The sequence below is a fragment of the Lissotriton vulgaris genome, chromosome 7, assembly GCF_964263255.1.
Source record: "Lissotriton vulgaris chromosome 7, aLisVul1.2, whole genome shotgun sequence".
Classification (NCBI taxonomy): domain Eukaryota; kingdom Metazoa; phylum Chordata; class Amphibia; order Caudata; family Salamandridae; genus Lissotriton; species Lissotriton vulgaris.
The window spans coordinates 1,482,669,095-1,482,957,452 of record NC_141695.1 but is presented as its reverse complement, the minus strand read 5'-3'; positions in this window follow the sequence as shown (position 1 = coordinate 1,482,957,452).

Sequence of the window (288,358 nt, the reverse complement as noted above, 5' to 3'; positions counted from 1 at the left end):
AGAAGGGAAGAATATTTGTAAAACATCCTGTGGGAAGAAGAAGAAAAACAGACATCAATCAGACGTGAACTGTGTTACATGCCTGTTACGTTGTGCAGTGTCGTGTCTCTGGTATCTTCATGCGTACTCCCACTCTCATTAGGAAAATATTGTGGTTTTAATGGTGAAATTATCACGATGTGACATGGCCTGTTGTGGGCTAGTTGTCGGGCTGGAACACGCATACTTATCAAAAGTGCGAAAAGGGCCATGATCCTCTAGCCATATATACTTCTGGCTACGGGGCTGCAGGTTACTCTGTTATAACGTGACAGACATTCTGTCAGCCTGACAGTGTCATAGGATAATGCACTTGTAATAAGGCGAGCAGGATATCCAATCATGTTGTGATGGAGAATCAGTACTCCAAACTCTAAACGAGGCCAGTTCCTGATAACCCTTGTTCTGTACCCCTACGTTTTGTGGGACGCGATGCCCCCCTCTGACCTAGCACAGCACGTTTTAGTAGCAAAATCTATTTTGCTGCTGAACTACGGGCTGCATGCATCAAGAAAAAAAAACGGTTGTAAATGTGCATATTGTCAGAATCTGCCCCTTTGCGGCCAGTATTTTTGCATTTGCCAATTGCATTTGCATTTAAGGAATTGCAAACTGCGATGCCTTGAACGCAATGCAAGATGCCATTTAAAATAACTATTTCGCTATTAGGGCCGCTAATTCCTGGAAATACTATACCTGAAGGTAATTAGCAAAAACTTTGAAAAATGCACTAAAGTGCATTTTTCAAAGTTCCAGGTTACACACCCATGCGCAACATGTGTTCACATATTAATTTCAGGGGTGCAACAGGGTGTTATTTTGGCACCCTTGAAATTGCATGCGCAATTTGCGAGTGCCTATTGGGTACTTGCAAATTGTGCATGCAATTTCTATTGATTCCTAATGGCCTCTAGGCCCATAGGAATGACTGGGTACCAATTCCTTAATTGTGAATTGCCATTAAGGAATGTTTAGGAATCACTTTTTTTTTAGGGATTCCTACATGCATAGGCATTTGCGATTCCTTATTAGTGAATCCTTATTTTTCGCTAATAAGAAATTGCAAATTACATTTTTGATGCATGTTCCAGTTCATTATTTGTCAGTGAGTTGTGGTGGCGCTTGCATTTTGGTGGTATACGGGGCCACCGGTGTGACAACAAAACTTGTGGAATAGAGGAAGTAACAGAATATGGCATTTCTGAACATAATGTACCTAAATCAAAATTTGAATTGACCTGTTCTATATGTCTTCTGCAGAGGCTAATATGCCACATATATCTGAATACTACTTTGAGAATTTAACATTTTTCCCATTCTATTATGCGTCATTCATGTCCAACATGTGCTGGTCTCCACTTCCCTCAGGTGATGCAGCTTAATTACCATTTCTATAGCTCTAAGTAGTGCCATGTGGAATGAATCCATTGTAAGCTCTTTTGGCCATTTAATAAAGATTTTAATTAAAGACGCTATTAATGTTTTTCCCAGGGGGGACATTTAGAGCTCAAACGACTGTGTAGTGCCTCTCACTGTAATTCAATCAAGCAATTTTGTGCACACTTTTTTATGTAATTCATTCCTTTTTGTTCACAGTGTTGATAACTTCAATTATTTTCATTTTCTTCCTTTGAATGGTGGCTACGAAAGGCAATTTTGTAGCAAACATGGCACAATGTGAAGGCTTTATTTTCCATCATTCTGGACTTTGAAACGTTATAATTGGCAACTGCTGACTTTTTACTGATTTTTTAAGCGCACAGTAAAATAAACTGCAGCGACTTACCAAAGAGCATCTGTTTTTTGTTTGTTAAATTCGTAATAGTGCTTGTATTTGGGTATTAAAATAATTAAATGGATGTCGAAGTGTGTCTGTCTGACGTATTTAAAACTGAAACCCGTGCAGTTCAGATGCAAAACAACTTTTCAGGAATATTTGCGAGCTAAGGATCACAGGCGATGTTTTCTCGTCAGGCTGTTGGTGCAATTACCACTGTACACAAACATTTATACACAGCATGAAACGTCTTTGATTGCTGGTGCATACCTTGCTCCTCAAGGGTTAGAGTGCACTTTGCCTGAGAAACTCCTTCACGACCTGTTTCGTGGGCCTACGCAATTGGCTCCGCTTCTTAGAGGGCTTAAAAGCCATTCCGATCAGGTTGATTGACAGTCAGTTAGTCAAAATACTTTATTCGGTTCATAACAAAAACCACAAAAGTATACATGTCAGAAAAAGGGGAAAAACATTCATAATACAATATAAGTTAACCATCAGCAACAATACATTAGCCGGGGAAAAAATATATTACAAGAACTTTAAAACAAGAGCAATTCATCTAGATTAAAAAACCAGAAATCATTAATTAACAATTTCCAGGGTATCATCTCAAACTAACTAATTAATTAATTTTTCCCTCAATCTCATGGCTATATTTAAAAAGGTAGCGACACTAAAAATTTCCCACGCATTGGACAACAGTTGGAGATATAAAAGCGCAGGTTTCACTTGTTTAAACCCTTTGTCCTTTAGCAGCGGTACAATAAATTTTTTCTGTATCTCTTTAAAGTACCCACAAAAGAACATAAAGTGGACAGTATCCATTATTGAAAAGCCATCACAAGTACATAGTTTCAAGTCTATATCCTTAGTCCAGCATGGGATCCCAGATATGAGTAGATGAATTTTGTTTAATCTAAACTTTGTTAATAGATATCTATGGTTGGCATTGTTGACAACTTTCAGGTATAATTCTAGGTCATTATCCGATGTTACGACTAACTGGTGGGTTCTCACAGTTGGCTTAGTCAGCTCGGAGCCCTCTCTTTCCATCTCTCTGTGTAGTTTAAAATTAGTCTTGACCCATTTCATATCTGCTTTAACCAGTTTAGATGGCTCCTCGAAAAGTTCTGGGCGTCCCAATGAGACTGCAGTGTTTCTCACATAACTTAACCATAGTATAGAGTCCCAATGTGCTAGTCTAAGGCAATCCATCAGGATCTCGTGGTTTACCTCAACCTCTGGGTTTAACCATACCGTGATCCACTTTAAGATTGGGGCAATAGCAATTCGGTCTTCTAAATAACCCACCCCACATTCTTGGTGAACAATAAAATCTGAAGTTGATTGTGGTACAGAAAGAATAGACTTTAAAAATGTATCCTCTGCCACCTGTAACAGCTTAACATTCTTAAAACCCCATAAATCTGCGCCATACATTGCAATGGAAACACATTTAGCGTCGTAAACTTTTAACACTGCTTCTAGTGGTTTTACCCCCAATTTACGAGAAAAACTCAGGACAGCGGAGATGGATCTTACAAAGGCATTTCTCTTCTTAAACAATTGGGGAAGCCAGGTGGATTTTTCATCAAAGACCACCCCTAGGTATGGAAATTTGGTTACCCTAGATAGCCTATTTCCGTTGCAGTGTAAGGTCATCAACTTCCTATGCCTGCCCTTTGTGCCCACTGCCATGACGTGAGATTTGGTGTAATTAATACCAAGATCCAAAGCAGACATAAACTCGTAAAATGAATTTAAGAGACTTTGTAAGCCCACTGGTGTACGCGATATAAGCGCGGCATCATCCGCATATAACAGAGCGGGTAGCAAAAACTTGCCTGCCTTTGGAATATCTTTACAAGCTGTTCCCAGGACGCTTGCTAACTCATTGATATATAAGGTGAATAATAATGGGGCTAAAATACAACCTTGCCTGACCCCGTTAGATATTCCTATCTTACCCGTCCTGTTCCCCTTCCGATCATATCTCACTGTAGCAGTGAGATCCCGGTGGAGATCCGCAAGAAAGTATACTATATTCTCATCAATGCCCATTTTAAGAAGCAATTCCCATTTTAAGAAGCAGTTGATTGACAGGAGAGTTTACTAGCTACAGTTTAGTAGCATAATCAACAGTGCTTAATTTGAGCCAGTGGTTGCTGTTGTGGTCTACAGGCAGGTGCGCAAGAGAGGAAAAACACACATATCGGAAAGACGGAGGAAGAAAAAGACGACAAAACCATCACAAACAGGAATCAGGGGGCATATTACCAAGGTGAAGTATCGCCGCTTTTTCGGCGAATTATGACGAAAAAGCGGCGATACTTCTAGCGCCCTATTAACAAGGGCATGCTAACGCCTGCCTCAAGCCCACTTTGCATGTCAGCGAGAAACATCGCTAATGATATGCAAAGTGGGTGTTCCCACGTCCAACCACATGTAAAATGTGGTTGGAGGTGGTAACACCCTATTACCAAGACAGGCGTTGGGAGAAGGAGACCTGCGAGAAACTCGCTTAACACAGGTCTCCCAATGCCTACTCTGATCAGGTGTTCGACATTGATAACATGGGGGTGTGGATCATAAAGCTGAATCCACCCCCCCATATAATCAAGGCACACATTAGCTTGTGACAACAACGCTTGTTTTCACGCGCTAATGTTCCCTATCGCCGGATTTAATATCGCCTAAGTGTTGTGCGTTGATAATGACGCGCTAACACAGTGATAAAATGCGGCAATAGGGAAATGTGCGTTTTTGAACGCACATCTTGGTAATATGGCCCCAGGAACCTGCAAATGTGAGGAAAAGGAGCAAGAAGCGTCTGATAAAGGATTAGGGACTACTGGCCTTGCTATTGGGTGCTCCGAGGTTTAAATGCAGAAGCAGCAGGCTTCTGAGCAGAGCTTGGGACCAACCCTCTTTCTTTCACAAATTAGGCGCTGCAGAATCACCAGGACCATTGCAGTCCACCTCCAATATTCCATGGGGCCCTTGCCTAAATCCCGCATACAATGGGGAAAAAGAGGCAGCTGCCTACTAGACACACGTGTACATGTGGAGTGGTGTCAGCGAACTGGTACTGCTAAGCAGCGTTGGCTTTCCAAATTAGGCAGTCGATCCTAAATTTCTTGTAGCATTGCTGCCTGCTAATGTATTTTGTACATGTTACTCTGTCTGAAAATGATGTCAGTTCTTAAATGGGAGTGAGTGAGTGAGACAATTTGAGGGAAGAGCTTAGCCAAGGGTCCTGCTTGTTTTAAAAGTCAAATAACAGACCGAGCCAGCAAAATCGTTGTCATGCTGTGACAATTGAGGCTAGCAGGAGGGGAACAGTCAGAGGGTTAGTGGAGACGGACCCACTGGTTGATATGGGCATACTATGACAGCAGGGCCGGACTGGGAACTAAAAGCAGCCCTGGCAAATTTTGAAAGACCAGCCCCCATTGGACGCGATAGCGAGCCTGACCACTACTACGTGACAAGCAGGTAATGTCCAACAGCAGGGGGCGCAAATAGTCACAGAATCTAGGGCCAGATGTACCACCATTGATGTTTGCGATTCACAAATTGCATTAAATTGCGAGTCGCAATTTGCGAGTTGCAAACATCAGTGTACAACAGTATCTGAGACACTTTTTGCGATTCCCAATGGCGTCACAAATTGCATGCCTCATGCATATTAATGAGGGTGTCGCAATTTGCAATCCCATTGGGAATGGCTGGCACTCCCAGGGATGGTGGCCTGGTGGGGTCAGCAGACCTCCATGTCTGGGACTGCTTTTAAATAAAGCAGTTTTTATTTTTGAAATGCAGCCCATTTTCCTTAAAGGAAAAGAGGATGCATTTAAAAAATAAAAATTTAACTTTTCATTTTCAATTTTTAAGAGCAGGCAGTGGTCCCTGGGACCACTGCCTTCCCTTAAAAATTATTTGTGCATGCTTTCCCAAAGAGGAAGCGGTCCCCTTGGGACCCCTTCCCGTTTGCGAGTGCTCTACCACCCTTCTGAGAAGGGTGGTAAACTGGGAATGTTTTGCAACTGCAATTGCGGTCGCAAAACATTCTTACATAGCTTTTGGAGTCACTATTAGGAAGGGAACGGTCACTATTAGGAAGGGAACGCCCCTTCCTCATAGCGAGTCGGTAAACCCTATTTTGCAAGTCACAAAATAGGGTTGGTACATGGGCCTCACGTTTTTTGTGGTGGCAAAATAACCTAAAACCCCTTTATGACTGCAAAAACTGGTTGCACATCTGTCCCCTCGTCTGTAAAACAAAATGTAAAACAAAACAAAAACAAAAGAAGAAAGGTCAGAATAATAAGAAACAGACCTAAAAGAGACAAAGAGGTAGTTAACCGCATGCGTGCGGGGGTTATTTTTGCGCTACGCAGCTTTTTTGCAAAAGCCACGTTACATGACGAGCTCAGCTCGTCATCAGCACACGACCACCGTGGCTGATGACGAGCTCAGCTCGTCATCAGCATCGAAGGGGTTAAATAAAAACTTTGCGCAAAACTGGAAACAAAATACAGGTGACGCTTTGTAGAAGGCATTTGAAGTTTGTAAACAATACAGATATTTTCTGAATGAGGTCAGGTGGAACAAGAGTAAGCATACGTCCAATAAGTCGTTTAGATTAATTTGTTAAAGAAGAAGCCGGTATTAATGATATTTACATCCGCTTTAGCATTTAATAGATTTTCAATACAAATTGCGCCCCAGCTCCTCGGATAGGGGGTTCAAGTACCAATACATTCTTACCGGAGGAAATGAACAGTAAACAGGCATAAATACCTTTCGGTGCTCATGATTGCCCATTTTTAGCTGCTAGTTGTAAATCAGGTTTTAAAAAGCCAAGAGCATGCAGGGCAAATGCAGCTTGTGTTGTTCCCTCACACCACCGCAATTTTATGTCAGACAGTGGCAGAGGATGTTGGAAGTCACCTGAACTGTACCTCAGAGAAAAGCCTGGTGAACACCGTGTGACACCACTCAAGGTCACCGGAAGGCGCCAAGGACACTTTGCTGGCAGGCTGGTAGGAAAGTGATCTATCACGGAAAGCGCTTCGACGATTGTCAGGAGTAGTAAGCGCTATATAAATGCAATTAGAGTTACAATTTTAATCAGGGTGAATGTGACATATGTGAAGTGGGGGCACTTTGGGAGCTTTGGGGGCTTGCATTCAAGGCATTTGCAATCACGAGAGAAAATATGTTACCATGATCTGAGAAATGCAACATTCAAAACGTCTCTAATACTGAAAGGATCCTTCGCTGGCACTGCAACCAACCTGTGGAGCTCGTTCCTTTCTCGGCTAAGAGCACAGTGTCATGAAAGACTGGCAGAACTGGCAGATGACGGGGAGTGCAATTAAGGCAAACGAAGGGGAGGAGGGTGGGGGGAGTCACCAGTGTCGGGGGACGACAAACCCAGCAGGCTAAATGTTGCAGATTACAATGCAGCAATAGACGTGTAGAAGCAATGTGGCAACCCCATGGGGCCTCCCAGGATTTGTGAGACCACTTACCTTACCAGTCGGCAGAAGGGTGGTCATGCCAGGCACACAAAACCACAAGGCCAATTCCAGCCCTGTCGCGACGCAGTCAGACAGATTAGGCCAGGTCATAGGATCAGGACAACATGCAAATTAAACGACTGAACGGACAATAAGACTCAACTGCGGGCGGCACAAACAGGGGTTATAAATAATTCCATTATGGGGTCAGGGTACCTCTCTTTCTCAGTCACCTCTCTGGCCACTGAGATGCCTGCCTCCTCGACCTTCGCCTCGCTCTCACCCTCAGTCACGCGCACATTTTATTGTGCGGCCGCGAGCCTCCCTGGCCCCAGAAAACAGCAATGCGCATGACATCACCAGGCAGACCCAGGCCTGGGAAGACCCCACCCTAAGGTTAAACCTTAAAACTGCCCGCAGACACGGCGGCGCCACGGGGAGATTTCTGTGTGCTCTCTGCGCGCTGCATGGAGCGGAGGTGCTGGTGAAGGTGGATTTAAAAAATACAATTATAATTACAGTAGCCTCACTAGCCTGCCTGCCTAAATGGAATTGAAATCGGGTCACAAAAGGACAATCATGGACGGTGCGTATGATGCAGCACCAGCATTATGCACACGGTCAGGGTCCAAAACAGCCCCCGGTCACAAAACCGGCCCCCATTCACAAAACCAGTTCCCATTTGAACCAGCCTACCTGGGGATTGCCCGGTGCCCAGAATTGCCAGTCCGGGACTGTATGACAGGCTGGTGGTGCTCCTAACGGGCCCGTAGTGAGCAGCGTCGGATTGGTAAGGCACTCAGGCAATGGCCGAGGGGCTAGTATCCGAGTTCCAGCTTTGGGATGTTTTTTGGGCACCCTGGGGGATGTCTGGATGCTACCAGAGACCAAGTGGCTGCATGAGTGGACTTTCTGGAGGCAGATGGGCGAAGGTGGCACTCACTTTCTCTCGCTGGGCAGGCCCTTTAATGTATGCAGATTGAGCGCGGGCGGGGGACCTGAGCAGACAGGGTCTCACTTGCATTCATGTGTGGCTCAGCAGTGTGAACTAATCCACACATTTTTTCTGGTAGTGATGAACCAGCCACACTATTGATTCTCCCCAGCCCTACCTGCTTTTCATATCAACCTGTCACAATCTCACCCCTCTTTCTTCGCGTCTTTTCTCTTCCGGTTCCTTCTCTCTATTTCTATTTCTAACTTCTCCCTATGCCAAATGCCCTCTCCTTTCTCGCTCACCTGTCCCTCAGGAGGCTGTCACCTTTTATCACTTCTCTGCCCTTCCTCTTTCTAACCATTGTTCCTCTTCTATGTCAATCTCTCATCTGCCATGTTTCTTTCTATCCAATATGTCTTCTCACCCTCTCTAACCACACTGCAGAAGTCATTCACTCACTCACAGCTCTGCTAGTTTTTTGTTCAAGGGTCTTAGAGAGCCTTGAGCCACACCACAGTCAGTCAGCCATCTTGAGCCAGGCTCAAGCCTCATAGGCTCACCCACCTTTTTTTTAGTTCTACACAGAAGGGCTATCGACCTTGGATCTGGGTAACCGTGTTTGAGTATCAGCAATGACGCTGAACATTCTGTGATTCTAGACAAATCACTTAATCTCCCTGGGCCCGATTCACAGAATGAATTTAAGACTAAATCCTAAACTTACTACTATTTGGTATTCACAGAATGCACTTACTACTTTCGGGATTCACAGAATGAATTTACTACTTTCGGTATTCACAGAATAGATTTAAGACTACTAACTTTACGTCCGCACTCGGGCCGGAAATTCCGGCCCGGAGGTGGAGCTTCCGGCTTGGGGGCGGAGCTTGCTGCCCGGAGGCGGGGATTAAGGCCCGGAGGCGGAGTTTGCGGCTTGGAGGCGGAGCTTCCAGGTCAGAGATGGGGATTTAGCTATGGCTGAAATCTCCACCTCTGGGCCGGAAGCTCCGCCTCTGGGCCGCAAGCTCCGCCTCTGACCACAAGCTCCGCCCCCAAGCCGGAAGCTCCGCCTCCGGGCCGGAATTTTAGTTAGTAGTCTTAAATCTATTCTCTGAATACCGAAAGTAGTAAGTTCATTTTGTGAATCCCGAAAGTAGTAAGTTCACTCTGTGAATCCCGAAAGTAGTAAGTGCATTCTGTGAATACCAAATAGTAGTAAGTTTAGAATTTAGTCTTAAGTTTATTCTGTGAATCGGGCCCCCTGTGCCTAACAAAAATTAAAGTGTCCTCAAGTAACGCAGATGGTGCTTATGTAAAGTGCTCTGATACCCGATACCTTCGGGTCAAGTTTGCGTTATATAAAACTCTGTTAAAAATAAAAAAAGTTTCACATAATATATCCGCTATGGGGCCAATTTATGAGGCTGTTTGCGTCGCTCTTGCTCCACACTACATGGTGACTTGCTGCGCTGCACTGTGTGACTTCCCCATAAATATTGAGTTGAGTTCCAATCAAGCACCAGGGAGCTAGCTGCAAGGGGGACACTCGAAGGGGGTCTATCTCTGGAGTCCATGCCTTTCTGATTCTTCTTTCCACTCAGATGCCACATTATGATTCTATCACACTGCCTCTCCCTATTAATTAATAAAAAACGTCACAAAAGACAGTCATAGAAGCTTTTTTTTTTGGGGGGGGGGGTATTTTATACATGTGTGACCTTTGAGAACTATTAACCTTAATGCCATGGCATAAAAAGCAAATTTGCAGCGAGTGAAAGGAAGACTGACGAGACTAATTTTAACAAGGAATATTAGATATAATGTGACAACATACCCAGAGCACAATTTCCCGGAAAGTTGTTTTAAGTTCCCTTTTATGTTCTTTCCAGAACTGCCAAAAGCGTTAGACATTATTATTAATGAATCCTACAGTCTGAAAGGTGCAAATTATTCAACTTCTGTCCCAGACAGTAATCTCCTTATTCTGCGGCGGTGAATGCTGTCATCGGCCTGGGCTCGGAAAGGCTCGTTTTGGAAACGTTGCCATGTAATCTGCATAAAGGATGACCCACTCGAATAGCTGCCATTGGTGCAGGGGGTGCATCGGCACTGGGGGCCGGGGCAGTCAAGGGCCCACTACACCCAATTATTCTAGAGTTGACTACCTTACTCGAGGGATGGGGTGATGCTTTCCTCACTCTCCTTTTTCGTTTTCAATTGATTGTGGATTAGTTAAAATCATCGCATTCACTTAAAAATAAAATAAAACACGTATCTCATATTTCCCATCATAATATAATGGGCAATATATTTCCAGTCCTCAAGCCCTATGTTAATTTATGTTCAACACCAATAAAAAGAAAACATTTCTCGTTCGTCATCTACGACCGTGCCCATTAGCATTAAAATGGACAGTTGTACAAATTGTACATATGTAGGCGTGTATTTCTGATTTAGCAGATTCTACTTCAGATATTGAAGTGTTTATGAATCTAGCTAGTCTGGCCAGCAGTTGGAAATTATTGGCTATTACGCACGTTTGAGCTCGTGTTATTATATTAAGTTTCAAAATCCGGGTCATAAAATACTTTTGCTTTCGCTTAGTCATACAGGACAATAGTAAACGTGGTATTAATGCTGTCTTCGCTCCACACAGTCTGCAGCAGCAGAATTCGAATTTAGTCTGGATCTACCAGAAAAACCTAAAAATGTAAACGAAGTAAGTAAGTCCTGGGTAGATTTTATTTGATTTTTTTGTAATCATTTTTGTTAATTGACACTATAAACAATTCATTCATTCACAACCTAAAAATGGCTATCAGGAGTAAAGATAAATACAATGTCATGTATTTTGTGTGGATTTGCTGTCTCGAAGGTCCAATCAAGTAAGGCAAAATATGTAACATATGTAAGTTGTTCTTTTTTAAGTTTAATAAAGTAGTAAAGATTCTTTTTTAAGGAAATCTACAGCATTGTTATCTTGGACAGAGTCATAAATTGACCCAGAGATCTCTGGTTTATCCAAATGGTGGTGATCCTAGGCCAGTTGATGATTCTATCAAGATTTCTTTAGAGGCAAGAACAAGTGCATTTCTCTGTTCATTGCAGCTTGGCCCAGAGAGCTGGACTTGAGAGTACCTAGTGAAGTTCTGTACAGTCTGCAAAAATATTTAACGATATTAGAAGCCAGTGCATAAGCCATTTCAGTCAAACTCTAGACTCAGCTGGCCACCATATCTGGAATGGGGTAGATTAAAAGTGTATTTGAGGTACTTATGTCAATGTTTTTCCAGCAAGTTACTCAGCCAGTCACCATAACAGAGTGCCCCTTATTGGATTGTAGGCAACAATATTGGTTTTAATACCGCCAAGATTGAATTAGCATATGGCATCTAGAAGTCTGATTACACTTTCCTCAGTGAATATTGAGGATGTCAATGTATTTGTTTTTCTGATGTGTTTTAAAAGCTCCCATCTGTCCCTCTTTCCATATTCCCAAATAGGTATAGGAAGGGACATTATCCATTTTGCACCTTCCATCTTCCAGTTAAATCTAATCTTGGATTGACAGTATACAATTAATTTGCTTTTGTTTGGAGTGATCAGTAAGTCTTTTGATTTTATTATATTCATCCCTTTTCAGTAATCGTTATAGGCTTATCCTTGTGGGCTTATCTTTAATTTAATGATCCGGTATATCTAGCTTTCAATTGAAAATTTCTGGCCTCATGTACTCTAACACGCATATCAGCAATGTACGTAGTGAAGAGAAGTGTAACCAGCTTACATCCTTGCTTTGGTCTGCAATTGGTCCTGATCTGAATAGTCAGATATGGTCCATTACCTACTAAAAATGCAGAGCCAGGTATTTCAATTAAGTCACTGGATCATTTTAAGAGTATGAGATGTCCAAAACACATCATTTTCTCCTAAGATTGGTATGGATAACTTGGTCAAATGGGAAACTGAAATCTAAGAAACAGACATGAAGCCTATTTCCACTATGCCGCTTACTTGATTCCTGAAGTAGGATCTTTGCATACAGTGTTGCTTTGCTGTCATGGGTGATGATCAGCCGATAATTTTGTAAGTTGTGGGTGTTACCTTTCTTTACGATTGGATGCACTATTGAACCGCATCAAGAGTCCAGAATTCTATTTAATTGAAAACCTGCATTGAAAATCTTCACCATTGGTTGGGCCCAAAAGGATATTTCTGTTTAGAAATAATCTATAGGGATACCATTGAGTCCAAGTCCTCCTGAGGGCCGAACTTCCTCTCTCTTAATTAGGTTAGACAGTTTTTTGTGATCTGTGAAGCTAACAAAGGGGTCAATACTGCAATCTATTTTTGAATGTTGTCATCAGTAGACAACAAAAAGGCTTGTGTACACTAAGAATTGGCCTGGCCTGGATTAGTATGATGCTTTGTTATCTAACAGTTTCTTCCACGTTGGTTTTAAGATCCCATATCCTGTAGAATCATGCATTAGCCCATCTCAGTATGCCAGCCTTGTGACAGAAAACAGTTCTCTTGCTTCTCACACCTCCCTTTTGCAATTTTTCTGTAGTTCTTCAACATCATCAAATATTTCAAGAAAGTATTAGAAAAAGTGATGGAGTGAATGCTTAAATTAATCACAGCCACTGAGTATTACTAGGGCCGCATCCCAGTCCATTGTTATTTTGCACACATGCCGCCTCAAGTGGAAAAGATATGTCTTGATGTGGGTCCAATGCACACTGAGTCACTAGAACCGAGCAGTGCCTGGCTGATGAGTTCTATTTAGGGTGAAACCGGTCCTGGGTGTCATGTGTTCTAGTTCAAGGATGATCCGGAACCAAGGTGGCATGGTGTGCAAAATAACAATGGAGTGGGATGCGACCAGAGCCCCGAGTTATCGAATTACAAGTGGTTGAGATTATTCTATCCAATCCTCGTTTGCTTGTGTTCTGGTTCAGGGAGGATCTGGTCTGGTAGTTCAGGCTGGACTGTTCCCATTGCTGCAAGGTCAAGACTGATTTACATATGACTTGATTCAAATTAAATTGGCATGGTGTGCAAAATAACAAGGACTGGTATGTGGCAGCTTAATTCCCAATGGCTGAGATTAATACAAGCATTCCATCAATCACTTTTGTTGTATACTTTAAAATTTCCTGAAGACAGAGCATAGCTCTGTGTTTTTTTTTGCACAGACTTGACATTTGCCCCTTTTACCTCAAAGAGTTTGTGAACCATGGTTTAGGTGCTCCTATGTTACTACATATGGCTCTATGAGCTACTATTGAGTTATTATTTTTCTTTGCATTTTTTTAATTTGGATAGTCAAGTAAAGTTTCTAAGAGTTCTGTTCATAAATTTGACTATCTCTCTGTCTTGAGAATTATAAGGAGAATATTGATTGCTATATGTGATTTTCCATACCTCAGTGCCAGCAAACTTTGCAAAAGTCCACCTCAGCTGCATGTGTGCTGTAATACCATCAAGAGTACCAATGTGTTATAATAGAATAAAAAACGTATTTACACATGAGAAAGTAACAACTTGCAGTCTGGGATTGCCGTACATTAGGTCTAATGAGACAAAATAGTTTATTTGATGGAACAGCTCCATCAATATAAAGGTATAGTCTAAAAGGTTCTTCTTCATATAAATATTATTAGTTTGTAAAGCGTGCGATTACCCACAGAGTGTCATGGCACTCAGCTTCATCCTTTCTTGGAAATAGTAGAATAGCTAGGCAGATACTTTTGGAGACTCTCTTCCATTTATACAGTTGGGAGGATAAGCTACCAATTCCCCAAAAATCTAGGACTATCTTTATCCTGTATTCTCATCACATTTCTTGTAGATGCCAGTGCAAACCATCCACTTGAATAATTACTTAAAAAAAACTTTTCTTACTTGTATCTTGGACGGTTATGCTTCCTGGCTACACCACTGGCATGTAACAGGTTTATGTCCATCATAGACCTTCAGGAAATTAGCTAAGTTTTGCATTTGCTTGCTGTACTGTACCTTCTTCCACAATTCTATCCTAACACACTGTCCTGCGAACTACAGAAATACCATTCACGTTCCTGATAATACAGATTGGCATTTCCAGTCATCAGTGGCGTAGCTTGACTAGTTGCCGACTGTGGCTGTACCTGCACAGGCCTTCCCACGGGTGTATGTATGAGAGGGGAGGTGCTGTCAATACCTGCAGCAGCTGTCCTGCTGCCAAGTGTTAAGCGGGGGGCTGCTGGTGATGCCGCAGGTAACAGCAGGGGGAGGGAGGCCGCTGCCCCAAAATTCATGCCGCCAAAGGCAGAATGCCCCCCCCCCTTGCTACAACACTGCCAGCTATAACCCCTATGGTTTTTCGTCTTCCCTCTCCCTTTGCCCCAAAACCCTAAAATACACAACTAGGCCCTGATGTACAAAGACAGTATTTACAAAAAATGCTTGCGAAATTGCGCACAGACATGTTATGGTAAGTTATGTTACCTCCGTTTATATAGTGTGCTATCACCTGTGATGGCAATGAAGCAGGTGTGTGAGACTAGCTTTAGGAGGGCTTACATAAAAAGGCATGTCTTCAGCTTTTTGTGGAATACAAGAAGGGTGAAGGAGGCTCTAATGTGTTGTGAGAGGTCGTTCCAGCCGTTGGACACAATGTATGAGAATGCACAGCTTTCTGATCTGCTTGCCAATGCGTAGAGTGTGTGCTAATGAGAGTCCAGTAGAACAGAGGTGCCAGAATGGGTGGTGGAATTGTACATGGCTGTTCAAGTAGGCAAGGGCTGTATTGTGAAGTGTTTTTTTACGTGTGGGTGAGGAATCTGAAGTATGCACACCTACATATCCGGAGCCAATGGAGTTCTTCCTAGGTGAGTTGTTATGTGGCCTGATGTGAAAGATTGAGGACTAGTCTGGCTGCTACGTGTTGGGTGGTCTGGAGTCTGTGGGTTGACTAGTATTTCTTTGTTTAGCCTGTTCTCATAATCCAGTCTGCTGAGAATGAGGGCTTTGCTGAAAGTTTTCCTGGTGTTGTTCGGTAGACACTTGAAGATTTTTTTGAGCATATCCAGGGTGTGAAAACAAACACTGCAACAGTGTTTAACTTGAGCAGACATGTCCAGTTTGCTATCTATAATGATTCTGATGTTTCTAGCTTGTGTGCTGGGCAAGGGCACAGGTCTGTGATCAGTCAGCTGCAAGGTGGAGGCCCATAGTGAGGAATCCTTTCTGAAAATGGGCTTGTCCGTGTTCAGCTTGAGGCAGTTGGACTTTATCCAGGTGGCTACTTCAATTATGCATTCTGTAAACGTGTTTCAGGCGCTGGGTGGTTTGTCGGTGAGGGACAATATCAGTTGCATGTTGTCTGCATAGGAGGAGGATGTTGATGTTGTGAGCCTGGATGACATCCACCAGCAGGTTAATGTATATTGTCAAGAGGGTCGAACTGAGTGAGTAGTCCTGTGGGACTCTGCAAATGAAATCCTGCACTTCTGAGGAGTATGGTGGCACGTGGATGGTTTGGGTTCTTCTTGTGAGAAACATACAGATTCACTGGAGGGCGCATGCTTGAATGCCTGTGACATGAACTCGTCTGATCAGAATGGGAAATATAATTTACAACAATGTTTTATCCATGCAGTGCCTTTACCAAGCAACCTTTACAACACAAGTCATTCATGAAAATAGGATGGGAGACAGTACTGAAGGCTACGGAGAGGTCTAGAAGGATGAGGGTGAGGTGCAACACCATTTTGCAAACCAATCTATGTACAAATAGGTCAATTCACAAAATACAGAATCACAGGGCTCAGAGAACAGACCAGAGGACTTAATATTCATGAATCAGGTGAAAGTTTGCATCCCCCTGTTTCTCGAGAGTTGGTAGTGTTCCTGTGGACTACTGCTTACTATACCTGAATCTTTTTCATCATTCACAAGCAGGAATGGGGTCCAAGATGGACCTCTTTCCCTTTGGAAATCAGTTACCATCCTAATTTGGTAGTTGTTAACTGATCAGTGGCTTGCAGTCAGAATTACCGTCTCAAATCATTGCTATAGCAAGACACAAAACGCAATTTGGAAAGGACACCCATAACACGTCTCATCTAAATTTGTAATCCATTTCCAAATCCATTTACCAGTTCAAAAATGCTTTTCCAAATCAGTAAATATGTTTTGTAAATACAAAAATGCTTTTTAAAGGTCGCAAATCCTCAAATCTTCTAAGCCAGACGGCTACTGACTGTTAAAGTGCTTTTCACTTCATGCTCCAGATTCTTTATCTGAAATAGTCCCCCTGTCCTTTTTGTTAGCATTTACCCTTCCTGAAACACTTCAATAGGAGGTAAGGAGCAATAGAAGCTGTTACCCCTAGCCCTGACCTTTCTATCCTGTGTCTCCTGCATCAGGAAGATGGCGTTAGAAATGAACAGGTCTCTAATTATTCCTATAGATTCCTTTTCTGCCCATCTATGACTCCGCAGATCTGAATGGGAACTGTTGAAGAATAATGGGTAGGGCAAAATATCAAACCTTTAAAACAAAATATATATAAAAAGATGACACAAATATATAGAAATTTCATGTTATGCATGCAAATAGCAACAAATCATTATGGTCCACAAAAGTGCATAAGGTCAAAAATAGCGGCGGCACAAATACAGTAATTAATTTGAATTCACAAATCTCTGCTGACGGTAAAAGGGATTGTGTCCAAGTACTTATGGGGTCTAAGACCCATTTTAATCTGTATCATCCTGGATTATTTTGAATAAAGGCTATTTCCAATCCACATGTTTGGAGAAAGGGTGACCCTCAAAGGAAGGCATTAGGAGGATCTTTATCCGATCAAGATCTTCCAATGTAAAGTCTGGCCATCACAATCATAAAGAACACAAGCCCAGTGAACCCCCTAAGGAATACCAAGTGAGAATTCAAGCAAAATAAGAATAGGAGAAGGGGTCATTGTAGTACCAAGACAGCCTAATACCAAAATGGTTAACGTTTGATAAATTTAGCAAAATAATGAATTGTATCTGCTTCTAAACACATACAATGAAAGCATGCAACATTCTCCAGTTATCTCATGCACACTGTCTTTAAGGAAAAATTCATGAAGGATTTTAAATTATTGTAATTTCAATCTGGATATATTAGGGATTTTGTGACTAAAATTAATACTCTTGCAAACTCCCTCAAGCATTACTGGTTCCTATAATATAATTGGTCATCTGTCTGCCAGAAATAGCAGATACCCTAGGTGATCATTAGTCAACATAAGTTCTAGTCATTGTCCCTTCGTGATTAGAGGATTTAAGTAATTAAATAAAAGGAATAGAAGTCAGACTAAAATCATGCAAGGACAGCCATCTCAAATAGGTACTTGTTTGAATATACTGTAAAAACAGTCAATGATATTTGAAATTTCAAGATCATTTTTTCAAATGACTGTAGTTCTACATGCTCGTGCAACTGTGTTACCCTTTGTGGAGTTGAATTAGACTATTGTGAAGCAAATAATCTGTGAGAAAAACCCTTAAAATGGGATTATTTTAGAGGAAAGTATATCTCGTAATAGATGGAACGAAAAAGCTGTGAGCAAGAACCTTCTTAATATGAACATGGGCCGTAAAGAAATGTTATTTAATGTGGCTTAATTCATGTAATTTTGGGAATTTCCCATTACTTTTGTTACATGAAGTTCCTAGAATGATGCCATCCAAACAATCAGGGCGATACCAAAGGGGATCAATCATTATGTCACGTCATGTAATATGGCACCATTTGTTGTCAAAATCTATTTTGAGGGTGCCATTCAGGGTAAAAATGTCCAGCAAATGCATACAAACAACTGAACAAGTTACTGTTGTTCGTGGTGTTTTTTTTTTTTTTTGCACAATTTCTCGGCCGTGAAATGCATTTTTGCCACAATTACTTGAAAAAAAATTGCAAGAATTTCACACGTCTGCTATCATCTTTAATCTTATTTGTTTAAAGTTCTGGAGGGGGTTATAAAATGCGTGCAGGACAAAAGATGCCGGGGGTGAGCAACATCTGCTGCCTATAATATCTATGATTAGGTAAGGCCCAGTCCCTTCTTTCTAATGGCAGCTGCAACAAATCAAAGAAGAAAATGAAACATATAAATAAAACTGGATCACATGGCAAAGATTAAAAAAAACAGTAGCATAAAGATTCCTAGTTCAATATGATCATTTCCTCAACTTGAGCAGAAAGGTAGATCTCCAAATTCATGGCAGAAAGGGCATATCATGCATCTAAACAATGGGTCTATTAAACAAAAATTTTGTTTTCCCTAAATTTAAAAGATAATTGGAAACTTTACTGAAACATATGGCCTCAGCTTCGAAGGGGTGCATGCCCTTTTCTAGATTCAAAGTAAAACAGGATGTATCACCAGCATTGACTGCTATTTTGAGCTCGGTAGTGTTAAGACTCAACAAAGATAAATCTGCAAGCTGTTTCAAATTTTTCAAAAAAGGTTAGAAGTATATGGAAAACGATTGAGGGGATAACAGATCCCTGTCATGTCCCTCTAGTTATCATCAGTTTGTCAAAATAAGGCAAATACAAACAATCTAGACTGAAAGCCCATCCTAAAGAATTTTGCTCAGCTCCAAATACATAGGGCCTATTCCAAAGGATCTGAGAATTGCGAGAGGTATGGCTCGAAGACCATGTCAAACGCAGTTCCATCATCCAATAGGGCCACCCTTGCCTCAGTCCCTAGCCTGGCTGAAACACGAATACAGCAGTTCCAAGATTGGTATGTGTAGTAGTGTTCCTTTCCAGAGTGAAGCTATAATGCATGGGATCAACCCAGCTTGCTCTTATAGGAGCCGTACGATTCCAAGATGTGTTAATATATTTTGTAGAAAAAAATAAGGAGGACCCCACTCTAAATCATAGAGGACGGTGGGGAAAACAATTTTTAGAAAAAACAGACGTCCGAAGTCAGTGGACAGCGAGGATGGTGTCTTATTTTAGTGTTGGACAGATGGGCATCACAATTGTAGACTATAATAATTGTCGATAAGCGAGTGGCGTAAATTCCACGGGAAAGGCAAAGAGTACACGCTTATGTAATTAATTAACCCTATGGGGAAAATTGCGCACTTATAGTTTGTAGAGTAGACACGGGTAAATGACAGATTCTTAAGAAGTTGCTTCAGTTACCTTCAACCAATATTGCAAATCTAATTATAACATTATAACAAGCATGAAAAAAAGTTTTTTGATTAAAAGCATATCACCACATGTGTTTGGTAACAATATATACATTTTATTACACTTTATCCATTTACAAAATACCTTAAGAACCACTTTAAAAACATTTAGCAATAGACATGATCATCACAATATCTTTGGTAAAATATAAATATAAGCACAGAATCAAAAGGTCGACGCGGCGTTTCGGCTTTCTTTAGTACACCTTCATCAGGACTGATTCTAGACAGTTAAAATAATAAAACACAAAGTTACCAAACAGATAAGAGTGGGTGCTACATTATTTATTTGTCTGTTGTTACATTTAATCCTCCCGATTTAAATTACTCTACTACCGTATTGGTCTACACACATTTTTATTTATTACAAAGCACATGTTCTGTCTCTGTTTATTCAGTTCTCATTGCTTATTATTGACAGTTATTATTTGCACATATATACATTCCTCTATTTTGCCTTCCCCTTGGACATGTGTACATTAATCGAGGGATCCCCATACTTCCATCACTAAAAATAGTACCTCAACTCTTATATTGACTGCGTACCTTGTTATTCCAAATGGATTTATTGTCCATGTGGATGAAACTAGTTGGTTCCACGGGGAGTCGTTTTTTAAAAAAATTCGGACCGTTGGTGGATCGCACTTCGCTAGTAGTTATGCGCAAAGTCGCTCTGTCTCTAAATAAAGACCTATAGATGCCAATGATTTATACATATTGATATTCATACTTGAGCTGCATTGAGTGATAGATCTCATTGGTACATACCTAATAATCGAGGGGTAAATTCAATTTCCTCTGATTTGAGATCGTTTTATTTTTGGATATGATAGAGGACTTGATTCCCTCCTTCTGTGCCTGTAGATATAAGAGCACAATGTGCAGGCTTGTTTTTAATTATTCTTACCCTATTTGTGCACTATTGGGTAATTCACTCTGGTAGACAACATACCTTGAATAAGCTACGTTCCTGCCGTATTTAGCTGCCAGGAGGAGCCACCGTTTTGTATATTTGTTTATCCGGCACTGTTCTCCCTATAAAATTAACATTAATGTAGATGGATATAACGCCCGAATTCCTGTTACGCTGTCTTAATTTCATTGAAAAATTTCCCTATAGTTGCACTCACCGTGGGAGCCGGAGTGCTGGTTGCTAAAATCCCAAACCACTTTCAATTAGGTAAGGATGTGTCAAACACACGATCAATGTTTCGGGATTCTCCTCCTCGGGTTGATGATCTCTGTAGGGGTATGGGTGCCATTAGTTATCTCCTAATTTTTAATGCACTTGCCATTAGTTATGTCCGAATCTTTAATACATTTTCTTTTCTTTACATTAGTGTAATATGTGCATATATTTCTTTTTGCACGTAACTCTAGTTTAGGGTCTCCTTCATCTTACGTTATTGGTTAATTACTGTCTGGGGCCAGCAGTGCCTAAGCTATTTGACAAGGCATTGAGTATCTATATTAACTCTGCCATTGCGGGAAGGGCCTCTGCTCTGTCCGTTTTACTCACCAATATTACAGCAATCGGCCTCCCTGCTCCTTCCTTCCTGGCAGCCCGTCCTTGTTTTCACCGCACGGCGTTCTCTGGTAATGTTCGACCCGTGCCGTTTACCAGCCTAAATAGTAGACGCCCGTTGATTGGGCGCCCAATTATCAGAGTTTTTGTTGGTCGCGATGTCTCTATGCTGTAGAGGTCGCTATGGCGACCGCCGCTTTTGAGGGCTCGCTCGGGTTGGCTGAATCTATTATCACAGGCAAAGCCTATTGGTTCAGACCGGTGAGACACGTTGCTATGGCGACGTTCCCACTCGATATCTCTAAGGCTAAATCTATTATCACAGGCAAAGCTTATTGGTTTGGGCGGTGAGACGCGTTGCTATGGCGACGTTCCCACTCGATATCTATATGTAACGGGGCCATACTATATATAATGCCGTCTCATACCCGGGTGCTTTAAAATCGCTATTAGTTTTTATTTTTATGATTAAGATATTGCCTTATTTTCAGAAAACTCGCTTACAACAATCCATGTTATTAGTGCCCGTTCGGCCCGCTATTCTTAATGCCGATTTATTATGGCTTCCTCCATTTGGTTGGGTATTTAGTCACAAACTGAATTTTTGATTTAGGGCTTATGGAAGACTACAGCCTAGCGTCTCGCGCTCTCTTCTACGAGAGTGTTTTGCACGATCGCTTCAAATGTATTATTTTTGTTTTTGTTTGGTTTCTTAGTTCCCTCGACTATTTTTAAACCACGAAAGGGCAGATTTCTGAGTTCTTTGTTTATATCCACTGCTGTTTATGTGAATACACTTCGGTTGCAGTTGCACTAATAGTAATCATATTCTATGTTAAGGTGTACCCTGGTTTTATTGGGGAAACAGTGCTCTTATTTATTTGGGGTCTACTATGTTTATCTGTCTTGCCTCCTATTTGTGATCTCGTCCTTTCACCTATGCATGAATGTTAATGAGATGTGATTGATCATGCTCACCCTTCCTGATCTTAATGTTATGTATATCCTCAGTTCTGAATAATTTTCTCCCAATCTTCTCTGGAGTTCAACCCACACCTTACACTGTTGAAGGAAGACATGTAAAATTGTTCTCTCCTTTTTCTCTTATTATCTAGGTTGCCACCTCTCATCACAGGAAACAGGAGATCAGGAAGGGTGAGCATGATCAATCAGATCTCATAAACATAGTAGACCCCAAATAAATAAGAGCAATGTTTCCCCAATAAAACCAGGGTACACCTTAACATAGAATATGATTACTATTAGTGCAACTGCAACCGAAGTGTATTCACATAAACAGCAGTGGATATAAACAAAGAACTCAGAAATCTGCCCTTTCGTAGTTTAAAAATAGTCAAGGGAACTAAGAAACCAAACAAAAACAAAAATAATACATTTGAAGCGATCGTGCAAAACACCCTCGTAGAAGAGAGCGCGAGACGCTAGGCTGTAGTCTTCCATAAGCCCTAAATCAAAAATTCAGTTTGTGACTAAATACCCAACCAAATGGAGGAAGCCATAATAAATCGGCATTAAGAATAGCGGGCCGAACGGGCACTAATAACATGGATTGTTGTAAGCGAGTTTTCTGAAAATAAGGCAATATCTTAATCATAAAAATAAAAACTAATAGCGATTTTAAAGCACCCGGGTATGAGACGGCATTATATATAGTATGGCCCCGTTACATATAGATATCGAGTGGGAACGTCGCCATAGCAACGCGTCTCACCGCCCAAACCAATAAGCTTTGCCTGTGATAATAGATTTAGCCTTAGAGATATCGAGTGGGAACGTCGCCATAGCAACGCGTCTCACCGGTCTGAACCAATAGGCTTTGCCTGTGATAATAGATTCAGCCAACCCGAGCGAGCCCTCAAAAGCGGCGGTCGCCATAGCGACCTCTACAGCATAGAGACATCGCGACCAACAAAAACTCTGATAATTGGGCGCCCAATCAACGGGCGTCTACTATTTAGGCTGGTAAACGGCACGGGTCGAACATTACCAGAGAACGCCGTGCGGTGAAAACAAGGACGGGCTGCCAGGAAGGAAGGAGCAGGGAGGCCGATTGCTGTAATATTGGTGAGTAAAACGGACAGAGCAGAGGCCCTTCCCGCAATGGCAGAGTTAATATAGATACTCAATGCCTTGTCAAATAGCTTAGGCACTGCTGGCCCCAGACAGTAATTAACCAATAACGTAAGATGAAGGAGACCCTAAACTAGAGTTACGTTCAAAAAGAAATATATGCACATATTACACTAATGTAAAGAAAAGAAAATGTATTAAAGATTCGGACATAACTAATGGCAAGTGCATTAAAAATTAGGAGATAACTAATGGCACCCATACCCCTACAGAGATCATCAACCCGAGGAGGAGAATCCCGAAACATTGATCGTGTGTTTGACACATCCTTACCTAATTGAAAGTGGTTTTGGATTTTAGCAACCAGCACTCCGGCTCCCACGGTGAGTGCAACTATAGGGAAATTTTTCAATGAAATTAAGACAGCGTAACAGGAATTTGGGCGTTATATCCATCTACATTAATGTTAATTTTATAGGGAGAACAGTGCCGAATAAACAAATATACAAAACGGTGGCTCCTCCTGGCAGCTAAATACGGCAGGAACGTAGCTTATTCAAGGTATGTTGTCTACCAGAGTGAATTACCCAATAGTGCACAAATAGGGTAAGAATAAATAAAAACAAGCCTGCACATTGTGCTCTTATATCTACAGGCACAGAAGGAGGGAATCAAGTCCTCTATCATATCCAAAAACAAAACGATCTCAAATCAGAGGAAATTGAATTTACCCCTCGATTATTAGGTATGTACCAATGAGATCTATCACTCAATGCAGCTCAAGTATGAATATCAATATGTATAAATCATTGGCATCTATATGTCTTTATTTAGAGACAGAGCGACTTTGCGCATAACTACTAGCGAAGTGCGATCCACCAACGGTCCGAATTTTTTTAAAAAAAGGACTCCCCGTGGAACCAACTAGTTCCATCCACATGGACAATAAATCCATTTGGAATAACAAGGTACGCAGTCAATATAAGAGTTGAGGTACTATTTTTAGTGATGGAAGTATGGGGATCCCTCGATTAATGTACACATGTCCAAGGGGAAGGCAAAATAGAGGAATGTATATATGTGCAAATAATAACTGTCAATAATAAGCAATGAGAACTGAATAAACAGAGACAGAACATGTGCTTTGTAATAAATAAAAATGTGTGTAGACCAATATGGTAGTAGAGTAATTTAAATCGGGAGGATGAAATGTAACAACAGACAAATGAATAATGTAGCACCCACTCTTATCTGTTTGGTAACTTTGTGTTTTATTATTTTAACTGTCTAGAATCAGTCCTGATGAAGGTGTACTAAAGAAAGCCGAAACGCCGCGTCGACCTTTTGATTCTGTGCTTATATTTATATTTTACAAAAGATATTGTGATGATCATGTCTATTGCTAAATGTTTTTAAAGTGGTTCTTAAGGTATTTTGTAAATGGATAAAGTGTAATAAAATTTATATATTGTTACCAAACACATGTGGTGATATGCTTTTAATCAAAAAACTTTTTTTCATGCTTGTTATAATGTTATAATTGGATTTGCAATATTGGTTGAAGGTAACTGAAGCAACTTCTTAAGTATCTGTCATTTACCCGTGTCTACTCTACAAACTATAAGTGCACAATTTTCCCCATAGGGTTAATTAATTACATAAGCGTGTACTCTTTGCCTTTCCCGTGGAATTTACGCCACTCGCTTATCGACAATTATTATAGTCTACAATTGTGATGCCCATCTGTCCAACACTAAAATAAGACACCATCCTCGCTGTCCACCGACTTCGGACGTCTGTTTTTTCTAAAAATTAATATATTTTGTAACCTCTACGCACTGTAGCCTGGGGTTATACCTCATATGTTTCACACAATATTCATAAGTGGTCACTTTTTGTTCATTTCATTCTATGCATTTATTCTTGTATGATTAAACTCATATTCATCATGTAAATGACATTACATTACTCAAACATTGGATTTACAAAAGATTACAAAGAATTACAACAAATTAACTTCCAAAGAATTCTTCTTTTCCATTTTCCGATGCTCTCAGATGCTCAATGCATTTCAGGTCATGCATGACCCTTCATCAGGAGCTATTGATTTCTACAAAACAATGCAATACATCCATCAGTAGCCTATTCCAGCTGAAGAATACCAAAGCAATTTAACATTGAAACATGAATTTCATAATTATGAACCTTTTAAAGACATGAAACATTAGTCCTGTGATATAACCCATCTGGGTTTGTGAAAGAAACTACCACCACACCCACGTGCTCATAAAAAAAACATACTCTTGCTTACATAGATCTTTGCACAAGAAATCTGATGCCATCTGTAAAGAAAACGAACATATGTAACATGCTCAATTCCAAATTACACCTCTTGAACACCTCAAACGAAAAACAAGTAACATCCTCTTACCAATTCTCCTCTGCTCGCGGGCTTAACTAGTAAATCCTCACTAATGCCGATGCCTCTCAGCGCTCACGGAAGCTTTCTTGGAATCTATCGTAAAGCAATAACTGAAATGAGTACCGACTCAAAATCAACTAATAGTCCTAAAAACGTCACTCGCTTATCAAATTATGTACCTTCAACAATGGAAATCTTCTTTTAGCCGTTCCTCATCACAGTGATCTCGGTGCAACGATCCTTCGATCTACATGCTGAAAGCGTAAACCTCGCGTTTTTAATGTGCCAGCAAAATCGAAAACGGACTAAAACCGACTGCCATCTCTAAGAGGTGGTCGTGAATCTAAATACTACCAATGTTCTAAAAAGGACAAACAAAAACAACAACCCACATAATCCACAAACCCTTAAATTCTGCTTAGTCAGTCACTGTATAATCCTCGAGGTAAAAGCCGCGTTTTTAAACAGCCACGTTTTTGAACAAAACAAAGAATCCCAAAACGGGCGCCATCTTAGAGAGGTACTAAAGATTCAACAGAAGCTCCACTCACTATCTAGGAACATAAACAACTAAGGAAAAAGTGACTAAAATAAACAAAAATATATGTGTTTGCATGGTGAATAAACTCAACATCATAGCATTAATGCATGTCATAACAATGTGGGTTCAACATTACTACATTTCAAGTTTGATTGTGTTTATTCAAATATGATGCATGTGCACATTTCAACAGTAGCACAGGGCTCTAAATTACAAAAAACATGAGTAATCTATGCGTTCATTAAGCCCTTTTGGTTCTTGGGTCCCCAATTTTTTTATCCAAAATGTTTCTCTTTGGAGGATGGATCTAGTGTGATCCATGCCTTCAAAGTATGAAACTTGTTCCAATACTGAAAATTGTAATTGCGTTATGCTGTGTCTTTCCTGTGTCCAATGTGCAGCTAAGCTGCTTTTCATGTTTTTATTCCTGATCAGGCTTTTATGTTCAGAAATTCGAACTTTCAATTTCCTTTCAGTTTTGCCTACGTATAATTTACCGCAGGGACATTTGATGTAATAGATTATATTCGAAGAATTACAGTCTGAGTTGTGGAATAATTTGATTTCTTTCCCAGACAAGGGATGATGCAAACTTTCTCCAGTTATGACATTATTACAATGTACGCAATTTGCGCATTTCCTCATGCCTCTGTATGATATCTGTCCGTTGTGCTTGGGTGAAGCTTTTAGAATCTCTTTTAGATTTTTCGACCGGGTAAATGCAAATAACGGTTTTATATTGAACAATCCTTGAAAGTCTGGTTCATTCTCTAAGAGCACCCAGTGTCGATTGATGATGTTTTTGATCCTCTGTGTGCTTGTGCTGAATTTCAATTCAATTAAATTCAATTCAGAAAATTTATATAGCGCGCTACATACCCAGAGGGTCTCAAGGCGCTTAGGGAGGGGTGGGGAATTATTTGTCGAATATCCAGGTTTTAAGTTGCTTTCTGAATGCTAGGTGATTTTGAGTGAGGCGAAGGTGAATGGGAAGTGAGTTCCAGGTTTTAGCCGCCAGGTAGGAGAAGGATCTTCCTCCCATGGTGGTTTTGTTGATGCGAGGTACAGCAGCCAGGGCTTGGTTGGAGGAGCGTAGCTGGCGGGGGGGGGGGGTGTAGAAGGAAAGTCGTGTGTTGAGGCCTTCGGGTACAAGTTCGTAAAGTGCTTTGTGTGCGTGGGTTAGGAGGCGGAATGTTATCCTCTTATTGACAGGGAGCCAGTGGAGGTTTTTCAGGTGACCAGAAATGTGGTCATTGCGCTGGATGTCTAGTATGAGTCTGGCTGAAGCGTTCTGGATGTGTTGGAGTTTTTCTGAAGTTTTGCGGTGGTACCGGCGTATAGGGTGTTTCCGTAGTCCAGTCGGCTTGTAACCAGTGCGTGGGTGACCGTTTTTCTTATTTCGGTGGGGATCCAGCGAAATGTTTTTTTGAGCATGCGAAGAATGTTAAAGCAAGAAGATGAAACGGCATTGACTTGTCTGGTCATCGAGAGTGAGGAGTCCAGAATGACGCCCAGGTTCCGTGCGTGGTCCGTCGGGATGGGTGCTCTTCCGAGGGACTCTGGCCACCAAGAGTCGTCCCAGGCAGAGAGGGAGGTGTCTAAGATAAGGACTTCTGTTTTGTCGGAATTCAGTTTCAGACGGCTGTGCTTCATCCACTCGGCTACTTCTTTCATTCCTTCATGCAGGTTGGTTTTGGTGGTGTTAGGGTCTTTGGTGAGTGAGAGGATCAGTTGGGTATCATCAGCGTAGGAGATGATGTTGAGGTTGTGTTGGCGTGCGATGGCCGCGAGGGGGCTCATGTATACGTTGAAGAGGGTGGGACTGAGTGAGGATCCTTGTGGCACGCCGCAAATGACTTCAGTGGCCTCTGACTTGAATGGTGGAAGGCGGACTCTCTGGGTTCTTCCGGCAAGGAACGAGGTAATCCATTCCAGTGCTTTTCCTTGGATTCCGATGTTACTGAGGCGTTGTAACAGGGTGCTATGACAGACTGTGTCGAAGGCTGCGGAGAGGTCGAGGAGGATGAGGGCGACTGTGTCTCCATTGTCCAGTAGAGTTCGAATGTCGTCTGTTGCTGCGATGAGTGCGGTCTCAGTGCTGTGTTTGGCTCGGAAGCCGGACTGTGATGAGTCGAGGGATTTGTTGGTTTCGAGGAAGGCGGCGAGCCGGTTGTTGACAGCTTTCTCGATGACTTTGGCCGGGAATGGAAGGAGCGAGATGGGGCGGTGGTTTTTGAGTTCGGTGGGGTCCGCTGTGGGTTTTTTCAGAAGGGCGCTGAGTTCGGCATGTTTCCAGCTTTCCGGGAAGGTGGCGGAGTTGAGGGAGCAGTTGATGACGTCTCGGAGGTGTGGTGCTATGATGGAATCTGCTTTGTTGAAGATGTGGTGAGGGCATGGGTCTGTGGGGGATCCTGAGTGGATGGAGTTCATCAGGCGGATGGTGTCCTCAGTGGAGATTGGGTTCCAGTCATTAAGGATGTTCAAGGGGGGTGAAGGTACGGCGGAAGGTTGGGTGGGTTGGTCTCCGGGTTGGTAGTCGAAGCTGTTGTGGATGTCTGCGATTTTGTCGTGGAAGAATAAAGCTAGGGAGTCGCAAAGGGCTTGAGATGGAGTGATGTCGTTGGAGTTGGCAGTGGGGTTGGTAAACTCTTTGACGATGTTGAATAATTCCTTGCTGTTGTGTGCGTTGTTGTCAAGTCGGTCTTTGAAGGCGGCTTTCTTGGCAGTCCGGATCAGTTGGTGGTGTAAGCGGGTGGCGTTTTTGAAGGCATCCCTGGTGCTGGTGTTTGGGTTTTTTTTCCAGGCCTTCTCAAGGGAGCGACAGAGTTTCTTGGATTTCTTAAGATCATCGTTGAACCAGGGGGCGTTTTTGTTGCCAAGTTTGATTTGACGTTTTTTCAGGGGTGCTAGGATGTCGGCGCTGTTGGTTAGCCATTGAGTGAGGTTAATGGCTGCTTGGTTGGCGTTCGAAGAGTGGGCAGGGGGGTTTTGAAGAAGCGATGAGGAGATCTGGTCGATGGTGATTTTGTTCCAGTTTCTTCGCAGCGTAGGTTGGGGGTGGTTGTGGGTTGTGGTCTTTTTGTAGACAAAGTGAACGCAGCTGTGGTCCGTCCAATGGAGAGCAGTGGTGTGACTGAAGGAGATATGTTTGCTGGAGGTGAAGATGGGGTCGAGTGTGTGCCCTGCAATGTGGGTGGGGGTATTAACAAGTTGTTTGAATCCGAGGTTGGCGAGATTGTCCAGAAGGGTGGTGGTGTTGCAGTCGATGCTCTTTTCCAGGTGAAAATTGAGGTCTCCCAATAGAATGTAATCCACGGAGGGGAGGGCGTGTGGGGTGATAAAGTCAGTGATGTCTTCACAGAATTGTGCACGGGGTCCTGGTGGCCTGTAGAGGAGGGTGCCTCTGAGTGTGGTCTTGGGGTCGGTGTGGATCTGGAAGTGAAGGTGTTCGGCGCTAGCAAGGTTGACGTCAGAGCTGGTTGAGATGCGGACGGAATTCTTGTGGACGATAGCGATGCCTCCTCCTGTTTGCTTGGTGCGGTCTTTTTGGATGATGTTGTAGCCTTCCGGGATGGCGATGGTGATGTCTGGGGCTGAGGAGGCGTTCATCAATGTTTCTGTTAGGAAGGCGATGTCTGGAAAGATGGTGTCTAGTAGATTTCAGAGGTCGATGGCGTGTCTGTGGACCGAGCGGGTGTTGAGCAGGATGCAATTTAGGTGGTTGGTGTCAGATCTCTGCTTGGTGTTCGTGGGTTGGGAGTTGGTTTTGGTGCTGTTAAACTTGCAGGAGTTGCATGTGAAGGGTCCATGGGTGTGTCCAGGTGCGGCTAGGGCGCAGTTGGGGAGTCGGCCGGTGTTAAGGGCTAAGAGGGTGGAGGCAGAGTATGTAATGCGGGTGGGGTGGATGGAACGGGGGCCAGGGGGTCTGGCGCTGGGCGCGGGCTCGGCGCGGACGGGCGTAGACGGGCTTACCTTTGGCGCACCTTCGGCGCAACTGGGGCGTGCCCGCTGCGCGTGAACGCTGCGCGCAAAAGCATCTGTCATAGGTAGGTGGGTAGGGGGGAAGGGCGAGGGAGGAGCAGCTGGGAGGCGGGTGCGTGGTGGAGGGGGCGGGCTCCGGGCACAACAACAACAATCAATAATGGCAGCTGGGGCTGAAACGCCGACCGGGATGGGGAAATGCTTCAATGGAATGAGTTGGTCAGCGAGGCGCCTGGGGAGCGGGGCACACTATGCAAAGGGTCACAGCAGCAGGTATTGAGGAAATAAGGCGATCGGCAATGCGAGCGAGCACAGGCACTTAAGGACGAACAAACAGTGCAGGCAAACAATATAGGCGCTAAGAAGTACACATTAATGCAGGCACGGAAAAGCGCTAACGATACCCAAGGTAGAGTAGGTACAGTGGGCAGAGGCAGTAGTGAGCGACCGCTTCTGACGAAGTCAGGGCGGTCACGGTGCTTCAGAGGGCAGGGGGGAAGCTTAGCCTCTTAGTGGGAGGGAGGAGCAGCTGGGAGGCGGGTGCGTGGTGGAGGGGGCGGGCTCCGGGCACAACAACAACAATCAATAATGGCGGCTGGGGCTGAAACGCCGACCGGGATGGGGAAATGCTTCAATGGAATGAGTTGGTCAGCGAGGCGCCTGGGGAGCGGGGCACACTATGCAAAGGGTCACAGCAGCAGGTATTGAGGAAATAAGGCGATCGGCAATGCGAGCGAGCACAGGCACTTAAGGTCGAACAAACAGTGCAGGCAAACAATATAGGTGCTAAGAAGTACACATTAATGCAGGCACGGAAAAGCGCTAACGATACCCAAGGTAGAGTAGGTACAGTGGGCAGAGGCAGTAGTGAGCGACCGCTTCTGACGAAGTCAGGACGGCACAAGCACATGTCTATCCTTCCCTTTCTTTGGTTTTTGTTTCAATAAATTTTGTCGATCCATGGCTTGGATCCGTATGTTGGCTTGTGCAGTAATCTCTTGAGGATAGCCTCATTCTTGATACTTCCTAGTTTGAATTTTCACTTGTTCTTCAAAGTCATTTGTTTTAGAACAAATCCTTTTAAGTCTCATAAATTGCGAGAAAGGGAGATTCTTCTTCAGACTTGGAGGATGAAAGCTTTGAAATTGTAAAGCATTGTTTACATCAGTATCCTTCCGATATACCGTTGTGACAATGTGTTGCCCGTCTATGTTTATTTGTACATCCAGAAAAGATATTTGAGACTCACTTATGTTGTGAGTAAATTGAATGTTCTCATCATACCCATTAAGTTGCAGCTGTTTCTTCTCGAGATTCTGTCTTGATCCTGTCCATATAATGAAAATGTCATCGATGAATCTACAAAATAGTTTCATCGAGGTATTCCATTCTTGATCATTGAGAATATAATCTGATTCATATTTCGCCATAAAGGTATTGGCGTATGCCGGGGCCCCGGCAAAGCCCATAGATGTACCCTTCTGTTGAAGGAAAAACTGATTGCCCCAAACAAAATAACTATGATAAAGGCAAAAATTTAAAATTTCTAAAATGAATACCTTGTCTGCCTTAATGTCTGGTTGTTGCAGTAATGCCCACTCTACAGCGTCAATGCCTGCTTGATGTGGTATTGATGTGTACAGTGACTTAACGTCTACTGTACACAATAGCATGTTCTCAGTGTACACAATGATTTTATTAAGAAAGTCTGTGGTATCTTTTACATATGAGGACCACCTCTGCACAAATGGTTGCAAAAAAGTGTCGATATATTGGCTAAGAGGTTCAAATATTGTTTCACATTCCGTGACTATTGGCCTCATAGGAGGATTGTGCAAGTCCTTATGTATCTTTGGAAGCATATACAGCTTCGGTTGTCTTGGAAAATCAATGGTGACTGGTGGGTAGAGGTGGTAATGCATTCAGTTTCAGAGGCTTTAGCCAAAATTTCTTGTAATGTCCTTTTCAAATCCATGATCGGATCAGCCTCTAACCGTAGATAGGTGGTTTCATCAAAAATGTGCTCATTGACTTTGTTGGTGTAAAAAGAAGCTTCCATTACAACTATAGCCCCTCCTTTGTCCGCTTTTTGAATCATCAATTGGGGGTCATTTTGAAGAGTTAGAAGTGTCCGTCTATCCTGAAATGACAGATTTTTCTTTGAGGACTTATGTAAATTTATTGTTTGAAGGTCTTGCAGGACCACGTTTTTAAAAGCATCCAACACTTTATGAGAAGTGGGAGCTTGAAATTTAGACTTTGGTTTGAATTCCAAGTATTCAGGTTGTGTTCTCTCTGGTTGTGCTGGCACTACATTGTTGAAAAAATGCTTAAGACGAAGAATACGCATGAACTTATAAAAAGCTACTTCAGTCTCCAAAATATTAGTATCATATGTAGGCACAAAGCTTAATCCCCGATTGAGAATGTCAATTTGATTCTTAGTAAGGTTTTTCTCTGAAATATTCACAACCAAATTTACCTGTTGCTCCTCAATCTTCCCTTTACGGTTGCTTCTCCTTGTTTTTCGGCACTTTTTGTTGTACTGGGTGTTTGGCTGACATCCGTGGCCTGTGGAAAATCCTTGGAGCCTGATGCTCCAAGCATGTAGATCGAAGGATCGTTGCACCGAGATCACTGTGATGAGGAACGGCTAAAAGAAGATTTCCATTGTTGAAGGTACATATTTTGATAAGCGAGTGATGTTTTTAGGACTATTATTTGATTTTGAGTTGGGTACTCATTTCAGTTATTGCTTTACGATAGATTCCAAGAAAGCTTCCGTGAGCACTGAGAGGCATCAGCATTAGTGAGGATTTACTAGTTAAGCCCGCGAGCAGAGGAGAATTGGTAAGAGGATGTTACTTGTTTTTCGTTTGAGGTGTTCAAGAGGTGTAATTTGGAATTGAGCATGTTACATATGTTCGTTTTCTTTACAGATGGCATCAGATTTCTTGTGCAAAGATCTATGTAAGCAAGAGTATGGTTTTTTTATGAGCACGTGGGTGTGGTGGTAATTTCTTTCACAAACCCAGATGGGTTATATCACAGGACTAATGTTTCATGTCTTTAAAAGGTTCATAATTATGAAATTCATGTTTCAATGTTAAATTGCTTTGGTATTCTCCAGCTGGAATAGGCTACTGATGGATGTATTGCATTGTTTTCTAGAAATCAATAGCTCCTGATGAAGGGTCATACATGACCCGAAATGCATTGAGCATCTGAGAGCATCGGAAAATGGAAAAGAAGAATTCTTTGGAAATTAATTTGTTGTAATTCTTTGTAATCTTTTGTAAATCCAATGTTTGAGTAATGTAATGTCATTTACATGATGAATATGAGTTTAATCATACAAGAATAAATGCATAGAATGAAATGAACAAAAAGTGACCACTTATGAATATTGAGTGAAACATATGAGGTATAACCCCAGGCTACAGTGCGTAGAGGTTGGGACTCATGGTCTCAAGTTAGGGAGGTTCAAGAAAGGACACGGGGCAGACAACCGTGTTACCTCTGCAGCACGCCAACAAATTCACTATTGAAAATTGAGAAGAGGTTTAATTTACATTTTTTGGAAAAACACTAAGAGTGTGTGCATCTCCATATATTTCTTCAGTTAATATATTTTGTAGTCACAATTGATTAGAGATATGGAACGATACAAGGCACACAGATTAGGATCATTATCTTTTCTTGGAATAATAGTGATGTATGTCTCATGTCATGAAAGAGGTATCTTGACTTCATTATCAAAAGAATTAAACATAAAGGAACCAGGGAGTGATTGCTAAAATACTTTATAGTATAAAGAACAGAATCAGAACCTGGCTCTTTTCCTAAAGGAAGGAATGAAGTAACTTTTATAATCTCTAATTGGGTGATTGATGATTCCAAAATGGCCTTTTGTTCTGTGACATGACTCCTGAGGGCAGATTTGAATAGGTTGTAATCAACTTAAAGGAGAGTGTAGATTTGTGATTACAAAGATTAGTATTAGAAGAGTAGAAAACCCAGATGATACCCTCTTTCTCCAGAACCATGAATATAAGATTACATGAATATAGTTTATACTGGCATGCTCTTTAACCTGTAGTGACAATATACCACCAGTATTTTTGCTCTTTACTAAATATTTGTGCAGTCGACTGTGAATAGATTTGACAACTTTATTCAATATATATTTTTTCAATCACATTTTCACAATCAATATTTAAAGCAGCAAAGCTTCCCGTAATATAGTAGCCGGAAACTGATTAAGAGTTCCATGCTCAATTTCAAGAAACATCAGTAGATTATGTGGTTGTTCTGTCTTGTGTCTTATGCTTCTATCTTTTAGGAGTGTGATGCTGAGAGTGGCACCACTTAAAACTGTTCTTATGGAATCTCTTTTTTTTTATTTATTTATTGAACAAGACAGTAGGTATATATTGGTACATTTGATTTTTCGACTCTAGATAAAATTTTCATACAGTATACAAGAGACAAACCAAGCATATACATTTTAGATAACAAATAAATTAAGTCAATCTTAAAAATGCTAGTGCAAAATGGAATAAGGAAAACAGTTAATCCAATACGTCAAATTTCCTGTTACATTGTACCCTTCTTTAAAGTACTAAAGCATAATCATACAAAGTTAACCAAAATAAGCTGCTAATTTGTAGCTGCAAAAATACTGTGGCAATATTAAAGTGCTTGTGCAAGAACATGGAGAATTAACAATATACGAGGAGGGCTAAGGAAGAAAAAACATTTGAGTTTCTACTCTAGTTCCTTTAACCCTACTAATTTAAAATACAGAAACATCATATATAATAAAGATATAATTCTAAAGTGACAGTGCTAGAATAAACATCGTTGTTACTGAATGATTCTTCATATACAAGTATATCGAAACCCATCAGATAAAGTAGCAAAGTTATTATTTCAATTATTAAAGTGCAAGTGCAGTACAGTGCAAAATATCCGAATAAAGTGCCGAAAATGCAATAGCAGCTAATGAAAAGACAATGGTACAATATCAATTTCCTTTTATAGATTCCAACCTCTCAAAATATTTCCAATTCCTTTCAAATCTTTTGATCGCACCCACCCTACCTGCATAAGCTCTCTCAAATGAACATGTTCTTTTCATTTTATTGACCCATTTTAATTGACATGGGATTACCTCAGATTTCCAATTTTGTAAAATCATGGACCATGCTACAATAGTAGAAATAAAAATAAATGGAATCTCATAGTATACCAAAAGAGTAGATCCCAGATTCTCCAAATAAAGACAAACAGTATTTTTGTGATGGATATTCTGTAGAGATTGTTACTAAGCAACTATTCCTAGGAGTAGGCATTGTTCATAGATAGTCTAAGTATATATGAAATGCTAAAGGTTTATGTTCTGAAATTATATGTAGGAAATTATGGACAGATATTTATGAAGTAAAAGTTTGGGCAATCTAACTTTCCTCGATTCAAGGATACTATTTATGAAGTGCAGAGTTAATATAAAATGAGTTTTAAAATGACAGCAAAGTCAACTGTCAATGAGCCCCTAAGAACCCATCATATGGCAGGCAGGTACTTGTGATTGCTACATGCATCTTCACAGAGTGTGTTGGAGGAGTCAATATGTGGATCTATTTTTAGGTTGATGTCACCACGCTCTGTGATAGGGCCCTCCTGTGAAGCCAATTTCAGAAATACTGTTTTAGAACATAAGACCATTGTTAGACCTGAGAGTCTTAGAGTGGTATTCCCTCCAACTTTTTGCCTACCTTCCCACTTTTCTGACCTAGTTTTTGTATCCTTTAAAACTCAGTGCACTTTACCACTGCTAACCAGTGCTAAAGTGCTTATGCCCGCTCGCTTAACATGGAAATATTGGTTCATACCCAATTGGCATATTTAGTTTACTACATGTACCTAGGGCAAGCAAATTAAATACTACTAGTGGGCCTGCAGCACTGATTATGCCACCCACTTAAGTAGCCCTATAACCATGGCTCAGGCCTGCCATTGCAGAGCCTGTATGTGCAGCATCACGCTGCCATGTCGACCTAGTAAAGCAACCTTTTGCTGGGGCCCAAGCTTTTCCTTTTTATACATATAGGCCACCCCTAAGGAAGGCCCTGGACAACGCAGAAGGCAGGATGCAGTGTATTTAAGTGGCAGGATATGTACTTTTAAATCTTAAATGTCCTGATAGTGAAAAACTCCCAAAGTCATTTTCCACTACTGCAAGGCCAATCTCTCCCATAGGATAACATAAGGATTACCATATTACATCTTATAAGTGTATTTCACAATCTGGAAGAGATAAACTTATCAAGTTTGGCGCCTCTGGCGTCACAATTTGAAATTACAACTTATAGTGGAGGCAGATTTTAAATGGCAATTCTGAACATGCCACTTTTAGTTGGCATTTTGTACCGCTTTGTTCGCCATAAGTTGGCAGGGTATATTCAGACGTGAGTCCCTTGCTCACTTTGCCACTGGATTCAAGCAAGCCTAGCTGAAGATGGCTGGAATGCCAGAAACCGGTCCTAGGAAGCTTGTTTCCGGTCCAGGCAAGGCATGGCTTGGCAGTTCGGGCTGGACTGTTTCCATGAGGCACATGGTCGGACTGATTTGCATGTGGCCATGTCTGAACTGGGGTGTCAGGGTGGGCTAAAGAACGGTGATGGATTAAACCCAGATCTGTTGACTGGGTGTGAGTGTTTGATTGGTTCAGATGCTCCGTCCATCACCAGCCCCTTTTGTACCGATTTGTTCGCCATAAGTTGGTAGGGTATGCTCAGACGTGAGTCCCTTGCTCACTCAGATGTGACTCCCTTGCTCACTTTGCCACTGGATTCAAGCAAGCCTGACTGAAGACAGCTGGAATGCCAGAAACCGGTCCTAGGAAGCTTGTTTCCGGTCCAGGGAAGGCATGGCTTTGCAGTTCGGGCTGGACTGTTCCCATGAGGTACAGGGTCAGACTGATTTGCATATGGCCATGTCTGAACTGGGGTGGCAGAGTGGGCTAAAGTACGGTGATGGATTAAACCAAGATCTGTTGACTGGGTGTGAGTGTTTGATTGGTTCAGATGCTCCGTCCATCACCACCCCCTTTTGTTCCGCTTTGTTTGCCATAGGTTGGCAGGGTATGCTCAGACGTGAGTCCCTTGCTCACTTTCCCACTGGATTCAAGCAAGCCTGGCTGAAGACGGCTGGAATGCCAGAAACCAGTCCTAGGAAGCATGTTTCCGGTCCAGGGAAGGCATGGCTTGGCAGTTCGGGCTGGACTGTTCCCATGAGGCACAGGGTCAGACTGATTTGCATATGGCCATGTCTGAATTGGGGTGGCAGAGTGGGCTAAAGTACGGTGATGGATTAAACCCAGATCTGTTGACTGGGTGTGAGTGTTTGATTGATTGAGATGCTCCGTCCATCACCACCCCCTTTTGTACCGCTTTGTTTGCCATAAGTTGGCAGGGTATGCTCAGACGTGAGTCCCTTGCTCACTTTGCCACTGAATTCAAGCAAGCCTGGCTGAAGACGGCTGGAATGCCAGAAACCAGTCCTAGGAAGCTTGTTTCCGGTCCAGGGAAGGCATGGCTTGGCTGTTCGGGCTGGACTGTTCCCATGAGGCACAGGGTCAGACTGATTTGCATATGGCCATGTCTGAACAGGGGTGGCAGAGTGGGCTAAACAACGGTGATGGAATAAACCCAGATCTGTTGACTGGGTGTGAGTGTTTGATTGGTTCAGATGTTCCGTCCATCACCACCCCCTTTTGTACCGATTTGTTCGCCATAAGTTGGCAGGGTATGCTCAGACGTGAGTTCCTTGCTCACTTTGCCACTGGATTCAAGCAAGCCTGGCTGAAGACGGCTTGAATGCCAGAAACCGGACCTAGGAAGCTTGTTTCCGGTCCAGGGAAGGCATGGCTTGGCAGTTCGGGCTGGACTGTTCCCATGAGGCACAGGGTCACACTGATTTGCATATGGCCATGTCTGACCTGGGGTGGCAGAGTGGGTTAAAGAGCAGTGATGCATTAAACCCAGATCTGTTGACTGGGTGTGAGTATTTGATTGGTTCAGATGCTCCGTCCATCACCACCCCCTTTTGTACTTCTTTGTTCACCATAAGTTGGCAGGGTATGCTCAGACATGAGTCCCTTGCTCACTTTGCCACTGGATTCAAGCAAGCCTGGCTGAAGACGGCTGGAATGCCAGAAACCCGTCCTAGGAAGCTTGGTTGCGGTCCAGGGAAGGTATGGCTTGACAGTTCGGGCTGGTCTGTTCCCATGAGGCACAGGGTCAGACTGATTTGCATATGGCCATGTCTGAATTGGGGTGGCAGAGCGGGCTAAAGAACGGTGATGGATTAAACCTAGATCTGTTGACTGGGTGTGAGTGTTTGATTGGTTCAGATGCTCCGTCCATCACCACCCCCTTTTTTACCGCTTTGTTCGCCAAAAGTTGGAAGGGTATGCTCAGACGTGAGTCCCTTGTTCACTTTGCCACTGGATTCAAGCAAGCCTGGCTGAAGATGGCTGGAATTCCAGAAACCCGTCCTAGGAAGCTTGGTTGCGGTCCAGGGAAGGTATGGCTTGACAGTTCGGGCTGGTCTGTTCCCATGAGGCACAGGGTCAGACTGATTTGCATATGGCCATGTCTGAATTGGGGTGGCAGAGTGTGCTAAAGAATGGTGATGGATTAAACCCAGATCTGTTGACTGGGTGTGAGTGTTTGATTGGTTCAGATGCTCCGTCCATCACCACCCCCGTTTGTACCGCTTTGTTTGCCATAAGTTTTGCAGGGTATGCTCAGACGTGAGTCCCTTGCTCACTTTGCCACTGGATTCAGGCAAGCCTGGCTGAAGATGGCTGGAATGCCAGAAACAGGTCCTAGGTAGCTTGTTTCCAGTCCAGGAAAGGCATGGCTTGGCAGTTCGGGCTGGTCTGTTCCCATGAGGCACAGGGTCAGACTGATTTGCATATGGCAATGTCTGAACTGGGTTGGCAGAGTGGGTTAAAGAACGGTGATGGATTAAACCCAGATCTGTTGACTGTGTGTGAGTATTTGATTGGTTCAGATGCTCCGTCCATCACCACCCCCTTTTGTACTTCTTTGTTCACCATAAGTTGGCAGGGTATGCTCAGACGTGAGTCCCTTGCTCACTTTGCCACTGGATTCAAGCAAGCCTGGCTGAAGACGGCTGGAATGCCAGAAACCCGTCCTAGGAAGCTTGTTTGCGGTCCAGGGAAGGTATGGCTTGGCAGTTCGGGCCGGTCTGTTCCCATGAGGCACAGGGTCAGACTTATTTGCATATGGCCATGTCTGAATTGGGGTGGCAGAGGGCTAAAGAACGGTGATGGATTAAACCCAGATCTGTTGACTGGGTGTGAGTGTTTGATTGGTTCAGATGTTCGGTCCATCACCACCCCCTTTTGTACCGCTTTGTTTGCCATAAGTTGGCAGGGTATGCTCAGACGTGAGTCCCTTGCTGACTTTGCCACTGGATTCAAGCAAGCCTGGCTGAAGACGGCTGGAATGCCAGAAACCGGTCCTAGCAAGCTTGTTTCTGGTCCAGGGAAGGCATGGCTTGGCAGTTCGGGCTGGCAGTTCACATGAGGCACAGGGTCAGACTGATTTACATATGGCCATGTCTGAACTTTGGTGGCAGAGTGGGCTAAAGAACGGTGATGGATTAAACCCAGATCTGTTGACTGGGTGTGAGTGTTTGATTGGTTCAGATGTTCCGTCCATCACCACCCCCTTTTGTACCGCTTTGTTCGCCATAACTTGGCAGGGTATGCTCAGACGTGAGTCCCTTGCTCACTTTGCCACTGGATTCAAGCAAGCCTGGCTGAAGACTGCTGGAATGATAGAAACCGGTCCTAGGAAGCTTGTTTCCGGTCCAAGGAAGGCATGACTTGGCAGTTCGGGCTGGACTGTTTCTATGAGGCACAGGGTCAGACAGAGTTGCATATAGCCATGTCTGAACTGGGGTGGCAGAGTGGGCTAAAGAACGGTGATGGATTCAACCCAGATCTGTTGAGTGGGTGTGAGTGTTTGATCGGTTCAGATGCTCCATCCATCACCACCCTGTTTTGTACCCCTGTGTGGATAGGACCCAGCGAATCGCCCCTGCTGCATGGATCAGTACTGGAGTATCGCCGCTGCTGCGTGGATTGTACTCAACGCATCCCCTTCGGAACCACCACTGCACAATGCTCTTCCTGGCGGAAGGTCCTTTCATCCATGTTTATGGCAGCCTCAACAATGACCATGAAGCTCCACATCACAGTTTCCCCGCTCAGCAGAGATGACGGATTGGCTCAACTGCATAACGCATCCTCAAGACTGGTCTTCACATCGCAAGCCCTGTCGACAGGATCCTTGACGTCAACGCATCAGGATCTCACAACGCAGCCTTGTTGCATATCAGAATTGTCTCAAAGCCTCCGCTGCTTGATGCATCTTGAACCCGAACCCACACAAAGCTCTGCAACCTCAGATAAAGGTGCTTTTGTTCAACAAGCGTGACTGGGTCCTTGTATATGAGTGATCGAGTGCTTTATAAATATTATATCCATTCATTCTAAGGCCTGTACTCCATTGAGGTCGGGTTTAACTTTTTACTTTGTCCTGGTGCGGTGCGACCAGATATCCTATTGTAGTGCTTAATGCTTCTTAGCACTGTTTGTGCTTAAACATTTTGAAAAAATATTTTAATTTTCAATTTAGCATATTAAACATGTTAGATTACCTCGTCAGCTATTTACATAAAGTGCATATAGAGATCGAGATGCATATCATTAACTAATACATAGACATGATAAATCCTTGAAATATTGCTCATAAGTATTACATTATTGACATATCTTTCATCTAAATGTACCTTATCAAATGTCCTGACCTCTCTCTAAAATTGATTATTTCCATTCTTTCCATATTCTATTCAATCTGATTACAGAGCCCACCCTTCTTGTGTATGTAGTTTCCCCCTTAAAAATTCTATGCATTTTGATTAACCTTTGGGAGATTGTTGGTATTGTTATTTATTTCCAGTTAGTCAGAATTAATCATCTTTCAACCAAAGTGGAAATAAAAATAAATTGATGTTGAGGTAGAGTGAATGCAGTTTGAGCTTCTATGTGGCTTAAAACGGCTGTAGACGCCTCAGGATGAAAATAGATTGTCAGTGTTCTTTCAAATTCTGAAAAGACATTTTTCCAAAAATTCATAACCTGGGTGCATGTAAATACTACATGTAGCCAATCTCTTATTGCCTGTTGACGTCTAAAGCATTAAGGGTCAACTGCTGGATAGATTTTGTGGAGTTTGGCCAGAGTAAAATAAATCATCCTTTTGCTGACTTATTTTATTAAAGCTGACCGAGGGACTATTTTTTATCATGGGGTACCCCAGGCCCGTTCTGCCCACACCTGAAGTAAGAACCCTTACGTAGGCCCTGCCAGCCTAATTTGTAGGCCTTTTGAAAAGTTGACCAAACTTCTGCTCCCATCTTTACTGCGAAGCAGGCTCTGAACTTGTCTGACCAAGAATCTTAGCCAGCCTCTCTCAGCGAGGCCTCCTGCTCCAAACGAAAAGAGCCCCCACCCTATCCGTGTGCATAGTACACCGGCGCAGAGTTCACCGTCTCTCTGTTCTGTCGACATATATCACATCAAATCCTGGGTCTGTACATGAAAATAGAGAAGTTCCCACCGCAGCCAGGTCAAGCTCAGGTGATGAATTACTAGGACATATATCCATATATGTATATATTTTTGCTTGCCCTATGCAATTTACTATGAGCACTTGGCCTGGGAATATGACCATTCACCTAGTCTATGTTCCACATTCAGTAGGATAGACACAACAATGTCTGATAAATGTGCGAACCATGCTATAAGTGACGTAGGTAGAAGTGGCGTGAGATGACGTTACTGTAGGCGCTTCTCATAGCCTTATAGATTATAAAAGGGGAGCCCACACAGTTATCGTCGGACTACCCCACCCGTCTGTTGGTAGATGGCAGGCAGGTGTGGGTGCTCCCCAAGAGCTCTTGTTTTTTGTTTTAAGATACAATTTAACTGGCCAATTTATTTGCTGTATATGCTATGTATGCTATTTTGTCGCCGAATTGGTGTTTTCCTATTGAGAATTTAATGCTTATATTAAACTTACAAGGCTGATTCTTATTAGGTTTAAACAATCAACGTTCCTTCTGCACCCTGCCTCAAATTAAGGTTCCCTTTTGCCCCTAAATCACTCCCTCGATCATTCAGTGAAGATCCCAAGTACCCCTTGCCTCCTAAAAAACGATCCCTCAAACATGTGGTGACCACGACGTGATAAGCAGTACTGGCTTATGACAGGAGACCTCACTGGTCTGGGACCCCAGATGCAGACTACTATCTGTGCCTCTTTTCTGGCTGGACCACAGAGAGCAGCGCTCGGGTAAGTCATTGCTGCCTAATGTGCTGTGTCTCTTGGGAACAGTCTTAGGGGAGCGGCCGGGGGAAATCTGTGTTTGTTGTTTCAGTTTTCCTGTCTAGCTAGTCTCACTTATTAAAACAAACATTTCCGGGCTGGTGAAACTTGTGTGCGAAGTGGAACTCTAAGCCAAAGAGTGACGTTAGGAAGTTGTTTACATTTAGTGTTTATCTTTTTATAAATAGACATACGTTATTACTGTGCCTCTCTTAGAATCAGAGGAAAGACGGCGCCTGGCATTTTTCAGTAGTCATTTTGCTTTGTTGGTTATAAGTGGTTATTGCGCCTCTCTGAACAAGGGAGGACCTCTGTCTGATGTAAGGGTTGACAGAGAAGGGAAGAATGCATCTTTCAGTGTTCAATTGTGGATTTTTTCTGTAAATATAAATAAGGTATACCTGTGTCCTGTTACAAGGCTCGACAGGGAAGAGAGGATTTTTTTCGGTCAAAAGTCCCGAAAAAGAAGTTGGAAATGCGGGCTTACATGGCCAAGAAGTTACGTGTTCACTTGAAGTCACTATTCCCTCTTGTATAAGAAGAGGAGGAATGTTTCCCAGGGATGTTTTAGTAGATATTATATTTTCGCTAGATTAAGCATTGTTTTTTTTAGAGGTTACATTATGGGTTTTTATTATTATATAAATATATTTTGTGCTACTGAGATTGAGTTTACGCCTGTGTAGGAAGGCAAGGATTTTGCATGAGGCAAATATCAGCTATTTGCGGGCTCAGGAGCGGTTCCGAGTCCCTTATATGATGTGTCACTCTACATCTTGTGACTGGCACATGAGGATTTATGAAAACAGTTATCAGACTTCCTTGGCTTTTGCAAGGGACTGTCAGTATACATTTTTATTTCCAAAGACAGTCAACATGAGTATTGTGTGATTATGGTTTGTGAACAAAGGGCTTTCCTATGTGGTTTTCTGTTCTCTTCCTGTGTTAAAATGAAACATAAACACTTTTTTTTTTTTTGGTGTGTTATTTTAAGACATCCTTCTGGGCGCATTTATGCCATTAGAGGAGAATACGCAAATAGTTCTGTGGGTTTATATATATATATATATATATATATATATATATATAGATAGAGGCGTACATAATATGCTTCACATTTTGTATAATTGAACTGCAAATATTTCATGGTCAAATATCTTTTTATTGTGGCCTTTTAGCATGCATTATGGTTGTCTTTTTAAGCATCTGTGCCTGGCGCACCAACCTTTCATGTATTTAGTGAGACCAATAATAACTAGGATTGTGAATAGATAGTATTATATAGTTACTCTTTGCCCCCCCTAGCCCCTGTCTGAACCATGTGGCGCAGCACCTAATTTAATTAGCAAAAGTCCTTTTCAGATAACTGACCACGTAATGCACAACAACATACACCAAATCGTTGAAATAGTTCCTCACATTTATACTGTACTTGGTGACAGGTGGTTGCGTCTGGCGTCTCCTACTTTGTTCCCCAAATATGTGTGTATGGGACTGTGTCTGGCAGCTCACATTTGTTTTGAATTTTGAGTACCTATTTAGTGTAAATTGTATTGTTTGAACGTTTATTTCTGCAAGGAGTGGGAGGCATCTTATTGCATTGAGTTTAACAGTGTATTTTTTCAACTGCGTGCTTCCAAAAGGGGAGCTACTTTCCTTCATTACATTGCATTGTGGTGTCCTATCTCAGGCCTGGCAGTAGCCAACGCTTTTCGACTGCTCTCTCCATATTGTAATGGGTGTCCTCTGTTCTTCTCCTTTTTCAGCTACATGCGGTGTACTTTAATAGACATAATGTCTGTTATCTTCTCTCCATTTGCAATTTGGCGTCTCTTCCTCTCTTCCCTGGCTTAGGGGCCTTTCTCCCTGAAGTGACGCAAATACTGTTCAATAGATGTGCAATAGCATTATGATTCATCGTCAAACATCCTGTGACCTTTTGAGAAACCTTTTGCAGCATGGCTGGCACTTCTATTTTCTTAAAAATATTTCCCAGATGTGACCACAATGCGTCATGTCCTATATGTCAGAGCCACCTGATAGTGTTGTCCTTTTGTGGTCAATGGTTCATCATTAAAAGAGTATAAAGATCTTCTCCTTAGTCCATTCGACGGACAACCCCGCTGCATTGACCCCTTGGGTCGCTGACGCCTGTGTGGTCTCCTTCAGCCCTCTATACAGGCATCTTTGGCTGAAGCTCTACTTTCTTAATGTACTTTGCGATGGCCATTATTGCAATTGAAAAGCAATAATAGTTGTTCTTCCTATCTTAACATGTGCATTCTTAGCATTGCAGTCAAGTGTATGTTGCATTTTGAAAGTATTTCCATTGACTTTGCATGAGTTTGTTCTTCACTCCAGAAATGTGTCTTTAAATGCCAAGACTGTGCTAAAAATCCCAGGCTATATATTGAATTGAAAAAAAGGGTTCTTCTTTCATATAAAATAGAAAGATATTTTTTTTCTATATGGTTAACACGTCTATGTTGTCATAATTTTGCAAAAGCACCCCCTCACATTAAGCTGCCTTGGTGCAGTGCCTCCAGTAAATTCTTGCATGGTTAATGTTCTCATTTAAGGGTTTGCCTTCTGGGTACGTGCCAAGCACACCCACTTTAACTGAGACAGGTTCAATTAGAGACCGCGCAACTGGTGCGCGGTGCATCCAGTGAATACTGTGTCTAGCTTCCAAGTAGCTGCCTTTACGACTCTTACTTACGTCTTTTTGAGCACAGTTTTAAATAGGCTCCCCTATTTTAACTCATTATACCCTGAATAAAGTGGATTCAGTTCCTTGACGTCACACCTCACTCTTCACACCTCACCTTTCTGGCGTGCTTGGACTATTAGTAATGAATTCTCCCACTTGGATATTCAGTCAAGTGGGAGAAAGATGGGGAGGAAGGCTTTAGCATGCATTTCTCGCCACAACACACAGCCACCTTTTTACGTTTTCTGGTTGCTATTACGCCCTAGACTTGGCCCAGTGTCAAATGATAGACTAGACACACAAAAAAAGTGACATAATAAGGTGAGGTCAAGGACTGCTGTCCCTTACCGCCCAGAGCACAATAGTAGAGATGTAACACCAGATAAAATGGAGCTATTCCTTTTGATATTTTAGGATCATAGGCTTAACGTACATACAATTTTCTGTTGCCCACATTGTTGAAAGACTAAAAATGCCATCAGTATAAGTATTATAGTTTCCTGGCAGAGAAGAAAACACTTTCAGTTTCAAATGCATATGAATGTCTCTCTATTTGGATGGCCAATTGTACATTCACGCTGAAGATTACACCAAATACTGCAGTACTGAGCAACTAAATGCAGAATGATTTACTCCTACCTGCATCCAAATTCAGCAGCAGCCAAAGCAGGCACAAGCAGTAGCCCGAATGCTAGGGCAGATCCAAGAAGTTCTGCCACAAAGAGCACACAGTTGGGGTTAGTTAATAGGGAAAATTTTGAAATTGTGTCTTGTGGCCTGCAAAATTAGTGACACTAGACTTAGAGCAACGTATATTAGACAGAGGATTGGAATTAGCAAGTTGAGACTTTTCTGATTTCTTGTGCACGAAAGCGCACACAGGAGGGGAGATAAAACGATGGTGTGGAATGCTGGATGAAATGAGTACCATTGAGTTAGGGGAACAATAAAGATTTGCTATTTTGCGCCACAACACCATTCTGAGCGAACATGCACTTTACAAAAACGCCATATTATTTTAAAATAAGCTATATTTTACGTACAATTAAAGACAACATGTGTCTGATTATTACATGGTGTTGAAGGCTTAATAGTTTTTTCTTGGGCTGCCTTCAGAAGTAGTGTTCCTGGCCGACCACAGATTCGAGGCGTTGAGCCAGACAGGAAAGACACTTTCTGTGGTTGACAGCAAACATGAGATTGAGAAGAAAGAAAATATGTATGTGTAAAAATACATTGGTCTGTGGAAGTGAACAAGAGAAATAAGTTGCCTAAGATCACACAATTTGGTAACGGAGGAAGCTGAGATTAAAAACAGTGTTTCAGGTTTCACGTTGTGCAGTTAGTGAAGGAATATGTATGTGTTTATGTGCAGATGGGTGAGAGGAGGTAAGGAATACGTTTTCATATATGCACAGCTGTGTGCAGCCTTCAAAATATGAGACAACCAGAGGTTCGTAGGAATAGATTACTACAGGTAGCTACCACACCAATATTCCTTCATACACGCCCCAGTGCTAGGAAAATACAAAAGAATAATTAATACATGCTGATATAAAGTAGATTTCAATGTTAAAAGACAGTATGCATGGAGTAAGCAATGCTCAGTATCGCAGTATTGTCAGAATAATTGGTGTGAATTTGAAGAGGCCTTCGAAAAGTAGAGTTGCAGACTTTAGAGGTGGGTACATATATTTTGCAGTTCACCACTACGAGTTTTTATCTCCCTTAAAAGTTTCTATCTTCTGGCAACTATTAGAGTACACTGTTTTGGTTCTTCTTTAGCTTTTATAGTTGATAAATTATTAGAGGTTTTGCAAAATTATTACTGCTATTAGGGTCTTCCCTGCATCTCCAAGAAGTGTATTGGATTTCCTGTCTTCGGGGTGTTTGCATAGATAAGCCCAATGTTATTTTTTTCATCACCTCTTGCCTGGTTAGAATGCCTGGTTAGAAATAAAATACAAATAGGAAAAATGTATCATACCACAGGCTCAGGCCTACTACATTTTCCCACATGTTTGGATGACAGCTAGACAATGTGTCTATTATGATATTAATGTTGTAGGATTAACAGGAGTGTAACCCGTAGACCAGTTCAGGACTGGGTAGGTAAGATGCAAAAAGAACACAGTGTCCTGAAAGGTGGGAGTCGGTAGACAATTATAAATAGCATGCACATAGCATTACTTGAGCAGAAAAGAAGGAGAATACTCGTTTTTTAAGTCAAAGGATAGTTATTCATCTTTATATAGTTACATTAGTTCCAAGGTCGGACGTATACGGTTAAGAACAGCACTGCATAAATTGAATTAGTGACAACCACATGGAACTTGGTGCAAAAAACGTGTACAAAAGTGCAAGTGGTGACGCAAGTGAAAAGTGAACAGCGTTGGTGGCGCACTGTGCATAAGGTGCAAACTATTTACAGTGAGTGGCTTAACGGCGCATGTGACATTGTGATATCACAGCAGGCACGATTAATTTTATTTAATTTAAATGTAGAGCCACAAGGAAGAAGTGCGCCTATTGATCAGGCTGTTAGGTCGACGGCGTTTCGATTCGGGTTAGTTCAGATCATCATCAGGACTGGTTGTCTGGATGAAGGAGTGCTGGGAGGATCCTGGGTGAGTAGAATCCTTATAAGCAACAGTCTTGGGAGATGTCAGGGTGACTTTTGGAGCCCCAGAATGGGTCGTCTGTGGGCTGCATGAAGGAGCTTGCTGGTTGACTCAGTGCTCTCGCGGCTATAGGAATCAGCCGTGCTTCGCATGCGCTGAGTTAATCGACGTCCGCGGCGTTCACGAATCAGAAGGCAATTGTGAACAAAATTCAACTGTCCCTTTTGTGGCATGTAATGCAGCGACACATTATGGCAGCAATCTCTTTGTATAAGAGCTCTGAAATAGCCTCTCTGATTATGCTAGGGCTCCTCCCATAGTAGGCTTTGAATACTAACAATTCCCTTATGTTGCCACGTTTCCGCAGATCTACATACTGGGGCTGAAGGTAATGGAAAGCAACAGTTCTGGCCTACAAAAAAGTGGCTGGAGTAAAAGTGAACTTGCAATTACTCAGATTTTCACTTGAGCAAAACAGCACCTGCACATTTGCTTATGCTTAAATGCAGTTCACAAATATTTTCTAAGAGTACTATTTTTTGGCCTACTTCTGTAAAGTCTTGTGAATTTACAACAGTTTTATATCTGCATTTAATACAAGGACATGGGTGCATTTATTTCATGATTTGGCCCCTAATTAGGTCTGGCATTAACAATGACCTTTTATGTTTAATAAAATGGTGACTCTCTCTCTCCCTCCCTCTCTTGGCTAGCTTCACTGTGAGTGACTTCATTCTGTTCTTTCACAAGGAGCATATCGACACACAGTTGTTTTATCCAGTGCCAGGAACTACTGTACAATGTGTGATTTTTGAGGCCACAACAATTTCTGCATTTGCCTATGTTTGTTATAACGGTGAGGGCCCAGCAGCCCCCACACCAATGACAAAGCCAAAATGCTGACCAGCAATTTCATTGGCTTACCAATGCATGTTCATTTTTATGTTGCAAAGAAATGTTATCTACCTTATTCCAGTAGTTTAGCAAAATGTTTTTGCCTTTATTTTTTGTGAACATTTTATTTTGAAAGCAAAAAAATTATCAGTCTTGCTTTCAAGCTTCTGCAAATATTGGCACCAAATTGAAGAGCATTCTGAGGGCAGTATACATTGCCTCACATTGCTAAAATATTGAAAAAGGGTGTACACATGTTTATACTCTAACAACTGTCAGTAGTGCAGTCTGAGCTTACAACGTTTACTTAGAGCGCTTACCCTAAAAATAAAGCCTTTGTATTAATGAACAATAAATAAAAGTTTGAACAGCATTGACACATGGACACAAATATTACCTTTATTGTAGACAATGCTTTTCCCTGATCCATAATGTGGTACTATAAACTGGCAGCCAAAAGGTTTGTGCTGTAAGGGGTTGGGCCTACTTATCCCAAGGACAAAATACTCATGAAAACTTGTTTCCCTTGACCTCAAACAAAATATGTCCTGGCGTGGGGCTATAGGAATTCCACATACCAGGGCACAGTTTGACAACTATGAGTGTTCTGATTCCTAAGGGTGGTACTGTGACAGAGATTTCCATCTGTGTTTGCTGTTGGATCAAGGTATAGTACAATGTTTTAATTCTTCTTTTGCTTTTGAAGATAATGTATTTCTTTTTAAAGTTTTGTACAGGGATGCCAATATAATTGTTAGGTTCTTTCCTTCATTTGGAGTTCCCTCCTTACCTCAGCTGGTCAACAAATGCAGCGTGCATTAATAGCTCAACTATTGCAAAGCCTGTTGCTACCAAAGTTTCAATTGTAGAATGTGCCGCACACACCTCCTCCAAGGACTATGTATTAATTGGTAAAGAATTTATTGATGCAGATGTACAAAAAAAATAGCATATGATATGTACTATGACACTAAATATATTATTGAAATGGCTGGTTGGGAGAAAAGGAAGAAGGGAGCAGGGGAGGATGAAGGCAAACAGAAGAGGGAATACAGATAGGCCCAAATGGAAAGATATGCTTACCAACGAAAATGCTTGCTCCCATGCTTCGGCTTCCACTGCCCCAGGCCACTTCATTTGCCCACATGAAATGGACATCATCAACCTACCCCCCTACTCAAACTACAAGTACGTGTTGGTTAAACCGTGCTTTTAAGTACCTTTGATTTTGCGTTCTGACAATTGACCAGCGTTTATCTCACATGTGATTGAGGGGTTATACAGGGTCAAGGAGCCACACAGAAACTACATGCGTTCCACGGAAACTACCAAGTGAGAATGGTATCCCATGATCATCCTGATGGGTTGCACGTGCTGCACAGCGGAGAAAGGATGAGTATATAAGCGTAGCCCATTGATACATCAACTAAGGACGTCTGGAATTTCAATGCCCCAACCCCTCAGTCTACAAGTTGTGACAACGAGACATCTTCACCTTTTCATCACTTTGTTTTCTTCATATTGAACGTGCCTAAGTAATAAAAGTGCTTGCTAACCTCTCAAATTACATGAAGACAGGCGTCAACGGTTACTTTTTCTGTTTATAGGTATCATCTCTGAGGCTCTACAATATTACTCAGCAGACTTTTTTTGAGAAGAGTGAAAGTACAGCAGAAGATAGGACATTCTTCCAACTAGTCACACTAGCCACATGTACCATTGATTGGAACATTGCCTCAAGACTTGCTCAAGACTTTCAGAACAATTAGAGAAAATGATCAAGGGTGCTACTAGCAGCTTTGACAACCATTGCTCCCATTGTAATGACTATGCTCCTTATAGTGTATTTTGATCAAAGTGGTATACCTGAGATACTGCTTAAATGAAATAGAGATATTGCACCAAATTGAATCAATAGCCTTTGATAAAGATGGGACAGGGGGATAGTTGACAGGGCAGGATGTTACATTTGCACCAACCGGCCTCCCACACAGAAAGCAGCATGTGTTACAATGTCATACCTGTCTGTCCTAATGTACGATATGCTTTTCAGTCATCACACTAAGTCCGTAGCGGTTGCAACCCCTGAGGAAAGCATAATTTGCAAAGGGAGAGCAAGGATAGAACAGGGTTTGTGCATAACGTAGCACTTATAGAAGTTGTAGAGGTAACAACAATAGGACTACACTAAATGCAGCCTGCTGCCATTACATAATACCTCAAAAACCTGAAAGATATGCTGTAAGGATTTTGTTCAATAAATAAACAAGCGGAAGGAATGACGGAGGGTCTATTTTTTATCATGGGGTACCCCAGGCCCATTCTGCCCACACCTGAAGTATGAGCCCCTACGTAGGCCATGCCAGCCTAATTTGTAGGCCTTTTGTTAAGTTGACCAAACTTCTGCACCCATCTTTACTGAACAGCTGGCTCTGAGCTTGTCTGAGCAAGAATCACAGCCAGTCTCTCTCAGCGAGGCCTCCTTCTAAAAGAGCCCCCACCCTAGCCATGTGCATAGTTCACAGGCGCAGAGTTCACTGTCTCTCTGTTCTTTCGACATATAGCAGATCACATCCTGGGTCTGTAAATGAAAATAGCAAAGTTCCCACTGCAGCCACGTCAAGCTGGGGTGATGAATAACAAGGACATATATCCATATATGTATATATTTCTGCTTGCCCTATGCAAATTTACGATGAGCACTCGGCCTGGGAATATGACCCTTCACCTAGTCTATGTTCCGCATTTAGTAGGATAGACAAGACAATGTCTGATAAATGTGCGAACAATGCTATAAGTGACGTAGGTAAAAGTGGCGTGAGATGACGTTACTGTAGGCGCTTCTCATAGCCTTAGAGAATATAAAAGGGGAGCCCACACAGTTATCGTCGGACTACCCCACCCGTCTGTTGGTAGATGGCAGGCGGGTGTGGGTGCTTCCCAAGAGCTCTTGTTTTTGTTTTAAGATACAATTTAACTGACCAATATATTTGCTGTATTTGCTATGTATGCTATTTTGTCTCCAAATTGGTGTTTTCTTATTTAGAATGTAATGCTTATATTACACTTGCAAGGCTGATTCCTTTTAGGTTCTAACAATGAGCGTTCCCGTGCACCCCACCTCAAATTAAGGTGTCCCTTTTGCCCCTAAATTACTCCCTTGATCATTCGGTGAAGATCCCAAGTACCGCCATGCCCCCTAAAAACGCTCCCTCGAACAAAGCTTTGCCATTGTTGGGAACGAGGGTGACAGCCAATTGACTCAGAGATTCTTTCTAGGTGATTTAGCACCATTCGTTCATTCTGAGAAGACTTGAACAATTTATACCAATTCCCAATTCCTCTAACTCTAAGTATAAAATGAACTTTACCTAAAAGTAAGCCTTTACAGCTGTCTGAATTCATAAACCCTGAACAGAATTTCTTTATCTGAAAATAGCTAAAAAAAGAGACATCTTAATACTGCTATTGTGCTCCCTAATTTCCTGTCAGGTTATCAAACTTATGCTTAAAAAAAAATTCTTGAAGCTTAAGATACTCGAATGTGCCCAAAGTTCACAAGTCCGAATTGATGTGCAAAGTACCAAGGAGAGACATTCAACTAATCTCAGCTGCGGGTGTAACAAAGGGATACCAACTATCTCCCAGACTTTTTGGAACTGAGAAATTATTATCCTGGGAATTTTATACCATGATTTTTTCAGGAACTTGGGAATTTGCAAAAAGGGAGCGAGGGCAATCTCAGTTTCCCCTAGCATTAAAGTGAAAAAAAAATTAGCAGGAGGTATTTCTCCTGAAGTGTTGTAATTTAGCCAATTGATAAGTGTGGCACGGTAATATGATTGCAAATTAGGAAGCGCAAGGCCTCCATCTTTGACATCTATTTGTAATGTTTCTAATTTCAGTCTTGGCTTTTTACCTTGCCATATAAAAAATCTTATTTCAGAATTAATTTGCTCAAAAAAGGACTCAAGAACCTCAACTTCAAATTAGAAAATAAAAATTGAAAAAGGGATAGTATATTCATTTGAATAAGCGCCACTCATCCCATAATTGTTAAGGGAAGGTCCTTCAATTGTACACAGTTTAATAAATGTAGGAATAAAATTAAGCGATAACAATTCTCCCAGATTTGAAGTAACAAATATTCCTAGATACCTTATAGGTTGAGTCATTAAATGTTGTCCTTGCATTGAGAGAGGTAATATAGCCGGGGAGCAGTTAAAAAGCAGGGCCTCTGACTTTTCATGGTTTATTTTATATCCCCCAATCGCTGTAAATTTGCTTATTTTGGTGAGGGTACGCATGATGTTATCTTCCTCGGCAGCTAAGTACAAAGCCATGTCATCAGCAAACAGCTTAAGTTTAGTGGAATCAAGAACCGGGGGTAGGATAGAATATTCCTGCCTTATTGCAAAGGCTAGCGGTTCCAGAAACAAAGAAAAGAGTGTTGGATAAAGGGGACAACTATGACGCGTCAACGACTAATAGACATGTTACTGGCCTAGTTCCCAGTTATAATGATGGATGCCTGAGTATATTTATATATTTCTCACTGCTCGACAGATTTCAGATGAACCGCAAATGTATTCAAAATTGCAAATGATAAATTCCACTGAACTCTGTGGAAGGTTTTCTCCGCATCCAACATTAAAATTCCTGCTTTTGTTTTATTAGTATTAAAATAATCGATTGATTGACATGAGTAGCGAGTATTAGTTGCTAAAAGTCTGCCTGGTACAAACCCATTCTGATCCCTACCTATAAGAGATAAAGTCACCAGAAATAATCGACTAGCAAGGATCTTTGAAAAGATCTTGTTGTCGTTATTAAGTAAAGTTATCGGACAATGAGAACCGATCTCCTCCTCTTTTTTTCCTTTCTTGACAAAGCTGACTACTACATCTTGCGTAAAAGGGACAGGGACCATTTCCCCTATAAGAATTTCATTAAATAATAATCTCAAAAAAGAAACTAAGCTGAGGTAGAATAAGCTTCTAAAACTCTATTGAGATCCCATCCCGCCTACTTGCTTTTGCAGAAGGTGATGACATCACTGAATGATTAATTTCCTCTGCTGTAATATCCGTAAGCAAAAGATCTCTTTGCTCCAGAGATAGTGAAGGACAGTTGATTCCATTAAGCCAGCTAGCTGCTTCCCCTGTTTAGGTATTATGGGGATTGGAGTAAAGCTCCTTATAATAATCAAGAAAAATAGCTGAAGTGTAGATCTCCCAGTAACTGGGTCTTTTATCTTTTTAATAGTACTCTTATTAGCCTTGTGTTTTGCTGACCCAGCAAATTATCTACCTATATGTTTGTTCTCTTCATATCTTGTTTGCAATACAGCATCATGTGCTAAAATCTCTTTAGAGGTACAAAAGTCTTGTAAATTGTATTTTGCTTGATGAAGCTTGATTTTATTTTCCCAAGATGGTACTGCTAAGTATTTATCCATGGTGATCAAAAGTTGTTTTTCGAGCTGAGACCTTCTCCATTCTCTTTTTTCATTTTATAAAATGTGTAAGTTATTACTTCACATCGAAAAAATGCCTTAAGAGCTCCCCATACTGCAAAAACAGGAGCTGTATCCACATTGCGTTTAAAAAAATCCTCTAATGTGACCTGCGAACTTCTTCTCACGGGGAAATGTATCTCTCCAGCAATCAACTAACCTAAAGTCCTTTAATTAATTCCTGGCAGACCCTGAACGATTTAGGTTTTGTCTGCATTTTTTCAGGTTGTGAGGAATCAATAGCTGGATCGATTGACAAATTAAAATCCCCCAATCACCCAAAACCTTGTTTGAGATGTAGCAAAATCATATACGGCCTGGAGCATCTCAGATGAGTCTTCAATAGGCCCATAGAAACTTACAAAATTGAATTATTGATTACAGATCTTCATTTATAACCAAAACACCTAGTGCTATTGTCCCTCTGGACCATTATAATATCACCCTACACCTTTTTACTCACAAGTAAGGCTACTCCCCTAATAGCCGCAGTCGAGGAAGCATAAAATTCAGTTGGACAAAGGCAGGGGTTTCATCCCTTAATGATCCTTCCTTATAATGATTCTCCTGAAGAAAAAATATATCGGCTTGTGAAGACTTAAAACAGGCCAGCATTAAGCGCAGCTTCAGTGTATTATTGAAGCCATTTACATTGCAGGAAGTAAACTTTAGTGATCTAGTTGACATTTGAGTATAAAAATAAAGAGTACGTTATTTCGATCTCTTGCATTACTATCAAAGTTCCACGACATTTTATTTTTTCACCCCCCAGTCCCTGTGAACCAATCCACCTTAACACCCATCTACCCTCCATGAATCCCCCCCCCACTCCCATAAATCCCCTTAATATCGGAGCCTTCCCAGTCAGGGGCTCCCGAAATAATCCCCTTAACCCTGAGTGACCCTACCACCCTCCCTTCTACCCCATGTGATCCCTCCCCCTTCCTAAATTTGGGTGCTGTGACATGGCACATTGCTTGCATTGGTGTAGAGCAGAAAGCAACGTTAATACACTTTATAGTTTATAACAAGCATGGACAAAGACGTTAGTTCTTGCCCATGAATTCTATTTGATTTTGACACTGCTTTTTTCGTCTTGTTGATGGCATTCCTGAATCTATGTATGTCTGTAGAGGCTATTGTGGAAGTATTTTCTTATGCTTTAAGAATAGAGGATATAAATAACAGTTGCAGAGGAGCACAGGTACACCCAGTTAAAATTATACCTATTATCATGGTCTGTTTTAACCACAGTAAGTATTTTAACAGAAAGCTAAATCGAAATTGTGAAAATAGCAACTTTTTAAATATAATATAGTTGTTGAATGCAAAATTACTGAACGGAAACCTCCACAATATTTCAAATAATTTTAAAAGCACAGAACCTGAAGATGCTGCCCAAAAGAATATTTAAATTAACGGCTAAAGATTATATTGCAACTTCAATGCAGTGGCCGCTGGTGGAATTTGAAAATGGTGTGGCGTAAGAGCAATATATGGATTATTGCGCACAGGTGAAGCGAACCGGTCATTTAGGAGACCAGTTCGGAAGTGACAGTGCCTTTGGTTAACTAAGAGACAAGACAGTAGGCATCTGAACCCTGTATGTGGCTGAGAATCTAATAGAGCAACATTATAGACTAGTAGATAATGCACAATATGTTTATGTACAGCTTGCATTCTACATGAAATATTTGAAGTTGCTTTCATGTGTGATATTGTAGAAGATCAGTAAAATTAAGTATTTGCCTAAGATAACACACTTTGGAGTGGGGTAGCCACAATTAATCCAGTTTTTATAGTTTCACTTTGTACGAATCAGCCACTAAATTTATATCTGTTTGCCTCTCATTGTTACCTTCTCCTCTGTACATGATGCTGGTGAACTCTGAAAGTAGAGAGCCAAAAATAACTATACTAGCTGGCTTCCTTTGGTTTCTCCCAGCTAGCTTTTTTCCCCAAAAGATTGATGTGAAAATGTGCTTTTTTCTGCTTTATTCTGTCATAAGAATATGTTTTGCTGTACCTTTAAAACACATTATTTGAGATGTCAAAAGAAAAGCGTTTTTCACTCTCCTCTACCATTAGATCACGTAAGCAATTCAAAAGGCCTGTACATGACTGCAAAGATTCACACTTGCATTGCACTCTGACACAAATGTATTTAAAAACAATGGGGTCTATCAGGATGTCAGGCGGATCGCCACCACCCGCATGGCGATGGCGATCCGCCTGACATTTTCCACCGCCTGCATCCCATTTCCCCCACCATATTACGATGGCGGGGGGGACCCCGGCGAATGGAAAGATGGTCCGCTGGTTTTCCGCCGGTCATACAGGAGACCCGGCGGAAAAGGGGTATAATATGGTAGTGGTGTCTGCAAGACACCGCCATCCATATTATAATGCAGGCTGGTTGTGCCTTTCCATGGCGACGTTACCGCCATGTATAGGCATGCAGTGCCTGAATGTGGGGGCCTGTTGCGGGCTCCCAGGGTGTTGGGGGCCCGTTGCGGGCACCCAGGGTGTTGGGGCATGCACATGGGAGGTACCTATGGTGACCCCCTGCATTTGCATGCACAGAGTACTTCCACAGCATTGTGCAGGGCGGTGCTGTGAGCACCACCCGCCACAATATTGTTGATGGGGTATGCCATCGCCACCGTGGCGGTGGCATCCTAATTGCCGGTGCTGAACCGCCGCACTACTGGCGCCCTCATCCTAATAGACACCAATGTGGCTTTAAATACATGCATGTCAGTGCAATGCAAGCATGCAAGTGTGAATCTTAGCAGTCATGTACAGGCCTTTTGAATTAAGACTGCTAAGATGCATGCTTGCATTGAACTCTGACGCGCACGTATTTAAAGACAATGCGTCTGTGGAGAGTTACTGGATAGAAGAGCAGAAAAGGTCTCCAAGAGAGGTGTAGGAGGCCGGAGGGGGAAATTAGGAGTGATAGCAAACCATAAAAGCAGATGACGTCGGGCAGAGACTCAGGCCTCTAGGGCAGCTTGACAGAGGAGGCAAACAATATTTGTACCCACGCTTTCGGCTAACAGGTGCAATGGCGTTGCTCCGAGATTTGTCTCTCAGCTGCAGCTAGTGAAGGAAAATATGTCACAAAATGTTCGCAGTCCCAGCTTCGATGCAGGTGAGTCAGAAGTTGACGGACGGCCGAGTGAGAAGACAGTGGGTTGCAGGAGCTGAAGGGTGACCAGGCGGCAAAGGGCTTCAGCAACGGTTAAGAATTTGGGCACACATGAAGTAGTTTGCCTCACCACAATCCCGCCTCCTATTCTCATAGGCTAACAGTATCAATGGTCAGCCAGTCAGAAGAGGAGGCAGGATCCTGGAAGGACATTAACTACGTAGCAGATCTGGCCGGGCTAGCTGAATTCTCGACCGAAGCCCTGGAAATACTGCTGCTTTAGGCAGCGCCTGACTGCCCCAACCTGTGCCTCACAAACACACATTGAGCGTGCAGGAGTTGGGTGATACTAATGTCGTCCACCTTACATGCGCAGTGTGTGCTTGTATGTTGCTGGCTGTGGTGCTGTGCTTTTTACAGGTTCGGAACTATGTGTTCCTCAGACCGTCATCCACTCTCCTTCTCCTTCCTCTAAGACTAGCAGGGTTCCTCCCCCAACGCCCTCATACAGGAACCGCCTCTGCTTGAATGCAGCGCCTTGAACCATTCCACGATCATGACCTGGACAAGTAATAACAACTTCCTAAGCATAATTTAATTGGAGAATGCAGATTTAATAAACAAATCTACTGCAGCATTTCAAATGTTTAAAAACTACAAATTCAAAGCATGTTCCTTACATAGGATTCCCCAACCTAGAAAGCAGAAAGAATAGGGAGGAACAGGGCTGCAAGTCAGTTTTCTCGTGTGTGGGAAAAGCGGACGGGGGTGGGGGTAGAGGCATACTGTTGAGAGATAGAGAGAGAGAGAGAGAGAGAGAGAGAGAGAGAGAGAGAGAGAGAGAGAGAGAGAGAGAGAGAGAGAGAACAACAATAACAGCACAGATGTAGGGAAAAAAATCACGAGGGAGACAGCTGAAATTGTATGCACTCTGATGTGCATTCATTAAATACAATAATGAGTGTGAACAGGCTTTAAGCAACTTTGAAAGCCGGTAAGGTAATTAAGCACACTATGTCGAGCCTGCATGGAAGTTAAGCACAGTATGGTTACTTTATGGACAGTGAAGAACACTCAAATGCATATGGGCATTAACTACTGTGTACACAGAAGGTTATGCACATGAAGCACAGCGTACATATTGTACAAGCATTGAGTACAGTATGTATGGTCATAGGCGCATTAAGCACAGAAAACATCCTGGAAGGGAGTTAAGCCTGTGCTGTCCCATGCAATTTAATAGGTTGATTACTCCTTGGCTTGGAGTGCAGGCTTTCTCTTTAATTGCAGAGGTTTTGTGTAGGAAAGTGCCCCTTTTGTATGGTTGCCCCCACTTTTTGCCTGATGTAGATGCTCCTTGACTATGTGTGCCCTGGGTTCGTGCTAACCAGGTGCCCAGGGCCTATGTTCTATTGCTAAAGCTGTACTGTTGTATCCCAAATTGGCACCTCTCCGGCCACTTTTAAGTCCCTTGTAAAATGTACCATAGGCACCAAGGGCACTGTGACCAGGGGATGTCTCTAAGGGCTGTAGCACATATTGTGCCACCCTTAGAGGTCCTGTACCTTAACACACACACACACTGCCATTGCAGGCTGTGTGCTTTGGTGCAGAGAAAAGTGAAAGTGAAGAGTCGACATGGCACACATACCTGTGTACCATGCCTACAACCCACTCTAGCTGGGTGCACTATACTACTGGTGAGGGTACAGTTGCATGAGCGCTGTACCCTTACAGTGTCTAAGTCTATTCTTAGACATTGTGAGTGCAGTAAAGTTGAGTATATGGTCTGATAGTTTGTCATTATGAACTCCACAGCACCATTGTGGCTTTACTGGATTCTGGGAAGCTTGGTATCAAACTTCTCAGCCTATTAAATCCATGATGATGCCACTGTGGGATTTAATGGCAAATGCACTCAGAGGGCATCTTAGAATTGCCCTCAAAAAAAGACCTAACTCTAGTGTCCAGACTGAGTGGCTGCTTGCCAGCTGCCACTCCCAGACATGTTTCTAAACTCCTGTTTCAAGAGCCTCCTGATCTCAGGTTCCTAAAACAAAGCCCATCCTGGGCAGAGGTGCCAAGCCTCCTCTCCCAGGATGAGAAGGGTCCACGGAGGGGAAGCTTCAAATACTTGCCGCCTATGTGAGCTGACCCAGCCATTTTCTGCTCCCAGCAACTGGCCCCTACCGGTTATAACCCCCACTTTGGGAGGGAGAATCGGCGGGAAAACTAGAATGGGAGGAGAGATGTGCCCACCTTTGCCAACCCCACCCCTACAGAGGGGGAGGTGAGGTGAAGCACAACTCTCAGTCTCCCCCATCTTGAAGATAGGAGTACCCAGCCAACCAGAGTGAGGAGTATGCCCCCCTCTCACTGGGGGTGTGCACACCCCAAGGAAGAGACCCATTGGTCCCAACCTGTACCTACCTGAAACACCCCTGAATGTTGTATTTAGGGGTGATCCTTAACCTTGCCTCCTCATACAAGTAAGAAGATGAAGAAGAAGGACAGAAGAGCCGTGCTGAAGGAAGAAGAGGAGGACACCAACTGCCTTGGCCCCCGTCCCACCTGCCTATCCTGGCCTCAACCTGCTCCCGCGGAATCCAGGTGTGTCCTGCAGCCGGCAGCCCCCAGAACCCAGAGGACCTGCCCTGCTTTCCATACAGACTCCCTCTCCAATGAGCACCAGACTTGTTCTAGGACCAGATTCTGGCTCTCGCCAAATCTGCGGGTCTGCACCACTCTGCTTCCGACACCCTCGGCCTGAGTTCCAGTGGCCCAACACCACAAGGAGGTCCCCCCAGCGAACCTGACCTGGGAGCCGGTGATCCCTGACCTACCTCAAGTCTTCGGACAACGCCTGTAGCCTCTATCTGGAGGGTCCACCAGACAGCGAACAGAGCTGGTGAGGAAGCCCGACACCTAAAGACACCTGTGCACCTGACGACCTGGGGCCTTGGGTAGCCCAAACAACAGTGCCCAGGCATCCCAGCTTACCTCTCCAACCAGTGGTTGCCTCCAGAAGGCCTCCTTGCGTGAGCCTGCAGTCTTTGGTTCGACCAGCAAACTCCCATTGGAAACAACAGGGCATCCAACGTCAAACCAGCACCACGCTCCGGGTCATCTCTGTGCCACTGTAGGTGCACCTTGGGTGCTAACCTCGAGACCCTTTTGCCCTGAGCTTAACCCTAGGAGCGTTGCTCATTCAACCTCGTGGCTTGCCCGAGAGCACTCTGAACCTGGCTGCCCTAGTGCTGCTGAGGGTGCTCTTTGAGTGCATCCTTGAACCTGAGGGAATCCTTGTTCTAACCCCAGAAACTCATACCTCAAGACTGATTACTTACCAGCAAGCCAATAACGTCAATTTCCTCAATAGAATTGTATTGACTGTTTTCCTCTGAAAAAGTTGTCTTGAGTTGTGTTTGTATAGAAACCTAAGTAACTGTGTTTTAATGCAAAAGTGTTTTACTTACCTTTGTCTAGGAAATGCCCCACTGTGATATCTAGACATATTACACTGAATAGAAAACGTAATCTAAAAAGTAATCACAAAGTAATCCAAAGTAATCCAAAACTAATTACAACTGTTTTAAACATTGTAGCAACCTGGAACAAAGTCAGTTTCATTCAGATTGCATATCCTTATCAATCTCTCTGTGAAAGTAGAACTTTACTGACCTGCACCAAGTCCTGTTTGATTCTAAAAATAAAATACAAAAAAATAAGTATTTTTATACAAACAATTGGTCTGAGTTCAGTCTTTGATTGTGTACAATAAATGCTTAACACTAAACCCTGAAAAAGCCTTACTGTTTGCACACACTACCACAAATAGAGAGTAAGCTATTATTTACCTTTACCTCTGTAAGCCTTTGGGGATCCAATGGACTCTGTGCACACTATACCTTGCTTTGGTATAGTTTATACAGACAAACAACAAAAGGTACCAGAGGGTCTCAAAACAAGCACCGCCCAGAGGTGTAAGTAAGTTGCCCAATCACCCACAGCTCAGAATTGATTCGGCACAGGAGGCTCTCAAAGGATGAGGAAAATACCCATCAGTCACCATTCGGATCCGCCCTTCATCATTTGGGATTTTATCCGGACCACCCGTCTGAGAAAATCAGTGCCACAATCAAAGGTTGACCCGGTGGTAAGGAGGTCCCTTTGGTGGTGTTTTTGGTTACAGTGGGGTCTACCACTCGATGTTAATGAGTGGGAAAAGACATGGGACTGGGGTGTGCAGTGCAAGAAAAAGTGAGTGAAAAAAGAAAAAACCAAGACAAAAAAGTGTGTTAAAATTGGTTTAGAAAAGCACAGAATGTTATTTATTCTATGTGTGCTTTTAATACCAAGGTTAAAAATATATGTGGCCTTAAGCAGTCTGGTTATGTAGACTGCCTGAGGTAAGGTTGGTCGACATGTTTCAGCAATACATGGACTACTGCGTCCTTGCTTTCATCAGGACCAGGACTATAATGTTAGGGCTACTGCACAACGTGAAAAAATAAATAATAAAGTGAAAAGGTGACAAAAGGAAATATAAGACAAGTGCACACGGTCACCTGAATAGTCCAAATGCCCTTACAGTCTGTGTCGATCACTGTGGAGAGAAAAGGGCTGTGGGTATCAGGTTTAAACTATCAGTATCCTATGGGCTATGAAATAAGTCCATAGACTATGGATCAATATTACAATCACATTCGAGAAGTTGATCTATTCACTCTTATTATTACAGAGTCAATTATTATCCATTTGGAAAGAGACTTCATTAGCCAAATGTCATCCAGTTCTTACCTTGATCTGTAAGGTAGACTAGCCTCACCCCACCTGGCAGCGGCTCAGGGGAAAATGAAGCACCGCTCTAAAAAACATGTGAAACACATGTAAATCACAATGTGCACAACAAAATACAGAACACCCTCTATTGTCAATAACCGGATGTAAACGGGACTTGCATCTATAACTAGTGCTACCGTTCCCTAAGGCGACGGAGAAAGGCCTCCGCCGCGTAGAATGGACCCGTTCGGGAATGGAGCAGCGTAGCGGGAAACCAAGAAGAAAGGAGCTCATCTTACCTGTCGGTCGGTACTCCAAGGCCGGCGTCCTGGCCGACTGGGGAGGTACCGGACGGCAGGCGCGAGGCTGTCTTTAAACGCGCTGCCATTGGTAGTGTGATCACGTGGAGCGCATGAACGCGCGTTGTCATTGGTTCTGTTCGCGTCTGCAATATAACAAGCTCGCCCATTGGCTAACCCGATGAAGACCTCGAGTGTTATTGGTCGGTTATCGGGCTTGTTGTCAGAGAAACCACGTGGGTAGTAAAAAATAAACACAGATACGAGCGCATCAAAAGCGAGGTCAAATGCTAGGGAAATTAAAGGCCAGCGTTCATTACGTTTACCTATTGTAGCCACATGTTAAATATTATGGTGAAAAACACCATATTTGTGTACTAAGCAGACTTCCCCATAAAGGTAAGGGTTCTTGCACAGTGCGCTCATACAATGGTGTAAACAGTGTGGATGGACAGATGTAAACATCTTCATAAAGGTCTGACTATGACTGACCCTGCGTTCATTACGTTTATCTATTATAGCCTTAAGTCGAATGTTATGATGAAAAGCACCATATTTATGTACTGAGTGAGAGTTTTTTGCACAGTGTGTTCATACACTGAAATGGACAGATGTAAACATCTTCATAAAAGTCTGGCTGTAACTAACCATGTCGGGTATTCTATACAAGGCCAATGTGCTTGTACATGAAAATGGACAGGTGTTAGTATCCTCATACCGGTCTTGGCTAACGGGGGCTGGTGATTACAAAACTGAAAAGAACTAAGTTTTGAAGACCTATTGTTTTCAGATAACAGACTACAGTATGGACCATGGGATATCATCATTTAAACCCTCTTTATGTGTCTTAAGTTTTAGTACCCATCGTTGTTCTTTTGTCATTAGGTACTTCGCCACATCTGCTGTATGCGTTGGAATGAATGGTTGTTCTAAGACAGTCCAATGAAATTCAGTGGCCAGATGTTTAGCTTCCAGGAAGTGAGTGGTTAGTTTCGTAGCCTGTCTGGCACAGCGGATGGTACTCTTGTGCTCCAATATCAATTTCCACCGATTTTGTTGTCTGTGCACACACCTGGCAATTGTCAGGTGTGTGCACAGACAACAAAATCGGTGGAAATTGATATTGGCACATCGAGACCATGGAAGCAGACAAAATTTACTAACTGCAACAGTGATCATTTGATCTATCTGATTACCTGCCCTTGTGGTTATAAGTATGTGGGAATGACCACACGGAAGGTCCGAATAAGGATATCGGAGCACAAGAGTACCATCCGCTGTGCCAGACAGGCCACGAAACTAACCACTCACTTCCTGGAAGCTAAACATCTGGCCACTGAATTTCATTGGACTGTCTTAGAACAACCATTCATCCCAACGCATACAGCAGATGTGGCGAAGTACCTAATGACAAAAGAACAACGATGGGTACTAAAACTTAAGACACATAAAGAGGGTTTAAATGATGATATCCCATGGTCCATACTGTAGTCTGTTATCTGAAAACAATAGGTCTTCAAAACTTAGTTCTTTTCAGTTTTGTAATCACCAGCCCCCCGTTAGCCAAGACCGGTATGAGGATACTAACACCTGTCCATTTTCATGTACAAGCACATTGGCCTTGTATAGAATACCCGACATGGTTAGTTACAACCAGACTTTTATGAAGATGTTTACATCTGTCCATTTCAGTGTATGAACACACTGTGCAAAAAACTCTCACTCAGTACATAAATATGGTGCTTTTCATCATAACATTCGACTTAAGGCTATAATAGATAAACGTAATGAACGCAGGGTCAGTCATAGTCAGACCTTTATGAAGATGTTTACATCTGTCCATCCACACTGTTTACACCATTGTATGAGCGCACTGTGCAAGAACCCTTACCTTTATGGGGAAGTCTGCTTAGTACACAAATATGGTGTTTTTCACCATAATATTTAACATGTGGCTACAATAGGTAAACGTAATGAACGCTGGCCTTTAATTTCCCTAGCATTTGACCTCGCTTTTGATGCGCTCGTATCTGTGTTTATTTTTTACTACCCACGTGGTTTCTCTGACAACAAGCCCGATAACCGACCAATAACACTCGAGGTCTTCATCGGGTTAGCCAATGGGCGAGCTTGTTATAGTGCAGACGCGAACAGAACCAATGACAACGCGCGTTCATGCGCTCCACGTGATCACACTACCAATGGCAGCGCGTTTAAAGACAGCCTCGCGCCTGCCGTCCGGTACCTCCCCAGTCGGCCAGGACGCCGGCCTTGGAGTACCGAAGGACAGGTAAGACGAGCTCCTTGCTTCTTGGTTTCCCGCTACGCTGCTCCATTCCCGAACGAGTCCATTCTACGCGGCGGAGGCCTTTCTCCGTCGCCTTAGGGAACTGTAGCACGAGTTATAGATGCAAGTCCCGTTTACATCCGGTTATTGACAATAGAGGGTGTTCTGTATTTTGTTGTGCACATTGTGATTTACATGTGTTTCACATGTTTTTTAGAGCGGTGCTTCATTTTCCCCTGAGCCGCTGCCAGGTGGGGTGAGGCTAGTCTACCTTACAGATCAAGGTAAGAACTGGATGACATTTGGCTAATGAAGTCTCTTTCCAAATGGATAATAATTGACTCTGTAATAATAAGAGTGAATAGATCAACTTCTCGAATGTGATTGTAATATTGATCCATAGACTATGGACTTATTTCACAGCCCATAGGATACTGATAGTTTAAACCTGATACCCACAGCCCTTTTCTCTCCACAGTGATCGACACAGACTGTAAGGGCATTTGGACTATTCAGGTGACCGTGTGCACTTGTCTTATATTTCCTTTCGTCACCTTTTCACTTTATTATTTATTTTTTCACGTTGTGCAGTAGCCCTAACATTTTAGTCCTGGTCCTGATGAAAGCAAGGACGCAGTAGTCCATGTATGGCTGAAACATGTCGACCAACCTTACCTCAGGCAGTCTACATAACCAGACTGCTTAAGGTCACATATATTTTTAACCTTGGTATTAAAAGCACACATAGAATAAATAACATTCTGTGCTTTTCTAAACCAATTTTAACACACTTTTTTGTCTTGGTTTCTTCTTTTTTCACTCACTTTTTCTTGCACTGCACACCCCAGTCCCATGTCTTTTCCCACTCATTAACATCGAGTGGTAGACCACACTGTAACCAAAAACACCACCAAAGGGACCTCCTTACCACCGGGTCAACCTTTGATTGTGGCACTGATTTTCTCAGACGGGTGGTCCGGATAAAATCCCAAATGATGAAGGGCGGATCCGAATGGTGACTGATGGGTATTTTCCTCATCCTTTGAGAGCCTCCTGTGCCGAATCAATTCTGATCTGTGGGTGATTGGGCAACTTACGTACACCTCTGGGCGGTGCTTGTTTTGAGACCCTCTGGTACCTTTTGTTGTTTGTAGGTTCTTTGGGGATTGTATCCAGAGCCAGGTCTATAAATCTCCCGAGGTCCTCCCCCACCGTAGTGTTTTTTATAGTTTATACAGAGCCAGCTTCCTACATTGGTGGATCAGCGGTGGGGTCTACAACTTCATTTTTTAACTGACTTGGTCAACACCTGATCACACGACAGAACTCCTAAATTGCCTTTATAATTTTTCCAAATTTCTAAAAATCTGGATCGTGCCTTGGTTAAGTCCCCTTAGTGTTTTTTAGAAGAAAAAAAAGTTCATCATAGTTAGGTGTAAGAAAATTTAGAAATTGTTCTTAGGTCTCTTATAAAGATCCCAACTATTAGTGAAAAAATGCCACGTGACATGGAGAACATGGTTGAGGAGCTCGACAGCACCCCTTACCTCCATCTAGAGAGGAGAGAGTTAAGTTCTCTATTAATTAATTAATTATGTGCTTATATAGTGCTGGAATCACTCCCGAAGGGGTACCTCCGCGCTTCGACCGCTGCGAAACCCTTCCTGGCTTCCCTGAGAGATGGTCCCTTAATGGGTATCTCCAGGGTGAGACCAGGCATCCCCGGCGGTCTGGTGGGGCCGTTAGTGAAGATGAGGCAAGCTAGTGCCCAGAGTTGCCGAGTGTGATCGCTGATCAGAGTGGGCACCGAGGCGAGAGAATTATCGAGTCCGCTGACCCTGGTCCAGAAACCTGCCGCATCGGGAATCGAACCCTGGTCCCGGGCCGTCCTCTGCTCTCGGGTCTGCCGCCTCTAACCAGTGAGCCACACTACTTCACTTAATTAATTAAGGTCTCTATGCAAACTCAAAAGCATTGTTGTAGGGTGCCATCTCTCCAAGCAAAAGCTCCAGGAGCTCTTGGCAGGGTTTGCTAAGGACCACCCATCTGAACTAGGTGAGGACCTCTCAGATGGGGAAGAAAGTGGAGGGGATGAGGATAACTTCCAACTATCCTAACTTCCTAGGGAGGAGAAGGTCCCTGTGCCCCAGACTCAAAGAATACTACTCACATCACCTAGGTCCCACACAGGTGGGACAGGTACTTCTGAGACCATTGAGGACAGCCTCACTGAAGAGTCCCACCTTTAAGTATGGTTGGCCAAAAGATTAGACCTAGAGACCAGACTCCTGGCTCCGGAAAAATAAAGAGCAAAGATGGGCCTAGCTCCCATCAATGGTGGCAGCAACTTAATAAATAGGGACAACGAGCAATCTTATGATCCCAAAACCCCCAAATGCCTCACGGCCTTTGAGAGGGTGTGTGAAATGAGAAAAGTAAAGATGTCACACTGGGAGGGGCTCTCCTTTGGGAACTGTTCACTGGTAACTGCAGGGACAGATTCCTGACCATTACTGGAGCAGAAGCTGGGTCTTATGACCCAGCGAAGAACACTCTGATTGGGGCTTTGGGCTCACAACTGAGGAATACAGGAATAGATTCAGGGGGGCTCGTAAAATCCAGAGCCAGTCCTGGGTTGACTTCATAGACTACTCAGTTAAGCCACAAGATGGATAGCTAACTGGAAATAATGTGCATGATTTTACTGGACTTTACAATCTTTTTGTGAAGAAATGCATTTAAATTAATTGCATTAATGAAAAGTTGCATCAACATTTGGTAGACCTAGGTCAAAATTCTCCCCAATACCAAAAAAAAAAAAACAATTCTCCTCAAGAATTGGGAAAGAAGGCAGACCACTGGGTCAAGACTAGGGTAACAAAAATAACGACTAGGGCTAACTAAAGAAAGGGGTTACCAAACCTCTCCAGGGGAAAGGGGGTGAGAACCACAAATACAAAAAACAATAGTATTCTAAAGGGCCCCAAAAACCTGTTCACGGGTATGGGTCCCAGAAATCTTCCCAGACCAGTGGTAGGTAAAAAGGGAACAACTTTGATCCCCAAAAGGCCTGGTGTTACAGCTGTAGGAAATTGGGACAACTGACTGGAGATGGTACTTGCTCTAACAAAAAGCTCCCTATTCCTCCTCCAGTTAGTATTGGTGTAGCAAGACTCCAGATGGGATCAACAGTGTGTCCAGAGCAAATTAGGGTTCACAATGAAGCTGTTTTAGCCACAGAAGGGGAAGTTAAATTTGCCATTTTAGCTGTGTGGCTTCCCAACTTGAAAAAATATTTGCAGTATCCCTGGATTAATGGGACTAGGATAGAAGCCCTGAGGGTTACAGGTGTCAGAGTCACATGGTGAGACACACGCTGATTTCCCCAGAGCAATCCCTGCTTGGAAAAACATATCCAGTCACAAATGCTGACAGTGTTACTACAAACCATGCAATGGCTATGGTAACATTAGACTGGGGGGAGGGGGTTACTGGCCTGAAACAGCTAGTGATCTTTCCAAGACTTCCAGCTGCCTGTCTGCTTGGCAACAACCTGGAGACCTCAGCATGGGCTGAGGTAGAAATGAAAGCTCATGGAGTAAAGCTGAACATCCCTGGGATTGTGTGTGTCATGATTACAGCACAAAGCCGAGCACAGAGTAAAAAAGAAGTGTTGAAACCTGGAAGAATGACCCAACCTTCTAAGAGAACCAGCTTCTGGACAGCTAAAGATTCAAGACCCCTCTACTCAGGGAGAGGACTTGTAAGCCCTGGAGGGAACTGAGCCCATTGAACTTGACCATTAACAGGATGAGCTCCTAGGCCCAGGGGGCCCACTAGGGAACAGCTGTGCATTGGACAGCAGTCCTGTCCAACTCTTGAAGGCCTGATGCAGCAAGCTGATGCACAGAAAAGGAAGATGCTAGTGGAACCCACAGAGCCTATTGGTATGAGGGAATCCTGTATACTGAGACCAGAGACCCCACCCCTGGTGCCACTAGGAAAGTGGTAGTACCTCAGATCTACAGAGAGCTCTTACTTACATTGGCCCATGACTTCCCCCTAGCTGGGCATCTTGGCCAGACCAACACTTGTGATCGGCTAGTTATCCATTTCTACTGGCCCCAGATGTCCCAGAATATAAAGGAGTTTGTCAGCTCCTGTGTCACCTGCCACTCCAGTGGCTACACAGGTGGACACCCAAAGGCCCCCTTAATTCCACTACCAGTGGTTGGTGTCACCTTTGAAAGGGTAGGTATGGACATAGTGGGTCCACTTGAACCTCCCACAGCCTCAGGAAATACGTTTATACTGGTGGTTGTGGATCATGTCACCAGGTATCCTCGAGCAATGCCCCTTACAACTACTACAGCTCCTGTAGTTGCTAAGGCCCTCATTGGTATGTTCACTAAGGTAGGGTTTCCTAAGGAGGTGGTGTCAGACAGAGGCTCTAACTTCATGTCTGCATACTTCAAACACATGTGGAATGAGTGTGGAGTGCACTCCACATTTACTACACCCTACCACCCACAAACCAATGGTCTTTTTAAAAGGTTCAGCAGGACATTGAAGGGTATGATCATGGGACTCCCTGAAAAACTCAAATGGAGATTGTATGTCCTCTTTCTATGCTTGCTTTTCACCTACAGAGCATTGCCTCAGAAGGGAGTAGGCTTTTCCCCCTTTGAACTTCTATTTGGCCATCCTATTAGGGGACCACTCTGTCTTGTTAAAGAAGGTGGGAGAAGAGTCTCCAAAAAAAGTAAGATATTGTGGACTATGTACTAGGCCTAAGGTCCAGAATAGCAGAATACATGGGAAAAGCTTCTAAGAATCCTGAGGCCAGCCAGGAACTCCAGAAGCACAAATAAGACAAAAAATCTGCACTGGTAGAATTCCATTCAGGGGAGAAGGTGTGGGTTTTGGAGCCTGTGGCACCAAGGGTCCTCCAGGAAATATGGAGTGGACCTTACCCCATCTTAGAAAAGAAAAGTAAGGTCACCTACTTAGTAGTCCTGGGCACAAGCAGGACACCCAAAAGGGGGATCCAACTGAACCGCCTGAAATGTTTTTCATGACAGGGCTGACATAATCATGCTGATGGTTATTGATGAGGATCAGGAAACATAATCTAAAACACTTATTCTCAAATTAATTATTTTGCCTGCTAAAGGAGAGATATCTTTGGTGGAATAGAAACAGTGTTGTTCTAAAAATAAAATAAGCCTCCATACACAAATCTTTTTTTTTTAAATGTGTACTTCATTTTTCAGGGCATTTACCCTAAAGTTGGTGTTTGGTTTATTGTTTGCCCAATTTGTTCACATTAGGGCACCGGAAGCACCTCTTTGTAACTCTAAATACACTCGTAGCAGAAAACCCAATTTTATTTTCCGAAACGTATGGGACCTCTGTGGTCCTTCCAGTCAAAATGGAGTCTAGATATTGGAGCAGTGTAATTTTTGGCTCCACCCTTTTACTTTTTGACTATGCCATATATACGTACTCATGGTATCATATATATATATATTTGTGTTCCCTAATATCATCAATGTAAAGTGGTGCTCCTAAACAGTTATTGAAGGTGCATTTACTGTATAATCCCGACATTTATATGAGTGTGCATAATTATATTTTCTTACAGTGTCATCAAATTGCAGTTCCCATATATATCTACATGTGTGTGGTTTGAATAATATTGTTAATTCTTGTATAATCAGGTATTCATTCCTCTAGTAATCTGCATTTCCAATTTTACCATACATTTATCTATAACTATGCATTTAAATATGCATTAAAATATTTGCCACTTTAACTTGACCAAAGGCCTTAGCTTTGAATTTTAATGTTTATTCTTCCACGTGAAAATGTGCTCTGGTTGCAATGTTTTTCTCTCCTCTGGAGGTGCATTCATATGATCTCATGTCTCATGGTTAGAGAAAAGCCCATTCTGTATGAGAGATAGTGAGGTTTGGGAGGAGTACCATTGGCAATGACGAAAAGCACTAACGACCAAAGGGAATCCCACTGTCCATGCTATATCTAGAGACTGGAGGAATCCAAGGATGTTCTGATGTGCGGATCAAAGGAAAGGAGTTTCAAGTTGCCAAGTTTTACCATGTGAAGGTGGAGAATAATGAGACAAGTGACATTGGATTCTCGAATGTTCCTCTGTGGGTTTAATTGAAGATCACATTTTAGCTTTCAACTTTGTGTGGTACAGACCTCTTTGCTATATCTCCGTTGTGTGCTATACAATACTTTGACTTGAGAGAACTTCTACAAAAGATCTCTGCAATACTTACACCTACCTACTGTACAGGATCTAATTAGGGCTTTCCTAACCCTACTATGTAGTATAGTCAGATAATTTCAGTTTTACTCATGCCTAGGCGAGAGGAACGAAAATCATATTCTGATCACCAAATCCTTTTCCCCATTTTTTGCTTGGCTATTGCTGAATGTATTGTATGTTTCATGTTATTGAGGCTTAACTTTGCTAGATGATTTGGTTTGCCAGTTTTGATCTTGTATTTTTACGATGTATAAGGTTGCTATATATCAGCCTGGCTCTAAATCTGTAATACATTTATACTTAATCTCATCTACCAATTTAGGTCTTCAATGTGCAACCAAATGGACTGCACAGTAGATTGAATTTACGGGGATGGTGTTAACTCTTCTTTATTCCTCAAGAAAGGTCCATTGCAGAGAAATTAGAGATTTGGCCCAGGGTTCTTATACTCTCAAATGCCCAAGTCAATGTGCTTTTATTGTGAAAGTAGTGACAGAGAACTGGCCCAATTTAGGAAACATTGGTGCTAATTCATGTCCTTGGTGGTAAATTGAGACTCCTTTTACAACTGTATTATGCAAACAGGTTTGTGTATATGGTAATGAGTAGTGCCCGGTTACGTTGTGGTACTTTCTTATTTTGCTTTACATTATGATATTGTGTTCTGCCCTGTAATTGACTTAAAAATATCAACATATGCTAATACGTGTCCAACTAAAAGCAGCACATTTCTTACAAGTTCCAGTGACAAAAAACATTTACAACTATTTTAGGTTGTAAAATACAGCTGGTCCAGCCCAACTTCTTAAGACACCAATCAGACAAAAACTGTTGAAGAGTCAGTCCTCAGTCCATGTAATACAGTCCCTGGAGTGTTTGGTTTGTGGTCCCTTATATAATTTAGTGCAAATTTTCTGTAGATCTGCTGTGTAAAGAGGCAATTTACTAGGCCTGGGCAGTGAACTCTGCTCCGTTCTGAGCGTTTGCAGAGTTTTTCGCACTCGGCACTCCGCGCTCCGCTGAGTTTGCGGAGTTCTGAAAACATCCACTCAGCGTAGCATAACATTTTTTTCCCACTTGCGCTCACCAATAGTAAGTTGGCGAGCAAGGAAAATCCAATGCTTGACTGTTTCCCAGCGAGATTTATTAACGTGGGTGGTCTCGGATGGCTGCTACCGCTCGCGTTGAGAAGCCTTCCATTTGCGTTGAGGAAACTGCTTTTTGAGCAGAACTTCTACTCGAGTAACAAATAGAAGCAGAGCCATCTTGTGCTGCGCGTGATGCCGCTTGCACAGATTTTTTGCTGCATGGGGCAAACACCCGGCGCTAAAAATCAGTGCGACCGGCGCAAGGTAACTCACTCTGCCGCTCGCAGAACTCCGCGTAGCTTCTTAGAGTTTTTTTGTCACTCCGCGAACTTCACTCAGTCCTCAAATTTAAATAGATTATGGTGTGTGAAAATAATGACATTTGTAAGGAGAAGAGTCACGTGATTTATCCACGCTTGGATCCCACTATGCAGTTCTTTTAGTAAGCAATGCTGACCATTCATTAGTGCCATCTTTCCTATAACCTGTGCCTTGTTTCCCATGACCCAAGGGATTCCAGGAAAAAGATAAACAAGACATGTTTTTGGATCCCAGGTCATTGAAGGGAGGCAGGGTGGCTACGGAAAAAACAGAGAAGGAGTACACTTATGGGATCTCTTTACCTATGAAGACTTAAGCGTGTATCTTAAATAGGCAGTGAGATGAGGCAGGAATGGATTTGGCCCCGTATTACCTGGATTACTTTTTATTTGTGGTAGAGGATCATGGGAAAGGCTGGTGCGGGAGAATGTTGTAGACATTTTTGAAGATGGTGGGAGAGCATGGAGTACCAGTAGCCTGTGAGAAGCCAGAAGGACCAGCAAAGGTGTTGATATTCTTAGAAATTGAATACAGTACACATGTAATCCCGATTTTAAGATAAACTGGAACAATTGAGAGAAATCAAATGGGAGAAGAATAGAGTAATAATGTTGAGTTGGGGAAAGTGCAACAGTTGTTGGGTCACCTTGAGGAAATAGAAATTTTCAGGTATCCAGTGTGTCCCCCACTCGCACCCTATCCATGCACCCATGTTCCATGTATGTCATGTAATTCCCTTCCCGTGCCTGCCATGAAGACGCATATGCATTTGCGTCCAACGTTAACATGTCAGTTATTCAGCCCTCCAAGAAAACCACGTTAATTTGGCTTTTAGGCATATGGTGCCAACGTCTTTACATGGTGCACTTTTCAATAACGCGAAGCACACGTTTTACACGTTTTTCTGGCTCAGTCGAGCCAGGCCCTTAATTGAGGCTCCGAGTCTCTTCTGTCCCTGAAAGCTGTAGTTTAGGTATGCATCCCTGACCTCTGTCTTACTTCCTGCCCAGCGAGCGGTGCCCGGCTCGGCCTGGCCTGCCTGCCAAGACAGTATTTTGCCTACAGTTATCTGTTCAGCCTCCTCGAAAACACATTCCAGTCTAGTGAAATAGGTAAACATGTTTCCGGCTGCAGAGCAAAGGGCCTTGCCTTCCTGTCTCCTTGCAAGTGATTTACAGCACCCGTTACCATGGTAGGCCCATGGCCCCCGCACATTGCGCATTGCACCAAGACACGTATGCACCCACTAGCATTCAGTATGAACGGCCTCTGCCCGAGAGACCTTTTACTTCAGATAATACATCCTCCAAACATAAGATACCAGATATGCTATAGGTACAGGTCGTTCTGACATCCCAGACACCAAGACTCTTCTACTAGAACTAAAGTCAAGTCTTCCAGCTCTCCCCAGTTACACGTCTTTACCACGCCATGCCTAGTTGCGCACGCACTCAGGGTAAAGGTTTCTGCTGACCCTGCAGAATCTTTCTATGCATCCACCCACCTATGACACTTCTGTGACGTTTCCAGTACACACCTCCGTGTACGCCCCTGTGCACGCCTGTTTTCACGCCCATGTGTTCTTATCTTTTCTCTTTTCACTTGTTACGCCTACTGTATTCGTTTCAACTGTACAGTTTTACTATATATAATGTGTGATGTTAATAAAATGTTGAATATCCCCTTCCTGAACCTTAGTGGTGATGGAACTCGATGTCCAACGTCTCGAGATGCTTAATTAAAGCCCGTATGACTCAGATACCACGGACTCTGCCTCTCATTTTATCGAGCTATCCTTATTGTCATTCAATGTATAGAAAAATAGTCCAGGTAATTTTATTTACCACATAATCTGGCGCCCGAACAGGTACCACTCCCCTTCATCACGCGCCGGCGATGTAACGCAGGCCCCTGACCCCTTCTACAGCCGTGACAGATTCCTGTGCACACCTGCGGGTTTTCCTGCTATCTCCCTCAGGCCCACGGAGGAGAGGGAGACTGCGGTCCGGCATCCAGACGAGGCGGTGAGGAATGCGGAGAGTCCCGACCAGAGCCCAAGCCGAGAACGCAAAGGTCCGAGGTATCCGGAGGCCCACCTGTTCCGAAGCGCATGCGTAGTATGCGTAGTAGCAGCCAGATGCCGTAGCAGTCCAGTCCAGTCCAGTATCAATTTTCCGAGGCCTTCAGTTCTGCTTCCCGGTGAGTACCGTTGTTGGGAACGCATCTAGACGGGTTCATTAATTTGTGCCCGGTCAAGATGGGTCTGGGTACACAGACCCGGTCCAGACGTGTTCACTTAGGTGGATACGGTTTGACGTGTCTCTTTATGGGACCGGTATGTCTGTACTGTTTTAGCAGTGTATCTAGTGATCCAGTATTCTAGTATTGTTTCTCGAGATTTTCAGAATTGTGTTTTTCTAGGTAGTATCAGTCTGAAATGTTTTAATGTGTTTTATGTCATGGTATGAATGATTGTTTGCTATACATTACTGTGTTTATTGTGTTCAGGCCCAAGTTAGTTCGAATATGCCACTGTTTTCGAAATTACGTCAGATAGGAACTAGGAAAGGGATACTCGAAGAAGCAGTTCCCATCCCGCCTAGGGACACTCCCGGACATTTTATGTACCATAAACATGGCTTAGATGCCATACCGTACTTCGACTTATGGGTTGATTATACAAAGGATCTGGAAGAGAAATATAGATGGCCTGTCTCAGGGACATGGGATGCTGATTGCATCATGAGAGTAGAGGAAGCACTATGGAAAAAGAAAGTCAGACAATCCCAGAAAGATGCCATAGAATTGTGGCGTAAAGAAGCGCATAGAAGAACAGAGAAAGAAATTAGGAAAGCAGAGAAAAGTAGAGAAGAATCAGAAAAAGCCCAAGAAAGAGAACTACTAGAAGAAGGTGAACGAGTCAGAGCAGAACGATTAGACCGACAGAGAAATGCTCTTATTCAAGGCATGTATCCTCTTCTCGCCGAGGGCCTACCCAAGGCGACCCCGGAAGTACCCAGTAATTTACCGCCACCACTGGTTCCAACTAAGCTCCGTCATAAACAGACCGCAGCTGATATTTTCCTTTCATCTTACTTAGATGACACTGTCCCAGATTATACAAACAGAATTCCAAATATTAATCCTCACGTCCCTGTTCAAGACACGATTCCCCCCACCGTTTCTCCTGCCACTGCTCCTGCCACTGGTCCTGGCAATCCTTTTACTCCACCCGCAACCCAGGGCCAACCGACATTACCTACATCCACTCTTCCAGCTACATTACCACCAGTGATAGCACAGCCAGTAATGGTTGACGATCACACTTCAGGGGGGGCAGTAGGAGGTCTCCCTATCACCCCGCCTCAAGTTAAACGAACCACACTCAGAGAAGCAGCATTGCAACGTACAGTGAAGTAGTGTGGCTCACTGGTTAGAGGCGGCAGACCCGAGAGCAGAGGACGGCCCGGGACCAGGGTTCGATTCCCGGCGCGGCAGGTTTCTGGACCAGGGTCAGCGGGCTCGATAATTCTCTCGCCTCGGTGCCCACTCTGATCAGCGATCACACTCGGCAACTCTGGGCATTAGCTTGCCTCATCTTCACTAACGGCCCCACCAGACCGCCGGGGATGCCTGGTCTCACCCTAGAGATACCCATTAAGGGACCATCTCTCAGGGAAGCCAGGAAGGGTTTCGCAGCGGTCGAAGCGCCTTGGGACCCTACGGGTAAGTAGTGCGCTATATAAATGCCTATACATACATTTACACCGAAAGTAACTACATACGCAGCCCTTAAACAGTATCTTACTGATTGGAGATATGATCCAGTACCAGGCGAAGACCAGATGATATTATATTCAATACGTATAAGACGTGTTACGAACTATCTGATTATTCTACCAGAAATGAAGGAACATCTAGACAACATATATCATTTTATTAGAACAGGAGAGAGACCAGAAAGTATTCACGAGGCCATGGCACACAGGAAAGTGGAGATTCAAAATATGATCTTACAGTTTTTGATAAATTGTTTGATAAGGGAACAAGACCAGCCAGGTAAAGATAAAGAAGAGATGAAAATTCTGATAAAATGGAGTGACAACATAGCTGATGGTAAACATAGTAAACAAGGTTGTATAGAATCCATGTACAGAAAGATTCGTAAAGAAATTCTAGACATACACGCAAGAGAAAAAGCGTCAAGAGAAGCCGAGAAAGCGGATGATGACGTCTCAGAAGACGAAGATATAGAAACTGCGAGTGCAGATAGAATAGCGTATGTAGGTAGGGTGAACACTTTTGACAGACCCGTACGCCCAGAATGCAAGAAACGTTTTCTTTCTCCCATACCAGAACAATGTTCTCTTGAACATCTATTCCAAGCCACTGATAAAGTATTGAAACAACGAATAGGTTACAGTGAACTTAGTACCATGCATGAACAAGAACTGGCCCGGTCAGCAGTCCAATGGGCTGGCAATACTAGTGTATATAAAGATGACTCAGTAGCTGTCAGAATCCAGCAAAGTTCAGATAGGCAGGCGCCCGGTCCTTCCCTCAAGGTCAGTGCCTTGCGATCGTTGCCACTCTCCTTATGGAGTTGGAGACAGCGTTTGGCATCGACCTGGTCGACTAGATGCGCTTCCTGGTAGTTCCGTTTTAGAAGATAGGTTAGCGCTCTAGTTTAATTCTAGGTCGGCCATTTCGTGCGCTCGCGTTCTATACGCAGCGCACTTCAACTGAGTAATTCTAGCGTACGGAGGTGTTTTCCCTTTACGCGTTCGCATTTCATAGTTTATTCTCGTTAGCTTTGAGAGGAATTAAGAGTCCTCATTCTTAGTAGTCCCAGTTATTTCCCCGCACTGCAATTTTGGTCCCGCGTCCCTTCCGGTAACTGTGACGCATTCTCCCTGACAGGAGCTTCTGGTGCAGCGCTGAGGAGATTAAGCTGTCAGCCGTTCCAGCGCTCTTCGTGGCCAGGTTTGAACTTGCCGCCCTTCAGTGTAGCGGTAAGAGGAACTTTCTTCGTGATAAAAAGAACTTTCTGAATTGCTGGGATTTAGAGTCAGAGAGTATCCAGGAGTTCCAGAGTATTCCAGAGTCATTGCTATCAGCTGATAATTGTCAGTCAGAGTACATGTGCGAGTTTTGGACAATACTCACGTTTTGCGAGTAATGAACTCAAATTGTCAGAGACAGTATTTCTTCAGCCCAGTTCAAAGGGAGCAACAGCCAGCCACATAGTATACAGGGGTATTATTATATGCATATGATAGATACGTTTGTTTACCAACTCAGTGTCTACATCATCCTGAGTATCTACATGCAAGGAACATCCTGAACTCCTACCAAACCTGACGTTTCTTCGAACACTGCTAAAGATCCTCTGAGAGGGGCAAAGCTTCACACATATTCAGGTACATAACTTCAGAGAGGGGATTCATAGGTAGGAGAGTACTAATATATAGGGAACTGTACTAAGTGTGCTTATTATTCTAGGTATCGCTGGTCAGCCTTGCTGAGTTGTCGAAGACACCTGTGTGACAGTCTCTCTTATATCCACTTCCCCTTTCCCCGTCATTCCTGGTCTTGGAGAGATTCGGGTCCAGGGGTGTGGGGGAGTTGGGAAATCAGCATCTGGGTTTCCATCTTCACGTCATCCACTCCCACGGAATCACTGGAGTTCAGGTACGCTTCTTGACAGATTGAAGTGCCCGTTCTTCCTTCTGTCTGAGTAGGATGGCTGAAGGTTTGGATGTCAAGGCTTTGGCGTCCATTCTGGAGGGGTTGCAGAAACAACTTAGTGAAACTAGGGAGGAGGTTCGTAAGTCCAATCAGGAGGCTAGTTTTTTAAGACAAAGAATAGATGAGCTCTCTGCAAGTCCAAGTCCTAACTTTGGGGGGCTTAAGTCTCCAACATTTGCCCCCTCTTCGTCCTCATCATCTGCCCTGACTACGCAGGTAGTGCATGCTATGTCCCCTACCATTCCTTTGGCCCCACCAGAAAGATTTCAGGGGGATCCACATAAAGCTCAGATCTTTTTGACGCAATGTTCTTTGCATTTTCTTTGCAAGCCGATTTTGTTTAAAGAAGACCAGTCCAACGTGGCGTTCGTGCTGTCTTATCTCAGTGGAGACGCACCTGCTTGGTCCCTGCCTTTGGTATGCTCTAATGATCCAGTCTTGTATAAGTTTGATGATTTTAAAGCCGAATTCCTGCGCATCTTTGACCGTCGTACTGTTTCCCAGACCACAGATAATGAGTTGCTGGACTTAAAGCAAGGAAACAGGGATTTGGTGGCATATCTTGCACAATTTAACAAGTTAATCGTTGAGACCAACTGGCCAGCGGAAAAGAGAGCAGCTATTTTTTATCGTGGACTCAAGGATGAGCTCAAGGATGGTCTAGCTCAAATCCCGAAGAGACCAACCGAAGTAAGTGTCAGCATTGATTGATCTGGTCCTGCAAATTGATCAAAGGCTGTCTGAACGTCGGAGTGAGAGGCGAAGGGACATCAAACCTATTCCGCCTCGATTTGATCGAGTTCGCTCAGATCCCCCAAAGAACAGTGATGGGAATTCCAGTGAGGAACCAATGCAAATAGGAACTGTCAGAGGTCCTCTCTCTCAGGAAGAGAGAGAGAAGAGACGTCAAGGCAAACTTTGTATGTACTGTGGCCAGTCCGGTCATTTTGTTAAGGAATGCCCAAGAAGACCCAAATCCAATCCTTCGGTAAAAGACAGGCTCCACCAGTAGACAGAGTTGCTCTGGTGGAAGCGGCACATGAGTCAACTCCCAAGTCTCAACAGTTGGCAAATACGTTGCAATTGGAGGCTCCGCATTTGATCCTGCCTTGTGTTATCAGATTTGGAGGAAGTCGTGAGGAAACTGTATCAGTAATGTTAGATTCCGGGGCTACTGGAAATTTTTGTGACTTACAGTTTGCCAAGAAGTTGCAGATCAAGTTTGAGAAGAAATTGAAGCCTGAACCAGTGCGTGCAGTAGATGGCACAGAACTATCATCTGGTCCCATTGCCTTTGATACAGAAGTGATAACCGTCGTGGGTCCTGGAGAGCATCGGAGTCATCTGAATTTCAATTTGATTGATGCTCCACAGTTTCAAATGATTTTAGGCTTGCCATGGCTTACGGAACATAACCCTCAGATCGATTGGGCCAAGCGATCTGTGGAGATGAATTCCAAGTTTTGTACTGAACACTGTTTTCATGATCGCTTGGACCATCCTCAACCAACTGTATCTGCAAGTTTAGCTAAGCAAGTGCAAATGATTTGTACAATCGAAGTCCCAGAAATTCCAGAGGAATATTTGGATTTGAAAGAAGTCTTCAATGAAAAGGAAGCTTGTAAATTACCCCCTCATAGAGAATATGATTGCCGGATTGAGCTTGAACCTGGAGCCTCTTTGCCCTGCAGTCGCATTTACGCTCTCTCTGAACCTGAGAACCTACATTTGAAGGAATATATCGAGCAAAATTTGGCTAGAGGCTTCATCCGACCTTCACAGTCCCCGGTGTCTTCCCCTCTCTTCTTTATTCCGAAGAAGGATGGGTCTTTGAGAACTTGTATTGACTACAGGGCCTTAAATCAGGTCACCAAGAAGAACCGCTATCCATTACCCCTCATTTCGGAGCTACTTGATCAAGTCAAGAAGGCTAATATATATACAAAATTGGATTTGAGGGGGGCTTATCATCTGGTGCGGATGGCAGAAGGAGAGGAGTGGAAGACGGCATTCTGAACTCGGCTGGGGCTGTTTGAATATCAAGTAATGCCCTTTGGCCTCTGTAACGCCCCAGCCGCTTTTCAACATTTTGTGAATGATGTACTTCGTGAATGTTTAGATCGTTTTGCAGTAGTTTATATCGACGACATCCTCATCTTTTCAGAGAATCTCGAGGAACATGTTCATCATGTGCGAATCATTTTGGAGCGTTTGCTGAAGTATCAATTGTACGTCAAACTGGAGAAATGTGTCTTTCACACTTCTGAAGTGGAATTCTTGGGGTTTATTCTCTCCCCAAGGGGTGTCTTTATGGATGATACCAAATTACAGGCAATAAAATCTTGGCCAGCTCCTAGATCAGTCAAGGAGATACAAAGTTTTTTGGGATTTGCCAATTTTTATCGGCGGTTCATTCAGAACTTTTCAGAGAAAGTAAGTCCTATCACCCGCCTGTTGAAAAAGAATGAGCGATTCATTTGGAGCAAAGAGTCAGAAGAAGCCTTCCAATTGTTGAAGAATGCGTTTGTTTCAGCACCTGTTTTGCAGCATCCAGACTTAAGTGAACCTTTCTTTGTGGAGGCGGATGCTTCCAATTTGGCTATAGGAGGAATTTTGTCCCAGCGGCAGAAACAAACCGGTCAGTTGCATCCTGTGGCATATCATTCTCGAAAGCTATCCCCTGCAGAAATCAATTACTCAATTGCAGATAAGGAACTTTTGGCAGTAAAGGATGCTTTTAAAGTATGGAGGCATTACCTACTGGGAGCAAGACATGTGATCACAGTGTTCACCGATCATCGCAATTTGCAGTTTCTTAAGTCGGCTGGAACTTTAACTTCACGTCAATTAAGGTGGTCCCTTTTCTTTGCGGATTATGATTTCGTTTTGACATACAAGCCTGGATCCGCCAATGGGAAAGCAGATGCCCTCTCTCGTCTCAGTCTTGGAGATGATTTCGAAAAAGTTGAAGAAAGTTGTATCATTCCGCAGGAGAAGATCGTAGCCACAGTTGTGGAGGATGACTTGGAAAATCGAGTCAGAGAAGTATTTCAAGGAAGTGAATTTTCAAATTGGGAAAAAGAAGGCAAAGATCGCGAAGTCAAGGATGGGAAACCTTACTTTCAAGGGAAGTTGTTTATTCCTAGTGAAGAGTTACAGAACAAGATCCTCCATCAGTTTCATTAACACCCGTTGGCAGGACATAAAGGTGCAGTGAAGACTTTAGAACTGGTGAAGAGGACCTTCTTTTGGCCTGGGATGGAAGCGCAGGTGAGACAGCACGTCGCTACTTGTGAGCAGTGTCTTAAGGGCAAGAGTTCCAGACAGTCCCCGCAGGGTTTGCTTCAGCCGTTGCCAGTCGCCCCATCCCCTTGGCACACTATCCCTATGGATTTTATTGTGGATTTACCCTCGAGTCAGGGATTCTCTGTCATCTGGGTGGTGGTGGATCAGTTCTCTAAGATGAGCCATTTCATTCCTTTGAAAGGGTTGCCCACAGCTCCTCAATTGGCTACCCTTTTCTTCCAACACATAGTCAGATTGCATGGGGTTCCAAAAATCGTAATCTCTGACCGGGGTTCTCAGTTTGTTTCCCGTTTTTGGAGGTCCTTCTTAAAAGGTTTAGGAGTTGATTCCCGTCTGTCGACCAGTTTTCATCCGGAAACGGATGGACAGACGGAAAGAGTAAACCAGGATCTAGAGCAGTATCTCCGCATGTACTTGATGGAACAGGAAGGAGAGTGGCCCTCTCTATTGAGTACTGCGGAGTTTGCCTACAACAACGCAGTTCATTCGGCTACTGGATATTCTCCTTTCTTCCTCAATTCAGGTAGACATCCAAACATGTTAGTGGGTAAATCTGAGGTTGAGGTTCCCGCAGCTGAGGAGGTGATTCAAGATCTACAGAAGGCCTATCAGTCAGCTTCACTTAATCTCTCCAAGGCAAAAGCAGATTACAAGAGGCAGGCTGATAAGAAGCGCAGGGAGGCTCCTACATTTTTGGCAGGGGATTTGGTTTGGGTATCCACCCGCCATATGCGGTTGGTTGGAAATAGAAAATTTCAGCCTAGATTTGTGGGTCCTTATCCAGTGGTGAAGATGGTTAATCCAGTCAGTGTCAGGTTGGCTCTTCCTAAGTCCATGAAGATTCATCCCACCTTTCATGTATATTTAATCAAACGAAGTCCACCAAATCTTAGGAGAGATCTTCCACCAGCCCCAGTACAGGTTCAATCTGCAGAAGAGTTTGAGGTAAAGAGAATCCTGGACTCAAAATGGAGAAAAGGCAGTTTATTCTATCTGGTGGATTGGAAGGGTTTCGGCCCTGAGGACCGGTCGTGGGAGCCAAGTAAAAATGTTCATGCTCCCAGATTGGTTTCGGAGTTTCACAAGACACATCCACAAAGGCCTAGAGAGGGGACTTTGGTGGGGGGTACTGTCAGAATCCAGCAAAGTTCAGATAGGCAGGCGCCCGGTCCTTCCCTCAAGGTCAGTGCCTTGCGATCGTTGCCACTCTCCTTATGGAGTTGGAGACAGCGTTTGGCATCGACCTGGTCGACTAGATGCGCTTCCTGGTAGTTCCGTTTTAGAAGATAGGTTAGCGCTCTAGTTTAATTCTAGGTCGGCCATTTCGTGCGCTCGCGTTCTATACGCAGCGCACTTCAACTGAGTAATTCTAGCGTACGGAGGTGTTTTCCCGTTACACGTTCGCATTTCATAGTTTATTCTCGTTAGCTTTGAGAGGAATTAAGAGTCCTCATTCTTAGTAGTCCTAGTTATTTCTCCGCACAGCAATTTTGGTCCCGCGTCCCTTCCGGTAACTGTGACGCATTCTCCCTGACAGGAGCTTCTGGTGCAGCGCTGAGGAGATTAAGCTGTCAGCCGTTCCAGCGCTCTTCGTGGCCAGGTTTGAACTTGCCGCCCTTCAGTGTAGCAGTAAGAGGAACTTTCTTCGTGATAAAAAGAACTTTCTGAATTGCTGGGATTTAGAGTCTGAGAGTATCCAGGAGTTCCAGAGTATTCCAGAGTCGTTGCTATCAGCTGATAATTGTCAGTCAGAGTACATGTGCGAGTTTTGGACAATACTCACGTTTTGCGAGTAATGAACTCAAATTGTCAGAGACAGTATTTCTTCAGCCCAGTTCAAAGGGAGCAACAGCCAGCCGCATAGTATACAGGGGTATTATTATATGCATATGATAGATACGTTTGTTTACCAACTCAGTGTCTACATCATCCTGAGTATCTACATGCAAGGAACATCCTGAACTCCTACCAAACCTGACATTTCTTCGAACACTGCTAAAGATCCTCTGAGAGGGGCAAAGCTTCACACATATTCAGGTACATAACTTCAGAGAGGGGATTCATAGGTAGGAGAGTACTAATATATAGGGAACTGTACTAAGTGTGCTTATTATTCTAGGTATCGCTGGTCAGCCTTGCTGAGTTGTCGAAGACACCTGTGTGACAGTCTCTCTTATATCCACTTCCCCTTTCCCCGTCATTCCTGGTCTTGGAGAGATTCGGGTCCAGGGGTGTGGGGGAGTTGGGAAATCAGCATCTGGGTTTCCATCTTCACGTCATCCACTCCCACGGAATCACTGGAGTTCAGGTACGCTTCTTGACAGTAGCGCAAACGTTTTTGAATCTCTCCCCAGACGAACAGCAATTAGCTGGTATGTACATGATTCAACATCTCATTACATTGTATGAAAGTCAGCATTCTGATCCAGGTCCCTTATATAATGTATTGGAAGAGTTACTCCTGAAGAGATGGAGAGGCCTAGGTACCGATTTAATTAATGTCATTCTAGAACAACGACACAAGTACAGAACTTTCCTGACTCCACATTTTGTTCCTGTTCCACCCCCAGTAAGGAAGACATTTTACATAGATAGACAGAATCCTTTACGAGAAGTTCATCCCGTCCGGAAAACAGACGGTACACTTGAACGAGTATTTGTTTACACCCCCTTAACGAAAATGGAATTATTGGAAATGAAAAAATTAGTACCGTGCCATGATAAAGATCCAGCAGGGTTCCACCGCGAATTAAAAGACATGCTCCGCATGGGGGAGTATACATATCCCGATATCCTCAAAATGTTAAAAGTTCTGTTACCTGCAGGGATTTATGAAAAGCTTAAAGAAAAAGAATGGGAGGTGGGAGAGAAAAAGATTGATTGGGCAGAATTAGAAAACGAAGAAAATACACGAATCCCTGGTACTGGTCTTGGAGAAAAAGCTAAAGGATTACCAGAATTATTAGTACAGGTCTTGCCAAGGTTATTAACAACGAAAAAGGAAGACTGGGATGCAATCTCAGCCTGCAAACAGAAACAAGATGAAGACACTAGTGATTTTTATTCCAGATTCGAGAAATGCTTCATTATTAATAGCTCTCTATGGCCCACAGCAATTCTAAGATGACTTTCCTTGATGTAGAAATGACATCCTTTGACGGGGAACTCAAATCATCCCTGTATAAAAAAGACACTGATCGAAACACCATTTTGCACCACAAGAGTACGCATCCCCGTAATCTTAAATCCAATCTCCCATACGGGCAACTGTTACGAATCAGGAGAAACTGCTCACACTTGGAGGATTTCTCCTACCATGCTGAGAGGTTCTGCCAAGAAATGGAAGATAGGGGGTACCCTAAAAAGTTACTCAAGCACGCTTGTAAAAGAGCGTGCTACACCCCCCGAGAAACACTTCTCCAAACTCGACCCAAGCCTGCTCTTGACAGATTGGTCTGCGTGTCCACTTTTGGACCAGACACCCAAAAATTGAGAAAAGCCGTTTTGAGTAACTGGCATCTGCTTGCCAATCTTGAATGTCCATTCCCACGGCCCATATTCGCGTACAAAAAAAACCAAAGCATAGGGCAGCAAATCACGAGAGCGGATGTATCGCTACCCAAAAAGAAATGCGACTTATTTACTCAGTGGAATCTTAAACCGATCACAGGCCACCACAAATGTGGTACCTGTGTAGTATGCCCCAACACCATTGAAGGGGACGAGTTCACACACGAGGGGACAAGATGGAACCACAGAGAATTCTCTAACTGTAAAACCAAGAATGTGGTCTATGCAGTCCAATGTCCCTGCGCCAAAATCTATATCGGCAAGACGACACAACAAGTTAATACCCGCATTTGCCAGCACAGATCAAGGTTAAAAAATAAAACTGCAAATGCCCCTATGGTGGATCATTTCCTAAACGAAAAACACGACGTCAATGACTTTAAGTGGACAGTTTTGTACACATTTCGATCTTCCAATCGAAACGTGGATATTGACAGAATGCTCCTCCAGAAAGAAGCATATCTCATCTTAAAATTCAAGAGTGCGCAAAATGGTCTCAACACTTTATCGGAAATCGCAAGAGTCTAGACATTCCAACTTAGTGCTGCGGCAGACCACTCCCACCCGGGCGGCCCTGTTTGTCTCTTTTCCTCCTCTTTTAAATTCCCAAAGCTGTACATGCATTGGTCACCCGCCCACACAAACTTCATTCTTTTAATATGTATCTCACTGTTCAACACACGTGTTGGGCTTGAAACTACAAATCCCATGATGCCCATTCCTTTACCTGTGAGCTACATACAGGTAAACACACCTGGCGCCCATTTTGGAACCAACAGAGATCGCCAGAACGCCAGAAGGCAGAGACTAACAGGACATAGGTAGGCAATGCTCCTCAGTGCTGCTCCTTGATTTATTTATATCACCTTCCAGGGACGCGTTCTTATGTTTTTCCGCCTCCTTTTTACAGCGGACGTCTCTTCTAATTAGAAGCCATGACGGGACTTCCTTGACAATTATTCACGGAGCGCTAAGCCCGGTCATTTGTCAAAAGAAAGGTACGTTTTTCCCCATAAAATCTTAGTGAGAGTTTCCAGACAAATATTTCCTTTAAACCCTGACCTGTGGCCCCCCTTTTTTTCACAGCGCGAACAAGAGCCCCGTGTCCTGCCTTCCCCTTCACTGATTCCTAAACGGTGACATAGCGCCGACAGGCGGAATTTTTACATTCGCCTCGGACGGTATGTCTTTTTGTTCTCATTACACTTCATGAATGTGTTTGGACATTTAACTCATGTCTGACCACATAATGTTCATATTTGTAGGTGACCTTCATCCCATCCCCTGCTTTAGAAGCTTCACGTTGCACACTGAGAAGTAATGTGCATTCCTTCAATTCCTACACTCTGGTAGGTTCTTTGCTGAGCGTCATTTTTAGTGGGAGAAAGAACTCACAGTGTTCTGATTTTTAATTCAATTCCGTTCTTTCCCGACAGACAGAACTTCACTTGTGCCCTGATGAGATTCCAGAAACTTTTCACTGGAATCGAAACGCGTCGGCCAGTTAGAAAGGAGTTGTTTTGAGTCATTTCGAGGCAGTAGTTATTTTGCTACTGCAAAAGTCACAAATTTACTTTGCTTCTTTCCTACTCCCCCTTTTTTCTTTATTACTTTGCTTGTTTCAACTATCATCCACAGTCAAAAATGTTTCACTGTATGTTACACATGCTTATAATGGTTTTGTCTTGTCTCTGAATTATCACTGATTTTTGCTTTCAAATGGTTTTGCCCAATAGAACCAGGATCATATTTTGTTTTTTTGAATGTATTTCATATTCACATTATAAATAATTTTCGTATCTATGTGTCTTTATGTGTGAAAACATGTTTGTTTAAACTTGATTAATTCTTAGATTGGTTCGGTATAAATAAAAATACCTTGTTGATCACGACTATCGGTGTGCTCAACTTTTCCGCAAATGTGGTTTAAAATATAGGTGTGAGAGGCAACTTTTTGGTGTTCAAAATATAATAGGGTCCAGCCTCTTCACCTGTCCATAAGGGCCTGGCTCCTCTCTTTTTTCTCATTATTAATAGCGGCCTGAAAACAAGTAGTGAATCGTACCCACATCTTTTTGTGACCAAATTAGTAGAGAATTCCTTACCTCAAGTTAAAAATAGAGTACTGAAGGTCGAGAGTACATGGCAAGCTAATACCCCTTCCCAGATGTTACAAATGTTACAGTATCACCAGAACCGAATTAGAGAAGAACACGAACATGAACAGAGACGTATTAAAGATACGAAAATGAAAGTACTAGTTGCCCAGTCCGTCCCAGCTGACAGTCAGAAGAGGGGTACGACACAGACTAGTCATACTACAGCTCCTGTTAAAGGGAATTGCAACTATTGTAAGCAGCCAGGTCACTATATAAACGAATGTGCCGTTCTAAAATACAATATTGCTACAGGCAGGACGAAAGAAAGACTGCGTCCACCTAGACAAGAACAAAGTCTGCAAAATATTCCGCAGATACGCGATCTCCTCAGAACACACAACAGACAGTAGCAGTACCCCAACCCATTGCTGCCACGCAACATGTTACACAGCAAATGTACCAGTATGCTCAGTCAGATTATCCCGATTATCAGCAGTACTCATGAAACAGCCTAGGGCTTGCCCCTTATTGAGGTTCCTGTAGATCAAGAGGGTCCCTATGTATATAGTCAGGTATTAGGGAAAGACAGAAAATTTTTGATTGACACAGGGGCGAGCAGAACTACCATCAGTCATGACGAGGTTCCAGGGGCACCCCTCTCAGGCTCACAGAATGTTTCCCTGGGATTTTCAGGAAAGCCTATTGTTAACGAAGTGTCAAAGCCAGTTTCTCTAGAAGTTGGTCCGTTATCCCGTACTACAGACTTGTTACTTACGAAATCATGTCCAGAAAACTTGCTTGGTATTAAAACATTGAAAGCACTAGGTGCAGTGATTTGTTGTTCTCCGGAAGGAGTGAGATTGTTTTTACGTGATTTTAAAGGACATTATGTGTTAAGAGATTTTGATCCACGATTACAGAATGTACCACAGCACTTATGGGCACAAGGTCCAACTGATGTAGGTTGCATGCATATTACACCATATCGTGTTACTCTCAAACAAGGAGTTGTACTACCTCGAATCCGACAATACAAGTTACCGCCTGAGGCTGTAGTAGCCTTACTGAAAATTATCGACAAGCTCATTGCTCAAGGAGTGGTTGTAAAAACTGACTCCAATGTATGTAATTCTCCAATTATCCCGATTCTTAAACGAACTGACCCGAATGCACCTCCAGTCTACAGACTGGTGATCGACCTTCGAGAATTAAACAAATGCATCATACCCCAGTACCCAGTGGTCCCAGACATTTCTTCTCTATTGACTGCCATTGATTCCGAAGCAGCGTTCTTTACTGTAATCGATCTCAAGAACGCCTTCTTTAGTGTGCCCATTCATCCGGAAAGCCAGTATCTCTTCGGATTCTGTTTAAATGGCCGAAGCTTCAAATTTGCACGTGCACCTCAAGGGTTCACAGAAAGTCCTAGTATTTACAGTCAAGCACTGAAACGACAACTAGTCTGTATTCACATGCCAACTGACACTGCCCTGCTCCAGTATGTTGATGATCTACTGATCACAGCACGAACAGAACGTGATTGCGAACGTGCATCACTAACAGTCTTGTATTTTCTGGCCGAAAAGGGGCATAAAGTGTCCCCTTCGAAGCTACAATTCTGTGCCCAGCAAGTGGTTTACTTAGGACACTTGCTGTCCAAGAGGGGTAGACAGTTGACACCAGATCGCATTCAGTTAATTGCACATCTTCCACAGCCCAAGACACAAAAGGAAGTACGGGCCTTCATTGGCCTCACTTCTTACTGCAGACAATGGATTCCTCAGTATGCATATCTAGCCAAGCCACTCATACAGTTGACAACACAGGAGGCAGCGACTTCGACTGTCCTCCCTTGGACTCAGGAACATACACATGCTTTTGATGAACTAAAGAAAGCCCTATGTCAAGCACCTGTTTTAGCGACACCATGCTACAGCAAACCTTTTACACTCTTTGTCACTGAACGCGATGGCACAGCATTATCTGTCCTCACACAAGATCAAGCAGGAAAACACAAGCCTTGTGCTTATTTTTCTAGTACATTGGATCCAGTAGCCCAGGCTCTGCCTGCGTGCCTAAAATCAGTTGCAGCAACAGCTCTAGCTATCAGACAAAGCAATTCCCTAGAATTAGGACATCCTCTGACAGTACAGGTTCCACACTCCGTGGAAGTTCTCCTACACAGGACACAGACTCAACACTTGACCATAGCACGATTGACAGGATATGAACTGACACTGTTTCAGCCACACATAGAGATCAGACGTTGCAACATACTGAACCCCGCTACACTGTTACCCTCAATCACAGCAGATCCCGTACCACATGACTGTGTGGACGTCATTAATACCGTAACAAAGCCAAGACAAGACTTGACCGACATTGCATTGCCTGACCCAGACCTGACACTTTATGTGGATGGTTCATGTATGAGAACAAGTACAGGAGAGTTAGTGGCCGCATATGCAGTGACTACTGACACTGAAGTCATAGAAACACATCGTATTGACACACTGTCTGCTCAAGCAGCAGAGCTCATCGCTCTGACCCAAGCCTGCATACGAGCCAAGAACATGAAAGTAAACATATACACGGATTCACAGTATGCATTCTGAGTCGTTCACGACTTCGGTGTTCTCTGGCAAGAGAGAAGTTTTCTGACCTCCCACGGAGCCAAGATACAACATGGTCCCCTCATTCAAGCTCTGTTAGAAGCAATACATTTGCCTATAGCCATTGCCATCATGAAGTGTAAAGCACATACTAAAGTCACTGACATCATTTCCCAGGGTAACGACCTGGCAGATCTAACAGCTAAGCTTACAGCTCAGACTCATACTGACATACCGACTGACACGACAAAGACTGAAGTAACTCCACTGACACATTGTATGACAGTCAGGGATCCCACACAAGATGTACTCGACATACAGTCACACGCTACTCCAGACAAAATCAAGAAATGGACGGAACAAGGAGGGGTCCAGACAGATCAAGTTATCATTAATACAGCACATAGTCCAGCACACTTAGGAGAAAAAGCCATGTTAGACAGCATCCAGAATATCTGGTTCAACAAGCATTTACGTGCAGCAGCCAAACAGAAAGTACGTACCTGTATGATCTGTTGTCAGTTCAATCCAGGCAAAGGCATTCCCGTGGAACAAGGTGGATTTCATCCTCCTCACCATCCTTTTGAAGTCCTCCAGATTCAGCATGGGCGGAAAATCCGTTTCGCTTGCGGATTCTGCGGATTTTCGGTAAATTCGCAATCCGCGAGATTCGCGAATCTCCCGCAAAATCCGCAAATCCGCGAGCAGCGGATTTTATGGCTTGCTCGCACTGTTCGCGTGAGTTCGCGGCTTCCCAGTACAACTTCGCGCCCCTCGAATAAGCGCAAAATTGCAGAAATACGATCTTAGCAAAACTGAAACTACTTACCAGGTTCAAAAGTTCAGGCTCATCATTAGAAGCCATTTCCTATAGTGCTTCCTGAGGGGCCCCTCCAGAGTTCAGTTGCCAGTTGCAACTATTATGTGACCCTGCTCTGAACCTCAGAATAGTTACACATATGCCACAAAGGTCCTGAATTACAGCTAAGGGAGACAAGCAGGAGCCAGGCTGGAAGTTCAAATCCATTAATCAGCCCCTAATTCATTATTGTCAGTTGGGGCAGGGCAGGTGTTGTAACTAATTTTGCAACAATGAAAGCACTTAGCAAGTGCAAAAGATCACTAATCAGGAAGCACTAAGGAAGCAGGTGCCAGCTAAAAAAATATTCTGTGACACATTAATCAGCCCCAAATTAATTCAGGTCACTTGAGGCAGGGAAGGTGTGCTTGCTTTGCCACAATAATGTACACTGACTGGACAACCAGAGGGTGCTGTGATGAAACAGAGGGTGGCATGGGTGGGCCAGAGGGTGGCATGAGTAGTCAGAGAGTGGCAGTGGTGACAGAGAGTGGCAGTGATGAAGAAGAGTGTCCCAAACAGGCTGGACACGTAGAAACAACAAGTTCGCGAAACTTGCGACCCGACAGGTAAGTTCGCGTTTGCGAAATTGTACAAAACCCTCGCGAACTGGCAGAAACCCGCGCGAACACAAAAAAAAATCCGCAAATTCGCGAGAATTCGCCGATTTTGCGAATTGCGAGTTCGCAAATCCGCAAAATTCGCGAACGCGAGATTCGCAAAATTCGCCCATGCTTACTGCAGATGGATTATATCCAGTTGGACTGATGCCGAGGATTTAAGTATGTCCTCGTAGTTGTATGTGCCCTTTCCAGATGGACAGAAGCTTACCCAGTCCCAGATTATACTGCCGTGACCACTGCCAAACAGTTGGTTCGTGAATTTTTCCCGCGATATGATTTGCCCCGTGTCGTATATTCAGATAATGGACAGCCATTCTCGTCCGAACTCATGAAACAGGTATCACTCCTGTTAGGATACCAGTGGAAATTTCACTGTGTACGACACCCCGAAGCAGCTGGTCTCGTTGAGAGACACAATCAGACTCTGAAAACACAGTTAGCGAAGGTCTGTGCAGAAAAAGGTGTAGATTGGATGGTAGCCCTGCCGGTTGCCCTCTTTTACATGCGTATGGTAGCCCATTCCAGAACCGGACTGTCTCCTTATGAGATCGTTTTCGGTCCCCCCCCCAATATGTGGGGTACGCCTATGCCTCGTAAAATCACCGATGTCGACAGTAATATGCTGACAGATTACCTGGCTTCCTTGATGTCTGCACTACTCTCTTGTCATTCACAGGTCGCGGCTGCCTTCCCGGACAATACCCAGGTGAAACCGCAGGAAATCGTTCCAGGAGACCTGGTATTGGTCCGCAACTTTGACCGCTCAAGCCCTTTGGAGCCCAGGTGGAAGGAACCGAAACTGGTGTTGATGACGACGCGGACCGCTGTGAAGATTGAAGGAAGAAAAGGGTGGCTCCACTCCAGCCACATCAAACGATTTCATGGACTGTGTCCAAAGACTTTTCCCAAGGACTGCCCCGTTTCTGAAACAGACACTAAACTCCCTCTGTTAGAGAAAACTCCGCAACAGGAGTATAAAACAAAGTTGAGGTCTAGTAAGTCAGACAGCGTTTAATTGTTTAAGTCCCCCTCGGGTGAAGCGGTTAGACAGGTTTCTGACATGTATGAGATAGACCCAAATAGTCAGAGAGATAGGCGAATCGAAAAGAGAGATAAATATTGCAAAAACCTGCACAGCAGATGCGTCATTACTTTAATTTTTATGTTTGTTCTTAGTATATCGATTGTATGCATAAGTTTAATGCTACATGTTTTCTTTCCTCCTCCTGGTTCACATGTACATACTTCCTTTTTCAATGACACCGTAGAGCACACTTTCCGTGACCTGCCCCCTCACGAACTCTCCTATCGTCTAGCACTGCGCAACAACACTTTTATCCGTATGTTACACCATTCTCACCAGACCAGCAATGCCACGAATTGCTGGGTATGTGGCCGACTCCCTCCCTATCAGAAATACAAGGGAGCTCTGCCTCTCTTTCCTTACCCGTTTACACATAATGGTTCGTGCGGAGCATGGTTTACTTTAATGTCCTCATTAAACAGTGAGTCTAAAGTTTCCCAAGGCAATTGGATATGGGGAAACTTGAATACAATTATGAATAAAGCATGTTTCCCAGACAAGGAAGGTTTTCCCCAAAGGACATTAACCGATCTAGAAAATGAAGTGTATGGATTAGGAAATTTTACCCTTAACCTCATGATTCTGAACGTTCAGTCCGAGACTAATTCGGACTTGCCATCTATTGCAGTTTTACCAGTGAAAAGTGAATTATGCGTCAGAAAGAATGGTTCAGTACACCTAGGACACAGTGATTGTAATACTGTGGTCGAATTCAGTGATAAAGGAAAGTCTACTTTCAAAGCTTCCCGCCATTCTTATTTTATTTGTGGTCAGACAGCTTATGTACGTCTGCCATTAGATTGGGATGGAACGTGTTACATTGCGTTCCTACTGCCACCTGTTTTCCTAGCCCCATCTGATTATCATTGAAATTCACATCTTGTGCATATAAGACATAGAAGGGAGATCAAGACCCCAATTGTCGATCAGACTGAAACAACGTTGGAGCAATATACAGATTTCAATAAAGGATTCTTTTTCTTCATAGGCCCCATTCAAAATAGTAAATTAATACGTAGGTTAACACGAACTTTGGAAGCAGTAGTGAATGAAACTACTTCTGCTTTGGGTAACCTGACCGAAGAGCAGTCTGCTATGAGACTTGTCGTTCTTCAAAATCGCCTTGCCCTTGACGTCATCCTGGCCGATAGGGGTGGGGCTTGTAGTGTGATCGGATCTAGTTGTTGAATTTTCATTCCTAATAACGCACCGTCAGTGTATAAAGCGATCACAAGGCTTCATGAGATAGCTCACCAGATACATCAGAATCCAGGCACCTGGACTTGGTCCGGTTGGCTCTGGAGTGTGATATCCACCTGGGGATGGAAAGTATTTTGCCTACAGTTATCTGTTCAGCCTCCTTGAAAACACATTCCAGTCTAGTGAAATAGGTAAACATGTTTCCGGCTGCAGAGCAAAGCGCCTTGCCTTCCTGTCTCCTTGCAAGTGATTTACAGCACCCGTTACCATGGTAGGCCCATGGCCCCCGCACATTGCGCATTGCACCAAGACACGTATGCACCCACTAGCATTCAGTATGAACGGCCTCTGCCCGAGAGACCTTTTACTTCAGATAATACATCCTCCAAGCATAAGATACCAGATATGCTATAGGTACAGGTCGTTCTGACATCCCAGACACCAAGACTCTTCTACTAGAACTAAAGTCAAGTCTTCCAGCTCTCCCCAGTTACACGTCTTTACCACGTCATGCCTAGTTGCGCACGCACTCAGGGTAAAGGTTTCTGCTGAGCCTGCAGAATCTTTCTATGCATCCACCCACCTATGACACTTCTGTGACGTTTCCAGTACACACCTCCGTGTACGCCCCTGTGCACGCCTGTTTTCACGCCCATGTGTTCTTATCTTTTCTCTTTTCACTTGTTACGCCTACTGTATTCGTTTCAACTGTACAGTTTTACTATATATAATGTGTGATGTTAATAAAATGTTGAATATCCCCTTCCTGAACCTTAGTGGTGATGGAACTCGATGTCCAGCGTCTCGAGATGCTTAATTAAAGCCCGTATGACTCAGATACCACGGACTCTGCCTCTCATTTTATCGAGCTATCCTTATTGTCATTCAATGTATAGAAAAACTAGTCCAGGTAATTTTATTTACCACAACCTAAACTTTGTGTGTCCAGTAGTGGTATGAAGAAGAGAGTTTTTCAGGAGATTGATGAATGTGACAAAAGGAGTAAAAAACCACAGCATGGCGTGTGGGCAAACATATGAGTCAGGGATGATTTGCAAACCGAGAGACCTTTTGGATGACTTTAACGGAAGGAGCATGCGACGGAAAGATGGGATAAATAGCTGTCAATTTGAAATGAGTTTACACGCTGTAGGAGTTCCAGGTTTTGTATACACGGGAAAGGAGCATGGTGCGCTGAAAGATTGCCAAACAAATAGGTAAAGAAGAGACACAATATTAGGTTCCTCCAAGTCTTTCCAGTGTTGGTGGCAGTGGAACTGCGGGGTGGCAAGGTTAGCACAATGGTGCATGTTCTTAATAAACAGTGAGCAAAAGAAAAATGGCTGAGTGAACTGCGGATTAAATTAGTCTTAAAGTGTCCGACAAGGACCACCGTTTTGAGAGCAATACAAATGCTTTTATTGAGCAACAGTCTGTCTGAGGCACTGTCTTGATCACAGTGGATGATATTCTGTTGACTAGGCCCAGAAGTGGATATCTGGCCCATCGCCATGCTGAAGATCTGTCGCAGCTGATATACAACAGCTCTTCTTGGTGTCATCAATAGTGGGCACTTGCCAAACAATGTGGTGTTAGCTTGTGTCAGGAGAAGTGAAATGCATGAATAGTGGTGCAGAGGGAATTAGGGAAAGGAATGAAGATACAGAAAGATTGTTATTGAGTTTGGTGAACAAAGGATTGGCCCTGTCCAGGATTGCTGGAAACCTGGTGGGAGTGCACTTTATCAGAAAAATGTTTTCAGGATATGGGCCTGAAGAGGGATAGTTCTGCAAGAGAATGTTAGAAGGGTTGGCAAGGTAGAAGGGAAGACAAAAAGATAGGAGAAGGTTTACAACATTAATGCTATTGCACACAACCTGGTGGGGAATCTAGGAGAAGCATGTTATTCAGAATCATAACACTGTTTGTGGTGATGTTTTTCAGGACTTTTATGGTGTCAGAGATGGTAAGAAAGAGAGAATCTGATGATTTATGGTGTTGTGAAGTAGGGATCGATGAAGAATAGATGCTCTTTGGAAAGGAAAGAACAAAACAGACCAAAAAGGCAAGGGTATGGAGCTGTGGCTAAGGAAAAAAGAAGATAGTGTATGTCTATGAGTGATGAAGAGGTTTGTCAGAGACGGAACAAGGCTAGGGGACTGTTTCTTTGTGCATGACAATGGATGAAGAGAAAAGAGTTAGCATATTGTGAACTGGAAGGAAGAGAACTTCAAATACACTGCAATAGATGGAGTGAGGATTGGTCTGAACAGTAAAAAAATATTGCTTGGGAAGATGGAGGTCATCCATGTGGGAGTGCAACAGAGAGAATGAAAGAGCATGATGGCATTACTTACTGTTTTTCAGATGACAGTGCTGTTGAAGATATAGCATTAGAAATGTAAATTTGTGAACATTTAATTGTTCAATGTTCAACATTCCAGCAACATCGTTTTTGGTAGACAGATGGCAATGCTGTGGCAGTTGATGGGAAGTAAGAAAGATTTGGATATGTTAATAACACATCTTGGGGAAAATAATTAAATGTAGACAACCAGCTTGACATTGATAAATGTAATTAAAACAGACCTGATCAAGATTGCTGTCGAATTGCAGAAATTTGGTGGCTAAGACTGATGCCAAAGAGAGTTTGTATAGGGACAAGGAAGACCTCATCAGAGGATGGACCAAGGAAAGAATTTAATACAATAAAACGTGTACTCTTTAGCAGGTTGGGTGTGAGCGTGACAGACTACCCGCTGATAAAATATTGGCTCAACCAAATTGCTTATACAAGATGGGGTATGTTAGAAATGGGATTTCTGGTTGGCTAGGGCATGCGCCTGAGCCAGGCAGAAAGCACCACTCTAGTCAGGGAAAAGGAGTTACACACTGAAGATAAACCCTGCTGACTCCCTTGGTAGCTTGGCACGAGAAGTCAGGCTTATCCCAGAGGCAATGTGTAAAGTGTTTGCGCAACTCACACACACAGTAGCATCACACTAAGTACACCACAAAAGAAACTCCACACAAAGTTATATTTAAAAAAAGCCTTTGTATTATCCAAAACAGATTAGAATCATAATAACACAATGTACACTGTGCCAACTGGAACTAGGCAATATTCACAAGGGATGATATACAGGACCAGGCCAATCGGGCCACCATCATAGCCATCAGAATGCAGGTAGTAAATATAAAACACAACCAGTAACTACTGGTACATTAATGACTTCAGCATCATCACATTAGGCATTAAACACATTAGGTCCAAAACTCATTAGCATAAACACATTATGCAATAGGCATCATCCTAAAACCTCATAGCATGACAGTAGGCATCACAAGCATAGGCACATTATGCAGTAAAACTCTGTGCACCACAGTACACTGACAGGTGCATACTTCACCTTAGAAACTGACCCCAGGTCAACTGGCCTTTCACTTGGGCTCAAAATTCCCTCTGTCCAGAATGTTAGGGCGCTAAGATGCCACTTGCAGCTAAAGCAAAAGTGTGCAATGTGCACGGGAGTGTATCTCACTCCTTTCTCATGTAAACCAAAGTGAATGCCCCACGTTGCAGCTGCCGCTAACTGGTGGTGCAGCTGAGGCCAAATAACCACTGGCACTAACTGTGCCTTCTGGGTCCCCACTGGGACTCTGTAAAACAAATGGCCCCCAACGTTGCAGCTGCCTGCGCTCTCGCGGTGCAGGCGAGAAATGGGAAATGGCACCACTGTGCTTCTTCGATCCTACTACAGAACTCAGGGAGCTAAACAACAAAATTTCCCCCAACAGGGTACATCATTTATTTGGTGGGATAGCGATGTATATATCAGTGTCAATAACGGTGGTGTGAGAGCTTGTTAGAGAGGAAAGGAAGATGAAGGTATAACAGGAGGCATAAATAAAGACCTTGAGCTGGTTGTTTCTCTGTGGAAAAGAACGAAAAGAACAGAAATTGTTTATGGTTTGATGTTGTGTGCAGGGGAAGAAAATCACAAGTACTAATACAAAGAAAGAGAGATAACTAGTCCCGCAGCAGCAGACAGGCTATAAAGGTTAAAACTGGACTATTAAAGAAAGGAGTAAAGGGAATAATTGGAAGAGTGGGTGGTGTGACAGGAGAGAAGATCTCACCAGGCAATAAATTGTCTGGTTAAAATGTTAGAAATTGATGCGACCTTTGGGGTCGGGGTGACCACAGAAGCATCTCTGCCCAAGCAGAAAAAGGAGTCAGAAAAATCAACCTGCCTGCTCACTCAAAAGAAGCAGGGTGAAAGAGAGAGTCGCAAAGTGTGTGACTGAAGGAAGGAGAAACGGCGGACAGGAGAATTTGAGGTGGTATGTTATGTCATGTCATGTTATATTATGTTATGTTATGTAAAAAAGTATTTCTAAAGCGCACATACACCAAACAGTTTCTTGGCGCTAAGTTAAAAAACATGACCTACTGCTCGCTGTTTCAATCATATGCTTGTATGAAAAGCCATGTTTTCAGAAGCTGACTGAATCTGGAATAATATGCAGTTGTTCTGATGTTAAGTGGGAGGGAGTTTCAGAAGTCGGGAGCTAATACAAAAAAACTGGAACCACCAAGTCTCTTCTTCTTAAATAAGGGAGTAGTGGGAAGATTAAGGTGAGTCGGCCTCAAGTTACGAGCGGGTATGCACTTTTGGGTATGGACTGTACAGAGATTTAAAAATGATGCATCCAGTCTTGAAAGCTGTACGCTGTCTTAACAGTAACCAGTGTAGTTTCCTCATCAGGTGGGTGCTGTGGCGCGTCCTAGGTTGTCTGTAGATTTGTCTGACAGCCTGGTTTTGTGACAATTCTAATCTCCCAGTGAAGCTTTCAGGGAGGCGTAGGTAAAGTGTATTTGCATAGTCAATCCACAAGATGCCTAATGTGAAGGCAACCTGGATAAAAGCTTTGGGGGTAAGGACTTCAACATTTTTTCTAATCTTCCAAAGCTGCAGAAAACAAAATGAGACTACTGTCCCTACTTGAGGGTTCATGTACAAGTTTTTATCGACTCTTAACTGAGTTCTTAGGTTGGGGGAGAGGGGTGCCTATTGCTATTGGCCAGAATGTGGAGTTCCACAGGTCATGCATGCCTCCAGTTAAGATGATCTCCATCTTAATGGATTTTAATTTAAGTTGGTTACTATTCATCCAATTATGGATGAATAGCATTGTATTTTGAAAGACCATTTTAAAATCTGGTGAGTTATCGATAGCAAAGGGTAGTTGCATATCATCTGCATGATTGAAAATGTACAAATTAAAAAGATGGGGGACAAAGATGACCCCTGAGGTAGACCACAAGTAAGTTGGACCTTGGGAGAGCCAAAGGGAGATAAGCGGACGAACGGAGAACGGTCCTTTAAAAAAGAAAGAAACTGTTCAAGTGCCGTACCACGTATACCTGCTGCATCGTCACGGTCCACCAAGAGCTCATGATCTACAGTGTTGAATGTCACAGATAGGTCAAGGAGCACCAGCACTTGGGAGGTGCCCTGGTCAGCTTCTTCTCTCATGTCTTCCACAACGGAAAGGGTCACTGCTCCAGTTTAATGAGCTGGCCGAAAACCCACATGATGGGGGTCCAGAAAGTGGGATTCTTCAAGGAAAGAGCATAGACAGTTAGCAACATGTGCTTCCAGAACTTTTGCTAAGTAGGAAAGTAAAGAGATAGGGGGATAGCTCTTCAGAATATATGGATCAGCGCCAGCTTTTTTAAATAGTGGAACCACTATTGATTCCGTAAAAGTACTTGGAACCAGACCTTGGCATAAGGAGTCATTAAGTAGGGATAAGGCAGGGTCGGTGTTGTAAATAATACAACATAAGTCTTTCAAGTAAATTGAAAAGGAGTTTAATTATAAAATAAGATCAAAATGTAATAACCCACAAGAAGGAAAGATCCAGATGCTATGCTGTCGAGTCCGGTGTTCAAAGCATAATGACCTGACTGCAACGCATCTGGAATGGAACATAGACTATGGAATACAGACAACTGAATATACACAACCAATTAAAGATATACAGATACAACATCTCCTTTCCATAACCAAAAACAAAACAAGTAAAATTAATACAAATAATACAAATAATAATCATTAAACTTTGTAGGCATTACAATATTTCTTTTACCATTAATCAAATTAGAATTGCATCTTGGATTAGAAATGATGCCCATAAGACTTTCATCAAACTCATTTGCAGAATTATTTGAAACATCATGTTGATTATGACCATTACTATCAAGCTCCTCATTTTGATTTTGAACACTTTGTTCTGCCACATCATAAAAGTTTGTATGTGGATTTTTGTATGAATTTTCTTCAAAACACAAAAATGATGAACCTTCCAAATTCTTCTCACATATTTTTTTCACAATAATGTCTTTTTGAAATGGTTTAATCTTTATGACAGCGCTCTTGTTCCACCAACCTTTATTTTTAATCATAACAGATGAACTTGTGACTCTTACAATTTGTTGTGAAGAACTAAATTTAGATTCTCCTTTTTTTACTTTCTTTCGTTTTTTAATGATGACCCAATCTCCAGTTGCATACTCTTTCTTTACTAGAATAGGTAATTTTTATCTTAATTTGTATCTTTTTTCAAAATTATTTCTAACACATTCATCAATGGATCTTTCGGATTTATGATCTTCAATTTTTCTTAATGAAACCATACCATTTTCAAACACAGGTTTTACCACATTTTTTGCATCTCTACCTTTCAAAAAGAAAAAAGGTGTAAAACCTGTGATAAAGTGTGGAGTATTTAAATAACTCCAAACTTTCTCCTGAATATGTCTTTTCACATCCAAACCTGAAGATAAAGCTGTTTGTATCCCCTCTTATTGGAATGTATTAGCCCTTTCCACCAATCCATTTGCAGATGGAAAATATAATGGAGTTTTCTCATGCCTAATGTCATACTTCTTTAGAAAATCAACCATTTTTTTTATACAAAATGTGTGCCATTATCCGATACTAATTTTTTGGGAAATCCTTCAACACGAAAAATCTTATCTGAAAAATCAATTACAACATCTGTTGTTGGAAAACTTACAAAATCATACACAATCCACTTTGAATAATAATCTGTTAATACAATTAGATATCTCATATCTCCACTTAAAATATTATACAGCCCTGAAAAATCTATTGCCAATTTTTCCCAAGGCTGATCTTGCAATGTATTTGTTGATGTAGCATTTTTTTATTTTTCCAATGTTTATCTGATAGTAAACATTCTGGACATTTGTTTACAAATTAAATCACATATGAATCCATACTTGGCCACCAGTAATAATGTCTTATTAACTTTTTAGTTCCTGACATACCAGGATGACCTATATGTGCTTTTTTTATTAAACCGTCAATTAGATTCTTTGGCGGCACAAAAAGTCAATTTCTTGTCACAATGTCATGTTCTGAGGACACTTGTTGGAATGGAACCAAGGGGCCTATTATCAACAACTAGCGAAAATTATCGCTAACTAAGCTTAGCGACATTTTTTCTATTGCCGTGCTTCGCCTGATTTTATCACAGAGATAACGTGCTATTAGCAACGTTTATCTCAAAATGCGATAAAATTTCAGACGTTAGCGGCGAAATGCGAGAATATCGTTGAGAATCCAGCAATATTCACGCATTATCGCTAACAGGGACTTAGCCACAATATCCAACTCCCATTGGATATAATGGCTAAGAACTGGTCTGAGCAGGCGTTAGTTTTTGGAAATATTCGCGCTTAGCGCGAATATTTCCATCGCTACGCCTGCCTTGCTAATAGGCGATAGCGACGTTAGCGACTGCTTTCAGACGCTAACTGGTTGGGTACGCCCACTTTGCATGTCATTAGCAAAAAATATCGCTGACATGCAAAGCGGGCCCCAAACCGCTCGCTATCGCCTAAAAGCTGTCGCTAACATCAGCTAGCAACAGCTTGCTAATAGGGCAATATAATTATTGCCGCGTAGATAATCCAATATTGCCAGACTTGGTAATATGCCCCCAAATTCATCTCTAAACTTCTTAATGGTGGCCACCCATTTGTAATACATTTTTTAACTTTGATAAGAACATCATCATTCTTGTAACCATCTATCCAATCATTTTCAGAAAACAACCCCATTGAGTTTTTTGAACCATCTATGGCTGATACAACAACACACTCCTCATCATTAAATTCAGACTTTTCTATTGTGCTGTCAACTGGTAATCTAGATAAGCAATCTGCTCTAAAGTTCGCTTCACCAGTGTTTAACTTCAAAGTTATATTCTTGCAACCTGGAAATGATTCTTACTCGAAGATGCTAAACCACTTTTATTTCCATTCATTAAAAATATTAATGGTTTATGATCTGTCAAAAGATCAAAATGACTGCCCCATAAATAGCTTTTAAACTTCTCTGCAGCCCATGAGCTGGCTAATGCCTCCCTCTCTATGGTACTATAGTTTGATTCAGCCTTTCTTAATGTTCTTGAAATAAATGCAATGGTGTTTTCTTTCCCTTTTAAATTTTGTGTCAAAACACCTCCAAGTCCTACAGAACTTGCATCCACAGTAACTGTGCATTTTACCCCGCAACTATAAGGTTGTAATGCTGGAGCATTTTTAATCATCTCTTTTATATTTTTGAAGGCTTCATCAAGTTCTATTCTCCAACCAAACTTCTCATTCTTCCTAGTCAAACATCTAAGTGGCTCAACAGCACATGCATAACCATGCACAAAACGTGCGTAGTACTCATTGAGTCCTAAAAAAGACCTAAGTGAGTCTTTATCCACAGGTGCAGGTGCATTCATTATCGAATCAATGAGATTTTGTTTTGATTTTATACCTTCTTTTGTAATAGAGTGACCTAAATACTCCAATTTGTTTACTAAAAAATTACACTTATCTTTAGACACTGTCATTCCTCTTTTGTGCACAATACTTAGAACTCTCTCAAGAATTTTATTATGCTCTTCAATTCTTTTTCCAAAGATGAGAATGTCATCTTGGAATGCTTGTACCTCTTTGATGTCTCCAAATAATGAGTCCATTAGCTTCTGAAAAACACTAGCTGCAGAAGCTAATCCAAATGGGAGTCTCATGTATTTGAAGGCACCAAAGGGTGTTATAAACGTAGTGAGTTCTTGAGATTTTTCTGAAAGAACAACCTGATGATAGGCTGATTTTAAGTCTATAAGCGAAAAATGTGTGGATTCCCCAATAGCCATTAACATTTCTTGGATAAGAGGTAATGGGTGGCAATCCACCAAAATGTTCTTGTTTAATGAGCGTAAATCAGCACACATGCGCAATTTTAAAGTTTTTTTTAGCCAAAACCACAGCTGAAACCCACTCAGCATAATCAGTAGGTTTGATGATTCCATCTTTACATAAACTTTCTAAGTGTTCTTTTAATTCCTGCCTAATACTAAGTGGAACATTTCTGACCTTGTGCTTCACAGGTGATGCACCCCCTTTTAGCTTGATCTCATGCACATTGCACAACTCCTTTCACACATCCAATTTTGTCCTCAAAAACATCTTTATACTTATCTAAAATTACATCTAAATCACATGAAATATTTTTATCAATACACAAATCAACTGATGAAATAGGAATATCCCCAAGAATTATTGGAGTATCACTCCCTGGTTTAGCATTATTCCCATTTTTCCTAAGTCACGCCAACCAATTATATCTCTTCCTCTTTTTGACACATAAACTTTTGTTGTTATTGCTCTACCAAAAAGTTCTACCTTTCCATTAAAATATCCTACCATATCAAATTCTTGTCCTCCAAACACCTTAGGATTAACATCTGTAATGAAAAGTTTATTAGGAAAACAATTTTTATAATTTGTAGTGTCATCCAAAATAGTTATTGGCGATCCTGAATCAGCCATTACCTCTAATTTTACATTTTGTATAGTAGCTTCACCTAGAGGTGCCTTGAATGAAATATCAGAATCAAATATATTCACATTAACTACAAGATTATTGAGATAATCTTCTAACACTTCTATTACATTTACACTTGTGTGAGATACATTTCTGTTTTTAAAATTGGTCTTGCATGAACTTTCAAATTGTCCAACTTTTTTACATTTTGTCCATTTTTTCCCATGTGCTGGACAAATTAGATTATTTCCAATATGATTTTTTGGTCCACATCGATAACATATCAAATCTTTTTTAATATTGATATTGCCTCTTCCTTTGCTATTTTCCTGTGCTTTAGATTTGCTTGTGACTGCACAAATTGAATCAGAATTATTTTCAGATCCAGATATTACTTTCGTTGATACCAATTTCTATTCCAATAGCAATGTCAATTACTTCATTCAATGTGGGGTTACTACATACCAAAAGGCGTTCTTGAACTTTTTTCGAGAAACCGTGAAAAACTAACTGATCTCGTAGATATATATCAAGCATTTATCCAAATTCACATTTAGATGCTAAAATGCGTAAATTTGAAACATAGTCTTCAATACTTTCATCTGCTAACTGCTTCCTTTTGTTAAAACTGTGTCTCTCCACCATTATATTGGGCTGTTCATAGAACCTTTTTTACTGCTTCTGTGTAAACATCCCACAGTATAAATTGTCCAGGAGGCGGTTCACTTTCAGGTATATTATCAAAAATTTCCCTGCGTGCATCTCCTAACAATCCGTAAAGTACAGCTTTTTTTCTGTCATTTGAATATTCTTTACCATTTATAGCAATAATATAGCTTTGAAAAGATTTGAACCACTGTTGCCATCTAACAGGTGGTTTTTCTGCATTCTGCAGAAATGGATTAATTTGATAAGGCTGAATCTGGTATGTATGCCATACGTATTGTAAAATTAAAGTTCTCTTAGTATTCACAAAATAAGCTGTTAAATAAATTTCTCTCACCTTTGAGTTCTGAAGTTTAACTAATTCTTCCTTTAATTTCAAAATGTAACTTAAACTTCTTTTAATATATAAATATTCGTCTTTAATTGTTCAAGGCTTTGCTAAATATGACCATTTTTAGTGAAACACGTCTTCTTTTAAGATATCCTTCACGTATCGGTTGAATTGCCAAGCAGTTGCTATGGTAAACAAAATCTAAGATGGCCGCCGCATCAGGTCACGTTGATTGACATAGCGTAATGACGATCATAATCTTCTCGCGTACTGCTTGCTTACACTTCATCTTGGCGTGATGACGATTTCTCACGCGTACACGTTCACTGGTACTGCACTCCTCTCATGCAGCTAACACCGAATCCTCCTGCGCATTCAAATCGCAACACTCATCAACAGTAAAACTTGCGGTCTTCAGAAACCAATGTAAGGTAATCAAATCTTACCCTATATTTCTCGACCGCTGCGTTTTCTTGACCGTTGTGTATTTCCTTTAGTTGCTTCGTTATTTTCGGTTCTTCAATATATATTTAAAATCCTGATCTTAATCCTCGGTGGGTTTCATAAGCAAAAACTCCTTAAAAATCCCAATCCATCGTTGCCATATTAATGTTGTAAATCATACAACATAAGTCTTTCAAGTAAATTTAAAAGGAGTTTAATTATAAAACAAGATCAAAAGGTAATAACCCACAAGAAGTTAAGATCCGGATGCGATGCTGTTGAGTCCTGTGTTCGAAGCATAATGACCCGACTACAACGCATCTGGAATGGAACATAGAATATGGAATATGGACAACTGAATATACACAAGCAATTAAAGATATACAGATACAACAGTCGGGGAACATAGTAAAAACTTCTTTTAACCCTTTCGAAGGAAAATAGTCAGAGGGGGCGCCTGATTTTACTTCAGCAAGTAGGTTCATGAGACATACTTTACTAATAGTGAACAGATCAGATAGTGAATTGGGGTTCCTATCAATGATGAGTGTTTTCCTAGGAGTGGGACTTGAAGGGCAAAGAAGGAAGTGCATGAGAGGAATTTATAAGAAGGGGGAATGTTGCTGGGGTGTGCGGGAATAAAAAAACTACAAGAACAAAAAACTGCTAAAGGTTACACATCATCGATTGAGGTACACAGAAAGAGTGCACTGGTCCCCAGTCAGTGGGCAGGTGATAAAGGTTGAAATAGCACACCTAAAAAAAGTAGTTAAAGGAAGAACAGGAGTGTTTACCGCAAGGGTGACCTCTCCTGCAAACGTTGTTCAGTTAAAATGTTGAAAATAATGTTTAAAGTTGTATCAAAGGAAGAAAGCCCCTCAGTAAAGCAGCCTTTCACGACTAAAGGCTTTTTATTTGGTCATTCTCAGTTGTTTCCTAAATTAAAGAACCGGAAAACATTGAACGGGCACCAGGAGATCTGTTCCTAGAGTTCAGGCCTTTCAGTTGTGCCATTTTTCTCAAATACCAAGCGGATTTCTCATTGCGATTGTGTTAAACTGCGCCCTTTCTGTGAATTATTATGAGACTTCAAATAGCATTTAGTATAGGCTTTTGACAGGCCTTTGCGTCATGTGTGACCTTCGAGAACTATTAGAAATACTACATGGCATACAGTGCAAATATACTATTGTGGAAAGGCATAAGTGGTCTGTTTTAAGAAAAAGAGACATTAGACGTCATCAGAAAAATATGGTAATCATAATTTCCAAGATAGATCTTCAACCTTCTTCCTCTGGTATTGGAAGAAAATATGTTGCATATTTTTATTAACGTGTTCCACAGCCTGCAGAATGCAATTATCTCATCCCCTATGATTAGCCCCTGACATTACCATGGTGAATGTCACTACCTGACGGAGGCTCGGAAAGGTGGAGGGTGGAAAAGGTGAATCATTATCTGCAAAAGTAAAATGTACACCTTGCTTTCAAAACGGAAATGCGCATAATACATCCCAGGGCACACACATACAGGGATTCAAAACTGAGCAACTTTTACCAGTATTTTGTACTTGTATAGAGCAACATTCATCCTAAGGGACATCATGGCGCTAGGATAGGTGAAAACCTGTTTGGAGTGAAATGTAAAATATGAAAAAAAGCGATCAATCTGGAGCCATAATCCATGGATATCACTGCTTGAGTCCCGAGAAAAACCATGTCTTCAGCTTCTTTCTAAAACTCACATGATCCTCATTGAGAAGAAGCTCTTACAGGAGTTTGTTCCATTGGGTAGCTGCCAAATATGAAAAGAAGCGACCCCCCACTATGACTTTTTTTATGTGTAGGGTTTTAGCTAGAGCGTGGTGGCCTGATCTAAGGTCACAAAAGGGGACATAAAATTCCAGTTTATCCTGCAGTATTTTGGGACAAGTTTATACAATGCTCTGTGCTCGTAGCATGGTAGCTTAAACTTGGCTCCTACGCCCACATGCATAAATGCTGCCGTTTGCGAATTCTTAATTGCGAAAATTAAGGAATCGCAATTAAGAATTCGCAAACGGCAATGCATCAAGAAATCGCAATTTTTATTGCGATTTCTTAATTTTCCTTAATTGCGATTCACAATTTGCGAAACGCAATTAAGGAATCCCTTCCTATTGATTCCTATGGGCCTAGAGGCCCATAGGAATGAATGTGAAGCCATTCTCATATTGCGAATCGCAATTGAGGAATCGCAAAATGAGAATGCTATTTCAAGGGTGCAGGACCCCCCCCCCTGCACCCCTGAAATTTAACTTTAAGAACATTTTTAACACACACACGCCCCAAGGGCATGTGTGTGCGTAAAATGAAACTTTGAAAAATGCACTTTTGTGCATTTTTCAAGGTTTTCGCAAATTACCATGAAGGTGATGGTAATTTACCTCTCCCTATTTGCGAATTCGCTATTTCTAAAGTGTGATGCATTGCATTTAAGAAATCGCAAATTGGGATTTCTTAAATGCAATCGCAATTTAAGAAATCGCAACATAATTGCGATTCCTTAAATTGCGAAAATATAAAAAAACATGATGCATCCCAAAAAAGGAAATTGCATTCGCAAACGGCCAAATTTTACGATTCGAACTGTTTGCGAATGCAATTTACCTTGATGCATGTGGGCATTAGTCTCATAGGCAGCTAGTGGAGTTCTTTCAAGCAATCCGAGGCTGAACTATACTTGGTCTTGTTGCAAACCAATTTGGCTGCTGTATTCTGAACAACCTGTAGACAGGAAAAAAGGTAGTCAGCCATGCCAATATAAAGCGCGTTCTCATAGTTCAGATTGCTGGTCAGTAGGGCCTGGGTAATGGTTTTCCTCCAGGTCAGACGGATCCACATAAAAGACTCCTGAGTAGTTTTAGCATGGCAAAGCATTTACCACAGAGAGCTCAGGCTTGGTCTTACATGTTTAGTGCATTGTCTACCAGGATTCCCAGGTTTTTTACCACACGATTAGGCACGGAGCGGTGCCCAATGGCTGGGGCCACCAAGTTGTGTCCCAGACTGAGTGTGCATTGCCAAAGAGCAGTATCTCTGATTTATCTGCATTTTACTCGAAGCAATGGGCTGGCATCCAGTCAGCAGTTTCTGAAAGGCAGTGGCTCAAGTTATTTTTGGTGGTTTTGAGATTCTCCTCAAAGGCAATCAGCAACTGGGTATCGTCAGTGTATAACCAGATGTTGAGGCCCCATTTCCTGCCAATCGTAGCCAGAGGAGAAACATATGCTTTAAATAGGATTGGGCTGCCAGAGGCTCCCTATGGAACTCTGTATTTGATAGTTTTATGGTTGGAGGAAAAGAGCTCAGTTGTACTGATTGGATTCTGTTCAGCAGAAAGGAGTTGAACCTTTGAATTTTTTAGAATAAAGCCCTTTTTCAAGTAGAGTTCTTAGCAATATGTCATGGGTAACGGTGTTGAATGCCCCCAACAGGTCCAAATGGGTCAGGGCGGAAGCTTTACCCTGGTTCACAAAAGTCTGATGTTGTCTAGTACAGCTAGCAGGGTGGCCTCAGTATTGTTGGAAGCCCTGAAGCCAGTCTGAAAGAGGTCCAGAAGCTAATTTGTCTCAAAGTAGTCAGTTAATTGTCAGTTGATAAATCTCTCCAGAACTTTGGACAAATAAGAAAGTTGGGAGATTGGTCTGTTGATTGGTGACCTCCAAGCCTGCCTTTTTTGCCAGAGGGGATACAATAGCTTGCTTCTAGGACTCAGGGAACACAGCTGTATCTAATGAGTGAATAAAAATGTTTGTGACATAAGGGTAGAGAACTGGTATAAGATGAGAAAATATGAAATATGAACAGGGATCGAGCAAAGATCCCGATTTGACCTCAGACATTGCCTTAGCAACTTGTTCTTCTGTGAAAGTGACAAAATTTCCTATGTGAGAGGGCTTTCCTAGGATTGGGCTCCAAGGCTTCCCAGTCAGGGTCCCCTGGGAGGGGCTGTTTATTGAATGTGGAGTAGATTTGGTATATTTTGTCAGAGAAACAGTTGCTAACTTGCTCACACTTGTCTGCCGATGGAGTCATAAATAGATTTCCCAGTCACCCTGTACCAATCCATATCGACCAGTCCACAAGTTTCGGCAGGTTTAGAGCCCTCCAAAGCCTTGCTATATTACGTTTAGTGACCATGAGCCCATGCTTCACCCACATTTGTTCTGTAGAGTTCAAGTCAGTAGGGTCCCAGTGTTTCCTCCATCCGGCCCACCACCCTTTCCCAGTAGCCCTGGATTAACCCACACTCCCAGATAGAATGTATAAATGTACCTTCCTGCCCACATTGCCTCACACAGCTGCCCTCTGAAACATAACCCATGCAAGCCAACAGAGGTCCCGACAAGTAGGATCCGTGAGTTGGTGTGTGAGTATAAATTCCTAGGCAATTGACAATGGAAACAAGTGAAAGGAAGCAAAGCAAGAAGGAACCAAAATGTATATAAAAAACAACATATTTTTAATGAGCACAGTTAAAAATCATATAGTGTGCTAGGTAGCAAACACTACCCGACATCAAACCTACAAAATTAAAAAACATTAATTTTCAATACTTCAAATACAATTTAAAAAGTTAGACACACAGCTATTTTCAATAGTGTCTAACTGAACAGTGGCAGTAGAGTTCGACGCGCGTTTCGGCGTAGACAACGCCTTCTTGAGGAACCACACAATTATCTGTAATACATATATAAAAAAACAATATAAATTATCCCAATTCTATAATACAAATCCGTGATTTGGACCAGTCTAAGTCGGGAGGAAATGGCCATCTCATGGGGAGAGCCACCACCGCCCACCACTCCTCGTCATAGAGACCTGCGACATCATGATCCCACTTAGCCAGCAAGCTGGTCAGGTGGTCCGCCATGTTGTAAATTAGTTTTTTTTAATAAACAAGGGAGATGGTCATCTCCAGTAGATCAGCATTGAGTAGCCTATCCTCAAGGGAGAAGAGCCGGGGGATTACTACTTCTAGGGAGAGCCGCAAGCAGGGCATGTCTAATCTGAAGATACCAAAAGTACTCCGATGCCGCTAGGTCATGTTCATGCTGCAGACGAGCAAAGGGCACACATCTCTGGACTTCCAGAGGTCGCCAACCTTAGATATACCAATTAGGTCCCACTTGTCAAAGCCCTTGGACAGGATCAATCAACTGAGTTTTTTGTTGTGCCATAGCGACGTAGCTTGAGAAACTTTACCCTCCATGCCCAAGCTCCTGTGGGCCACCCTCCATATAGCCACCGAGTACCCTGTCTGGAAAGTGAGAGCGGGCTGCAAGGGTCGAGCATAAATCGCACCACTGAAGCTGCCCCCCGGAAGGAGCCATCTGTCAATTTGAAAGGCCGGGTTGTCAGGCAACCAATATGTGCACTGATTGATTGCCACTAAGTGCGCTGCCCAATAATATTGTTTAATGTCGGGGAGCCCTATACCCCAGTCAAACCACCCAAGTGTAAGTTTACAAGTGGAAATACGTGGTGGTCTACCCTCCCACAAGAGATCGTGCACTGTACCGTCAAGGTCTCTAAAGTACAATGCTGGGACTGGAAGGGGGTATTTTGTAATGCGTATAGAAATCTGGGAAGGGACATAATCTTGAAAAGGGCTGCACTCCCTAGAAGCAAAAGCGACTTCCAGTGGAGAACATCGGCTTTGAAATGCTCCAGAGGTGGTCGTAGATTCCCGTCGGGAACCAGGGAGGTCTTTCGAGACCGAGATTCCCAAGTATTTGAAGCCATCGGCTGCTTTCGGAAGCCAGCAACCCCGGGGGATCGAGGGATGTGCACCACTAAGGACATAGAGCAACGACTTGGACCAATTGATGGTATACCCTGAAAATCTACCAAACATGCCACATATGTCCAAGACAACATTGAGGGAAGCTGCCCGGGAGGCCAGGTATAGAAAGAAAGATATCATCGGCGTATAGCAAAATGCGGTCTTTCCATCCCGGTGCCCAATTAAGGCCCCGGATAGCGGGGTCGAGACGGACACAAGATGCCAGGGGCTCTAGGGCCAATGCAAAGAGAAGCGGTGATAAGTGGCTCGGGAGGGGCTGTCTGGTGCCCCTCCCGAGAGCGAATACTGCGGACTTCCTGTTATTGACAACGATTTGTGCAAGAGGCCGGCAATAAAGAACCCGCACCCTGTCAATGAACTCAGATCCAAATCCCAACTTATGGAGCACAGCAAACAAATATGACCATTCGATGGTGTCAAAAGTGGAGGCAGCATCCAGGGACACCACAACCACATCCTCCCGAATCATGGGCGCTCTACCCATAACCCCGTGAAACCTGCGTGAAATTAAGAGAGGTATTCCTCACCGGCATGAATCCCGACTGATCCGGATGGACCAAGCGTGGGAGGACCCAGAGTAATCGAGAGGCCTGGACCTGTGCCAGGATCTTCCCCTCACAGTTAAGCAAGGAGATGGGTCTATAAGATGAGCATTTGTTAGGGGGTTTTTCCACATCGGGGATGACGACTATATTGGACAGCCACTGGCAGGATACCCCTGTCCTTACTGTTGCGACACATAGCGGCCAAGTATGGCGCATTCTTGCTTGCAGCAATCTTGAACATTTCAATAGGAATGCCATTGGGACCGACGCCTTTCCTCAGCGCAGGTTGTGGATGGCCGTCTCAACCTCCTCCACAAGATCCAAGTCGGAGCGTTCTTCCTCAGTAAGAAGCGGCAGCGAGTTATCACGAAGAAGAGAAGCAGCATCTTCCTCAGAGTATGTCGTGTTGGACAAATAGTGCGTGGTAGTGGTGGCCGAACGCGTCAGCTATGTCCTGGGGCATAGTGACAAGCGGAGGGGAGTCAGTCTCCAACTCCACCATGACCCACTGGGCTCTGTCCCTGCAATCTAGCCAGGCCAGCAGTTTGCCGGCTCTGTCTCCCACATTGTAAATCTTACTGAGTGTAGCACAGTGATGTGCCTTAGCGGCCTCTGAGGCCATTTAGGAAAACTACTTGATTTTTATGCGAAGTTTTTGACATGCTTCTGCAGAGTCGTTGGTTCGGACTGCGCTTTCCAACTCAAGGACTTCAGGCTCCAAACGCGCCATAGCGGCTCCTCATTTCTTACATTGTCTAGCTATATAGGACAGGACCACTCCCCATATGACCACTTTATAGGCTTCCCACAGTACCGTCGGCGAGTCGACCAATCTGACGTTTTCCTGGAAATAGAGATCTGTCTCGGTCAGGACCTTGTCTCTGACGGAGGGATCTATGAGATACCAGGAGCTAATCGAGGCCACACGGCCTACTGTTGGTTCCCCAACCTCCAAGTGGCATAAAATGTGCGAATGATCCGAGATCCCCGTGGCTAAGTGCTGAATGTCTTAACCAGGTGGAGATGCTGAGCAAGCATAAGGACATAATCTATCCGGGATACACTGGTGTAACGAACATTGAGGGGGCCTCCCTGCATGGTACGAAGGGGGGCAACCTCCAGGCTCAATCAGGAGTTTTCTGGCCAGAGTGCAGTGCCAAGGGGGCCTCCTGGAGCTTGGGGCCCCCCGCACTGCAGGGGCTGCGGGGCCTGTGCTACGCACCTGCCGGGACATGCTACGGTGGGGCCTGACAAGTGTGTGTATTGGAGATCAGTCGGATGCAAGCCCCTCCATATGCCGACAAAACCCATTGCTCCAAGAAAGCTATAGATCCGTTTATGAGAGGGAGGGAGATCCCTCTGGGGCCAACGGTCAAGCGAGTCAGAGACAATGGAGTTAAAGTCACCCCCAATTAGCAGTCTGCTGTTCGGCAGACCGAGGAGGAGCTCACTGAGGTCAATAAAGACCTGGGTATGTAGACCCAGTGGTACGTAACCGGAAACTAAGATAAGAGTGCACCCCTCCCAAGTCCCGGAGATGGCCATATATCTAACCAGGGCATCATCGTGGACCGAGGCTATAGGGAGAGGGAACGTCTTCCGGACCAAGATGCCCGACCCCCAGGAGCCAGAGCCAAAGGCCGAATGGGCCACCAGTCGGAAACCCCAGCGGGAAAGGGCCTTTGCAATCATTGCCCAACAAATTCTTCACTCTTTTAAATATTTTTTTGTTTAAATTACTATTAGCTTCGATTCGATTCAGAAAATAAGCTTTCTTTGTGTGTCGAAGGGCTGTATGATAATTCTTTAATTCAGTTCTATAAGATAATTTGTTGTTGATATCTTTGGTTGCTCGCCATTTATGTTCTAAAGATTTACATTTACATTTTGAAGTCCAAGGTTGGGCAAGTACCTCCTTTCGCTGTTTTTCTTGTAGAATTATTGACTATCTTCGCGGCACATAGGTCCAGTGTAAAAGTTATCGCAGAATAGCTGTGGTGTGCTGGAATAAAAAACTACTAGAACAAAGAACTGCTAAAGGTTATACATTATTACGAAGTGGAAGAAAATCATAGTTTGGGGTACACAGAAAGAGTGCACTTGTCCCCAGTCAGTGGGCAGTTGATAAAGGTTAAAATAGCGGACGCGATCAGCGGGCGCGCCGGATCTGCGCCGGAGTCGTGCCAGAGTCCTGCCCTTCTGCGCCCGTCCGCGTCACGGCAGCGGACGGCGCGGCGGAAGGCTCTGGCCACAGGCTTACTTACTCTGCTGCGGATATACGATCATATAACCCTAATACTGCGACTTGTCAGTATGTCTTTCCTGGCCGATATAAAGGTAAATGCTGCTGTCCAGGCTGTGGATGGTATCCTAACATATACCGGGCTTCTGAGGGTCTCCGTCCACTCCCTCTAAAACAGTTTAAGTGCTTATTGCTTAATACCCGTTCATTGCATAGGCACGCTTTGGACATCTTTGAGTTACTGACCTCTGAGAAACCACTTTGTCTCATGCTCACAGAAACCTGGCTCTGCGAGTCGTCTAACCCTGACATCGCTGCAGCCTTTCCGCCCGATTATATTGTTTATAGACAGGATAGGGCAGTGGGAAAAGGTGGTGGTGTTGCACTTGCAGTTTAAAGATCTTTTGCCTGCACAATTATTCCATCCCTGCCTATTTCTGGCTGCGAATCCCTCGCCTTTTCCATTGCACTCTCCCCGCATCAATCTTTTTCAGGGTTCCTTGTCTACAGACCTCCGGGTCTGCGGGGTTCCTTCTTCGATGAGCTTCAATCTGCTATCACTACTCTTTGCCTGAAGGTGGAACACTGCATAATGTTAGGGGATTTTAACATCCATATGGACGTCGAGTTGGACAGTGAAGCTGTTAAAATCAAGGACATCACTGTTCCTCTTGGTCTAACTCCTTACATCTCAAGTGCGACTCATGATAAGGGTCACACTCTTGACCAAGTGTTCTCCACCTTTCCCCTTATTATGTCCCATCTAAGCATGGGCGAATTTTGCGGATCTCGCGTTCGCGAATTTTGCGGATTTGCGGATTCGCAATCCGCAAAATCCGCGAATTCCCGCAAATTTGCGGATTTTTATTTTTTTTTGTGTTCGCCCGTGTTTCTGCCAGTTCGCGAGGGTTTTTACAATTTCGCAATTTGCGAACTTACCTGTCGGGTCGCAAGTTTTGCGAACTTGTTGTTTCTACATGTCCAGCCTGTTTGGGACACTCTTCTTCATCACTGCCACTCTCTGTCACCACTGCCACTCTCTGACTACTCATGCCACCCTCTGGCCCACCCATGCCACCCTCTGTTTCATCACCACACCCTCTGGTTGTCCAGTGTACATTATTTTCGGCAAAGCAAAGCACACCTTCCCTGCCTCAAGTGACCTGAATTAATTTGGGGCTGATTAATGTGTCACAGAATATTTTTTTAGCTGGCACCTGCTTCCTTAGTGCGCCCTGATTAGTGATCTTTTGCACTTGCTAAGTGCTTTCATTGTTGCAAAATTAGTTACAACACCTGCCCTGCCCCAACTGACAATAATGAATTAGGGGCTAATTAATGTGTCACTGAAAGAATTTAAAGTTCCAGCCTGGCACCTGCTTGTCTGCTCCTTTAGCTGTAAATCAGGACCTTTGTGGCATACAGTTAAGGTCAGAGCAGGGTCACACAATAGTTGCAAGCAGGCAACCGAATTCTGGAGGGCCCCCTCAGGAAGCAATACAAAGAATCGTTACAAATCATGAGGTTGACCTTTTGCACCTGCTCATTGCTTTTGCTTTTGCTGAAATCGTTTTGCGGTTTTTTTCGCGCTATTCGCGGGGCGCGGCGTCGTGCGAAACCGACCGCGGAAGCCGCCAATTCGTGCGAATGAGCATTTTATTTTTTTGCGGCTTGTTGTTTCGCGAGTTTTTTTGCAGTATTCGCGAGCCGCTTGCAGCGCAACACGCGAATTTACCCCAAGGTCGAGTACGGGCGCGGCCATTTTGTTTGCGTGACGTATTTCCGTTTCCGCCCGCTATGTATAATCTCGCGCAGTAAGCGCATTGCGAGTAGAGGTTCGCACGAGATCGCGCGGGAAATCTAGAGGTTCGCACGAGATCGCGAGGAAAATCTCGCGCGAACTGACTTTCGCGCTCGGAAACGGGCGCCGGCCATCTTGTTTTTCATTCATTTCCTGTGTCTGGGCATGGTGTTTAATCCTCTTGATATCTTTCCCATCCTTTGCTTGTTTTCAGTTTTTTTTTTACGATTTTGCTTCTTATCTATCCCTCTCTTTTCCTAGCTGTATATTTTTGTCTTTTCTGCTATTTTTCTTTACTTTTAAACTACTTTTGTAAACTCTTTTCTTTTCTTCTTCCCTATCCTATTCTTTCTTAATTTTCTACTTCTTCCTACCTTACCTGCCCAGACCATGGTCAAGCCAGGCGCCGTGAAGCTGCCCAGGCACTTGAGGGCCGCAGCGGCGGCGGGGAGTAGTGCTGGACCCAGTGGCAGGACAGCAGGCGTGAGATCGAGGGGGGAGCAGGTGACGCGCCGGGAGATATTCAGCCCGGAGGAAGTGGGCGCGCTGGTCTACTTCGTCCAGCGCCGCCTGCCCAGGACCATCGCGGGAGGCGGCAGGATCGCGGCCGGCGGCTACAACATGCGGGAGCGCCGGAAGCGGTGGGAGAAGGTGTGCTGGGCCATATCCCACCTCTACGGGGTCCAGCGCACCTACAGCCAGGTCACCCATCGCTGGACGGACCTCCTGGACCGCGAGCGCGACCTGCTGGACCAGCTCGGCTTGGAGATCCCCGGGCTTGGTGAGTAGTAGTAGCCATTGGCATTTAATCACTCACTACTATGATGTTTTCTCCTGCTCTGTGTTGTTGTATTGCAAATATTTGTTTTTTACATGGAGCAAGCCAATAATGCCGCTGATGACGATTACATTGTAGTTAAATTATATTTCAAAATCTTCTGTGCATTTCAGGTGCACTGCTCTCCTTCTCAGTGGGGTTGCTACTATGCTTATTTGTTTTCTATTTCGTGGTCTCATTGGCCTGAGTAACTATTATGTATGAGTGTACTTAACAGAACTGCGTAATGCTAGACACTAGGGGGCAGATTACATTTACAAGCCCCTTGCGCCACGTTTACGTTGCCTTGCGTGACGCAACAGCGGCGTAAACGTGCCGCATCCCTGCAAGTCATTTACAGCATGACGCATCTAGGGAGATGCGTCACGTTATAAAGCCATGGGCCTGCACCACAATGGGTGCGTTCCTAGTACGCAGGGTGGGCGGTCCAGCGGCTGTGCGCCTCGCAAAATTGCCTGCGTGAAATCTACAAGATTTAACGCAGGCACTTCTGCGACGCTGCTACGTCAATTCAATTCCTTATGTCTGCTCGAAGCAGGCGAAAGGACTGACACAGCATGTAAAGTATTGGGTGGCCCTGAGCATTACTGGAGTTGCATTGCGTTGGCGACGTGACTCCAGCGATGCGCCGCTCTTACGTGACGAGATGCGTCACGCAAGTGCCTACCCTTGCGCCAGGGCGCGCCGCATTGTAAATGAGGCACATCTGCCGTGTCGCAAGGGTAGTTTTGCGTGACGCATTTGATCTGGCGCATCTCTGGAGATGCGCCAGAACGCGTAAGTAAGTATGCCCCTAAGGGGCAGAATTGCAATTACCGTCGCATCCCTGCAAAGTAGCAGGGATGCGCCATTAATTGTGCGGCCCGCTACCACCACCAAACATGGTGCGCCGTATTTGCAATGCGGCGCCCCATGGGCCCAAAACGTCACCGAAGCTTTACTGCTGGAGTTGCGTCGCAACGATGGCGCAGCTCCATCAATGCTCTGGGGTACCCTATCTCCCCAATGCTGGGTCAAGCCGTATGTCTGCTTCAAGCAGGTGCAGGGTTTGTGTGACGCATCATTGTCCTAAAGGTGACTGATTGATATTTTGTAGATTTCCCTCAGCCACTATTAGGATGTGTTCCAGCGCAGGAATGCCCTCCCTTGCGCCGGAACGCCCCCTGATGGCGCAGGGCTTTATAACGGGATGCATCTCCCAAATGCGTCACGTTGTTATAATATTATACGCCGCACCATGGCGCCCTTTTTTGTTTAGCTGCTGCGTCACAAAAGTCACGCAAGAACGGCACAAAAGAGCCGCAAGGGCTTAAATCTGCCCCTTCCTTTGTAACCCTGACAATAAGAAAAATAGTGGCGGTGGATTGATAGTTTGACTATTTAAATGACTGGTAATGTAGCAGGCAACTGTTAGTGTTGTCACTGATCTGACTGAAATCACAATGGAGTTTGTCTGTCACTTTGCGTCTTGCCTGCGGACTGCTGCCTGCCAGTCCTAGGTGAACGTTTCAGTACTTTGTTTAGTGAGTTACGTGACTTTCGAAGTCACAGGTCCGCAAATAAATAAAAAGTAACCATAATCAATATAATTTCGCGGAAATATTTTGTTATTGTTCTTTTGAAATGTTTGATTTGGTTGACATTGACAAGCAACAATCATCCATGTTTTCTGTTCTTTCTTTCATGTTGTACGTCAGCTCCCCCCAGGGGCGAGAGGAGGACACAGGAGCAGCAGGTGGCGGATGCTGTTCAACAGGGCCAGGATCGGGCAGGCGAGGGCTCCTCTGCTGGCCCCAGTAAGTTTTCATTTTAGACTAGTACCTATTTTTCCTAGCGTTCCTCATTTGAATTTTTTCAAAATTGTCTTTGCTCTTCTTGTAGACTGTATCTAAATTCTTATCCTGCCTCTACTATGACTCCCTGTGGTATTACTAGATTATTCTTATTAGTCTGTCTGTGTAGCTAACTAAGATTGCACGGTTGGCGAAACTCCCATGATTCTAGTCAGCAATAGCTCTATCAACTTAGTGCAGTCCTCTGGGATTGTCCATAATGTCTTTTGAAGTGTTCTATCTGGACTCATGCTTGCAAAAATTGCAAAACCTTTCGCTCAGTCACTCTAGTCTGGAGGACCAAAAAACACAGATTGTATTTAAATTTAAAAGCTTTATTAAAAGTAAACACATTTATTAAAATGAAGTCATAATAAAACTAAACGTTTAACTGATAATGGAAAAGTGGTTAGTGCTGACGATTAATTGAAGACATTTCTTGTGGTCGAGCCGAGCTCTCACCTGGTTTCAACTTGATCTTGTTGTTAGAAGTCCATCTTCTGTCTGTGTGGAGAAAAATGGTGCGTGTTAAAAAATCAGCCTTCATCAGTTGTGCCAAAAGTGCAGCAAGACAACCTTCCCTGGAAAAAGGGACATTTTTTTTAACTTTAACGTAGACAGTCACAAATTGCATTGTTTTCACATGTCTTCATTCCTAGACCAAATACTAGTGACTAGTGAGTGCTTTATTCTAAGATTCTTAAATGTACTTTGTAGGTGGAACATCTGGTGGCGGGGCCAGTGTGGTGGTGGTGCTCGACACGGAGGCGGAGGGCAGTTCATCAGGGGAGGAGGCGGCGGCGGCGGCTGTGAGAGTTGAGACGGTGGTGGCGGCCAGAGGTAAGCTCTTATATATTCCTTACTTATTGAGATTGAAGACTAGCTGGGAAGGCAAGAATATGAGATGCATGGCTGGGTGAATGATGAAGCAATGATGGGTGGAAGGACAACAGCCTGGGTGGGTGACACAGAAACTGTATGTGTCCATATACCTGGATCATGCTACTATCTGACTCTTAGATAGCATATGTGTATCTAGAGCAGGGGTACTCATAGTACGGCCCGCGGGCCGGTGGTGGCCCGGCAAGCCTTCCTTGGCGGTGCGCAGACCTTGCAGACAATCACTGCTCCCCCGGCCCCCACAGAGCAGAGGCTTTTTTGTATTTCACCTGTTAGCGCCCCTGCATCTCCACTCTGACAATCACTGCTCCCCCGGCCCCCACAGAGCAGAGTGGAGATGCAAGGCCACAAAGAGGTGAAATAGAACAAAGCCTCTGCTCTGTGGGGCCGGGCAAGCAGTGATTGTCAGGGTGGAGAAGCAGGGGCGCTAAAACAAACAAAGCCTCAATAATATGTTAATGGTCTTTTAAAGACCTGTTAAGTACTTTGGTGTTGTTGTCTGTGTGTGCGCGTTGAGGAAGCGGTCTCAACCCGGGCTGAAGGCTGACACAGATAGACACACACACAGTGAGATGACAGAGGGAGAGGGAGGGCAGGAGGGAGAGAGAGATGGAGGGAGGGCAGGAGGGACAGCAGGAGGGAGAGAGATGTATGTAAATGCTGGGTCTGGTGGCTCAGTGGATGAGGGCATCTGCTGCAGGGACCTGTGTGCAACCTCATGGTCACAAGTTATCGTTTTGCTTTAGCCCCGCCCCCTCTGACTCCGCCCCCACCAGTGCGGCCCTCGGCCCCAAACTACACTGTAAATGTAGCCCCTGAGAGAAAGTTTGTGAGTACCCATGATCTAGAGAGAGTAGATGGTCAGTGGATGAACTAAGTGTAACTTTGAAGAGCATGTAACACTGCACCCGCACGTCCGTTCCAGTGTAGGAAAGGCAAGGAAAAGAACTTTTAATTTTGTCCAAATACTACCATAAATAGTAGCAGTAGTTTGTATTGCAAGCACTGCATAGATCCGGTTATTATGGTGGCCACTCCCTACCTCTCTTAATAAGTTTAGTAGTACTCAGTCATTCATGTGTGGATGTATCACTGCCTGTCACTCAATAAAAAGCAAAGCACCTAAAGTCATCCCATATATAAGCAAAAACATCCCATGTGAAGTGATAGATAATCAGATTATTTATCTTCTTCAATTTTCCATTTCTAGTACTCATTTCCACTGTAGGGTGAAAGTTAAATTAATTAAGCAGTAGCCCTTGAGTTGTAACAGAGTATTCTCAGTGCCACCCGTAATAGAAAAGTAAGCGATTCACCACCTGCATGTACTGGACGGGTACAGTAACGCAACGGCAACGCAAGTCTAGGTCACTCCTCATGGCGTGCGTCTCTTTTTCTCGGGTGCAAGTTTACCGCGCTGGCATTATGCCGGCTTGCAGAAAATAACGTACCAATTTTCCAAAACAAGAGACAAGAAGAATAAGACTGGTGTACTTTCATAGTCGACTCCAATGGAAGTCCACAGTGCTCATAGAATTTGTTCCTTAAACTCCCACTAATGTTAGAGCAAGGATGAAGAAGTGTGAGGTTAGATAGATACTGGCCTCAATAGTTATGTAATGCGCTTGCAAGTTGCTAGTTGTACTGCAGCACACATTTCTGCTGAATGATTGAGTTAATCTTAAAGAGCATTGGTTACAGACTATGTCTTTCTTTCTTCATATAGGTTCTCCTTCCAAACGAACAAGGAGGAAGGAGCTGGCTAGAGCGGCCCGGCAACGGAGAATCGAGGCCACTGTTGCGGAATATCGGCGGCTGGTGGCCCTGGAGGACGAGGAAAGTGTGCGGTCGACAACAACGGCAACGTCGTCTGCATCGGCCTCCGTGGCCCCACCGGCTGCCACCCAGCACAGTGGTCCACCGAGACTGAGCCGGGCTGCCAAAGGCAAACGCCACCGCCGAGCAGCAAGGCCAACAGCTGCTTCTCACAGGCCTTGCACCTGCAAGGCAGTGAAGGCACGCCTGCGCCGCACTACCCTGATGGTGTCCCGCCTTCAGCAGGAGCTCGCCTTGCTCCGCGAGGAGCATGATGCCCTGGCCCAAAAAGTTAACAGCATCCACCCATAGTGTCCCTTGCCCCTTTTTTAGAGACTTTTGGGGGGTGGGAATTGGGAGTTGGGTTTTTGGGGACTTTTGAAGGACAATCGTTGGGGTTAGGGAGGGTCTTGCGGGAGATTATTTTGTTAGGGATATAAATATACTTTTTCAAACTTTATCTGAGCATACCTGTTTTTTACTGCTTGCCTGGTGGGTGGGGGTTTAACGTTGACTGTTTTCCTGAAAGTTTAGTTCCATTTTCTTCCTTTAAGTGTAAATGCCCAAATGTTTTCAACACTAAGTGCCTCTCACAGACTAAGTGAAGTGAATCCAAGAGTCCTAGGACTTTAGTAGTACTACCTTCAGTCTCTCGTCTCTCGTACTAATACTCCATTATACCCCCAAACCACCAAACGCTTATCTTACCTGTAATTTGTGTTTGAAAGTAGGGCTAGGCCCAGGGCTGGCTCCACGGGAAACACCGAATAACGTTGGCAATCTTGGTCGGATAAAATTTCCTCATAGCGGTGGTACTAGTGGTGTGACACAGTGGCAGTTGCATGCCTATGAAAAAAAAGAAAATGAAATCTGGTTTGTCCTCCTGAGCAATTCAACGGTACAACTGAGAATATAGCAGGTGACAGAAGTACAGTAGAGCAGTGCCACATTGTAGCCTAACAAATGGTAAAGTATAACTACTAATTCGGTTGAAGTTCTTTCACATTAGCAATGGTTCTTTGTCAAGCAGAGTAAGAATATATCATCGACAACTGTGGAAAGAAAGAATGCGACAGTACAGGGCCTGTGTGGAATTATTGATAACTATATTCAACATAAGGTCTCTGTAGCCAGATACCCGAGAGCCTTGCTGGTCACTATAAATCCATTCACAACAACACTCAATGGGGTTGGTCTGGAAGGTGTCACGTTTACTCCCCGTGATCCAGTCGATGCAAATATGGTTCCACCTCCAAATGTCACCAACACCCAGAAGTGTAAACACAGGGTGTTCGAGGCATTAGGCGAGGGAGAAAAATAACAAACTAAAATAAAAAATGTGGGATGGGTAAAGGTAGGGTCAGCAGGGAAAGGATACCTGTAAGAGAAGACAAGACAGGCATCAGTGAAGTGATGTCCTAACATACAAGGGTACTCTCATATAGTCTCACTAAATAGTCTGCAAGTCTCCCGCCTACTCATGGGAAATGTAGTTTCATAGTACGGTAGGCGCTTAGGGGCTGCGTAACCTGACAGAAGGTATAGTAGATAGAAAAGGAGAAATTGCTTTTTTTCTAGGTGTCCCCTCACTCACCAGGGTTGCCCCTTGGTGACATGCTTCATCATTGGGGCCATCCCAGTCCTCTACGGCCTGGGGCGTGCTGCGACTTGCGAATTACGTAGGAGCACTTACAAATGACTATGTGTGGTGCAGATAGTGGAGTGGACTAAGTGATGTGTTAAGGGATCAATGTAGAAGCTGAGAGAGAGCAAAGAAATGCAGTCACAGTCAGAGAAAAAGGCAAGGGATACTGTATCTATGTGGTTGTAGTGGTCCTGTTGGAAGTGGTAAGTAAGTTGCCCGCAGAAAAAAAATCCTCCTATTAGCGGCACTCCTCCATTGCAGCCGACGCTTCGTCCACCGATGTTGGTCACCAGAAGACACCCTGTCCACTGCCTGCCTGATGCTGAATTGTGGCTCGCTACTGTGAAGCCTGACTCCATCCTTTTTTCCCCATTGCAGAGACTGAAACCCGGCCTGTAATTATTCAACGAAAAACAGGAAGTGATATAATATTACAACACCACTGATAAATAAATATAAGGTATGTAGGCTGTGGAGTGCAAAAAGTCACAATTTGTTTTTCCTAGTAGACAGACAGTACAATGTTTTTGAAAGTGCGTACTCTGAGTCACCTTTTGAAGGATAAATAAGTATGGGCAAATTAATGTAGCGGATCTTGCCCCTCAAGCTAGGTGTACTGTAAACTGTGTTTTAGAACAAAAATAGATCTTCCTAGCAGTGCTCCCACCCAAAAAACAAGGCCTAGCAGAAAACTGGAGACAAAACTTACTTTGAAAGTAAAAGTAGGCCGAAGTACCCTAATTACCCATTACCCCCCGTGGATTGCATTCAAACCACTTGCAAGCAACCAAGCAAAAGTAGCCATAGCCAGCATCGCTCCAAGACTCGAAATCCCCCCCACTCAAACACATGCAATAGAAATACTGCTAACCCTAACGAACCCTAAGTTAAGAATAGTGGCAAAGGCTTTCTTTAACTATGCCAAATCCCCCCTTTCCCACCATGGATTTTCTTCAAATGACTTGCAACCAAAATTACACATTCTCACGAGTGCTCTAAGACCCCAGAACTCAGTTTGAAAAATCTAGAACACCCCGATACACATGCAATCCTGCTGCTAGGGCTAACCCTAACGAACCCTAAGTTACAAAAAGTGCCAAAACTAAAGGCTTTTCCGCGCGGATTTTGTCCCAACCACTTCTACCCGGTATTAGACCTTCCCAGGAATGCCCCAAGACCCGGCAACCCACCCGCCAAGAAGCATAACACCCCCAAACAGGCCAAAAGCAAAATCTCATACTTGCAATATTTCTGGGCCTTCGGTCCAAACGCGCTGCGTAGCTAGGCCATAAGTCGGGGTTGGCACGACGGATTTCCTGAAAAGCAAATGCAATCAAGATTAGAGTGTCCCAGCAGTGCTCCCAGACCACGAAACTCACCCAGAAACACCAGGAAGCCCCCCAAACAGGCCCCCGAAAACGCTACATAGAGCAAAATGTCAGAAATAGCCCAAAAAAAAATCGGCCTGGATTTAGTCCCAACCACTTCTACCCGGTATTAGACCTTCCCAGGAATGCCCCAAGACCCGGCAACCCACCCGCCAAGAAGTATAACACCCCCAAACAGGCCAAAAGCAAACTCTCATACTTGCAATATTTCTGGGCCTTCGGTCCAAACGCGCTGCGTAGCTGGGCCATAAGTCGGGGTTGGCACGACGGATTTCCTGAAAAGCAAATGCAATCAAGATTAGAGTGTCCCAGCAATGCTCCCAGACCACGAAACTCACCCACAAACAGACGGAACCCCCCCTAAGAGCACCTCAAAGGCAAGCAAGTCATCAAAAACACAAAAAATTTTCCGCCTGGGATTTGGTCCAAAACACTTTTATCCGGTATTAGAGCTTCCCAGCAATGGCCCCAGAGCCGTCAACCCAGGAGAAAACGAGTAGAAGACCCCCAAACAGCCAAAGAGCAAAAGTACAAAAATGGGGACTTAGTCAATTTTTCACAAATTTCCCAAATCACTCCGCGCGCGCTCTGCAGCTAGGCCCTAAGTCCCCTCTGCCACCATGGATTTGCTTCAAACCTCTTGCAAAGTAAAGTAGATATAGCCAGCAGTGCTCCCAGACCACGAAACTCACCCAGAAACACCAGGAAGCCCCCCAAACAGGCCCCCGAAAACGCTACATAGAGCAAAATGTCAGAAATAGCCCAAAAAAAAATCGGCCTGGATTTAGTCCCAACCACTTCTACCCGGTATTAGACCTTCCCAGGAATGCCCCAAGACCCGGCAACCCACCCGCCAAGAAGCATAACACCCCCAAACAGGCCAAAAGCAAAATCTCATACTTGCAATATTTCTGGGCCTTCGGTCCAAACGCGCTGCGTAGCTAGGCCATAAGTCGGGGTTGGCACGACGGATTTCCTGAAAAGCAAATGCAATCAAGATTAGAGTGTCCCAGCAGTGCTCCCAGACCACGAAACTCACCCAGAAACACCAGGAAGCCCCCCAAACAGGCCCCCGAAAACGCTACATAGAGCAAAATGTCAGAAATAGCCCCAAAAAAAATCGGCCTGGATTTAGTCCCAACCACTTCTACCCGGTATTAGACCTTCCCAGGAATGCCCCAAGACCCGGCAACCCACCCGCCAAGAAGTATAACACCCCCAAACAGGCCAAAAGCAAACTCTCATACTTGCAATATTTCTGGGCCTTCGGTCCAAACGCGCTGCGTAGCTAGGCCATAAGTCGGGGTTGGCACGACGGATTTCCTGAAAAGCAAATGCAATCAAGATTAGAGTGTCCCAGCAGTGCTCCCAGACCACGAAACTCACCCAGAAACACCAGGAAGCCCCCCAAACAGGCCCCCGAAATCGCTACATAGAGCAAAATGTCAGAAATAGCCCAAAAAAAAATCGGCCTGGATTTAGTCCCAACCACTTCTACCCGGTATTAGACCTTCCCAGGAATGCCCCAAGACCCGGCAACCCACCCGCCAAGAAGTATAATACCCCCAAACAGGCCAAAAGCAAACTCTCATACTTGCAATATTTCTGGGCCTTCGGTCCAAACGCGCTGCGTAGCTGGGCCATAAGTCGGGGTTGGCACGACGGATTTCCTGAAAAGCAAATGCAATCAAGATTAGAGTGTCCCAGCAATGCTCCCAGACCACGAAACTCACCCACAAACAGACGGAACCCCCCCTAAGAGCACCTCAAAGGCAAGCAAGTCATCAAAAACACAAAAAATTTTCCGCCTGGGATTTGGTCCAAAACACTTTTATCCGGTATTAGAGCTTCCCAGCAATGGCCCCAGAGCCGTCAACCCAGGAGAAAACGAGTAGAAGACCCCCAAACAGCCAAAGAGCAAAAGTACAAAAATGGGGACTTAGTCAATTTTTCACAAATTTCCCAAATCACTCCGCGCGCGCTCTGCAGCTAGGCCCTAAGTCCCCTCTGCCACCATGGATTTGCTTCAAACCTCTTGCAAAGTAAAGTAGATATAGCCAGCAGTGCTCCCAGACCACGAAACTCACCCAGAAACACCAGGAAGCCCCCCAAACAGGCCCCCGAAAACGCTACATAGAGCAAAATGTCAGAAATAGCCCAAAAAAAAATCGGCCTGGATTTAGTCCCAACCACTTCTACCCGGTATTAGACCTTCCCAGGAATGCCCCAAGACCCGGCAACCCACCCGCCAAGAAGCATAACACCCCCAAACAGGCCAAAAGCAAAATCTCATACTTGCAATATTTCTGGGCCTTCGGTCCAAACGCGCTGCGTAGCTAGGCCATAAGTCGGGGTTGGCACGACGGATTTCCTGAAAAGCAAATGCAATCAAGATTAGAGTGTCCCAGCAGTGCTCCCAGACCACGAAACTCACCCAGAAACACCAGGAAGCCCCCCAAACAGGCCCCCGAAAACGCTACATAGAGCAAAATGTCAGAAATAGCCCAAAAAAAAATCGGCCTGGATTTAGTCCCAACCACTTCTACCCGGTATTAGACCTTCCCAGGAATGCCCCAAGACCCGGCAACCCACCCGCCAAGAAGTATAACACCCCCAAACAGGCCAAAAGCAAACTCTCATACTTGCAATATTTCTGGGCCTTCGGTCCAAACGCGCTGCGTAGCTAGGCCATAAGTCGGGGTTGGCACGACGGATTTCCTGAAAAGCAAATGCAATCAAGATTAGAGTGTCCCAGCAATGCTCTCAGACCATGAAACTCACCCACAAACAGACGGAACCCCCCCTAAGAGCACCTCAAAGGCAAGCAAGTCATCAAAAACACAAAAAAATTTCCGCCTCGGATTTGGCACAAACCACTTTTAGTGCTTCCCAGCAATGGCCCCAGACCCGTCAACTCACCTGCAAAGAGGTAGAACAACACCCCCACAAGTGCTGAGTCTTTCTTCATTGGGCGTAAACCAGCCCTCTGCTTTGATGGAAATAGGAGTCTGGAGGAGGAGGATAGAGGAGCATGTTCTTCTGAACTTGTGAACCTGAGGAATGCAGACTGCGGCACCTTCAAATAAATTAGCAAACAAGTGAAGACAGTTCTGCTGATTGGCTTGTCTTTGTGATTATCTGATTAAAGTTTGAATTATATTAACTGTGCACAACAAAGAAAGACAGACACACAGGAATAAAAGTGAATAAGGATGAAAAAGAAAGTTATTGATTCGTTGTCTCATTTTCAGGGCTCGAAGTCGGAATCACGGTCCAGGAATAAGAATAAGGCTTCGTCATCATACTCTGCGAATTCAGCCCGGGTGAGGTCAGTGCCACCTGACAGAGTAGAAATTCCCTCATCTATGGTGCTGGCCACCTCCTCTTCATCCGGCACGCTCTCTCGTACTCTTATATCTGGTGGTATGAGGTGCTGATTCATCTTGATCATTGTTAACCTCTCCACATTTTTGGGCGAGAGGCGGCTCCGTTTGGGAGTTACAATCCCACCAGCCGCACTGAAAACCCGTTCAGAAGACACACTTGCGAGTGGGCAAGACAAGTAGTTTAAAGCCAGGTTGGTGAGCTGTGGCCACAATTCTTTTTTCCCATGCCAATACGCCAATGGGTCAGAATTAACATAGACCTCTGTGGAGTCATTCAGATAGTCCTTCACCATCGACTCAAGGTCCTCCTCCAAGGTTCCTCCACTTTGCGTAGCTCTTGCTGTGCCTCTGACCTTTTGAGAACCAAACCCACGCAGAGCTAGCCAATCCTCTTCAGCCTCCAATGTTTCTGCTGTCTTTCGTGCAGATGATGCGGTTGCCGGTGTCTTTAACGGCTGAGAGGTCACTTGTGCCACAGCCACAGGTGCAGAAGTGGATTGTTTTGACTGGGGATGGCCTGCTGATGTACTGCCATTTCCTTCAATTTCCAGCCGTTCTGTTTCAAACTTCTTGGCTGACAAGGCTAGCCAACGTTTGTACTTTGTAACATCTTCATCAGCAAAAGGAAAGAATGCTCTGCCTGCCAGCGCCTTTTTGTAGCGTGGATCCAGAATAGTAGCACAAATGTAATGCTGTTCTGAGTGGATCTTTTGAAGACGTTCATCACCTTGTAGGAGCTCTAATAATTTCTCAGCCAGAAGCAAAGAGTCTTTCTTTTTGTCATCTTTTCGAAACACAGAACACACCTCCTTCAGTTGGTCCTCCAGCATGTACAACAATGGGATAGCTTTTCCCAAATTAGAGTCCTCCTTGCTGACTGCACGTGTGAAGACCTCAAAAGGACGAAGCATGCGTGTTAGGCTTTCAACTATGTTCCATTGCGGCCCACCCATCCTCAGCTCCTCTATACCCTCTTTCAAGAAATATTGATCGAGTTGCGTATACTGCTCATACAGACGCTCAAGCATGTAGAAGGTTGAGTTCCAACGTGTTACCACCTCCTGGATGAGTGCTTTCACTGGCATTTGACTTTGATATAGCATGCTCCTCAGCTGCTTGCGGGCCTTAAAAGAATGCCTGAAATGCTTGCAAATTTTTCGGCAGTTCTCCAATACACTGTACGCTGCACTGCGTTTATTACCCAAGAATTTTTGGACAACCAGGTTTATACAGTGCGCCAAACACGGCACTCTGAAATAGTAACCGTCCCTCATGGCCTTAACTATATTGGAGCCATTGTCTGTGGAAACATAACCAACCTTGCGTTTTAGTGGGGACAGACAGTTAAGGACCTTTGTGTTAAAGACATCCAAAATGTTTTCTGCTGTGTGACGTTTCTCCAAACCAAACATGGCTAGTGTTGCATGTTTCCGAGCACCTTTAAAAACAATGTTATTGTCAACACCTGAGTTTAGCTTTGCTTTAGCCCCTGAAAAAGAGACCCAGTGTGCAGTGATGCACATGTAATCAGCGCCTGCGCCACTGGTCCACATGTCTGTTGTCAGATGTATAGTGTGAACAGCACTCTTCTGCAAAGCTGCCCCAATCACCTTCAGAACATCTTCATGTAGTGCTGGAACCGCAACTCGGGCAAAATAGAACCGGCTAGGAACCTTCCATTTAGGGCAGAGCGCTGTCACTAATTCTAGAAAACCAACCCCTTCTACAAAAGAAAAAGGGAGAAGGTCCAGAGCTAGCATTTTAGCCAGCTTAGTGTTATACAGACGGGTCATTGGGTGGTTGCGTTCATATTGCGCTTCTGTAAACAACATCTTTTTAATGTTGCCCTGGACCAATGATTTACGGGATGATGATGATCTCTTCGACCCAGTTACGCTCGCTGATGAACTTTTCCGCATTGATGTCTCACTCTCTCCCACACTCTTAGTGTGGCTCCCATGGGGTGTGCTGCTGACATGGGAACTGGGTGTAAGTGAAGTGTTTGAATCGTCTTCTACCTCCTCGTCATCAGCAGATGACAAATCAACGTTTTCATTACGTGCAATTCCGGCTTTCTTGACCGCCTCTAGGTGCGGAAACCATTCGACAGGGTGCCTTCTCTCAAGATGACCTCTCTGGCCTCCGGTACCATAGTTAGAACCAAGCTTACCACGACTAAATCGAAGCTTACAAAGGCTACAAATGGCTACGTTTTCCTTTTTTGGGCAAACACTAAAGAAGTCCCAAACTGGAGACTTGAAATGTCTTCGGGGGCCGGAGGAGGCGGCGATACTGGTGGTGGTGGTCCTGCTGCTAATGACAGATGAAGTGGAGGATGTGGATTGCCGAACTTCAGTACGTTTTGCACTTTCACCACCACGAATTGAGGTCGAGGACGAGGTGGGTACCTTCTTGCGAAGAAATATGGAAGCGGTAGGTTTTGGTGTACTACTTAACTCCAAATCTAATGATTCCATTTCCATTGCCTCCTCGCCGACATCATCATCACGCTCAGCAGCTTCTCGGGATAGGGTCAAAATGTCTCTTTGCTGCATGCCCGGTGGGGCTGCAGTGACCTTTGTGATGACTGGCTCGTCGTCATCGTGAGAGGCTTCATCACCAGCAGTATCTGTCACTTCTTGTTGAGCCTCATCACACTCCATAGGTTTGAGTTTTTGGACGACCTTCCTTTTACGCTTAGGTACCGGTGGCAGATCATGGTGTGCCTCTGCCTCACTGTCAGACCGCAGTTGTGGTGGTTCCCAAGACAGATCACTTGCACCAGAACGAGGTGGGCTTGAAGAAGATGTAGACACCCCCCTTGATCTTTTCCTTGCTAGGGATGTGGAAGACAATGAATGATCATCAGGAGGAGTGGCTTCCAATGATACCTCAGCTTCATTGTCGATTTCCAAATGTGCCCCTACTTCGGGAGGAACAACTATTGTGGGCACTTGTGAACGTCCATGCACCTTTGCTTGCGCATCTCCTTTTGCTGCCTCTCCTTCCACATGTACTTGGGCGTGTACTTGCACATGGTGTTGTTGTTGCGGCTGTGGTTGTTCAACACTTGTCAGATGAGTTACAACAACCTGTGTTGATTCAGGGACATTGCTGCTACTTTCTTGCGATGAGCCAACATCACTGGTCGATGGTGATTGGAGAAGTACACTGACTGCCTCTGAAGCACTCAAGGGCTTTGACTTAAGTTGGCGTGGTGGTGGAGGCACTGAACCCAATGGAGCAGGGGTGCTGCTCTCAGGTTGGTCCCCAGCAGATCCTGCTGCTGCAGGCGTACTTTTTTTTTTGCTCCCAAAAAAAGTGGCGGGTGGCACACCAGCCTCCTTGGTAACTTGCTTCTTCTGCTCCTTACTAGCAACTTTCTTGCTAGAGGAGCTACGGAGAACTTTCTTTGGGGCCATCTTCTTCAGAGCAGGTCAGACAGCAGGCCGCAGTTGCACGAATTGTAGAGTTGTCTGAGGCCAGACGTGACGTCGCGTGACGTTATGCTGCACACACACACCGCTGCAGGACTTCTTCCTGGCACTGGTGGTTCTCTTGAGTCTTGTGCACCTAAAAAAAATGGAAGACAGAGGAACATCAGTTCAGTTATAGAGCACAAAAAAATCGAAAAACACTGCAAAATCAGCACAATCCCAATCCATCCATGCCCTCCATAATGTTTAAATTCAAGACAACCCACAGAAAGACTAGGCCCATGCAAGACTCACTACCCCTGGGCATAAATAAAGGTTGAAAAGTAGGCAAAATGGTTGGAGGCCTAACAACAAAGCCTGCATTCAAAATGGCCACTTGCCTGCCAAGCACATGGCCAGTGCCTGTAGCTGCACTCAAAATGGCCACCAGCCACATGGCATGTCCCTCCCCATGAACACACCCAAAAATCGAAAAACACTGCAAAATCAGCACAATCCCATTCAATCCATGGCCTCCATGATGTTTAAATTCAAGACAACCCACAGAAATACTAGGCCCATGCTAGACTCAAATACCCCTGGTGAAAAGGCCACAAGTACAGGCCCAAAAATCGAAAAACACTGCAAAATCAGCACAATCCTATTCCATCCATGGCCTCCATGATGTTTAAATTCAAGACAGCCCACAGAAAGACTAGGCCCATGCTAGACTCAAATACCCCTGGTGAAAAGGCCACAAGTACAGGCCCAAAAATCGAAAAACACTGCAAAATCAGCACAATCCCATTCAATCCATGGCCTCCATGATGTTTAAATTCAAGACAACACACAGAAATACTAGGCCCATGCAAGACTCACTACCCCTGGGCATAAATAAAGGTTGAAAAGTAGGCAAAATGGTTGGAGGCCTAACAACAAAGCCTGCATTCAAAATGGCCACTTGCCTGCCAGCACATGGCCAGTGCCTGTAGCTGCACTCAAAATGGCCACCAGCCACATGGCATGTCCCTCCCCATGAACACCCCCAAAAATCGAAAAACACTGCAAAATCAGCACAATCCCATTCAATCCATGGCCTCCATGATGTTTAAATTCAAGACAGCCCACAGAAAGACTAGGCCCATGCTAGACTCAAATACCCCTGGTGAAAAGGCCACAAGTACAGGCCCAAAAATCGAAAAACACTGCAAAATCAGCACAATCCTATTCCATCCATGGCCTCCATGATGTTTAAATTCAAGACAGCCCACAGAAAGACTAGGCCCATGCTAGACTCAAATACCCCTGGTGAAAAGGCCACAAGTACAGGCCCAAAAATCGAAAAACACTGCAAAATCAGCACAATCCTATTCCATCCATGGCCTCCATGATGTTTAAATTCAAGACAGCCCACAGAAAGACTAGGCCCATGCTAGACTCAAATACCCCTGGTGAAAAGGCCACAAGTACAGGCCCAAAAATCGAAAAACACTGCAAAATCAGCACAATCCTATTCCATCCATGGCCTCCATGATGTTTAAATTCAAGACAGCCCACAGAAAGACTAGGCCCATGCTAGACTCAAATACCCCTGGTGAAAAGGCCACAAGTACAGGCCCAAAAATCGAAAAACACTGCAAAATCAGCACAATCCTATTCCATCCATGGCCTCCATGATGTTTAAATTCAAGACAGCCCACAGAAAGACTAGGCCCATGCTAGACTCAAATACCCCTGGTGAAAAGGCCACAAGTACAGGCCCAAAAATCGAAAAACACTGCAAAATCAGCACAATCCTATTCCATCCATGGCCTCCATGATGTTTAAATTCAAGACAGCCCACAGAAAGACTAGGCCCATGCTAGACTCAAATACCCCTGGTGAAAAGGCCCCAACAACAGGTCAAAAATCGAAAAACACAAAATTTTACAAAAAAAAAAATCGAAAAACACAGAAAAATCAGCACAATCCCAATTCATCTATGGCCTCCATGATGTTTAAATTCAAGACAACCCACAGAAATACTAGGCCCATGCAAGACTCACTACCCCTGGCATAAATAAAGGTTGAAAAGTAGGCAAAATGGTTGGAGGCCTAACAACAAAGCCTGCATTCAAAATGGCCACTTGCCTGCCAGCACATGGCCAGTGCCTGTAGCTGCACTCAAAATGGCCACCAGCCACATGGCATGTCCCTCCCCATGAACACCCCCAAAAATCGAAAAACACTGCAAAATCAGCACAATCCCATTCCATCCATGGCCTCCATGATGTTTAAATTCAAGACAACCCACAGAAATACTAGGCCCATGCAAGACTCACTACCCCTGGCATAAATAAAGGTTGAAAAGTAGGCAAAATGGTTGGAGGCCTAACAACAAAGCCTGCATTCAAAATGGCCACTTGCCTGCCAGCACATGGCCAGTGCCTGTAGCTGCACTCAAAATGGCCACCAGCCACATGGCATGTCCCTCCCCATGAACACCCCCAAAAATCGAAAAACACTGCAAAATCAGCACAATCCCATTCCATCCATGGCCTCCATGATGTTTAAATTCAAGACAGCCCACAGAAAGACTAGGCCCATGCACCACTCACTACCCCTGGTCAAGGCCCCAACAACAGGTCAAAAATCGAAAAACACAAAATTTTACAAAAAAAAAAAATCGAAAAACACAGAAAAATCAGCACAATCCCAATTCATCTATGGCCTCCATGATGTTTAAATTCAAGACAACCCACAGAAAGAATCAGTCCACCCACCACTGAGTACCCCTGGGAAAAGGCCCCAAAACAGCCCAAAAATCGAAAATCCCAAAATTTTAGTTGCAGCAACTGTAATGCCCCAAACAAACTTACTTGTAAAATTTCTAATCCAACAGTGATCCAAAGAAAGTCAAAAAGGCCTCAAATCCAAAGATCCAGCAGCATCCACAAAAGGTAATCCTTCCAGGTCCACATCCGAATGAAAAGTGACCAGGAGATGGACAAAGCACTGGGAGGAGCCTGCTGAACAGGAACAGGAAGTTGAAGACTATGGGGCACTTCCTTCCTCCCACCCCCCTGCCCCCCTCCCCAAAATGGACTCCTCGCTAAAAAAGTGCAGGCAAATGTCAAACTAAGGAGTTATTCACATAAAAATCATCATTTCTAGAAGGTTTATGCTGCTTGCTGGTGGATTTCTTGTGCAGAATTGCAAATTTATATTTTCGCGCGCCGCATCTCAAATCTCGCAATTGCGAAGTACCGCGAGACGTGATCTCGTCGTACTCGCGTTGACAAACTATCGCTGGCAAGCCGCGATGACGTAATCGCGCTCGCCAATTCCCGCGGGATCACACAGCAAGATCCAAAATGGCGCAGCACTCGCAAACTATCGAAAAAAACAACTCGGCAAACGATGATAAACGCCGCGCGCCGCAAAAATTGTATCACCAACGCCGCGCGCCGCCAAAAAAATCCGCTGCGTGCGAATTTGCGGATTTTGCGGGAAATCCGCAAATCTCGCGGATTGCGGATTTCCCGAAAATCCGCAAAATCCGCGAGCGGAACGGATTTTCCGCCCACGCTTAGTCCCATCCCATTCCTGTTCTTTGGTCTGACCACTCTTTGATCAGTTTTTTAATTCAGGGCAGAAGTAAAACATCTTGTATTAACTCGGACCATCTTAGGCACCCCAGTAGACCCTTGCATAAAATTACCCCTGAGAGTCTTGCTCAAGCGTATCAGGAACATCCCTGTATCCTATCCGGCCATCTGGAGAGGGACCTTGAAATTTTTCAGGAATGGTTAACTGAAAGGCTTGATGATCTTGCCCCTTTTTCTACCCCCCCTTCATCTGTCAAGCGTAGTTCGGCTCCTTGGTTCTCTAAGTCACTTGCTCTGGCTCGGCGTAACTGTAAGTTAGCCGAAAGACTCTGGCGGAAGCAATATGACCAGGAAGCTAAGTCCGCCTATAAACTATCTATCAAATCTTACCACTCTGATATCCTTGAGGCCAAAAATAACTATTTTGCCAACAGAATTGAGTCTACGTCAAACTCCTGTAAAGAAATTTTCACCATCGTTAAAGAGTTTATCTCTCCCAAATCTAGCATAGTCCAGCATAAGTTTTCCGAACCTTGGGTAAAGGAGCTAGCCATTTTCTTCAATACTAAAATCAAATTGATTCAAGAATCCTTTCCACCAGCTGCCCCTAATGTATCCCTGATTGATTCCAATCTGACGTCTTTTCCACCTGATTCCTGCCCCATTCTATCGGAGTTTCCACCTTTATTGGAATCTAATTCTCTGGATCTTTTACTCAGGATCAAATCAGGCTCTCCGCTTGACTCGTGCCCGGCGAGCTTTTTAGCCAGGAATGCTAAGATTCTGAATTCCTTAATTTCCCCTGTTTTAAACCTATCTTTGTCTAGCGGCATTGTTCCGCCAGCCTGGAAGAAGGCAATGGTCGTTCCCCTTCTAAAAAAACCAGGCCTTGATCCAGAGATACATGCTAACTACAGGCCCATATCTCTCCTTCCCAGTTTGGCTAAGATCGTCGAGAAGCACGTTCATTCTGTGCTTTCTTCCTTCCTTGAAGACCATGGGTTACTCCAATCTATCCAATCTGGCTTCCGCTCCAACTTGAGCACTGAGACCGCTCTATTGGAAGTTAATGAAGCCATTAAGGAAGTTCTCGACGCAGGTGGAAGAGCAATGCTGGTGATGTTGGATCTGTCGGCGGCCTTCGACACCGTCCCTCATGAGGCCCTCTTGAGAAGACTTCACGAGATTGGTCTCAGAGGGACGGTGTTGAGCTGGCTGAGATCTTACCTAGCGGGTCGTCGACAAGTGGTCTGGGCCCCTCCGTACTCCGCCGAGGTGCTGCCTATGGATGTCGGAGTCCCACAAGGGTCGGTGCTGAGCCCGACCCTTTTCAACATCTTCATGACTCTATTGGCGGTACTGGCGGAGTCCTTGGGTGCCCAGATCATATCATACGCTGACGACACCCAGCTCCTCTTCACCTGCAAGAAGGGCATGGAGTTCGACGGGGAGAGCATCCGTGGTTGCCTTGGGGCTGTCTTCGACTGGTTTCAGCGAAGCAGCCTCAAGTGCAACCCTGATAAATCTGAGGTGCTTTTCTTCGGCTGTCAGGCAGACCCGCCTTGGCAGGAATGGTGGCCGGTATGCATGTCCCCCCCTTCTTCTTCCTCCGTGGTTGCTAAAAACCTTGGGGTCAAAATCGATAACACCCTTGCGTTGAAAACACAGATCACAGGTCCCATGGGCACCTGTTTTGGTCTGTTAAAAATGATGCGTAAATTCCTTCCTCTGCTCCCTTTAGCCCACAGGAAGTTGACAGTACAGGCTCTGATTTGTTCCAGGCTTGATTATTCAAATGTCCTCTACCTGGGTTTGCCGGATTACCTCCTGCATAAACTCCAGGTAGTACAAAATTCTGCGGCAAGGGCTATTTTTGGCCTACCCCGGCAAGCTAGATCATCTGAGTTGCTTTCCTCCCTTCACTGGCTTCCTATCAAGAAGCGAATTACATTCAAAGCTCTCACATTGGCCCATAAGGCACTCCATTTGGTAGGGGCCTCGTACATTCAGAAACGGCTCTCTCTCTACAAACCCACCAGATCTCTCTGTTCTGAATGTCTTGGCCTGGCAACGGTGCCTCCCATTAGGAAAGTCAGGATAGGTGGACGTTCCTTTAAACATCTCGCCCCCAAACTGTGGAACTCCCTTCCCGCTGATCTTCGCCGCACCCCCAACCTGTTTGCCTTTAGAAAGGCCTTGAAAACTTGGCTCTACAATCAGTAATCTGTTATGTTTCTGTTTTTTCATCTCCTTTTTTCAGCTATGGGTCAGAAAGCGCCGGGACACTCCTTGGAGTAGCCGTGCGCTATATAAGTCACCCATTAACATAACACTCTTAAAAAAAGTAGGTAAAGGAAGAACGGGAGGGCTGACCCCAAGGGTGACCTCTCCTGCAAATGTTGTTTAGTTAAAATGTTGAAAATAATCTTTAAATTGTATCAAAAGAAGAAAGCACCTCACTAAAGCAACCTTTTACGACTAAAGGCTTTTTATTTGGTCATTCTCCGTTGTTTCCTAAATTAAAGAACCGGAAACATTGAGAGGTCACCAGGAGATCTGTTCCTAGAGTTCAGACCTTTCAGTTGTGCCATTTTTCTCAAATACCAAGCGCATTTCTCATTGCGATTGTGTTAAACTGCGCCCTTTCTGTGAATTAATTCGAGACTTCAAATAGCATTTAGTATAGGCTTTTGACAGGCCTTTGCGTCATGTGTGACCTTCGAGAACTATTAGAAAAACTACAATGGCAAACAGTGCAAATATACTTTCGTGGAAAGGCATAAGTGGTCTGTTTTAAAAAAGAGACATTAGACGTCATCAGAAAAATATGGCAATCATAATTTCCAAGAAAGATCTTCAACCCTCTTCCTCTGGTATTGTAAAACATATGTTAGATGTTCTTATTAACGTGTTCCCCAGCCTGCAGAATGCAATTATCTCAATCCTATGATTTAGCCCCTGACATTACCATGGTGAAGGGTGGAGGGTGGACAAGGTGAATCATTATCTTCAAAAGTAAAATGTTCACCTTGCTTTGAAAACAGAAATGTGCATAATACATCCCAGGGCACGCACATATGGGGATTCAAAACTGAGCAATGTTTATCAGTGACATGCACATAATGAATTATACTCATGCACAGCAAAAAATTTTGAAGAGCTGTATATCTGTCAAATGCTCCTGGAGGTCCTATGCCCTAACGGAAAAGGGAGAAAAGCAAATAAACTGAAATATATAATAGACAGTGCTTCCTGTTTTATTATAATTATTTATCATTTCTGTCTGTATGTGTTCATAATCAGGGGTGCAACCAGAGATGAACTTCGGGGTGCGGGGTCTAGTACTGAACCGTGGTGGTGGGGCTACCATTTTGCACACTGAGGGCAGAGACACCATTAGAATACACATTTGGAAGGCCAATAAGTTTGGGTTCATGTGCTAATTAAGGGGAAAGGCATCTGTGCCTGCCATCTCTTTTGTGCAGTAGCACATTAAAACCACAACTTTTGTCTTCTCCAATGTATTTCCCTAAAACACCAAGCACTGCTGGAGCTCAGAAAGTGTTCTCTAAACCTGCAAGCTTTGGATGGCTGCAAGATGGTCGGTACCAAGCAAGTCCTGTGCATGTCTGTGGCACAGAAAAGAAAACACTGAAGGCTTACGGGAAAAGTGTCTTTTCTGATTAAAAGTAGCATGAACTGTATAATGCTAAAATGCTTCCAGGGAACAAAAAGTTGTGTGTGCGGCGAATTGCCCAATGTGCCCAAGAAAGTGTGCCCACAGACATTGAGAGGTAAACTTAAGGTGAGAAGAATAAACTAGGATAAAGAAAATTGTGCAGGACAACTATCTGACTGTGACAAAACGAGGGGGACTCACCAACAACTCAAAAGGAAGGGTATCCTCAGAGAATAATAGGCTGGGCCCCTATTTACAATGTACAAGCATGCGTATGTTGGCATTTCTAACGCATGGACCTAGCCCAAGAGCAACAGAGCATTGCACATTGTGGGAGATGATGGAAAATTATTATGGAAGATTGTAATCATCAAGTGGTGGCTTAAATCTTTTTGTTACACACACACTAGTATATCACAAATTTACATTTTAGGCACATTCTGATTTAGTGATTTTCCAAACTGGACAAATTTAAATCAGTGCCAAGCTGGATTCAAACCAAGGTCCTCAGATTGACAGAGTAGCCACTAGACCACATCTCCTTCCTTAGTTGATATACTTGAACTTTTAAAAAAAGCTTCTAACATTTGCTTTTAGCACTCTTTGTGAACACTCATGTTCTGGTGATGTTTCAACATACCCATTAGGCAGCATTCCTCATGCTGTCTAGTGAGTAGACAGAATGCAACATATTTTGTAATTATGTGATATACATGGGTAGCACCTAATTGAGTTGTCTCTTGTTTAAGGTTGAAGTTTATCTATATACATATTTAGTATTGTAGTATTGAATTAGTATCTGTGATATAATTACCTTTGACAGCTTTTTGCATATTACACTTAGATAGATAGTGCAAAGTGAGAAGCATGTACCTTACCAAGGCACAGAATTGTGCCTTTAAGTGCTGACTTAATCAGTTTGAAGAGGTGAGGGGTCAATGCGATGAAGAGGGAGGGGGGAGGGATCAGGGCAAAGAGGAGGAACAGAGAGAGTGACCGGTGCAACAGGAGTGGCAAAAGGAGGGGCCGTGAACGGGGGACTGGGAAACATGGAAGGACAGGGAAAGTGACTGAGGCGTCAGGAATAGAATAGGCACGTCGGAGCACAGGGGATGGATACAAGAAAGAGACATAGGGGCCATAGAGGAGCAGAGATGGACTTTTAGAGACAGAGGGGCTGAAGAGAGATAGAGATTGGCTCAAAAGAGACAGAGAGAGGCTGTAGAGAGGAATGGAGACCGGAGAGAGATGAGGGTGGGGGTGCGGAAGGACACGGGGAGCTGAAGACAGAGGGACTGGAGAGAAAAAGTGGGACCAGAGGATACGGGGTACTAGAGAGAAAGTGTGGGATCAAAGAGAGGCAAAAGGATAATGGCAAGAGAGTGGGGCTGTTGAGACACAAAGAGTGGCTGATTATAGAGTGAGGCTCCAAAGAAAATGGGGAACCTTGATAGGTCCTGAAAGTGTGACCTGTGGACAACCCTCAGTGGTGGCCGGCAAATAAGTTAGAACTGAAAGCAGGCTGTCCTGCATCAGGTTCGCGTGGTGATGTGAACAGATGTTTTCTGAGACCCATGATGGCCAATGCCATAGAACCTTGTAAGTATAATTCTAGATCTGTATACATTCCTAGCAAATCCTTCTGCAGCCTTTCAGCATGAATGATCTACATGCTGTGGCTCTTACTTAGATGTTGCCGTGCTCGGCTGACATGGTGACACGGGAAGCAGTGAGGACAGAACTTAAATTTGTCGAATACTGGCCAGAAGAGATTTATTGAGAGCAACACAATAACTTTTAAGAAATACGCCGCCTGCACAGAAACCCATTGTGGTCCGGAATTATCACCACAGAATAAAGGATTATTAGACGGAAGAATTAGCCTTGAGGAAGTGGCGGGACAACATCCCTATGTGCGACAAAACACGTGTTGGCTGCTGGAAGCTGTTGTGAAGGCCTAAGTAAATAAATACCAAGGACGAATCAAATGATCATACTTGTGTCTTAAATTTGTTATATATTGTAAACTGATTGTTTTTAGTCTAACTGAGAAACCTTATCTACAAAAGACGTGTGTTGGGGAGTAAATTCTAGTTCTTGTTAGCCTTGGCTTCTGTCTGTGAAGGGTGGTGGTTCTCCACACCTTACAGCACTGTCCTAATAACGTTGGAGACTGATACTTACTGTGTGACTCTTCCTTGGGGCGCCCCATCACCTAAACGTAATACCACTCTTTCTGAAGCTTGAATGCTGTGGCTCTTACTAATGCAGGACAAATGCTGGCCACAAGTGAGCCCTTCTGAGGAACAGATACACTGCCTGTCTGCGGTGAGCCTGTAGGGGCGAGCCTGTAGGTTAAAGACCGGGGGTGTGGGCCCTCCATAGACATGAATCTAACAGGCATACACTCGCCCACAGAATCCCCCCTTACTCCTCACTGGGCCTTGAAACAAAACATTGGGAGACCTAATGTACCAGTTTCACAATCCCTTGTGTCTTGTTTAAAATCCCTCTTGTCAGCCACTTTGTAACGCCTGCTTCTTGTCCCTGAAAATCGAGCAAGTTTAGTTCAGGTGTCTACAATTCACCACTTGATGCTTTCAAGGGACCTCCACCACCACTCAGAGCCCGTTGCAGTTGAAACAGTTCCTCCGCACTTTACTCATGCTGGGCCTAGTTGCAATGAGTTGAGAAAGATAAAAAAGAGCACCTTGCCACCTCAGGGCTCTCACTGTGATATCAGTTGCTTCCTAAACATTTGCTTTTGCTATTGACAGTCACTGTCTTATTCACAACCACTTGGATTGCACATTTATTTTCTAGTCAGATGAGGAGTGCACGTTTATTTTCCATTCTGGCGAGGCACCCAGAAGTGTGTGAGATTTCAATAGTTGCTTAGGCCTGGCACAACTTTTCTAGCTCTCTTACTGGAACACACTTTATTTGCGTTCAGTAAAAATGAGAAAAGTGCAGTCAAAGTGAGAAAAGCTTGTATGTGCCATGGAGTCGATGTTCGATAAGTCTTCACTTACTATTTCATTAATCTATTGTTAATTTTTTTAAGCAGGATTGATCAATCAATCAATCAACATTTGTAAAGCGCACTACTCACCCGTGCGGGTCACAAGGTGCTGGGGTGGGGGTGGGGTGCTACGACTGTTCGAATAGCCGGGTCTTGAGATGTATCCTGAAGGTCAGCAGGTCCTGCGTCTGCCGCAGGTGGACGGGGAAGGTGTTCCTTGTCTTGGCGGCAAAGTGGGAGAATGATCTGCCACCGGCGGTCGTTCTGTGGATGTGTGAAATGGTGGCAAGTGCGAGGTCAGCAGAGCAAACCTGGCAGTTCTGGGTATAGAAGATGAGTCGTTTGTGATGTATGCTGGTCCGGTGTTGTGGAGTGCCTTGTGAGCATAGGTGAGGAGCTTGAAGGTTATCCTCTTGTTGACGGGGAGCCAGTACAGGTCTCTCAGGTGGGCTGTGATGTGGCTGTGGCAGGGGATGTCAAGGATGAGGCGTGCAGAGGCGTTCTGTATGCGTTTTAGTCGTTTCTGGAGTTTGGCCGTGGTTCCCGCATAGAGGGCGTTGCCGTAGTCCAGTCTGCTGCTGACAAGGGTCTGGGTGACCGTCCTTCTGGTTCCGGTGGGGATCCATCTGCAGACCTTGCGGAGAATGTGGAGGGTGTTGAAGCAGGAGGAGGAGACGGCGTTGACTTGCTGGGTCATTGATAGTGATGAGTCTAAGGTGAACCCCAGGTTGCGTGCGCGGTCGGTGGGTGTTGGTGCAGCTCTCAGTGTGGCCAGCCACGAGGAGTCATCCCAGGCGGAGGGGGTGGAGCCGAGGATGAGGACCTCAGTCTTGTCTGAGTTCAGTTTCAGGCAGCTGTTCTTCATCCATTTGGCGACGGCCTTCATTCCTTTGTGGAGGTTGGTTTTGGGGATGGTGGGGGCCTTGGTGAGGGAGAGGAACAGCTGGGTGTCGTTGGCGTATGAGATGATGTTGAGGTCATGCGATTGGATGATGTTGGTGAGTTTTGCCATGTAGAGGTTGAAAAGGGTCGGGCTGAGGGATGATCCTTGGGGTACGCCACAGATGATCTTGGTGGCTTCAGATTGGAATGGAGGGTAGCGGACACTCTGGGTTCTTCTGGTGTGAAAGGAGGTGATCCAGTCCAGGGCTTTGTCGCGGATCCCTGCGTTGTGGAGGCGTGTGCGTAGGGTGTGGTGACAGATGGTGTAGAAGGCAACCAAAAGCTGCATGAAGATGAGGGATGCAGTTTCGCCCTTATCCAGCAGGGTCCTGATGTCATCTGTGGCGCCGATGAGGGAGGTTTCGGTGCTGTGGTTGCTGCGGAATCCAGATTGGGATGGGTCCAGAGCATTGTTCTCCTCCAGGAAGTGGGTTAGTTGACTATCTTCTCAATGACTTTCGCCGGGAACGGGAGCAGGGAGATGGGCCGGAAGTTCGTGAGGTCATTGGGGTCCACCTTGGGTTTCTTGGCTCTCTTCATAAGCAGTCTGCCTTTCACTGTGTCACTACACAGCCTTTTATGTCTGCCATGCTCCTCACAGCAGGGCAGTCTCCAGCATGGAGCACAAAGAGGTGTGAACCATTTGCATTTGGCTATGAATAGCCACAATGACAGTAATCAGGAAAGAGAGAAAAAGGCTGGTCGCACCTAAAGGTCGCTTCTCACCCTGAACATAAGACTGAAGCCCCTTGACCCAACCATCTACCAAGTGTCTCTGCTCCTAATTGAATTTCTATTGGAGCCTTGTCTCCTTTGTCCTTACTTTACTGTCTATGTCTCCTCCCTCCTGCATCCTGATGCACTTTCACTGTCTGGGAAAATAACTTCACCCCCACCCTGTGCACAGACATTTCAGGGATATCCAAATGGAGCCCACAGGCCTTCATCACTCTGCTTTGGTAAAACTGCATACATTACAATACTCATACACACAACATACACTCGTACAGGATTAGGTCATAACGCAGGCTATACTCCATTTGTGCATTGTCGAGACACTCTCAGCCAGTGATAAATAATACATTTTTACTTAGTGAGTGAAAAAAAACCTTACATTTTCAGAATAGTGAAGGAAGACATTTAAATAAGACCTTCTGTTTTTCCGTGTCAACTCCTATTGTGCAGTGTACATACCCTGTACCAAGGTTAGCACACTCCAGACTACTCTTAGGAGGGTTGTCCTAGGCTTTACACACAGCAGCTAGGGCTACAAATGTTTAAATGAATTACACACTTGGAATCATATGTTTAAGCAGTCTGTCTCGGATATAGAGCACTGTGTATAATGTAGTTTCTTCTGCAGCTTACTTTCTCTGACTACTTGCTAACTCAGAAAGCCTTCTCCGACAAATACTACTAAACCATGCATGAAAAATTGACCTTGATTTATTCTCCCTTGATTCCTCTCCTTTTCTTACTTTCCATCCCCGCATGCTATCTATATTTAGAGTATAGGCTCCTCTTAGTCTCTTGCCTGTCTGCCTCAGTCCTTCTTATTGTAATTATACAATTGTCTGATACCTCATTTCATAGATCAAAACCACTCCTCTTTAAAACCCTATACCTGTAATATACCGCTATCTAATATCTGCCAGAAAATCTATCCCACCAACCATTCACCTGAAACCACATAGCCCCCATTAAAAATCACACCAACCAGGCATTAATGGATCGCAAAGTAACTGGAGCAAATGGATGCAAGTTTTCTTGCAAATAAATTCTTGATAAAACAGTAGGCAATGGTGAGACCAGTGAATTTATGCGAACCTCTGGTAACAAACCTTACAGCTTAATTATGGATTTGCTGAATTTGCCACATAATTTTCAAAATATGCAATTTACCAAAATTGATGTTTCGAAGCCAAACAGATTGAAATAATGCCACTAGACAAAGTGCCACATCATTTGTGTTTTTTGACGCATAATATAAGGATAACCTTGCTACTTTCAGTTGCATAATCGTAGTAGCCTGGAAAATGAAAAACCTCTGCACAGTGGTTTGGGGACTACTAAAATCTGTATTTCCCACGTAACCATGAAACATTTTTCATGGTTTCTTAAAAATAAACGGGTTTTATACCACTGCATTTTTGTGCAATAAACGCACCAAACATGTAATACAAATATCTTTACTCAAAGATGCAATGACTTCTCAATAATCTCCATTGTACCTATCCATGTGGAGCAGTGATCATGGCGGTGGATGAGTTTCTATCTTAATGTGGTATTTTCTGGTATTTAATGTAGTGTTCAAATGGCTGATGAATGTTCTTAGTTTTTTTGGCCCGGCAATGCTTCTTTAAAATAGCTAAGCATCGTCGTGAGAGAATTGAGGCAATATAATAAATGACAACCACACAGCCATTTCCCATTTTCTAGCCTAATTTCCTTATAAAAGTTCACCCTTACACCTAAGACAACTTGTACACAGTCCCTGTTTCTTTCTCGCCAAATCAAAGAAGGTTGGACAAAGATGCACACATTTAAATGTGAGCCTACTGCAACAGAAAATCATCATGGGAAGTAGTGGTGGCAGCCATTTTAGTGAATGAGCTGACGTCATGTAAAAATGAAATGTGTTTTTGCTATGGTGAGCATCAACAGCATAGGACACAGGATTAGACTGAGATAGCCAGAAGGATACCAGTGAGTAGATCCATGCATGTGGGAAAGTGTTTTCATGACCAAAACCCTGCTGCTGCACCACTCTCAAAGGGCTCCTGTTGCTCCAGCCAGGGGCCTTTCACAGGAAGATGAAAGGTGCAGCTAGCAGTATAGGGGAATATGCAATACTTTTGTCCACTGAGGGAACCATGATTTGAGGGCATTATGATTTGAGCCCTTTCCTTTGTTTGTTGGCTTAGGAGAGGGGACGGAGGTAGCCTGCTTCCTGTTCCTGCTGGAGGCAGGAGAGCAGGAGCAGACGGAGCAGTGAAAACGCGGGGCCCTGACCAGCAGAATACTAGGGGCTCGATTAGGATGTCGGGCGGATCGCCACCGCCATGGTGGCGGTGGCGTTCCGCCCGACAGAAATGACCGTCCGCCACCCTTTTCCCCCCCCGCCACATTACAATGGTGGGGGGGCCGCAACAGTGGGAAACACCGCCCGCCACTTTTCCGCCCCTGTCGCATTGCGGCTGGGGCGGAATATGATTAATATGGTGGCGGTGTCAATGAGACACCGCCAGCCATATTACAATGGCAAGTGTGCAATGCCTATCCGCGGCGGCAATGCCGCCACGGAAAGGCAGGCGGTGTTCACTTTAATTTTTTTATATCAAACCTCCCCCTCCCTGTGTGACCCCCCTCCCCCCTGACCCCTCGCCCGACCTGCGCCCATCCCCCCACCCATGAGCCATGTCATCCGTGACTGGCAAACACCCATTCTCTGGTCTCCGACTGGACATCAATCCACACATACTCCCTCCACCAGAATGTTCAGCCCATGCATCTTCTAAGGCAAGGGTTTCACTTCCGCAGCTGTAATTTCTGTAAGACACAGTCGCCCTCATCCTCCTCGACCTCTCTGCAGCCTTCGACACAGTCTGCCACAGCACCCTTTTACAACGCCTCAGAAACATCGGAATACAAGGAAAAGCACTTGAATGGATCACCTCGTTCCTCACCGGAAGAACCCAGAGAGTCCGCCTCCCACCATTCAAGTCCGAGGCCTCTGAAATCATCTGCGGCGTACCTCAAGGATCCTCACTCAGTCCCACCCTCTTCAACGTATACATGAGCCCCCTCGCGGCCATCGCCCGCCAACACAACCTCAACATCATCTCTTACGCGGATGACACCCAACTGATCCTTTCTCTCACCAAGGACCCCAGCACCGCCAAAACTAACTTACACGAAGGAATGAAAGAAGTCGCCGAATGGATGAAACAAAGCCGTCTGAAACTGAACTCAGACAAAACAGAAGTGCTCATCTTAGGTACATCCCCCTCTGCATGGGACGACTCCTGGTGGCCAGAAGCCCTCGGAAAAGCACCCATCCCGACAGACCACGCACGGAACCTTGTCGTCATCCTGGATTCTTCACTCTCAATGAACAGACAAGTCAGCGCCGTATCCTCTTCCTGCTTTAACATTCTTCGCATGCTCAGAAAAACATTTCACTGGATCCCTTCCGAAACTAGGAAAACAGTCACCCACGCTCTAGTCACGAGCCGACTGGACTACGGAAACACCCTCTACGCAGGTACCACCGCCAAACTCCAGAAGAAACTACAACGAATCCAAAACGCCTCAGCCAGGCTCATATTAGACATCCCACGCAACGAACACATCTCTGGTCACCTTAAAGACCTCCACTGGCTACCCGTCAATAAGAGGATCACCTTCCGACTGCTTACCCACGCACACAAATCACTCTACGACATCGGACCAGATTGCCTCAACTCTCGACTGTCCTTCTACACCCCCTCCCGCCAACTTCGCTCTTCCAACCAAGCCTTCGCCACTGTTCCTCGCATGAACAAGACCACCATGGGAGGCAGATCCTTTTCATACCTGGCTGCCAAAACATGGAACTCACTCCCCGCTTACCTTCGCCTCACCCAGAATCACCTAGCGTTCAGAAAGCAGCTTAAAACGTGGATATTTGAAAAATAATCCTCCTCCCCTTCCTAAAGCGCCTTGAAACCCTCTGGGTATGTAGTGCGCTATACAAATTTTATGACTTGACTTATGACTTGACTTGACTCCTGGTTTCATTTTTGATGTTGTCTCTCGTCTCTGCATTATTGTTAGGATATTTCATCTTTCTTCTTTTACGTGTAAGTTTATTTTTGATAGGACTCAGATTACTCATTTAAATATGTGTATGGCCACCATGATATTATTCTTGTTGGAGGTTTTTTCATATTCTTCTCGGACCCTTAACTTCTGGTCTAGTCAAATAGGGATGATATGACGAAGAGCTTGTATGTGATGTAGTACGTTCTTCAGAGACAGTGACTTCCAATTGGAGCCAGTTTAGTGGACTGAGTACCAAAATAATGTGGTCAGACTTGGAACCAGAAGGTATGCTCAGTACAGAACTTTCTTCACTGGAGTAAAAGTGCTCTCCATGCTCATAAGCAAAACGGACCCTTAGAGGTATATTTACTAAGATGTTCAGTGTATTTTTTAATTGCGCCGGAAAGTCACTTAAAAGTAGCGCAATGCAGTGCCTAGCGCTGCTTTTTTATTGCTTAGCACAATGGGGTCATTCCATGGGTGGTATATGAGAATTCCCAAACACCCACCCATGATTTTGATGCAAAATCAAATCTTCTAATCCGTGCGTCGGACGCCACCGGCTGTCTGACATCATGGTGAGCATGTGCGGAGGACGGCCAGGGGCTGTCTGAACCGCACACGTGTGGGATTTTTCAGCATCAACGAAAAATTACGAGCGAAGCGGCTAAAAAAAGTGTACAGGGGTTTGTCCAAACAAATATCACCTTTGTAAGTGGGAGCTAATTTCTCCTTTCTATTCCTACTTTGCATGTACGCTGCACTGTACAACACATATAGAAAACAGGAAAAGGTTTAAAGGTAGCATTAGCATAGTATAGACAGGTATCCTTCCAGGACAAAACACATACCGGACTTTTGCAGATACATTTGGATTATGCTGCATAAGTGTGAGTATGGCGCTCGGCAGCCTGAATGTGCACTAGCCCTAGTGGGAGAGGAGAACATTCCTATACCTCTGGCGCTGTCCTGCTCTCTTTCTCACGCAAAGAAGCATAGCATTCTTGGCTGCTGCAGTTCATTGCTTGAGAATTTAATAAATAGACCCCCGAGCCAAGTTTCGAGAGTTATGTGGCAAGGAAAGGCACAATTATTTTGTATTGCAGAGAAACACAAGAGTCCAATTTCATTAATTTCCTAAAGTAATTTGTTTGCACAAAACAAATACAACAAAAACAGGTCTGCATATTCAAACTATTTGCAATAAAAGACATGACTCATTTATATAGTGGATCCAAGTTTTTTCTGGAACATGCCTTTCTTTGCAGTATTATCCTGTGTAGCCCCTGTAGTGACACATCTCTTTTGATGAAGAAATAGCAATTTAAATTCTTCGCATGTAAAGGTAGTTTGAAAAAGACAAAAGAAGTAATAATGTACACATAAAAAATCTGCAGTAATAGGAGCCTTTAAATCATTGTTTCTTTAAAAATGCAGTCAACATTATTTCTTTGCATTTGTTTTTTTATTTTATTTTAACATATTTTTCTTGATTTTTTACACATATGGGGCCATATGTATCAAGCCTTTTGTGAATCGCAAAGGCCGAAATTCACCGAATTTCGGCCTTTGCGAATCGCAAAAGGCTATTTCGCATGATTTGATATGTATGAAACAATCTCATCTTAAGGAATCGCAAATACTTGTGATTCCTTAATTTGCCATAGCATTTAAGGAATCGCAATTTTGCGATTCCTTAAATGCTATGTATGAAGCTTTTAAGAATTGCGATTTCAGGTTTAGAAATCGCAAATTACCACCAACTTGTAGTTGGTGGTAATTTGCGATTTCTTGTAAATATGCACAATTGTGCATTTGTGAGGGTGGCACATGACGCACATACATGCCCTTTGGGCATGTATGTGCGCCATATGCACACACATGTAATTTACAGGGGTGCAGCAGGGTGTCCTTGAGACACCCCTGCACCCTTGCAATAATTCTCAAATTGCGATTAGCAAATTGCGAATTCGCAATTTGAGAATTATTTGGAAATCATTCCTATGTGCCTCCTGGCCCATAGGAATGCATTGGAAATTATTCCTTAATTGCGAATTCGCAAAATGCGTATTCGCAATTAAGGAAGCTTAAGGAATCGCTAATGAAAAGCGATTTTTTTCATACATACCATTTTGCGATTCCTAAATAGCGATTCCTTAAAAATCGCTATTTAGGAATCGCAAAACGGAACTATGATATATATGGCCGTAGTCCTCATCACTTTATCGTTAGAGGGTGGCAGCCCAAACTGGCTGTCGTTGTCGAGGATACAGGTACATGGTATATATGTTTGGCTGTCCCCTTATCCACTGCCTTGCTAAGAGAATAAGAGTGGGTGAAAAAGGGAAAGGATAGAGAATAAAGGAGAGAGAAGATGAAATAGCATACAAGAAGATTACTTCCTTCGTGGGTGTCTTCTGGTCTTGTGGGGGTATGTTTGAGGCCATGGGACCTTTTCCAGTTCTGTTCACAGGGCTTCTTAGGGGTCCAGGAACTCGTCCAGTGAAACCCACATTCCTCTGGAAGCTGGTCTCCATGGGGAGTTCAGCAGGGCAGTGCTGTTGGCGCCTCTGAGGTACGTCACCCAGTTGAGCCATCCCTTGAAAATCGCCTTAGCTGTATTTTTCCACTTGAAGAGTACTATTTCCACTGCCGCTGTCAGTAGGAGATCTAACAGGTCCCTGTCGTGTTGTGAGTCAAGGTCTGCGGTCATGACCGCAGTGGTGAGGGGATAGAATTCTGGTTTCTAGTGTGCACCCCAGCTCTTTATTTATGATGGTGAATATTTTCTCCCAGAACCTTTTAACTTTGGGGCAGTAGAAGATTAGGTGTGCTAGGTCCCCCTTTTCCTTGTCCCAGTTCCAACACAGGTCATTGTCCCTGTGGCCCAGCGCCGCTAGGCGAGCCGGGGTCCAGTAAAACTTGTGCAGTAGCCAGAACTTAGTCTGTGCTAATACTGGGTAGATTTTGTTTTGTGAGGGGGCGGCCCAGAGGAGATACAGTTCTCTCTCGCTGAGTTTAGTGTCAAGTTGTTTTTCCCAGTATGTGGCTACTTTATCATTATTTTTGGTTGTTCTAGGATGTAGTAGCTTGTAGATATGTGATACCTGATGGCCTATTCTGTTGAGATTCGTCATGTATTGAATGATTGATGGCTTGTGCTTCGCTAATTTTGCTTTGGTCAGGGCTGTTCTGATTTTTAGAAAGTTGTATAGCTCTATGTCTGGTAATTTGTGATTCACTGTTAACGTGGTGAACGTGGTGGGGCTTCCCCTTCTTCTAGTTGTGCTGGGTAGGAGATTCCTAGCTTCTTCCATGTCTCTATGTACTTAAACTTGGTGTTTGCCCACAGTGACTGCCATTTTGAGTTTTTTACACTGTATTGCATTTTCCTGTCTATTTTGAGCAGGGCATTTTTTGTGTTTTTGAGTATTGGGTTGGAATTGTGTGACAAAATCCTTCGTACAACAAGTAGTCCAGAAAACCACACAAGACATACTGATTTTTAGAGGGAAAAAAATATCACAACTAATATTTTAAAAAAGCAGATATTAAGTCTTTTTTATAGGAAGCCCCAAACTATTTTCCAGGAGTAGAAAAAATCATTAAACTAACAAAAGGGAGAGCAAGGGATCGTGTTCACCTTAAGTGAACGGAGAATACTCCTGTTCCCCTGATTAAGGGCTAAATAAACAAAGAGAGCAGTACCACCATAGAGAATTTAGAGAATTCCTAATGGGGTGTGTGACTGACAAAAGGAAAGAATGTATCCTTTTGTAAAAAAACCCTCACTCACCAGCCTAGTGGTGACATGCTTCATCATCGGGGTCCACCCTGGCGGCCTAACGTTACCAGGGTGTGCTACAACACCTGAAATACAGTGGAGCAGGTTGTGAGTGTAAGTGCAGAAAAAGTGTGTTAAAAATTGTCCTGGTTTAACTTAGTAGGGAGATACATTTTATTTACAAGCAACTGGACAATATTAAAAAAGTGGCGAGATACTATGAGGGTAGTTACGTCCAGAAGTATCTCTGTATGTATGCTGGTCTACATGTTTCAACCTTAGATGGAGTATACCAGGTTTTCGTCAGGACTAAAAACAAGGAAGTGGACGGTCTGTGCCCCCTAAAAGGCGCACCCAATCCTAGGCCTAGATGTATCAAGCCTTTTGCGATTCGTTAAGGCCGAAATTCGCAGAATTTCGGCCTTAACGAATCGCAAACGGACATTTTGCATCTTTTGGGATGTATGAGAAATTAGCAAAATAAGGAATCGCAAAAAATTGCGATTCCTTATTTTGCTTAAGCATTTAAGGAATCGCAATTTTGCGATTCCTTAAATGCCATGTATGAAGCAATTTCAATTTGCGAATTCAGGTTAGGAAATCGCAAATTAACACCAATTTCAGGTTGGTGTTAATTTGCGAATTCCATTCAAAATTCACAATTAAGCAATTTTGAAGGTGGCATGTGGCCCACATACATGCCCATAGGGCATGTATGTGGGCCACATGCACACACATGTAAGCTTCAGGGGTGCAGCAGGGTGTCCATGAGACACCCCTGCACCCTTGCAATAATTCTCAAATTGCGATTAGCAAATTGCGAATTCGCAATTTGAGAATTATTTCACAATCATTCCTATGGGCCTCCTGGCCCATAGGAATGAATGGGAAATTATTCCTTATTTGCGAATTTGAACTTGCGAATTCGCAAATTAGGAATAATAAGGAATCGCAAAAAAAAGCGATTTTAAACATACATCCCATTTTGCGATTTCTTAATAGCGATTCGGTAAAAATCGCTATTAAGAAATCGCAAATGGAAACAATGATACATTTAGGCCCTAATTCCTCGTGACCAAGTTAGCAAAACTCGCTAATGGTGAAAAGCTCTAGCCTCAGTGGGCGAGCATGCGAAGTAAAAATCTAAAAGACCTGTTGGGGAGGAAAGAGAGAAACGAACATCCATCAGACGTGATCAATATTACATGCCTGTTACGTTGTGCAGTGTCGTGACACAGAGACACGACACTCATAGTATCTCGCCACTTTTTTAATATTGTCCAGTTGCTTGTAAATAAAATGTATCTCCCTACTAAGTTAAACCAGGACAATATTTAACACACTTTTTCTGCACTTACACTCACAACCTGCTCCACTGTATTTCAGGTGTTATAGCACACCCTGGTGACGTTAGGCTGCCAGGGTGGACCCCGATGATGAAGCATGTCACCACTAGGCTGGTGAGTGAGGGTTTTTTTACAAAAGGATGAATTCTTTCCTTTTGTCAGTCACACACCCCATTAGGAATTCTCTTGATACTCTATAGTGGTACTCCTCTCTTTGTTTATTCAGTAAATAAATTCATTGCCAGCTTAAAGTATTTCAGATCATATTGAAACCACTTGTTAGGTGAACAAACTACAAAAATCCAAATAATCATTTATGGCTTTGTCAAAGTACACCTCGAGGAACCCATTGTCTAGCAGCATCAGCTCTGAATCGTATTAACCAGTGTGTCAAAGTGGCTAGATGAGGGAGAGAGGATGGGTAGGTACTGCAGGGAAGGCGATATGGAGCTCTAGGACCAAATGTTCAATTCAAAATATGTGACAGTCTTCTTTTACTTAATAATGCTCTACAAATTGGGGGCGTGGCTCACCTGTAACAAAGATGGCCACCTGAGGTCTCTCTCTGACCGATCAAGAGCTCCTCCGTTGCATTATGGGACTGGATGGTGAGGAAGGGAGAAATCCTCAACATCACTTGACTGCAATTAAGATCCACCAGCAGCAGAGCCCTTTCACCTCATCTAATTCTCACCAGTGAAACAGGAGTCCCAATTGACATGACGTGACGGTTAGGCAACAAAATGGCAGCCGTCATGCTTTTCGTCGATTCCTTGCTATATTCTGAGTGATTCTCATAATTTTCAAAAAATTGGGTCTCCCACTTACATTTTGTCCATTGATCTACCTTTATCTGGGCTGTCTCTGCTTTTTAAGTTACAACTTTCTCATTCTTCAAGTGTTAAGTCCCAGCAAAATCCAGTGTGTCACAATGAAAACCATTAATAATTCGGACTTAATTTTGCATTAAAACCTGTGGCCTGCATTATCTACTGGCGATTAAGCCCTCTGATGGTGTGTTGGACATTGTTCAGGCTCTGCTGGTTCTTGAAATAATCATTTATATGGCTCTACTCAACTTCTGACTTCGGGTGCAAGCAACTGTGTTCAAAAGTCTTTCAGCTTACCTTTCAACCTCTCTGACTGCAATTATCTCAACCACACCATTGATTAACACTTCCTTCTCGGCTCCAAATGCCACTTTTCATCAGTGCCCTTATGCTTGAGGTGCCCATCTTATACATATTACCATGGCCATAGGCAGAGAAAATGACTGAAAGACTCTAAAGAAATTAAGACAGGCCAAAAGAGACCTAAATCTATGCCACCATTGCCAGATAAAACCTAAATCGGGGAAATCTACAAAAATAGAACTTATTCTCCAAGGACTAACTGCCTTGCATGTTCCCGCACACATTTTTAAAACTAACACTGATTTGATGCAATAGGACATTCTGGGCCTAAGGAATAATTTCAAAGACTTGGCCAACAGGAATACGGAATCTGAATTCCGTATAAGCAGTCTGGAAGATAACAGGAAATTGAAGACGGAGGTAATGCCGATATACCCCGGCACTGCTGTGAATGGAAGGTGAGGCAGAGCAGCTGAGAAGTGCATGACGTGCTCACACATAAACTGAACTCAAGGCATCATACCCTGGTAAGGCCACATCTATCAGCCGCATATCGCGAAAGAGGGGAATAACAGCATGGTGGCCAGATACTAATCAGGCAGAGTACCCAACCATACTGTACCTGCAGCAACGGCACCTGCACCTTACTAGTTGGAAGAGGGCACAGAAAGCACACCGCGCAATATAGGCCGTGTGTGGCCCGCCAACAACGAGCTCTACTGACTACATGAGGACTGCGGGTGGGCCTGAAACACTAGATTTGCCCCAAGTGCTGTGCAAGATTAACACTGAAAAACGGACTGCAGTCAAGGGGGTATGGAGACACGACATAGACCCCAGTTCCAGAAAATCGTGGTACCACTGCATGGGTGCTAATGTAGGTGCCACCAACAAAAGCATTGGGAAGAGGTCGACCCCCAGCAACACTTAAGATATTGGGCCCCCCTTTGTACCTCGGAGTAACTACGTTTGCTGGGAGAATCACCTCATAACCAAACGTAAAAATAACAACATTATAGGCAGAGGATATAAGAAAGTTGCCTGAACCATATAAAAAGTGCTAATCAGACAGATCAGTGTTCCACGACACACAACCTGTGGGACCGGTAAGCATGAGTGGAACAACATACACAACGTGGTTTACTCAATGCAAATAGCAACTCTCATCAGTACAGAGGCAAACTGAAAATTTGCTGTGCCATAGGTCAAAGTTTTAATTTAGGAATATTAGACATTGTCCCTCCCCGTACAGGAGCGCAGAACCTATACACAGCAACTTGAGAACTTGAGAAAATACTCTTGTCACACACAGCCTACAGTGCGATCAAAATGGGCAGAACCGAGGGGAAGCAATCAAAACTGCCCTTCGAGACAAAGAAAACCCCGCAAGATTACCCATATCAAACTGGAGCAGGTTTCCCCCAGAAGGCCCAAAAGAAGAATGGAAATCTCGGCTCCTCACTATGAAAAATAGCCTCACGTCTATAGAGGGTAAAATGGACACTATGTCAGCTCGTATGGGCACTATAGTACACAAAAATGAAAAACATGATCACCGAATCACAGAAGCGGAAAATAGGATATCGAAATTGGAAGATACATCAGAGGGCAGGAAGGAAAAATTACTTTAAATGGATTGCCTGTTGAAAGTAAATGCAGCCAAACATTTAGAAGCTCGCTCAAGGAGCAATAATATTTGCATATTATGGGTACCGGAGAGCATGAATATGGGTTGCATGGAAGAAGATATTGAAAGCATGCTTCTTGCATGTTTGCCACCGAAGCCTTCTCTCCGCAGCTCGTTATCAAGAGGGCTCATTGGTTGCTGGGGCCAGGGCCCCCTCCGGACGTGCCGCAAAGGCCTATCATTGCCAGACTCAATTATCGAGACAGAGACACTGTTGTCCGACTTGTCAGAGAAAAGAAGAAAGTTGATTATGAGGTAATCACACCTGCCTTCTACCCTGCAGCAGTGTGGGATGCCAAGAGAACATTTGTACTGATAAAACGAAAACTACAGCAAGCACAGATCGATTACGTAATGATGTACCCAGCGCGTCTTAGGGCCACCAAGCAAGGAAAGCAGCACTTCTGCACTAACCAGCAACAAGCAGAAGACTTACGGAAACGCCATTGCCGGGCGGAGCCCAAACTGGGGCCCTTATTTATGAGGCCTTGCGTCAGTTTGCGCAGCCGGTGCGTCACTTTTTGTGACGCACCAGCGGCGTACAAAATGCACCTTGTTGCGCCATATTTAAAAAGTGACGCATCTAGGTAGATGCATCACTTTTTAAACCCCTGCGCCACATTATACCGGCGTCAGGTATAATGTATGCAGAGGGGGCGTTCCCCAACAAAAAGTCTCGTAATAGTGACGCAGTGAAATCTATGAGATTTCACTGCGTCACTTTTAGGATGCTGTTGCGTCAAAATCTTGCGACTGCCTCACAGCAGGCGTAAGACTGACGCAAGCCCTTTCACATGGGGCTTTCCCCATGTGAAAGGACGCATTGCTGGAGTTGCGTCACTTTTGTGACACACTCCAGCAATGCGTCACTTTTGCGCTTACAGATGCGTCAGAAATACTGACGTATCTGTAACTCCTTGCGCAATGATGCATCATACTGTAAATATGACGCATCATTGGTGTTGCAAGGAGGGAGCAATGAAAAGTGACGCATCGCTGTTTTCACGCAGCGATGCGTCACTTTTCATAAATGAGGCCCTGGGTTCTACCTGTTCCCCCTCCCGGTCGCCATCACCAATGTCAACACAGGACTAACTGGGGGAAACAAAGAGTGAACTTCACAATGCTTGCTCCAACCTTCCAGCAGGACTAAATATAAGCAACTAAGCTGGGTTAACGAAACGTAACAGCAACACTCACAGCCTTACAGGCTGAATATCCCCTGTTGTGCGAAATCAGACTGATAGCCCACTGTCCCTACTGAACTGAGGACATTTTGGTACTGTGAGTAGTATGGACCCTTAACCCGTAGACTGTGTACACACACCGATCATTACTGATTAGGTTCAACTTCTGACATGGGCTAAGACTATAATGTTGCTGAACACGATCATTCCTGTAAAAAAACGAAGACCTCTAGTTCACTGATCAAGGTCATGTGACTTTTGAAAAATCCAATGCGAACAGATGGCTTTAGAAATGTTCCTCTGTCAGAACTAAGACCTGAAGAAGTCTAGAAAAAAGGGAAGAAACACGTTGGATATTCTGGTGTGACTATTTTGTACATTGCAAATAAAGAATTTCCAACATATGACATGTCTGAGCGACTTTGAATGAACTTGCGATCTCTGGAAGTAAACTAGTTTGATTAAACAATGTTCTAATCCAGCATTTTTATTAATACTGCTCAGACTGAATCATATATTAACAAAAAAACAATAGATAGTGAGTCTTTATCTCCTTTGTTTAAAAGGCATCAGGTACATATTGCGCTCCTGCAAGAGACACATTTAGGTCTCTCAGCCCCCCTACCATTGGAACTCGATGGGCGATGTATTGCTGTTTTGCAGCCTACTCTACTTATGTTAGAGGTATTGCAATACTAATTTCAAGATATGCAAGGCCAATATAACATCATATGGGGAAGATTACACTGCTCCACGGTTACCATTGTTAACTGCTATGGCCCCATTACCAATGACTCACCCGATATGTTGAATATTTGTGTTTGCATGTACTCGCCCTACTGCAAAATCTGTAAAGCACTCTGATATCCTCAGTGGTCATGTTTGCGCTATATAAAACTTTCAAATAAATACATAAATATGGGGAAAGGTGTTAAATACAGGATCCTCCTATGTACTTTGGGGTAGAGACTTTAATACTGCTTTTATAGATACCCACACTAGACAGATCACACCCACAACCTCACCTCTACACTACTGCACAAACTCAAATGTTGGGCATTATCATGGATAAACACATTTTAAATGCTTGGAGACACATCCACCCCACCACCAGAGAGGTCACACATTACTCAGCAGTGCACTCAACATGGACTAGGCTGTATTATTGGGTAATCTCTAGAGGAATAGGACTTTGGATAGACAGAGTTGATTACCTTGCTCAAACGTATTCAGATCACTCGCCAATAATTCTGGTGTCAGCTCCCCGTGGGAATGAGATGTCATATGGAAATTGGCGGCTCAATCCAACAATATTACTGGAAACCTGCATTCAGAGTTAAAATAGGGCAAGAAATCCAAGATCTTTTCAATGCAATATAGGATCGGTGACACACAGGCACTGTATGGGAGGCCTTTAAAGTCACAATGAGTGGACTGTGTATATCCAGGGGGAATGATATCTTAAAAGACACCCAGAATGTATTCAAAAACTAGAAGAGGACATAAAACACCTAGAACAAGAGACAGCATCTTTTACAGACGGAGGCAAACAAGCATCCCTCAGTGACAAAATAACTAAATATAAGGATTTAGCAGAAGGAAAATGCACGTTCAGGAGTAAATATCATAGAGCCAGTAGCAATGAGGAAGGAGAAAGACCACGTAAGCCCATAGCAGACTTCATTCAAAAACCCCTGATTCTCAAATTACGTTATAGAAATACGAGACCCCAATGGTACTATACCTAGAGATCCTCCAGGGGGCATATTATCAAGAACTGCTATAAAATTATCGCTGCTTTACTTGAGCAGCAGGAAACTGCAGCTAAAACGGCAATAATGGGCTTGATAATATGTCCTTGTGAATTCCCATAGCAGCCCATGTTCTGGTGTTAGCCTGGGCTGCTTTGGAAATTCACAAGGGCATATTATCAAGCCCATTATCGCTGTTTTAGCAGCAGTTTCCTGCCGCTAAAGCTGCGATAATTTTATCGCAATTCTTGATAGTATGCCCCCAGATCTCTTAAAAAGCTTCAAATCACATTACTCCATTTTATACACCAAACAAAGACAGCATCCCATTGATCTCCCCCATATTTAGAAAACATAGCACTAGGGTGGTTGGATAATGCACAAAGAGACTTTCTAGCAGCAGCACTGGAAGAAGACGAGATCTGAACTGCAATTATGCAGATGAAATCAAGATGTGCCCAAGGATCGGACAGCCTCCTTATCGAATTTTACAAAACGTATATAGACCACGTTGTACCCATAATAAAGAAAGTGTTAGAAGAGGCTAGCGAGGGTGGAATCTTACTCCTATCCATGAGGGAAGCAACAATAACCTCCCTACTCCTACGTAGCAAACCGGCAGAGCAGTGTGAGTCATATCGGTCCCTCTCGCTTATTAACTGCAATACTAAAATTTTACCTACAGTTTTAGCCAACAGACTCCATCTCTTAATGAGGTCCCTCATACTACAAGACCAAACAGGATTCATACTGTTGCGTGCAACATCCCACAACCTCTGCACTTCCTTTTCAGTAATGCAACAGATAGACCCCGACATAGCAGCAGCGGCAATATCACTAGACGCCTCAAAAGCATTCGATTCATTGGAATGGGACTACCTCCTGGGAATACTTAGACACATAGGAAGGCCCTCAGGTTTTCTAAAATGGATCAAACTGCTGTATTTGCAACCTCAAGCCACCATTCTCATCAATGGAGCCTGCTCCCCAGCCTTCCTGATAACTCACAGTACGAGAGAATGGTGTCATGTATCTCCAATCCTCTTTGCGATGCAATCGAGCCATTAGCAGCCAAATTGAGGCAACATCATAAAGAACAGTCTCTTGGATATCCAACCAGGCATTTTTTCATATCTCTTAAAGCAGATGATGTTACACAATATCTCAGTGATCCATAGGAAAACTTGAACCCTGTACTGCGCAAACTTATCGCATTCAGAGAATATTCCGAAATACACTTAAAAAAATCTCAAGTTTTCCAACTCACTGACTCTACTTCACCCTTTACGTTAGACTACCCAAAAGAGTGGTGTGTTGTGGGCTTGAAATACTTAAGTATTCCGATCACCAGAGATAAGATTGAATTAAGAAGCATTAACAATGGGACAACGCTAGCAACCCTGACTGACTCTATCACATGCTGTGTAGCCATCCCCTTATCCTTGGCAGGGCGGATTTCCCTAATACAATCAATGTGATTTAGGCTGTAGCCCCTCTCTGTGAAAGTCACAGATCTAGAAAATTGTAATACATGAGGAGTTGCTGGAGGGCGTCAAGGATGCAACCAGGTTTTGCAGGAATTTCTTGAATCACTGAAACCTCGCACGCTGAATATTTCCTATAAAATTGAGATAGCCTATAGGATTCATCTGGAAAAAAACAGACTCTTCAAGGAGCAAAAAGCACCCAAGGAGGATGATCTGCAAACCTTTAAGATAACAGCACATGGAGGAGATTCTGAAATATATGAAAAATCACAAATATATCTCATGAGATAGATCAAAAATTGGTATCGATACGGACTATGCAAAAGAGACCATAGTTCACAGAATGGCTTTCCCAGCCCTCAGAAATCAACTCAGATCTCTCTTCATCCAGCATTTTTTCATAGGCCCTTCCAAGTTAAAAATTATCTTCAATTAAAAGCCCAGTCTCTTCTTGCATCCTGCTGAACTTCAGAAATTTCTTCAGGACAACAACCACTCTGATATGGATCATGGAGTTACTTATGATGAATATCCGCTTTCAGGTTAATTGTTTCTTATTCTATTGCATAGTGTGCCTTTCTTCTGAAGAGCAATTGGGATGAATTCATCTTATTTCTTGCATTTGTCCTGGGCATGCTATGTAGGTTTCATATATAGCAAATAGTTTCCATTGTTATTTATATATGTACTGCTACTTAGCACCCCAGTGTGCAAAGAACTAGTGGAGGATTGTTGCATGTAAGAAGCTTGACAATTTTTAAAAGGCTTTTTCATATGTTGCTATATTGATTCAACCTCACTTACCTCTTCCTTCATACATAGAGCTATAGCTTTGATGGAGTAGAGTTTGGTAGTTGACTTTCATGAATACATAAGGATTTCCCCACTGTTTTGACAGACTCTACTTTCCTCCATTCTCACATAATTAATATAGCCTTATAGCCCGCCGTAGAGGGCTATACCGGCTATTAAAGGCCCTCTCCAGCGTTAAAGGCCCCGAGCTGGAGGCGAGGGCCTTTAACAAGGGAGAGGGACTTTAATAGCGGTGTAGCCCATCTACGAAGGGCTATAAGGCTATTAGAACATTCTGTCACTAGAGGACAGAATGTTCTAACAAAAAAACAAGCCCTCTACGGCGGGCTATAAGGCTATATTATTTGTAATTTTCTAAAAGTTCCTCTTGTTTATGAGCCCATATGTACCACCAACTCAAAAACTATTAACAAACTTTTTTTTAAAAACAAGGGCCTCAACCACCTAATTAAAAGAAGGAAGATAGGTGATTGCTGTTATAAATGTAAGGGTGATATTGTACTCTAACAAGAAATAAAACTGGCACAACAGAAGCTCTAAAACTTTAATATCATTGGATACATGATTGCTTCGACTCACCCCATTCCACAAGAAAAACAGGGTATAACCTTAATTTCTGAAAAATCTAGCAACCCAGCTCCTTTCCACTAAAGAGATAAAGAAGGCAGATGGCTGATCATTTTAGCTAGCAAAGAGGCCATTGAATGTTATATCATTAACTTTTACACCCAACCCCTGATGACCCTGTGTTCTGTTCCTCTCTCAGTAGTACTATCACAGAACTCCTACAGTATAATGGTATAATTTTTGGTGGGGATCTCAATATCCCTTTTGACGGAACACTGGACCGACCATCTCAGGTACAATTTAGAGTCAATCGCTCATGCCCGCAATGCTTAAATATCTGTATTTCTCATATTCTCACTGATGTTTGTGAAATACATACCCTACTGTTAGTGAATATACCTTCAATTCTCATCCTCATGACTCCTTCTCTAGGATTGTCTATTGTCTAGGTGACGATAGACTTCTTCAGTTTTCAGTCTCCCTACAAATAGAACCGATTGTGGTCTCAGGTCATGCGTACATATCCTTTGAACTTCAGATCAGGGCACCTACTCTGATGTCTAAACAATGGAGAAGGAATGACTTGCTTTTATAGGATGAAGTCGTGAATTCCACCATCCAGACTGATATTACACATTTCATAAATGAAAATAAGATAGATGAGACCCCTCCTGAGCTATTTCGGGACTCTCTGAATGCTATGAGACAAGGAAGCATGAATAAACCTGTTTTGGCTAAAAATAAATAAGATCATTTATGTTTAAACAAATTAGAAGCTAAATCGCAAAAATTCACTCTAAACCACTCTGAGGGCTCTATGGGCTGAATTGAAAGCTCTTAAATATGAATATAACTAAAAATTGAGTAACAAAGTTAGTTAAGACGAAGAAAAGATAAAGAAAAATAAAAGAGGCAGGTATCCTGCTAACTACATGAAACTCAGATGAAACCAGCATGTTATATCTTTAATTAAAACTTAAAAAGGAGTGACTGTCATTTAATGGTCATGAATTTTGGATTCCTTTAGAGAATTCTATGAGAATTTTTATACCCCCACCAATATAATTGATACTACTCAATGTGTGAAAATTTTAGGCAAATTATCATTACCTACATTGGACTCAGCCTCTAGGGTGTGTCTTCCTAAACCAATAGAACAGCAAGAAATCCTCGAAGCCATAGCCAGTTTAAGACTAGGCAAAGCTCCTGGTCTGGACGGGTTATAAAACATACACACAACCCTTACTTACATGTCTTCATAACTTATTTCTTCACTTCGCCGTGGCAGGTAAGATTCAAGGCACAGCAACTGTGGGAACAACAGTGGTTATCCCTGAACAAGGAAAATACCCCCTTCAGATGAAAACATTAGAGTCCTATTTCCCAAATTATTATTTCACTGTAAGATCTATGCCAAAGTGTTTACCACAAGATTAGAAAAGGTTTTAGGTAAATTGATACCTCCACTCCAAAGGGATTCCTTAAAGGCAGATTGGCAAGTGCCATGCTTTGAAAAAAGCCAAATCTTTACACTTTCCATTTAAAGCAATAGCTTTTGATGCAGAAAAGGCATTTTATAAAGGTTTATTGGACTTTTCTTTAGACCACCTTACTGAAATGTGGTCTTGGTGAGAACTTTGTTACAATGGCGTCTGCCCCATACTACAAACCGCAAGCCACAGTCAGTATTAATGGATGCACATCCAGTAAATTCTTCTTAAAACAAGGGACAGATCAGGGTTGTCCCCTCTTGTCACTTCTCTTCCTTCTTTTCATTAGTCTCTATTAGAACCTGTTGGGACTGATAATGACACCAAGGGCATCATCTTTCCATCTGGTCTGCAAAAATGTGCAGCATATGCCGATGACATTACAGAACAAGCAGATAGGTTACCTGTCACTTATGGAGGTTATTTTGAATTATGCAAAGTCCTCAACAAAGAGAAGATTGAAGTATCAAAATATTGGTTACAACACATCCAACAACATTCCAAGGTCAGATGTATTATAACCATTACAGGAAAGTAGTTTTAGAACTTGTTATCCTGAAGTAATAGGACACAGGCCAGCCCCCACTTCCTGTATAAGCAGCCAGGTGGAAGCCCCCCTAATTAGATTAGTAGAGAAACTGGAAGGAGAGGTCAGAATTTTCCACACCAGAGGGCTGTTTTCAGCTGTTTTCAGTTCAAGATAATGCCCTCTGCCTTGAAGTATACCCCTTCCACCTTTCAAAGGTTGGTGAACATAGCCCTGTCTGGGTTGGAACCTTTAAGTGCAACTTGTCTGGATAATATAGCTGTATTCAGTTTCAACTGGTAGGAGCACCTGGTCCATCTGAGGGAAGTCCTTCAGGCCCTGCAGCAGGCAGGCCTGACAATTAAGGCAAGGAAATGCCAGATAGGACACGGTTCAGTGGTGGTCCTGGGCCATCTTGCAAGTGGAGGCCATGTACAACCTCTCTAGTCCCGGATCCAGACCATCCTGGATTAGGAAGCTCCTAAAACCTAGGCACAGGTCAGGGCCTTTCTTGGCATGGCTAGGTACCTCAGGAGGTGTGCGAGGAACTATGGGACCATAGTGGTTTCCCTAACCTAAATGACATCAAAGAAGCGACCCAAAAAGGTCATTTGTACTCAAGAGTCTCAGCAGGCCTTTTTTGACACTTTGAGGGAAGCTGAATGTTCTTCACGAATCCTACTGGAACCTGACTACAATAAGGAGTTTATTGTTCAGACAGATGCTTCAGAGCAAGGGATTGGGGCAGTACTGACACAAGTAGATGAAGAGTGCCAAAATCAACCACTTTTCTTTAATTAGCAGGCAACTACACCCAGAGAGCAAAGATGGAGTACCATTAAGAGGGAAGCCTTTGCTGTGGTCTAGTACTTGAAAAAACAGAGACCATACCTGTTTGATATTTATTCCGTTTTCAAACTGACCATAGACTTCTCAGATGGCTCATGCAGATGAGGGTGGAAAACCTAAAATGATTGATTGGTCCATTTCCCTAAAGGGGATGGTCTTCACAGTGGGACACAGACCTGAGGCTGCCCATGCCAATGGACTTTCCAGGTTTTTCCACTTAGATGAAGAGGACTATCAGGGTGTAGGTTAGTTGCCCATCTCCTTTTGTTGGGGGGGAGGCGTGTAGGGAAGTCCTCCTTTTTGCCTTGATCGAACCCATTCTTTGACTGTTACTGGTGGTTACTAACTCTGAAAGTGTCCTGACCTCTGCTAACCAGGCCCAGGGTCAGTGCTCTGTCCTCTAGAGGTCTATGGTAATTTTTATAATTGTAATTGGCAAAGACTACCTACCTATAATTGCCTAGTATATGGTAGGTCATGTAGGATTAGAGGCCCCAGTGGACTTAATGCACGTAAGTGTGCACTGCTGTGGTGTCTGATATCATTTTCAAGACTGGCCTGTCTTGCAGGTTGGTTTTTAAAATAAAACTATGTCCAAATTCGACTTTGAAATTAAAACTATTTTCAAAGCCCAAACTACCTTTGTACTACTTATAGATCACCCTAAGTTCTGCCCTAGGTGATCCAGGGGTCAGGTGCATTGCTATTAAAAGCAGTATGAAAGAAAAGATTTTTAATATGCCCTGGTAAGGAAAACAGCCAAAGTCATTGTTCCCTATTGTAGTGCTGCTAGCCCATTGGTTAACAATGAAGGCTTTTTTAAACTTGATAAAGTCTAACTTTTGATTGCAGCTAGCTAGACATATCAGACAAAGGGTAAACAGCCATTACAACACAGTCATTACCATGCATTACCTTTACAACGCAGTCATTACAACGCAACATCCTTTACATCACATGTGATTACAACGCTTGTCACTACAACGCATGCCATTCAAGTCGAAAATACATTTATTATGACCATTGGTTTTTAAACTACATAAAACACCATAAAACACCTAAAAATACAATAAGTTAAAATTCTATAAAAGAACCCTTAGAGGACTTATACAAATTCATTATTTCTTTGTCTCATAAAAACTTGTTTTCCTAGTATCAATTTAATTTGTTAAACCAATTCCATACTCAAATTATGAGCACGATCCAAATGGGTAAAGGTCCAACATTTAGTGACTACTTTAAACAACTAACATTGTCCAATTAGTCTCTATTTGTCACTCCCTGGTCCACTCTTTCATTTCCTATTCCATAAGGAACCTATTTGCGGCTTCGATAAACTTCGCCAATTGCAATGTCAAGGAACTGCATATCAATAAGGAGCTCAATTGCTTGTATCCTTGACCTTGTACCATATTTTTTTTAAACTGGCTTTAAAAACAGTTGACGCAGAGTTAACAATTTTTGGCAATCCATTAAGATGTGTACACCGGTACATTTTATGCCCATCCCGCATGTACATTTACCATCACCATTCATTAATATACTTTTTATTTTCTCATTTGCACGTGCTGGATTAATGCCTACTCTCACCTTTAACAATTCCATTCTCAACCATTGGTTTGGTAAGATGTCTAAACACAGGTACCAGTTATCATTTCTCTAGCTATTTAACATAAAATGCACTGACTCTTTTTGTTTCAGATAATCCATATCAATTTGTCTAGACCTTTCCTTCAATAAATAGCGCCCCGGGGTCAATTTACGCCTTCAAATTGTCACAGATAGAGTAGAGTTTCTTTCTTGTTGCTTTTGCCCACTTTAATTCACTGTGTTGAATCTTCCTCATATCCCAATGTGACAACTTCTCATCTTCCCCTGACCCTAGCAGTTTCCAAAATCTACATAAATGTACTTGAACATGTATGTTCCATGCTAACAAGTCTAGCTCCATCCTAATGGCCTGTATCATTGATGAGCTGAGAAATGACAACAGGGTTTGTAAACATTTCCCTTCCTCACTGTCCCAGGAGCATTTCCCCTAACACAACATTTCAGCTCCATATTGCGTTTGAGGAGGGATCATTGCATTGAAGGCCTTCAATATGGGTCTGTGCGACATAGCTCCATAATTACTGTTACATTTTTTCAACCCGCAAACTGAAGCTTAGCCTTTGGTTTTCTGGGCCTTAGGTGCATGCCCCAATTTAAAGATTTATCAAACCATAATCCCAGGTATTTGTGTTCATTAACAACTTCTAATTTTGTTTGTCCCAGGAACCAATTGCATTTTTGATCTCTTTCCAAAGCACAACATTTTAGTTTTTTCTTTATTTACTGTTAGGTTTTTGGATGTACAATATGTATCAAATACATTTAACTTCCTTTGCAGACCTAGTTCTGTTTGATCAAGAATAACTAGATCATCTGTGTACAGTAAGCAGGGGAAATGCTTCCCATTTACCTTTGGGCTTGCACCTCTTTCAGTCATTAAAAAGGAAGGTAGATCAGTAAGGAAAATTGAAAAAAGGAGAGGTGCCAATACGCAGCCCTGTCTTAGGCAGTTATTGATTGTTATCTCTAGTGTCAAACATCCTATTGTGTCTTTAATAATCTGAGCCTAATTCTCACTATGCAGCTCTTGGATGACTACTAGGAGTTCTTCAGGAATATTATATCTTTTAAACGTCTCCCATAGCATTCTCTATCTACTAGATCAAATGCAGCCCGGAAGTCAACAAAACAGCAGTATAATTTACCTTACTGTTCTACCAACTTCCGAGCTAAAACCCACAAGGCAAAGCAATGATCGAGGGTTGAGTGCCCCTCCTTAAACCCTCCTTGTTCCACTGGGACAATCGAATGTAACTTAACCCAGTTGTTCTGTTTGCCCAAAATTATAATGGAGAACACTTTCATACCAATATCTAGCAGATTGATTAATCTATATTTCTCAGGGTCCTTTCTGTCCCCTTTTTTGTGCAGAGGCCTGATTACCGCCCCCTCCATGATTTTGGGATAGTACCTGAGACTCGTACAGCGGTAAACATCTTAGAGAAAAATTGAGCCCACCAGTTTAGCTCTGTTTTAATTATAACCGCGGGTAAGCTATCTGGCCCTGCAGCTCGAGTTAGATTTAACTTCCTAATGGTGTCCTTCATATTTTCAATGGAGCATATGGGAATTCGTTATTTTGCTGCCTGCCACATAGGGACTTCACTTAATTCTGGCACATTGCTAGCCATATATAATTGGCGTAGGTGCTCCTCCCAGAATGCCTTATCAACTACACTGCTCAAGATTCCTGGGAATCGACCCGATGTATCTTGGATCAGCTTCCAGAGCCCTTTAATATTTTTTGTTTCTATTGTTTCCAATAGGGAGTTCCAGCATTTTTCTTGAAAACTTCTTGTCTTGGATCTCACTAACATTTTGCATTCTTTCCTCAAATTTGACAAATTATTAAAACCCTCCTGATCATGCCTCCACCTCATACTTCTTTCTTCTCTCCTCAGTATCCTTTTTTTCCCTACATACAGAATCAACCCAGCCTTTTTGCTTTCTATCCCAGCCTTGCGAAATTTTACCGCCCTTTTCCTTCTTCTTTCGGTTGACTCTGAGACTATGTACTACCTGAATGATTTTTTCTTCAAACCATGGGACCCTCTAATTCCATGCTACCTCTAGCTAATTTTGTTATATATTCATCAGTTAGTTTTGTGGACAAACGTTTTGGGTAATCCATTGATTGCGGCTGAACTCTTTCACAGACTCTTGGGAAACCTCTCATTATTTCACAATAGAGTGGGTGATGGCCGCTTTCTTTGTGCTTGATTACCTTAAACATTTTTACCAAGGCAAAGTTCCATGTATGTCCAAAAAAGTTATCTATGGGACACAATTGAGTGCCTCTTCTAAATGTTTGCATTGCAGGTCTATCAAATTCTAATCTACCATTTAAACCTATTAACCCCTGTGACCCTAAAAATTTCCCTATAGCTTCATCTTGCCTATTCATAATACAACTGCGAAAATGAGCCGGCATTATCTCTTATGCTTTTAAAATTTCCTTCAGCCAAGGATCTAATTTTTCGAGGTTTAGCTTTTGATTAAAGTCTCCCATGATAATTAGCAAATCCTTTCCATATTTATCACTCAGGGATTTCATCTCATCTTTAAAAAGCCCCATTTCACCTGCATATTCTTCCTGGGAACCCCACTGTATATATGTGTTTACCACAATTGCATGTTCGTTTATCCTTCCAGGGCCTTGTAAGGATACCTCACTGATCAACATCCATTTACAAGAAGTATTTATCAGATTCACCTTCTTTACTGTTCTTGTAGAAATAGGGGTCATAATCCCTCCTGAGGAATGTCCAAATCTTCCGGCCCGCCCGCTCATTAATTCGCCCGCACAGGCGGGGAATTAATGCCGCGTGGGCGGAACGGCCACAGCATGACGGAACCACGCCATCATGAGCACATGCCATCAGTGGCTCATGACAGCGTGGTTCCATCATAAGCAGGCAAGGGGTTAAAGCCCCCTTTTCCTGAAGTCTTCGGGTGAACTTTCTCCTCCCGTAAATGTACCCTTTCTTCTAACCATTTCTCCTCCCTTTCTACTACCCAAGAGTTTTTTTGTTGGACCCTTTTTCCTCGTGTTTTCTCCTGTCTCGTACCTTGGTGGCTATCCAGCTTCCTCATTTCCTTTTTAGTAACTGGAGAAGAACCTCTTCTTACTTCTTACTGTTGTTACGTGTGTTACATGAGATTTACCTTCTCTACCTTTTGCTTTTTTGTAACCCATTTGTTTCCCTTTATGTTTCTCTTTATGCTGGGTGAGTTTTCTTGAAGGACATCTAGTCTTTGCCACCTATACCACCACTGATCACTTCTTCTCCTAATTAACATTGTGTATTTCAAGATGTACTCATTATGGCCATTATTCATGTGAACTGATTCCCCAGCATCCCCTTGGGTGAAACTATCAGGCACTGATGTCCTTTAATTTACATACAATGTGCTTTAGACTCATCTCCTGGGCTTTTAGTATTTTATTGTCTGAAAGTGTGACCTCTAACAGGCCTTGCAGGATCTTTTGCAACATTAGTAATGTGTCCAGCATTGATGCCGAAGGTGTTGCTGACAAGTCCAAGTTCTCAGTACTATTACGCAACATATCTTCCAATGTCTTAGGATCCTGACTTGCCCATTGACCCACACTTTTATCTGCATTTGATCTTTCGTCCAAGTCTGTGATATATTTCTGAACTTGCTGCTCTTTTGAGATATTCTCCTTGTATTCTCTATCTGTGGTGACGAGATGAGAAAAAATTCTTGGCGATGAAGAAAGTCTTGGTTCCAAATTGATGTTTATTTGGCTCAAATTGCAATGGTTAGGAAATGCATCTTCTATACATTGGGTGCTTTGATAATTTGTTCCATGATTTAGAATAAGTCCTTCTCAAATTCTTGAATTTTTTGGGGTGTAGATTTCTTGGTGAAATGTTTTCCCACAAAGTCTTTTATTGATTTGAATACAGTCCTCCGCCCCCTTTCGTACTTGCATGAGGTGTATTTGGAGTCTGTTTCTTCTTCGTAGCTTTGTTTTGTACCCTCATAGCATTCTCATCCTTCTCTTCCATACTCTCCACAGGAGTGCTAATTAACTCACTTATTTCATTGTTCGAGATCAGAGGGTCTTTTCTATTTTTACTAATTTTTGCTTTTTAGGAGCCATTTAAAAAAATAAAAGTTCTGATACCAACGTAATTTTAAACCGCAAATGTCAACAAGATGTAGCTGGGCCAGAATAGAAATATAGGGCTCAATTAGGATGTTGGGCGGATCGACACTGCCCAATGGCGTTCGTGATCCACCCTACATCCTACCCCACCGCCACCCATTTTCTCCCCGCCGTATTAGTATGGCGGGGGACCCTGGTGGACGGAAAGACCGTCCGCCGGTCACACAGGTGAACGGGCAGGAAAAGGGGCCTGATATGGTGGCGGTGTCTGATAGGCACCGCCATCCATATTAGGAAGGCAGCGGGGAGCAGCCTTTAAGTGGCGCCACGGAAAGGCATGCAGATTGTGCTTACGGGGGCCTGTTCCGGCCCCCAGGGTATTGGGGGGTGGGGGTGCACATGGGGTGTACCTATGGTAGCCCCCTACATTGTCATGGACAAGGTGGCAGGCACCGCACGGTGCCTGTCACCTTGTGTACAACAATGCACAGGAGTGCATTCCCAGCATTGTGCGGGCGGTGCTGTGAGCATCTCCCACCACAATACTGGGAATAGAGGATGCCACCACCACAGTGGCATCTTAATCGCCGGAGCAGGACCGCCACACCACTGGCGGCCAGTCCCAGCACCTCTAGGGTGACGGGCGGACAAAAGTTCGTCCGCCATCCTAATCGGCCCCATAGTGTGGAATATGTTGAGTAAGAGGAAAGATCACAATAGGTCCAAACTAAATAGCTCCGTCTCCACGCCTACACGCCTACATGCAATTGTTTTTTCTCTACTACTGAACAAGTCCAGTGCTGCTTCCACTTATTAAGTCCAAGCCAGCACTCTGTTATAAATAAAAAGGAATTTTTGCCACTTAATCACCAGGATCCCTTACCTATGCTGTGACATGATGTGGTACATCAGGCTTGCCATGAGAATAGCCTCCACTGCACCAAGGCTAATTTCTTAACCCCGTTCGGGTTAGTTTCCCTTTTTCAAGCCTATCACCCCCACCCAGAGCTCCAGCAGGTTTCTTACAAGGTTATTGCAATATGAGCAAAAATAAGCGCTCAATATTGACTTGTTGCAGTCTCCCGGCTGTTCTCTTACCCGGGCTCTTATCCGGGCACCGCGTTCCGCTCTCCATATTCTTATGCACGTTTTCGAGCACCTTGCTCGGTGCTCGAGCCTCCGTGGGCTCCGGAATCCAGAAGTGATGCACGTCGATGCGCATAATGTCACGTAGTGTCTCCTAGCGTTGTACGGCTGCCCAGAACCACAAGTCACAGCAGAGTCATTGCAACACATCCCACTACAACGCATGCCATTATAACGCATTATAAGGTAAGTAATGGGAAATAGTAATTTTTACCCTTACACTATCCAACACGTACCCTACTGTTGCACTCACTGGAGTGAGAATAGTAATATTTACCCCTACACTTACACTACTGTTGCCCTAAAAGTATTATGCGCTGTAATGGTATGAGTTGTAATGGAATGCGATGTAAGTGTAGTTTCTAAAAATGCATTGTAAAATCATGTGTTGTAATGGATGTTGCGATGTGAAAACTGCGTTGTAAAGGCATGCGTTGTAAATGTTTGCATTATAACATCTCCTATTCCGTTCAAAGTATCAAAATAATATTTAAAATAAATCTAACAACTTGCCAGGGTCAAATTTATTATGGTCATTACAGGAAAGTAGTTATAGAACGTATTATCCTGAGGTTGCCTAAAACAGCCTTGTAGCAGCCTTTTCTGATTGGTCAGCAATTGACAGTCTGAGCCAAGCTGCTCCCTGAGTAGTTGTAAAGAGGTCTGGGTCTGAAACACTATGGCCATTTGATGGGAGGAGGTATGCTCCCTAGAGAAGCCAGGGAGAAGAAGGGGGCTGGGGACATGAGCTGGACTTTCAAAGGTAGGAGACCAGATGCCATAAGACCCAGGCCAGCCCCCTTTCTTTAATCCGCTGCCAGATGGGGGCCCTTCCAGTTAGATTAGGAGAGGGCCTGGGAGGAGAATGTAATGAGTTGTTAGTCACACCTTTGGGTTGTGTTACACAGACACACACACCAAGGATAGATTTTCACCATTTTGATTTTTGTGAGAACAGTGTCTTCTGGACCACAAATATGACACACTTTGCAGGAAAAGGTCATTGCAGAGGGGGGTAACTTTGCCCTATTGGTCGGGATGTCCCTATCTTGCAAGCTTAGAAGGAAGGATAAATATTGGAGAACTGCAGGAGGTACTCATAAACCTGCCTGGAACAATAGAAGAAGTAGGACGGCACTGCTTGACCCTTAGAATACACTACAGAAGGTATGTACTCAAATGACTGTACCTGCTACACTCTCAAGGCTCTTCAAAGAAGCACTGTGCCTGACTGTTCTGACCGACTTTTTTGGCCCTCCTTTGAGGGAAGATGATTGGAGGTGACTCCAGTCTATTATCATTCTAGTGCAAAGATTACAACCATAGACAGGGCCTATTTACAAGGCATAGTAATATAGTTTCATACCCTTTTCCTTAGATCAGGGCTTATAAAGTTATGTTAGGGGATAGATTCATTAGTATTAGTGATTAGCCGTCCTTTTGCAAGAGTGTTAGTATACCTTCTGTGGAGTTAGGCTTATTTTGGGCCTTGTAGGCATCAAACGGGAGAGACTCCATCTTTCTTTCTGCCCCGGCAGCTTGAGATGCTTCTAGGTCAAATGTAATGTTTTAGTTACGAGGTGTTGTTCGCTTGGAGAGAACTGGCTCAGGCTGGCCCTTATCGAAAGACTGTATTTTTCTCCACTCCGAAGACACAACATCAGGCCGGCCGGGTATACATATTAATTGGCAAAAATCTAAATTTTTCCCGCTCACTGCAGCGGTTCACCGATTTACACTGGACTACCATCTGGAGTGGTGTGATTTGGATCTACGATATCTGGGCATTGTGGTGTCCCTGGACAGGGAGGAAACCATTAGGCTTAATTATGGCGTCGCTATTACTAAATTGGCGGATAATGTCACCAGATGGATGTCTTTGCCTCTGTCTATGGCGGGCAGAGCGTCACTAGTGAAAATGGTGATCCTACCCCGCTTCCTGTACTTATTTCAGAACATTCCCTATCACCCGGGGGCGTATTTTTTTAAACGTCTCCGCTCGGAGCTACTTCGCCTATTCTGGGGGGGTAAACAGCCGAGATTAGCATGGTCTACTTTAACACTGCCCTACGATAAAGGTGGCTTTGATGTCCCTGATTTTGAAATTTACTATATGAGCGCTCAAGCACAATATGCATATCACTGGATGCGGCCCACGCCATTTATGCCTCAGATAGCTGCCGAGCAGTGGATAGCACATCCTCTACCGTTGGAGGGCATGGTGATGGGAAACGTCGGTGATGTGGATACGCACCAGACCACAGTGACTTGCACGGTCGATGCCTGGAAACGTGTTGCGAAGGCATTGGATCTCGCATTCCTTTACTCGCGTGCGCTACCCCTAGCTTATCATCCTACCTTGTCCTTGCTACAGGAGGCAGGGTTTCAGCGCATGTGCAAGCGTACTGGGACGCTTACATGGGGGGATCTGTTCCGCAAGGGCTCTTTTCGTACCCGTGAACAATTGTTTGGTGGAGTGGAGCCTTCCCCTTTGGATGTGTTTTATTATGTTCGACTGCGGGAGTGGCTTTACCGCTTCATGCAATGTTAATTTCTGATGGGCGTCACTTGGTTTCAAAATTGTACGGCACCATCAGGAAATAGCGAGTTGCGCCGGCAAGTCGTGTGCGCGAACAGTGGAACCTCGAGCTCGGAACCGACATATCTGATGAGCAATGGGCTTATTGCTGTGGCGTGACTGCCAATATCTCCTCTAGCTGCCGTCTAAAAATCATACATTACAAATTCATACAAAGGTTCTACTATACACCGGCTAGAAAACTCAGATTCCGCTTGGCGGAGGACGATAGGTGTGCTCGTTGTCGGGCGGAGGGGGCCGATTTTCTCCATTTGGCATCGGAATGTGGGGCCATTTTTGAGTACTGGGTTCAGGTTCATGACACCCTACAGGTATTGACTGAAGATGCGGTGATGTTTGACCCCGTTGTAATGCTTTTGGGGTACACCAAGGAGGTGCCTGCACTTTATCGTAGGTTTACGGATGTGGTGCTACTGTTGGCGAAAAGGCGAGTAGCCTGTCGTTGGGGTCGGGGCCAGGTGCCGAAATTCAAGGAATGGTTGGACGATGTCATATATTGTCAGGATCAGTACAATGTATATGCCGAAATGATGCCTGTGCGCTGTAGGCCTAAGGATTTTTGGAGCCCGTTGCAGGTTTACTTACTAACCAGGGTTGTGCAGGATACTGAATCAGAGAGTGAAGATCGTGTTGGGATTGGTTAGAAGCATAACGCTTAACGGAAATCCTGCTATACCTATCGGATTGTGTATGCCACAGCGGGTGGGGCTGACCTTCTGCCCTGCTGGGATAGTGCCTGCGTAGGCGATAACGTCTAGACACTGCAGTTATGGTAATTAGCTACTGAATGCTATATCAAGGGTGCTAGTGGTACCTCAGCCAGACTAGTTGCGAAATATGGGTGAACACTAACTATATTGACTTTAGTAGACTGCAGTGTGATATGCGTGATTAAGATCTACAGCACTTTGGTTCCTAACTGGCCTCTGCGGCCATGTTCTACATCGCTCACTAGCAGAATATGTACTCCTACATTTGTTTGTATCATGTTGTAACAAGGCATGGGAAACTGATTGTTAATATCTGATGCTGGAATGTACTATCTCTATTTCTACGCCAGATTTGTATGTACACCACCAATGAGAGGAAGGTTCCAGTGGCTTGGAGGGAAGCAGAGAAGACAGAGCATAGCGGTGCAGACGTGTATCCGTGACTGCAGAAGTGTGACCTTAAGACGAGCCAAGACACAGACGAGAAGGGAACCTAGATGACTGCTGAATCCAGACTTCACATTAACCAGGTGACGTCGACCTTTTTTCCCCTAGTGTGCACATTCTAACCTTTCACTTTCCTTTGCAGGCTATATGTTATAGTATGGTGTTGTGTTATTGTGATTATTGTAATAAAGTACCCCAGTTCTTAGTGAATCAGCATGTGCCTTTTATTCTTGTGCAATCAGGGTAACCTGTTCTTCTAGTCAGGTATTGTTTTTGTGAACGGACGTGATTCCCGGTCAGGTAAGGAGTAACTGAGCAATGAGGGAGAGAGGGGCCCCTGAAGTGAAGAATAAGTTGTACATCATCTAATTCGGTAAACCGCTGTGTGATCCATAATATTGTAGTATCATATCCCTAGTAGATAATGAAAGATTCCTTCTAATGGTATTCATAGGAAAGTGATCGTCGTTGGTAAGCAACGTTATACCCGCAGGATTGCGGCTTGGGATGTAAGTAAGAGAACACCAGGGAGGAAACTGGTGCATATACCCGCAGGATTGCGGCTTGGGATGTAAGTAAGAGAACACCAGGGAGGAAACTGGTGCATATACCCGCAGGATTGCGGCTTGCTATAACCACAGGATCGAAGCTTGGGAGGGCACTGATTGTGGTCAGTGTGTAATGGTAGCTAATCAGAACTGCCCTAGGGTAGATTAGTCTGGGCCCAAGTTGCCGCGAGACTAATTGGTGTAGAAAACTTATTCATGTATATTGCCAATTCCCCCATCCTTAGGTATGAGACATAGATACCTGTTGTAAATAGGTCATGAGGAGGGAGATGAGTACGTTCCGACTGGGTTGGTGGTGCTCTAAGGAGCTGATTCTATCTGGTCTGAGAATCCGGTCGTTACACTGACTCAAAGGAAAAAGAGCGAACTCCCTGATCATCAACAGGTACAACAGAGGTGGCTCAAAGCGAGGATCACCCCAGCTGACCAAATGAAACTGGATTTTTCCTGGATTGTGTAGGTGCATTGTGGGAGATTGAGTCCTAGCCACCAAGAAGCAATCCAGAGTCTCAGAACCCTTGGCTGGTGCCACTGGGCCATTATTTTCCCCAAAAGGAATAAACAAAAAGCAAGATCTAAAAATATGGAAACTTTCTGCTATGTTTTACAGAAAAGGTCGAGGAGGAGAGCAGTTTAACGTCGAGACTAAATCTGCAAGCGTCAACTTGCAAATCAGCCTGACTCCACTGGTTTGTTCCACTGAAAGCTCTGGAGCTCTGTGCCATCAACGTCAAGGACAAAGAATTCCAGAGGCTCACCGAGAAATTACACTGCAGCAGGGCGTTATCGTCAAATCGAAGTTCGATCCGAGAACCTCAAGGACCAGTCAACAGGAGAAAAGCTCCAAGAAAAAGACTAAGCCCCTGATTATGAGTTTGGGGGTCATCCTGAGAGCTGCCATGCCGGCACCCTGAAGGAAAACTGTCAAACCTGTTGAATCCTGGTAGGGGGTGAGTGCTGTGGGGGTTCCACGGTGGTTCCTTACTATGGCTCAAAGGAGAGCGTTAGAAAGGACCTGCTGGGGAGTGCTGCAGCATGCTCCTGCACAAGAAGAAATTCGACACGTTGGATAATTCTTCCTGTGCAGGGACAGGGGGGACATAAATACAGGGAGGCACACCATATCTCTCCTGCATGCAGCAAATTAATGACTGAGAGCCCTGCTAGGGCCCACTTAGTTTCATCACCGCCACCCTTTTCATGGTGGGCTCACATTCATGAAAAGGAAGGCGCTGAGGAAACTCATAATATGCTTGGCATTGCCAGGGTGTTCAACCAGCAGATTACTTTGTCGTACTGATGCTCCACTGCCGTGAGATTGCATATCCCTGGCTGTATCAGTGGTCCAGTGGTGGTCCAACTGCCAAAACTGTAATGGACCTAAGTCAGAAGGTAAGCTTTTGAATGGGTCCCAGCCCTCAACCTCTCCGACTTATGCTCCATTGCAGTTGATCTAAAACTTTGACTTTGACCAGGTCCAGCACAACCAGATTGCCGTGAGTGACACTTTAATCTTTTTGTCACTAGAATTCAAAATTTTGCATTTAATCTTCAAAAATTCTTAGCTCAGGTTGCTATATTACATATTTGTTGTTTTGGTGTTGTGTTAAGGATAAAAATATTCTCTATTTTGATAAATTAGTGCTGGATTCTTATTGTGTTGTGTCTTTTACGTATTTACTTTTTTGGTGTATTACATGTTTTACAGATACCTGTCTCCTAAGTTAAACATGGCGGCTCGTTAGCTTAGCTACCACGGGTTGAACAAGGATTAATTTACTTAGACTTTAATGGACCTATTAGCGATTGTGGTATTATTACTAGCTGAGGGTGAACACCCCCAACAACCAATACCATGCTTTCCTACACCTACTGACTACTTACATTTTTTCTAAAATAGCGACTTCCTTGTAGAAATAGTGCACTAAACTTACTTGTGTGGCAAGTAGTTTGTGAGAAAGCATGGAGGTGCTTGGGGTCTCATCTGTGGCACACAGGTGGACTCCCACTTCATTTGAGGAGTTAAAAAAAAATTGGGACTGTATGGTGATCATGGGATAGTGCATAAACCAGCTATACAGTCTTACCGTGCAGGGTTTGGGCAACACTGAGCTTTGCACTGGTCATAAGTAGAAACAGGTTTCCAATTCTGCAGCATATGTTGTATTTCATTGATAATTTTGCTTCATTTGCCCTTGACCTTCCAGACCATGATAAGTTGTTCACCTGTTGTGAAGCATTTGTCCACCAAGTTTCCGGAAATGTATTCTCCTGGGAAGAATATTGCAGTCAGTGAGTCACTGATCCAGTACATAACAACAAAAAGAGCTTGTTACAGCATCAAGATGGACACGTGCTGTGAGAGATCAACTTGTTATTTGTAAAGCCTGAGAGCATATACAGAGAAGGACTGAACAATAAAATCAGAAGGTTGCTCTTACATATTTGGAATTAGTGAGAAGACTATATGTGAGCTTGCACACATTAGGAATGGGCGGTAAATTCCGTTACACCAGTAGAATTTGCAGAGTTGTGCTACTCTGTGCCTTGTCTGGAGTGCAGAATTCGGCAAAAATTCTGACTCTGCTGCGTGGTGGAGTTTACTGTCAACCTACCCTAACAAACAACATTAGCAGTGATTGACTTAAAACAAAATTGGACATACCAGCTACTTTGGGCTTTATTGATGTGAGCAGAATGCTTGCCTTTGTGTTGATTTGCAAGTAGATTGAAAAGTGGGGCTGTGAATTTTTGCATCTCTTTGTGCACACATGTGAAAGTATCTTCGGTGTTTGTGACCACCTTCAGGAAGCAGCAGGGACTGTTCTCTGCATAATCGGATGGCCCAGAGGGGAAGCTGTTCAGGTGCTTTAACAGCACTGGGAAGCCATGGAGCATGAAACTACTTTATGATGCTGTGTGTCTGCTCTGTATGAACCCTCCTGAAAGTAGCAGCTACAAAGCAGATAGCAGCCGAACCAATGTAATGCCAGGCTGACCCGGGCCACCGCAGGGGGCCACCTAAGAGGGCGGCCACCCTTAGTGCCACATGATGGCACAGACCCACAAAGAGCGGTCAGTGTACAGGACCCTGGGGGTCCCGAGTGATGTCACTTCCGGCGGAGGGAGGGGCCTTAGGTATATAGCCCGGAGTCGCGGGCTTGGCGCCCTCTTTGACCCCGACCTACCTCGTGGTCGGACCCTCTCCCTCCTGGCCCCGGACGAGCTGTGCTGCCCGGACAATGATTTTGAGGTGGAATCTCCAGGAGCTGTCGGCGGAACCCAACATGTTGGCACAATGTTTATGCAAAATAAAGCTGCAACAACTTTCTCCAACAAAACTTGGTGAGGTGTCTGTTATTATAGGGAAAAGGTTGTGAGCTGTTTGGGGTATGGGCTGATGTTGGCACTATGACAAAAAGCCACCAGGCGCTTCTCCTACACCACTGCTGCCATTATTGGGGCGATACCGGAGCCTTCTCTCTAGGGGTCAACTTAAAGAGCATCGGGACACCCCCCCCCCCCCCCCCCCCCCCCGGCCCCTGATGCAGCACCCCAAGCCACTCGCTACCCTTAGTGATTCTGGATTAACCTACAGATCGTCAGTGGAGCGGCATAAAAGGTATGAATCCTTCTGAGACGGATATGGTGACTCAGACCGTTTGCTTAATTCTGTCCATGTCTTATGTACAGGTGGTCTAGGAGCCTACATTGAAGAGGGGTGAGAGAAGGGGTTCTGAGAACCCATGAGGAGATTGTTGTGACCTCATGGTCAGTAAAAAGCTATTCTCATGTACAGAACAGCGGGTCAAATAGTACATGTTTTGGGATTTAATGTGCAATGTCTGCTTTTGTTCTGTGTGAGATTTTGTTAAAGTACAGCTCCAGAAAATGTAGGAAAGCATTAAACATGGAGAATCCTCGAAAGATGGGCTGATTTGGTGCTCTTTGGTGGAATACACCCAGAGGCGCTTGGGGTGAGGCCTGGATAGTCTAGGTGTGTAAAAGAGCAACTGTGATTTCAAGGCGAAGAGGAACAAACAGACAGGTTTATGTGCCCTCAGGGCTCTTTCTGGTTTTACTGAGAGGCTGTTTTATTATCTTAGAAAACCTTGGGTCATTTATAGGTCATGGTGCTATTTAATGGACACCTTGTTCAAGCAAATGTAAGGTAGTTTAGATTTGTGCGTGTGATTTTGTTGTTTCTGGTATGTAGAAGTGGCGGAAAATTAAGTGTCTTAAAGGCATAAGTGATTTTATTTGGTCTCAATCATTTCCTAATTTGGTCTTGTAAATCCAATCTTGTTGGGTATTTTTCGAAAGCCTTCAGTGGGAGTTGCTGTGTAATATAGGCATTGGCGTAGCAAGCACTTTAGCTGTCCATGGCGGTCGCCATGTTTGCCACCCCGTTGCAGCCGCATCAAAGAGCGGGGAAGTGCTGGTGGAATTTTTTCCATTTGCCAACCGTTGGCACCCGATTGAAGGGTGGGGGAGTGGCGATTGCCACCCGAGACAGCAGGTAAGAGGGAGGAGGATGCTACCCTCAAAACTCATGCCCCCTAGGGTGGACCGCCCCGCCTCCACTCTTAGTATGCCACTGAATCTAGGTTGGTAATAATAGGAATTACTGATACTCTGGACAGTGGCAATTACTTTCCTTTCTGTTGCTGCATCCTTATGACCCTCGGACCTCTAAATTGGTGTACACTGCCGTTTGAGTGCACTGCTCACACATATTTGTGGACATTTTTTCTCAGTCTGAGGACATTTTCCCCTAAAAAAATCACCAGCTTTTCACTGGCATAATCTATATTTGGAAAATACTGGATGTGCAGATTTTTCTGTGAAACTCGCAATCCTGATTCTGCCACAGACTGTCTCTGTAGGGGATACTGATAAGACCCTCAGATCTATACTGAGAAGATGCTGATTTGAAGGACTGTCATGGATTGTGTGAAGGGAGTCACTGTCCTGGCACAGTGTCGGCTCAGTACTGCATGAGGGGGAGTGTGACGGTGTCTGTTACCCAGGCACAATTTTTTATACATCTTTTTTTACCAGTCTATGTGGTAAGATTACAATTGCTGGAAATCTTTGTTGCGGGACAGGCCAGGCCAGTGTGAAGCAACACTGATAAATGTGACCAGCACTTGGTAAATGCATCATGTTGGCACAGCACCCATCAAACCACTAAGGGAAAAGAAAATTAAAATAATGGAAAGTGCCTATGATTGAAACTGGCTAGCAGCTTGACCGGTGCAGTATTGAGCGTAGCTTCTATCTGTGCAGAAGATGCCGTGGCACTGAAATCCGCTGCATCCCATTCATGTCGATCTTTGACTATATTACCTAGCGGTGAGAGGGGCGCATGCAATGCCACTGAGCAAGATAAATCACAAAATTTGCAAGAAATGGGTTTATAATAACCCAGAGCTGTGAAAATCCACCCACACTTCTTATTCAGAAATAAGGATATGAGTGCACATCTCTTGCCCAGGTGTCTCTGTAAACAGCTATACAGTCAGACACTTCGAAGTCTTTGGCACATCAGACTGCCCTGAGCACAGTACTACCAGTCTCCATACACTTGACCTCACGATGGCCCAAAGGACGCGACCTCACTATATACTTAGGGCAGAGGACAACTCTTCGGAATTTTATGCAACTCCGTGGAATTTCATGAAGTGCAACTACGTGAACTCCACCCACCAGTAGAACAAACACTCCTTCATAAAGATTATAAACTTTATGTGGATAACTTCTGTTCAGGATTCAACCAGTCAGTGAATTGCACAAAGCTGTCAAATTGGCTAATGGTACACTTTAAAAGGTCTGTAGAGGACTCGTTCAACAGCTTGTTTGTATGAAGCTACAAAAAGGGCAGCACAATGTTTTGAATTGCAATGCGTTGTTTGCTGTCAAATTCTCAGATTGGCAGGAAGTATATGTGCATTCTACATTTCATGATGAGAGCACTTCTCTAGTCATAGTTTGGTGTCAGTCAGTTGAAGTTCACAAGCCCACCTGTATGCTTGTCCTCAGTATGCTTGTCTTGGAGTAAATGAGTAAATATAATGACCAGGTTCTTCAACTATATAATTTGAGTTGTAAATTTGCACATGACATAAGAATTTGGATACCAACCTGATCCACTTGCCAACAAACATTGATGTATTTCCTTGACTTTTAGTAGACTGTTACTTCATCTGTTGTGGATGACGATAAAAGGCTGTAAGAGCAGCACTTTGATGAAAACATTCCTGTAACAGAGCAAAAGAATCATCAATATATCTGATGAAGAGTTTGCATTCAGCAGGGCAAGAGGTAGGAGAGTAGATAGTTTTGTCCCCAGTGGCCATTAGGGCCTGGCCTGTGTTTTCAAAACATGCTTCAGTTTGTCTAGGGGTGGGTGGAATTTGCGTGTTCGCGTTACGCAAAGTTCTGCAAAACTGTAAAAAATCTCTATGAGCTACGCAGAATTCCGCTAGCATGCGGAATTGCTTGTTTTGCAAGGTCGTGGTGCTTTTTTCCTGTTCGGGATGCTGTTTGCATGCTCGAGGGGAAATATTTTGCGAACTTGCCCATGCTGTCGCCGCCATCTTGTTTCACTTGTCCCGCCCGCTCGCGATGCGTGTTTCCTGTTCGCAAATGCAGGTGTCCGATGACGTGTCCCAACGACGTGTTTGCAATGGAACCCTCTTGCAGGATCGCACAGCTCGACGCAAATGGATAGGAAAACTCATCAGTGAATGCAGGGATCCCGGTAAGTTGCTCCCGCACACGCGAACATGCATTGAAATTCCGCTACACTGCAGATCGCGGAATTTTCTGAAATTTCACGTTCTCCGTGGAACGCGGAATTGCCAAAATTTCACAAATTCCGCAAGCGGAGCGAAATTTACCGCCCATGACTAGTTTGTACCACCCAAAATGGAAGTTTTGTGAAACTAACTGAAGTGGTCAGACAGATTATGAGTTAGTATCTGCCCAAAAGGGCTATGCATGGATACATACCTTGTGTGGCCTGAGACTTGACGAGCTATGCAGATTTTCAAATTGTTCTATCTAATTTGGAAAGAAGTACCATAATCCAAGACATTTCTTCTAAAATTAGAATTGATCTTTACTGACTCCAGTAAATGGGTACACATTGGTCTTGTTTGTGCCTGCTTGTCACATCCATCTTCCATTGAAATATGGTGGATGTTACATCACTTATATTACAATTGCATTACAGTTAATGCACTGCACATATCACATCACATTTTGATAGGTTCCATGTGCACCAAACCTTAAAGCCTTTAGTCTTAGTGGAAGTACTCTTTAGGGAACCTAGGAGTGTCTGCCTTAGAATGTTTACAGAATAATAAATGTAAGTGGTCTCACACAGCCTGAGGAGAGTGTGAGTTAATGAATCCTGTGACATTCCCAACTTACTTCCATTTACTGGAAGATGTTGAGTGTAGCACAGTGAGTGTCCTCAAGGCACATGAAAGACAAGTCTTCCTGAATCTAAGTAGATGGCCAGGTTAATCTGGCACGTGTATAGTATCAGTCAGGGTTCCAAGTGAGACAGTCGCATGAAAATGTATTCAAAGCTTTGCCTAGGCTTGTTTTCATAGGTATAGCATGTAGGTAGAAGGCAGACAGCCAAGGTAAGAGTGACGCACAAATTAGCTGCACCCACCACTACTCAACCATGTCATATTTGTTGCCACTTTATCACATTCATCCTCTATCAGAGGATGCATATGTTTCATCCTCCATATTACAAGTGCGTTACACTCAATGCACTGCATATAACGGTGAATGGGACATGTGCCATGTTTTGACTGAGTATTTTGTGTGCCAAACCATAAGGCCCTTGGTCTTCCAGGAAGTATTCTTTATGGAATGTGAGAGTTTGTGCTAGCATGTTTAACCCAGTATACAAATGTAGTTATCTTTACACAGTCTATTGTATGGGTCAACAAAGACATCGTCAGACACCTCCAACTTACCACCACATACTGGATGAGGTTGACATTTTCACAGTGAGAGCGCTTAATGCACATAAAAAAACCAAGTCTTTCTTAGCTTAAAAAGGCTGCCACAGGGAGGCGTTAATAAAGGTGCACTTGGCGTAATCACGCTATTGGGACTCCAAGTTAGACATGGACAGATGGTCAAAACTTAGCATAGGCATGTTTTCATAGACATCTTGTGTAGGTCGAAGGAAAATTGTCAAGGTAGTACACACAAATGATGACTTTAACCACTCACAAAGGCTGTAGAAATGTGTGAAGAAGACACTGTGTCACTGTTAGTATGTGTGACTGGGGTCTGGTAGTATGCGTGGCTGTTGGCCGGTGGTATGAGTGTGGTGGTTTGCTGGAGGCATGATTATATGCAAGTTGAATAAAGACAGGATGTTTCAGGTGTTTCATCAATATGCAAAGACTGTGCTGGCCCTTGAATAAGGGAAGTTTGTTGATGTGAGTTTTGTATTGTGTTGGACATATGGCTGCCAGTGTGAATGACTTTGCATGCGGCACATGAAAGCCTTATGAATAGACAATAAAATGGTTGGTACCTTGATGCAGCTTTACTGCTCATACTCAATATGTTAAGGGTTCAATATTTATTTATTTTTTTTTAAATTTTTGAAACCTTTATTGTGCAACATAAGCATACAGATACGGGCCCACAACCATGCAGGCCGGCCTCGAAAGCAATTGGGAGCACAAAAAGTAAGGATAGGTCAGCCCAGCAGTCCCAAAAACGAAAAGCAGCTAGTGTCCAGAGCTCGACATATGACAAGAGGGACCGCCGGGTAAAGGAGGAATGAGGTTAAGTTTTAAGTTTTATAAAAAGAAAGGATCAGGCGCATACAATCCACCAACAGTACATTACAAGCAATGAACCCAGCATGTTGGCTACAGTACGGAGGATGATAATCAGCAAATAGCACACAATAACACTAATCAGGATGATAGCACAGTCCAACAAAACATACCGGCCATTGCCCGACCCATGGACATGGAACATCCAAACCCACTAAAAGGACCATCAGCGGAAAAAGGGAGCAACTCTATACCCAGGAGCCGTACGAACCCGAAAAGAAGAAAAAGTAAAAGAAAAACAAGAGGGAAAAGAGAAAAAGGCCCATTGAAACTGAAACAAAACAAAATCCCCACCCCCCAACCCCCCACCCTGCACGCATGCGGAGGCTACGGCCTACCCCCCCCCCCCCTAGCAGTGTGCCTGTCGCCCATTAAACCCGAAATTTAGAACAAGGAAAGGGAAAAGGAAAAGAAAGGAAGAACACAGTTCACAGAAGACCGGAGGAGGGCCATTCAAGTATATCCACAACTACCAGCACATATTACTCTGGCCGCCCTTACCCCGACCCCGCAACCAATACAATACCAATGTGCAATATCCCCGGCAGTCCATCAGCATCCCAGCAATACAAGAAAGACAGTCCTGACTCAAGACGGGACACCCTCAACCTTGTCCCCTACGGTACGGTGTAGCGACGCAGTCCAGCTGCACGATAGACATCCTGGAAAGAGGGACTGAACAAAGGGACCACAACAGAATGAAAAGACGGCCACCAAAGTCAATCCGAAACATAGCCATGTGGCCAGGAATGGTAGAAGAAGAACCATCGTGCGGCAGTGGTCCACCAAAAGCGGCTAGTCCAAACAGTAGCAACCGCTTCAGGATGAGGAAATGAGTTCTGCCAGTAGTCCATGAGGAAGCCGCCAGGCATGGTGTCCAGCGACGTCTCCCAAGCCAGATCATCGCCCCAGAAACTTCGGGCCCCTTTAAGGGTGCTTCTGCCAGTACCTCAGCAATGTCGGGGTCTCGCAACCTCAACGGTTCAATGGCGACCGGGGCGAAGGAACCACAGGAATCAGCTACAGGGTGTGGCGCAGTGTCCCGCTTGCGAGGGTTTCCACGGTCAATCAGGGGGTTGCAAGCAGAGTAGCATCCAGCCGAGCCCCCAATTCACAAGCAGCAGTACACAGGGCAGCTCTTAAAGTGTCTAGGGCGCCCAATATGTCACCAAGCACCAGTGGCGCCTCAGAGAGTAAGGACGCAGCTTCTTCCTGTTCTTGGGGCAGGCAGACGCGGGGCCGTCCCGATAGCCGGCCGCCATCACCCTCAGCAATCCTTCGAGCACCCTGCCAATTCCTGGCATGATGAAAACAGTCTGGGGGCACAGAGGCAGCGTTTTCCATCCCTGCGCAATGTTGAAGTGGCTTGGGCAGACGCCCGCGTCCGCAACGGTAGCCCAGGGTCCACACTTGTAGGAGCCGGTGGCAGGCAGGAAGATGGCGCCCACCTCGGCGCTAGGGGAGACAATGTTGCATTTGAGCCGTCCCCAGTCTGGAGAGTCGAAACAATGTGTCTCTGGTAGCGGCGGTGCCCAAAGCCTATGAAGCGGTAGAACCAGATGCAGCGATTTTAATGCAGCGAACACGGTACATCAGCCGGCCCCGTCCTGCCTGCAATGGCCACCGTCTCTGCGTGCAGGGCCGGTCGCTTCCGCAGAACAAAGACTCGGACTGAGCCGCTCGGCGTCTGTAGAAGGTGAGGGCGTTCCGGGACTTCCACTGCCGGGATCGAGAAGAGAAGCACATCGGCATGACCGGGTTCGCCTCCCGGTTCCGCTGATGCAGCGCAGTGCGAGGATGAGAAGCAGGATAACGCGGAAGACGGGAGAATGGCGAAAGGGTCAGCGGAGCCGAGGAGTCAGGCGGCCATCATGGTTGCGAGCCAGGCTCCTCCAGGGTTCAATATTTTTATACTGTAATTAATACCTGCTCTTTGGAACCTGTCCCTACTGATTGTGTCAAAACCTGCCAATATGAGTCTGTACTTGACCAGTGGATGGAGGAGTCCTAGAGAACAGTAACCATGCATGCATGACATTTTTGATAATTGAACGCTCAAGAGGAGTACTCAATGGTTTGACCTGCATGGCACCTACTCCATTTTCGTACCCGCAATGACCAACAAACGTCAAACTTTGGCCAAAATCACATCGTTTCCTCGCACTTCTGTAAGGGAGCATTCCGTAATCTGTAGGGTTTCACAAAATTGCTAATACCTTGCATTCTCACACTTCTCCCAATAAAAAAGGTAAACCATTTGTGTGGCTCCGCCTACTGTCCACCAAATGGTAGGCCCTAAAAAAGCAATTTGGTGATGTCAAATTTTCCTCATCAAAAATTGAGTACTTTTGGGGATGTGAGTAGCTGCTGAATTTGGTCCCAGGCTCAGCTACCACCCAGGGAAACCAATCGAACCCAGGGGAGTCCAGAGAGGTCTTACTCGTTTTGCTCCCTCCACATTTTGTTACACAAAATGTCCCAAAAAACCCAAACTTGGGTAAAATCACTAATTTTCATCGCATTTCTGTGAGGGAAAGATCTGGAATTTGTGAGTTTCCACAAAATTCCTACCAATCGGCATTTCCAAACTTTTCCTTATAAAAACGGTTCCACTCTGAAGTGGGTAGGTCTAGCATCCATAACATAGATGAATCCAATCTTTACCATATGCATTCCATGTGGTATTTGCATAGTCCCTGGTTTAGCCCATTCTTGTTGTGGGTACTGTGCCCAGCCACAGAATTGGGTTATCGTTTTTATCTGAAGAAGTGTAGAAACTTTGACTTGTAGGATGTCACAAACTTGGGGCTTAGGATGAGAATAATTATTTTCCCAGAGCCGACTGTGCCCTTCATCTATTACAGGACCGATACGACAAGAAGGAACAAACAGGAAAATAGGCAACTCTGAAGGCCCTGGAAGTCCCTTGAGACTTGTGCATTCCTAGAAGAAGGGAAGCTGGCTTGGTAGGAAGGAAGGAAAGAAACTGGAGAGGAGAGCTGGAGTATACACGGGCAAGAGGAGACGTTACTAGTTAACATTTCCAACCCGGAGATCGAGAATATGGAGTCGTCAAGACGGGAGGGGCCAGAGACCTACTGGAAAATCGGGGAGAGCGCAACAGCATCTGAGGAGCCGAAGAGGAGTGCTGTTTGCCGGCCGAATCTAGCTACTGGTCACGTTCCAGAATAGACGTGGCTCAGACAGTCAGGTGTGGGAATGGCTTTAGAATAGGGCTGACAATTGGGAGGGAAAACTGTAAACAAGAGGAGGGGGAATAAGATAAGAATATATTTTTTTTGAAGAGGATGGGTGAGCAGGGTTGGATTGGGATCACAATTTGGCCCGGGCACTGACGGAAAAAGTAGCCCACATTCAAGGGGCCTGGCCCACAATTAAGGGGCGTGGCCCACATGTAAGGGGCGTGCCCTTTCATGAAACACCATTTGGTTTCACACGTCAATGTCCTTGAATATTAGATGTAAATACATTAGGAATTTGGCCAAGTATGGTAGTGCACTGTCCAGTGACCAGCTGAAATAGGGCACCAAAGAGCAGAAATTGGATTATAAATTCAAATCTGTTCTGAATAGGGGCCCAAAAATAGGTTTGGGCCAGGGCCCCCAAAATCCTTAAGTTGTTTGGCACAAACAAGGAATGAAAGTGAGAGGGTACTGTCCTTGCACAGGACACAGGGCCAAGGGTATAATGGCGCCATGCTAAGCAACTAAAAAAAAGCAAGGCCCCTTTCTGTCACAAAATTATTCGAGCCCTCCAGGGAAGGAGCACCTAATAAGAAGGAAACTCCTGCTATTACTAACCTACTCAGCCCTCACCAGACCTTCAGCTCAGGAGCACATGAATAGCAGTAAGGCCCCTCCAATTAGTAAATTAAATCAGCCCTCCCCAGCCCTCCAGGCCTCAGGGCAATGTCCTGGCAGGGGAGCACAAAACACATTTGCTGGGTCATTGATGGTAGCCAGGGGGAGGCTGAGGTGAAGATGGTGCAAGTTACAAATATCACCTGGCCCCCACAGCGATACCCATTCTTCCTCGCCCACTATGCCCTGAATGTGAATGGCTGTTGGCGAGGTGTTAAAACTAACACTGTTTATGTGCTGTGTGGGCCCCACGGGGGCCGAAGTGAAAATGGCTCAAAGGCCTGCGCAACACCTGGCCCCCAGGGAGGCCGATTTTTTCAATCACCCCCTCCCCAGCACCCTCAGCGTGATTGCTTTGCAGGGCAGGGGGTGACTGCGGCCGCACAGTGAAGTTGCATTCTGTTCTCTCTCTTTGTCTCCGTGCCCACTGTGGGCTCGACTGTCGAAAGGTGTTAGTTTTCTGTCTCAGTAAAAACGGATGTCGGTTTTCAATAAAGCACAATTACTTCAATTTTTGAATACGCTTTTTTGTTATCTAAAAGCCTGATTTTGGTTCTTATTTATATATCAGAGTATGGTAGCATTATTTGGTGAATTTATGGGCATTGAAGGATAACTAAAAGTAGAAAAGGAAGAAATACTTCATTATTCATGGTAACAAATATTGAGAAGATACCTCATATTTCATAGTCAAGATAAGGGGAATTAATGATTTAAACTGGCATTAATAAGGCTTCTCATTATTTCTGTGTTCTTATGGTTATGTAACTCTCACAACGGTGAGTGTTAAGGGATTGGAGAGTGGACTGATTCTGGTATTATTTAGTATTGGTGCCAGGGTACCTCGTCATTAAGCCCTACTATATTCGTTTTTAGACGGTCCACCCATCTCTGTTCTTTTTCAAACAACACTTTCTCTGCATTATGAGTTTTGTTCTGTAGCATCTCTATTACAGTCCATCGTAGATCTTCTGCTTTGTGTTGTAGTTCGAGGAAGTGAGTACTCATTTTTGTCGTTGGTTTCTTCGTCTTGATATTACTTTTATGTTCCCCGGTCCAGATTTTTACTTTCCTACACGTCATCCCAATATACTTCATGCCACAGGGGCATAAAATCATGTAAATGACATTAGTTGAATTACAGTTAGTATGCTGTTGTTGTGTCCAGACTAGAGTGTCTGACAAATTCAGTGTTTTTGTTACTGTAGTTAGTTTGCATACCAGACAGGTTCCGCACGGGTAATGTCCTGTTATGGGGGCCATACCTACATTTCTTGTAATCTCATTCTTTAGTTTCTGTTGTGGTCTGGTGTGGACAAGCATGTCCTTGATGTTCCTAGTTCATTTGTTCGCGAATCTGGGTTTTGGCCAATTCAGTTTTCCTGACGTCAGAATTCGCCAATTCTTATTCACAATTTTTTTCACTTCATATGACGCTGGACTGTAGGTTGTTACACACGTCACTAGGTCCTTCACTGATTCCTTCATTGTGGTTTGTAATAAGCATTCCATAGGTTGGTGCATTGCTCTTTTTTGGCATCTGCGTATTGTTTTAATAGGAAAATCTCTTTTCTGTAGTTTTATACTCAATTCTTTTGCTTGCTTGATGTAATCTTGTGTCTTACTACAGTTTCTTTTTAGCCTCAAAAATTGGCTGTAAGGTAGATTGTCTCTCAGGGGCTTTGGGTGGAAACTTTTATAAGACAGTAGGCTATTTTTAGCCGTGGGTTTATAGTAAGTTTTTGTTTCAATCTGTCCATTTTCCACGAAGATTGTTATATCCAGGAAGTCTAGGCTGTGTTTGTTAGCTGTGAAGGTGAACTTGAGGCATTTGTCTCTTTTGTTTAACCACTCAATAAATATGTCCAGGTTCGGGCTGTTGTCCTTCCAGAGTAATATCACGTTATCAATGTATCGTTTCCCAAAAATTATTTTGGAAACGAACGGGTTGGAATCATTGAGGACGTGTTGGGACTCAAATTCGCTCACATACAGTCCTGCTACCAATGGATGAACGCACTGCCCATGGATGTACCATGGCATTGTACAAAGAGGGGGCCATTGTATTCGAAGAAATTTTCTGTCAACGCCAATCGGCAACATTCTAATACAAAATGGCGTGGAGTTCGATAGTTCCATTGTTCTGCAAAGAGGATGTTTTCCAATGTTTGTAGTGTCTCTTTTTGGGGGAGGCTGGTGTAGAGACTCTCTACTTCCAGCACCACCAAAAGCATTGAATCTTCATCAAATGGCATGCCTGTCAGTTGATTGGGTAAATCTCTGGTATCTTTTAAATATGCCGGCTTTTGTTGTACCAATGGTTTTAAGAATTGGTCTGCAAACTTGGACAATGGTTCGAGTACTGAACCTATACCCGATACTATTGGGCGTCCTGGTGGAAGTGATTTCTTTTTATGCGTTTTAGGAAGTGAAAAAAAATAAGGTATTTTTAGTTTGCGTGCCACCAAGAAATCTGCCTCATGTTTTGTTACCCATGCGTTGGTTTCTGCTTCATTTACCATTATTTTTATGGTGTTCTGTAGTCTCGAGGTAGGGTCTATAATGATCCTCTTGTAGAATTTTGTGTCAGAGAGGAGGGTTAGGCATTGTTGATTGTAACTCTCTTTTTCCAAGATAACAATTCCCCCCTCTTATCTGCTGGCTTTATGATGATGTATTCATTTTTCTGAAGTTTGTCCAGGGCCTGTTGTTCCTTCTTTGTTATATTCTGGAAAGTTTTCTTGTTGCTGTATCTCAATTCACCAGCCTCTTTCATAATCACCTGTTCGAATGTCTGATTTTCTACAGGTACCATACTGTTAGGAGGATTAAAAGTTGATTTTCTTCTTAGATTAGTGTCACTCTCTTGGCTTGGGAGTTCAGTTCCCCCAAAGTATGCTTTTAATTTTAATTTCCTGCAGAATTCTGCTAGTTCATATTTCAATTTAAAGGTGTCCAAGGTCGGCGTTGGGACAAATCCCGGTCCCTTATTCAAAACTTTGATCTGATCCTCAGATAAGGTTATGTCTGTAAGGTTCACTATTAGTGATTCATTATGCTGGTTCCTGGTTTCTCCTTCGACATACTGCATGTCATCATGTTGTGTTGTTGGTCTTGCCAAGTTATGCTTTTTCATCGTCCTCTCTGTTGATTCTGGCCTCTTCCTAAAAAAGGCTGCTGTTGTTGCATCCCTTCTGGTCTTGGTATATGTTTCCCTATCATGTGTGGCATTGGCGGTATTCCTTGGTGATAAGGATTCATACAGCCTTGATAGTGTGGAACGGAGGGTTGAAAGAAAGGGATCTGGTGATCATTAAAGTTTGGTCTATGCCATCTGTTCGCTCTTTGTGGTTGTTGACTGCGATAGTTATTTCTTCCCCACTTGGGTGTCTGGTCGTCACTACTCCAATCTGAATTTTCTGATGAGTTCCATCCCACTGACTCATTATCAGACCCTGGTTCTGGTGCTGTGTATTTTTCTTTAGAGTAAGGGTGCATTCTTTCATGACTGAAGCGTTTTAGATCTTTTCCTAATTTTTGTAATTTATTTTGCATAATGAATTCTTTGGTTTCTTTCATTTCTTTATGTAACATAATAGCAAATACATGTTTTGTCAAATTGTTTTGGTATGCGAGTTCTGTGTATAAATATACTAGCATTCACCATTTATAGAGAAAGAAATGTATTTTTAATTCCTATCCAGCTCAAAGCTGATCAGGTCACCAACAACAAAACAATGAAAGTTGAAGTTATCTGTGCAAAGATCTGTAGGTTACGTGAGGGTGTCTTTGGCAGACGCAATAGCCCCTGAATAACTGTTTCATCAAATATATGGAGTCAGTGAACAATGTTACTGGGATTCGGACCTGTAACCAGAACTCTGCTTCAGGCAAATTCCTAATGAACCATCCATCTAATATTCATTCACCCGTATGTCATTCATGGATGTATGACGTTAGCACGCATACTATTACCACGCATACCTTTACAACGCGGTATTTACAACGAATACCGTTACAACGCATAGCGCTTTGAGGTGCTGGATAGTGGTAAGTAAAATTTTGTATTCCAACTCCAGTCCCCGTGGACACTAGGGAAGGTGTTGGATATAAAATTAAACGTATTCCCTATCCTAGAGCGCCCCCTAGCGCAATGCATTGTAATGGTATGCGTGGTAATGCCTGCGTTGTAATGGTGGTGCGTTGTAAAAAATGCGTGCTAAACGTTGTATACCGTCATTCATGTTACACACGTCGATTTAACACTCTTTGCTATTACATATTATTTCTAATCTGTGGCTAGAAAATTACACACTTTTCTCTGTAAGAAAATGTAAGAAAGTTGGTTATTTGTTGAGGAGGTGAAAATTCCTCTCAAGCAATAACCATAGTCCTTGTAAAGGTGAACATCATAAATCAGTAAATTAATCTGTACTTAACCACCTGGTTGCCTGGCACTGAAGCAGTCAGGCTTCACCCAGGAGGCAGTGTGTAAAGTATTTATGCAACACACAAACAGTAACAAAGTAAATACACAACACCATAAAAATCCCAAACCAATTAAAAAAATGGAGTAAATGTTAATAAATAAAAGGAACCCAATCTGTCAAAAACACAATCAGTAAAACCAAAGAGATGCAATTTCAAAGTTTTAGGTCAATATGGCACCTAAAGACATAAAGCGAAACTCACGGCCATCTAGTCATGCCAGACCGAGAAAAAGTCACAAGTTCAGGCACCTGCAATGGAGCACCGATCAGGTACAGGGGCCAGTTTAGTAGTCCAGCTGAAAAAGTTACATTCTCAACATACGACTCATAGAGTCTAGAAAGGTACGAAAAACACAGCAGCAGACCAAGGTGAAGCACATAGATTACGTTAGTTTCAATTATTATGCATGGGTGCAACTACTCCTGACACCCGCTGCCAAGAGATGTCTAAAATACAAAATGTCCACAGAAACTGCAGATCAGCAGCAGACTACAGCAAAAAAGGGAACAGCCCAAACCAGGAGGGGAGGGAGGAGGTCCAAGGGCAGTTACAGGAAAAGGACCAGTGAGCAAACCGAATACAGGGACAAAACCAAAGCAATAAATAAAAATGTAAAATGTACTGACCTTGAAGCTGATGACTCTGTATGTGATTCTGATTTGAAAATTGTAAATTTGTCGAATAAAATTCTAGACAAAGGTGAAATGGCTGTGTTGAGCAAGGGTTTGAACTTCTGTCCAACCCAGGGTGGGGACATGACGGAAATCCATATTGATCTATACAAATTTGTGAGGTTATTGAAACTAAAAGATTTTTTCTCACATCAAATTCCCAAAACATCTAAACAACCGAACATACAGGAAAGTAGTACACATTCAGTGGTGGATATCAGCAATGTACAACTTTTACTTAATCTTGATGATGATGAGAATTAAGATATGGCTACTCTATTAAATGAGTTTGATATTGAACAGGATTACAGTATGGAAAGCCATTTAAAACCTAGATCCAAATTTGTACTGATATACAATTACCATCCAGGTATTGACACATTCTATGACAGAGTAACTAACGATTTGCATAGGTTAGAGGCACTTGAGAGGTCTGCATCCAATATTAACCACAACATTACCACCAAAGAACGGCAAGCTCTGGACAGACTCAAATCAGATAAGACTGTTGTCATTAAGGAAGCGGACAAGGGCGGTAATGTTGTGGTTATGAACCACTGTGATTACATGACAGAGATTCAGCGACAATTGAATGACATTACTTGTTATCACCGAATCCCACTTAATCCCATCAAAGATGTTACTCGGATGATAAATGTTAAATTAAGTGAAGTTCTCGTGACACTAGGGAAACGAAACGTGTTGGCTGTGCTGTTTTTGTGAAAGAACCGACATGAATAAAGAGAAGAACTTTTGAAAAAAAGACTTCCCGCTTAACTGACTTTTATTGGAGTGCACCTTCCTTTTCTATGGACTCGTAGAGTCTAGTTCGTGGTGGATGAGGCCACAAGGATCAGGGGAGCACTGCCTATGGTCGTCATAGTAGCACAAAGAGCAGGCCTGGCATCTAGGATGATCGCTGCTATTGCGTGATGATCTATTCAGGCAACGGGGATGGTCATTTTGGCAGCTTAGTGTTGCCAGTCACCGCCGGTTGTCGTTGCCATAGCAGGAAGTGCAGATCTTTATTTTTCAGTTTGTTGCTGGTGGTCACTGTAGCCCGAAGAGTCTGATTCACCGGAGCTTCACGTTGGCGGTCATTATGTGAGGCAGAGTCTCAGCTTGAAGGTGCCAGTTTACAGTCACAAAGAGACCAAAACGTCAGGATTTTACCTTTTCTTGTAGAGGTGTGCACTTCCTGCCAGCCAAGGGTCCAGGACCTGAGGGCACCTCTTGGGGATCAAGGACTCACTCTAGCAGAGGCCAGCAGAGCTTAAGCGAGTCCAGTTGCAGATCCAGGCAGGTCCAGTTGGAGAAAGTCAGCTGGGCAGTTACAAGGAGGCCTCTGGATCTTGTGTCTCGGCCACTCGGAGCAGGTCAGCCAACTGACCCTTGGAGAATAGCCTTGGATGAAGGGAGAAGATACAGTTTTCCATCACATAGAGCAGGGCAGTCCTCTGAGGAACAAGGTAGCCCTTAAGCGGCAGGGCAGTCCTCTAGTAGTAGCAGGGCAGTCTTCTGCTTCTGTAGTGACCACATGTCCGGGATGCTAGTGAAGAGTGGCTCAGGAGGTCCAATATTTACACTTGGTGTCAGCCTTTGAAGTGGGAGAGCACCCTGTCCCACCCCCATTTTAGGTTCTTGAAAGTTCTTCCCTTATCCTGTCAAGGCTCCAATACGTCTGGGGTGACTAAAGAATACTCATATACGGAAAACAGTGAGGGTAACTAGATTAGCACAGACAAAAACTAAATTCCTGCATATAATAATTAAGAATATAATTATGATACAATGTCCGCTCAACACCTCATCTGGATCCACCGAAAAAATCCAGTAATGTCCATAATATATTCCAAAAAGAATGAGGGAGCGACTCAATTCAACAAGAAATCAAAAGGTTCACAGATGTGAATTCCCAAAAATGTTCTTTTATTTGATAGTGTTCAACGCTGTCGGGAAGGACACCATACGTCGCCTGCCGAGACTCCCCATGAATATGTGCGATTTATACGATGACAAGGAATGGTGCTTTTGAATTTATGGAGATCAGTGATTTAATGAAAAATAATTATTCGAAAAGGGGAAGTTCAGGCAAGGAAACTAATAAAGTGTTACTTTCAGGTTGTACTGCTGTTGGATTTTTCGAATGCTGAAACAGGATCTCGCTTATGTAAAGTACATATAAACAAGAGCCCTGATGATGTACATGTTTGGACGAAACGCGTCAGCTGTTTATTATGTATATTGACTTATGAAACGATGAAGATGTACTACTGATTGATCGCCATCATCTCTGTTGAACACTATCAAATAAAAGAACATTTTTGGGAATTCACATCTGTGAACCTTTTGATTTCTTGTTGAATTGAGTCGCTCCCTCAATCTTATGGAATATATTGGGGTGACAAAAGAGTAGTCTCAGGTTCCTTAGTGTGTGCTTGGGAACTACCAGGACATGTAAATCTTAAGCACACATGCCCTACTTTTTAGTTCTTCTGTTAGCCAAAACGTTTTGATTTTACAAAAAATATATATATAATAAGCTTATATTTGAAATTGCTTTCAGCCAGTAATCTTCATACCATATTTAGTCTGTTGGTGTGTCGTTCAAATTTTGCTTACACCCACTACAGCATACACCCACTGCTAGCTTCACCCTGACTGACTGCATTTTTCTCTTTTTACACAAGGAGGACATCCGCTCACAAAGTAGCTTCCTTCAGGGTCCGTCTTTTTTAACTTATTATCTATTATTATAGTGCTGCTTTTGTGTTTAGAGCCTGGTTTGATAGCAGGACACTTTCTACCAGCTCTTCACAGTACTGGACACATTCCAGCTTCATCAGATCCTGTCTTCTGCTAATGATGCTGTTAATTCCTGTGCCAGCTGCCTTTGTTTTTATCTGATTGCTGCTATTTCAGAGTATAGCAGCGTGGGTCCATTTGAATCTCTTCATCTATCTGTTCAACTGTCTGACTATCCATCTATCCTTCGATCCTTTCATCTATCCATCTATCTGTCTATCTATCTATCTGTCTGTTTATCTGTCTGTCCATCCATCTGTTTATCCGTCCAGATGGACGGACGGACTCTGTCTGTCTGTCTATCTATCAATCTATCTATGTATCTATCTAGCTACTTTTTACTGTACCTATCTACTTGTTTGTGTGTCTATCTACCTATTTTGCTTTCCATCTGTGTATCTACCTATTTATCTCCTGGTCTATCTATTTGTCTGTCCATCAACCTACCTGTTTATCTACCTCTCAACCTGTCTGTCTACCGTCTATCTATCAAACTGTTTGTCTACCGTCTATCTCATCTACCTGTCTGTCTACAGTCTATCTAATTTTCTATTGCCTCTCTACTTGTCTGTCTATCATGTCTTTATCTACCAGTCTGTACCTCTGCCTCTTACTGTGTCTATCTATCTATCTATCTATCTATCTATCTATCTATCTATCTATCTATCTATCTATCTATCTATCTATCTATCTATCTATCTATCTATCTATCTATCTATTTATCCCCCTGTCTCTCCATCTGTCTCTGTCTATCTGTCTGTCTGTCGGCCTACCTAGCTATCTGGTCAGTTATTCAGTTCTTCACGTTTTCTTCCTCGAACCAAAAGCATTAGGAAAGGTGTCAGTCTGCTTCAGGTATGAATCCATTTTTGTACCATTCACATCCACTTCCCCCCACAGCATATTCATGGGGCAGTGAGTCAACCCTCTTCCCCAACTGATCAGTTATTTTGCCATTCACATTTTACTTCCACCCACCACAGCATATATTGTTGAGAAATGGATGAGCACACATTACCCATGACTACTAGATTATACTGACCTGGTCTGGCAGAAAGGCACCAGGAAGCAGCAGAAGAAAAGAAAAAGGCTGCAAAAGGGCCTCAAATTTACAATATGGCAGATGGGTTGACCCAAATCCAACTAATCACTTGCGACTAGTCAGATTTTTGCTTGTGGATTAAGGTGCATTAATGAGCGAATATCTGGTTTAGAGAGACGCAGCTGGAAAGAGTAGACTTCTGGAAAGGGAGGACTCGCCTCTTTGCTCCTCTCCCTCAAACGCAGATGAGTTCTTCTGCCGAATGCACAGAGAGCTGCCATTACTTGCTCCTCGTGGCACCGCCTGGTGGGATATGTAAAATTAGTGTGCCACATGGGCAGAGGGAGGGTCTGGAACTGATGCAGAAGCCCATCCTTGTTGTACTCATAATAGTGCTCAGATGGGGGAAGTCTCCGGCACATGCAACAGAGGTTTTCCTGCACTCCCCTTAGAAGGATCCATTGATGTTTTCCGCAATGAGGAGCTAGCGTAGATGACTACATAATTTCATCCTTCACAGCTGAGGTTTAAAACAGAGACTACCAAACCTTTAAATAGATACCATTGCCACTTTCCTTATGCAGGCTGTAGTACTTTGGCCCTTGCTAGGGGTTGCTCGAGCAATATACACATGCTTGATGTAGTAGTCTGCAGGACCTCTGGCCAGTAGTAGAGACTCCATAGTCTTCCAATACAGCCCCTGAATCTGAGGATACCAGAGAATTATGAACAGAACAGATGCCCTTGAATGTTTCCCTTGTTGAAAGTAGATCAATGGCAAAAACATGACTGGGCTTTTGGAGTGTGTAGATAAAAAAGGGAGTGTGAGTCAATATATACATTGGTATGTTGATTTTCACATCTGCATGGAAAGAGTGCATCTTCCTAGATTTACCAGAACCAAATGGACATGGGCAAGGAAATGCGATTATACCCAGACTTCCTTAACCATAAGCTTCTGTGCTGATAGTACCTCTTGGCCTTTTGAGAAAGTGTGAATCGTCTTCTCAGGACACCGACCTTTGCACGTAGAGGCTAGGGGTCCCAGGAGGACCTGCTGCACAGGCATGTGGAGTCCTCAAAATGTTCTGCCCCTGAATCAAGCTTGGGTGGTGGCTGAGTGGCTCCCCTGTGTGCTGCCCCCTTACTTTCACCTCTGGGTATCTTTTAGAGGCTTGAGAGAGTGTGGGTCGTGGGCCCAGGATACTGAATTTTGCTAGGAAGGAATAGGAGTCCCAGTAGACACTGCTATCTATGAATTCAGGTAGCTGTGGAACTGAGTGCACTAAACCAACAACTGCCCATGTACAAGTGCATGGTTGGGGTAAAGCCAGGACCATAAAGGTCCCAGTTGCGTCCATCAGCCCCTGAAGGAGGTTGGATATGAGCAAAAAATGAAACAGCATTGAGTGTGGGTTGTGCTATTTGTACCTTATGTCTCTGTCTCTACCTCTCTCTTTAACTCACATCTCTTGTTTATCTCACCCTCTCTTTCTCTCTCTCTCTCACTCTCTTGCTCTCTGTCTCTCACTGCATCTATGTCAACCACATTTCTCTTTCTCTACACCGTCTTGTTTCTTACTATACCCTTTCTCTCTTTCTACCTATCACCCATCTCACTACCTTTCTCTCTGCGCCACTACTTTATTTACATGACCTGTTTACCTCTTTTCATTTTGCACCTCTCTATCTAACTGTACTCTCTTTACCGTGCATTTATCTATGTCATTCACCCCCTCGCTACCTGTCAATCTCTTATCTTTCTCTGTTGTTACGTCTCTCTAACTCACCACTGTTTTTACTTTATTTGTTGCTCTACCTCACCCCTATTGTACCTTATCCCTCTCCCTCTTTTTAGGTTGAGACTAGTCTGTATGCATGCGCTGTCTGCAATACCTGTTGTATTCAACAACATTTCTTTATTCCCACCCGCTACTTACCATTGGTTCACTCCTGTGTTGCTCTTCTTTTCTGACCCTAGGTCATTCACTCAGCCGATACCTCACTTCCGGTCAAGGCTAAGGAGCACCAGCCAAGCACAGTCTCCTTACCCTTACTTTCTTTAACTGTTATTTTAGGTAACTTATTTGTTTTAAATGTTGCTTTACACCTGTCGCTGCTTCTACCCTTCCACCACCCTCTGACACAAACGCAGCTTTTCCCTTAATCAAATGAAGAATAAGCACGTACTCTGTATTTAGTCTCTCTCGTGGGTCTTTGGATGTGCCAGTCTTGAAAGTCTGATCACGTTATCGGTGCATGAACTGAGCACTGCGGGCAACCAGCCTTTTTGCAAGAAATGTTTATTGTGGTAGGACTCACCAGCAACCGATCACCATTCGCATACACTTTAAAAATCCTATAAAAGAGAGTACAGCAACCTCTCTTTAATCATGAATATTTTTAGTTTCCATCATCCATATGCACATATTTACAATTATGGTCTAAATAACACCACCTAATATTACCCATTCTAAATGTCCACCTGGAGCCGACAATTAAAACACTCTGGTGCATATTTACAAGCTCCTATCGCCACCACCTGGTCACTTTTGTAGACGTTGTGGTGGTCAATAGCGTCTTTGCCTTGTAAATAAGGCACCCATTCGCACACCACTTACCGTAAAAGGGAGGATAATAGGTTTTGCGGTGGGTGTTCCATAGTGGCAGCCCTTGATTTTGATGCTGCTCCATATTTATAAGGTTGGCGTAAATATAGGGTAGCAACAAAATTTAGACCAGGAAAAACCTGGTCTTACCCTAGCGCAATAAGGAGAAATGTTAAATGTTTCCTTGTTTTTGCTGTTTCCATGTGTGCTTCATTGTTCAGCCCACATGAAAACAGCAAAACACCATTGAGTGTTTATGTACAGTAAGGTGTCCCTTCCTGCATGTAAAGAATCATTAAAAAAAATTACGTTTTGCAATGTGTGCTGCATTAAGCAGCGCACATAGAAGTATAAAACGCCATTTAAAAATTGCTTACGTGCAGTAAAGGACACCTTCCTGCACATAAACAATCTTCCCCTGCAACGCAGACACACTTGCACTATGGTGCAAGGGTGCCTGCGTTGGTGCCAGGCAGCTACTTTTAGTGCCAGCTCAGGGGGAAACGCAAGGCTGCACCATATTGTTTTAAATATGGGGCAGCCCTGCATTTCAGAAGTGGTGCAGTGTTTACCCAAGAAGGCTAATGCAGCACTCCGTCACTGCCATTGTAAATGAGCCCCACTGTTTACAATATCCCATTCCAAGATGCCCGCATATTAGATCTTGAAGGTAACATTTTCGTCCAGCGCCGAAGCACAACGCCCACAGTGTTGCGCCTATTCTTCCAATGTTATAAATCCGCATTTTACACATTTTGAGCAGTTGAAGCAGGACCTGGTTCCCACACTTTTTGATGCATTAGTTCTGTTCTCATAATAGGCACTTCTCTGAGGTTTTCGCCCTCATAGCTGATAACACCACTCCGTCAGTTTTTCTTGTCCTTCTTCGGTGTTTGTAGTTCCACCTCCTCTCTTCCTCTAGTTTAATACAGCGCTCAGCTCACTTACTTTGAGGTGAGGTTATGCTTTTAAACTGTTAAAAATGAACAAACTTCTACTTAGCTTGTTGTTCCTACATTACATCTGTGTTGTTTCCCATCTGCAATGTGTATCACTAGCAGGGCCGGTCCTAGAACTCCTGGGGCCCCGGGCGAAAGAGAAGATGTGAGGCCCCTCTAATTTGCATATATCTTCCAGTCGCAGCAGGCATGACTCGCGCGTGGAGGATCTCGCGGGAGTTCGGAAGGGGGGGTGTGAACAGGAAGCAGGCAGCCTCCCTCCCCTCCCCTAAGCCAATCATAATACTGCAATGGCAGCATTGTGATTGATCAGGACGCCGACCAGCCAGGCGCCTATGGGGAGGTCATTTTTCCCATGTAGGCTGCATTACAGCCTACATAGAGAAAGGCCAGAGTGCGCATGACTGGTTTGGCCGAACAGTCAGCGCCCTTAGCAGTTGGCAAGGCTATCCTCTCCTGCGCTAAAACAGACCTGCCCGCCCCCAACGAAACACTTCTGTTTTCTCCCAGTGCTAGAAGCAGAAACATAAAATGGTCATTTTAGCATTTTGTGTTTCTGCTTTTGCGAGAAAGTAGTGGGGCGTCGCTCCTCCGCCCTAGTGAAGGAGCCGCCCTTGGTAACATCACAAGAAGTGACATCATAGAAAGTGACATTGCAGGACTATTGATCTTATTTGGCATCCCTGAAGAGACCTAACGTGGATATCAGTAACATGTACAAAAAGATAAATATACAAATGAAATAAGTCCATATATTTTATACCTGTTAAATGGATTACATTTGTCTCATTAGATGGAAAAGCTAGGTGCAGGTCTCACAAAGATGTATATTATTGATCACCAGAGTTTCATGACATTTTTGTTGTTGCCAAAAATTCCTGGAGACCAGGAAGGAGGCAGCAAGTGCTTTTAGAAACATAATAAATTCGCAAACATGACCCAAAGTTAGCGCTTAATGCGATCTCACTGTTTGCACCGCCCTAGAGCCCCCCTGCTCAAGGGTCCTGTGACTTCAATGACAGAGTCACTGTTGCTCTAGGATGTGCTGCTTCGTAGGCCTGCCCAAAAGACTTGCGGTGGGCTTCAATAGGGATTGTGGTGGACAAGCCTTCAAGGTTAACCCACACTTGCCACTGCTAGGGTTCACCTGCTGGTGCTAAGACACCAGGGCTTCTAAGGTTGTGCAGGTCCTTCCAAGGTCTAGCATGGAAATGTGCTCCCTCAGGGAGATTGGTCTGGTGGACTGGTCAAGAAGGCTGAACCTGTCTCCCCTGTTCCAAATTCGACAGCTCTGACCATGGTGCCACATCCTCTCTCCACTGAACACCATACTACCCCACTGAGAGAAACTCGCACTGCCTTCAACTACAACCCAATTGTGCCCCGCTACTAACATCTAGAGGCGACTCATTTCAAATTACGCACTAGACAAGAGCAATATGCTGCCTAAAAAAAAGTGACACATTCTGGAAAAAGCAAACACTCATAAGGAATGTAAGGATAATTAAAGCATGTGAAATGCAAGCAGGAACAACATGGTTACCTTAACGCTTTAGCACTTATTCAGAAATGAATGAGTGCTTTTGCATGAAAAGTTAAGGCCATGACTACAGGGCCGGAACTGACCTGCTTCAATGCCCATTGAATATATCCTTACAAAACAAAAGCAATATGGTTTAAAAAGACCACATTTGTGAATACAGAGCAGCGGTATGCACTTTATTTTCCAGTCCGCCCATTAAGGTGGTATTGCAGTACATCCAGAAATGGTGCACGAAAACAATGCTGTTTAGAGAAAGACAAGAAAACGAAAGTAGTGCTTCACTGGTAAACTCTGTGTAGTGGCACTAATGTGATTTGGATGTGAATAAAATCAATCTGGCCCCTTTTCGACCCACGCTGTCTTGCTTTAGTTATTTTTTACAGTTTGAATTTTTTATTTCTCTCTTCACCAAGGCTGCACTTCGGAAGTGAAAAATGTCACAAAAAAGATGGCCTTTCCAGCAAAAAAGTTTTTCTTTCACAGGGGAACAAATAAAGGAAAGGAAAAGAAAGATAGAGTAGTGGCTACAAGCCGCTGGGAAGGGGGCCCCCACACCCTGACCTTGCAGATTTCTATAGTGCTTAGAGGCCCAGGGAAAGGGGGCCCCCTCCCCTGGGCCTGAAGCAGTAACAAGGCCTTTCTTAAAACACTGCCCCAGCACCAGTTTCTCTGGCTGCTCCCTCCTCCCCTCACCCACTGCTCCTAACCTGTGTCCAGCTGGTCCTGGAAACAAAGGGGCCTTCTGTCACCTAGCAACAAAATGCAGACAGGGAATGGCTGGTACTTAAGAGAGGTGTTGCCTCGCCCCTGACACTCTGAGCCCTAATTGATGGCCCTGCCACTGTGACTTCCCCACTCTGTTTGTCCCTCCCCCCCCACCCCTGCACCCCCAGGCGGTCGTCGACACATCTCTGATGTGTATTGTAATGTGTGGGGAGGGGGCCCTCAGGGGGCCCCCTGCCTCTCACCTGAGCGTGAGGCCCTGGGCGGCTGCCCATACTGCCCATGCCTAGCGCCGGCCCTGATCACTAGAGTGACTCAGAACCTTAACGCATGCACACCACTGCCATTAGAGAGCCCACCTCTGCACTACTTTGTCACATTTGTGAAGGCGAGGCATTTTTGTGTACTAAAGACAGGCATTGTCCCTTGTAAGCCACATTATAACATGAAGAAGGAGCCATTATCTACATAATGCTGGCTGCCTTGTGCATTACTCATAAAATAAATATTGTAAGAACTGACTTTGATACTACTGTGCCATTAGATCCCTGTTTCAATGCTGTGGGCTCACTCAGGGCACTTGATGATTTTATTAGATTCCTGTATTGAAACATCTGAAACTTCCATCAGCTTCTCGAGGGAAGATTTAAAGCAAGCATTTGCAATGCAGTTGGTCTCGCATTTGCAAGAGTTTGCGCTATTGGCATTGTAAATGGCAACACCTTATATTTATGTGTTTTGAAAAGCTGCAAATGTTGCTTAAACACACACTTTGGGGCAGATTTACAAGAACCTTGCGCCACTTTTGCATCACTTTTAACATGGGAAAAGTGACGCCAATGTGGCGCAAGGGACTTGTAAATCTGCCTCTTTGTACTTAGTCCTTGCTTAGGAAAAGCAAGGCATTCAGTACAAGAGGTGCAGTTAAAGCCAGCCTTGCTTCTCGTAAATAAAAAGGCATTGCCATTTACAATGCCAATAGCTCAAACTCTCGCAAATGCAAAGACTTATTGCATTGCAAATGCTTGTTTTGGTAAAGGATTCAGTCAGGCTCTGAGGGTAAAATAAATACCCATGTGATCCAGCGGTCCACCAACAACAAATACCCCACTACCATATACTCACCTGGGCCCATAAACTCACAAGTGGTTAAAACCGCTGGTGTTGGTTTAAGTTTTATTAATCAAACTTTCCCAAAACTGTTTAGGATTAGTTTATTTGGTACCTCTGCTCATTTCTGTCTCTAACCCTTCACAGATCAACAAGTTCTTTCCTCTGGTCAATAGACCATTACTTGAACTGGTTGATGGTGATAATTATTAAAAGCTAACTTTTCTATACTTTAAGTAAAATCACCACAGACTCAAGAAATTTTCAAATCTTAATCTAAAATTTTGATGCATGTGAACAGTCTCAATACAGTGCTGTCACCATAATTCATAGGAGAGAAAAATTCAAATAATAAACACAATACATTTATCTCAGACTCGTGCAATCAACTGATGGTGGAAAGGGAGAAGACAGAGAGGAAATATCAGAACATTTGCAAATAACTGAAAATAATAGTTACCAAGGATGGTGTGAAAGACCAACCCCCTGGCCAAAGCGCTGTTGAGGGTCTCCTGGGATAGGGAAGGAGACAAAGACATCAGGACAGGCATCAGGACAGGATAGTTGACCTCTCTAGAATACCAAAGGTTGTGCCACACCCATCCCTGACACTCTCTTCCTCCTCGAGATTCTTCCACCATCTTCTGATCTAACCCAATGAATTAGGATAGAAAGTTCTGCTTCAAGTTCTGCATTCGGTTCTTCATCAGCATCTCACAGCATCTTTCCCAGCAACAGCATCTCCTGCAGCAACGACAGCATCCCAAAATATCTGTCTCTAACTAAGGCTATCCTAATTATACCTTTCGTTCTTCATGTTCCACCCACTAAAGTTTCAGTATCATAAAAATACAAAATTTGATTGGTCAGGCAAGTGGAAGCTCCATCACACCATGCTTACATGTCATTAAAATCAATTCAACTATTGTTCACAAACCCATTCCCTTAATTTGTAATAATAAATGTAGTTCTCATTCGCCTTTGGTTTACTCTTGCAACAATTTTAATAACATTCTGAATAGGAGTCTTCTTCGTTGAGCTCTTCATCATCCATTCCCATGTTTGTAATACTCGGTTTTGGCTTCCTTTCAATAGCTCTGTCATGGCCTTCATAACTTTACTCAGTGGGCATGCGCAGGCATCGCGTCACTTCATTTAATCTGGCTATGCAAGAGAGGCCCGAACACGCACTAGTGATAATGTCAAAATATAGATGTTAATTTCACCAATAAATTGGTTGCACTGTATACCGGATTAAACAGAAAGTGGGCAGGGTCTGAAGGGGGTATGAGATTAAAGACCTGATAACACCCTACCCCTACTAGACTAATGAAAAACACAAAGGGGGTGCTAAGGTCATTGGTGGCCTCTACTGTCTAGCATGTACTTAAAGCGTAAAGGTATAGACTGTAAAAGTGAGAGAGGAAACCAGACGTGAACCCATCAGCCCACGCATTGGCGGAACTTCATCATCTGGGTTTAAGAAAACACCAATCTGGTGTCTACTAGGTGTCTCACCTTGAAGAAAATGTGAGTACAGCAACTAGTATATAGTACACCAGTGATGGAAAAAATGGGTAGTAGTGTCTGAAGGGCTGTGGGAAGTGAAGAAAAGTTGCAGTGTTGAAAGCAAATGTGCTATAGAAAGAGTGGTGAAATAAAATTGACTAGCATGGTGCCTAATAACCCTTTATTCAGACGGTCACCATGGTGCCAAGATTAAAAGCAGAGTGTAAATGGATGTAAGCATATATTACCATTTGTAGATGAATGAATCGGTCGACATGTTTCAGCCTCAGGAGGCTTTCTTCAGGACCTAATAAGACACTACTGCAACTGTGGTAGTAAGATTCAAAGTACATACATGGCAAAGATATTAACCTACTGTTGGTAGGAGATGAAGTCACGGTATTCTTGAAACCAAGTGCTCCCGCACTTGGGCTGGGAGATGGCCTCACCTCGCCTGGCACTCGCTCAGGACAATGAGGGCCCGCTCTGTCCGTCGATACCTCGAATCCTTTCTGAGTCGACTCAGAAAGGATTCGAGGTACCGACGGACAGAGCGGGCCTCATTGTCCTGAGCGAGTGCCAAGCGAGGTGAGGCCATCTCCCAGCCCAAGTACGGGAGCAGTTGGTTTCAAGAATACCGTGACTTCATCTCCTACCAACAGTAGGTTAATATCTTTGGCATGGTATGTACTTTGAATCTTACTACCACAGTTGCAGTAGTGTCTTATTAGGTCCTGAAGAAAGCCTCCTGAGGCTGAAACATGTCGACCGATTCATTTATCTACAAATAGTAATATATGCTTACATCCATGTACACTCTGCTTTTAATCTTGGCACCATGGTGACCGTCTGAATAAAGGGCTATCAGGCACCATGCTAGTCAATTTTATTTCACCACTCTTTCTATAGCACATTTGCTTTCAACACTGCAACTTTTCTTCACTTCCCACAGCCCTTCAGACACTACTACCCATTTTTTCCATCACTGATGTACTATATACTAGTTGCTCTACTCACATTTTCTTCAAGGTGAGACACCTAGTAGACACCAGATTGGTGTTTCTTAAACCCAGATGATGAAATTCCGCCAATGGGTGGGCTGATGGGTTCACGTCTGATTTCCTCTCTCACTTTTACAGTCTATACCTTTACGCTTTAAGTACACGCTAGACAGTAGAGGCCACCAATGACCTTAGCACCCCCTTTGTGTTTTTCATTTGCACTGTATACCACCCACCTCTACTCTGTTCCCATTTTTTTTATTAATACTTTTCCCTGCATTAATATTAGTAAAACCACTCGATTTAGTTCAAACAAGCAGATGCCATGCACATGAGTCTTCAAAACTCCATTTTAGTGTCTTCTGCTCATGCGCCAGAATTTCCCTCCAATCATTAAGATGTCATACTACATAGATGCAGTCGACGCATGCGCACAACAGTTCCCCGTATAAAGCAGTATTAGTCCATCTTCATTCTTATCCGCATTAGTACACACATAAGAAAGCTTCACTAACCCGCATATTCGTGTGGTGCATATTAGTTATTCAAGAAAAAGGATTAGTAACTTTGTTAGTGAGATAAACGAGAGGATTGCTCCGAGCAAATCTCTTCTCTACGAGTCCTTGCTCCATCATATGCACATTGCTTCCCGGCCCATAAGAAAGGAATAGAGTTTAGCGAGTAGCGTTAGTGCCTACGTCGCTGCTACAAGTTTTCGCTTTGTCAAGATTCAGAGCTGTGCTCATAGTCTGTGTAATTCTGCATTTACCTCCATCTCACTGACCCTAACCGCTCAATGATTCACTCAACCTAATCTATACTCCAAGACCTGTAGTGAAAGAAACAGTAGCACATGTCTGATAGAAAGCGCTTAGGTAAGAGGTTGTCAGTCAATCTGCTCACTTAAAAAGGAATATGATCAGAGCTGCCACTTTCAGGTAATGACTGCAAACACTAAAGAAAGTGCCTGGTGATGTAGGCAGCATAGCTCAAAGTCTAAATGGGCCATTCTGAACTTGTCATCAAAATGTATGCTTATGCATTGAGATTCCAGCATAGAAATGTGTACCTAATTGGGGCATTGTGACAGTGGTGTTAAAAATGTTATCGTACTGCTCCATTCTAAGAGTGGCACACAAATATGTAGCCAGCTGGGGCATTGTGAGCAAAGCACTGAAATTTATAGCGAACTTAGTTATTGTGAAGCTAGCATGGATATGTGTACCTCAGTCGTGTATTGTGACACTGCTATGAACTTGTGTGCCTATAACTTGGGCATAGTTATGCTGGCTAGGTAATGTGTTACGCAATTGAGAATTGTGAACCTGGAACGTAAATGTGCACCTAATTAGAAGCTTGCAATACCAGTATGAAAAAGCATTCCTCATCGGTGCACTGTAATTCTAAAATGGAACTGTGTTATTTACTGGGTGTTTTGCGCGTGGCAACTCCCATGAATGCTGTTAACTATGATTTGTGTCTCTTGCACTGTCTTGTACATTGAGTTTAATTTCATTTGCAATATCTTTGTTCAGAATGAAAACCTCTCAATACGTTCCTTGGTGGGTTAAAAATGTATTACCAAAATCTGCATGACATTTTACACTAATACGTATCAGAATGTTTGACCAGCCCAACATTATCCAGGGGCCCTCTCTTGCTTTAATGCACGAGTATGTCCAGTGTGAGATAAAAACTACAAACTCGCAATTACAATAAAAAATGAAAATAAGTGAAGGTTGGCACCATCTCCAACATGGGAAAGGAAAAATGGCTCCAAAGTTACAGGACGGATGGATAAGGGGCAGAGCATACAAATAAGCTTGCCTTTATTCAATATAAAAATAAATACCTTTTCACCAATGCCGCGATGTCAGGAGGCGACGAGGAGGACCCAGCGTGCACCATCCGTGCAGCGTGAGTCCTTGGAAAAGACTCCGGTTTCAGGGAAACCCTTCAGTACATGCGTTTCCCCAAGCAAGAAATTTGCGCTTGTGCTCCAGGGGAGCCATACAGTAAGTGCTGAAACAGGAGCACTCTAGTTGGTCAGCGACTGTGAAGTGCAACAGCACCTCCTCTCCTCTAATAACATGAAAGCAGGTGAGGCCGCTAAAGCGCAAAACCGCCCTGATGCCTCAGCACTAGAGCCGCCGTGCACAGAAGTGAAGGGGCGGGGCACTCTCTCATCCCCAAGTGCCTAGTGCGCGTGCCTTTAATGCATGCTGCCTGCATACAAAGCATGCTGCTTCACGTGAGGAATAAGCACACATCTTTTAAATTAAAATAACATTAAAAGTAAACACTTTCACATAGCAATAACACTGTTCCAAAACCTTCCCGCCAAAATAAAAACAAAATACAACAAGCCCAATCCTCCTTAAAACAAAGCCCAAAACCAAACTAACATCCTACTAAAAAAAACAAATGACATTCAAATTAGCTAAAATCCTAAAAAATATAACTAACGAAGAGGGAGGCATGGTGCAAGACGTACCCCCAATACAACCGTGAAATTAAGAGGAGGTGGAATAGAGGAAAACTATATTTAAATGTAATCTGTTATGGTGCTGAAACTACACACAGGCAAACAGAAACAGAGCAGGAAACCAAGAAAGAAGTAGTCCCAGACAGAACAGATAAAGAACAGTAGCGTGATAAGAAAGTACTTAGTCCCTGCTGCTTGGGAGGAATGGAAGAGAAAAAGGAGGATCAAAGAGACAGAAAGGACCACTGGCAAGCAAGGGATTTTGAAGGACACTGACATAGACAAATGAAAAAGAAAAGTAAGCAATGGGGGAGCTGGAACTTCACAAAGCAATTACCAAAGGTCGCTAAGCAACAATGCAAGTGCTGCCTAGGCTTGACCTAAAGGGCCATGAGGTAATTTATCTTTAATTGGGATGTAGGGAAGCAGCAGCTGGCAGAGAGACTATATGCCAGTCGTTCTTCAGCTGTTCACAGTGCTTTCAGGGCAGCCAGCCCATTTATGTCTATTTATTAAATAGAAATTATCACTGTGTGCACACAAACCGTGGGTGCTGTGCATGCCTCTGCAACCTGGAGTTGGTTGTCATCCAATATACGCAGGAAACGGTGTCGATCATGATAATGTTTTATTCGTTCAGCATTGTGCAACTCTTTTTCTTGTTCACAAGTGTGGCCAGTACTTTTCCAGCCTCCTCCTCACCCTCCCTTCTTCTCTCCCTCTCCCTCCCACAGCTGGGTGCTTCTCAGATTATTTTACGATTTTGTCAGATTTCGGAGAGCGGGAGCTCAGACTTGCAGCAAATGCATCATGGCCCGGTGCCAGCCCCCTTATCAGCATCCAGGCCTTCCCACCCTATTAATCACACACATCAGCGATTCCACCACAACCTGCCATCAGCCTCCAACCACTTATTTTCCCTCCACCAATGATGTTATCTCTTCACCTGCTTTTTACTCATGTGGGTATATTTTATGAGAAATCATCAAGACCGGAAAAACAAAAGCTTCCAGAAGAAAGAGTAGATTGTAACATTCTTACTGCTTTGGAAACACGGTTCTTCTCCCTCGTAAGGGAGCTCCTTAGACCATGTGTGCTGTTTAAACAAGGAGCAGAAGGAAGATGCAACTAACCTTGAATGGTCAAGCTTACTATAAAGTTGAACAAAAGAAAAGGGGGTGGGGGCTCCAGTAGTTTCACATGTGAGCAAACTTCCTGTTCCTTTGCATATACACATAATGGATGCCCTGTGATCCTTGGGAGGCAGTATTATATTATTGTATTTATATACTACCCATATTAGGCATTGAAGCACAATAAAAACGCGTTGCTTCAGTGCATTGCTTGTTCTATATTTTTTAACACACAAATACACAGATCTGGAGCTTAGCTCCTACTTATTTGTTTATTTCCTCACCAAAAATGCAAAGCTATCACAGTGTCACGCCACACGATTCAATTCCACACATTTCCAATCCGCACCACATGATTCAACACTAAACCACATAATTCAACTCAACAACAGAATTGCACAACACAACACATACATCCAACCCACACATCGGAATTCCCCATCATGCCACAAAATTAATTAGCACACCAAATGATTAAACTACAATGCACATTACTACACAGCATAAAATACCATTCCACATAATGACACTCCATAACAACTCCACAAATTCCTGTACACTCAATGCCACATAATTACTATCCACAAAATTCCACTGCACATCATGCCACATAACTCCACTACACAAATCCACTCAACAACATAAAATTCCATGCCACAAAAATCCACAAGTAATACCAGTCCAACCCACATTATACCACTACACAGCACACACATACACTCCATAACGCATGGGTAAATGACATCCAAGGCAATAGTTCTAAAAGAGGGACCTAATGCATTTCAAATGCTTGTTACATTTCCTTCTTCCAGTCTTAGGAACTCTCTTACATTATCTCAACCTCTATTTCCATTCCTACCTCCCTGTAGCTGTCTCTATGTCTTCCACAGTTTAGTCTCTTGTCTGTGTCTCTTCCTCCCTCAGATGTCTCCTTACCTTTTCTCTATCCCTTGGAAGCAATCTTGTTTTACAGTACACCCTACGTACAAAATACACAGTGACATATACATATACCAGCAATCTGAACTACTGCAGTAGGGTATTGGGCTGCAGGCATTGTTTTCCCAGCTGACATTTAGGGCTCCCACTGCCTTAGCTCCCCGAGTCACAAGCAAAAGACAAATACATTTGCCCAACTATTGCAAACTGTTCTGAGCCCCAGAACCAGCTATCCCCATGCTGTGCTGAAGAGAATGTGGAGAGCTAGGGGGTTTGCAAAACATCTGGTGGAATTGCCTTATTGTCAAATCCCTTCCAGAAGGAATTACTGATGCAATAAAACACCACCCAGGCTATCCTTTACCGCACGAAATGGCTGTGATCCTCGGGGGCGCCCACTCTACACACTTGACATTTCAGACAAGACCCCTGTGTGGAATTGCTTAGGGGCGGCGAAGGTCACCGACCACATGCCTTTCCTGGACAGATGATGGCAATGGAAATCTGATAAAGAACATAAGTGAACATGCTGGGGATTTTGACCTGACATGGAATCCCCCCAAAAGCTACCTTCCATAGTATCTTCCTATATAGGTATGCCTATGCAGTCTCCAGGCTGAAATCACTCACCCTTTTCTCCTACTAATTCCAGAAGGACATTAAATTTAGTAGATACATATTTCCAAGGTGGGGCTGAAAGGCCCGATTAGCACTATCCTCCCAGCATTAACATTATAAGGTACATATGGAAAATAGTTATATAAATTCTAGATTATGCTCTCATTAAAGGACTTTGCGATGTATAGGGGAATCTGTGGGGGGAGGGGTGTAATGGAGCGGTTACGTTTTTTGGGGGGGCTGAAATGTATAAATGATAAAAAATTAAGGACAATTCTTTATAAATGGCATTTTGGAATTCACGCTTATCCTTCAGTGGTTTCACTCAAAGGACAGACTTGTTTCTGAATCACTGAAGCCATAAAGGTCCCTGAGTTTACCAGGAAACGAACAATTTAACAAACTGCTCTTGTTACCACTTGCCCAAGCATTATGAACTTAATGGAGTATATTACTCATGCATGATTTACAAACACAGCCCACGCTCAGTTGCATTGTATCCGCAGCGTCTATGCCTGAATCACCCTGCTGGCAGGAAAACATCTGTAGCAATAGCCTACTTTTGAATTCAATTTTTTTTTTTATAAACACCAAATAAAATAAAAACAAAGGCCCCAAGACCTACGGCAGGCGCTCTTTGAATCACTGAATAGAGTAAATTATGAATAACTACTCAGTCGAATGGTCTAAGATATAAATGCTATGTAATATAGGCTCACAAGCATTGCACACCATTGAACAGGGTACGCATATTTATCCTACCTAACTCATTCATGTCTAGAATCTGAATGGTACTGGAAAAGAAACTGCTTACAAAAGAGAGTCAGAGAAATGTCCTATGAAATGCAATACAATACAAGCTAAGATAACAAGTATAGGCATGGCTAATAGGTGTCGCGTTTGGAAACTTAAAAGTGTTTAGCCAATGAACCCAAGCAAATCCACATTGTGGGCGCTGGATGAGGCAACAGATTTGGGATCCTGGGCTGAGGCGGTACGAATATCGGCAGAGTGCCTAAAACAACTAGGGGGCATATTACAAAGCAATAGAGATAATTATCGCTATGCATGGTTAGCGGCTAAAATTATATCGCCGCACTCCGACGATTTTTACTGCTGGGATACCTTGATATTATCAAGGTATATCTCAAAAGCGGTAAAAATCCTGCGAAACGCATGAATATCGCTGAAAAATCAGCGATATTCATGCATTATCGTGACAATGCTCTTAGCCATGTTATCCACCTTCCATTGGATAACATGACTAAGAACTGCTCTGGCCAGGCGTTAACTTTTTGAGATATTCGCGCTTAGCGCGAATATTTCCAAAAGTAAGGCTTTGTTGATAATTGGAGATAGCGATATTAGCGACTGTTTCCAGTCGCTAACATCTTGGCACGCCCACTTTGCATGTCATTAGCGATAAATATCGCTGACATGCAAAGTGGGCCCCAAGATGATCGCTATCTCCTACTAGCTGCCGCTAACTGGTGTTAGTGACAGCTAGGTAATAGGGCGATAAAATTATCGCTGCTTTAGCAGGAAAAAGTCCCGCTAAGGCGGCGATATTGGTCCTTGGTAATATGCCCCTAGGAGTCTTTCTATCAGGCTCGCCCAAAACTACGTGGGATAGGAACATTGCTCCAATCTGGGCTCGAACAAGGGAGGAGATGAAAACTTGGTTGCATGTGCCCCTCTCGATACGGCAGATCAGCCATCTTGAAGGTGGTGTCCTTGCCTCGACTGCTGTATCAACTGCAAAACCATCCATATCCACTTCTTCCCTTGTGGTTGCGAAGAGTCAACGCAGCACGGGGCCAGGGTGGCGCTACGGACCTGCTTTCAATCAACTTATTGCGGGGGCTGGCCACTTCGGATATCCAATCGTATTATATGGCCTCACAGCTACTGATTTTAAATGAGTGGTGGTATGGGGTTCGAGAGGATCCGGCTTATTCAGTGGAGCGAAGACTCATGGGTGAATCCACGGTACACACTATTCTGTATTCTGCACTGCTGCGTAGTTCCTTACAGTCTGCCACTCAAATTGTCTTTCAAGTTTGGAAACAATCCCTTCGTAAGATGGGATGGTGGAACAAACTCACTAGAGAGACTCCGCTAAAGGACAATTGTCAATTGCCACAGCTGGCGGCGCTGGTGGCTTTAAAGGCTGGGATAACATTGGGATCTCCACACTGGGTGACATAATGCGTGGCGTAATCCTTAAATCCTTCCAAAAGCTCAAACAATACCACATGCCAAAAACTCTGGGGCATATTATCAAGAATGCTCGATACATTATCGCCGCTTTTATCGGCAGGAAACTGCTGATAAAGTGGCGATAATGGGCTTGATAATATTCTCTATGGAATTCCAATCGAAGCCCATGTTAGATGTGAAGACATCTAACATAGGCTTCGATTGGAATTCCATAGAGCACAGCTGTGGAAAGCAACAACCCCGCCTTCCCTTTCGGCATAGAAGAATGGATTGGACTTTAACATGGGTTTGGAGGTCCCGGTATTTAAAGCCAGGGGGTGCCCACAAAAACAGCCCACAATCTGGAAGTGATGGGCGGATTACCGTGGTCTAGAACTAGACACAATACCTATGGTGGACGCTTCTATAGCTGCATTGATATGTAGTCGTTAAGATGGGAGATTGGCATGTATAGGTGGATGATGTCATTGAATAAGAAATAAGCAGGGATAGCAGCAATGTAGTTGTGTGTGGGTGCCATTGGGGGAGGGGGTTATACAGGGTTTATGTTTTAGTGTTTTTTCTTTCTTTGACATTTATGATAAAATAAGTGATTTAATAGTCAAACACAATTACTTGCACTGCTTGTAATGGTGGTTGTCTCCTGGTTTAAGGAGCACTGCACCTCATACAACTTTTGACAAATAAAAGATATTTTTAAAAAAATGTGTTTAACCATGTCCACATTTTCCTAGTTGGTTCAAATATTGCTTAATTTCTGAATATGTGAAAGGTTATATTAAGCCGAAATTGGAACATGTGGAAGCTTGCAACATTTGGCGCAGTGTCAGGACGCTTGCAGTGGTGTAGGGGAGGCAAAGGGAAGCTTGCAGAAGTGAGGAATGTGTGAAAGCTCGTGCTATTAGGAGCAGTGTTGGGTAGCTTGCAGTGGTGTAGGGGCAGCTGAAGGAAGCTTTGAGAAGTGAGAAACGTGTGGAAGCTTGCGGCACTGGGAGCAGTGTTGGGTAGCTTGCAGTGGTGTAGGGGCAGCCAAAGGAAGCTTTGAGAAGTGAGGAATGTGTGGAAGCTTGCGGCACTGGGAGCAGTGTCGGGTAGCTTGCAGTGGTGTAGGGGCAGCTGAAAGAAGCTTTCAGAAGAAGTGGGGAATGTGTGGAAGTCTGCAGCACTGGGAGCAGTTTCGGGTAGCTTGCAGTGGTGTAGGGGTAGCTAAGAGAAGCTTGCAGAAGTGAATCCCTGTAAGCAAAAATACAAAAACATTCCCCAAAATTCAAATTTTAAGGAGAGTCCATGCCATGGCACAGTCCCCCTAGAGTTCCTCTGATTAAGTGTTTTTCTCCACTCGTGTTTCCAAGACAGATGTGGGTGCAAAAGAGCTGCCTTCTCTCACAAGGGAGATAGATTGACACCTCATTGAGATTAGATCACTTGCAGGCAAGCCTCTGCTCCTGCTATTGGTCTTGGGCAGCACATGAAAGAGAACAAAGGCAGAAGCCATTGCTGCATTTCACTTCAGGCTGCGCTAGGCTGGAGCACCACAGGAAAAAGGGAGGGAGTGAGTACCAAGGGTAGGCAGCCTAGGAGTGTTCTGAGAGCAGCACCCTGCAAAAACCACACTGTAAACAAACATTTTTCTTTTGTTTATGGGCTGTACGGATGCTTGACTGGGGAAGGTTGTAATCAGCACATCCGTGTGAGAAGACAACACCCAGTCGCCCAACTTGAATTTTGTTATGCAGGAACTGTGGAGAAAGTGGGGAGTGAGTGAATAATTTTTTCAAATTCGATTTACCAAACAACAACCCCTCAAAAAAGGGCATGTGTAACAATCGCCCCTCTGCCACTTCCTGTAGCAAACAAAAGAAGTTCCAGGTCTTTCTGCTTTTACTTGTGCTGCATTGACTAGACCAGTGGTTCCCAAACTTTTGACTCCTGAGGACCCACACTGACTCGCCACTGGAAGCCGGGGACCCCCAGCACTTTGTATGATTTAAATTTCAAACATTAACCCCTTGTATGCTGCACAAATCTTAGCGCAGTGAGGGAATTTTAAACAATGTACGCAATTAGGACAGCCCCCAGCTGTCATGCACCTTTTGCCCAGCCTTCAGAGGGAAGGAGATGGAGTTTTCTCCTGGTTGTCCATATCCCACTTCTCCAGGTCATCCTTTTACTACACTGAGCTCACTTTGGATTTATCCGAGTCTCCATTTTGTCTCTGTGCTGTCCCTCAGTTGTAGCTCCATTAGTCATGAAAATAAAAATAGGACTCTCGAATCTGCCTCACACTTGAGAAGGTTTTTCTCCCCTCCCCAATTGTAATTAGCTCTCTGAGTCTATTGACCAGCCGTGCCCACTATTATCACTACTCTTTTTCTTGTTAATTGCACTTCCTTCTTGTTTACTTCCTATTTCACTGCTAAGAACCTGTGATTCATTTTCATTTATTCACTGTCTAGTTCTACTGCTTATATATGTATGTGTACTCGGTTTTACACATGTTCTGTACACTTTATTTTTACTTTATATGTAGTTTATTCAATTTGTCTCTATTCCCATTCCCTATTCCTCTCTTCTTGCACTTTTCTTCTATTTTACCTCTAATTTTATTTTGATTTATCCGTGAATTTATTTATTTATCCATTGCCTAGTCCTACTGCTTATATATGTAAGTTTACACGGTTTGACCCATGCCCTTTACAATTTTGCTTTCACTTTTTATGTGGTTTAATTGATTTGTTTTTATTCCCTATTTTTATTGCCACTCTCTATTCCTCTCTTCTTGCACTTTCCTTCTACTCTACCTCTAATTTTTATGTTAATTACCTGTGAATGTATTTATTTATTCATTCATTGCCTAGTTCTCCTGCTCTATCTTGTTCTTTACTCTTTGTTCTCACTGCATATGTGGTTTAATCGATTTGTTTTTTACTCCCTTTCACTATTCCTCTGTTCTTGCCTCCCCTCACACTTTTATGTGTCTCTCATCATTTTATGTTTACGTCTTTGAATGGTCCACCTCTAATGTTAAAATGTTACTGCTTTAGTCTACCCTAACTTTACTCCCCCCTTTCTTTAGCCCGCACTTTATACCCCGGTTTCCTAACGTTTTTGTGGGTTTTACCTTTCTGTTTTCTATTCCCATTCACTTTTTCTTCTCATCATGCCCCCTTTCACTCCTTCGCCCACGAGTGTTGATTCTCCTATCTCTAAAATTGGCCCCAACTCCTGGTCCATCCTTTACCCCCCACATCTCTCCAAACATGGTAAAAAACACTTCAAACATAAACTTCTTGCTCTTTATCAAGAAACTTTATTCGCCGACAGTCACAATAGCCTCACCTCCTCCACTACTACCAACTACATCTTCTTCACTAAACGCCCATCCAAATGGAAAAGCATATTTCTCCGACACCTTCCTATCAGTAATTCCAGCAAAATTCTGTATGGTATGAAACTCTCCACCACCCCCTCTCCCTCCTTTCCTGGGGAAAAAGACATTTCAATTTTCAAATCGGGAAACATAATTATTTAAGCATCCGAAAACACCTCTATTTTTTTGAACACCACTTCAGCATACTATCCCAGAACCTCACTCCTACCCTGAACCATTACCTCCAACACCCCCAACACCTAGACGTCTTGCTATCCCTGTTCCCCCAAGTCCCCCTCTCTCCTCTCACTGATAGATCCACCTCTTCCCCTATCCATCCTGTTTATACCAAACCTCAATCCCTGAACCCTCACCTCCAACACCCCCAACACCTAGATGTCTTGCTACCCCCGTACCCCCAAGTCCCCCTCTCTCCTCTCACTGATACACCCACCTCTTCACCTATCAATCCTGTTTATACCCAACCTCAATCAATTATGCCTGCTCTCAATACGATAAATAATAATGAAATCCCCTACCCCCAATCCCAAACATTGACTACCTCCCTTGCATCTGCACCCTCCTCAGACTCTCTCACTCCCCCTTTGCTTCCCCTACCCTCCCCTTGTCTTCTACTCTTGACTTGCAACCTCGCTCACCCCCCCTTCTCCCTTCCCTCCTCACCCCTGGACCCAGGCACTCCTTCCCCCTGACTCTTCTAGCCCTCTTGAAATTCATCTGCCCTGCCTCCATACTCAGGCATCCCCACTAACCCGCAAATCCATAGACTCTAATGTTTGCCCCTTGCCCTGTGATCCACCCCTGATCTCATCTCCTCCTTCTCTCACTTCTTATGACTCTGCCTTAACTCCACTAGCCTTCCAAACTTATCCTCCCCCATTGTCACCTTCCAATGATCGACAAACCACCACCTTAACCCTCTCCCCTCCCTGTTTCTGCACTAAATTGCCCCCAATTGCACTTAATCCACTACCTTCTCTTGTAACTCCCACACTCACCCCCTTACAGCTCACCATACCCCCCTTTACCCCCCAGTCAACTCCATCACACCCCCCCCCTACCACTCCCCTGATCCCCAATATACCGTCCTACAACATCCCTCTTCCTCTTGCCCTAACCAACACTACCAAAATCCTGAGGATCCCAACTTCTCTCCCCCCTCTCCAACGACTTTCCCCTCTGTGACTCCCCTCCCATCCCCCCCAGGTTCCCCCCCTCCATTCTGTCAATCACCCTCTCCCAATAAAATTTGACACCTCCCACCGCCTGAACCCAATTAACCAACTACATTCCTCACTCCTTACTCAATCACTCCTTAATATTGAATTACACCTCTCGACCCTTGCCTTAGAACTCGCCTCCCTCAGAAATGATATTTCTCTACTCTCCAGGAACTACTCTCTGGATCTCACACACCCCACTGTCCCCTCACATAACTTCAATGCGCCAGATTTCATAACGCCTCTCATTTTCCCCTCAATCACCTCTCATTCTGTTGATCCTAACACTAATTTTCCGCCCATCCCACCCTTGCATCAGAACAACCAGCCCTCTCCAGACCCCCTAAAACTCACCAATGCATTCCCCCATACACCACTACGTTGACCTCCCCCTCTCGTCATACGTACTGCCCAGTGTCCTTGGGAATTAACCTAACCACAACCTCCCCTGTTTCTCCCTTGATTGGTGATCTCAGCACACTCGGCCCTCCACCCTCCTTTATTCATCCATCCCTATGTGACCCCCATGCCCTCTCTGATCACCTTAATACCCCATCTCCCCCTACCTCTTTTGTGATCCCCACCCCCCCACACTCTGCCATCCCAGTTCTTTCGGGAACAAACAGATACCCCCTATTCCCTTCTTCACCTAGGTCCCCTCAGCAACTAACGTCTATCCTCCTTTGTCCCTCCACTTTACGCTCCGACATCTCACCCACCCCCCGACTCTGCCATCCCAGTTCTTCTGGGAACAAACAGATACCCCTTATCCCCTTCATCACCAAGGCCCCCTCAGCAACTAACGTCTATCCCCCTTTGTCCCACCACTTTGCACATCAACATTTCACCCCTCAGCTGCATGCTGATAAACTGCAGATCTGCCTCATGTCACGCTACTGAAATAGCGGAAACCATTCTCAGCAATAGTATCGACATTGCTTTCTTAACGGAATCATGGCTCAACCCCCATTCCACCTCTATCTTTGATATGCTCACCCCTCCTGGTTATTCCATCCTTAAGAAAGATAGAATTGATCAAGTTGGTGGTGGCCTTGCCATAATCTTTAAAGACAAACTAAAACGTACCCAGGCTCATCTCCTAGACCCAGCCTCCTTCAAATACCTCTGCGTTGATCTTATAACTCCTGGTTCCCCTACTATTCACCTACATACCATCTACCACCACCCCGGTAATCCTATTCCCTTCGCCGAGGAGATATCTGACCTCATTATCCAAGCTTCGCTCTCCAGGAATCTCTTCCTTGGGGACTTTAATATTCACTGGAATAAAACCAAAGACCCTGCTACTAACATCCTTAAAGACACCATGGACATTAGTGACCTGATTCAACTCTGCCAATCTCCTACTCACTCTAAGGGTGCCACCCTTGATGCCATTATTTCTAGCAAAGATCTGGCCTCCCTCTCCAAAGATCATTCCTGTTGACTGGTCTGACCACCACTTTATCCTCTTCACCATGAACAGCTCTCATACTTGTCCAACCACTAGCTGCAGTTTACAAATGAAACTAACACGTAATCTTCACCTCATCCCTCCAGGCGAGTTAGATTCTATAATTAAATCTTGATTATCCCTCCCCCCTCCCTCCCATAGTACTACTGATCCAATTGATCATAACAACAATTCCATCCTCGAAGCCCTAGAACAAATTGCCCCATCTAAACTTAAACCACTAAAAAACATCCCTCCCAAATCCTGGTTCAACTCTGACCTAAATAACGAAAGACATGCCCTCAGGCAGTCGGAACGTGCCTGGAGGAATCAACCTTCCTCTTCCAACCTGATACTCCTCAGAAATGCCAGAGCAAACTACAAAAAGCACATCTTCAATGAGAAAGCATTCTTCCTTCATTCCCAACTTGACAAGGCTAGAAACCGTCCCAGAGAACTGTTTAACATTGTCAAAAAACAAACCTCCTCTGGCCCTCCAAAACTGTTAGCTACAGTCAAGAGATGTGAAGAGATTGCTAGCTTCTTCTCAAATAAAGTCAACCAAATCAACCTTTCCTTCTCCACCCCCCCATCACTTACCCAATACCACCCTCATACACCACCTCCCCTCAGCCAACACACCCCCCTAGCACTCAAACAGTACTTCTGCCCACTTCCCTCCTCTCGCCTAACCCCCCTTATTCCTCCCTCTCTCTCCCCCAGTCTGACACCAATTCCATTGTCCTCCTACCTAAAAACAATGCTTCTTGGAGTGAATTTTGCCCTATTCTAGAATACGATGTTCTCAACATCATCTCCAAACTCAAACCCTTCTCTCATACCAAAGATCCCCTTCCCACTCACTTGGATCAGGAACTTAAGCACATCATTGCCCCTCTATGGACCAACATTATCAACTCCTCCCTAGTTACTGGCAGTGTTCCTGCTACCCTCCAACTTGGTCAAATCACCCCTGTCCTCAAAAACACAGCTGTGGACCCTAATGACTTAAACAATGTACGCCCAATCTCAAACCTTCCATTCCTTTGAAAAATGTGTCCTGTCACAATTGGATAATCACATCGACACTTTCAATCTCCTTGACGCTTTTCAATCTGGTTTTAGAAAGGGATGCAGCACAACATTACTGATGATATTCACCGCTCCCTAGATAGAGGTGAATCCTCCCTCCTCATCCTCCTTGACCTCTCCGTGGCCTTTGATACTGTTAATCATTTCACCCTTCTGAAAACTCTCAAAGACTGCTTTGGTTTAAATGGCATTGTTCTCAAATGGTTCACCTCCTATCTCCACAATAGAACTCAACAAATTAAACTGAATGGTTGCCTCTCCAAATCTCAGCCTGTCTCTCTGGGTGTCCCACAAGCTCTATCCTCTCTCCTACTCTTTTAACCTCTTCATGGAACCCCTCACTACTATTCTCAAACAAGCTAAAATCAGCTAGCACCTCTATGCCGATGACATGCAATTATACTACAAGATCAAATCACACAACGACAGCTTACATCTTAATGATGCCTTGACCAAAATTCAAACCTGGTTCCATCTTAACCACCTCAAACTTAATCCCCAAATAACCGAAATCATCCTTTATGCCCCCCAAAACAACCCTCTGCCTATCCAACACTGGATTGCTGATATCAAAGCACTTAATTGCCCTCTCACCACTTCCAACTCTGTCAAATCCCTTGGCATCAGCGTCAACCAGAATCTCAATCTTATCCCACATATTAAAAACGCTTTCAAAGGTGCCCTCTTCACTCTACATCACCTTAAAAAAATCAAACCCTTTACACCAATGGACGACTTTAAAACCATTGTACAATCACTTGTCCTTTCCAGAATCAACTATGGCAACGCCACCCTTGCTGGCACCCCCAAAGTTCATCTTGCCCTGATTAAATCTGTCCTACAACCTGGTGGCCAGGCTTATCTCTGACAGTAAGCGCTATGATCACATCTCCCCAGTCCTCAAAAACCTCAATTGGCTCCCAATCGAAGGCAGATCCACCTACAAGATTGCATGTATCACTCATAAAGCCCTTCACCAAAACACCCCCTCGTACCTTTCTGACAAACTCGTAAAAGCTGGATGTACTAGATCTTTGAGGAGCACCAATGCCCTTGTCCTAATCCCCCCTCAGACCAAAAAGAAGACTCAATCATGTTCTTTCTCAGGTAATGCCCCATCTATTTAGAATTCTCTTCCCAAAGACCTTCGCTGCAATCCTTCCTACCCCCTTTTCAAGAAAAACCTCAAGCTGCTGCTTCTCAACAAATATTGCGGTCCTTAATTCCTATTGAACTATTGGTCCATTTACTCTTTGCTGTCCTATACACTCTCTCTTACACTACCTTTCCTACTCTCACTTTAAAAAAAAAATCAAGCTGCTGCTTCATAACAAATATTGGGGTCCCTAGTTCCTATTGAACTATCTGTCCATTTACTTGTGGCAATCCTCTACTATCTCTCTTCCTACTACTCTTCCTACTCTTGCTATCCTTCTTTCTCCCTCTAACTTAATACTTTTACCCCCCTATTTTACGTTTTCAACAGCTCTCTTCTCCTTTACTTGTTCTCTAATTTTACTCCTTCTTTTCCTTCTGCACTAGAAGACTTTATCAACTCATCTATATTAAAAATGTACTGTTTTATTGATTTTTCTTTTTTTCATGATGTGTAAGTACCCTGTAAAGCGCTCTGATACTCCTGGGTCCAGTAGCGCTATATAAAACCTTTAAAATAAAATACATACAAATAAATAAATAAATGACGGCTGGGGACCGTCACAAGTACCGAAGGGGTTAAAAGAGTAATTAAAAAAAAAAACACACATGTGCACACAAAAGAAATACTCTGATTATTAAGGATTTTAGTATTTCATATTGAAAGAGTTTGAAAAAACAGAACATTTTAATGGGAAGGTTGGTGCAGCATCTCTGTGATTAACTTTTAAATGGTTAGTTTTATTTCACAGTACAAGGCTCCTGCCAGGAAACCCAAAGTAGCCCTGGCAAATGTTTTCAGACCAGTTCCCATACAGTGCACACCAAGTGCAGTGAGTGAGAATGACCACTTCAAAGGGGGCTTTGGGAGGCTCTCCCCTCAAGAAAAGTTAGGATACAATGGTGCATTCTACAAAACATTTATAATTATATATTGAATTGTTTTAGCTTTTAAAGAATAGTAAATGATGACCTTACTATGCACCAGGATACGATAATCTTTGTTGGGGTTCTTCAATGATTCTCTTACTATCACCCTCCAACAGTGCCGCTCATCTCTCCATAGCACTTCTATCACATGTATTTCATATGTTTTATTGTGTCTCGCATACCATTGTAGGATATCAGAGCACTTTACATCACACACATATAGAGACAATGAATCATATGTGTAAATCAGTGTAGAGAAAATGTTACATAAGGCTAAGGGGACTACAAGGTGTAGGATTCACATGTCTTTAATACTGGTAGGCATTTTTAAAGAGTCCTTGGTCTGGAAAAGCACAAACTCAGGATTCAGAACATAACACAGTGGTTAGCATTGACTAACAATCAAAATGCATTTCCACCCAAATAAACCCCTTAAGCAGCATCAGGATAATGGAAGACTGGGAAAAAACATAAGTTACTAACTTGTACCATGCAGTGTATAAGCAGCTCCTTGATGACAGTTTATAGGTCACTGTGCTAGATTACGATTGTCTCTTAAGAGCTGCAAGGTAACAAAATAATCTATGTGACAAAAGCAGTAATCCACTGACCTATGCACATAAAATACAGTTTTTTTAAAATGCATGGCACGCGTTCTTTGTAGCAGGCAAATTAACCCTCTGTGCTACATTAGATAAGTCAAACCTGCCACTGGACAATACTCATCTCTCTCCAGCAAGTACATTAATCACTGGTGTTATCTTGACACTTTTATTGTTGCTCGAAAACTGACAATTCTTCAAGGAACTTTGTAGGGCTTTCAAAACTGCTGCCTGAGGACCCCCTGGGAATGTGTGAAGGACCCCTGGGGGTCCGCAGACCCCAGTTTGGGAAACACTGAACTAGACAGTTTGGGCACTCAGGGAAACAAATCGGAAGAAGGGTTAAGGGTGGAAGCATTAGAGGGAGGGTTACTAAATTTAGGGAAACAGGCACAACAACTGACAAAAAAAGCCAATTGTTTGTGAGAGATGGTGTGGCATAATGCCATGAGCTAATGACTTTGGAACTGGGGAAGCGGGGTTGAGTCTCAGCTTTAGTCATTTTATGTATAATTACTTCCCAAGTGGCTCCTACAAAGTAAAACAGAGTTGCATGCGGGGGCATTAACATGAAAAATCTATTTGTATTTGATTGCATTTCATAGCAGTGGGAAGTGATTGTTCACGCTGGCCCGTAATTCTTGAGCACCAATTCATTCCATTATGAGAAGATCGCAACACGCTCTACCCATGCACTTTGCACCTGTCTCCATGTTTCACAAAAGCCTTGTGCACCCCCAATAACAGCACTGACCCACCCCATACCCTAAACAATTTCCACCACTCAGCTGCTAGGAATCCCGTCAAGCTTGGCAGTGCAACTCTTGAGGCTTCTCTGCATTCAGAGGAGGAAGTGAGCAAAAGGCAGGACGAGTCTCTCAGCTCAACATCCTGTGATTCTGGGCAAATCATTTAATCTCCCCATATCTAAGATATGTGAATGCGTCTTTGTATAAAGTAACTGGTGCTCATGTAAAATACTCCAATACCTTCAAGTCAGATTCGCTCTATATAAAAAAAAACTGCAAAAAGAATCGACACATCCTTCACATCTAACATGGGCTTCAATTGGAATTCCATAGAGCATATTATCAAGCCCATTATTGCCGTTTTAGCTGCAGTTTTCTGCTGCTAAAGCGGCGATAATTTTACCGCCTGTCCTGATAATATGCCCCTAAAATCAATATAGTTTATGTGAACTTCTTACAATTTCAAATAAATTTGATTTGAAAATATAATAAAAAGCAAACCAACATCTCCATAGTTTTGGATAAGACTTCAGGTATAAGGGTTATTCTCTTTTCCTACGGTATCAACTAAACTTCTCTTTTGATCACCCGAGCCCTCCAGCTAATGAGGGGCCTGTAATGTTAAACAAGGAAACAAAAGAAATGTTTTCAATACATTGCTACTGATGTACGTGACAAGCAGAGAAGGGACGGGTGGGGGGCAGCTAGGAGCAGCAATGGGTGCCGAAGTTGAATAAATGCCACCCTATAAGTGCAGTACATGGTGGCCATGAATTGGGTGCCAGGTTAAGTGGGAGTGCTCCAAAGAACATAGGCATGTGCAAATTAAAAGAGCATTGCTAAACAAATGTGTGTGTGCCACAACAAACACTTAGAGCAGTGCTTGATTACACTTAATCACTGCAGCTGTGAATCGGGTGCCGCACTCAGTGGGAAGTGCTCAATGTCAATGTAAATATAAAGTTCCAAAAAAAAGCACATGCAATAGCAACACATTGAAGAGGACAAGCTCTGGGGTGTGTAGAGATGTTAAGAATGATATATTGACCATTGTCTCCATTTGGTATATTTGAATCCATTTTCTGTTCTGGCTCCATCTTGTGTAACAGACTCCATTTTCAGTGCTGACACGTAGTTGCTAAGTGGTGAGGGGATGTTTTTGCTCTTCACTTGTTTTCACGCCTCACAATCACAGTAGACTGGAACATGTTGTGTGGGATGCATGCTTGGTACCTTTCAGGGCAGAGATTGTTGTTGCCATCAGAATGAGTGGAATGTACAGCTCTGGCTCGGAGTAAAAATACAGAGGCCTGGCCAGCTTCTGTCTTGACCTTGACCCAGTCCAGTACGGTCAGCTTGGTTTTTTATAACAGAAGAAAGGGGCGAGGTTTCTAGAACCGTCGCCTCACATGAGTAAAAGGTATTAAAGGCGGGGAGTCTTCGCAGGCAGCTAGGAGCTCATTTGTGGAGTAGAGGTACTGCCACAAACAATTGGGATTTGAGTCCCCATCGAACTCCTTCTTGGGCTGTCAAAGGGCTCCTCCATCCTGAGTTGGCAAGGATGTTGCATGATCGGTCAGTGAAGTGTTACTTACTTTGCATATATAATTTCTACGTTTCTTTGCTATTTGCTGCATGCATGCATGGTACATGTTATTCTGTTTTTTTGCCTAGGTTACTTGATATTTGGGAGTCTGCATTAACTGATATATTTTGCCTTCCTTTCCAAAATGTTGAATTATTGAACATGTGTGTGGCACCTAAATTTGTTTTCTTGCCTCACCTTTAGAGAGTGCTGGGTCTTGTTTTATCTCCTCGTCTTTTGGGAGTGCTGTTTTAAGTGTGTTATTTAAAGGTGCAGCAGTGCATTTGCCTCCTATCGGGAGTGTAGGGTTTAGGTGTGTCCTATTGTGTCAAATTACTAGCACGACCGGGTGATCAATGAGAGTCAACAATTTAGAAAAAAGGTGGGACCAGCAGGATCCTTTATCCAATTATAAGCAACAAAAGCCAATCAGAAGCTGGAGGTGGGCTGGAAGCCCACAGATTGAATACAGCATGTCAAGAGACAGTGCATGCACTGCCTAGGCTTGACATAAACAGGCATAAGAATGTACTTTACAGATCCGCACAGAGATCTTAGTACTCCAATTTTAGGGGGACAGCAACATTTCTGTATATTTTTTAAAATTTAGTAATTATCCATAGATTTACAGAGAGACGGAAACTGAGCAGGAAACTGAGAAAGGAAGGAGGAATGACAGGGGCAAGATGTGGGAGCTTCAGTAACAGCTATTACCACAGACTTGCAGCTATGTGATCACTGAGGCCCAGATTTTTTAAGCATTTCTTTAGATGTTCGCAATGCAAAACAGCATAATGATCGGTATGAATCAATGTTTCATTGCATAAATTATTTTGCACTGAAAAATTGAGTTTTGAATGTCATAGCAACAAAAGCATGTAAGATTACAAGCAAGTGAGGTCTATCAATGTAGCATGACCTGCCTTTGTTTTGACATCCTAGAGCCAAATGAAATCATCTAGAGATAATGGGGAAGAAGAATAACAAGCAACATTCCCATGCGTAAAGTGTAATTTCTAGAATATTACTAATTTTACACAGCTTACCCATGGGAGCATAGTTTACAAATTTGAACTAAATGGTGTACATCAAAATCGTATCTGGGAAAAGACCCTTTGTCTACCCATAGTGCAATGCTAAGTATTACAATAAACATCATTCTTTGCATATGTACAGCCAATGACCGGATATGACTCTTTTATAAATATAGTCCTGTACAATTTTTTACTATTCACGCAAAGACTTGCAGAATATTTTAATACATAGCGACACTGGACAACATTTGGCACATCTGGTCAGTAGCCTTTGCTTTGGTGTATGATGTATCGTAGAGGGATCACTGACACAGTATCGATGCACATTTATTTATTTTATTTACTTTTGGAACTTGTATAGCGAGCAGCTACCCCCAGCGGGGTTGTCCTGGCGCTTGGACGGTTGGCTGTCGTAGGTATCATTGAGTGGCTAAGGGTTGGTAAACAGCCAGGTCTTCAAGTTGCGTCGAAATAAACATTCAGATTATGTCATACGTAGGGACAGCGCTGAGCTGTTCCAGGGTTGAGCCGTAATAACTGCGAAAGCTCTGCCCCCCATTCTACCTTGACGAAATCAGGGAGTCCACAAGAGGTGAAGGTGAATCGATCTTAGTTATCGGTTGGACTGAGCATGCTTAAGTCTAGCTCTGAGATAGGCTGGACCCTGACCCTGAATTGCTCTATGTGCCAAGGTCAGTGATTTAAAATGAATGCGTCTAGTCACGTCTAGTTTCAGACTTTCCCAGTCCTTGGTCACAGTATACCGTGACCAAGGACTAGGAAAGTCTGAAACGCATAGGGTGGGAGAAAACCCACAGAAAATAAAGCACTAAAACCATCTTGAAAGTGGTGCGCTGCGTCTTCTTCATTGAGGATTTTTTGCTTCAAAAAATAAAGCGAGGCTATCCCATTCCTCGCCGCCAGCGCCAGCTATTGATTGCTCCCCCCGCCTGGGACATTTGCTCGTGTGATATATATATATATATATATTTACACAAAAGCGATCCTTTTGATGCAAGAGAGCGCTCAACAGTGTGTGCTCGGCCCCAAGGCTGGATCAGAGCCCGAATTTTAATTTTAGAACACAAGGAGGGCGGCACAACCGGATACTTATTCAGAAGCCTTTATTAGCACTTCACAAACACTCCACCGACGCGTTTCAGCCTCACGGCTTTTCTCACGGTCAGCAAGTCCTTTTTTGCTTTTCATTTATATACTGCCCCATTTTAGCCTCTAAGTGGCCTTATGGGATACGTAGTTTATAGAGCAAAACATTTAAAAGAAACAATATTAACAGACAAAGGAGTGGTGTGTTCTGATCGTTCAAGTATAGTACTGTGCGTCCTAAGTTAGTCTCACTTAGGGCATAATTTTTAGAGTATATTTAGAGTCTATATACATGTGTATCGGGTATAGTACCCTTTTGCAATCATCAAAAAGTAAAGCTGAGTTCATATTTACTCCAGGTGTATGTGGAGGTCTTCTCCAAAGTTCATGCCTCTGGGATTTTTTGTTCCGAATCGAACAATGAAACGTGATTCCATCTATCGAAGAAGGCGGACAGTGTCCCCTCCTCTGTCCAGTTTGGTCAGCATTTTCAATCCGTAAAAGTTCATAGCTCGCCAATCCCCATTTTGACAAGTGCTTAGGTGTTTCGCTGTTGCATACAACATGTTTGAGTTCTTTACAGCCCGCATGTGCTCCAGTATTCTTTTCTTTAGCATGCACGTAGTGGATCCAATGTACTTTATTCCGCATTTGCATTCAATGACATACACCACATTTTTGGATGTACATGTGATGTATTGTTTGATTGGCATTACTTTTCCATCTGGTTCCATTACATTCTTCATTCTTTTACCTATCTTGCATGCTTTGCATGACGTACATGGTTTGAAGCCAACGTTTTGTTCCGTCCACCATTTGGATTGTGGCTTTTGACTAATATGTCTTGAAGAGATGTGTTCTTTTTATACGTGATGGAAGGATGTTTGCCAGCCAGTGGCCCTATATCCGGATAACTGGTTATGAGGTGCCAGTACTTTTTCATTTTTTTTGCTATTAGCCCACTTTCCTTGTTGTATGTGGTTATGAATCTTGGTGGATCCTTGTCTTGTGGGGGTTTTGGCTTTTCGATAAGAGTCTCTGCTCTGCTGATCTTGTCTACCTTCTTTTTACATTCTTTTAGCACATAGTCCTTGTATCCTCTTGACTGGAATCTTAATTTGCTTTCAAGTATTTTGTTTTCGGCATCTTCTGGTTTAGAACAGTTTCTTTTTAATCGTACAAATTCTCCGTATGGGATACTTTTTAGTAGTGCTTTCGGGTGGAAACTGGTGCCGTGGAGCACACTATTTGTAGCAGTTTTTTTGCGGAACAGTGTGGTTTCCAATTATCCCTCCGAGATATAGACCTTGGTGTCTAAAAAGTCTATTTCCTTCTTATTAGTTGAGCATGTGAATTGGAGTCCAACCTCATTGTTGTTTAGTGTGGAAAAGAATTTCAGAAATTGATCATTCGTACCATTCCAAATTACGAAGAGGTCGTCAATATATCTGACCCAAAGAATTATTCGATCTAATTCTTCTTGGTCAGTGTTGTTCCATGCTATCGTTTTCTCCCACCATCCCATGGTGATATTAGCGTAATTGGGAGAAAAAGATATCCCCATGGCAGTGCCACATTCTTGTCTGTACAGATCATTATTAAAAAGAAACACATTGTTCGTTAGACACAGTTCTATCATTTTGAGAAGCATTGATGTATGTTCCATTTCCTTGATGCTTCGCTGTTGTAAAAAATGTTTGCACGCCTTCAAACCTACTTCGTGTCTTATTGATGTATAGAGTGACACAACATCAATTGTCACTAGAAGATAGCCTGGATTCCATGACATATCCATTAGGATCCTCAGAAAGTCTCCCGTGTCCTTCAGATAGGATGGCATACTCTGAGCAATTGGAGCGAGGAAAGTATCAACGTACCTAGAGACATTTTCATATAATGAACTGCAAGACGACACGATCGGTCTCCCTGGTGGATTGATTAGTGTTTTGTGGATTTTTGGTAGAAAATAGACACACGGGGTGATTGGATGTTCCTCTCTTCATCATTTATCAATCCTTTGGCGTGCCAGATTTGCAATTGCTCTTTTAGGTCGGACGTCATCCTTGTTATTGGGTTGGATTTGAGTTTACTGTAATGTTGTTGTACCTTTAGCTGTCGTTCCGCCTCTTTAATATAATCCCCAGTATCTTGGATAACGATATTGTAGGAAGGTGGATATCTGACTATGGTTACCCCCAAACTTTTTGCCTGGTGTTTAGCTGGTTTTTGACTTAGTTGGCCTGGGATCCTGCTATTCAGGGCCCCAGGCTGATTGCTCTCTCCTTAAAAGGGACTCCATGTACCTTAGGTGCATAACACAATTGGAATTGGTTCACCTTATAGGCCCCTGTAACAGTGTACCATAGGTACCCAGGGCATAGGTGTAGCCAAGGCCTACCAGGGGCTGCAGCATGTATTGTGCCACGCCTGGCCTGGCCTCCATATTTGACACAACTGGCTGATCACTCAGCTGGGGTAAGTTGGTGTAATCACCTCTTACTTAGGTACAGTATGCCTGTGCCTAACCCTAAACTGGACACAGGTGTTCCTATCAGCCACTCCTATGGAAGGCCTCATCAATCCTGGAGGCAGAGTGCTTGGAAATATGTGAGATGGTGCTCTAGCATGAGCTGAGCCTGTCTGCAGCTGTCGGGAACCACTCCCTAAGCTGTTCCGGGATATTGCCATACCATATACTCTTAAGTGCATTATAATCCTCGCGGTTAAATGCTATCTTTGGTTTGGCTTTATCAAAACATGTCGAGTAAGGTGTCATACGAATTGGAATACTATCCCCTCGCCAGTTCTGGCGACGGGGATAGCATTCCACCCTTCTAGAGGGACACGACATGTGTGTAGCCTTAACCCCGGTTAAAGTTAAACAGAGCCTCAGCATCACAAAATGGACGCTGCCACCACAGACACAAGTCTGGCCTCCTGCTGCTGACCGAAACTCGGCAGATGGTGGCCTGGACAAAGGGTTTCCTGCCTTGGGAGGTGCGAGCACCACCCCAGACAGGATTTTGTGTATTGGGTAGGACAGGGCTGAATAGAATCAGACATGCCCGGGGCACACAAGGTGTCCCCGTGCATAGGCCAGTCCAAACCGGTTCTGGGGCCTTCCAGCCCCAGTCCTGGCGCGGAGCTGGACAAAGGAAAGGGGGTGTAACCGCCCCCCTTCCTGGTTCCTCCCAGAGGAGGGACCTAGTAGGTGATCCACCCCCAGTTTGGGAATAAGAGGGGGAGCAGTGCCATTGCACAGCAGATCATCCCGAAATCAACTTTAAACAAGAAGAAGTCTGGACTTCGACATTCTGCTGCACAGAAGACTGAAGAGATTCTCCCTTGTGGCCTAGGAGTGGCCACCCTGTGAACACAGGCACCAACCAGCAACTCGACGTCTGCTTTGCCGCCGCCTCCCGCCGGAGACCGAGCCCAGAGCCCGACAAGAACCAGACTCCCAGACCTCTCAGAGCCCGATCCACAGTCCCTGCGAAGAAGGGACCCGTGGAGGCACCGAGTGGCGTGGGACCGGACCTCTTGAAAGACACTCGAAAAGCTGACTGCGCAGCTTCTGAGGCATCCTCGACGTTGTGCTTTGGGGATTGAGAACCCCCACCACCGAGCAGCCCTTGCACCGAAGATCAGCCCTCCAGCATCTCCACGATCTGCGTGGGGCCCTTTTGCATTGTGCCACTCGACGCGCCATCCCGGCCACTAGCCACGCGGCCAGCGGCCATCTTGGCGACGAACCCGAAGATTTACACAGCAGGTCTAGTTGCTCCAGACCTACCCAAGCTCCTGTGAAAAGGAGCACCCGCTCTGACCTTGCTGGTCCGAGTGAACAGCATCTTTCAACTTCTGCGTGGCTTGCATTTGCCAAGGCCTGTTTGCTCCGATCAGGTCGCCGACACCGCCAACAGCGAGAAGCCTACGTGGGACAGCTCGTGACCGACTCCTGGACGTCCTCGACCCCGGGTATCTACGTGGCTGCAGAAAGAAGCTACCCGACAACGCCTGTTTGCACCCGACATCGCCTGGTTCCAATCTGGTTCCACGGTAGTCACTGGCTAGTGACTTTTAACACTGTCCCCTCTGCTTTCAGGTCTTCACATCTTCAGATCCACCCTTGGATCCACCGGAACTCTTCTCATCGAGCCGCCTGCAGCATCTTCAGCTCCAAGCCCCATCGACCAGCGTGACGAAACCCGACACATCTTCGACCCTGTGCACCCGCTTCCTGTGGGTGAGGTAACTCAGCTCCGCCGGTGCTCCTGCACTGGTACACATCCCAAGGGCCTATGTTTTAAGTTTCAGCTCCGTAGGTCACTCGGAAGGTTCCTAACTTTCTAACTTTGTGCTTTTTACGCACCATAGACTTTGTATTGAGAAGTGCGTGCACTTTGAACACTGCACCCGAGTCCCGTGGGCCTTTCCCGACTTAGTCATTGCCAGTCTCGAATAGCTCCAGCGATTCCCAAGGCCCTAGGCCTCTTCACTTTCCTCCTGGTATCTCTTATACCACTTTCTTAGTATATGGTTTAGGTGGCCCCTAGGGCTCATCCATATTGTGCAACTTTTGTGTATTTTAAACTGTCTTGTGATTTAACGCTTGTGCTTCTGTGCTCATAAAGAGTCCAGGGGATTTTAATAGTTAATAAATCAATATATATTTTCGATATATATCTGTGTGGTGTCCCTTTCATTTGGTATTCAAGGGGGTTGTGTATGGTATAACAGCTGGCTTCACATGCCTTTCAGAGTTTAGCCTAAGACTGCTTTGTCCACGTTACCACTAGGATAACTGGTCTACAAGGTTGAATTACAACCATCATCATAAGGGTTGCTTGGCATGGTACAAAGTGATCACTAGAATTAGTGAGCATTATATACCAGGCCAACTTCTCACAGATATTTCCCCCTTTGTCGGCGGGTTTTATCGTTATGGTCGCATTGTTCATCAGATTTTGAATGGCCTTTCGTTCCTTAATTGACAGATTTTGTCTTCTGTTGTCTTTTAGCTTTATAAGGTTGTCCAATTCTTCTGTCATGGCATCTGAGAACAGATCAATTTTATTTCCAGGTGATAGAACTGGGCAAAATCGAGATTTTTTCTTCAATCCAGTGTTTTTACTTTGATTAGTTTGAATGTTCATTTGTTCCAACATTTGTGAGTCCGTTATTGTATCCCCCTCGGGATTGAACATCGCATCAAAAGTCTCTCTTAAGTCAGATAGTTGTTCGATGGTAGTCGTACATTCCTCCTCTTCAGCTCTTTCCGTTGTTTCGTTCACATCATTAGATATCACTTTGTTGGCATGGATTTTGGCCAATTTTAATTTTCTCACGAACTTGTAAAGATCAATTTTTATTTGTGGGTAATCGAAATGGGCTTCTGGGCAGAATGATAAACCCTTGTTTAATACAGTCTGTTCTTCGTGTGTTAGATGGTATTGCGATAAATTTACAATCAGGTTTGTCACTTCCTGTTGCGGAGGGGGTATTGTCTTCTTTCGTTGCTTTGACCTGCGGGTTTTGCGGGTGCTGGTGAGGGACTTGGTTGGTTTTGTGTGCCTCTTCCTCTCCCTCTGCTTTGAAAGGGCATTCTCCCTCTCCCTCCTCCTCTGGTGATATTCTTCTCTAGGTTCACCATTCTTACTTCCTCTAAAATGTTGAAGTTTTTTGACTGATCATGTGTTGCTTCTGTTATGCTTGCATCAGATTCACTGCCACTAGACGCCTGTATGTTAGGAGGAAAATTTTTCTTCAAATTATCGTAGCGTCGTGCAAAGGTAAGGATACTACCATGCAGGTAGTCTAGTTCGTCCCTTTTGAATTTCCACTCCTTGCGTTCTTGTATCTCCACTTCATATGAATCCAGTCTCGCTTCCATTTCTTGTCTTAACTTGGTAACTTCTTCTTGTTTTGTTTCTTTTGAAAGAAGTTCTTCAAGTTCCTTGATTTTTTCAGTGATATCATCAATGTCCATTTTAGCATGTTTTATGAGGATGCGCATCATATTTAGAGAACACGTCGTGTTATTTTCCAACCATTCCATGATCAATTCCTCTTTAGTTTCTGGATGTGTTGGCATCGTGAATATTCTTAATCCTCGCGGAATTCTTTTGACTTCCATATAGTTCTCGAGCGTTATGATTTCCCAGCTTTTGTGAACTTCTTTTTTGTATGAGCGTTCCAGTGCATTGATTTGCTGCTTTAGCGTGACATTATCATTTTCAGGTGTTTTTGTTTTGCGTGTCACATCTGCCACTGTAGCCCCAGGTTTGAACATCGTGGACGCTTTTGTAGCGCGTTTAGCAACACGCGCTTCCATGGTTGTAAGTTTCTCACAGTCTTGTAACAGAACACACCTTTACTGCAAGAGTGTCCTTTTGTAAGTGGTTTTCAGATGCTTCACTTTCTCCGGTCCGACTTGCAATAAACTGTCTAGCATATCGTTTACGCTTCGACGTGTTCATCGTTATTACTAAGTACGGCCACTTCGATTACCCACTCATTCAGTTGCATTCATTGCTCAGGAACGCTCACCTCGTTGTGGATCTTTTCCAAAAGCCGCAGCCGAGCCTGCCGACTCCTCCACTGGACAGCCGAGGGCGTTTCCTTCCAAGTTCAAGCCACTTGCTTCACGCAGGTAATCGGGCGCTCCTCTCTGCGACGTATTTACACAAAAGCGATCCTTTTGATGCAAGAGAGCGCTCGACAGTGTGTGCTCGGCCCCAAGGCTGGATCAGAGCCCGAATTTTAATTTTAGAACACAAGGAGGGCGGCACAACCGGATACTTATTCAGAAGCCTTTATTAGCACTTCACAAACACTCCCATAATGCCACTTAGAGGCTAAAATGGGGCAGTATATAAATGAAAAGCAAAAAAGGACTTGCTGACCGTGAGAAAAGCCGTGAGGCTGAAACGCGTCGGTGGAGTGTTTGTGAAGTGCTAATAAAGGCTTCTGAATAAGTATCCCTTCCTTGTGTTCTAAAATATATATATATATATCTATATATATATATATATATAAATATATACATAAAAAAATTGGGTAGTAGGAATATTGCCTGGCACAACTATCTCAGTTACTGGTCCCCAACAGTATAGTAATTATAATTAAGGCTCCCTGTTTTCCGTTTTCACGGATTTTTACAGATCAATGCAGATAAAACAATGTGTTTTCTGTCTGTATTTATTTTTAAAAGTGGATAAATACAGAAAATGCTGCTTTTTTAAGTGACTCTCCGTGCTGTCTTTCATGAGGTATAGGCCAGCAGCTGAGCAGATGAACAGCACGGTTAATTAGAAAAGAGGATGACATTTCTTTAAATAAGAAATGTATGATATAATGCTAGTATTTACCAATGGATGTATTGTTATGTAATATTTAGCAGCTTAAATAGCTAAAAAACAACAGACATCAAAGTAAGAGGTGCGCATCTATCAGTTAAATAGATATGGAAATCTACAGTTTTACAACTTCATTCATACGCAAAACACAAAATAAATATGTATAAATAGAGATCAAATAGCCCAAAAATAGATATGGATAAATATAGACGAAAATGGCCAAAACAATATATACCATAAAACCGGCATCCCTAATTATAACACATGAATCACTATAATGAGAGTTTAAACAACAACAAACAATAAAGATTCTTGTACTGGTTACTTGTATCTTTCTTTCTTTTGCCCTTTTGATGAATCAATTATTACAGCAAGACAGCCAAGAAATACACCCAACCCCTGTTATGCCCTCTCTGGCGTTTCTTCAGGGCTCATACTTTAATTGTTCTACTTCAAAGAACTGTATCTTGCTATTCCAATCCAATCTTCAGTCTGATGTTTCTGACCTCTTGTCCCTCAAATCTCATTCGGTTAAAGATTCAACACTTATCCAATATTTTCTATTGATGACGCACTACTGGATCCACCTCATTTTCCGTAGAGTGATATTAAGTAATATGTTACTTGTCACTGCAGTATGGTAAAAAGATCAATCCCCCTGATAAGGGATGCTTAGCAGTCTCACAATGCACCTGTCCTCGCATCCCTTTCAAAGATGTCACCAAACATATGCCTCCATGTATGAATGTCCTTGAAGTGTAACAGTCAGCGCACCAGCGTTTACTGCTGGCGCGCACCAACAATTCCCCGCTCCTGTGCTCACGCTGGCAGGCGTGAGTGTGTAGATAATAAAGATGGGCGGAACTGTGACAACAGTCCGCGCCTTACTCTAAGACAGCATGTGAGTGTATTTATTACGACGCATCGCAAGGCCTCGGTGCGCGGCCATCTCAGGAGGGTGGACCATCCCACCTTAAATGTTACATTGGCGATGAGGAGCGGAAATAACTCGCGCCTGCTCCTGACCAGCTGAGAAGCCCCTCAGCAAGCTTAGGACATGGGGGCATTACCTGCATGCTGAAGCACCTGCCAGGCAACACCTCAGTGATCCGGGTCTGGTGGCTCAATGGAATAATCCGTCTACTCCAGGGGCCTGTGTTCGACCTCATGGTCACAGTTTCAAATCCCAGCGGGTCCACTCAGCCTTTCATCCAACTGAGGTCGATAAAATGAGTACCATTGAGTTGGGTAACAACAAACATCTGTTATTTAGTGCCAAGATACATTTAGTGGCGAACGTGCGCTTTAGAAATACACATGTTATGTTTATGTTATGTTATCCCTGCCACACCACAGATTCAGACCAGGTACCTGTTAAAGGCCAGCAGTGCACGTCGATCTCTTCATGCTCCAGCATCACCGGTCAAGACGATTGGCACCGTGCAGACTGGGTGCATCTTGCATGCACGATGCAGCGAAGGCCCCACAAGCATACCTTGTCCCAGGTCAGCGCAACCACGTGCCTCCGGACCAGGCGCACGCGGGCCCACGCTACGCCCAGCATCCTCGCAACACCCCCTGGCACATCAGGTCCCACCACTAGTGTGCAGCACTCTCGCCAGGTCGCCTCTCTGTGCACACGCCCACCACCATGGGGGATCAGGACAACACCACCCAGGACCCTGCACCTATGCACCACCCCCCTCGGGTGTCCTGCCTCCATTCAGTGATATGGCAGACCCCATCACGGCAGCGCTAATGTAGCAGACCTGGCTTGTCCGCCTGGAGAACTATTTCATTGCCACAAGAGAGAAAGATGGGGCAATATAACGCTTGCTGCTGCTCCATTATGCAGCAGAAGAGATCTATCTACTATTTAAGCACCTACCGAACACGGGCCCTCCCGAAGACTACACCCCAGCGGTTACCGCCTTGAAGGCTCACTATGACCCCCAAATGAACCCGGACTTCAAACATTTCAAGCTGAGGCAAGCCAAGCAAGAGAGGGTGAGTCAGTGGACGTCTTTCATGCGTGACTCAGGGAACTGGCCAACACTCACCTTGTGGGGGACCATGCATCGGAAGAAATCAGAGCCCAGCTAATTCCTGGGATATGCAGCAACGTCCTGCGAGGCCTCATACTCAGGCAGCCGAACATACCAATGAACGACATCCTTGTCCTGGCACGGTCTCACGACCTTTCGGCGATGCGGGCGGAAGAAATGGACATGGCATTAGTGCGTGCAACGGAAAAGAGCACTGTTGTCAAGACGGAAAGGACTGACGCAGTCAGAACAAGGGACAAGTCCTACAGACCATGAGATTGCTAGCCGCAAGCCCCAAATTACCACTGCGGATACTATGGGTATGAGGAGCACCCTGCGCAGTCATGCCCAGCACAAGGGAAGACCTGTACCAACTGTGACATCGCAAACCACTTTGCGTCAGTGTGCAGAAAGAAGACACAGCGTAAGGAAGGGGGCCAACCCAAACAAATGAGGAGGATGGTCCACCAACTATTGCATGTCTCGCTCACATCTCAACAGGGAGGGAAGAAGAGAGAGCAGACAGTCTACCAAGGGGACGATTCCACATCGGAAGACAAAGGGGAGACGTACTTAGTCTCTTTCACCTGAGCCCTAAAGAGTAGGAGACGGCCCGACCTCACTGCACAGTACAAGATTGTAGGGTCAGATGTCAATGTGGTAATTGACACAGGAGCCTCAGTGACAGTAACGGGAATCCAGCAATACAACAAGCTGAGTCCCAAACCGGAACTCAGACCATCGAAGGCCCAGATATTCGCTTATGGTAGTGACTCACCATTGCCCCTCCGAGGCAAGATGACCATGCCAGTATGGTCAGAAGGTGTTGCTGTTGAGATCACCATCGATATCCACATCATAAACCAGGAAATGGACATGCTGCTCAGCTAGGGCTGGTGATGTTTGCCAGGAGAGCATAAGCAGACCAGACAGAAGAATTGCTGAGCCAGTTTGGAGACCTGTTCAAGGGTCTAGGGAAGATAAAGAGAGCCACCATCCGACTACACATAGACCCGGCCGTCCTGCCAACGGCCCTAATACACTGGAGGATCCCTTTGCATCTCTGACCACTGGTAGAGGAAGAATTACAAAAGAGAGAAAGTGTCCAGATCTACACCATGGGTGTCACTCATGGTAATCGCAGAGAAGCCTCGCCAACCAGGGAAGATCTGACTCTGCTTTGACACGCGCCTCCCAAACAAAGCTATCCGGCGTGAATGTCACATAACGCCAAATATGGACGACACTTCGGCTGATCTGAAGGGATCCAGATGGTTGTCGAAGCTGGATCTGAACACGGGCTATCACCATCTAGCCCTTGCCAAAGACAGCCGATACATAACTACGTTCTGCACACACCTAGGCCTCCGGAGGTACAAACGGCTGAACTTCGGCATATCCTCTGACGTCGAAACATTGCAAAACACCGACAAGGAGACCATGGTTGGGCGACCCGGCTTCCTAAACATGAATGATGATATCCTCATCCACTCAAAGACAGCAGAAGAACATTACCAGCACATGAGAGCCACCCTGAAGAAACTCCTGGACCATGGTGTCCCCCTACACAAAGACAAGTGCCTCTTGTTCCAACAAAAGATAGAGTTCTTCAGCTACACGTTTACCCAAGAGGGCATACAGGTTGATCCCCGGAAATCCCAAGCGATCAAGACTGCATCTGCCCCCTTACCATGGCAGAAGTAAGCAGGTTTCTGGGAATGGCCACGTACTGTGGCCGCTTCATTTCGGACCTAGCTACACTTGCGGAACCCCTCCGAAATCTCACTCGGGCTGATGCTATGTGGCAATGGTGCCCAGACTAAGAGACAGTGTTTCAAGCCGTCAAGAGGGCCCTCCTCGACCACACCGCGCTGGTGTACTCTGACCCTGCAAAGAGGACCGAAATCCTTGTAGACGCCAGCCCTATAGGCCACGGGGCAGTTCTCACCCAAGAACAGGAGCCTGGCCAAAGGGCTGCCCTTGCGTATGCCAGCAAAGCTCTGTCTCCAACAGAGAAACAATATTCTCCATTTGACAGAGAAGCCCTTGCTATCGGGTGGGGCTGCAGGCACTTCCACTTATTCATTTGCCGTTCACCGTCATCACGGATCACCAACATCACCCGCCGCCAAGCATTGAAAGGTGGGCCATCAGGCTCCAACACTACGACATGGACGTGATCTATCGATCCGGCGCCAAGAACCCGGCCGACTACCTGTCAAGGCACCCAGACACAACTGGGGACAGAAATGAAGAACCCAGCAGTGATGACACTGAGGCACACGTAGACATGATCACAGCACTGATGTGCCCCCGAGCAATGACGCTTGAAGAGGTAGCAACCGTAGCCAAGCACGACCCTGTCATGGTCAAAGTTGGGGACACTATCCAAGGAGGGCTGTGGTGTCAATCCCTACAATCAGCAAACACATGGTCGAGCCCTGAGAAGGAAGACCTGATGCACATGTGGAGGGTGAGGAATGAGCTAAGTCTCACACAATGAGGCATTCTCCTCAGAGGACCCCGGATCATCATCCCGGCAGCCCCGCAGCAGTGGCCAACACAACTCACCCATGGGGAGCATCAAGGAGTGGAGAAAATGAAGGCCCGCATGAAGGAGAAGGTCTGGTTCCCAGGGATGGATACTCGGGTAGAAGAGACTGTCCGGAAGTACCCATCCTGCCAAATAACGAGTGGGCCCGAAAGACCAGCACCCATCCACCCAGTGGAACACTGCCAGAGCCCATGGGAAAAGGTGAGTGTGGACTTCGGGAGTTTCCCCGATTGGCGTGTCACATTAGCCCTTATCGATAGCTACTCCAAGTATCCAGTAGTGGAAGTCGTGAACTCACCAGCTTTCCTGCATGTCAGCCCTGCCCTAGAGAAGATATTTGGAATGTTTGGATGTCCAGAGGAGCTCCGCATCGACAATGGGCCCCCGTTCCAAGGACACGAGTTCCAAGAATAAGTGCACCACCATGGCATCCGGCACCGGCGCATCACCCCGCAGTGGCCCCAAGCCAGCTGGAAGATTTAACGTCTCATGAGAACGAAACTCTTCGCATTGCAGTGGCAGAACAAGGCGATCCAGAACAAGAACTGCAGAGATTCCTACAGGAGTATCGAAAAACACCGCACTGCTCAACGCGCCAAGCACCCTGGGCGCTAATGTTCAACGGAACCCGACAGTATGGGCTTTCCACTGCGGCAGGATGATCTCCCCCCATTTGATGAAGAGCATGCCCTCAGGAGGAGAGAGAAGTGCCACAACACTGTTAGCCAAACTCGGCATGTGGTATCCCCCCCAACTACAGCAAGGGGACACCATCATCATGAATCATGAAGAACCGGAGGCCTGGAGGGAAGTGTCAGAACTGGTTCCTCAGGAGCAGTACCCTCAAGAAGCCCACCTTGAGGCGGCCTTGATTCTGCGCTAAAAAAACACCAGAGTATCAAGATGGCCAGATGGGGGAAGGGAATCAGGGAGGGAACTGCAGGCGGGAGATCTGGGACCGAGGCAAAATATCTGTTGAGTGAAAGTCTTCAGTCTCTGGTTCAATTCACATGCATAATATAACATCAAATATTATTTGGTCTATTAGTTAGTCTATAAGCAATTATTACCTGAAAAGAAAAAAAACTGTTGCTTTAGTTGCTGAAGATTATTCACTGCTGGGTTAAATAGTATTTCAAATTGTGCTTTCAAAGATATGAGATATGAGTTTGATCTTTATTTGCACATATCTTGATTTTCAATGGTTTGATAACAGTACTTAAGGATATTCATAAATCTTTTGAAAAGTTCCCAAATGTGCTCTCATCAAATATCCAACTTAGTTTTTGAACTCTGGCTTTTCTACAGTCTCAAAGTGCATTAATATGCTTATAATCAGGCCCAAGAAAGAAGAAATAATACCAACAACAAATATAGTCTATATGCTGTTAATTGTGCTCAACAGTTTTGTAATTACTGAAATGCGTAGATCAAAGGTGTTGCCAGGAAATGCTGTCTTTAAATCAAAAAGGAAACAACGTTCCTTACCTGGAGGTGACAGCTGCTCGAACTGGATAACCAGCTTATCTTTCCAGTAGAGAAATGTCTTCTAGGATGAGGCGCGAAGGTTTGAGAGGTGCGAGTAAGAAATAACACCCTTGCGTAGACACTGGAATAACCTGCAGGGTGTTGCTGGACATGGTTGCCTTAATTGGGAGGGAGAATGGGGGCAAGCCAGACTGACAACCTTATTGTGTGTGTAAAAGGCCGCTTTATTGAAACAGGTGCACATCACAAACTTTATTAACTGGCTCACCGCCTTACAAAACTAAAACCTCTCTAAACATCGAGTCACCTGACCCCTTGCTTTCCTCCCCCTGCCCCTACAATCCCCACATGATAAAACATCCCCCACCCTGCAAAATACAACACATAAAAGGAAAATACATTACATAAATCCATCATAATACACAATCTTCTCCCGTAACCTTTGACCTTCTTACCCCCCAAAAACTTAACGTCCTATCCGTCTTCCTGCAACTGTAACTAATGAGCACCAATGTAAAACCTCCAACCTGTTTAACCTTTTCCCGTTCCTGAACACCAACTCGCCAACTTAATGCTAACTACCAAAACTCCAGCCAAACTTGGCCAACTTCCAAACCAAACACCGCCACCCAGAAAAAGTCAGGAAGATAGGTGGGTACACCGCCTCCCTACTTTTCCAAGCCCCCTCCCATCCCCCCTCCCGCTCCCCAAAAATGGGCTGGACCATCTAATTCTCTAGCGAACACCTACCAAACGTGACAACACCTCACGAAGCTCCAGCAGGTAAAGATCCATGCCCATATGGGACAAATGGACCCCGTCGTCTCTAAACAATTCCGGGGCATCCTATCTAATATTCTTATGCCATATCCTAGAGAAACCCAGGTGCCTACAGAACTTCACCATCTCCACATTCACCTTCCTCCGTGCCTTGTCGATTGCCTGAGGATGCACGCGCCCCTCCACACCCGACGCGGCACAAACTCTGTCCACACTACCACACACCCTGCCCACCTTCTCTTGATCTCACCCAGGTCCCTCTTCATGACCCTCATAAGCACCGAACCAGTCTCCCTCACCATATCATTTTCCCCCAAATGCAGCAGTAGGACGTCAGGACAACTACCCGCTACCACCATGGTGTTGAGCTTGGGTACCATTCCCCCCTTTACCCTTCCAACTTATGCTAAACACCATAGGGTTGAAACCCAAATTTTTTCCAAAATAACTGGAACACGCTTGCTCTTGTGCCCTCCTAACAAAAGAATGCCCCACGATCCAGACCGCCATGTCTCTGGCGAGGGGGCCCGCCACCGAACCTAGAAAAGAAAGTACCATCATCACCAACTTCACTGCACATTTCAAGCACTGGGCACGCCCCAAATGTAACGCCGATAACAATCCGATGACCATCTGCCCAGCAGCATGATGTCCCCTCGCCCGCGCTCCTGCCGGTGCGCCTCCAAAGCTGCGCCAATCCTAAAACAATGGGTTCCAAAGCGCTTCCCGTCCAGGCCCAGACCCCGCAAAGCCTTGCGCAGCACCACCAGTAGTTGCCCCCCGACACCCGACGCCCGTCCGCGTGTCGGAAAACAGCCCCCTCCAGGCGCCCCGCTGCCTTCAGTCTCAATCCCCACCATACCGGGCACCTACCCCCCGCCGCGACCGCCACCAAGGAAACCCAGCAACCCACGCCCCTCTGATCCATTTTTACCTTTCCTCAACCACAAACGTACCTCCCCCTCCTGAAACAACACCTTTGACCACTGCAGACATCCTAAAGGCCGCCGCAAACATCCGTACCATCAGTGCGGCGAACAAACAGGCCTCCCCAGCGTCAAAACACACACCCGGCAACTCCTCAATGACCTGTTCCAACAAACCCGGCGACAAAAGCTGGCAGACCCTGCACCCCCTCCCACATTCTCGAGCCCACCCCTCCAGCCTGCGCGAGCCCAGCTAACTCACCGACGGGGCATACCCCCACAACAGCTTGCCCATAAAAGCGATCCCCACCAGTTTGCCTGCAATCGTGACCCGCGTAAGACCGCTCTCAATTAAGTCAAGAATGAACTGGACCACATCCTCTTGGAGCTCCCTTTCAGAGGACCGCCACCGCGCACCAGATACCAAAAAATCCTCCCATGCCGTCAGATACGTCACCTTCGTAGACACCGCCAAGGACCTTAAAACCAGCTGCAACATCCTGTGTTGCCTACGTACCACATCTGAGGGGGGTTGCTGGTCGGGTCCTGATCTGCGTCCTTGGCTAAGCCACGGAATCTCCCCCACTGCGAACGAGACAAAGCATCCGCTATTTCATTGTCGACCCCGGGCACATGCACCGTGCGAAAAGCAATATCAAAACGCAAGCAGCCAAGCACAAATACACGCAGCAGCTTCAAAACCTGTACATCTTTGGCCGACTGCCGATTGACCACCTCCACCACCGCCATGTTGTCCACATGAAACTTTACCCTCCTGTGTGTCAGCAGTTCCCCCCATAATGCCTCCGCCACCACCAACGGGAAAAATTCGAGGAAGGCGATACTCCTGCCCCCTCCCGCCCACTCCTGGGGCCACTTTTCTGCGCACCACTGACCCTGCCAGTACAAACCGAACCCCTCGTTCCCCGCCGCGTCCGAGAAAATCTGCACATCCCAAACCAGAGCCTCCCCCATCTGCATGGGGATGCCGTTGAAATGGTGTAAGAAAAAACGCCACATCCGTAAATCCTCCTTCACTCCCGCGGGGAGCCGGACAAGGTGATGTGGCGGGTGCCGCCCCGCCACACCCTCGCCAGCCTTCTACAAAAAGTCCTCCCCACACGCACTACTCTGCATGCGAAGTTGAGGTGCCCCAGTAACACCTGAATCTCCAAAACTGTAACCTTGGGTCGTGCCAACATTCCTGCCAGCAGCTCCAACATGTGCTGCTTTTTATCCATCGGTAAGCGGGCCTCCATAGCCTCCGAGTCCAGCTCAATGCCCAAAAAGGACAGCGCCGTGCCTGGCCCCACTGTCTTTTCCGGTGCCAGTGGCACCCCCAACTCCCCCATGAGCTCTTGGAACCTGTCCAGCACCTCCTGGCAGTCCGCAGAACCTGGTGAGCCGACAAAAAATAAGTCATCTAGGTAGTGCATGACCCCTTAGTGACCCGTCCGTGCCATAAACAGCCATTGCAGGAACGTGCTGAAGCACTCAAAAAGTGCGCATGACATTGAGCAGCCCATCGACAATGCTTTGTCCACATACCAGCGGACGTCAAACTGAATTCCCAGTAGGCCCCAATCATCTGGATGGACTGGAAGCAGCCAGAAAGCCGACTTAATGTCGCACTTTGCCATCCTTGCCGTTGTGCCCGCCGACACTACTAAGGCCATGGCCGCATCAACGGAGGAATATGAGACCGTAGTCTCCCGTTCATCGATAAAATCGTTCACTGAGCCCTCTTCGGGCCAGGACAAGTGCTGTATCAGCGAAAACTGCCCATCTCCTTTTTTGGCCCGACCCCGACCGAGGAAACAATCAACTCCTCCACCGGCCAATCCTCAAAAGGACCCGCCATGCGGCCCTCCAACACCTCCTTCTCCAGTTTGCTCTGCACCACCTCCGGGTGCTCCTTAGCGGACTTCAAATTATCCACCCGCCTCCGCTGCCTGGGCCCTTTGTACCCCAGGCGGAAGCCATCCTGGAACCCCACCCTCAAACGGTCGGCAGCCCACGCGTTGGGGTAATCACGGAGCGCCGCCACCAGCCGGTCCACTCTAACCGGCGTATGAGCCCTTGGGCCCAGGACCCTTATCACTTCTGCAGTTCTGCCTGCCTGGTTGGAGCTCGCCCACTGACCGCCTGATGCCCCTCACTGTCCTCCTTTGGACACGCCCGCCGCGTCCCAGCACCTGACCAGTGGGTGGCCATATTTCCCACAGCCGGAACATTTGTGTCGGAAACGGCAATGTTCCCGCGTGCACAAACCCTTGTTGTAATCCCAACAGGGGCCCACATTGCAGGACTGATTTTTAGCCCCTGCCCCCACCCCTCCCCGGGTAGGCGGCCTTGAAAGGGCTGATAAATGATTGGAAGCACACTTGCTGTAAAAATATTCTTCCCCGACCCTGCCAACCCAATTGTATGTTGCCAAAGGCCGGTATCAAGCTTGCCCCATTTCGCTTCCAAATCCCAGGCCATCCGTGCCCTCAACTCCTCGTCATACTGAGCCCAGGCAAAACTGTCCCCCGTGATTTGGGCCTTCCTAATGACGTCCATGTATTTAAACATGGACACCGACCGCTCTGGAAACTTCTAGCAATATACTCTTGCGAAAGTAAAAAACTCTGCCATCCAGTTCTGTATCACGAGAGGCACTTACGGCCGCTTCTGGAGTTCATACTCCTCTTCCTTTGATCCCTCCTTCGCCCGTATCTCCCGATGAGCAAGCTTAAGGATCTCCATGTATTTCCATTTCCAAATTCGTTCCTTCCTAGCCAACATCAAGTGTGCCCCCAACGGCTTCGTTACCCCCATGTACGGAAGCTTCTTAATCTTTAGCTCCTTACTCTCCAGCTTTGCGCCGTCCTCTCCCGCCGGGCCCCCGCCTGCCGATCCCGCCCCGCTAGCGGCCCCGGCTACCACCACTCCCTGAGCACCCAACGCCTCTTTGCCTGCTGCACCCGCGACCACGCTCGCCGTCTCCTGGAGCACCACCTCAGGCCCCACCCCCTTGTCTGTCACATACCTGCCCTTGTGCAACCACACTCCCCCAACACCCCCATCCCCCCACCCCCACAGACACCAAACGCGGTGCGGCAGCCGGTGCTCCCGCACATGACACCAATGCATCCTCCGGACGTCCTCCACACTGCCTCTCCACCGATGTCTCTCTCGGCTCCCAACGCGTTGTCCGGGCCGTCCGCTCCCGCTGGCCCAGTGACCTCTGTAAAACACTATGAAGACCATTAGAGCGCCCCCTACCGCCCTCGGCATCCCGCACTTCTCCTTCCTCCAAACTATCCTCGTCTTCCACAATCTACAATGAAGCTGCCCCAGATCCCCTTCCTTTCCGCGGCGCCGACTCCTCCCTGCCTGCCATATTAAGCAAAACGCGTGTGTCGCTCTTCCAGCGGTGAGATTCCTGAGGCCGCTGGTGACCCGTGGGTGCTGGGGTCAGCGAGCCTGCCTCGGGCCTTCTTGTGCCAGCCACGACTGGATCCCTCGTCGGTACCAGGCTCGCCGCGGGAGGCTCCGCCCTCCCTTCGCCTTGGTATCGCTGGGCCACCCAGAGCTCTGCCAAGTCAGGAGCCATTTGACGTTCTTCTTCCTGCAAGAAAAATGGCCGGACTGGCGTGCTGGGTCCCTCACTCAGCCAAAACCCTGACCCCCCTGTCTCCGCTCGACCCCCCGTGCCCCGGACCCCCAATCCCCCATCCCCCCAACTCCTCCTCTCCCCCTCCTCCTCCACGCCAAAACCCCCGAAACCCACACCCCCATCGTCAGACCCCGCCCCTGTCCCTCCAGCCCCTGTGCCAGGCACCTGCCCCCGACACACCTCCGTGGCCTGACCTCCCCCCGGCCCCACCTGCCCCTGACCCCCGGGCCCGTGCCCCCCACGCACCTCCCTAATCCCCTACCCCATGATTCGAAAACATCCAGCCCCTCCCAATTGCCCCCAACCCCTCCGATATCAAAAGAGGGGATCACCCCCCACCTCATCCTGCTCCCCCTGGCCTCGCAACCGCTTCCCTCTCCCCTCCTGCCCCTCTCCTTCTGCCACACAGACTGCCCCCACAGCCCCTCCCATCCACTGGTGCCCCCACACCCACCCCTGGCCTCCACCTGACCCCCCTGGGGCCCCCCGCAAGACCTGCAGCCACCTCCTCTGCCAAACCCCCCAACATGCCATGGCCCTCGCCCCCTTTCTTGACCCCCTTTCCCGCCTTCAACAGAACCTATTCCCCCCCCGCCGGGCCCTCCCCCCCTCTCCCAGACCATGTCCCCCACTCAAAACCCTCCCCGCCCCCCCTGAGCCCCCGCACTCCACTCGATCCTGCGGATGGGAGACTGACATTTGTCCCCCCTCGCCACGCGCCTAACGTGTCCACACCACCCACGTGCTTAGGTGCCGGGGAGACGCTCCACTTGCCCCCCTGCTGCTTACCCTTGGTTTCTTCCCCGCCCCTCCAGCACCTGAAGACTCCTGTCCTTTGGCCGCGGGCGGAGTGCTCTTCGCGCTAACCCTCCGCGGCGCCCGCTCACTTGCCTCCGGTGCTCCAGCCCACCCAGCCCTCTCCACAGCGGGTGCAACACGCCCCACGTTTCCCCCTGCAGTGCTGCCCGCCGTACGCCCGAGCCGCCTGAACCATTTCCTGGGGTCCCGGCCGGAGGCACGACCTCCCCCCCAGACCTCCCCGCCCGCAGGGACGAGTCCGCCCCCGAAGCAGCGGGGTGATCCTCCCCCACCACACTCAGCCCCAACGACAAAACCCCGAGCGCCCCCTCCGCAATAGCCTCCCCCGGCCTCCCGCTCCGCCCGCGCCCCCTCCACCCCAGACACGTCGGGCCCTTCCCCGCACCCAAGGGGCCTTACCTGGGTCCGCACTAGCTTCCGTGGTGGCGAGCAGCCCAAAACTGCTGCCACCACCCCCGCAGAAGCGCTCCACACCCGGCGCGACCCCCCTGGGGGCCCACGGGGAGGTCCATCCGCCCTGCCTCACTGAGCAGGCGGATGGCCTTGAGAACGCAAAAATTCTCAGCCGCCATAACACCAAATTACAAGGTCAGACACCGCCAGACAAGGCCTAAGACAAAAAACCTATCCTACAGCGCTCCCAGCCACCAGGTTACCAAACCTAAAATGGTGGCTGGGCAGGCGCTGAGACCCCCTATAATCCCTTTGGGCTTTCTTACACAATTGGGCTGCTTTTGGGCTATCCCAAAGCACCCCAAAGCAGCACAACATGTCTGCTGCCATCTCACCCCCCTCCCCCTCCCAATCTGCCCGAGGGGCAGACCTCGAGGCTCAGCTGCCCCCCAAAACCCCCATAGCGAGAGAACCACGTACGGGGCCGCCGAAAGGAGAAATAGCACAAAAGGCAGAAACGCTTTGGAGCGTAATTAGCATATAAGCAAATGGAGCATTTGGAGCGCCATTAAAGTATTTACAAACAAAGCCTTTTTGCACATAAAAACAATATTCTGCAAATCAGTAGAGTTTAACAAATAAAAGAAATAAGTGCAAAAGACTGGATACATGGGAAAAAATAATGTAGTCATACTCTGGTCAAATATAGCTTGGTACTTTGCTCTTCACCAAGCTTAGTAAATCAGTACAATAGTGACATTATCAGTAGTAGCACACGAAGTAATTACCAATGTAGTTGGCATGAGTAAGAGAACTGTCTGACAGCCACAGGAACCCATTCATTGTTAGGAGTAGCGCGTCCGGGTTTAGAGGAACATGACAGGAAGTTCTGGACTCGGTACGAGCAGGGGTACTGGACAGTGATCAACAGACAAGGAATCCTGGTGACTGTCGAGAAGGAGGTGAAACTGTCACCCGCAACATCTCGTGGTTAAATCAGGTGGACAGGCCTACTCCTCCTTCTGACACCATGACCCACGCTTGGGAGACGGAGGTCAGCCAAGTAGCTAACGACCACCATCCAGAAGGGACCTCCTTGCAGGCAAGTCCAGATTCCACCCAGGAGACTCCCAAGCTGCCTCCAGCACCCAGCACCCCGATCACTGCCTCGGCCACTGGCTGGGTCCCTTCCAGGTATGACCTGAGAGAGAATACTCCACTGAGCACCCACCTGAGGGACTTGCCTGTCGTATTTTGTATTTTTAATTGGACTTTCTCACCAAGAGTGTGTACAAACAGAGGACAGTTGACACGTTTCTGTGTTTACCTTCCACAGGACTGTAGAGTCCCGCCATCTAGATTGTCCTTTTGAAAGTGCCCTTCACAACGTTGTTCATCATCACTTATTACTGTGAAAACAACTAGACTGCATACCATCAGTATACAGTTGTCCAGTATCATCCACCATTTTAAAACATGTTCTGTTTTAATTTCTTTCCATAAACTATGGGCCAGATGTAGGTAAAATAGATTTACCGATTTTTAATTACCAAATTTTACCGATTCAGTAATTAAAAATCAGTAAATCTAAGGGGTGGATATGTAGGCATTCCAGATGTGCTGGAATACCGATTCAGAAGAATTTGGTATTTACCGATTCGGTAAATACCGAATCGGTAATGCCCATTCATTCCTATGGGCTTTGAAGCCCATAGGAATGAATGTGCATTACCGATTCAGTATTTACCTAATCGGTAAATACCGATTTTCACAAGGGTGCAGGGGGTGTCCCTTTGACACCCTCTGGCACCCCCAAAACAGGCTTGGGTGCCATGTGGCAGGCATACATGCCCTAAGGGCAGGTCTGCCTGTCACATGGCATAGGTGAGCATGCACACATGTGCATGCACACCAGAATCGGTATTTTACCTTGATGGTAAAATACCGATTCGGTAAGGCCTATGGGACTCTGAAGAGTCCCACCTACATCTGGGTGCCTCAGAATTGGTAAAATTACCAAATTTTTATTTTACCGAATCGGTAAAAATACAGATTCTGTAATTTTACAGATTCGGTAAAATAATGCCCCCTACATACCTGTCACCCATTTACCGATCGGTAACGGCCAAAATCGGCCGTTACCGCTCGATAAATGGCCTCAAACGGCCACCTACATCTGACCCTATATCATTATTTTTGTTTTTTTACTATAGTTCATAAACATGACTACTCAACAACGGTTCATTAAATGGCTGATGTTGTAAGTGTAAACATTTTTCCATTCAAATAACACATATTTCAGCATAATTCATAGTAAAGTACTCTATTATAGACTTGATGAAAACCAGACAGCATTATCACACATAAGAGAGTTCATGTTCATGTTCCAAAGATCCTTTCATTAGAGTGCAAATGCTACAAATATCAAATCCTATCATACTCGATGATTATGCTAAGGATCATAGGGATGAGGGAAGATAGGGGTATATGTGGATTGTTGATTTTAAACATTGACATGTAAACATTCAAATGTGCAAAGGAGTTGTATGTATAGTGCAGATTCATAGATATCATTAATTGCAAACACTGAAATGCGCAATAGAATAATATGTAAAGTGCAAGTGCATTAGATATAGAATAACAGGATACTGAGTATCCCTATGCTGTTAATTATAAACCGTTTTACATGCAGTAAACAATCAATTAGTATGTTATCAAATGCACAGTGCTTAAAAATGCTTATGTTAAAATGGCTATATTATTGTAGGGAACTAAGGCCTAGATGTAGGTAATTTCATTTTACCACTTCTTAAATACCGAATGTTACCGTTTCGGTATTTAAGACGTGGTAAAATAGAGGGGGGGGATGCAGGTATTACAGAATCGGTAAATACTGAATCGTTAAGATTCGGTATTTACAGTGGGATCAGTTTCACAACTCCGGCTTGCTCTGAGCTGAGTTACTGTTTGCTCTCTTTCTGTGGAATGCATGTGCAGGCCCCGGGGAGGTGGTGGTCCCATCAAAATATACATGGTCCTGGGGAGATGGTTTTCTCCAGGCCTTTTTAGCCGATGGAGGGGAAGCCACATGGCACCTCTCCTTTTTTCATAAAGTCCTGGGGTGTGGTAGTCCCCGGGGCTCTTAGAGCCTCAGGAGGAGGGCGGCGTGGCCCTCCTCCATTTTGTTAAAGTCTTGGCCATCTCAAGGTGGTGGCGGACCCCAGAGCGAAGATTGGCCATGGGGAGTGGAGCCTCATGCACCCCACTCTTCTTATTTAACCCTTTGGGTCTGACGTCACAGTGGGCGTGTGCGGAGGGCGGCGGGGGACCGTCCGAAACACGCCCACTCATTAATTCCCCACACCGTGGCAGAATTTTCTGCGCAGTCAAAGGGTTAAATTAAAAATAAGTACCTGAGGCCTAGTCCAGCTGGAGGCAAATCTTCAAACAAGCGTGGAGCACATGCTTCTATTTATTAGTAGGCTTGTTTTAATAGGCTTGTTTTGGCACTTGGACCCCTAGAGAGTAGACCGTGCCTTCTCTGTTGTTCTCGCTGCTCAGTAATCTATGCGCCAGGATACCCTGTGGGTGACAGCCGCGCTATACAAGTGCACCTTACATTACATTACATTAATATTTGCTGCAGGTTCGTAACTCCATTGTGAATTTAATAAAAAAATGCATTTTTACCAAATTTGACAGAATGCCATTCAGCATTTCTTGCTGTAGTCGTGTTAAAAATTACTATGGGGAAATACCATTGGAAACATACTGTTGTTAACATCCCCCCCTTTTCTTGGCCCCCACTTAATGGATCAGCCTGGAACTTTCCATGGACAAAAAGTTTCACTTGTGAAGGTTTGTGCAAAGGCACCAAAGATGTTGGTTTTAACGAACATCTACACCTTACCTCAACCTGGTTCTGGGAAAATAGACTAAAAATAACACAAATAGTTTACAGAATAGAAGGTAGCGGTAAAAAACATGGCTGCTAAATGAAACTAAAAAAAAAGAATATCTCCCCATCAAAATTAATGGAAAATAGGGAGACGAATTAACAGACCTGCTGCTGTACACGGCCGGGCTTGGCTCCGCTGTGGTGTTCCTGGCCGGGCTTAGCTCCGCCATTCTTTTTCCTCACCGTGGTGTTCCCGGCCGGGCTTGGCTCCGCCGGGGGACGCAGAAACTCCAACCCCCAGCAGCCTCATCGCATTAGGACGCCGCCCACGCAAGCAGGAAGCGCCGGGCGGCGCATAAAGGAGACAACGCCGAGGAGCTCTTTGGGAGGCAAATTAACAGACCTGCTGATGTACACGGCCGGGCTTGGTTCCGCTGTGGTGTTCCTGGCCGGGCTTGGCTCCGCCATTCTTTTTCCTCACTGTGGTGTTCCCGGCCGGGCTTGGCTCCGCCGGGGGACGCAGAAACTCCAACCCCCAGCAGCCTCATCGCATTAGGACGCCGCCCACGCAATCAGGAAGCGCTGGGCGGCGCATAAAGGAGACAACACCCCCTCGTCCCGCGGGACGCGCGTGGGAGCGCCCGGGCCTAAGCCCGGGCAAAGGGCGGGTCCTCTGTGGCCCTCAGAGGCCTGAGGAGACTGGACTGGGCCAGGGACCTTACATCGTTTTATTTGGACCTCCAACGTGCTGCGAGCACGTAAGACCTTTTTGTCATATCTTTTGACTTCTCTTGTGAGTGTGTAGACCAGAGGGTATTAGTGTGTAAGTTTTGTACCAACACTGTTTATAATGTCTAAATCCAAAACGGATAAGGTGGTGGTGGGTCCCGCCTCTCTGGATAATTATCTGGTTAAGAAGGTAAATCAGATAAACAATGATAGACGTGCCTCTTTGGGGAAGGGCACTATGACAGTGGAACTACCAGAAAAATCCCCAACTACTCTGACCCAAGACATTGAGGCTAACACGAGTGATGTTACTTCTGTAGATCCTCCATTGCCCATTACAGTGAGTGTCGAGGTCCATTCAGATTCACTGGCCCTGTTAAGCGAAGATACCGGTGTGCTGAATGAGACCCAGCCTGAAACTAGGCCCCTGAGAACTTGCAGGACAGTACCTCAAAAAGAGGCGGGGAAGCACAATAACTCTAAGGCTAAAAAAAAGGACGGCAAGGTACCTAATAGTCGTGCTATAACCCCTTTCGTATTTACTGGCACTAATGGTAATGGTGTTAATTTAAACTCTGATCTGCTTGCTTCACTTATAAAAAATCTAGAAGTCTCTTTAACAGCGAAGATAGAGGAGCTCATTAAACCATTAACCAACAAGATAGAAAACCTGGCAAAGGAAGTGGTGTGGCTGGGTGGTCTGTTATCGACACAGCAGATTGCAATATCTATTGGTAATGTACACACTGGGTGAAAAGGGAAAGAAGCTGTGAAAGTTAATGATCTGCGGAATAAGGGGAGGGGGAATACTGTTGCAGCAGTTGCCACAGGGACTGAAACACCTAACCGACTGGATGCCCCTGTGGTAACTGCTTCGCAGCTACAACCGACTATAGCCCCCCAAAGTAGTAGAGCCCCTAGACCCCCGAGGTATAATCGTTATCTAAACTTACCACCAGACTGTGCACCGTTTGTGGCAGTACTGACCAATGTTCCCCCTTGTGGTACCCATCCCGCATCTCCTTATGATGAATCCCACACCTCTTTGAAAAACAAGGCAGTGGCGTGGCTTAATAAAAAGTGTGGCTTTCCCATTTCATATTCTGACCAGATAATGGCAGTAAGGCGTGTAAATTGGGTGGGACCTTCCAAAAAGATAGGTTCTGGGGATTGTATAGTTATAAATTTTAAACACCCCCAGCATGTGGCAACTGTCCTTCTGAGAGCTTCTTCATTGGTATACAATGAGAATAGTATCTGTGTGCGCCCACTGGGATACTTTTATGCACATTTGTGCAAACCCACACCCCAACAGAGTTTAACCAGGCGGGTGTTTGAACCTTATACTCCAGTTCAGGACACTCAATTCATCTATAACATCACTAATCCCTGTGGGTCAGGTGGACCGAACGAAATTCACAACAGGAATACTAGTGCTGGGTGCTATCAATATGGGTCGAATGTCAACACACAGAACAGGTACGAAGTGTTATCCGGTCTTGAGCTGTGTGATTGACGGGTGGTACCTGCGGCTCAGGATACTCTGGCTACAGGTGAATCTATAAACTCAGAAAACCCGGTAGGTATAACGTCAGGATGCCATGTTGTATCAAGGAATATTACAGGCCTCGCGGCCAAAATGTCTGATGAAAACTGGGTGACCTATATCTAAGCATGGGCGGAAAATCCGTTTCGCTCGCGGATTTTGCGGATTTTCGGTAAATTCGCAATCCGCGAGATTCGCGAATCTCCCGCAAAATCCGCAAATCCGCGATTAGCGGATTTTATGGCTTGCTCGCACTGTTCGCGTGAGTTCGCGGCTTCCCAGTACAACTTCGCGCCCCGCGAATAAGCGCAAAATTGCAGAAATACGATCTGAGCAAAACTGAAACTACTTACCAGGTTCAAAAGTTCAGGCTCATCATTAGTAGCCATTTCCTGTAGTGCTTCCTGAGGGGCCCCTCCAGAGTTCAGTTGCCAGTTGCAACTATTATGTGACCCTGCTCTGAACCTCAGAATAGTTACACATATGCCACAAAGGTCCTGAATTACAGCTAAGGGAGACAAGCAGGAGCCAGGCTGGAAGTTCAAATCCATTAATCAGCCCCTAATTCATTATTGTCAGTTGGGGCAGGGCAGGTGTTGTAACTAATTTTGCAACAATGAAAGCACTTAGCAAGTGCAAAAGATCACTAATCAGGAAGCACTAAGGAAGCAGGTGCCAGCTAAAAAAATATTCTGTGACACATTAATCAGCCCCAAATTAATTCAGGTCACTTGAGGCAGGGAAGGTGTGCTTGCTTTGCCACAATAATGTACACTGACTGGACAACCAGAGGGTGCTGTGATGAAACAGGGGGTGGCATGGGTGGGCCAGAGGGTGGCATGAGTAGTCAGAGAGTGGCAGTGGTGACAGAGAGTGGCAGTGATGAAGAAGAGTGTCCCAAACAGGCTGGACACGTAGAAACAACAAGTTCGCGAAACTTGCGACCCGACAGGTACGTTTGCGTTTGCGAAATTGTACAAAACCCTCGCGAACTGGCAGAAACCCGCGCGAACACACAAAAAAAAAAAATCCGCAAATTCGCGAGAATTCGCGGATTTTGCGAATTGCGAGTTCGCAAATCCGCAAAATTCGCGAACGCGAGATTCGCAAAATTCGCCCATGCTTACCTATATCAAGCAATTTACGATCATCTGCCTACAAGAAACATGGGAGGTGGGATGTAACCTCTTTTTGGATGGGTATAAGGCCTTCTATGTGCCAGCTTTGCCATCAATAAGGGGTAGGCCTAAGGGGGGTCTTGTAATTTTTGTCTCCGTATTAATACCCTGTGAAGTACGAAGAATTGAATCACAGCATACAGGTGTAATGGGCTTAGTTTTATCTGGAGGTAATTGCCGTGTTGGTATGGTGAATTTTTATAATGCTACTCAAGATAGTGCAGGCAGGAATCAAATTCTTATATTAAACTCTTTTGTTTCAAGTTCTATGAAAAATCTGGGCCATAACCTCATGATTATGGGGGATTTTAATGTGCATCCTTGCGTAGATCCATTGAATAAATGTTTACCAGAAATGTTTTGCGAATGTGCGGGCTGTCTCCACATGGAGCATACTAAGGATGGGGAATTGTGTAATGACTTGTTGGATGACTTTGACCTTTCACTGGCCATGGCACTAAGGGACCCGCTATATTGTTTTGATATCCCCACCTTTAAAGGGCATGGTAAGGGTACCTTCATAGACCATATACTGGTCTCTCGGACGATGCAAACCTTCTTAGACTCTTTTTGCATTGTCTCAAGCGAATTTAGTGACCATAACCCTCTAACAATCTGCCTAAAATGTCCCTGGGTAAAAAAGGGAAATAAGATTAATAGTCAAGGCAGGCTGGGAACAACAGATGGGAGGAGGCGGTTAAAATGGTCAATGGTCTCTGCGGATATCCTCTATAAAAATATTGCTGAAAGGTGTGCAGAGGATATCAAAGATTGTACCATTGAGGGGGGCGATCCTAGGCAGGTCCTAGCAGCTTATCAAAATGTATCGGAGAAGGTGTCAGAGCTATTATCTGTCCCCAATAGAAAACAGGTGAAAACAGGTCCGAGGTGGTTCAGCCATGAATGCACCAAAGCTGCTCGCAAACTGAGGTCTGCCTTGTCAGCTTCCCCGAGGAATCTGGAGAACGTAAAATTATGCAGAATGGAATATAAGGCTATCACTGCCTCTCGTAAGGAGTTCCTAAGAAAAGAGGCCTGGGAGGAATTACTTGATCCCTCCACTCTGAATAGCAGCACCAAGTTCTGGGCACTGGTTAAAAAACCTTTTTTGGCTGAAGACCCAGGAGATGGACTTGACTGCTGCATAACCAAAGAGGATTGGGAATGTCACTTTAAAAACCTGTATTACTCTGAGGATCCTGGAACCATGGATGTCGCCCCCCCCTGACAGGGGTGGCGCTATTACATTTGACAAAAGTGAGGTCTTGGCTGCCATAATGGGTCTTACTGCAAATAAAGCCCCGGGACCTGACGGAATACCACCGGATCTTTACAAATCTGATCCAGCTTTCTGGGCACCCATTCTGGTGGCTGTATTTAATGCTGCAACCATAGTGGGTTGTCCGGGAACGTGGGGATTGTCAACTATAGTCCCTGTCTTCAAGAAGGGAGATAGGGGAAGTGCTCTCTGCTACCGACCAATATCATTAATAGATTCAATGGTTAAGATCATGGGGAGAGTCCTACTTCAACGTTTAACAAGCTGGTCAATTGAAAATAATATTATGTCTACTTCCCAATACGGCTTCTGTGAAGGCCGCTCTACCATAACCCAGTGTCTCAACCTGTTTCTTATTCTGAATAAATACACTGTTGTACAGAAGGGAGCAGTACACCTTGCCTTCATGGATCTGTCCTCAGCCTTCGACTGTGTTAACAGGGGGAGGCTGTGGCAGACCATGAGGGATAAAGGTGTTGATAGGGGGATTGTGGACTTCCTAGCGGATTCGCACAATGACACAAGAGCCAATGTGAGGTTCTCATCCAACGGGGAAACCACGGGAAATTTTAGTATCAATAAAGGAGTACGCCAGGGCTGTATTTTGGCCCCATTTCTTTTTAATTTGTATATAAATGACTTAGATGGCGTACTTCAGGAGGTAAAATCAGATTGTCCTAGAGTCGGTACGAGGGGTATTCCTTTACTTTTATACGCAGACGATGCAGTTTTAATTTCAAGAACAGAAAAGGGTCTCCAGGCAATCTTGAATGTTTTTAATAACTTCATGACTGATAGGGACCTTAAGGTCAATAATTCTAAATCCTACATAATGCATGTTGGCCGTCAATCAAAAAAGAAGTTCCTTTTTAAACTAAATGATGTCCTGATCTCCATCACCCATACGTTCTCATATCTTGGTGTCTTATTTGATACAAAACTCAGTTGGGCTCCACATGTGGCAAGGAAGAAGGGGGAAAATGACTAGAGTAAATGCCTCCATTTTCAACTTTGCCACTAAATTGGGGAAAAAGCCAAATGTTGCCATGATGAAATTATACAATGCTAAATCAATAGCCACGCAGTGTATGGCAGCAAAAAATATGGGGCTATGCAAATGGCGAACAGCTACAGATAACTGAAAATAATTTCTTAAAGCGTTTGCTCTGTGTCCCAGTAAGTACATCAAATTTAGCGGTACATGAAGAGCTGGGAAGCCAGCACTTATCCGACATTGTTGGATTAAGACCACTGTTATGCTGGGTAACATTATGGTTAAATCAGGAAATTCCTTTAACCCACCAGATAGTGGAAGATCTTGTATCGCTTGATCATGCAATGTGTATACCATGGCTTAAATACTTGAAGTCCCAATTTTTTAAGCTTGGACGCCTGAACTTGTTTGAAAACCCGAGTGAAATAGTTAAGGGTGATGATGCAGCAATTAAGAGAGCCTTTTACATGGATCGCAGTGCCCTAAGAGAAGAAGTTGAGCTCTTGAAACCTAATGTTAGGAAGTATATAATGTTAAGAACTTGTGATACCATGGAATTGTACCTAACATGCTCCTTTACCTCCCATGAAAAATTCTTGCTGACACGGTTCAGGTTTAACATCTTCCATCACCTTTTAATCAGACCAAAGTTGGACATTTTTAAGAAAACTGCAGCTCCCTGTGGCTGCGACGGGAAGTCTCCGCAGGATATGCTGCATTTTATATTTTTATGTAGATTTTATGAATACCCCCGTAGGCGGTATCTTGTCACTCTTTTAAAGAGATTAAATTTTAATCAAATTAGACCTGCCCTCATGTATTTACAGCTCTTGCACACTGACAGTGTCCTCCAGGTGCTAGAATTTTTAAAACTAACTGTGAGATTAATAAAATGTTTAGATGAGTAATTATGAATTAGCTGAGTCCAACGCACTAATGCACTTTGTTGTACGTGGGCACTATTTGCACTTTATCTGTGGTACTGATTTTGTCTACTCACCTTTCAAGAAAAGTGTATGATGTATGAATTATGATTGACTTTGTAAATGTTATGGTGTTTTTATTTTGAAATGTGTAATGATTTTGTGCTTTTATGGATTGCAATATATCCGAAATAAAGTCAATTTGAATTTGAATTTGAAAAATGGAAAATAGTGTAAAAATGTTGAATACATTTATACAAAAGTGTTAAAAAATGTAAGCATGTAACATATGTCAGAATATTTTATTGCAAAATATTTAAAATGTGTGAAGTATACATTGAATATAAGTATAATATATATTTATTTAATACATGCTAAAAACATAAGATAAAGTTATATTGAAAATATGTATATTTTTTTTTAAATGTTCATGAACTGTTAAACAATGTAAAATATTAGTTGATAATATACAACAATGCATATATCATTTACATATTTGTATTAATTAAAAACATTGAAATAATTATTTTATTTTATTAATTATAGAAATGTTTGTTTTTGAGATGAAATAAATATAATTAAAACGTTTAAAAAACAAAACAGTAAAAAATGTGACATGCTTTTAGTACATAAAACAATGTAAATAATAATATTATTGTGTATATACAAGTTTTCAAGAGCTAATGGGTCACATGCGGGTGCCTTTGTTACACAAAAAAAAATTGGGGCCGGCAACGGTACTCTCCTTTTTGGGCATTTAATTGTAGTCCATGTCCATGGAAGCGTGCCTTCCAGTGGACAAAAGGGTACAAATGCAGCTGTTGCTAGACACAATGTTGGAGAAACCAAAGGTGACTGTCAAGGAGGTGCAGGTCCTGCTAAGCCATTTGTCACTTCCCCATCACCAATGTGGTTATCTGCAGGCACCAGAAGGATCTGCAAATGTGACATAAATTCTTGGAGGATTTTAATGGCATCCAATGAAAATTCAAAAGGAATGCAAATAGGATGTGCAGATATATTCTGACACTCTGATGGATGCAGTGTTTCCCTTAGTGGTGTCAGTGATGGTTTGGGGGAAGGAGCTGGCTCACAAAAGTGTGTTGTTCAAGGTAGACAATATGGCAGTGGTACATGCCGTAAACAGACAGTCCGCTAGAGCTAAACAGGTACTTAAGTTGCTGTGTGTCTTTGTGTTGGTTTGTATGAAACATGATGTAACCTTTAAGGCAAATCATGCACCAGAGGTGGACAGTGACATTGTGAATGCTTTTTCTCATTCACAGTGGGAGAGGTTCGATGATCTGGCAGAAAGACACAGGACACCTGTTTGGGTGGACATGTGGAACATAGGAGACAGAGGATGCTTTAGTTGGTGATAGGCTCATTGGAGGATTCCACCGGGAAATCATATTTGCAGGCATGGCAGGAGTTGATAGCCAAAACAGACTGGAGATAAGAGCTTTTAGTAGGGAAGAGGACGTAGTGCAGTGCATTCTCACATTGTTTGGAAAATGTTTGTCTAAATTAACAATAGGGGGGAACTGGCTGGGATTGCATTTATGGGCAAAATGCTCAGGGGTTATACGCCATGGTCGGGGAACTGGGTCGGAGGAGTCTACAGGGGTGGGCAAGAGAAAAGGGTTGTAAGCCACGAGTGAAGAGACCGTTATATAGGCAATTGTTTGGCCAGGTGGTGGGGGACCTGACAGCATTCTGCAAGAATGAGGAGGAGCTGGTTTTGTTTCTCATCTTCATTTTGTGGATTTTTTTGGGGGCCTTCAGGGTCTCTGAACTACTAGGTCGAAATCGGTTTCCAGGGTTGGATTGGATGGATGTCAGAGTTCTGAGGGACAGGATTAAGTTGTGCATTCATCAATTTAAAGCAGACCAGAAGGCAAGGAGGAAGACGATTTTGTTACAAGCATTCTCAGCCAGGGACATATGCCTGGTATGGTGGGGAACAAGGTGGTAGGCCATCAAGGGATGACACCAGAACAGGTTTTTCATGGTGGGGCACAGGTAATGGCATATCAGCTGCTGTGGGTTTGCGTAAAGCATTCTCAGGCCTGGGGAAAGTCCCAGGGGGATATTGGACAAATTCTTGTAGGATTGGTGGGGCCATTGAGGCAGCTCAGGGATGGGTGGGACAGTGACAGGATCTTGTAGTTGTGTATATGGTTATTGGAGTAAGCGGTATGTGTGCATAGACACTAAGGGAAGCTTATGAGTAAGGTTCCCTCAGCAGTCTCTCACATATAGCCTTTTCAGGTGCAGAAGCTGGGCCGAAGGCGATTGAATTGTCACTATAGATCGTAGGACATTCATTTATAAAATGGGTGGAAAGGCATGAACTCCAGAAGTCACAAGCTTAATGACCGCTTCTTTAACATGACTTGGCATTGAAAAGGTGGTGTCATATAGCTATTTCGTTTCTATAAACTGTGTTAACTTATCATGAGCTTATTAAATGTTTAAACGCCATTTTTCCTTTTGCTTCAATTTGCACACGACACATAATTGTTGTTTTAGCTTTCAACCCAGAAGAGCTTCATGATTTACTTGAGAAATAATATGTTATTGCTCTGATATCAGCTTTGCTTGGTACACTGTCTGCACAGTGAGTGCTGAAATCCAAGGATAACTCGACACAGTGTTGTTGTGAGGTCTGATCTTGGCACCTCCATAGACATAACACACATGCTGCTGCCAAAATATGGCTCGAAGCGGGTTTTATATTGCTTTTCTGAAAACACACGTAACACACTTGATGGTGCTTCGCATGCAGAGAGCTGGTGGAAGATGATGTGATCCTCTGCCACTGAGATTTTGAGGTTTGGGCCCGCCCTGCTAAAACCCAAATGAGACCTTCATAGATATAAAATAATATGCTAAATAGGGAGGATGAGAATTAGGTGTTGTTAATTCCTATTCATTTCAGCATCTTAGTATGCTGTCACCATTCGCCTTTTATGGACTAGTAACTATGCTAATAACTTTGTTACTTATAATATGTTTGCTAGTATTGTATAAGATACTGCGTTTGAGAACCCTGCATTAGTAAATAAATATTTCAAATATGCACGTGTCCTCATTTACTCCACGTTCTGGTTTGAAATGATTATATAGAGAAAGAGTGTTCATGTGTTCCAAGGTACCTGAGGTAATCTAAGTTCATATTCTGGTTTGTCTAAACATTGGGAGTTTGTTATGACCAATGAGACACTGTAGCTAGCTCGGTAAGGGGATTTTAGGTACTGAGGTGAGTTTTGGGCCATCCTAATTCACTGAGGTTCCAGGTCTCTATGCACAGTTCAGTAGGAGAATGGAATTCCAGCTACAGTGGCATTAAATGGGGGAGCTGTTACAGTGCTTGAATAAGTTATTGAGGAGGCAAAAATGTCCAGATATTCTTATTTTGCACCTGGCCGAAAATGATTTGTTGTTCTGCAAGGTTTTGGAGTTGTTTAGAGGAAATGAAGAGAGACATGCTGAAGATTAGGAGACAGTGGTCAGGAACTTTCGTCATATGGGCGGAATTCATTCCAAGGCAGCAATGGAGGGGGATGTTAAAGCCTGCCGTTATTGATAAGACCAGGTGAAAAATAAATAGCGACATCCAACTTTTTTGCAGAGAGAAAATGCTTGGGCTCATGGAACATCCAGAGTTGAGGTGTGATGTACCAAAATTATTAGAGGGGATGGGGTTTATATTTCAAGTATGGGACGGAGCTATATTTGATGCAGATCAAGGAGGCACTTTATACAATATTGAGGGAGTTTTCTAGGGGAGAGGATCAGAAAGTGGGAGGGTGGGCCTTTTTTCAGTGGTGGTGGGCAGTTTCAGTCTCCATGGTTATACATTAAGATGATGGTTGTGAGCATAAGGGAATCAGGACAATGGGGGGGGTAATAAAGTTAAACATGGAGAAAGCAATAAATTAAAAGTTAACATCTAGGATACATAAATAGCTAGTTGGTGATAGATGTAGGTTAAAGTGTAATTAATGTAAAGGTTAACAGTCCAATGCTAGGGTATAGCATACATTTGCAAGGTAATGATGTCAAGGGGTGGGACACTTAGGGGTTTGTGGAAGGTAAAGTAACGTACAGTCATTTCTATTTTTGTGAGGCATAAGCCTAGGGTTTTTACGGTTCATGTTATGTGCACCTGTTTTCAATAAAGCAACCTTTTTCACTTAATAAGTGACTATCTGGTCTGTGCTGCCCCTTTATGGCCCATGGGGCTTTAGTGGGCAGACCGAAAGGAGGTGTGCGCCCCAGGGAATTTCAGGCAATAAGTCAGCCCAGGCAAGATTTGGGATTTATTGGGCTGTAGACATAATATTAAGGCGGCCATTTTATAACTACAGTCACCATTTTGTTGGTGACACAGTGACCATACTGGCAGCTAGTGATTTGTCCCTCCCACTCCACCCCCTTTAAGCTAGGGTTCCATTAAGTGTGGGGTGGGGGAATAAATAGGTATTCCTATGGGCAGTTTATTCAATCAATCAATCAGGGTTTTTATAAGTGCACTACTTACCTTTGAGTGTTTCAAGGTGCTGGGGGGCAGCAATTCAGGTTCAGTGGTAGAGCTAGGTCTTTGGAGCTTTCCTGAAGGTGTTCAGGGAGGGGGCACATCTGATGTCAGTGGGGAACACTTTCCAGATCTTGGCCACGATGTAGAAGAAGGATCTTTCCCCTGCTCTGGCTCGGCGGATGTGCTTGGTTTCGACAAGGTGGAGGTTGGAGGACAGAGATTTAATTTGCTTACGTGGAGGGTGATTCTCTCGTTGAGGTATTGGTGTCCAGTGTTGTGTAGGCATTTGTAGGCATAGGTTAGTACCTTGAAAGTGACTCGATGGGTAGTCAGTGGAGTTGGAGTAGGTTGGCTTATGTGTTCGTGTTGGGGGACCCCGAGGACGAGTCTGGCAACGGTGTTCTGTATTGCCTGGAGTTTGCGGTGTAGAGACTTGTTGATGCCGGCGTAGAGGGCGTTTCCAAAATCCAGCCTACTGGTAATGAGTGTGTAGGTGAATGTCTTTCATGCCTCGGGTGGATCCGTTTGAAGGTCAAACGGAGGATGCAGAGGGTGTTGAAGCAGCTGGAGGTGAAGGCATTGACTTGTCGATTCATGGAGAGGGAGGAGTCGAGTACGATGCCGAGGTCCTTGACGTGGTCCATGGAGGTCGGAGGGCTGACGAGGGCTGTGGGCCACGTGGTGTTGTTCCATGCTAAGGGTGTGGTTCCGAGGACGAGGACGTCTGTCTTCGCTGAGTTGATTTTTAGGCAGCTGTTGCTTATCCATGCTGTGACATCCTGCATTCCTTCTTGGAAGTTGAGTCTGGTGGTGGTGGGATCCTTGGTGAGGGAGAGGATAAGCTGGGTGTCATCAGCGTAGGAGATTTTGCTGAGACAGTGCTGTTGGACGATGGCAGTGAGGGGAGCCATGTAGATGTTGAAGAGGGTTGGGTTGAGCGATGACCCCTGTGGAACTCTGTAGTTGATTTCTGCGGGTTCGGAGAGGAAAGGTGGCAGTCTGATCCTTTGGCTCCTGCTGGCGAGGAACGATCTGATCCAGTCGATGCTGTGTGCCTTGTATGCCGACGTCGTGTAGTCTGGCTGTGAGTGAGCAGGGGGAGATACTGTTGAAAGCTGCTGGTAGGTCGAGTAGGATCAGGGCTGCGGTGTGGCTTTGGTCGAGGAGGGTGCCGATGTTGTTGGTGGCTGCACGTAGGGCGGTCTCGGTCCTGTGGTTGATTCGGAATCCATATTGAGAAGGGTCGAGGATGGCGTTGCCTTTGATGAACCTCATCAGTCTGCATTGACTGCTTTCTCAGCAACTTTTGCTGCAAAAGGGAGGAGTGAGATGGGCCGGTAGTTCTAGAGGTCTGTCGGGTCTGCTGAGGGCTTCTTGAGAAGGGGCCTGACTACTGCGCGCTTCCAGTCATCGGGGAAGGAGCCGGTCTCGATGGTGGTGTTGATGGTGCATTGTAACACAGGTGCGATGGTGACGGCGGCTCTGTGGTATATGTGGGATGGGCAGGGGCCAGTGGGGGCTCCGGAGTGGACACCTTTCATTGACAAAGGGGAATCCTAGGTCATGATCGGTGTCCAGGCGGAGATGGCGGTCTGGCTGGCGTTGCCGCAGGGTGGGTTAACTGCGCTGTCAGGCATGTGGTCGTTGAAGTTGCCATAGAGCTTCTTTATCTTTAGGTGGAAGTAGGATCCGAGTTTGTCAAAGAGGTCCTGGGAGGGGGTGATGTTTGTGGTTTCGGTGCAGGGCTTGGTGAGTTCCTGGATGACGTTGAAAAGTTCCTTGCAGTTGCTGGAGTTGGTGAGGATTCTGTTGTGGATGAAGGTCCTTTTGGTGGTTCTGATGTGTTGATGGTATTAAGTCATAGCGTCCTTGTATGTGGTGTAGTTTTCGAGTGTCTTGCTGTTTTTCCAGTTCTTCTCCAGGTGTCTCCAGGTGCTTCTGGCTTCTTGGAGATACGTTGTGAACCAGATGCCTTTCCTGGGGCTCTGCTTGTTGGGGTTGCGCAGCGGGGCCAGCTTGTCTGCGTGATCCAAGTGTGGATGTCCATGGCTGCGAGGCTGACTTCGGTTGCAGCGGAGGGGATGTTGTCATTGAGAGTAGAGTTGAGTTGTTCCTTGGTGACTCTGCTTCAGTTCCTGCATGGGGGCACAGAGCTGGTACAGGTGGCTTGGGTTCGTTGATGAGGAAGTGTTAAGTAGTGGTGATCGGTCCAGGGTGGCTGCATGGTGTGGCTGAAGTGAACGCTTTTGCCTCCAGCGAAGATGGGGTTGGGAGACAGTGTCCCGCCTTGTGTGTCAGTGTGGTGACAAGTTTTTTCAGTCCAAAGTTGGCGAGGTTGTCACAGAGGGCGGCAGGGTTGGGGTTGCTGAGGTTGTCGATGTGGAATTTCAGGTTGCTGATGAGTATGTAGTCTGTGGTGGCGGTGACGTGGGTTGCGATGAGGTCGGTGGTAGTGTTGGCGAAGAGTGCTCAGAGGCCGGGGGGGGTCTATAGGCGAGGGTGCCTCGAAATGTGGAGTTATAGCTGATCTGGACCAGGAAGTACAGGTGTTCGACGGTGGGTAGGTTTCGCTGGAGGTGGTGAGGGGGAGGGTGTTTTTGTGCGCCTTGGCGATGCCTCCTCCCGGGTGGTTGGGGTGGTCCTTTCTCTGGATCTTGTACCCATCCGGGATGGTGAAGGTGATGTCAGGGGCCAAGGATGCGTTGGTCCAGGTTTCCATAAAGAAAGCCACGTCGAGTGAGAGTGCGTCCAGGAGGTTCCTGATGTCCACGGCATGTCGGTGCATGGAGCGCATGTTGAGGAGGATGCATATTAGGGCTTCTGCTGTGTCGGCGTCAGTGGTGTTGGCGACCGGAGCAGTGGTGAAGGTCTGGTGGTAGCAGAGGCAGGAGAACAGGCCATGGGTCATGTTTGACTTGGACATTGTTGTTTCCTCCGGGTGTTGAGTGTGCGGACGGCGGTTGTGTCATAGCGGTGGGTGGTTGGAGATATCGGGTTCCTGGCGCTGGCCGCGGTCGGGTCACGGACGGGTGCAGACGGGCTTGCCTTTGGCACGCTGGCAACATGACCATGCAGCAGCCACCATTAAGTAGGGGAGGTGGGAGGGACGAGAAGCTGGGAGGTGGGAACAGGCATGGGAAGGGGCCGCAGGGGCAGCTGCAGCGGCGAAGAGAGGTGTGCAACACGAGGCACAGAGTCAACAGAAAAAACAATAGGACAACAAAATGAGTGGCAAAACAAAACAAGTGGCATGGTTACCACATTAAGGGCAGACAACAGTGCAGGACTCAGTGAGGGACACAGACTTGGCAGGAGCGAGCGTACAGGCTGGGGCAGGCACCTCGGCAGCATGCTTTTCTTAGTCCGCTCACAGGAATAAGGTTTAGCAAGAAAGCCTATTTTAGCAGTACAGTGAAACTCTTACCCTTGTTTTTTCCTTGAGAGAGTTTTCCACACCCAAGACAGTTATTTGGAATTAGGTAGCCTCACCTTTTAGGTTGGCTTGCCAGTACTCTAACTCCCCTTCCTCTCCAGTTTCTGGACGTGCCTATATATGAAAGCTATGCCTGTTTTAGTGCCTGTTTTAGTGTTGACAGTGTCTTTTTTTCTCTACCCTTTTTTGGTCTTGTAAGACGAACGGGGTTCAATACAGTGTGAATTGATTCTTAGTACATTGTTTTGTTGTGGAGTAGAGAAGTGTGTTATTCTTCTCAAATCATCTTCATATTTAAGAAGGCAAAGTCTCCTCTCTTTGTTAACTGCTGGTTGTCTCTACCATGTGTTGGTGTTACTTCTTCAATCCTCTGTGTTTCACTTTGGGGAAGTACTCACAAAAGCAGCTCTATTTCTCCACAGCTTTTCCTGTGAATACCTACCTTCACAGGAAGGATTTTAGACAAAAAATATCCAGATCCCTTACACTTTCAGAGCGGACAAAAGATGGTGAAATCTTTGTGTGAGGCTTCTAACAGCCAGACGAGGAAGGCTTTTCCACCTCTGTCTTCCTTGCCTTCCTCTGCAGGATCATATTTTTCAGTGTCCTCTCCTACTTTGGTCTCCTTTTGAGTGTCCCCTAAATATGATGAGGTGGAAGACAGCTTTTCTTGGAGTCATCCACTCCCAGTGCAAAGTATATTCAGAAGGAGACATCAAGTCAATCATTGCCTATCACATTAATGAACCTCTTGAAGAGATAATGGAAGGATCCTGAGAGAATGTTGATTCCCAGATTCAAGGGTAGACTCTGTCCACTGGCCACAGGAGAGACTGACCTACACCAAACCCTTACAGTAGACCCTCTTTTGGCCAGTCTAATGGGAAAACAATCTCTTCTTTCCAATTTGGAATATTTCTCTGATTCGTTGGACATGAAGATTGAAGGTGCTTAAAAAGGTTGCAATCGGTCTCAGTTTAGCGATGAGATCTCAAATATATGCTGTCTATACCTCTCAGTCACTTGTCAAAGATTTTCAGTCACTGTCAGCTAGTATTCTGGAGGGTGAAGTCTTTTCTCAGCTTGCAGTTACAATGGAATACAGGCTAAATATATGTCTGTTCTAATATTTGATTGTGAGAGCCTCTGCTATATTCTACAGAGTCAGTCACCACAAGACGACATATTAATCTTCAAAGTTAGAAGGTTGATGCTACACAAAAGAATGATCTTCTAGGAATAGTTTATTCATGCAATAAACTGTTTGGGGAGGAATTACAAGAGGTCCTTCAAAAGTCATTTAATCTCAAAAACATGCCAACTTTTTTTGCGACAAGCAAAAATCAGCTGAAGGTGAGAGAAAGAGGCACGAAAATTATAAGAAGAAAAGATTTTACATTGAAGTATACAATCTAATACTTCCTCTCATCAGCCAATGATTCACAAGTGGACAAAAACAGGACTCATGACAATTCCAGACGTCCAGAGATTCCGGTCGGGGTTTGCCTCCTTCAGTTCCAACAGCAGTTGAGAGAGGCAATTTCAAACATGTGCGTTTTACAGATCCTCCCTCAGTTCCCATTTAATCTCAGATTTTCATTTTATATTTAAAAACTAGCTGACAGGTTTAAAAAGAATGAGGGCTCGTTGTGACATCGTTTCCTCAATTTAAAAAATACCTTATTACCTGTACCTTCTCATGGGAGAGGAAGAGGTAATTACTCCCTGCTTCATTCTGGTGAAACAAATGTCAGGGGACTACAGGATGATAATTCATCGTTGTTTAATCAACAACATTAATTCCAAGGCCGGTTCAAGATGACTAACTTGCAACAGGTCATTCTGGTAATCTCGAAGGGGGAATTTCTAACTAAACTGGATCTCCAGGATGCCTATCTGCATATACTGACTACCACATCTCATCAGAAATACCTCTGACTTGCCATAAAGAACCAACATTTGCAGTTTGCGGTCTTACCTTTGGGCCTCAAAACATCCCCCAGAGTGTTAACAAAAGGTTTAGCACCTGTCATTGGAATTTTGCTCTCTCAGGGGATTATGATTCCTTCTTACCTAGATGATCCGTTGCTACTGACTGCATCAAAGGAACATGCACTGAAACTCACAAATAACAGTCTAGACTTCACAGACTTTATGGATTCCCTATCAACTGGTTAAATTATCTTCTGGCTCCATCCCAGAGACTAGAGTATACAGTTGCGCTCTTTAGCACCTCTGTCGGGGGTGCTTATCTGTCAGACCACAGAAGCAAGAGGCTGCAGAATCATCTAACAGCTTTTACATGTGGCTCTGAAACCCCGGTGGTGCAATGGCTGCAAGTACAGGAAGACATAGTAAAACTTTCCTTCTCTCTCTCTCACCAGATTGTTTTTACTTCAGTATCTTCTGTCTGGTCTGGACTTGTCCTTTCTTGCTCTATAGGCAGCAACCTTGATTATAATCCTGTTACTTCACCAGTTCAGTGGCGGCTCCACGGCTAAGGCAGAGGAGTGTTGCCTCACTGCTCAAAAGGAAAAAACAATTATAATAATGTATAATTATTATCATGTTAGTTTTCCTATTTCAGTCAGTGGCTCGTGGCGTGGGGCTGGCCAGAGCAGGGTGAGGAGTGGTTTGCACTCCCTTTGTGCACTTAACTGTTTGGCCAGTCCTCGTGGGCCGGCCAAACAGTCATGCGCTTTTTGCATCTTCCCCACCGGGCTGTAATGCACAACCTGGTGATGAACATGCCCAGCCTCCCATTCCCTATCTGAGCACCGAACCATGGCGCTCCAAACAATCACAATGCTGCATTGCAGTGTTGTGATTGGCCCAAGGAAGGCTGGGAGCCTGGCTGCAGGACGAGAGACAGGAATAAGAGATCGGAGGAAAGACGTCTACTGGCCATTTTCAGGTAAGTCCCCCCCCCCCCAGCCCTGCCACCTGGGTCTGGTAGCAGCCGCTACTGGACCTCACTTTTATCAGGCGGTAATGGTCCTTATGTGGCCCAATACGTGGTGCCACATCAGAACAACTACAATTGAGTCCGGTGCCTTAATTGACACAGAGCTTGATGCAGTGGCGGCCAGATCCTTCTTCCCTAACCTAGGGTTCCTTATTTGCTTATCCCAACCCTGTAAATATAATAACAGATGCCAGTGGTGAGGGTCAGGGGTTAGTCCTGAGCAATCTATCCCTACAGGGTAGTTGGGAGGTTACTGAGAAAGGGAGGTCATTCAATTGGAGAGATATTATGGCGGATGGGAGGGCAAATCAGGGTTTCTCTGATCTCTTGCAGGGCAGTCCTCTACCAATAAAAATAGACAACAAAGTTGCCATGTCCTGCATAAATCATTATTTCAGGACAGTCAGATTTCTGTATGGGCCAATCCACTCTGTTACACTGGAGAGGAGTATATATCAGAGAGACCCTAAATTTGCAGGTGGATTACCTCAGCAGAGTTTTTCTGAGAGTTTATGTTGAGCCCAATAGTCTTCCAGCAGATATGCCATAGAGGTGGTACTCATGAAATAGATATCTTTGTAACCACCAACAAAGCCTAGCTCCCGAACTTCCTATTGAGGTTTCAGGAATCCCAGTCAGGAGTAAATGATCTGCCTAGCCTTTGTTCACTGGCTACCGGCACGGTTACAGAGAGGGCCGGCGAAGATAATAGCAGTCCTTCCAGATTGGATGAGAACATCTTGTTTCTACTGCTAAATCAGCTAGAGGTGTCAGGACCTTGGATTCTTCCTTTTTCTTCCCTCCCCCTCCTATTTCTATGGAGGCCCTATCTCATCTAAGGCTCACTGTCCGGAGGTTGAAAGGCAGGGATTCACAACTAAGGGGTTTTCTGTCACAGTGACTAAATCTCTTCAGGTCTCCAGAAAGGACTCTACAAATAAAGCTTATAATTGCCACTGGACTTGCTTTAGCGCATAGTGTTCTCTGAGGTCTATTGCTCCGTGACAAGCTTTAGCTTTTGGCATTTTCATTTTTACAGGATGGATTTGATAAGCAGTTCTCAATCTCCACCTTAACATTTCAGCAAGCGGCTATAAGAGCTTTTCGTCAGCAATGGGATGACTTTTTTTTTTTAAGTTTGAAGTTTATTGGAATATAAAGAAACAAAGACAGAAAATGAAGAAACAATCAAGAGTTATGAGAAACATGAGACCAATCTTACATAATAGCAAATTTAGTTGGAGAAAACTGAAGCATAAAATATAAAATAGGTAATGAATATGAGGAACATAGGGGGACGAGGAAATATCTTAAATTATGAAAGTATATAAAGAATATGGTAAAACATTCGCTGTAAAAGGTAATATAATAGTCGAATAAAGTAAAGTAATGCATTCATGGTGGTTTACAAACTTCAACAGTACGTATCGGAAATGGTGGAGGAGGTCTAGCAACTGTGGATAGATAGTCAGTGAGGGGGAGCCATAAGAGATCACGTTTGATTGCTAAGGAAATAGGAGAGACAAAATTAGTGTCAAGTCGGTGATTAAAGCAAACTGCGTTCCACCATGCAGTAAAAGAAACATCATTAGCTTGTTTCCAGTGTGATGTAATATGGTGGAAAGCAATAGCTATGCAAAGGTCAAGTAATTTTTGGTTGGGATGGGAGTCTGCAAAGATGGGAGAGAGGGAACCTAAGAAAATGTGTGAAATGGAGAATGAAACTGTAAAATTGAAAATCTTTTGTAACTGGGACCAAACTAAGTGCCAGAAACGTAATATAGGAGGACATTCAAATAGCATGTGTTTCAAATCAGCTGAAAGGGATGTGCAGGACCAACAAGTAGATGGAGTATCTGGGGAAAAGGAGGACAGGAGTAATGGAGTGAATAATATACGATTATAAATAAAGAATAAGGTTTGTGTGGTATTTGCAGCTCTAGATGTACTATGAATCTTAGACCAGATTTTGTCCCATAAAATAATGGACCAAGTGTGAGATAAATCTTTTTCCCAAGCCAACTCAACCTTAGATTTTGTACGATCAGCAGAGAACTGTAGAGATTTATAAATAAATGAAGCAGAAAGAGATTGATCAATAGCATTAGAAATCGAAAGATGTGGGGTAGGGATAGAGTTAGAGGTTGGGAGCGAAGAAAGATATTGTGTAAGGGATGGAAGCATCGATAAATATTGTTTACGGGATGAGGAAGGTAATGAGAATTTTGTTTGAAGATCTTGAAAAGAAAGAGGCTGATTGTCTGAGAGAAGTTGTGAGATCCATTTTAGACCAAGGGAATGCCAGGACTTCCAATATAAGGAACGGTTACGGATTTTGAGGAATTTATTATGCCAGATAGGTTGGGTGTGGGTGGAGGAGGCAGATGGGTAGGTGGATACTAAATATGGACGAAGAAGAGAGCAAGAGTGAGAGATGATGGGGGAACATATGGATGACACCTTAGAGGTAAAGGAGAGAACTTCTCGAAAATCGTAAGGATGAAGTAAAGAAGATTCTAATGTGAGCCATAGGGGAGGAATGCGAGGAAGATCTGAAGAGAGCCATCTCATAGATTGTTTTAAAGAAAATGCGTTATGATATGACTTAAAGTGGGGGAACTTGACACCACCAAGGGATTTGTCTTTTTTCAGGGAAGAGAGTGCTATCCGAGATTTTTTGCCTTTCCACAAAAATTTTAATAGAAGGGAGTCTATCGACTTGAAGTAATGGTCTGGAATACGGATGGGAATCATGGAAACAGAATAGAGGACTAAGGGTGCTAGCATCATTTTGATGGAGTCTAATCGACCCCACCAAGAAAGGAATAGAGGGTTCCAACGAGTTATTGATGTAGTGATTTTGTTAGAGAGAGATTCGAAATTAAATTTAAGAGTGTCTGGAATACGGGGGGCAAACCAGATACCTAAATATTTAATCTTTGTGGGCTGCCAGGAAAAGCCAGAAGAGTCAAAGAGATGTTTTTGGCATAAGGGGTTTAAAGGTAAGATTTCACATTTATCAGTGTTAAGACGATAACCTGAAACGGTAGAGAAAGAAGAAACTTGACGAAGGAAGGAAGGGAGAGTTGTTTGAGGGTCTGAGCAATAAAATAAAATGTCATCAGCGTAAACAGATAATTTAGCTTGTTGTTGAGGACCATATTGAAAACCAGTAATCGTGTCATCAAGTCTAATCTTAGTTAAAAAGGGTTCTAAGGCTATAATAAACAAAAGAGGGGATAGTGGGCACCCTTGACGAACCCCTCTTCGGAGAGGAAAGTAGTCGGAAATCATACCAGCAATGGGATGACTTTTCAGTACCCTCTGGTGACACTGCAGTGCTTAATTTGTAAAATATTAAGTGCAGGTGCTCAAATATTTGTAGGAGGCCACACCCACTTCCTGGCTCCACCCACTTCCTCTATTTGCTCCACCCACATCCTCAACTGGCACTGCTGAAAGCCAGATGTAATACCCAATCGGAATTTCAGCAAGGGAGCCTTTCTCAAGTAAAGCTTTTGTAGGAGGTTGAGGGAGGACGAGCTGAGTTAGTTTGAAGTGCATTCTGTGGTTCTAATCTGGCATAGTTTGGACTGGAGGCAAAATATAATTAAATGCCACTGACAGTGAGACCAGCCAGAGACATGTAATGGGGTGTTTAAGAGTATGGAAAGAACTGTTTGAAGGATATAGTTTCTGAGAGAGAGGATTTTTGTTTTCTTTCTTTGCAATTTTACATAGCACAAAAGCAGGGCTTATGGGATTTCAATATTTTATGCCACAGGTAAGACATAATTTTCCTCCTTGGAACCCCCATTAGTATTGTCAGCTCTTCAGACTCCTCCTTTGAGCTCTTAGAGGAAGCTCCTGCGAAATTCCTTACATTGACAATTCTTTTTCTTGTTGCTATTACTACGGCTAGGAGGGTTGGGGAACTGGGAGCTTTAGTTTTTTGTCACCCTTATCTATGGACAATTCCAGATAGGATGGTCTGTATTGCATAGGGACCAGAAGGTAATTCTCCAAGTGCTGACTTCTGTCTCTCCTTCTGAGAATCACCCTTTTCACTCCTTAGTATTTGTGAGGTCTGTCACAATATACATCGGTAGATCTGAGAAATATAGAAAGTCAGATAGCCTTTTTGTGAATTGTGGGCACGTCAGAAGGAGTGGAAACCATCATCATCTATGTTATCTAGATGGGTCAAGTCAGTTATATCCATTGCCTACAAGAAAAGTTACTGGGAGGCTCAAAACTCCTTCCATTAGAGGCATGGCTACATCTTGGTCGGAATGGAATTATGAAGGGTAGCAACATGTGATACTCCTTCTATATTAATTTCTAATTACAGAATAGATGTAGCCCAGGAATTTGGCACTTCAATAATTAGGCAGGGTATACATTCAAAATATCGAGATTTTAATATCCAGTTGACTTAATATCGAGTAAAAAATATAGAATGGACAGAATATAGACTACGAAAATATCGAATAGAATAGCATTAATATCGAATCAAAAATATAGAATGGACAAAATCTCGAATGAACAGAATATAGACAGCAAAAATATAGAATGGACAGAATATAGACAACAAAAATATCGAATTTGAGGTAAGTAAGTTAATATTAATGTTTTAATAGTATTCAATTTTTTAAAGTGTTTTTTATGTTAGTATATGTGTGAAAAGTGTATATTTATTTTATCATTTATTTTAATTAATTAATTTGATGGTATTTAATTTTTGCGTAATATAATTCTGTAGCGGGTTGTGGGTTTATAAGGGAATAGGGTTGGGAAATAATTTAATATAATTAATTAAATATGTTAATTTATTTATTGGTATTTATTTTGAATTAATTGTTAATTAATACATAATTGGTAATTAATTAAAACATAATGGGTAATTATTTTAATTAATTGAATAATTGATAATTATGTTAATTGTATTAATGTATTTTCTGTAGCGGGTTGTGGGTTTATAGATTGGTATTTATTTTGAATTATTTGATATTTACATTTTTAATTGGTAATTAATGAAAACATAATTGGTAATTAATTTTAATTAACTGATTAATTGCTAAATATGTAAATTTTATTAATGTATTTTCTGTAGCGGGTTGTGGGTTTATAGGGGAATAGGGTGGGAAGTAATTTAATTATAATTAATTACATTTTTAAATGTATTTATTGGTTTTGTTTTGTTGTAATCTTTAATTATTTTTTAATTGTTAATTAATTAATTGGTAAATAATTTGTATTAATAGGTACATATCTGTAATAATGTTATTTTTATTTTTTTAATTGATTAATTATTATATCCTATAACATTGTTAATTACTTTTAATTAATTTGTATTTGATAATAATATTTTATTTGTATTCATATATGAAGTATTTACTTTCCCTACTGTTGCACTCTCTGGAGTGTGAATAGTAATTTTTACCCCTACGCTATCCAACGCTTTACCTACTGTTGCACTCACTGGAGTGGGAATAGTAATTTTTACCCCTACGCTATCCAATGCTTTCCCTACTGTTGCACTCTTTGGAGTGGGAATAGTAATTTTTACCCCTACACTATCCAACGTTTTCCCCACTGTTGCACTCTTTGGAGTGGAAATAGTAATTTTAACTCTCCCGCTATCCAACGCTTTCCCTACTGTTGCACTCTCAGGAGTGGGAATAGTAATTTTTACCCTCCTGCTATCCAACGCTTTCTCTACTGTTGCACTCTCTGGAGTGGCAATAGTAATTTTTACCCCTACGCTATCCAACGCTTTCTTTACTGTTGCACTCATTGGAGTGGGAATAGTAATTTGTACTCCTACGTTATCCAACGCTTTCCCTACTGTTGCACTTACTGGAGTGGGAATAGTAATTTTTACCCTCCTGCTATCCGACGCTTTCCCTACTGTTGCACTCTTTGGAGTGGGAATAGTAATTTTGACCCCTACACTATCCAACGCTTTCCCTATTGTTGCACTCACTGGAGTGGGAATAGTAATTTTAACCCTCCCGCTATCCAACGATTTCTCTACTGTTGCACTTTCTGGAGTGGAAATAGTTAGTTTTTACCCCTACGCTATCCAATGCTTTCCCTACTGTTGCACTCTTTGGAGTGGGAATAGTAATTTTTACCCCTACACTATCCAACGCTTTCCCTATTGTTGCACTCACTGGAGTGGGAATAGTAATTTTTAGCCCTATGCTATCCAACATTTTCCCTACTGTTGCACTCTCTGGAGTGGGAATAGTAATTTTAACCCTCCCGCTATCCAACGCTTTCCCTACTGTTGCACTTTCTGTAGTGGGAATAGTAATTTTTACCCCTACGCTATCCAACGCTTTCCCTACTGTTGCACTCTTTGGAGTGGGAATAGTAATTTTTACCCTCCCGCTATCCAACGCTTTCTCTACTGTTGCACTCTCTCGAGTGGGAATAGTAATTTATACCCCTACGCTATCCAACGCTTTCTCTACTGGTGCATTTACTGGAGTGGTAGTAGTAAATGTTACCCTCCTGCTATCCTATGGTAAAAATATAGTATATTTTTATTAATATTATCTTTATATATATATATATATGTTTTAAAACATTTAGTTGTATGTTTATTTATTTGTAACTTAAATGAATTATTTATTCATTTTAAGGTTATTTAAGTATTTCAAGTATGTTTAAGTTAAGTATATTTATTATTTCATTACTTTTACATTACTTTTCAGATATTTGAAAAATGCGATATTTTGACTAATTATATTTTTTACATCAATATTTTTGATTCGATATTTTTGTACTTACCTGTTTGGAGATAGGAAGTCGATATTATGGTATTCTATATTTTTTAATCGATATTTTGCTACATCGTTATTTATTACATCGATATTATGTCAGTGATCCATTAGGCAGTTTACAAATTCCTATTTGGATAACCTTTCTTTTTGCATGTTTTCTATTGTTTAAGGCAATTTGAGGAGCTTGGTAAATGATTAAAATTGACTTCCTACCATATCCTATGTTGTGATTCTGTATTTTCATTTTCTCTGCCTTATTGGGAACCTAGCTTGGCAGACCTCGGAAAAGCCAAATATCGGTATGTCATATATATATCAAGTGCACTTGAATAGATAAAGATGATATTATTTTGTTGCAAACATAACATACTAAAGGAGGTTAACTTTGGAGCTCATGTGTTTTGCCTAGGGAGTTACATTGGGTCCTTTTGGAATTACATGTCATTCCATATGAAGACATATTGCAGTGTGGAATGAAGGGCTATTTTGAAGCCCACTATGCTTTCCAGTTTTTGTTTAACTCCACAATACAATGCCTCAAGCTGAAAATAAAGTGTTTGTCTCTGACCAGTATTTTGCACCATTTTTATCCGGACAATATGTTAACTCCCTAAGGTGTCGCACTGTGCATTTCTATAACTAGGCACTATGAATGGCTCTCATCTGTACTGAACCACCTATATTATTCAACAATTTAAAAGAAAAAAATCCATATTCACCTCAGGCTTTTAACCCCAAATGTTTAATACCTTGCCCTTTTATGGGGTGGCCACACCGACGAGGTTCAAATACCCTCTTGCAATTTCTTCCATATGCTAATGGATGCCAAAGGAAACAAGTACAGTATTCATCAGACAAATAAATTGATATCGCTCAGCAATTCTGTATATAGTATTCTAAAATTCTCCCACTGGGCTGTTCACCTCTATCCAGTTCACAAGGCGTTGCCAAAACCTAAATCTCCTGGTAGTCAAGTCCATTGACTTCATATTAAAGATATACATTACAGAATTAAGCCTCTAGGTACAGGTGGGTGGAACCCCAGATATACATTTTCTACATAGTTCTCTCTGAGCAAGCAGTACCAAATCAAATACCAGCTTGCTCTTGTCAATTCTCATCTTCTCAGGACTCTCTATACCACCAAATATGATTATATTGAGGCTTACCTTGATGTCCATTTGCAACATATTTGACATTATCTTACCCTCACCTTCCCAATACTGCTGAATCATGGGGCATTCCATGAACATATGAATATCATTTGCCTTGTCTAATCCATATTTCCCAATTTAGAGATTCTTTGGGGGCGTCCAGTACACTCTATAAATCGAAAAAAGATATTTCATCATTAAAAAAGCAGGTTTAATAGTACTTTATTATGTGCCCATTGGTACTTACCACAGCTCTATTTTCTATGTCTTCGGCAAGTTTCTTCCCCAAAGCTCCTCCCGCAGAGCAAAGTCACCATCAGCGATATATAAAAAAGTCCAATACCATGTTAAGACTTCCTTCTTCCTTGGAGTCTCCTTTAGCAGAAGTTTTTTGAGCCGATTGGTGCTCCCAATTTCAGAACTCAAACTCTCAGACCAGCTTTTTAACTGTAAATACTAAAACCTGGCGATATTCCCAATGATGCCCTTATACAGTTTCATCCCAGGGGAAGATCTTACCGTCCTATACAGTTGGCCCCATCTTTGTATACCTGACAATTTATAGGGGGTGGCAGCTTACCCTTTACACATTCTGGGGTGTCCGGGGATTTCCGGACAGTGGCAAACTTACTGTAGCATTCAAGCCATGTGGTTCTTCTTATATGAGACCATAGGAAAGCCAGCAACTGCAATACTTTCAGACTTACCTTTATATAAGGCATGTGTATTAACTCCTATAATATCCTTTAACAAAGGGGCTGATTATGACTACAGCGGACGCCGCTGTGTGGGCACCACAGCATCAGCAGTCTGATTGCTCTATTATGAATTTAGCAGTTGGTCTGCCAAAGGACCACTACAACCACAGGGAATCCCAGATCCCCGTCAGTGAAACAGAGGTCTAAGGCCTGTATTATGCAGCAGCATCGCCAAGCATATTACGTGTTTCTTCACTGACACAATTTTCATGGTGGTGAGCCTGCCATGGAAAGTGTGGTGGTGCGATAACAAAGGGGGCCTCACAGGGACACCTGTTGCCTCAGGGCCAGGGGATGCATGCAGGGCGGCACATGGTGTGCTCCCCTGTAACATTCGCATCCTAATGGCCATCACAAGGCTGAAAGGCCTTCCTTAGATATATTTGGAGGGAGGAGCTGACACTTGCACCTGAATAGGGCTGTTCCAGTCCTCATACAAAGAGCTACATACCCCCTGTAGTGTGTCTAGAGCCAGGACAGGAAAGGCAGGGACCTTGTGATCTTCAAAGGACTTTTTGATGTTTCCCACACTTCAAAGGCACATTTGGGAATAAGTGCTGGGCCCCCTGACACCACCAAATCAGAGCTCAACTGGAACCAGGGACATTCTGACCGGAAACAAATCTGCTGTACTGCAGGATGGACTGCCACATTGCAACCTTCACTGCTGAGTTTGCCTACTGATTTTTGCCTGACAGTGAGAGGGACTCAGAAAAGGGGGTGGTGGGACAGGAACAGACTAATTTGCATGTAGCCAGGTTCTGAGCTGGGATGGTGCATTGAGCTAAAAAACGGTGATGGATCAAGCCCTGATCTTTGGACTGGGTAAGAGTGGTCTGCTTAATTCAGACACTCTGTTCATCACCACCCCCTTTTCTGAGTGAGAGGGACTCAACCTGCTCTCTACACCCTTGAACACAAGAGTTTTCAAGAGCTAGTTGGCTTGCCTTCTATTTCCAGAGGTCTCAGGGTCACAAAATGTTCTGGTGCTGTTGGGCTCTGCCAACTGTGAGTCCTACCCTTGCCTTAGTTGCCTTCTCCAGTCCTAGGCCTCAGAAGTGGGTTTCTTGCGCTGCAGCCCCTTTAAGTCAAGCTTTTGGGTTCTTCACGACAACAAACAGGCCAGTTCAATCTGTAACTGTGCTGCACACTAGAAATACCTACAGGAGCGGGCACAAGTTTGTCTCTTCGCACAGCAGCATCGCCGTTCGCAAACCACGAGTCCACAGCCCGTTTGTCTATGACATCCGGAAGCTCCTTGCACCCCACAGACAGACAACAGACAAGCTCACCATGCTCCTAGTGAACTCTTTCCCCAAGAACTGGACTCTTGGCTCAACTTGAGATGGTAAAACTTCAGCAAGACCTGTTTGGAACTGTATCCGACCCACACTCTATTGCGGTCGGCTTAACTTTTCAGATTTGGCCCAGTCTAGCGCGATCTCAAGTAACCCTTTAACACTATTGACTTCCAAGCCCTTTTTTGGATTTGACCTTTAATTAATAATATCTCGACTTCTAATGGTTGTATGTTTGTAATTTTGGTCTTATTTTAATCAGATAAATATTCTCTATTTTTTCTAAACTTTTGTGGTGTTTATATTGAGTTACTGTAATTTAAGTGTTGCATAAATACTTTACACATTTCCTCTTAAGTTACACCTGACTGCTCTGTGCCAAGCTGGCAGAGGGTTAGCACAGGTTAATTTAGGGTGTGTATCTGAATTCTCTTGACTAGAGTAGTGGTCCCAACTTGGAGAGGGTGCATACCTCTGCCAACTAGAGACCGGACTTGGTGATCAGTGGTGAGGATAGTACTTGTGTTTGTGCAGTACCTTACAGTAATTTGGTGTACACTACTATCCATATCTAGACCAATTCGAATTATTTCTCTTTGATCCCCATTGGCATTTTTTTACCGCTCTCCTTAAATTTGAATGTTTTGATTTTTCAATTTTCCCTGACTGGCATTTTTGCTTTTTATTCTAAATCACGTTTCTGATAGGACGTCCCATAACTACATCTGCACCTGTACCTGCAAACCTGGAGCATGGGTTGTTCAAATTGGAGAAGTACCCAGTACAACAACTCAAAGAGTTTTGCAAGGAGTTTGAGGTTTCTACTAAAGGCTTAACCAAAAAGGAGGAGGTGCAAAAGATACTGGGGGCGGATTGGAATAAAGAATGCAGCACATGAGACCCCAGAGGAGAGTAAGGAGGAAACTGAAGAGGATGATGAGGCAGACCTGGATTCAGTGGAGAACCTGGAACTGACTGTGGGGCTGGGGGATGCCTACCTATAAGAAGAGATGGTGACTCCCCAAAGGCAGGGTGCAGTGTTTCCTGTAAAGGCCTGTCCCTAGAGGAGCTGGAGGGAGGGGAGGACATTCTAACTACAACTTGCCAAACTAAAGCTTGAGGTAGAGCAAAAGAAACAGGCCTTAGATGAGAAATCCTAATTTTAAGACTTTTGGTATTCACAGAAGGCATTTAGAAGTCCTAAACTTAGGAGTCCAAACTTTACTACTACTAAATTGAGAAAAATCCTAATTTTGACACTTTCGGTATTCACAGAAGGCATTTAGGAGTCCTTAAGTTAGGAGTCCTAACTTTACTTCTCCAAAACTGAGAAAATTCCTAACTTTAGGACTTTCGGTATTCACAGAAGGCATTTAGGAGTCCTAAAGTTAGGACTCCTAACTTCTGTGAATACCGAAATGAGTAAGTGTCTTCTGTAAATATCAAAATGAGTAAGTGCCTTCTGTGAATACCAAAATGGTAGTAAGTTTAGGATTTTGTCTTAAGTAAGTTCTGTGAATTGGGCCCCTTGTTTTTATATTAACACGTTTGCTGTCTGTTCAAGGAATGAGGTCAAATGTCAGTTGGCCCTTTATCTTATTGCTGCTTGGAAAATGTGGTTTATTTTTCTCTCTCTTTCTAGAGTTATAGGTTTTTGTCAAGTGAGCTATTTGTAGATGTCAGACATTTTTCTCTAACACATAACAATTAAATAAATAGCCTGCTAATTGCTATTACAAATATTTAAAAAGAAATCAGGAATTACAAAAGCAAATTGTTTTGTAATCAAGAAGTGTGATGCTAAAAAAGAGTAAAGATAGGAGCAGAACAAATCAGAACACTTTACTTAGTGATGTGCAAATGACACATATTTACAGACACTCTTTTCAAACGAGATTTTTTATACACTATATAGTATATAGATTTATCAGTAAAGCTGCTTGTCAGTGGAAAAGTGTGTAGCCATTTCGATGTAAAATCTGCTGATTACAAATGACAGTGTGCCACCACTTCATGCTTTAGTTAGGTAAGAAATTAAAAGGTGTAGTTTTTTAAATATGATTTGAAAAATATTCCTGCCTCTACTCTGAGGAAAATACTGTTAAAGAACTTAGGGCCAGATGTAGGTGATCACATATTACCAATTCCTAAATACCGAATTTTACCGATTTGGTATTTAGGAATCGGTAAATGTGATGTAGCTAATAATTCTGTAAATATTACAGAATCGGTAAAATTCGGTATTTACCGATTCGGTATTTACAGAATCAGTAATTCCCATTCATTCCTATGGGAGGCCCATAGGAATGAATAGGAATTACCGATTCGGTAATAAGGGGGAAACTTACAAGGGTGTCAGGGTGTCACATTGACACGCTGTTGCACCCCTAAATAGTGCATGGGTGCACATGTGGCACACATACATGCTCCCTACATTAGGGTTTTGGTAAAAAACGGAATCCTTCAATTTGGCCTCCTACATCTGAATAGCCTAATACCGGTCGGTAAAGGCCGAAATTCGCGAATTCGTTACCGACCGGTATTAGGCTACCTACACCTGGCCCTAAGAGGCAAGTCGGGGGTATTTTGCATATGTTGCAAGATTTGTATTATATTTGGAAAGAAAGTTCAGTCCATTAAATCAAACAAACAAGTTTTCTGGACAGCAGACATGCTGAACTCGCACATTGAAGGTGCTCTCATGTGTGCTAATGAAGAAAATGATGGCTTAATGAATTCAATTAATCGCCCATGATCACATAATTTGAAACCAGTTTATGAGTCAAGAGTATTACAAATAGGTTGAGTAGATTATTTAAGTCACTAGACCTGTAGGTCTAGTAACATTTTAATGATTTTTCGAGGCCTGCACTGGGTCAGCACCAGGGTTCACAGGAAGGTATCTGGGGGATCACCACAAGCGTGGGAGGGTCCCCAACAGAAGAAGGGGGAGGACAAAAAGAGCAAGGAGTTCTCTAAAGGGCACGAAATAGTTCTGTGGGACAGGGTTCACAGTCACCTGCTGAAAAAATTAAACAGCTCCAAGCCCAGCCAGTAAGACTGCAGGAAAGGCTTCCAGGCTTCCTTGAAGTACTATGAGTGCCCGCAGAAAGGCTACTACAAAGGGGATGCCAAATTTCCCAAGCAGGCAGAACCCTCCACTGGTGGGCATTCACTGGGGTCGGTTAGTATAGGAGATGGCCCTAAATAGTGCTGTGGAGAATGTACATTTAACCCCAATCTAGTGCCTTGATGCCCCCGGGTGACTGCTGCACTATATAAGTATCAAAATCAAAATCAAATCAAACCCAAGTGTCCCTGGGTGGTGGGAAAATGGCACAAAGAACCCACATGCCTGACAATACTAAAAAGTACAGTCAGTGGGTGTCCATAACTCGCACAGGGTGGTGGCTCTGAGAGTCACAGGAGCCAGCATGTTTACCGCCACGTATCATCTGAGCAGGTAGTCTCTAACATGTTCCACCAAGTTTTTGCTGACAACCGTGAGAGCCACTACCCTGTGGCTCTTTCCTTTTGAGTGGGGGTCTCAGGTCTGCTGAAAGTAGCTGTGTCTGTCCATGTCTGTGGATTGTCTGCTCGGCAATGACCTGGAGCACACCATCTGGAAGGAGTGTGGCTCTGGTCACACTTGTAGATGATGGGTGTGCTTGAGTGATGTGTCTGACCACATGGTCCATGGCAGCTTGTGAGGGTGGTCAGGAGTACCTGGAGACTGGAACAATGGCCCAGGTTTCTGCCCAAAAGAGGTAGGCCAAGGGGTGCAGGAAACCCTCTCCTGAAATTCCCATTGTCAGGAAGGAGGCAGGACCTGATGGGGATGTCCCGGGACCTACTGGTGAAGATGAGGCTGAACTGCGGCCCCTGCCTGAGCTGATCAATTGGGAGCAGGAAGGGGGTCCCTCCCGGGAAAAACTCTTCAAGAAGCAGAAAGAGTGCCCTACTCTTGAGGGTCTTCAACAGCAGGCCAAATCACAGGCAGCTCGTGACACCTCCGACCAGCATCTGATCTACTGAGAGAATGGTCTCCTGTATAGTGAGCCTAAGGTGCCACACTTGCATTGGTGGTACCCCATTGCTTTAGGGCCTTCCTACTAGGTCTGGGTCATGATGAGCCTGGTGAAGAAGTGTGGGTAATGGAGCCGGTGGAGCCCCATGCTCTTCAGAACTGCTGGTCTGGCCAATATGAGGTAAAGGAGAGCAAGGACGATGTCACCTACCTGGTGGACAGGAAGACTCCTAGGAACCTGTTGAGGGTCCTTCATGTGAACTGCCTCATGCACAACTGTGAAAACCATCTGTTGGACCCATTTTTGAGTCTTCAATAAATTCAAACACTCTTTCCTGGTTAAATGAATCTCATGCATAATAATAAATTGTGCTAGTGAATTCCTTAAGTATTGTAATATTCGTCCTCACCTCTTCTTTGCAACAGACCATCCACAAAATAATTTGTATTACCACTATTTCGCCCCTACCTTTCATACTCCTATTTAACCATTTTTAGAAATGGGCAAGAACGTTACATGATGCCTGAGGTTCGTGGAGATTTTTGAGTTTTTTCTAAATGCTCCCCACAAAGGGCTCCCCAACATCCTGTTAATATGGAGAAAGTCAATGTCAAAATGAATAACAATACATTCATGTACATAAATGATATTGCATCAGCACGCAGCCGACAGACAAATGCAAGAACATGAAACGCAGATCAGTTCCACAGTCAAGCGCAGCAACATTTACAATTGTCCAGTGAGATTAGCCCCAATAAAGCACACATGGCCGGAGGGGTACGCGCTAATCCCAAAACACCATAAATTCAGATGCCTCATGAAGTTAGTAACACATATTTAATAAGGACACAGCACACACAATACATGCAGTGATCACACGTGCCTCATGTAAGAAATCTAGGCACATTACCCACTGGCCGCATTGTGTCCACACAAGATCAAGGTCCACCTAGATTTCTCAATGAATACATTAATTTATGGCTCCTCAGACAGTGAGTCACATTCCTTACCAAAAACGGATTGCCTGAACTGTTTTATTGCATTCAACAAATTGCATAAAATCCATGGCCAATCAATTGTAAATTGAGATTGACCTAAAACCCTATGCCTGTAACTGTTCTCCCGTCTGCACTGTTTAATTAAACCAACTTTTCCTGTTTTGCCAAATTCCCATTGTTTCTTGCTCTTTCACGGTATTTCATGTTCAAACAACAATTTAACTTCTCCTCTACTCCCTCTCCCTCCTCCTTTTTGAGCGCTACCTCAGATGCTGTTAAAATTGACCAAAAGAAAAAAGAAAGCAAGTGAATTATCTAGACAAGGTGGACAGCTACCTTTGTTCTACAGACAATTGCACTTCTTATTGGTCTCAGTGAACTCATCACCCTCCTTACCTTTCCTAAGATATACTTCTTGTTATTATACATTACTCTAAGGGCCTGATTACGAGTCTGGCAGTCCAAGGACCGCCAGACTCGTGGTAGTGCAGTGGATCCAACCACTGCCGTTTGACCACCACATTAGGAGTTGGTCAGTCTGACCGCCCTGGGACTGCTGGCTCCACCAAGGAACTGCTGTTCCCTGCCATTGGTGTGGTGATCAAGTACACTGCCTTTAAAAGAGACATCGCCATGGACCCCACGCTGCCCACCTGCCCGACTTCTGTAAAGTCTTAATCTGACAGGTGGGTGGCACCACCGCTCCGCCGAAAAGTCATAATCATGCCCTTAGCGAAGTAGGGCATCTTAGTTAGGTGGTAAAACCTAGCTTTGTGAGATCTTCAGCCGTTTTCCCATCTACCACTGTCTGTTCACAGTAACCCGGGAGAAGCTAGAAATAATCTCAAAAGAAATCCTGTTTGCCCTCAAAGGTGCAGATTCACAGAACTAATCAGAGATAAAATCCTAAACTTACTACTTTTGGTATTCACAGAAGGCATTTAGTAGTAGTAAAGTTAGGGGTCCTCTTCTTCCACCCCTCTGGCACATTTAGTATACTTAAATTGTTTATTTTAGTTATTCTTTAATTCCACTAACTTCTCCTGATATTCTCTCATTTTAAGTCTCATATTCCAAATCTCCTCTGTTATATGGCTCCCACAAAAAGGTAGGAATGCAGTGAGGACAACAGAACTTTAGAATATAGAGACTGGGTCATTCTATGATCAGAGGATGACAGCCTTATTATTGGCTAGATCTCTGCCTAACCCAAACCCCTAACTTTCCTGAGGTGGCAGCTGATTTTAAAAACCTCAAACATGACACCCTCATCTCCAATGGAATTGTAGGAGGTACACTCTGTACCTTACTACCCCTAAGCAAGGAGGACTTGAACCAGTCAAGGGACAATCGGTTCGCTTGCAGCAATGTAATGTAAAAAACCTTTTGAAAATATTGCATTTTAAAACACCTCCATTCTTTCTTTCACTGGGGGGCACAAGCAGTAGCAAGATGTGGTCCTGAAGAATGCAGCAGGGCACCTAGGTGGGTCCAGAGTCTGCAGAAACATGTTGACCTTATTAGATCATTAATAGTAGATATTTGTTTTTCTACTATATCTTAGCACACTTTTTAACATTGGAAACATAGGAGATACGTAATAAACTTTTTTCTCTCCTATTTCTCCAATTTTATATCCCTTCACTATTATCACACCATTATTATTATTATTTATATGCACTGCTTTTACTCAGTTTTCACGGTTAACAGCCTTACACCAAATGACACACTAGGGCAACCGCTATTCTCAACACCAAGTGGTTGCAGGATTGCTCTCCTCGGTGTGAGGAGTCCCAAATGATGAACAGGGCGGAACCGATCGAAAACTGATGGGTACCTTTACAACTGTGGAGATATCCTGTGGTACTTGATTGTTTTTTCTTTCTTTCTTCTTTTGCTATATTCCTTTGATAGTCAGGCTCAATTCAACAGTTTTTCTTAGACCCGCAATCACTTATTTGTGTATTTAATGCTGAAGGCATGTCATCTTGCTGTGTGCCTGCATTAGAAGAGCCGGTATCCAAGAACTGAGGAGCGGAAGCATCCGGATCCAAGGAGTAAACTTGCTTAAAAAAGGCATCCTGAAACAATGGCAGTGTCATTGGACAGCTCTGAAAATGGGTCCTCATAGGACTCATAAGCAGATCTATGTCCGTAGATTATTCCAATTGCATTGCAAGGCAAATGTCAAGTGGACACTCAAAAGTGTACCACAAAGAGAGGAACACAGGCTTGCCATAGGTAAACCACACTGGTCTTAAGGTCAGGATCCAGGCCTCATTCAGCTCCTGAAGCAAAGACACTCCAAAGACCTGTAACATGCATTCACAACACAGTTGAACGTGCGGTAGATCCATCACCATTTGGCCTCGAAAGGAAACATCCATTGGGGAGAAGCAAAAATAGGACCAAAATACCACAAATTAGAAATAACAAGTTTAATGCCTTCAAAAACACTTGAAAACATAGAATGTATGAAGGATGGTATCACTCTAAAAAGGTCGGAAACGTGCTGCCAAAACCGGACCCAATCACTTTAAAAAGGTGCACCACACCCACAGTGTTGGAAGCATTAAATATGCGATGCACAAGTTCAACAAATTACAGAGGCAGGTTTGTGCATAGTAGCGATTGAATTTTGGAGGACGGACTTGCTACTTGAAGTTCAAAGATTTTACAGTCAGATGTAAGTGCCACATCCTTCTGAAACAATAGGGCTTTTAGTGTGCTCAGTTTGTCAAGCTTAAACTTGAAAGTCGAGTGGAATGGAAGGCCATAAGCCAACCTTTGTAACCATGTGCATAGAAGGAAGTAGCATAGAATAACAACATGTTACTATCTGAGAGACCAAAACCACTTATGGGAAACCTGTTCATCATATAACTTCCACTTGAAAGCAATCTAATGAATGGACGAATTGAAGAAGCTGGTATACTCCCTTTAAATAACACACCATATGGGTCAATGGAGTATTTCACATCCCGTGCAGTGTTATTTCTTTACAACTCTGCACAGGGCATTCAGATTATTTTCCACTGAGGAACACTACCCTAAAAACTCATATATGCCAAAGGAAAAATGTTTCAAGCTAGATGTGAAATGAAACATTGGAATTGGTAATGAAATAATCCTGTGTATTAACCATACTGCTAAAGGTGTCTCAGCTACTGTGAAGGGTAACTTTTCTAAATTTTCGATGTTTAGGATTGTCTTTCTTAGCCAATATTTTCTTATCAGAAAAATTCATCTATAGACACAATTCATTGACATATAACAAACAAAATCAGAAGAATTTTGCACAATTTCATCACTGCCAGCCCTTTTAAACAAATTCTGAATATACGGACAGAATCTAATCAATTTGATCAATCTGATAGTTACCTTCAAAACTTTTAGATTATTTAAATGTGTCTATTCAATACAACGAAAAACCCACCTTATCCAAATATTTCCCACAAATGCAAAAAATATCCTATATGACCCATGTTTTAATGCATATCTTCTTTCCATCTCCTTAATTCTATTTATTAGGGACCTTAAATGTTGAAATGTAGGAACTTCCACAGACCGCCATCTTTGAAGAATTAGGGATCTGGCTATTAGAGTCACAATGTACAGTTTTTTTTTTTTCACTGTAAGTCAGTTTTTAAGTCAGATGAATATCCAAATACAGCTGTCTGGATATCTAGTGGTTTGCTGCTTTTGCAATGTGTAACTGCAAAGCTGGCTAATCCCATCTCAGAACTTACTCAACCTTGGACAGGTCTATACAATATGTGTCCAACTGCCCCCTTCCTCTGCATCGCATCTAAAGCAATTTGACTGGATCTGCTGATTGATCTTATGAAGGAGGGCAGGGGTGATTTTACATAACAACCACATGGTGTAAAATTGCATAGTTCGCAGATTAGCCTCCTTTAATAGTGAGAAATTAAACTCGTTAATCTTATCCCAAGCTGTCATTCATATCTGAAGATTTTCTTTGGAGTGCCATTTTGCTAGTGCTTTCCATGGAGCTTAGGCCCTCCGTACCTGCGCAAGAGGGAAATCCAGCAGCGAATTGACCTACGGGTACTGGATCTATCAGATCTTCAACAAGCTCTGTCATTGCAATATTCCGTGTGGGATTTAAGTCCAGTAGGATATACCTTATTCAATAAAGGGCTTTATAGTATTGGATGTTGGGTTCAATGTCATTACATTTTTTCCAGTTCCCTTCCAAAAAATCCCTAATCCTTTCATACCCGTTACTTAGCTAGCTGGACACAATGGTCTTATCTATGTAGTGAACCTCCCCAATGTATATGTCTGATAGGAAGGTTGCAGCATTGAATATAGGGATATCATAACGG